Source organism: Marmota flaviventris, chromosome 3 (genome assembly GCF_047511675.1).
Source record: "Marmota flaviventris isolate mMarFla1 chromosome 3, mMarFla1.hap1, whole genome shotgun sequence".
Classification (NCBI taxonomy): domain Eukaryota; kingdom Metazoa; phylum Chordata; class Mammalia; order Rodentia; family Sciuridae; genus Marmota; species Marmota flaviventris.
The window spans coordinates 1759908-2042676 of NC_092500.1; the positions used below are offsets into that span (position 1 = coordinate 1759908).

At 59.0% G+C, this 282769-nt stretch overlaps 1 protein-coding gene and 1 long non-coding RNA gene across 17 annotated transcripts; one reads left to right on the forward strand and one right to left on the reverse strand.

The window, feature by feature from the left end:
• Positions 1 to 26295: 26295 nt before the first annotated feature.
• Tafa5 (TAFA chemokine like family member 5) lies at positions 26296 to 232088 on the reverse strand. 3 transcript variants are annotated; one of them, XM_027954649.3, is made up of 4 exons: positions 231977 to 232088; positions 101304 to 101453; positions 58923 to 59050; positions 26296 to 28351 (listed from the first exon to the last, which is right to left on the reverse strand). In XM_027954649.3, exons 1-4 carry the CDS (start codon positions 232086 to 232088, stop codon positions 28343 to 28345), a joined length of 399 nt encoding a protein of 132 aa, XP_027810450.2. In that variant the 3' UTR covers positions 26296 to 28342. The 3 variants fall into 3 exon arrangements, 1 of the variants encoding a protein (XP_027810450.2); XR_011706971.1 differs by lacking the exons at positions 58923 to 59050; positions 101304 to 101453; positions 231977 to 232088 and adding an exon at positions 31189 to 32474; XR_011706970.1 differs by lacking the exons at positions 58923 to 59050; positions 101304 to 101453; positions 231977 to 232088 and adding an exon at positions 29031 to 32474.
• On the forward strand, positions 32502 to 46158 carry LOC139705135 (uncharacterized). 14 transcript variants are annotated; one of them, XR_011706984.1, is made up of 9 exons: positions 32605 to 34924; positions 35972 to 36116; positions 36585 to 39494; positions 39585 to 39781; positions 39870 to 40073; positions 40594 to 40753; positions 41320 to 41536; positions 42424 to 42558; positions 42648 to 46158. It is a non-coding gene; the product is annotated as an uncharacterized lncRNA (long non-coding RNA). The 14 variants fall into 14 exon arrangements; XR_011706973.1 differs by having other exon boundaries at positions 32606 to 34924; positions 36585 to 39781; positions 42648 to 42893; positions 43016 to 46158; XR_011706977.1 differs by having other exon boundaries at positions 32606 to 34924; positions 36585 to 39781; positions 42648 to 42893; positions 43303 to 46158.
• Positions 232089 to 282769: the final 50681 nt, after the last annotated feature.

Consider the following 282769-nt stretch of genomic DNA (forward strand, 5'->3'; position numbering starts at 1 on the left):
GGCAGTCACTGCACAGTCAGGGGAGCTGGTCACCGCCTGGCGGAGCTGCTCTGGGCAGGTCCCTCTTCCACCAGTGCCTCCGTCTCCTCTCTGAAAGACAGGGAGTCCACTGAGGTCAGACTCTTGAGCTGCAGACTCTCCTCACCAGCTCCTGTGGCTCAAAGGCAATGAGAGGCGAAGCCCTTAGCTTCTGCCCCGGGCTCCCTGCTGCTCCCCACTCAGGACACAGTGCGGCTCCTCCCAGCTCACTCTTGACCTCTGCCCTCCCTCCCAGCATGAAGTCCATCAGCTCTCCCAAGGCCACTTGCAGTTGGCCCTTCCCCTTCTCTCCTTGGAGTAGAAATAGGAGTAGCCCCACTCCTCGCCAGCCTCCCTCTGCTAGGTGCACAATGACAGAGGGCTGGCTCCTGCCTGCTCACGCTTTTCAGGATCCAGGTACAGCCTGCTTGAGCCCCGCGGCCAGACCCCTGCCCCACTGACCCACTGACCCATCCTAGCTCTTCCTGCTCAGCTTCCCCCCACCACTCCCTGATCCCTTGGCACCCCACCCAAGCCCCTGCGTCAGTTTGGAGGGGCTGCCTGTGCCCGCCCACCTGAGGAAAGATCGCTCACTGCTGCACCCTTAGGACCTCGCTGGGTCAGTTGTGCCTGGGGCCTCTTGCCGCAGTATTCGGGTGTCCAGGGTCTGAGCAGACATCCTCCTGCACCACGAGACCCAACCGGGGGGCGGGGGGCCTCAATGCCCTTCTCCCTGGAGGGGCTGGACAGGACTAGGAGCATCCCGGGCAGAGCTGGTGACCACTGCCCCACCACAGCCTCTTCCCTGGGCCAGGGCCGGGCCTCGCCTCACGCTGGTTCAGGCGCTGCTGGAGGACGTTGCTCCTGGCAGGGGACGTCCCGGCCCTGACACAGCCTCAGTGGGGAGGTGCCCGTCCCAGCCCAGAGGCCACCTCCAGGAAGGAGACTGCAGCCACTGCTCCTGCCCCAGGCTCCCCATCTGCCGAGCTGCACCGCCCCGGAGGATGCCCCTGTCACCGCAGCAGAGTTGTCCCCTCACGGCTCCCACCCGACCTGGTGGGCAATGGGAATGAGCACCCCACCTCACGGCACTCTCCTTACCTTCTGTCGACCCCCTGTCATATTTGCCTGTGCAGGAGGCCCGCTGGCCACCCTGGCCCTGCTCCTGTCACCACCTTCAAGCAGGGACCCTCGAGGGGCACCACCTCCCCAGATGGACGGAGTCCATGAGTGCCTCACCCTGTGGGTCTTGCTCTGCAGTGGAGTGTCTGGCTCGGCCTCCTGTCCCCTCCTCTGGCCCACACTTAGGGTCATGCTGCTCCCCCAGGCCTGTGGACACCCCCACCTCCCTCTGCCCACCCCACGGCAGGCTGCTGGTCAGGCCTCCCATCAGGGCTCTGAAGCTGTTAATCACAGCTAATTTACAGCCACCATTTAGGTTGTTAAATGAACACAGAGGCGGGTGGCAGAGAAGAGGAATCCTCCTCCTAGCGCCCAGCAGGGCGGGCCCTGCACTTGCCCGTCCACCAGGCGAGCGTCCTACAAACGGCTCACCTTTGGCACTGCGCAGGAGGTAAGGCCTGCCAACTTGCAATTACAGAAAAGCCGTACCTTGCACTTTTATGCTGGAAGACTGCCCCTCCTATGCTGGTCAATAATTAGCCAGACCAGCTCATGGCCATAATCAGCCATGCTGACCTCGCCCCACGCTGGCCTGGCCCTGTCCTTGGTCCTGAAGCAGACTCTAGCACCGGTGACTGAGCACCCTTCTCTAAGCCCTTCCCCAGGAGCACAGGGAACCTGACACTGGGAGAGGGCAGGAAGCGTCCTGCTTCTCTCACCCCTCATCCCTTCGTCCAGGGCCAGTGAGAGCCGTTTGGGGGCCAGGAACCCACGTCCGGAGCACTCCAGTGTCCCTCGATCCCCAGGTCAGCTTAAGAGGTCGTTCACAGAGGCCCGGCCGAGACTGAGGACCCAAATGTGGAAGCCAAGGTGTGCACCAGCCATCATGGGGTGGCAGCCTACCCCTCCAGGAGAGGCCACTAGGATGGCGGAGCCCAGCGCCTCCCTCCCCTGCCACCACCTGCAGCTCCCGGGTTCTCCTGATGACGGCGTGAGCAGACTGGCTCTGGGCTGGAGGGAGGCCAAGTGTCCTCCTCCTGCATAAACAGATGATGTGGACATGCTGTGTGTCTTGTCACCCAGTGGAGAGTGATGTGCCCAGCACGCTTCCCCAAGGAGAAGACCTCCTAGAGCTCAGGACGTGCCTGAGGTCACAGGGCTAACGAGGGGCCACATCCATTGTCCGCGGTGCGCCACCTGGCTCACATCCGTCATCGAAGACAGGAGCTGGGGTTCCTGAGGAAGGCCCAGCACTGGGGCTGCGGTGTTGTGGCCACCCAGTGGCCTGGACAAGGTGGACTCCAGCAGTCCAGACCCGGATGGCCTCCTGAAGATGCGTCACCTGCAAGACACCGCTGCGCTGTGGAGGGGCTGAGAGGAACTTCAGGGGGAAGGGGAGATGGTGCCCTCAGGGGCAGCCCACCCCAGGCGGACCCTGAACAAACTGCCAAGAGGCAGGGCCAGGGCTGGTGGAGCCCAGGAGGCTGAGAACGACCAGGAGATGGTGGGGCTGCCCCCATGGGTTCTGCCCGGAGCAGCCACGCAGCATGGAGCTTCAGTGTCCTCAACCCCAAGAGTGGCTTCACCCCTCAGCAGGGGACGCGGGAGAAGGGCTTTGCCTGAGGTTGTGGTCAGTCTGCAGGAGACCCAACCCGGGGCGAGAAGCTTGGGGTGAGGACCCTCAGCTGCCTTTTAAGGGTGACAACTGTCCTCCTCCAGGCTGCCGGCCCTCCACCTGCCCAGGCCACCCTTCCGCATGGTCACCCCCTGTTCTCCAGCTGGGCTGGATTCTGAGCCCTCGCCTCGGGGCTTCCTGCCCTCCCTGAAGACCACCCTTGCCTGACTGTGTCCCCCAGAAGTGACTCCATGAGATGGCTGCATGGCGCCCCGGACACAGGGAGTGCCCCGTGGAGAGGGACGGGAGTCAGGGCTGGGGCGGGCCGTCGCAGGGGGATGGGCAAGGCAGACCCGCCAGGCTCCCGCGGGGCACAGGCTCAGGGCAGCCCTGACCTGCGGGGGCGTGGGCAGCGGCTGGCAGAGCAGGTCTGAGGAAGGTGGCCAGCTCTCTGAGGCTCACTGGCACAGAGCTGAGTTTCCTGAGGGCCACCCAGGGGAGTGGCTTCATGAGCTGTGGGGTCAGGAGAATGGCAGCGGCGGGGGGAAGAGTGGCAGCCCTGCCAGGGTAAGGAGGTCTGGGGCGAGCCGGCCTCGGCCCACCCCACCCCACCCCATGCCACCCTGATTCTTTAGGATCCTCGAGGGGATCCTCGGCCCCTGCCTTAGTCTGTTAGTCCATTCCATGCCATCTCAACAAGTCACCAAGACCCGCAGGTCATAGCAAAGAAATTCCTCAGCTGGGACTTCTAAGATCTACCACCTGCATCTGGCCAGGGCCACCTTGCTGCCTCATTCCATGGCGGAAGGTTGAGAGTAAAGAGGGGGAGAGAAGGACAGGGAGCCAGAGGCAGAGAGAGAGGGAGGGAGATTGAGAGGGAGGGAGGGAGAAGGAGAGGAAGAGAGAGGGAGGGATGGAAAGAGAGGATGAGAGGGAGAGGAAGGGAGAGAGAGGGAGGGAAGGAGAGAGGGAGGGAAAGAGGGAGAGAGAAAGAGGGAGAGAGGGAGAGAGGGAGAGTGAAAGAGGGAGGGAGAGGGAGGGAGAAGGAGAGGAAGAGAGAGAGGGGAGGGAGAGAGAGGGAGGGAGGGTGAGGGAGGGAGGGAGGGAGAGGGAGGGATGGAGAGAGAAGGAGAGGAAGAGAGAGAGGGGAGGGAGAGAGAGAGGGAGGGAGGGAGAAGGAAAGGAAGGGGGGAGAGAGAGGAGAGGGAGGGAGGGTGAGAGGGAAGGAGAAAGAGGGAGGGAGAGGGAGGGAGAAGGAGAGGAAGGGGGAGAGAGTGAGAGGAGAGGGAGGGAGGATGAGAGGGAGGGAGAGGGAGGAGGAAGAGAGAGGGAGGGAGGGAGGGAAAGAGAGGGAGGGAGGGAGAGGGAGGGAGGGGCAGAGAGGGAGGGAGAGAGGGAGGGAGAGGGAGGAAGAGAGAGGGAGGGAGGGGCAGAGAGGGAGAGCACCTCTGCAGGGCCACACTGTACACTGCGGAGTGTTCCTAACACTTGTTTGGGGGACACGTTAAGCCACAGTGGCCCAGGGTAGGGGCTCTGGCGCAGGGTGAGAAGGGGAAAGGCTGAGGACACCCCCAGGCTCAGGGCTCCATCCTGGTCCATCCTCCCACAGGAGGGCGGCTCCGGCCCAGGGCCTCTGGGCCTCTTGAAGGCAGTCACTCCACCGTAGAGAGAGAGAGAGAGCCCTCTGGGGTCTCCTCTGCTAGGCCACCGTCCTATCAGATCAGGCCACCCTGGGCCCGTGTCGTACCTGAAAATCCTACAGGGCCCATCTCCACAGTCACCCCAAGGGCCAGAGCTGCTACCTGTAAATCTGGGGAACACAGCTGAGTTCCAGAGGGTCAGGCAGAGAGCTGCAGGTGTCAACCCAGGGCCTCAGCTCGCCCACCCAGGAGGGAAGTCTTCAGTTGCAGGGTGAGGGTTCAGAGGTCAGGAGACTCTCAGCCTTGCACCCCATGCTCTGCAAATCTCCAGAGGCAGCTGGCCCCAGGGGCCACAGAGTCCAGTCATGGGGAGAGTGAGCACCCCACACAAGCCACGCCACTCACACATGCACAGCCAGGTCCATGGTGGACTCTGTCGTAAATCAGTTCAGTGTGCAGAAGAGCTACGGACACTCCACGACCCAGCGCGGCCCTCGCCCAGGCCAGGGGGCCTAGCACGGCTGCAGTGCTGCCTCCTCCTCTTCTGTCCTCCTCTCCCTCCTCCTGCTGCTCCTCCTCCTCCCCGTTCTCCTGCTCCACCTCTTCCCCTCCTCCTGCTCCTCCTCCTGCTCCTTCCTCCTGCTCCTTCTCTCCCCCTCCTCTCCCCCCTCCTCTTCATCTTCCTGCTCCTCCTCCTGCTCCTCCTCCTGCTCCTCCTCCCCTCCCTCCTCCTGCTCCTCCTCCTCTCCCTCCTCCTGCTCCTCCTCTCCCCCTCCTCTTCATCCTCCTGCTCCTCCTCCTGCTCCTCCTCCTGCTCCTCCTCCCCTCCCTCCTCCTGCTCCTCCTCCTCTCCCTCCTCCTGCTCCTCCTCCCCTCCCTCCTCCTGCTCCTCCTCCTCTCCCTCCTCCTGCTCCTCCTCCTGCTCTTCCTCCTCTCCCTCCTCCTGCTCCTCCTCCTGCTCTTCCTCCTCTCCATCCTCCTGCTCCTCCTCCTGCTCCTCCTCCTGCTCCTCCTCTCCCTCCTCCTGATCCTCCTCTCCCCTCCTCCTGCTCCTCCTCCTGCTCCTCCTCCTCCTCCTCCTCCTGCTCCTCTCTCCCTCCTCCTCTCCCTCCTCCTGATCCTCCTCTCCCCTCCTCCTCCTCCTCCTCCTGCTCCTCCTCTCTCCCTCCTCCTCTCCCTCCTCCTCCTCTCCCTCCTCCTGATCCTCCTCTCCCCTCCTCCTGCTCCTCCCCCTGCTCCTCCTCCCCTCTCTCCTCCTGCTCCTCCTCTCTCCCTCCTCCTGCTCCTCCTCCTGCTCTTCCTCCTCTCCCTCCTCCTGCTCCTCCTCTCCCCCTCTTCCTCTCCATCCTCCTGCTCCTCCTCCTCTCCCTCCTCCTGCTCCTCCTCCTCTCCCTCCTCCTGCTCCTCCTCCTGCTCCTCCTCTTCCCCTCCTCCTCTCCCTCCTCCTGCTCCTCCTCTCCTCCTCCTCTCCCTGCTCCTTCTCCCCCTCTCCCCCTCCTCCTCTCCCTCCTCCTGCTCCTCCTCCCCCTCCTCCTCTCCCCCTCCTCTCCCTTGTCCTGCTCCTCCTCTCCCCCTCCCCCTGCTCCTCCTCCTGCTCCTCCTCCTGCTCCTCTTCTCCCCCTCCTCCTCTCCCTCCTCCTGCTCCTCCTCTCCCCACCTTCCTTTTCCCCCCTCTCTCTCTCCCTCTGTCTTTCTTGAACCACCTGAGCGTCAGCTGTCATTAAGTTCTTTCTGTCATATTCATCTGTGTGCATTTCTGAAGATCAGGACATCTGCCTCATAATGAGGGCACACTTGGTGATGTGGGGATACCCCACATGGACAGGAGGCTCTTTCTGGCCTACACTGGGCAGTGGAGACGCCATCCCCTAGAGGAGGCCTGTAGATGAGCTGTCACCTCCTCTTCTCCAGGTGCTTGGTCAGTTTTGTCTCCTGGGAGTTTTCCCACCAGGGGACTTTGCAGTGAGCTCAGCGGTGCCATCTTTCCCAGCAGTCACTGGTGGTAGACCCCGTGGACCCTGGCGGCCCCAGCAGGGGGAGTGGGAGCCTCTGGCCGGCCAGGGATCTGGGCTTTGTGTGAGGCCCCCTTGCTTCTCCTGAACACATGACTTTGGCCTCGCTTTGGTCTAAGCTGGGAGGGTCTTACCAGGTGCTGCTTGTGTTCTGTGACCCTAGGAAATACTTCCTGGGGCCAGGAGGGACTGACTTGTAGGGAATCTGCAAGTTTCCTGCTGTGCAGGGATCTCCAAAAAGTTCCTCCTCTGGGGGCCCGAGGGCTTAGCAGGTGGTTAGTTCCTGAGAACGGGCGGGTGCTCTGAGCCCCTCTGTCGAAAACTCTCTGTCCCCTGACACTTGATGAGTCTTATGAACAGACGATGCATTTCATCACCAGAATTATTAATTTTTTAATTTTGAAATTAATAATCCAAGATTTTTCTACATGTTTTATGAAAAAGTCTATCTTCCATTTAATGGGCTCGGTGTGACTAATCAAAAAATAATTGTGTAAAACTGGAGTGATTTAACTTGTCGGAGGAGGAAAGGTGAAGAGCAGGAACCAAGTGTGGACGGCTGCCTTTGGCCCAGTTGTCCTTGGAGGTGACTTAGGATGGGGTCAGTCTGGGGGAAGCTTTGGGGAAGGCAAGAAAATAGGGCTGGCAGTCCTTTTGTGTCTGGAGGCAGACAGGCATGGTCCTGTGGTCAGGACCATTCCTGGACGGGGCAGTAAGTGATGGCCTTGGGCAGGGTGCCCAGAAGTCATTCCCTTACTGTCCGTCCACTCACCAACACCACAGCTTGCAGGAGTCCTGGGTGGACCACCAGCCCACTTTCCACCCCCGGAGGTGCCCTCGAGTGGAGATGAGGTGGAAGTGTATTTGGAAGTGTTGGCCAAGTTGCCGCCATATTTGCTGATTGTGGGTTCCGTTTTAAATGTGTTTTTGTTTTAAAGTTCCTGAGCTGGACTCCCACTTGCAACTTGAATTCTCTGGTCTGGAGCAGAGTTGCCTGTTGAAGTGTTCATTTCCTGGAGCTGGCCTTGCCACACTGTCCTCCCTCATCCCGAGGACCATGGCCACCACGGGGAGTGGTTCAGAGAGCACAGAGGGGGCAGCAGACGTACGACAGGAGCCTCATGGAGGGCCCCTGGGACCCAGAAACTCGCCCTTTTGCCAGGCAGTCCAGGGCTGAACCTGGTTTTCCTGCCCTGTCCCTGTGCCCAGGCCTCTGGCTGCAGGAGGCGGCCTGCCTTCTAAATGGCTTCATAAATGTTCTGGACACGTTTACATAAGTGGCCAATAAACATATGAAAAGACGTCCAAGCGCAATAGCAATCAGAGACATGCAGATTAGGACCTCAAGGAGATTTATACCTGGTTCTCTTTAGCAAATTGGCAAAGATTAAGAGGAACCTAATCCCTGGCTCTGCTGGGCACCAGCCCAAGTGGGAAAAGAGGCCCTCGGGTCTGGCTGGGGGCTGGCCAAAGCACAATTTCTTCCAGAGTGAGATTTGGCAAAGTGCAGAGAATGTCAAAAGGCACAGACCTGAGAGCACCTTTTCACCCAGCAACACCGCAGCCAGGACCTTGTTCCCCAGAGGAGACGGAGCAGGACGCAGGGCCACACCTCAGCGCTTCCCCAAGGCTTTCTTCATGATGACAAAGAGGGGACCTGGGCCAATAGAAAGGGGCCTGGGTCTCCATGGGATGGACCCCTCCCCTGAATTTTAACGAGATGAGCTGCTGTTGCTGCTGCTGCTGATGTGTGTGTGTGTGTGCGTGCACGCGTGTGTGTCTGTGTGCGAGTGTGTGGCACTGGGGATTGAACCCAGGGCTGCTCGACCCACTGAGCCACACCCCCAGTCCTTATTATTATTTATTTTGAGGCAGGTTCTCATGAGTTTCACAGGCTGTTCTCAAACTTGTGATCCTCCTGGGCAGGACCTCCTCGGCATGGCTCCTGCCCATCCATCTAATGGACATTGAAGGGGCACTGACCACACGCTAGGAAATTCCAGGGGCGGAGGTTACAGTAGGAAAAAGAGGGGTTTGCCATGAGAAGCAAGTGCAGAAAGACGAGGGATCGGAAGCAGGGCTGCAGTAAAGCTTTGCCATAAACGGGTGGTTGAAGGCCCCAGAAACGTGCGCCCCCAGGAGCCTGAAGCCCAGGTGTCAGCAGAGTCACACGCCCTCTGGCGGCTTCGGGAAGACCTTCCTGCTGCTGCCAGCCTCTGCTGGCTCCAGGTGTCCCTGGCCTGTGGTCTCCCCCTCCAGCTCTGCCTGCATCTTCATGGCCTCCTTCTCTGTTTCCTGTCTCCCCCTCTTCAGAAGGGCACCAGGTCTTGAGTTTAGGACCCGCCCTAATCCGTGTGGCCCCTTCTGGACTTGACAACGTCTGCAAAGGACCTAATCACAAGCCAGGACCCAGCCTGGGTGCCAGTTAGAACGGGAACAGGGCCTTCAGGGTGTCACAGCCCAACCCACACTAGACGATGTTTCCAGGTGACCACCTCCACTGTGGCTCCAGAGCCATTGCGCAGGAGAAGCAGGTGAGCAGCCCACGTGTCAGCGCAAGCACTCAGGAGGCTCTGTGCTGTGCCCAACATGGCAGAGCCCACGCCACTCAGGAGGCTCCGTGCTGTGCCCAACATGGCAGAGCCCACGCCACTCAGGAGGCTCTGTGCTGTGCCCAACATGGCAGAGTCCACACCATGGTTCTAGCCTCCCATCCCCGCTGGCCATGAGCAGAGCTCCGAGGACCCGAGGACAGTCGGGGCTGCATGTGGGGCTCCAGAATACTGGGGCTCGGGGCTGAGGACACTGTCCGCCTCCTTCCCCCAGCCCCTGGGCATGAGGACATCACCCACAGGCCACTCCTCCACAGGACCCTCACCCACAGGAGCCTCACCCACAGGACCCTCACCCCTAGGAGTGTCCATCTGCAAGACCCCTATACAATCTCTGCTTTGAGGTCTCAGTTACTGTGGGCCACTATATGAAATGGAAAATTATAGAAATAGTTCATACTTTTAAATAACTTTTATCACAGTATATTACTATAATTATCCTATTTTCTTATTGGTTATTATTATTATTTATTGTGCCAAATTTATAAATTCAACTTCTAAATTCAACTTCATCACAGATAAATTTAGGAAAAACAGTGGAGACAGGTTCAGTACTCTCCAACATTAGGCATGCACGTGGGTGGGGCCCTGTGCCCTGGCCGAGGGCTCTGTAATCACACCACGTTGCACCAAGGTAGGAGAGCAGAAGCCTTGGACCTGCAGCCAGACACACGGCCCATCCAGGCCCTGGGGACTCGACTCTGGAGAACGGCCTCCTCTGAGACTCAGGACCCTGCAGGGCTGCTCTGGGCAGCAGGGGGCTTAGTGGGTCCCTGCCTCCAGGACTCAGAGGGGCACCTTGTGTGACTTGGCCCTGGTTGGAGCTCTCTGTGACGGCTATTATCATGACCCCAAATCACTTCTATTTTGGAAAAACAATGAAGCCAGGACAAAGAGCAGATGGACAGATGGCCTTTTGCAGAGTGGCCTGGTCAGTCTCTGCCCCAGACTTGGGCTGTAGAACTGCTTGTGTGCTCTGCCTTCGGGGAGTCCAGCACCCTGAGAGACCATGACCCCTGGGTTCCGTGACCCCAGGCCTGCCCCCGCGCAGGACCATCACTCGTGCTCTAAGCTGCAGAACCGCGTGGCCAGCGCCAGTGAGGAGCCTGTGCTCCTGGGCGCCCCAGACCCCTCCAAGGGGTGACGTTGACAGCAGTGTCTCCAAGCTGGCTTGCTGTTGGGGGCTGAGCTGTGTCTCCTGAATTCAGGGGCAGAAGTCCTAACCCCAGAACCCCACGAAGAGACCAGGGACAGGGCTGGACAGAGCTGAATCAGGGAAGGAGTCATGAGAGGACACTAGGCCACCAGGACTGGGTCTGCGTGAGGAGAGACTGGGACGAAGACGGCGGCCACACCAGGACGCAGGGCCCAGGAGTGGCCGTGGGAGGAGCCGGCCTGCGCCCGACCTTGGCCTCTGGCCTCAACAGTGAGGAGGTGCTGCTGTCTGACCCACAGGGCCAGCGCGTCTTGTCACAGCTCCCTCCCAGCTCAGCCTGGAACCTGCTCCTGATTCAGTCAAGAAGCGCTTGCCGCTCACCATTTCCTTTTCTTCCTTCATTTCCACTTGGTCCCCTCCCCCACACAAAGTCTGGCTGTGCGCTGGCCCCGCTGACCCTGAGTCCCCAGGCTGAGGGGCCCTCCCACCCCAGCTCCCAGGGAGCTGGCCCAGGGGCCTCCACGCTCTTTTGTTGCCTCCTCCCCTGTGTCCCTCTTGCTGCTGATCGGTCACTGGGGCCATGTGGAGTTTTGTCACCAGCCCTTTCCTTTGGGTAAAGAAACGGTCGCACCTGCTAGAGACCTCACCTGGCACAGAGAGGTGTCCTGCGGTCCGCGGCCTGAGCTCAAGTGCTCTGGGCTCTGCGGCCGGCGAGAGCTCGGCTGTCCCCAGCTGGCTGCTCTGTGGAAAGGACATGAGCGGTGCCTGCTTGGAAAGTGGGACATGAGAAACCTGTCTCAGGGCACACCCGCACCACCAGGCGAGGCGGCAGCTCCCCCCCACCCCGGGCCGCTTAGGAGCCAGAGAGGGAGCTGCAGGTTCAGCCCCACCAGCCCTCCCGGCCTCCTGCCTCACAGGACCTGGAGGACGCAGCTCCCGGGCAGGGAAGGGCCCAGACCAGACGCGCAGGTCAGTGAAACCCACTGGGCCAGACACTCTGCTGAGTGCAGTTAAATCTCACCAAGTTGCACCGAGTTTTGCAACGTCCAAGGTTACAGGGAAATAAAGCCAAATGGTCCATTTTATGGTTTGACATAGCCACCACTGCCTGGGTAAGTGGGCACCTCTCTGTGGAAATGGACGGATTAATCTCCCATGTGCCCTCTTCCTGGCTCAGGGAGTGGTGCCCTGTCCACCACCCAGCTGGGGCTTTGTTCCCTGGGGACACTGGAGTTCCCAGTACTAATCATGGAAGAGAGGTCCCAGTCTGGACATTTGACACATGACACCCTGACCCTGTCCTGGTGCCAGCCAGGGTGACCTCTGCTCAGCCTCAGTCTCCCTGAAAGCTGAGGACCCTACGGCAGCTCGAGGGGCCTGTGATCCTCACCCAGAGCAGGTCCACCCTCTGCTTGTACCCGCCACGGCTCCCGGCTGCCATCCACGGCTCCCGGCTGCCATCCACGGCACCTCACCTTCTGCCTCTCCCACGAGCTGGAGCACGAGGCCTCTGCAAGGGTTCTGCGTCTGCTCACCCTCTCAGGGTCTGCGGAGCTCGAGCCCTGGGCCCCTCAAGGCTGCCCCTGTGTTAGTCAGCTCCTGTTACGGCACTGAAATGCCTACGAGGTTCACAGGCAGGGTGCTGGCATGGACCCTGTTCTGGGGAGGCAGCCCAGGGCACTGGCAGAGAGCACGCGTGTGAGCCAATGGTTACAACCTGACCAGGAGGCAGAGAGAGGAGGGATGGCTGGGGTCTACCCCCATGACCCAAGGACCCACAGATCCCATAGGTGACCAGCAAGTCTCCAAAAGCCGGGGTCAGGCTCGGCCCTCCCAGCTCTGGGCTGCCCCTGGGACCTTCATGTAGGTAGAAGCAAGCTCACTCCCCCCATGTGGCTGGGTTTTCCCTGATACTCACATTTGAAACTCAGTGATATGATGTTTACACAGAAAACTCTATACATGCTTATCCATAAAACCATAAAGAAACCCAAGATACATGCTTATCCATAAAACCATCAAGAAACCCAAGAAAATATTTTGTATAAATTCAGTATGGTGACAATGTGGGGAGGAGGGATCAGAAGGCAAGATTGGTTTCCAGTGTTCCGTCGGGATCTGATTGTAGCGCCAGGGTTGGGTGGGTGGGTGTTTCATTTTTTTGGTCTTCTTTAAACTGCTCACATGCAATTTTCAATGCATGATAAATTTCATGGGGAAGACATTAAAGAAAAGAGAACTCTACAAACAAATTTGGACCAATAAATGTGAGAACTTCATTAAACTGGAAATATTCCTGAAAAATTATAACTTCAGAAAAATGACCCAAAAAGAAATAGCAAGCCTAAATAGACCTATAACCATTAAAGAGATGGTTAATTTAAAAATGGTGTTCTAAAGTCCAATCATGCTGCATTTTCAATTTTTTAAAAAGGCATGGGCGGTTTTATGGGTGACTTCTACCAAGCAGTCAATGAACAGATCATTCCAATTTCATAGAGAATTTTCCAGACAATAAAAAGTGAAAGTTCTCATTTTATGACAAGAGTCTAATCTTGATCCCCAGCCAGGAAAGGACAGCATAGGAAAGGGAAACTGGAGGTTAATGTGATTTATGGGCACAGCCTCTCAAAAACCATCCAGGTTATTAACAATTCAAACGCAGCAACCTTCTACAAAATCTCTCACAACCAAACTTGGTTTTATTGGGAGTGAAAGGATAAATTAACACGGCACGCCATGATTCCCCACATAAAACCCTACCACTGTTCGAATGGACACATGCAAGTGCATTGTAAAAAGTTAACCCCATTTCTGACGAAAGTTCAGAGAAAACTATGGAAAGGACAGAGCTTCCCTAACTCTTTTCAAGTCATCTGTAAAAATGCATAAAGGGCCTCGTTCTTCAGGATAATGCTCCGGACGCTTTCTCTCTAAAATCTGGAACAAGCCATGACACTTCAGTCCTGTGGAGTAAGACAAGAAAAATCATAAAACTTAGAAGAAAAATAACCGACCCTATTGCCAGAAATTTTTATTGCACCACTGTAGTGTTTGAATTAATGGAACATTCCCAGAGATTCTGTGAAAACAAGGGAACCAGTCGCTGAGACGTTCAAGCCTGCCGATGGAGAGAACCGTAGAATGTTGACAGAGGACAGAGAGAAAGCTCCCGTGGATGGAGAAATCTCAGAGCCATCCATGACAGCCTCGGGAGCTTGGAGGAGTTGCAACTCCAATCCCAAATCCTCAATTCTGTAAAATTCTCATCAAAATTCTTATAAGATCTTTTCCATGAAACTGGAAAAACTAAATTAAAATGTGTATGTTCAGGATGCACCACCCACTAGGGCCAAGCCTCAATTTACATGTCCACAAGGACTGAAGGTAAAGGGGTGAAAAATGACATATCAGAGACATGCCATCCCCAAAGAACCCAGAAAAGCCATACTGATAACTTAAAATAAAACTGAAGAAAAAATAACATTTCCAGTGGAGAGGGTGGTGGCATAAAAAAACCTCTGTATTGAACAATTTACCAATATTCACCATGAATAAATAAAATAGCCTCCAAATAAATAAATAAATAAATAAACTAATAGATCTGCTAGGAAAAATGCCAATCTAACACTCTTCCATTCTGTCCGAGACGAGCAGAAGAAGATCAGAGGACAATGAGAATGGCTTCATCAGAGCAGAGCACCTGGCAAATAAAGAGTATTTCTTTCTAAGTACACATAGGAAAAAAAAAAAAAAAACAATAACCAATCAAGCCCCAGGCCATAAAGAGGCCTCAATAAATACCTAAATACAAAGACAAACACATAAGATGTAAGATGCACACACATTTACACCAGAGAAGATATGTGGCCACTGTGCAATCAGAATTCAAAGAGAAAAAGCTAGAGTAAATATAACCCCTATTTAGAAATGCAAACACCATGCCCAAATAATCATTAGATTAAAAGTCATAATAACTGAAAGGCAACAGGATCCAGAACTGTTTACAGTGCAAACCCCACATATCACAGCTCCGTGGGCCCATGCTTCCCGGCGTGGCAGTGTGAGCCTGCACAGATCAGTCTCACACACGGAGACAGAATGCAGATAGGACTGCGACCTCAGCATGCTTAAGAATAAGCCAAGGACGGGCATCAGAATGTGTAGAGGCCAGTGGCAAGGACCGAGTTTCTCCCTTCCTAGGGGTTTTGCCCCAGTGAGGGGCAAAGGAAAGGCACTCAGCGATCTTCCTGCACTGAGATCTGGGGAACATCCAAGGACGTGGCCACTGATGGGAGTTAGAGGATGAGACTGGGGGAGGAAAGCCAGGCAGGGAAGTCCCCAATTCCATGCCTCAGACGGGCTCTTAGATCAATAGGGAGGCAAGGACAGGACCCAGGATGCAGAAAACTGAACTGAGGTTGAACTCAGAGCTCAGAGTCTGCATCCAACTGGGCTAATTGCCAGGTTAGCTAAAAAAAAAAAAGTAAAAGTAAAAGCCTACTCTCCAGAGGAATGTATCAGAATCCAGAGAGGACACAGTACTCCATTTTCAGTTTCAGGATGGAAACCAAAGTCCAACTGACATGTAGCACAGCAACAGAAACCATGAAAACACAGGGAGATGGGACAAATTTCCAAGGGAAATAAACTGTTCAATGCTCTGTGTGAACAGGGATCTGAACTGGCAGAAGATAACCTGCGTCTCCTGTTGCATTGAGACTTAAAGGGGAACATACTTTAATTAAATCAAAAGGCTGACAATTTTAGCAGAGAAACAGAAAATATTGTTAAAATTGTAAAACCTAAGACAGAAAAGTGTGAAATATGAGATAACTCAATAGAAGTAAGGAGATGTCAGAGGAAGTATCAGGACAGATCAGTAGAAGTCAGGAAGAGAGAGAGAAAACACTTGGAAAATCATCCGAACTCAGGTGGTTGAAAACAGTATCGAAAGGTCTAATACGTATATTCTTGGAATTCCAGAAGGATAATAGACAGACACTGAGATAAATAGCCTTGTAAGACTCAGTGACAGAAAAGTTCCCAAATTTGGTGAAAGACGTGAATTTATTGATTCGAGAATCTCAGCAAACTCCAAATAGAATAGAATCAAATAGACTTATGTGTACATACACCAGATCAAGGATAAAGAGAACATGTTACAAGTAACTAGAAAAAAAAAGATGATACATTGAAGCAAAAGAAGAAGAGCTCTGAACAAGAGCGCCCTTCTCATCAGGAACAGCCGAGACGGGAAAGCCAGGTCTTAGTGTCTTTAAAACAGGGAGAGAATTGAAGGGGGTTTAGAGGGGGAGGGGAGAGGAAGGGAGAGGAGGGGAAGGGAGAGAGCAGGGGTGTCTAGAGAGAGAGAAGAGGGAAAGAGAAGGGAGAAAGGGGAGAAGAAGGAGGAGGGCTGTTCTGCTCTCCAAGCAGAGCCTCGGCAGCGAGGGGTAGAGCAGGGCTTCCGGCAAGGGCAGTGGGAGGTGCCAGGAGAAGTCCTCCAGAATAGAGGCCGCGGGGTGTCCCCTGGGCTGCAGGGACGTGATGCCGAGGGGAACTGACATTTTCCAGGACACAGGAGGACACTTGGAATGGTGAATACCTAGGTGAATGTAATGAAGGTCATTTTCCTTTTCAATTGATACCCGTTGCTATGCACAGCCGAAACGAGGGCGTCTTGGGGGGTCTGGTGTTTGGAGGCGTTAACACCAAGGCAACTACAAAGTACAGCACCGTGGTGAGAGAAAGTGGAGTTCATGGGGCTGCACACTGTCTGGTTTTCTTTGTCTTTTCTTCTCTCGCTCGGCTCAGATCTAACAACGTTGGCTTACAAGGCCGGGTGATCACAGAGGTGCGCGCCCTTGACCCCGCCGGGTCTCCCTGTTGGACGGACGCCTTGATCCTTACACAGCACCTTCCTGGCCTGTGTCCACGGTGTCTGCCCTGCGGTTTACTGTCTGATGTAAACACAGCACTGCAGCTTGCTCTGGGTTCCCATCTGCATGGAAGGCTTCACCCTCACGCCCAGGTCTAACTAGTACTTTTACCACCACTCAAATCAGCTTATTCAATTAAGTGCATTAAATGTAAATTTCTTTTTTTTTTTTTAACCAATGGGTTGTTAGAAGGACTTCATACATTTAGGGATTTTCCAGATACCATCCTGTGATTGCTTTCTCATTTGATTTTCTCGTGGCCAGAGAACACTTCCTCTAAGATTGTGTTCTGTGAGATTTTCTGAGGGTTGCTCTATGCCCATCTGGTCTACGCGGGGCCATCTTCCTTCCACTTGACTTGGAAGGGCTGTGTGTGCGTGACACCCTAAAGCTCGAGGTTCACTGGACCAGGGCAGGTGGCCCAGCACGGCCCCCCACGGGCCAAGGAGATGTGCCCACTGCCGGGAGGGCCTCTCTGTCCACGGTGCAGGCTGCTGTTGGCCTGGAGCACCCTGTGAGCAGGACTTCCAGCTGTCTCCGCACTCGCCCCCTCTGCCTCCCATCCCAGGGCACCGCAGGAGATCACGGTGTCCACCAGCAGGACAGAGCCGTGTGTCCCCCCTCCTGGTGGCAGCTTTGCCTTGTACATTTGAGAACTTCATCATCGACACGTGTACATCTGTTACTCCTTTGTTTTCCGTGATGCCTCTGGTCTGTGATAACGTCCCCGTCGTCGGGGAGTCAGATCTAGCACTAAGGGTCCCGCTGCGTCTCCAGCCTGCGGTCTCCTGTGTCTGTTCCTCCTTCCGCTGTCCGCCTGCGTCTCCGTACTCAGGTGGGTCAGCACGGCAGGTGTGCCACCCCTGCTCCTCTGCCCCCTGCGGGTTCCTGTCCTCACTGGGCGCTGACCCGTCCAGCCAGGGCCTAACCAGGCAGGTGGGCATGCCCAGGCTACCTCTCTGCTCTTATCCCCTCTGGGTTTTCTTACTCTCTTCTTCCTTCCTGCCCATAGACTTGTGGCTGACTGATGCTGTCCCTGACCCAGCACTTGGGCCAGCTGGGTCGCTGACCTCCGCGGTTTCTGGCCAGAAGTCAGTATTCTGTCATTGTCCCTTCTACAAAAGGTGTCATTTTTTTTTCTTTTGTTTTGAAGAACTTGTCTCCTGATTCTGGGTTCCACTTTCCACCTGGCTGTGACTTACGTCACCCGACTTTGGGCTGTGATCTGAATGTGTGTGGACGTTAATGTTTCCACCAAATGTGGAGGTTTCCGCCCTCTGTTCCATTTCTCCATTTCTTTTCTCCACCCCCTTTTCTCTCCACTCTCTCTGGGTCCCTAATTACACCCAGGCTGGACTCCTTGATACGGTCCCAAAGGTCTCTGAACCGTTTACATTTTCCTCCAATCATTTTTCTATCTGTTTCTCACACTGAGCAGGTTTTATTGATCTATCTTTAGGTTCACTGATTCTCTCTCTGCTCTCTCCAATCCGCGGCTGGACCGCCTGGTAATTTTTTTCGATTTATTTTCTGGTACTGTGTTTGGCACCTCTAAAACTTTTCCTGTTTTCTAAAGTTTTCATTTCTCTGTTGAGACCCTTCACCTACTCCCTCATCAACACCCCACTTCTTCAATAATTCGGCTGATTTATAGTAGATGTAAATAACAGAGGCCACGGTGGCCCTGAGGCCTTTGCTGACCCCCCAGAGGCTGTCTGGGCTCCTGCGAGCTCTCCCAGTGCACACCACACTCCCCTGGTCTTGGCGCTCTGGCACCTGGCGGTAGCTGGCCACTGTGCCGACCTGGACTCTGCAGTGTCCTCCAGGGTTGCTGTTTGGTTCGGTGGTGGCTGGTCCACTCTCGAGTCCTTCCTCAGGCCGCGGTGTCTCTGCTTGCTGTGCTGCTGCTGTGGCTCGGGGAGGCTCCTTTCCCTCCTGGCCACGAGCGCTGGTCCTGCACCGTGTCCCGTGTTGGCTGCATCCCGGACAGTGTTGGTCTCTGCGTCCCTTGCTGCTGAGATGCCCGTCACCTCCAGTGCTTCTTCCTCCCCAAGCCTGGCAGTGCCCCGTCCAGCAGCCTGCACCAGGTGGGTTGGAGAAGGACCTTGAAGGCAGGGTTCCTTTAATATCACCACGGCTCTCTGTCTGATTTCTGCCCTGTCCCCTGGCTCTTGTGCTGCTCAGGTGAGGGGGATTCGGAGAAGTCACTCAGTCCAGCTCTCCCCACACCCGTGCTCCCTGCCTTTCGAGGTCCCCCCCACGCCCACCTGTCCTGCTGCCCCGAAGGCTGCCATCTGCCTGCTCAAGCTGGCAAGGTGGTGGCTTCTCTGCCACCGCAGGTGGGACTTTAAGAGCAGCCTCAGGCAAGACCGCAGAGCTGCCGCTCTTGGCAGAGGAGGTGGCTTCCAGCGCAGGCGCCTCCGTTTTTCCCAGGACCTCGGGCAGCTGCCCAGTCCTGGGTTTCGGACTGTAAAACCGCCGCCCCCGGGCGGGAGTGCCCGGCCCATCCCCGTCCATCTCCCCTGGCCTCGTCCTGCCCAGCCTCATTCCTGCTGGGTTCCTCCTGCTTGTCTGTCTCATCCTTTGGTATTACCTGGGAAAGAGTTCAGGGGAGGACATTCTGTGCATTTTTATGTATTTGCGAGTACCTTTATTTCCCCTCATTTTAAAAGCACATCTTTGCTAGACACAGAATTTCAGGGTGGAAGGAGTTGATGGCTCCAGACTTCCATGGTCCGTGTTGCAGGCTGGTGCCCACGGCACCTGGGCGCTGTCCACACTGCCGTGCCCTCGGCCTCTGTTCCACGAGACAGCAGCTCGGCTGAGTGAGGCAGGTGTTTCCTCTTCCAGCTGCTCCCTGGGGTGCCGGCTAGTGGGACTACGGGCAGCTGGCTGGTGTTGGGGGCCTGGGAGGGCTGGCTTGCTGGGCTCCCGCCTGTGCTCCTGTGGCCTCCCGCAGCCTCTCCCAGGCGGGCTCCAGGGGTGTCAGCACGGAGCCACGGAAGGGCAGATGCTCACAGCCAGCTCACTTACCTGTCTGCAACACCACACCTGCTGTTTACTTGACCAGAAGAAGTCTGGCACGGTCACAGGTGATGTACTCAGGGAAGGACCAGCTAAGGGCCCACTGGAGCGGCCACAGTCCCTGAGGAAGACACTTGGTGCTGGCAATTCACGTCCTGAAGTCTCCCTCAATAGGGCAGCAGCCCAGGTCACAGGCTGCCCCCTCCTGTGCTTGGAGTGGCCTGTCTGGGCCCACCTAGCAGGTGCAGCCATGCTGAGCTGCCCCCTGGTACGGCACCTTGGAACCTTCCAGAGCCAGACAGTCTGAATACAGAAGAGTTAATCCACATTGTACACAGGGATGGCCTCTTGACCCTAGAGCTCTACAGAGGACAGCTGAGCCGTACCAGCTCTCAGATTTGAGAACCCCATTGCCCATGGCCCTTCAAGAACCCTTAGGAAAATCCCAACCCACTACCCGAATGCACAGACCTACAGCTCCAAGCCCTGACTACAGAACTCATGTCCTCTGGGACACCTTGAACACACATTCATCCAGTCTGCACCAGGTCTGCACATTCTAAGGACAGTGCCATAGACCCTTCCAGAAAGAGCCTTCTTCCTGCAGGACATGAGGGCGGGCAGGTCTCTGAAATTGGGTGAGGGGAGACAAGAGGGAGGAAATAGTCCCGGCATCCTGGTTCAACAGGGTGGGGTGGGGGTGAGGAGAGGAAAGGCAGAGTCCTGGGCATCAGGGCCAACGGGCCAGGACCTGAGTCATTCCCCAAAGAGCCAAGAATGGAATCCAAACCAGGAACAAGTGTTTAAGTTAGACCACAAGACAGGGGCTCTGTGACCACTGAGGAGAGGTCAAAGATGGAGGCCAGGCGGGAGGAACTGACCGGAGGATGAGGCAGATGGACATAAAGGAAACTGGCCGTCCTTGGGTCCGTGTACGTGGCCCCTGTGTCCTCTGCACAGCTGTGGCTACCCACCTGGATCTCCTGCTGTAGGGCAGGTCCCTTCCCTTGCTCCTGCTCATGGCTCCTCTGTGACCTTTTAAAATCCATTTTTACTGTACATTTGTAAGTTGTACATTAACATTCTGATGTAGATGAATGTCACGGAACGATTCCCACACACAAGCCAGTCTGCCACCCCTGTGTGTGTGTGTGTGTGTGTGTGTGTGTGCGCAGAGCACCTCCCCCTGGACCTGGCTGCCCACCTCAGCCGATCCTCAGCACACACACCGGGTCCTTAACCAGAGGCCTGGCTGCTGCTCTCTGGACTTGGACTTACGAGGCTCATTCTGAACACCTGGCTTCACTCCACGCACCTTCCCCCAGGTGGGTCCTGGAGTCCGGGCACAGCCACCCAGGCCTGCACCTCTCTTTGCCGCCTGCCTGGGCCCAGGGTGGCCTTTCTCTGGGGAGAGGGAGGGGTTCTCCTCTGTGGGTCCCTCTCATTTTATGTGGGTGGGTGTTTGCTTTGCAGCCAGGAATCTACTGGACAGAGCTGGGGGGGATGTGTCAGGTGGCCCTCATGTTTCTGTGGGAATCACCCTGGCCTGCCTCTAGCCACCTTCCCCAAGGCATCTGCACACAAGCCCATCAATCCCTGGTGGCCTTTGACACTGAGGGGAGGGAGGCCGGGTCCAGAGGCCTAGGTCATAAGAAGGTGGAGTCGACCCATGGTGAGATCTACCCCAGGAACGGGACATCCCACCTCTGGGACCCTGGCCCGGGGCCGCTGTGGTGGGGCACGAGGGTGCAGATGCTGGTGACATTGTCGCAAGCCAGGGGAGGCGACGGCCCAGAGGCTGAGTCTTCACAGAGCCTGGTGAGAAGAGCAGGGCTTCTACTTGCAGCAGGCCCTGAAGCCCGGGTTCCAGTCAGAGCCACCCTCTGGTCGGGTGAGTGACATCAGGGAGGAGGGGGCCTGGATCCTAGAGACCCCAGCAGAACCCTGCAGGCCTGCCCCCACTCACGCCCGCTGCAGGCAGTCAGCGGCTCTGCTGTCCCTGTGCCCTTTCACCCTGGGACCTGGCTGCCCTGTCTGGGACAATCCTGTTTGGAGGCCGTGGGAAAAAACAAATGATAGGACCCAGCAGCGTGACCTGGGGACCACCAGGACTGCTGCTCATGCCCAGGTCGAAGGTCAGGAAGCCCTAAGCCACGCCCCCCCTCCAGGGTGGGGATGGGGACCCCCTGCGGGGAGAGCAGTGTTCTGCTCACAGTGACAGTGTCTTCCCGACTGGCCACTGTGACTGGGCCTGGCCCTGGGCGGTTGTTGCACCTGCCAGTCAACCCCTGGAATGTTCCTGGACACCCAGACCACACAGGTGACCCATGGGCACCCACACAGGCACACAGGTACAGAGACACAGAGACAGAGACACCCAGAGACACATACAAAGTCACACACAGACACACACATACCTCCCAAGGTTAAATAGTAATTTTAAGGCTAATTTGGAAATAAAAGTGCCCCTAGCAGAATCCCGAACAGAATTCTGCTGACAGATGCACCCACTTCAGTGGCCAAGAAGCACTTTCAGCCACCCTGTGGGACCCCTGCTTGTGCATGACCTCCAGGCCAGGAGTGCCCTGGGCACTGCGTGCCAACCTGAGGTCCCTCCGTGGCCCCAGGAGGACGCACTGTGCCCACGAGGCCTGCCATCGAACCTCACAGCAAGCTCACCCCAAACAAATCACACACACGGGCAGGAGCCAGCCCTCTCTTGCTGGGCCTCTGAGAGGGGTCCCCTGGCTCCCATGCAGCCTCCAGGGTGGAGGGGCACACCCGGGATGCCTCCTCGAGGCCCCAGCCCTGGCCCTGTCCTGGTGGGGCAGCAACAGGGAATGTGGACTTGTGTCTGGACAGGAAGGGTCAGTTTGGAAGTCCCTCGGCCTCGGAGCAAGGAGGTCTAGAAGGCCACCATGTGCAGGGCCACCTCTGGGCCACCCAGACCTCTCTCTTCCTTCCCTTCTTCTTGTTGGTCACTCTTCTCATGAGAGGAGGGTCTGTGTGGCAGGTGGGGTGCAGACGGATTCCCACAGCGGAGGCCATCACCTCTTCCTGACTGCCTTGGGTGTCAGAGCCCTGCCTGCCCCTTGCTGGGCACCCTGGGGGTCCAGGCCCACTAACTATTTCCCAAGTCAGTGGGCCTCCCCCGGTGCAGCCTGCTGACTGACGGGCTCTTCAGCCTTGGCTTCTGGGAGTGCCTGCGTGATTCTGGGGCAGTCGGAGGCTCACCGTGACCTGTGACTTAAGGCCCAGCTCTCAGGCTCAGGAAGCCGCAGGAGACTCGAGTGGTCACACTCCAGGAAGTAACCTGATGGCTAGCCCCAGTGGGTCCACTGCAGACCTGCGCTAGGTGCAGTTAAGGGTGGCGGGTACCAGAAGAGAGACCCTCTGAAAAAGTGGGCAGACGGAGATGGTGTGGGGCGGGTGGGGCACCTCCACACTTCTGCAGAGGGCCGCACCGGCTCCAGCCAGGGCCCAGGGGGACGGAGGGCCGGGCCTGCTCCACCTGGGCAAGCTGTTTCTGCGCCGTCCCAGCTTTGGGGAACTTTTCCAAGTTCCTGGGTTGGAGGAGGGAGGCTCTGGCCAGGGGTCAGGGCAGGCGGTGACCTGGGGGCTGCCCCAAGCATCTCCGGAGGGACCCACAGTAGGTCGGAAGCTGCTTCCAGAAGATGCATTGGCTCCGGTGGCCTCTGAAGTGTGAGTAAGTGTGAGTGAGCCCAAGCCCCCTCTGTCCCTCTGCCCAGCATGGACAGAAGGGACACTGCAGATGCGGGCCAGAGCCTCCTTGGTGTTCTTCTCAGTGAGAGCACAGGGTCCTGGTGTGGCTCCTCCCTTCTCAGCCCAGTGGGGTGCCAAGTGCCCAGAGCTAAGCTGCTGGACCCACAGGACCAGCCCTGCCAGGACCTGGGCCTGGGCCCAGCCTCGACTACGGGACTGTCCAGCCCTCATGGCAGGGAACCTGCCTGGGAGGTGTCCTGGAATCCCTGGGCCATGTGGCCTCTGGGCTGGAGGTAGCCTCTGGGGCTCATCTTGGGATTGATGAGCAGCTGGCTGGGCTGACAGCTGTGGCCTGGTCCCTCAGCCACCAAGCCTCCTGTTTCCTGAGAGGACGGGAAAGCCTTAGCACTGGGCTCCAGGCTTCCAGGCTGTTTTAGTCAATTTTGGCATTGCTGTGACTGAGAGACCCGGTGAGAACAGCAAAGAGGAGGAAGAGTTAATTTTGGCTCATGATCTTGGAGGTCTCAGTCCATAGGAGTCCGACTCCAGAGCTCTGGGCCCAGGACAAGGCAGCGCATCATGGTGGACGGGTATGTCGCAGGAAAGCAGCTCAGGCCATGACCCAGGAAGCAGAGAGCTCTGCTCTCCAGGGACAAAATACAAAGCCAAAGTCACACTCCAGTGACCCACCTCCTCCAACCACACCCCACCTGCCTCAGCCACCACCCAGTTAATCCTCTCAGTGGATTAATCCCTCGGTGGATTAATCCACTGATCAGGTCGCACCTCTATAATCGAATCATTTCACCTTTGGACACTTCTGCGTTGTCTCACACAGGGGATCTGGGGGTCACCTCACAGCTGACCATAGCACGGGCCAACTTCTTGTTGAGCCCTGACATTGCCGAGGTCCAGGGCAGTGATGGACCCTGAAGGCGGCTCCGGAGGGTGGTCCCCCCTCACTTCCTCTGGAGGACCGTGTACCCAGCTGTGACAGTGGCGTGGCCACTCCCCAGCCTTCCTGGTTCTCTCGTGCAGGCCATGCTCCTTGCTAGAAGCCAGGCACACACAGCAGGGGCCACCATGTGGGTTGGTGGCACTGTGGTCCCTTCCCAAGTTCAGGAGAGAACGCACAGCCAGACTCTCCTGTTGGCCACCCTTTGGTCAGGGCCCTGGGCTGTCCCCTTGCCTGGCCTTGACCTTGCTGGTCCAGCCCCACCCCTGTTGAGCCAGCTCAGGAAGAGCCACCCCATCTGCTGGGGCTCTTCTCTCTCACCTCCTGGGGCTGTGACCCTGTCCAGCCTCAGCAGGGCCCTGCCCCGTCCCCTCTGTCCTGTTGTATCCACGCAGCCCTGCACAGTGGCTTACCACCGGCCACGGTCCTGAGCACAGGCTTCCTCGTAGACCTCGCAGGGTCAGAACGTCTCTCTTCAGCATTGTCCTCTGTGGGAGGACACGCACCCTCAGCAGGGCCGTCTTTTCCCTTCCAGAGGGACTGGGAGGCGCCCTTGGCCTACGGGAGGCTCTGGTTTCCTGCCGGCTTCTCCCATGGAGGAGGTAGGGCAGGACCCACCGCAGATCCGCCAGGGCCACCTACCCGCCCACAAGGGGACTAGTCCCTCCCTGCAGCCTTGGCAGAAGGGGGACATTCGTAAAAGCAGAAAAGAAATGTGGTTATTATTTCCGAGCACAGAAGGGAGAGACAAACTGCATTTAGGGTGCAGGACGTCCCTAAAGAAGCAGCTTCTGAACACAGCCGTGAGCAAGGTCCAGGAAGAGACCAGCCAGGGCCAGCAAAGGGAGCAAACCTCGGGGTCTGGAATAAGGCAGCTCTGCACAGCAGGGGCTCAGGGGCCCTGTCCACTGCCAGTTCAGAAAGGCATGGGACTGACCCAGGACCCACGCTGCGAGTGAGCATGCAGGTCCCCCTTTTTGTGGAGCATAGCACTGAGAATCTGGGGCCACCAGTGCCACTGGGCAGTTTCAAGGGAAGTGGCTTTTTCTGGGACAACAGCTTCTTGGGCTGATGGTCAGCTCAGGATAAGGCTGAAACACTGTCACCTCCCAAGGCCAAGATATTGATGGTCACTGTGGTGTCTAGAACACAGGGCGGGGAGGACACCTGCAATGCAGGGCAGAGCAGGCGCCTGGTGGGCTTATGATATCCCTGGTGACAGCATCTGTCACCAAGCTCATTCCATCTCTGTATCAACTGACGCTCTGGGCGTGACCTTGGGGACCCTGGACACCAGGGGCTGCTCGCCATCCCTGGGAGCTCTCTGAGGTCAGGGAGGCTCCACAGGCCCCTTTGTGGGCTCCTGGCTCAGTGCTCAGCATCTGGGAATGGCAGAGCTATCTGCGGGGGCATCTGCAGCGAGCAGAAGGCTCTTCCAGCCCCCAGAACCCCGGGGAGGGAGGGCAGCCATGGTGACTGACCACTGGTGCTTAGGGAAACAGGGCAGTGAGCCACGAGCCAGAGCTGTCAGTCACAGAACCCGCTCTCTCCCCAGATGAGGGACAGGATGGTGCGTCCCCCTCTTATACAGGACAGGCACGGGGCCTGCCTCAACCAGCTCCCCAGGAGCAGGGGTAGCCTGACAGCCTGAGCCGGACTCCCGAGAGCCGCCCTGGCAAGGTCAGGCCGAGTCTGTCTGCCAGCGTCCTGGTGACATGGCCCCTCCAGTCCCCACTGGGCTCCTCAGACCTCTGGCCAGGCTCAGAGAAGTGTTTGTCACCCAGCATGCTGCAGCCCAGCTGACCCTGGAAGCCTGGTGTGGCCCGAGGACGGAGTGGGCGCTGGCCCTGCTGCCCCTTCCTTCTTCCCACTGCAGGGCCCAGCTCAGGGAGCTCTGCCTCTGTGGGAGGGGCCCAGGGTCCCCCGCAGGCCCCACCTGAGGGCACGGGGGGGCTGACCTGGGGCTCCTGTGGCAGCTGTGGGCCACCTCATGCTGCCCCTCCGTCCCTGGACAAGCCAGATACCTGGAGGGGAGACCGGGGCCTGGGCTGCCTGCATCCATGGTTCCAAAGACCCATGAAGGACACAGCTGCCCAGGATCAACATTTATAAAGAGCAGGTGGAAATGACAAGTGGGACCCCCAAACAGGTGGCCTTGGGGGCACTCCAGGCAGCACAAACGTCCCAGTGGACGGCTCCGGGCCTCGGCCTGCGTGGGGAGCAGGTGTTCACACCTGGGAGCTGGGCACCCCCGAGCAGGGCCCTTGTCTACCTGTGGGGGCTGGCCTCCAGAGGTCGTTCCTGTGGGCCCAGGACGAGCCGGGGTGCTGGGCGGGGTCAGGGGCGCTGGGCCCGGGAAGGAGGTCCCTGTCTCCAGAGCTGTTCTGACCCAGGGTGTCCAGCCCACCTGCTGCCCCCACCAGCCATGCCAGCTCCAGCCCTCTCCCAGGACACCACGGCCAGGGAACAGAAGCCATGCTTATCAAAGGATTTTTTCTTTATTTTCATAATTTAGCTGAATCAACACAAAATTCAATACTGTAAAACAAAGAAAAATAATATGCTGTAACATCTGAAATCTCCCGGTCTCTGCCCTCGAAGGTGTCTACACTCGCTTTCGGAAGGACAGGCAGAGGAGGCGGTGGGCACAGGCGAGCCTAGGCCGCGGGAGCTGGGCAGGCCCTCGCTGGCGCCCCCTCTGTGGTGAAACCCCCCTCAGCCTTTCTTTCTCTCCAGGATACAAATTCCTCTACATGTTCAGTGACTGAAGGTGAACTAAGTGCTCATGGAGTGGGAACGGGTCTTACGTCATGGATTTCCTCTCCTATCTTTAGTCTATGGTGGTTGGAACGACGTCTATATACTGTAGTTATATTTTTAAACTTTTTAGTATTGAAGAACTAGCATAATAGTCATGTTAATTGGACTCGTAGGTAGTATACTGCAGCAGGAACTCAGGAAAACGAAGGGCACTGGCGTACAGTCGCCAGGGGAGGACACACACACTCATCCCTTCCTCGGGGCTGCGGGCCCCACCATGCAGGGGCACCTGCGCCTGGCCCCCTGTCCCCCTGTCCCTCTGTCCACCCTGCTTGCTTGGCCTCCCGGAGAGGAGATGGGTCTGTTGAGAATGAGGGGAACGTCCCCTCAGGAAGGAGAACTCACTGCCCAAGGCCTTGAGGCCAAGGAGTGGCAGGAGGGACAGGAAAGGGCCAACGAAATCCGTGGGAAGAGCCAGACCAAAATCCTGTACCCGCAGCGCTTACCAGTCACAGATCCAAAGGGGGACAGTTGCCACCAACCTCGAACCAAAGTGGAAAGAAACCCAGCTTCCCCAGTGCTGGCCGGGAGTCTCGGCGGGACACCAGGGCCGTGGTGCTCGGCCACTCTCCCAGAGCCCTGGCCCCCTGCGCCTGGCTCCCGAGGTCCCACGCAGCCACCCCACAGTCTCCAGGGACACACGGGGCCTGGCCCCACGCTCGGGGAGGCCAGGGCCGCCACGTTAAGTGTTAAATAGGATTTTCTACAAATATACAACATATAAAAACTGTTAAATATATAACTTTAGGCTTTGCAAAATACATTTAATGATCTCTTTCAAACAGTGTTACTTCCGTTCTCTTTAATTTGCTTTCTGGAGCTAAATGGCGTATCGCAGGAGGCAGCAGTCACGGGAGACCCAACATGCTCTTGGCAAGAACTGGATTATCCAACTATCAAAAATGGGGCTGTCGAAGAGGAGGCGTGTTGAACTGGTTAAAACAGAAAGTGATTTTAGTACGATAAAGTCGGTCTAAGCACAGAGACGGGAATGGCCCGTGTCCCCGGGGACCGTGCTGTCCGAGTGGGGGCCGTCGCCGGCCATGCCCGGGCCGGTGCCTGCAGGTGAGCTGTGGCGTCCTTCCAGCTGGCGCCATCTTCCTAGGGTGCACCGCGGCGATCGTGGGGCGGGGGCCTCCACCGCTGCCCGCTCTCTGCTGGGGCCACCAGCATGTCTCTGCCACCGCACCCCTCCCCCCGCCCCGCCATCCAGCCCGGGACTCTGACAGTGAGGGCGCGTCCACGTTAAAATAGATTTGCTCTTTGGTCTATTGAGTATACTGAAAGTATAAGAAAATAAAACAATTCAGACAGTCTGGGGCCCACGGAGAGGCGGCGTCTGCACCTGAGAGTCCTGGGACCGACTGCGCGTCCGGGCTCATCTGGTGGGGCTGCAGCTCCTCCTCAGCCCCATCCTCGTCCTCCAGCTCCAAGGAGAGTGGCCGGCAAGGGAGGGCGTGGCCGGGCTCCACAGCCCTGTATTGCTTGTGCCCAGCGCCTCCACCTGTGCGTCCACGTCCGGCCCTCCTGGGTTCGGTCGGTCAGGCTCAGAATGCTGAGGACAGAGGCTGTCCTTGATGGGCCACGGGAAACAGTGGCTGGATGCAGGGAACAGGCGTAGTCCACCGAGGGCTGAGGGCCGGGGTCGAGGTGTGGACTCTCCAGGGAGCCAAGACCACTCCTGGAGCCCCTCAGGGCTGCGTTCGTCAGGAGACCTGAGGAGCAAAAAGAAGAGACCGTCAACCCTGCGGCAGCCCAGGGCGAGCAAGGCACATCCTGCCCCGCAGTCCACTGTCCCCGGCGCAGGCAGAACTCTGAGCTCAGGTGTCGGGGCACCAGCTCCTTCTGGCTGGAGGCAGGGTCGGCTCCAGCACTCAGGCTCCTGGGAAGTCCCCGGCCCTCCGTGGCGTGAAGCCACAAGGCCACACCTGTGCCTCCATCCTCAGCCTTCTCCCTGGGCCTCCCCCTGTCTCCTATAAGGACAGTTGTCATTGGATTTGTCACCTCAACTGGAGAGACCCAACTTCATCCCATCTGCAAAGACCCTGTTTCCACAGGAGGTTTGTCCACAGGTTCTGGGTGGAGGGCCACTTTGGAGGACACCGTTCAAACCACTGAGGTCCCCTGTGCCCTTTTCTTCCCTCACACCCTGAGTGGTGTGTGCCATCCCCCCAGTGCCTGAGTCGGCTGCCTGGCCTCAGCTCTCTGTCCCTACCCTCTGCTTCCCGCCGTCCAGGCCGTGCACTCGTGTCCCCACAGGGCGGGCAGCCTGTGCTGCCCTGTCGCAGGCCCCTGGGTCAGGCTGTCTAGGGCCCACCCTCCATGGCTGTCCCAGTCATCATCAGTCACCTCCCCCAGAGGGTCAGGCCTTCCTAACTACATTTATCTATGTACCAAGCCACATAGTCGCTTGTCCACAGAAGCCTTGGGTGAGTAAGAAGCAGGAGCCACCAGCGTCCACACCCAGAGACGGCCTGCATTTGTTCCTCCCACGCATTCGCCAGGTGAGTGGCCTGGCAGGTGGGGTGGACACAGCACGCGCCTCAATGCTTTGGCAGCACTTCCTGCGGGGGCTCGAGGCGGGTGACAAACATGTCCATGGGGAGGGACTTGGGTGGCCCGTCACAGTTCCTCTCCTGCACGCTGGTGGGCGGCCCCAATGCCAGGGCTTCCGGTGCTTCCTGCTCTCCCGGTGCCACCGCAGGCTGCCCACGGGGACTTACAGCCTTCTCAGATTTGAGAGGCCAAGTGGCTTTCGCACGGCTCCTCTTCACCTTCTGAGTTTGAGAAGTGGCAAAGTAGGACTTCCTGGTGCTGCTCAAGAGTCACGTCCAGGTGACGTCTCACAGCGATGGCTTCCTGGAGGCTTGGCTGTAGGTCCCTCCACAGTCTTGTGTCCAGAGCAGGTGTCCTCAATCTCAATCCCACCGCTGGACCTGGTGCTGTGTGGGTGTCTCAACAGCCTCGCTGGGGAAGCCGGGTCCCCCAGGTGGGCCACAGGATCTCCTTGTCTGGGACATGATAAAGAAGCCACCTGACTGTCCCCCCTGCTCAGCCATGAGAGACGCTCTCTCCTCATCCAAATCCTGCAGACACCACGGCAGGACGAGTCTGCCACACCAAGGAGCATGCTGCTCTGAATCCAGATGAAGGTCCAGATGATCAGTAAGAGAGATGTCAGGAGGGACAGCTGGAGACCCCAGGCCCCATGGCCCCAGCATGGGACAGGACGGCCATTCACAGGAGGGAACTTGAGGACCAATCTGCAGCCGCCTGCCCCACTCAGGGACCTGGCTTCCTCCCTGGGGCCACTCCCCAAAGGGAAGAGCTCACAAGGTGCCCTGGCCCTGCCTCCTCCCCTGGCTGGTCCAGGGAGGGGACAGCACCTATGCCTCAGGTCACTTGTGAAAGCCTCACCTCACGGTCTTGCCGTCCCAGGAAACGTCAAGTGCCCTGTCCTGGGTCCCTCTGCTCTTATGTCTGGGCAGCTGAGGGCACGGGGACAGGGCTGCCCAGTCCATGACACAGTGACAGGCCCCACCCCATGAACTCACATGCCCACTCTGGGTCTGTGTGTCCAGGGGCTCACAGCTTCTCAGGCTCCGTGACCTGAGCCCCAGGAGAGCCCAGACACAAGTGGTGGGCACCTTCCTTCCTGTGCCCCACGCGAGTCTCCTGCTGGTGTGGTTCAGCCCCGTCTCTGCCCAGGGGCCCACTCTGTCTGTGAGGGAAGGGGTCCCCCAGGATCGCACGGCAGGCGAGGTGGGGAGAGGCGGAGTCTCCAGTCCACACCTGAGCCATCTGGCAGGTCGCTGGGCTGGGAGCGGGGACCACGTCAGTTTCAGGGCTGAGCTTGGGAATTGGAGCCTGGCTCGGACACCTGCAGGGCCCTTCCTGGTGGTCAGGACTTGGGGATGCCCCAACCTCCCCAGAGGGTGCTGGGTCCAGGCCCCAGGGCTCCTAGGAGGGGTCACTGCAGACCCGCCCCAAGAAGGGCCTGGTGGGCTTGGTACTCATGGCCAGAAGCTGTCCTCAGCCCCTCTGAGGCTCAGTCTCCTCACCCTAACGGGGAACAGGAAGGTCCACCCTCTTCAACCAACAGGCCCTTTTTAAAGACAGAACACACAAGGAACAGCCCTGTTTGACCTCAGGAGCTCAGCGTAAGAAAGAGAATGTTGTCTAAATGCAAACACCTGTGGTGCTCAGCGCAAGAAGGAAAGGGAGGGATGGAGGGACGAGGGACGAGGGACGAGGGACGAGGGAGGGCTCCTGTTGGCTCTCCCACCCAGCCTGCAGGGCGGCCCTAACAGCACCCCAGCCCAGGCCTACACGGGGGCGTGGGCCCTTCAGGTCTGGGGTCAGACTGCCCAGCGCCAAGGTGTGTCTGGCTGGCTCTTCCTGGGGCCTCTCCCGGGCTGTGGATGCCGTCTTGTCCTCACATGGCCACCGTCTGCTGGTCTGTGTCCTGGTCTCTCCTATAGGGACCCCAGTCCTGCTGGGTCAAGACCGCCCTAGTGACCTCACTGAATTTTAACCACCTCCTTCAACTCACATTTCCCAAGCAGTCCCTTTGGGGGCTGGGGTTTCATCTGCAGAGTTTGGGGACACACTTGTGTCCCTGAGAGCTGGTTTCTGGGGGAGGACCTGCAGGCTAAGTGACGGGGTTCTCCATCGCGCTCACTCGCTGCAGGAGCTGTGGAAGCCACTCATCTTCCCTGGGTGCCCAGGGTGCTGGGGACCCCTGCGGAGACTGCAAAGTGCCACCCAGACGGCAGGGCCTGCCGGAGGGCCACTCCAGGTTCTCAGGGTGGGGACCGAGACGGGGAGGATGGGGCTTGGATGCCCACCAGCTGGGGAGTGTCACAGAGTCACACCTCCTGGAGCCTGGGCGTCCCCCCACGCTGCAAGATGGGGAGGGCGGTGGGGAGGCCGGGAGGGCCCGAGAGGCCAGAGGGCCTCACAGACACTGCGTCTTGGGTTCCTTTCCCCGGCGTCCTGTTGGATGTGGTGACCCGTGGACACAAGCTCTGGCTCAGGTGGGGACGAGTGTCCGCTTCCCAGGCCATCCTGCTGCGCTGCCCACCAGCATCCTCGGAGACAGTGGTCCACTCTGCAGCTCCCAAGCACACCTCAGCCCCGTGGAGCGGGCTTCTGGGCGAGCTGCTGGCCCCGCGAGCCCAGGACGCAGCCGCGCCCATGTGCTGCTCTGTGGGTCTGTCCCCAGGATGGCCAAAGCCGTGCTGTGCCAGCCTCCTGTGGCTGCTCTGAAGGTCTTCAGCCCCGTGGCCTTGAACCAGGCACACCCGCAGCTGGGCTATGGGCAGAGGCTGAAATGGTCTCACGGAGCACACGCCAGGGGCAGGCAGGGCTGGCTCCTCCACGGTGGGCAGCACCCGGTCCAGGGCTCTGTCCTTGGCTGGCAGATGGCCGTCTCCTATGCCTTTATACCCCTGGCCTTATCTGTCCTTCTGTGTCTGCATTTCTCCTGTGGGACAAAGGGCCTGCCCTAGGCCAGCAGGACTGTGTATTAACTGGACACCTTCAAGGACCCTATGTCCACATACGGCCCCATTCTGAGGTCCTGGGCCCTGGCAGGGGAAACAAGCTCCCCACAGGTGGCCTGAGCCACGTTGTCCAGTCACTGTGTCTGACTGAGGCTCCTGAGAGGTGGCTGAGGACGGCTGCTTATCTGCTTCTGGGCAGACTGCCCCCCCTCGCCCTGCAGGGTCACTTCAGGGCAGCTCCTCACTGTGCTGACCACAGATCTCTGGGGACCAAAGCTGGCCCCTGCCCAGCCAGGGCAGAAGGTCTTCCAACCTCTGGGGACGTGAGAGAGCTCCAGTGCTGGGCTGTCCAGGGTGCCTGAGCCCCTCGGGTGGAAGCCGGGTCTTTCCTGCAGAGACCAGCAGAGGACCGACGTGGCCAGGGCCTGGCCGCACCGCAGCATCACAGCCTCCTGGTGGGTAAGGTCTGCAGGTCCTGGAGGGGGAGGGGGTCCAGAGGCATCTCCACCTGGGGCACGTAGGTGCCCATGTGAGCAAAGTCCCTCACAGGGGTCCACTGACCACCACTGGCCGCCCACCTGGCTCTCCACACTCCAAGGCCCTGGAGGACTGCAGTCCCACAGGCTCTTCCCGGTCCAGCCCCGTCTACCCTCCAAGGTGCTGCTGGCCAGCTCTAGCTAGGCTGGGCTCAGACGAGGTCTGAACCACCCACTGCCCTCGATCCTCCTCACAAAGGCCTTCGTTCGAATCTCCCCGTCGGCTCGCACCACGGTGCTCCTGTGATCAGGGACGAGTCAGCTGACTGAGCCTGGCAGGACCCAGATGCTAAACCACGTGGAGGCCCAACACCCAGATCTCAGGCTGCCTGGACAGCTCGCAACCTCAAGAGACCCACGACCCCGTGGGGACACATGCAGTGTCCGGGCAGAAGCGAAGCTGGCCACAGATCCTATGTGGCCTTGTGATGGGTGGGCCGGGTACTGCGTGCAATAGACTGAGCAAGGGTAGAGGGGAGTTTGGGACAGCAGTGCCAAGGGCCACCACAGCAGTGGTCATCACAACTCTGCAGTGTAGGGAGCAGGGTGGGCATGCACCATCGGTGCGCTTCCCAGGCCACCCTGCGAGGCCAGGCTGGGCCACCCTCCTGTGCATCCAGTCTCAGTGGGTCACGCTGGGCCAGCCGACCTGAGTCTGCCCAGGCTGAGCTGCTGGCCCTTCACTGAGCCAGCTCTGAAGCCACATGGCCGCCTCGTCCCGCCACGTGAAGGGGGAGGCAGGGGCTGCAGGGAGCAGACCCACGGGAGCAGGATGGGGCGCTGGGCCACCCCAGCCAGGGGCAGCTCCGTCCCCACCCTGCAGCCTGGGAGCCTCTGCTCAGTACGCAGCAGGAGTGGCCAATACTGCCTGCATCTGGGAGGGGCAGGCGATGGCCCTGGGCACCTGAGGGACCTGGGTCTGGAGGCTCTGTGCGTCCCCAAAGCCACAGGGCCAAAGGGTGAGGCCAGGTCAGGACCCAGCTCTGTCTGCCCCAGGCCAGGCTCTGTGGCCACCCCGGCACCTGCCACTGTCGCAGCCACACCTCCTGCTCGGGCTGTGCTGGGGGCTGGAGGTGGGCCTCCTCTCTGGGGTTCTCAGCCCCACCCTCCCAAGCTCAGGGAGGGGCCAGCTGACCGGCTTCTCGCTGTGCTGAGAACAGGCCGCACAGCCAGAGGCGCTCACCTACGCGGGTGGACCTGGACAGCAGGTGAGTTTTCAGGAGCCGTAAGTCAGGGCTAACGGGACGCCCTGCAGAGCAGACCCTGCGTGGCCCCAGGATGGAGGACAGGTGCAGAGGCGGCTGCAGCGCCAGGGCTCCAGCTGACCAGCGCTGGCCAAGGGTGAGGCTGCAGCCACAGATCAGAGTCACGGAGCCCTGTGCCAGAGAACAAGGAAGCGTGTGTCCAACCCGTCAGGACAGGGGGTGGGAGGAGGCAGGTGGTGACAGGAGGAGGAGACCCCAGTGAGCCCGAGGATGGACAGAGGGAGCACACCGTGCCCCACCCCCAGATCTGTCCTGTGGGGTGCTGGTAAGTGGTGAACCTGAGCAGCCAGCCGAGGAGCAGACACCATGTCTGGATCCAGCCCAGCAGACTTCTAACCTGTCTCAGCCCTTACACGGCCTCCTATTCAGCCCATCCTGTAGGACGGAGGGCTCGGACACCCGTGTTCCCAGGCAGGGGGCAGTACTGTCCCCTAACCTGTCTGGATGTCAATGAATGTGGACAGGCAGTGATTGTGCAGCCCTCCTGTGCCAGGAGGCAACGAGCTGAGAAATAAGGTGGGGTCAGCCAGGGTCCTGGGGCGGGAGTCGCACACTCTCCCACTTAGCTTCATAGAAAGAACCAGACTGGAGACTCATTATTTTAAGTCAATAGGCTGCAAGAATGTGTGTGTGTGTGTTGGCTAAATAGTCTAGATTTCATTTCTAAAAACAGCCCAGACTCTTCTTGGACTTGAACTTGGGAAATGAGGCTCCTGTCTTCATGCCTTATTTCCCCTGGCTTACAGCTGTCTTCTTAGGATTTGCCTGGAGCAGGACTTCCTGGAACCCTGTAGAGGCAGGGCCCAGCATGGGAGCAGTTCTCCAGAGTGGACACCGCGGCTGCTCTTTGCTATTTACATTGGACTGAGATGACCAATAACTGTGCTTCTTCCTTTTTGGGGAATCAAACAAAAAAACCAGGTCCATGTTTTGGGTCACCGCGCTAGAACCCAGCCTGATCCTGACGAGGGGCGGCTTGCCTTGTAAGTGCTGGCCAAGGAGGAGAGGTGGTGGAGAAAGTAGGCCATCAGGGACAGCCACGCTGGGCATCGGACTCCGAGCAGTGAGGCCAGGAGGCCATGGGGGGCTCTCTGATGGTGCGAGAGAAGACCCACAGTGGCCATTGATGGCTGACCGGGATGGCTGTTGATCCTCCTGACCGGGGCATTTTAGCTGCCCCAGGTCTGAGCCCTCAGCCAGCCCTGACCGTTGGCAGAAGCTCCAGCACGGCTGGCCACGGTGGGCAGCAGGAGGGAGGCAGTGTGTGCTCCAGGGTCCTGGTGTGAGCTCGAGTGGACACGTGGCGTAGGAGCGTTGGTGTGGCACACGGGGGTGGATGGGCACACAGATCTTCCGGCGGCCGCCCTGGTGGGCTTAGACAGCTGGGCCTGGTGTGGTCCATGGCTGCTCATGTGTGGCCTCCTGCATGCTTCCTCTCTCACTGCCCCTCCACATGGCCTTGGGCCCTGTCTCAGCCACCCCGCACCACCCCTGGGCCCTGGCTGTGGCTGGGGGGACCCCCCAGCCGCACTCTGTGTCACCACAGCTCTCCTGGCAGATATGTCCTTTCCCCAAGCCGTCCAGGGTCCTGCACTGTCCTCTGCAGGTCTGTGCCACGAGGCTCTGCCCTCCTCCGTGGCCTACGTTCTCTCCTCCTTGGCCAGCACTTGCCTGAGGGCCCCTGGGGAGGCCTGGTCTCTTAGATCCCAAGCAATGCTGCTCCCACGGGTCACCTCGAGGGGAGGGTTTGCAAGGAGGCTCCCCCTACTGACTCCCCAAGATGGTGACCAGCTCTGGGGAGCTCTCTGTGGGCACCCACCACCCACTCGGGCACAGCCCCACCCCAGAGCCCCCCACAGCTCCCAGAGAGGCCTACATCCTTCCTGCACAGAGTGCACAGCAGCCACACATGGGCTAGCAACAGGGGACAGCAGCCGGCCCCTGGGCCACCCATGAGGTGAGAGACGGAGATGGCTCTGAACCTAGAGGGATCTGATTCTCCACGTTCTTACTTTGCCTTTTAAAACCAGGAAGGAGAACCCAGAGGTGCCCGCCCCCGAGTCGATGTGGACCCTGCTCAGTGGACTCTGCTGAAGGAGGGCCGGCCATCTTGGCGGCAGGACGTTGGGCTGGCTCCTTGACCTTTGCCCCAGGGTCACTCCCCTGATTCTCTGGGTGGGTCTGGTCACGTCACACCCCCTGTAGAGCAAAGAACTTCCTCCTGCAGTGCAGGACACGGAGTCCGACGCGGGAGGGAGACCCGGCCAGGGCTCAGGGTTCCACACTGTATCTGACTTGATGATGGAGGAGCCTCATGGCCAGGGAGGTGGGCAGTGTCCAGACACAGTGAGGGCTGCCAGCCAGGGGCCAGCCAGTCAGTGGCCCCCGCCCCCCCCCCCCCCGCGGGGCCAGATTCTGCGCCTGGAAGAGGGCTCCTCCCGCCTGAGGGCAAGTCCTGGCCACCCCCCGGATTTCATCCTGCTGAGACACTGGGCAGAGCAGCTGACCACAGAACCGTGCCATCCCTAGGCCTGTGGACTTGCCATACAGCAAGAGAAAACGGATGCACCTGACACCTACCTGGGAAAGTGGCTTTTGTATGTTCAAACTGAAATCAGAATTTTACGATGATTCAGGGGTGAGAGCAGGTCCACCTCCCGCGTTGGCTGCCTTTCTCAGTCCAGAAACCGACCACCTGTGCAGATGGGCTCGGAGGAACCCACGGTGCAGCGCACCTCCCCACGGGGCCTTCTGGCCCCGGAGGAGGACCAGAACCCACAGCAGAAGGTCCTGGGGCCGAGGCGGGCAGAGGTGAGGGCAGCCAGGCAGGCTGTGGAGCACAGGTGTGGGAGTGACCTCCTCTGTCCTGTGTCCTGCGCTGCAGGGAGGGGAAGAGGAGAGCACCCTGTGTGGGTGCCTGGGTGCCGAGGGTCTGGCCTTGACCTTGGCACGCTGCAGTCTATAGGACTGGGCACCCGAGGTCTGTGCCCCTGCTCTGAGTCCAGCCTAGACTTTCGGGACTTTCTCGGGTCCCTTCACTCTCATCAGGCCTCCTCCCCAGGCCGCCACCGTGCGGTCCTCAGTGCATCCACCGGGGAGCACCGGATCCTCCCCTCCTCCTCAGCTGCTGGACAGGAGGCCACACAGGCACATCCTGCAGACAGGGTGGGCAGCCCTGAGCCTGGCGGCCACCAGATCCCTCCAGCACTCACCTGCCACTCAGAAGATGGCCTGCTGATGCCCCCTCACTGGCTCCTGGCTCAGAGTAGAGGCTGCGAGTGCCCTTGATCCCAGGGAGGCTGGACCCGCAGCTTCCCCGAGGCAGGCTGGGGCTAGCTGGCCTGCCCACTTCACCCTGCACACTGTGCTCCCCACCTCTGACCTTGGGGCTGCAGCCCCTGTGCTGGCCACAGAGAGTGGGCGGGCGGGTGGAGCTGCCCTCTGGCCTGGGGAGGCGGCACCAGCTCAGCCCAGCAGCCTGCCTGCAGCTCTCCAGAGCGGCCGACCCCCAACCTCCGAGCAGCTCCACCAGCGTGCGGAGGGGCTGGGGGTGGGCGGCTGTTCAAAGGAGCCTTGGCAGGGAAGGACACAGCTCTGTGGCCCGGATCATTCCCTTTCTGTCCCCAGTCCTGCTGCGGCTTTGAAGTCCCCGTCACTTTTGCCAGCACTAATCCAGCCCAGCGTGTGGCCCTCCCTGCTGGCCCCAACGACGAGACCCGGCGGGCATCACAGAGGACAACCGCAGTGGCTGGGCCAGCAGCAGCCCACAGAGGGTGCATCCAAGTTCTCAGGCGGCTGTGATCAGGGGACTTGAAATGACAGAGCGGACATCAGAGGCCCTCCCACTGAGGCACCTCGGTGCCTGCTGTTGCCAGGGCTGCCCAACAGTGGGGGGCGTCCTGCTTCTGAAGCTCAATGTCCTCCCACCTGAGGGCAAGTCCATGGCCACTCCATGTCCACCTTCTACTAGCTTCCTGGGCCCTTCTCACGTCCTACGTCCTGTGTCCACTCTCAGGACACATGGTCACTGGCAGGTGGTCACCTCTGTGTTGGTCCCGCCAGGCTAGCCCCTTGCCGCTGCTGTCCATCAGAGGCAGTCCCCGAGTCCGGGCGGAGGTTGGGGCAAGGCCTTTGGAAGAGGGGGTGTCTGCACACCTGCTCACAGAGTCACTGGGCGACAGATCACCCCCACTCCACTCCACCACTTGCAGTGTCCACCAGGGCTCTTGGTGCACTTGGAGTCAGGCAACTTCACCGCGGTCAGCGTAGCACATCGGCATCTCCCCAGCTGTGGACCCGCCCCCCTCCCTGCCCCGATCACCCCCGTCTGCTGTCCCTGCAGGCCGCTCATCCCTGGCTTTCCACATAGATGGCATCTCAGGAGGTGGGCAGTGCACCCACGGCCTTCTCTGGGCACAGCCTCCTGGAAGTCCGTCTGTGTCGGGGTGTGGGTCAGCGCCGTGCTCCTTTCATGACTGAAAGATGGACTGGGACAATGTTGGAACTGTTGGTCTCTGCTTGAGGACTCCCGGGTGTGTCCACTCTGGCTGCTGGGGACAATGCCACCGCAATGGACAAGTGCAGGTTCTGGTGCAGGCTGCTTCTGCCCCTCAGGTGATGCCAGGTTCCATGGCCACTCCATGTCCACCTTCTGAGCAATGGCCACACTGTTCTCTTGATGGACACTGCCTGATGGCCTTCCAGAAGGACCGATAGCTTAAGGGTCACTGACCTCTTCTAGAAGCCGTCAAAGGGAAGTAGGTGAAATGACAAGGGCCCAAAGGAACCCTGTGGGCCCCGTCTGTGGCCCTGGCTGCCCTCGGGTGGCCGCCTCACCCTCCTTGGGCACCCCGTTTGCAGTTTTAGGTCCTGTCTGCTCATGCACCTCCTGCCCAACCAGCAGGTGAGAGAAGTGCTCGCAGATGTGGCCCCGACTACTGTCCAGTGTGGGACAGTTCCACTTGCCCTTCTCTGACAGCAGGACGGTGGATAGCAGGAGGTACTCAGCAGAGAGCGGGCTTCAGATTTTGGCTTTTCCCTGTGCAGGGAACCTGGTGCCTTGTGCATGCTAGGCAAGCGCTCTGCCACCGCGCTGCACCCAGCCCAGGGCAGGCGGGACACTCTTTCCAGATGGGGACAGGGGATAGCAACAGCTCCCAGAGCCTGGGGACCACAGGGGAACAGCAGCACCCACGGCAGGCTGCGCTGCTGAGCGGGACGCGTGGCAGGACAGTGCTTTCAGGACACGCCCAGCTACGCTGTTCCCATGGGGACGGTGCCCGGTTCACAGTGTCAACTTCTCAGGCTGGACCTGGGCTTGCAGCCTCCACCCCTGAACTTGACTGAAGAGTGCCCAACGCCTTCTCCTCACGTCGGTCTCTATGAGTTAATCCCTGGGGAATTTAGTTCAGAAACGGTGCAAGACAAGAAAGCAACCTGGATTCCCCCCAAATACAAAGCCACTGTCCCTGGCCCTTGCTGCAGCTCAGAGGGCACCCCGAGTCAGCACCTTCGAACACCCCTCTCAGCTGGGCCACTTGGTGTGTGGCACAGGTCAGAAAACAATAAGAACTGACACGTTTCAGCTTTTAATTGTGTCCAGGGGACTCTGCTAACACTGTCCTTGCCTTATCTCATGAGAAGGACAAGGGACGCAACCAGAGGTCAGGCCCATCAGGCCCCAAACCCGAGCCCAGCAGCAACCAGGTGCCTCCCTGGCCTCCTGCTTCCCCTGTCTAGCACATGGCATGGGCACTGCTGATGGAACATTGCTGAGTGTGGACACTGGAGAGACCTCTGTTCCAGAGCCCTCTCAGGCCCGGACTGAAGCAGGCCCCGAGGTAAACAGTGAAATCACTTGACAAGTTCCAAAATTTTGCTGGGAATTGGGTGGAAATTTTAGTTAATCTAAAAATTAATGTTTGAAAGAATGGACAACAGCGGCCTGTACCAGCGACCTCATCAGCGTCCCCTGACACCTGCAGCCACTGGTTCCTCCAGGGAAGGGCTTGTGCTCGCCGAGGTGGACAGCTAGTCTACGTTTTCTGCTGTGAGGAGCAGAGTTCTCCCTTCTCTCTCTCATTCAACGTGTTTAATTAAGCCAGTGCCATTCCTGGCCCTATTTGCTCGGAGGTAAGGGACTTCTCCAAGTGTATGCGGGTGAGTCCCCTCCTAAGGCCCTCTGCAGAGCTCCAGGTGCCCCCACCCGCCCCACCCCTGCCACCCAGGGCACCGGTTGTCTGGCTGATGCCTTCAGCTGCAGGCACAAGGGCTGACATCGTGTGGCAGCCACGGCGGGCCTCAGAGGGGCCTCCAGCCCCAAGTCCCACTCTCTGGGCCGTCCCTCCTGCCTGGCCACTGCTCAGCTGTGCCACTGCAGGGTGAGGGCATGAGCCCTGAGGTCACCTCCCCAGGCTCCGTTTATAACAACAGGGGGTTCTGCATTTGTCCCACGGGCTGCTGCTGGCCAAGTCCCGGGACCGCAGAGGGTGTTCGTGCCCACACACGCCTTAAAGTCGAATGCAGAGACGGCCTTCTGGTGCCCTCTTGGTCCAGCTGAACAAACTCTAGGTTTTTAAGGTCTCTCAGCTGACCCTGTGGGCTCCACAGCACCTGTGCACCTCACCTGTGAGGAATGCACCTGTTTTCTCAGGCAGGTAATTGCATTCCTGGAATGTCCTGAAAGCGTCCAGCAGCAATGGGGACTGTGGCTCCCCGGCCGGGGCTGGCTGGGCCTGCATCACAAGGAGGGCTTTGGTCTCACTGGACACTGGGCGCCAGGGAGGGCCCGCCGCCCCTCCCTACCACGTCAGGTGAGTCATTTCTTGCTGGGCGGGCACTGGGAGCCTGCTGCCCTCCTCGGCAGCTCTTTCCTTGAGCTCCTGAAAGGGTTGGCATTCTGTCTGTGCTGAGGGCTAGACACGGGGTGTCTCCAAGCCCGAGTGTGAGACGAGCAGGAGTTTAGACGGAGCGTGGTCGTGAGGCCGCTACCCAATCAGTGCTTCCATCCCCTGACGTGGATTAACTGGGTGGTAACTGCAGGCAGGTGGCTGTCACTGGAGGAGGGGGGTCACTTGGGCGTGGCTTGGGGGGTGCAGACTTTGTCCCTGGAGAGCAGAGCTCTCCCTAGGCTTCCTGGTGTGGTGTCCTGGGCGGTTTCCCTCCACCGCACTCTGCCATGATGCTCTGCCTCACCCAGAGCGATGAAGGTGGCCCTCAACAGACGGAGACCTCTGAAACGGGGAGCCCCCAGTAAACTCTTCCCCCTGAAAATCATGGTTGTCAGGTCTTTGGGTCACAGCAGCAAAAAAGCTGGCTGAAGCCACCTGATTTGAAATATTAAGATGGATTTTCATTTCTTATCTAAATTCTCCTGTAGAACTCAGGGTGCTGACTCCGTGCAGGTGTGGGGGTGCACGCCCCATTCAACACCTGCCACCAGGAGTCCCCAGCGGTGTCCTGGGGCACCCAGCAGTCAGACCCCGGCGTCTTCGAGGAAAGCAGTGACCTTGCAGGTGGCTTTCCACCTGTGGGGACGCCGGGCATCAGGGCTTCCCCAGCTGCTGGAGGGAACTGGACCTTCTCCACATTTCTGGGTATATGCTAAATATTTTAAAGGATGTGCTTATCAAACCATTTCACTCTGGAAATTTTACTGGAGAATATTAACATTTTTCTACTCCTTCAGTTATTTTTAGCAACTTTCTCTTTAGAAAAATCATGTTATTTAATGGAAATGTCCAGATTTAGTGATGAACACACTGGGAAGGCTCGCACTTTTGAATAGCTGAAGACCCTATCTGTGCTGCGAATTTCCCTTCGTCCTTTAGGGTTTATTTTCTGTCCTTAAAAAGTTACATCAAACAGAGTTCAAAAGAAGCACATTTTAAAGGCTTGGCAACGATGCCATGATCAGTTGTAAGAATGTCTCTTCCAGGGTTATTACTGTTTCTTTCCATCCTCGGTAGCTACCCTCTCCTCTTATGGGGGTTGAGGTCGCCTAAGTTAGGTTCTTTAGTTCCATTACCTCTGATCTGAAAATAAAGGCTGTAAGTGCTCTGTGGGCCTCACACACCGGAGACCATGTGTGTGGCCGAGCCTTTCGAGGCACACACAGCAACACCACAAGCCACCTCTGTGCATGTGGCCCAGGCCCTGCCCTCGGAGCAGTGAGACAGCCCTGCAGGTGCCAGCCTGCCCCGGCACGCCCCTGTGGCTCAGCCATCCCGGAAGCAGCATGTAGAAACTGAGGCACGGGTGTGGGGTTTCCAGGGACAGGGGCCTGGACGCAGCTGCCTGCCCGGCCACACGGGCTACCCAGTGGCTGCATGTCCTGCTGCGCCCTGTGGGCAGCAGACAATGGTATCACCCCGGTCCCCCGCCCAACTTAGGTGCAGGTGCAGATGTAGTACTGTGACTAAGGAGGCCGGGACCCTGCCGAGGGAGGCTGAATTCATGACACGGCGTGTGGGCGTTTTTGTAGAGATTTCAGAAATGACCGTAAACTGCAAACAGTCCCGCGTGCACGCCCCGGTTTCCATATGCAACCGCAAATTCAACCTAGGAAGCGTTTGTTCTTAAGACCTGCACCTGACTGCTTTTATTGCTGTTATTCATGGTAGGTACTTGATCTTCCCTCTGATTTGAGAGTTCTTTAACTTCCAAACGAAAACCGAGTTTCCGATTGCTTCACTTGTGATTGGTTAGGGTAACACCTGCTGTGCTGCGCAGGGCAGGGGGTGCGGAGTGGGACTCGGCGGCTGCTCTCATTTCCGTTTGGACTGCAACGTATCATCAGTGTGTCAGCAGGCAGCTATCGGTATGTGACATCACTGTGTTCTGTATCCATGTATCAGTGAGCTACTGCTATCAACGTGTGACAGTGTCTGCTCTGTGTCAATGTCAGCAACTAAAGAAATGTGATTATCATCATGCTCCACATAAATAATTTCGGTAAGTCGCTGTCTCAATATGTGACATTCTGTGTCAATTCAAAGCACTTTACTTCTTGATTCCCTTCTGACTGCCTATTTTGGTATGTTTACTAGGATTTCTTTTAACCTTACTGTTTGTAGGCGTGCCCATCGAAGGCAGCATATTCTTGGCAACTTTGAACCCCTGAGTCGATGACCCTTGCCTTTTGATACAGGCGGCCAACCCCCTCACACTTAGTGTCATCTCACTGCTGCTGGGAGTCTGTCCTGGGCACCACGGGCCGGGCTGCTGCAGACTGGGCTCTTGAGTTCCGCAGTCTTTGCAAACACAGTTCCGTTCCTTTTCCCTCTGTCGTGCCTGAGCAGGAATTCAGGATGGCTTCCCTCAGTGGTGGCTTTTATCCTGATAATAAGCCTGTTTCTCTAAGGACGCAATCTGTCATGGTTCCCCGTGACCCACAACGAGACACGAGGGGCCTTCTCATCCTGCTGCCATCCCTCTCCACCGCCTCCATTAATTCATCCGAGGTCGCCGCCAGGACAACCACCCTCCTCTGCAGTCCACCGAGTGCCCTGCTTCGGGGGTGGTGGAGTCCATATTCGCCCTGTGGCCAGAGTCGCAGGATCCTCGTAGCCCTCCACTTAGCTGGTGTCAGTGGTGACCACTGATCTTCTTACGGGTGACCTTTCCAATCCGCAGCGCCTGACTTTGATGTCTCTCTTCACGGACTTGAGCGTGTCTCTTAGGTACTTTTTCAGGAAAAGTATGCAGATGGCGCACTCTCTAAATCCTTGCTAATCCTTCCAATTTATTCCTTTTGTCCAAACAACTAGAAATAGGCCTGGGTTCGCAACTCAAACTGCTTTCCATCACATCCCTGAAGGAGATCCTCCCTCTCTCCTCCTGGCCCGGTCTCTGAGCTCAGTTGGCTTGTCCTTTGCCGGCTCTCCACAGCCTGCTCCTGGGTCCACACTACTTTACTCCAGGAACCCTGGAGAGTTATTACCCAGATTCCCTTCAAATTCCAAGATGTTCAAATATGCTACGTCTATGTACAAATATACCCCAAGGATTCACATATGCATAATTACAATGCACTAATTAAAATAACAATAATAATGATAGAAGAGAGATTGGGAGAGCAGAGCAAGTGGACTGGGGGAGGGAGGAGGGAGGACAAGGAGAGATGCCGGGGAAGGAGACTGATCAAATGATATTGTGTGCACGTAAGAATACGGCATAATGAATCCCACTGTTAGTGTAATTATAAGGCACCAAGAAAGATAAATGAAGAAATTTTAAAAATCTGAAACAAAAGAACTTGATAAGATTCACAGATGCCGAGTGAGATGTGAGACGCGGGCGCCTTCGCTTTGTCCCTGAGCTCTCCTTCTGTTGGGGGAACTCGGGGAGGTCTTCGGCGGCACCTCTTTCAGCCGTCATCTCTCTGTCCCTGCCATCGCGGCTCCCTGGATGCACAGGACCCTCAGGGTGGACACCTGCCCCGTCCCTGGGCCTACAGCCTGGGTTCCGATCCTTCCCAGTTTCCCAGGCTTGGCCCCACATCACTGTTTGGTCTCCTGCGGTGACACTTCTGTTACCTGAGGCTCCCAGTCCTCGTCCGGGTTCTCTTGTTTCCGGTGCCCTCGTCCTCGCCTGGCGTCTCCCCAGCGCCCCGAGGTGCCTCCCGTCAGCCGCTCCCCAGGTTCTTGGTCCTGGCTCCTGCGTCGTCACCGCCATCTTGGCCTCACAGCGCGTCTCCCAAGGCCGTCCTCCCGTTCCGCGAGGGGCTGCTTCCAGGGCTGCCTCTGTCCCCTGTCCTCCGCACAGTGCCTCCGCCCGTGGCCGCGCTCCCATTCGTCAGGCTCCCGCCAGCTTCAGCCGCGATGCCTTCTAAGCAGGCAGAGGCCGAAGTCGGCCTGGGATCCACCAAGCCTGGCTGCGCGGCCTCCAGTGGGTGCAGGGGTCCCGCCCTCCCCAGGCTGGCCAGGGGCTGCCAGGGGCGGGGGACACGCCGAGGCCCTGTCTTCCCATGATGCCCAACAGGCTTCTACCAGAGGAGGCGGCCCCGGCGAGGGGCTCTTCCCCACTGGGAGGTCACGTTCCTAAGCTCGGGAGTTTTATGCTCTTTGGGGATCAGAGAACCGAATGGAAGAGCACAGGCCCTGGTGCCTGCCTGCGTCCTGCCCTCCTCCTGGTCCTTGGGCCCAGGCACGGGCAGTGAGTCCTCACGGCCGGGTTCAGAGGCCATGCCTGGGTGCTGCTCCTGTGGGCAGTACACGCTGCGCCTCCCTCCTGAGGTCCTGACGCTGTTGGCGGTTCTTGTGTCCAGGACGCCTTCGACGTGGGGAGCTTGGCAGAGGCGGAGGAGAGCAACTGAGCATGCCGCCCTCCTAACGCAGAAGCCCACAGCTGGCCACTCCTCCAGAGGCTCAGCCCAGGAGTCCCCCCGCTCTCCAGACCCGAGAGAAGCCTGTCCAGTCTGCACAGTGGCCATGAAGAGATCGCCACGACGCCACTCATGTGGCCCTCATCTCCGAAACCTCACCCATCAGCTGTCCGTGTGTCCTGCGGGAACCCAGAGCTACCTGGGGCCAGGCCTAGATGCGCAGGGCAGACCCAACCAGAACGGAACACGTCGGACGGCAGTAACATAACCAGGGCTCCCTGCTGCACGGCGGCCATGGCGGGAAGGGCAGGAGCTGCCCGGCAGAGGCAGGTGGCCGTGCTCCATGCTGATGTGCCCTCAGGGAAGCCACCCCTCCAGAGCATTCTGGGAGGCGCCCAGGAGGAAGGCAGACCCTCCCCACAGAGACCTCCTCGAATCCCAGGCCTTGCTTCTCCATCCCTTTCCCTCCCCCCGTCCTGAGAGCCAGCTAGGCCAGCCTGGGGCACCGTCCCCTCCTCCAGACAGAGAAACTGAAGGAGGTGAGCACTTCCCCAGGGTCACCTACCCAGGAATGCAGAAGGACGGCCACTCCTCCAGGCTGGGGCACGATCAGATCTGACCAGGAAGTGCTATCGGGACCATGGTACAGCCCTAGAACGTGCCCCACCCCGGAAGGTCCAGCAGGGGCCACCTCCGAGGACGCACTGAGCTTGAGACCCAGGCTCCCTGCAGGGGTGGGTTCCCCAGGAGGAGAAGGAAAGGGGAGCACGGGCAGGCCACCCTCCCGGCCTGCATCACCTGCGTCTGGGGCTTAATGGGGAGCTGACATTTAAAGTAACTTGGATGGAGACAGAATTTCTTCTATTTCATTTTTAAAGACTGATCTTTACCAAATGTCTCTGCCAAATGCTGTATTTCATTCCACTGCGGAACACGGAGGCTGCCGGGAAGGGTGGTCAGGGGCCCTCCTCCTGCGGGCTGTGTCTTGGCCTGCAGATCTGCTGGGGGCACATCTGGACACACCCGCTGCAGACGCCATGACAGAGGGGAACCTGGGCATTAGGGACAGGCTGGTGGGCAGAGGCGGCCTTGGCTAACTTCCCCTCTTACATACCCGAGCTTAGTCTTCCCAGTACAGCTGGGAAGGGTTTAGTTTACTTTATGAAAGAATAAATCCCTAAGCAGTTTCATCTGTGAGGTTAGAAGGACGCATCAAATACAGGAGGTAAACACGCTCAAGAGCCCTGCCCACATCCCCATCAGGGGGCCCTGCCCACCGTCCCGGGTAAGGACAGCCGCACGGGTAGACTGGCCCCTGGTTCTGGGCCTGGCTTCCAGGGGCAGTGGCCCAGAGGCCCTTGCCGGAGGGTCTCCACCTGGGCGTCTGACTCCACTGTGTGCAGGGAGGCCTGAGTGTACCAGAGGGCAACCCCAGGGGCTGGGGGAGGACTCAGAGCAGATTTCTGGAACATTCTGAGACTGCCTTCCACAGCCTTCCTCTGGGGTTTTCAGAAACAGTCCTGGAGCAGAGGGACCTGTGGTGGCCTCACATCACACCCCTGGGGCTGCCGGCCAGGCCGATCCCCACCCCGTCACTACGTCAGCACCGTAAGTCCTCAGAACCCCCAGGGAAGGAGGGCACCAGAAACCTGCCCTGCTGCTCTGGTGGCCCCGTCACCAGGTTCCCCAACACCAGGCTCCCCGCTAGCAGGCCCTCGGTCTCCTGGCAGCTCCTGTGGGACGCCAGAGGGTGGGGAGGGGAGGGCGCAGGCTGAAGTGGGGTGGCTGTGGACAGGCTGACCTTCGACCCAGCTGCCCGTGGTGCAGGGGCCAGAGCTCCAACTTCCCAGGAGCCATTCTGACAGCAAGCCTCCTTCAAACTTTCTCAACGCAACCTGCGGGTGGGCGTCCAGTTGCTGGGCAGGCTGCTGGTCCCCTGTGTTGGCCCCCTCATGGTAGGCTTGCCCCAAGCCATGGACTGTGACAGCCTCTGTTCCCACCCCCCACTGGGCCAGCTTCCTTGAATTTCAACCATTTGCCACTTACACATTTAAGACAATTCACAGAACAACTGCTTTAAGGAAAATTGAGACTAATGCGGCACAATTACTGTAAATAGCGACCAGCATATAATGTCTCCTATTACCAAAAGTGTCCACAGAAGTGATGTGAGCGTGGTCAACCCCATCTTTTGTTTCTGGGCTCATTTCTGCTGAGAAAATGAAGAATGTCACTGCTTACAATACCAGATGACGGCGCCCGCCATAGACGTTTTTGTTTACACACGAAATCTATTAAAATGTCCAGCTATTATTGTGATGATTTAAAACCACACAGAATGGATTGCAGACAGGGATCAGAGTAATGGCTTGGTGTTTTTCATTGTGCTGAGCAAAGATGAGTTAGGGTGCAGGTACTGGGTCCCTCAGGCTGAGCACCCACCGCCCGCCTTGCCTCTCCCGCCACTTCTTAATCCTCAGTCTGCTTTGTCCTCCCAAGGACGTCACATTCAGAGAGAATCCAGATCGATCGAGGTGCTGGGCTATCCGGGCGCGCTGCCATCCCGGCTCCCGGCGAGTGGTGCGAGGGGCGCGCTCCGGGCCTCCTGCTCTGGATGTCCTGCGCGGTTCTCCTCCCTCCTGGCCCGCGGCCAGCACTCCTGCTGCTCAGCCTCCCTCCTCCGGTCACCTGCTCCTCCTGCTGTCTGCGGTCTCCGCTCTGCCAGGACCCCTGCAGCACCATCGGATCTCACGTGAGACTGGACGGCAGCCTCTTCGCTGTGGTCCAGGTGGCCAGAGGCAAAGTTGCCCTCTGCTCCCCGTGGGAGGGCTCCGAGTGGACAGGAAGCATCCATCTCATCTCAAGCAGCAGCTTCCTGCAGCCCCCACAGGTCTGGCATCAGGTCCAGGGGACCAGGGGAGCGGAACAGGCCCAGGAACGAAGGTGCCGAGGGTGCACTCAGAGAGGCTGGTGGCCGCGGAAGGGGAAAATCCGCAGCTGGAATCCCACCTAACCACTGAGGCAGTTCCTCACCCCCTCCTCACGCAGAGATGCAGAACTAGGTCACACGGTGCCCTCCTCGGGGCCCACTGCCTGCGGCGGTGTTCGTCACGTGGCACACACTGCCCTGGAGCTGATGGCGTGGTGCTGCTCTTTCCAGCCTGCTCCTTCGGGTTCTGAGGGAGGACTGCTGGAGACCCAGCTATGGCATCTGCACGCCCCCACCTTCCTGTGGACCTGCCCACGTGGACAGAGAAGGCCCCGTGCTGCCCGAGCACAGACGCCTGAGGCCCACTTTCCAAGGCAGCTGCTGGCTTCGCTGGCCTGCTTCACTGAGGTCCCCAGGCAGAGGTCACGGTGAGGTCCCCAGGCAGGGGTCACGGTGCCTGGGTAGCTGACCAGTGTCCTCTGTCACTGTCTCTCTGTTGCAGCTGCCCTCCCATGAGGCTATGTGCTGTTGGGACCCAGAGGCCAGCCCAGAGGAGCTCGGGTCATGAGCCGAGGCTGGCCCTACAGCGGGGCCAGGTGCCCCAGGGCTGAGGCCCAGGCTCCATGGACTTCTGTGCAGGTAGCAAACCCACCCGCTGCTGGCTGCACTCAGGGTCATGGCTAATAAGCAGCCCAGAGCTGAGGGGCTCTGCCTGGGTCAGGACACCTCAAGGAGCTGAAGGCGAGAGAAGGACCCATAGGGTCATGGCTAGCTCTGGACTTTGGTCAGCGAACCCCACTCCACCTCCGTCAAGCCAGAAGCGGCTTTCCCTTACTGGTTTTCAGAGCAAGAAGCACGCCAGTGTCCGAGCGTCGAGGTCTGTGATGAAGGTTTCTAATGTCTGGACGCTCACTGGACAGCGAGGCACATGCCCGTGACACCTCCAGAGCAGCCCCCGGCCTGTCTGCAGGGGCCACAGCTGGCTCTGGGCTCCTCAAATGGATAGGGAAGCCACATTTCCTCCATGAGGGAACACAGCCACTGCTCCTAGTCCTCAGGGGTAGGATGGCCCAGGCCCGGCCAAGAGAGTGGAGGAGGGAGGCGGAGATCACCCAGATGGCCGAGTGGGCAATGCCACTCAGGACATGGAGGAAGTGGCACTTGGCACCATGTCTGGGGATGCCAGGGCAAGGGAGCCCAGGCCTCCAGAGCAGGAGGCGGCCACAGAGTTCCCAGTAACAGACAGGGAGGGCCATGTGGAGGCCGAGAGTAGGGAGACTCAGAAGTCCAGCCGCCATCCCCAAGGCTAGGGGACTCCTGGGGTCCCCACGGGCCTGGGAATGCCAGGCAGTGAGGAGAGGAGGGGAAGCAGACCCCGGCTGTGCCTGGGGACCAGATGAGCCCCAGGCTCCTGGAGAGCGTGGGATGGGCCGACAGCTGGCTGTGCCACAGCGGCTTGCCCCTCGCACTCACTCAAGGTCAGCTACCCAGTGGCCATGGATTTCCCCACCAAGACACCTCTCCCCTCCCCTCCAGGATTACCACCTCCTAACTCGGGGCTCCACACAGGTGCTGGCTGCTCAGCCACTGGGCCCACGGCCTCTTCTCTGAGCTCAGCCCCTCTGACCGAGGCCACTGGTGCACAGCTCTCTGTCTGCTGCATGGGGACTAGGAAGTGATCATGGGCACACCAGGGAGCAGTCGGGCAAGGATGTCACAGTTCCACCCTGACAGCCACCTCTCCTCACACCTGCCTGTGCCAACCAATGTCACCAATGCCCTGTAGCACCCTGTGGACCTTCCAGGTCTCCCCACTCCTGCTCTGACCAAGACCCCGCATGTACAGCAGCAGACCCTCCACAGCTGGAGCTGGACACCCCAAGACTTGGCTCTCAGTGGACTCAGAGCCAGCATCCTCCACATGGCCCCTAGGCCTACCTCCTGGACCTGCCTGGCTGGGCCTCACTCATCCAGGCTACACCCTGGCCCCTGACCTCCTAGAGCTAGCCGTCTTGGCCCTGGGTTTGAGGACATGATTTCCTGCCTCCCCTTCAATTCAGGGCAGCCCTCACCTCCCGCCCCCAGGAGATGTGCTGATGACCCCTGGAGGCTGCCCAAGGGCAGGGGCTGGGTCGACCCTGCAAGGTACTGGACTTTTCCACAAGCAACCGTGGTGCTCGGCAGACTGGGTGTGCGGCGGGAGAGGGTCAGGCTGAAGAGGGACCGGGTCACTGATGCGTTCACAGTCCCCACAGACGGCTTTGGGAAACCAAGTGGCCAGCCACTCCTTCACTTCCCGGCATTTGGAATTCAAAGAGAAGGAGAAGCCTGCATCAGGGGCCTCTCCATGGCGCCACCCCCAGGGGATGGCTTCCAGGTTCCAGTCCTCAGCCCCTTTGTCCTCATCCCGGCCCCCATCTTCCTGAGCACTTCATCTCTAGCTCCCAGAGACAGGGACACTCCCAGCCTCTCACAGGGCTTCCCAGAGTCAAGCACACTCCCCTTCACCCCGAAGGGCTCTACCGGCGGCTACGGACTTCCAAGTCAGAGTCGCACCTGGGCACTGGAACACCTGGGTATGCAAAATCTGGGCCAGGAGCACCTGGGCGCTGAGACACCAGGTCACTAAAGCACCTGGGCCTGGAGCACCTGGCTTGGAGCACCTGGGCCTGGAGCACTGGGTCTGGAGCACCAGGCTCTGGAGCACCTGGTCCTGGAGCACTGGGCTATGGAGCACTGGACCTGGAGCACTGGGCTATGGAGCACCTGGTCTTGGAGCACTGGACCTGGAGCACTAGGCTCTGGAGCACCTGGTCCTGAGCACTGGGCTCTGGAGCACCAGGCTCTGGAGCACTGGGTCTGGAGCACTAGGCTCTGGAGCACTGGGCCTGGAGGACTGGACCTGGAGCACTGGGCTCTGGAGCACTGGACCTGGAGCACTGGGCTGTGGAGCACTGGACCTGGAGCACTGGGCCTGGAGCACTGGACCTGGAGCACTGGGCTGTGGAGCACCTGGTCCTGGAGCACTGGGTCTGGAGCACTAGGCTCTGGAGCACCTGGTCCTGAGCACTGGGCTGTGGAGCACCTGGTCCTGAGCACTGGGCTCTGGAGCACCTGGTCCTGGAGGACTGGGTCTGGAGCACCAGGCTCTGGAGCACCTGGTCCTGGAGCACTGAGCCTGGAGCACTGGGTCTGGAGCACTAGGCTGTGGAGCACCAGGCTCTGGAGCACCAGGGTCTGGAGCACTGGGCTGTGGAGCACTGGGTCTGGAGCACTGGGTCTGGAGCACTAGGCTCTGGAGCACTGGGTCCTGAGCACTGGGCTCTGGAGCACCTGGCTGCTGATTCCTGGCTGGAGAGACCCTGCTGAGCAGCAGTGGAGTCCGAGGCCTGGATCCTGGTGCATGACCTAGTTTTTCCCTCTGGGTTTTTTGGATTATTATTCTTTTTTATCCCCAGTGGCCTGAGATGTCATGCTGAAAGCCTTCGGAGGGGCTTTCTTCCTCCACCTGGGCTTGTGAGTACCCTCCCACAGGAAGGCCACGTCCTTCAGTTCCGGAAATGTTTTTAGAAAATAGTTCTTTGATGATTTCTCCTTCATTTTTCTCTATTTTTGGATCTTCTATTCTCTAGACCTCCTGAATCGATCTTGTAATCACCTATTTTTCCTCTTTCTTATTCCCATTTCTTTTTTTGAAAAAAGTTCTCCCTGGCTTTCTGACAGACCTCTCCAACTTGACCTTCCTCACACCCCGCTGGGCTTTAGAAAGCCCTGCGTCTCCCCAGCACATTCACACAGGTGTGACACGGACTCGCACACACACCTGCACGTGTGTGTGCACAAGGCTCCAGAGTGCCTCTCGCTGCTCCTCCCAGGGGCCCCCTGTGGGGGTCCACTGCCCTGCAGCAGAGGGTCCAGAGGCAGTGGCCTCATGCAGGGCCTTTGTTTCTGTCTGTTCGTCCAGGACGTGGGCTGGGGGTAAGGATGGCCACCTGTTTCCTGGGCACCTGGGCTGGGCTGGGCTTAGCAGGTCCTCCAGGGCTGGACTATGGGGCCAGTCTCCCTGAGCCTCCAACATGGTGCCTTGGGCAGACAGACCTTCTAAGTGGGGCTCAGGCAGCCTGGCCAGGAGTAGCCTGAAGCCCCACTGGTGACAACCACACCTGTTAGCTGATCCATCAAGTCACAAGGGTGGCAGAGAGTCCAGGGGAAGGGGAGCAGGCACCATCTCCACCCGAAGAGCAAAGGCCCTGTGGCCACCCTTGCCCTGTTCCTCTTCTTGCATCCTAGCCTCGCTCCTCGCACCTGGAGGACGGTGGTGCTGGCCTTGTTCTGCACGTTGTGATGCCTTTTCTTCTGTCCCTCATTGCTTCTGTTTCCCCGGTTCCTGTTCCTTGGGTTCTGTTTTTGTCTCTCTCCTCCATTAGGCACCCTTGGCTGTCCACTGGGGTCTGGGGCTGTGCACCAGGGAGCTGAGTGGCAGTGGGCAGGCTTCACAGTGGGCTCTGGCCCCACCCCAGCACCGCGGGTTTGGTGTGGGTCCTAGGCTCGGCAGGCGGCATGGTGTCTCCCAAGACCCACATGCAAACACGCAGAACCCGAGCCTGACCCCCCTGGAGCCAGGGTCTTTCCAGAGGAGGCCAGGCGTCCGCAGATGGAACCATGCGGACGGACTGGGCCCTAAGCGTCTTCACAGAGAAAGGAGAGGGAAGTTTGAACCAGGAGGTCGCACGAAGATGGAGGCAGAGCCTGGAGTCCTGTGGCCACGTGTCAAGGACCCCAGAGGGAACCTGGCTGTGGCCATCTGACATTGGGCTTCCAGGCTTCAGGACCCTGAGAGAAGACACTCTGCTGTCTTAAGCCACCCCTCTGGTGGCCTCTGATGACAGCAGCCACAGGACTCTGGTGTGGGAGCCCAGCCGGCCCGCCTGTCTCCTGATTGAGCCCTCTGGCTGCTGAGTGGTCTCACACCCAGGCTGTCTATTTCCGCCCTGTCTCCTGCTTTCCACCAGCTCCCTGTGCCCAACTGTGTTGGTGCCGCAGGGTCCAATCCTAAGACTGTGGCAAGTCCCATGTCCAGTCCTCTGGGGTGCCCAGGGCGCTGTGGCCGGGTGCGTCCAGTCCCACGGGGTGCCCAGGGCGCTGTGGCCAGGTGTGTGGTACAGAAGCTCTGGGATTTCTCACGCAGCCTTTCACCCAGCCCACACTCGGAGGAGCCCGCCACCCGGGTAGAGAGAGTCTGGGGCAGGTCCAGCACAGTGCTCTCCTGTGGTCAGCTCTCCTCCACTGCAGCCCCCAGTGGTCCCTTGCAGACCACCTGCTTTCTTTGGTCTCCTCTCTGCTGACTTCTGCTGGCAGGAGTCACGTCCCTCCAGCACATCCTGTGCCTCACAGCAGTCTCCCTGGGGCAGAAGAGGGCAGCGGGACACCTGGCCCTTTTGAGCTGGGGGCCTGCTGCAAGCCTTTGCCGGAGTTCCCACGATGGCCTTTCTGGGAATCCACGCTCCAGTGAGGAGGTCGGTGTTGTTCCACCCTTCTGCATGTGCAAGTGCTGGGCTTGGGGACCCCGGCGGCCAGAGGGCCACATGTTAACGCCTCGCTCCTGCTGCGGCGCTCTGGGGCAGGGACCTCTGCCCACTTCCTGAGGCTCTGTTAGCGGAGCCACCTGACAACGTGCTTCCTCGGGATCTTAGAATGAAGAGACATCACGGTACCCTTCACTACAAGTGTCTGTCCTGGGATCGATCGACACCTTCCCCAAGCTCAAGGGGCATCGTTTCTGGGTGGGGTGGGTGCTGTCCCACACAGTGGGTGGATGTGGCAAGTGTCTTGTGGAACAGCCAGCCATGTGACCAGGAACAGGGGTCCTTACTGCTGAGGCTGGCTTAACTTCCCGAGAGGGCTGCGGGGACGGATGTAGGAGACGCTGTCCCCGAGACCTTGACAACTGAGAACTGATAGGGAAACCCTTGACAGACGGTGGTTCAGGTACACGAGGCGTCTGGTCCCCGGGGCACCCAGGAAGCTGACGCACAGGCTGCCTGGCCCTCCCAGCCTCCCACCCAAGGCAGGATGAGGGGAAAGAGTGAGTTACCTGTGCTGTGGCCACTGCTGGCTGGCCGTGGGGCATCCAGCAGACCTGTACCGGATGCCCGGGGTCTAACAGAGACCCTGGGATGACCCTCCACACCGCACCTCAGTGCCCACCCTGGACCTGCCGCATCTGGTGTCCCGGCCCACACATGCTCAGAGGCAGCTGGGGTCTGCCTATCCCTGGGGACTCTGGCCTGGGGTGGCGTGCTCGGTGCTTCTTAGCTAATTTGAAGGATGGATTCCAACCTAGCTGGTTTATGCTGAGATAGGCAATGGTATGGCCGACCGTCCGGCATCTTGCCATCCATGAACTTACAGAAATGTGCGGGATAAACAGTGATTGGAATATTTCTGACACTAACACGTGCAGCTGCAGCCCCAGCCACAGGTCTCTGCACCTGGGTCCCTCCTCTCCCTTCCGGTCCCCTCTGTGATCCCTGCTGGTGGGGCTGCAGAAGCCACAGCAGAACCGAGGATGGGGTGGTCTAAGGCCTGTTCCAGGGGCAGGAACCATAGTTGGGTGCAAGGGGAGGAGGCTGCTCCCACCCTGGGGAGAACCTGCAGTGCCCACCACTCACCTTGCCCCGGGTGGACAGGTGTCCACAGGGCTACGCCAGGCCAAGAGGCAGGGGCCACAGAACCACCCCAGAGCCCAGCTTGTCTCCTGAGTCCACAAAGGACAGCGGATTCCCCACTTTCCCAGAACCTACAAGGACAGCACACCTCCGGGGGATGTGTTGCACGTGTTTCATTCAGTGGCATCTGCCCTGGTGACCTGGGAGCTCTCTGATATTTTGATTCCATTTCTTCCTCTTAAATGCTGAGCATGAGCCACTAAATTATGCCCACGACCCACTAATGGGGTTACGGCCCGCACTTTAAGAGAGAGTGATCTTGGAAGTACAAACTTCAGCATGTGCGGGCTGGCGCAGCCCAGCCGTTAATCCATCCATCCTGTGGCCTGACGTAGCCTCAGGAGGGGCTGCAGGGCCCCAGGGCCAGGGCCAGTCTTTGAGTAGCCCACTCTGGGGACAAAGGAGTGACGGCAGTGGGACACACTGTGGGGCTGGGTGCTTCACAGTGAGGTGATACGAGGAGGTGCCGTCCGTGGGGTGGGCACTGGCAGGAGGAGGGTCTACCCCAGGAACAGCCATGGGATGGAGTTAGCGGCCACCACGTAGTCACGAGGCCTCTTGAAGCCAATTTATGAGAAAACCCTCATATCAGAAAACCCATTTCTGGTGACATGCGAAACCCCTGGTGTTAATTCACCCCTGTAGGGGTCAGGAAGCCACCATGGAGCTAGAATGACAAGCTCCGGCTCTCAGAGTCTGGCTCAAGAGCTCAACCATTACAAAGCTTAAAACCCGATGGCCACAGGCCAGGGACCCCAGAAGGAGCTGGGTTTCTGCACTCCTGGGGACGCAGGAGACAGCTGGCAGATGGCCAGGCCCACCTGCACCCTGGCCACCGCTCACGCCACCCAACGAGATCCCCACCCTGGGATCCTGGGCCCAGGCCAAGTGGAGCTCACCACTGGGGACGGGATGCTTGGTCCCAGCCAGAGGAAGGTGGCCTTGAGCCCCTGCACAAGCTCCCCACTTAAGGGCCTGTCACCGGGTGGGGGGCCTTGGCCTCCAGGAGTGAAGAGCCTGGAGGGCGGGGGTCGCAGCACCCTCCCCCACCCACACGCCCTCACCTGCCATGTCCCTGCTGGCATCTAGGGGCCCTCGGGGGTGGGAGGAGGCCCCCAGAGGCATCTACAAAGGGGCAGTCGGGAGGTTCTCAGGCTCCCGAGCTGACAGACACCCAGGTCTCATGCCAAGCCCGGGCCAGCTTGGCGTTGGGCAGCCTGGCAGGTGCGAGCCCCACCTCCCTGGCTTCCTGGCCACCCACAGCCACTCAAGGTGTCCAAACACAACTTCTCTGACGGAAGCTCAGGCCTGTGTGGCCAAAGGAATGAGAGCCAGCACTGTCCAGTCTTTCCATGAGTAAATTCAGCACTGGACACGTGCAGCTATTGCTGCTGGTGGTAAGGATGTTTGTACCTGCTCAGTGTCCCTGGTGTGTGGCCCACCTCCATGTGCCACCCTCTAGGAATGGGTGCTCACCCCCTCCCAGGGAAGCCCACCACTCAGGGAGGCCCATCTCTGGCCGTGTGGTGGCCACACTGGCTCCGCGGCAGGGAGACAAGTGGGGACTTGCTGTTGACGAGTTGGTTGAAAAACTTGGTTCAGAAGGACTGGGAGGGGCACGCGGGAGGCAGGCAGGCCGGTCCCATCCCCGTGTGACAACAGCGAAGACATGAAGACGCAGTCGCCCCTGGGCACCCACGGGACACGGGCTCCAGGACCCCTGCGGTGCCGACTCCTGGGGTGTGGAGCCCTCACGTAACGTGGCATAGCCCTGGCAGGATGCTGTGCCCCTTGCAAGGAGCATCTGAAGTCACCCCGGGTCACTTGGCACCCAGCACCGCCCAGGGCTGCTCCTCAATGGCTGCAGCACCCTCTTCAGGGAAGCAGGGCCAGGGGCCAGGTCCTGCCCTGGCCAGCAGAGACGCAGGTCCCCAGCATTTTCCCTCTGCAACCGGTTGACCCTGCAGATGTCGTACCCGAGGCCAGGGAGGGAAACCACCACAAAGCCCACCCACTGGGGCTTTGCCTAGGGTCCTGACATGCTGGGCTGCTGTCCCCCCACCCCTCAGGGTGGGTCCCTTGCACTGGGGGCTTTATGGATGACCATATTTGGAGTTGCCAAGTGGGGGCTGCAGGTCCCGGGCAGTGGGCCATGCTCAGAGGCTGGCCAGCTCATGGGGAAGGGCCGACTTCAGGGGAAGACGGTGTTTTGAAACTAGACAAGTGGGTGATCACCCTGTGAGCGTGCCCAGTGCCACTCAGGATTTTATGTCTCGTGAGTCTCACCACAATAATTAGCGCCCCTAGCAGCTTCCACATTGGGGACAGGAGGGGAGAGGGGACGCAGGGGAGGGGAGGGGAGCTAGCACTCACCCGTGGCTACCCGGGGGCTGTCCCCAACACCACACTTGCCTTGCGTATAAGGCTTGGCCTCCAGTCACACCCCAGAATGCTTGGCCACCTTGACAAGGCTCGTGATTGTGAAAACTGAGGCCAGGAGGGAGGGTAGCATGTCCATGCCCTCCATGCCTCAGGACAGGTCTGGACACCACGGGGTCCTTCACCTCCAGGCCTCTGTCTGCCAAGGGCCCAGAGGTCACCCTGGGCTCCAGGTGTGGTCACATCTGCAGGGCTCCTGCTCCCCGCAGGCAAACCCATGCGTCTGCCCGAGGACAGTCCCCTGCTGTCCTGTTGGTGCCCTGGGGAGGCCCGAGCCCCTGGCGGTCAGTGCTCTTCCTGACAGCTGTGCCCAGGCTGGTGCCCAGGCTGCCTTCAAGGCCAAGTGCACTTTCTACCAACGCGGGAGGCCTCAGAGCCACTGCTGGACCTGAGCGCTGCCCTCCCAGCTTGCTGAGGGGTGGTCATCGGGCTGCAGCTGGGACACTGTGGCTTTGCAGTCCAGCTTCAAACTGTGCTCAGACCCGATGCACCTGCCCAGCCGATGGAACCAGGTGGTCATGGCTGTCCCCAGAATGTCCACACCAAATTGCCCCTAGAACACATAGAACAGCCCATCCGGCTTCTGTCCCATGCAGGAATGGGGACACTCTCCTGTGGTCTAGTCTGAGTGGCTGCAGCCCCCTGCCAGATGCAGAAGAGTCCTGGACACCTGTGGGGCTTTCCAGATCCTTCCTCAGAGCCAAAGACCTCCCTGACCTCAGGGAATGGGGCCTGGGTCAGGGCAGGTCACAACAGCTGCTGGGGTCCTCAGGCCTTGACATGAGCAAGGAGGAGCCAGACAGGGGTGGAGAGATGGAGGCCACACCCTGTGAACCCGCCTTCCAGCACCCAGGGCCACCCCAACCTGGACTTGGGCTCTGTGGCCTCAGCCCAGTGGGGAAGCTGCCCACAGGGCCCAGGTGTGTGCTGGGCAGTTTACCTCAGAAGAGAATGTCAAAGAACCACCCACGAATGACCCAGAGCCGTTTGCTCCCAGCCACCTCTGGGAAGAGCAGCTCTGGGGACCTAGTGAGCAGTGGCCTCCAGAGAGAGGAGTCCACAGGCCACCTGTTCAGAGGGACGGGTGGGACGGAGCTGCTGCCCTCAGCGTGCTCAGGGTCTGTAAGTGGCCACATCTGGGAGAACTCGGACAACGTCCCTTCCCAGTCCTGACTCTCTGGAATGTCCCCTTGGCACCAGGTGGGCTGCAGAGCTCATCCTGGTCAGGAGGTTCTGGACACGTGCCACCCCAGACCCAGAAGGCAGGAAGCCCTCACCAACAGTGGTGGCCTGGGTGACCTGTCACCTCCACTGACCAGCCTTCTGGTCCAGCTGCTTGGCCTCCACGTGTACCCTGTGGCCATGATCAGGGACGGGTTGCCAGGGCCTTTGCCCCAGAGTGAGGTGGGGAGGAGATGGTGCCGGTGGCCTCTGCCCAGGAAAAGAGCCACCAGCTGCCACCTGTCCTGTCATAGCCACACTTCCACAGCCACTTCCCCTGGGCTCTGGCATCTCAGGTGCTCCCCACCCCCGACGCCCCCACACGAGGACGAGGCACATACCGTGGTGGTCTTTATCCGCCCGCCGGGCTGTGTGCACGTCCAGCCTGACCGGTTGATCAGCAGGTCGCAGCCTTCCCCCTCCAGGCAGGGCAGCATCTCACACCACTGCTTCGTCTTGATGATACGTGCTGCGGAGAGAGGAGGCGGTCAGTGCTGCCCACCCACATGGGTGTCCCCGGGGCCAGACCCTGGCAATGGCCTTGGCACCTGGGTGTCACAGAGAAGCCATGGGGGCAGCTCCAGGAGTGCTGCCCAGGGACAGTCAGCAGGGAGGACAGCCAGACCTCCCTCCTGGTTTGGGGCTGGATCCCAAGCCAGGCTCTGCGGCCATTAGGCACTGACCAGCAGGTCGTAACCCAGGGTCCTGGGGGCAGCTCCACTGAATAGCATCACGGCCCTGCCGAGGGGCAGCAGCCTCACTCTCTCCTTTGTTAGGAAAGGGTGGAGGAGAGCTCCCTGGGCAGGCACTCCGCAGATGCACCCACGGTGGCCGTCCACAGGAGGTACTGAGCTGGGCTCAGTGCTAGGAGTGAGGCCTCACAGGAGGTGGTGGCTTTGACAGCAGCCAAGCCCTGGCCCCGGCCCCCGGCCTCTCAGCTGCACACCCTGGGCTGAGCCCAGGGCCACTCCTGCCCCAGTGGCTAAGGCTCCAGGACCAGAGGGCCTCAGTCCCAGGTGTGGCCACTGGACAAGGCAGGGTGGGTGCTGGTGGAGGCCAGGCGGCAGGCGGGGGCAGCTGGCTCCCGTGAGACAGGCTGTCAGGCCCAGTCAACTTCTCCCACCCCCAGGGGACCTGCACCCTCTCTTCCCTGCAGACCCAGCCTGGATTGTGTCTGTGGGGAGACTGCTCTGTGACAGACGCCCCAGAGCAGGGCACAGGGGAGGAGACCCCAAGCTCGCACTCTTCCGTCCAGAAACTTCCAGCCAACTACAGTGACGTCTCAGGTTGGAGAAAACGCTCCCTCCTCCCAGGGCGCTGCCGGCGGCCTGAGCTGCACTCTCAAACGTGGCTCAGAGCAAGGACAGCCGGCATCAGGTGGGGCGCCAGCCACCTGCCAGGGGTTACTTTGATGCAGGTAAGCAGTGCACACGGGCCTGGTGTACATGGGATTCCACCCAACTTCAACCCCAAGGCCAGGAAATGGAGAAAACTCACAATTTTACATGAAAAAAACAAAGCACCGGTGCAAGGCCCCGAGCCCAGGAGGGCCACCCCTCTGTCCCAGGGGTTCCTGCTAAAACAGGCGCCCTGCGCCCAAAGCAGATGCAAACACAGCTCCTGACGTGCTTCTCCCCACCCGCGAGGCCCTGCATGGACGTCCACGTCCTGTCGCTCACCCCTTCAGTCCACCACCTCAGAATGGGCTTGAAATCCATGTCACCAGGTGCCAGGGCTCAGGTGGTCACCTCCACATCCCCCTCTGTGCTCCTCCTCCCTGGAACCATGCTTTGATGGGCCTTGTGGCCCCGGAGGTGCAGAGAGCCAGGTTTCAGCTGCAGCTCTGCAACCTGCAGGTGGGAGGGTCCCTCTGCCACCCTCACAAGGCGCAGGCTGCAAGACCTTCCCTGCCCAGCAGAGGGGACCTCAGCACCCACCCAGCCCTGCTCCAGCCATCTCACCACACCCAGCTCCTGGGCTCCCTCCTGGACTTTCTTTTCCAACTCAACTTTTTCTTTTAGAAAAGACAAACTGCAGGTTCTTGATTTGCACCCACTGGAGCTGCAGTTGTGCAGGATTCACGTTCAGTGAACTTTCTCCCAAGCAGCGGAAGGGTGGCCACCAGGGCAGCAGCGGTGCACATGCATGGGCCGAGGGCACGCTCTCAGAAGTGGCGTCCTCCAGAGGGCCAGCCAGCTGGCTTCCCAGCCCTGCCCTTGAGCAGTGCACAGGGCTCTCGTGGCAGGGATGGCCAGGGTCTGCTGTTTCTGTGTTGACATCCTTAATACTGTGGCAAGCAGCCCTCAGTGTCACATTGCCACTGTGTCTGGGGCCCCACAACTGGCCCTGGAGGTTCTCAGGAGAGGTCTCACCCAGCAAGGACTGAGTCTGGGGGTCATTCCAGAGGAGGATGATCTGGGAGGCTGGGGACAGTCAGCTAAACAGATAAGGGAGGCCCCCCCCCAGCTGGAGTGACCACCCCTCCTTGCCAGTTCTGATGGACCAGGAGGAGCACAGTGGACGGGAGTCCTGGGATCAATCCGTTATGACTGCCATGGACACAGCATGGGACCCTGGGGAGGACGTGCTGCCCACCCAGCCCACCCCAAGGCATGTGGATACCCCCAGTCAGTGAGGCAAGTTGTCCCAAAGCCAGGTCATAGGCTGGCTCCTCCCCAGGCCACTGCTAAGCCCTGGACACAAGTTCACGTACTGAGCCCTGAGCCTCGCACTTGGAGATGGGGCCTTGGAAAAGTAGTTGAGGTCAGGTGAAGTCCTGAGGTGGGCCCTGACCCGACAAGGTTGGTGTCCTTATAAGAGACACCAGGGAGCGTTTCCCAGAACCGCCACCTTGGGAGGACACGGGGAGAGGACAGCCCTGCAAGCCAAGGAGAGCCTCCCAGACCCGGCCCTGCTGTCACCTTGACCTTGGTCCTCCAGCTCCAGAGCTGAGGAGTTTGAACTGCCAGCCAAGATGTTTTGCTACGGTGTCCCGGCTGGTGGTGGCAGCCAGGGTGACCACAGATAGGCAGTGTCCCTTACTGAATGGCAGACAGGTGTCAGAGCAGGGTCCCCAAAGGGGCAAGGCTGGGGCTGTGTGCACTGCTGCCCCTGCAGAGCTCTGGGAGAGGGACCGTCTGGCTTCCTGGGACCCAAGGGAACAGTGGCCGCCCAGGCTGTGCCCTCAAGCCCTGGGCAGCCAGCCTGCAATGCCCCCAGGCTCCCACCCACCCCAGCACGGTGGCTGGGGGCAAGGAGTGCTGGGCCACACACATTTTCCTGGCGGCTCATTACCCATGGGTAAGTCGCAGCAGCCACCTGGCCATCGCTCATGTGCCACTCTGGATGACAGTCAGAGATGGCACAAAAACCTTCTCAGACACCAACCAATCACAAGGCTGAAGCCAAGAATAACTATGGATCAACACACATTCCCACCCCATGCGACCTACAAGTTGTGTCTGAGACATGCGACACACGAGGAACAGGGCAGCATGCCTGGCCTCAACCGCTGAGCGGCGGCAGGGAAGGGGCTGGCTGTGGCCTGTAAGAGCCCCACTGTGTGCTCCCAGGTGTCCCCAGGAGCCACCCAGAGAGGCTCTCAGACGGGTGCCACCGGTCTGAGTCTGATGAGGCCTCAGAAGGCTTCACAGTGTGCCCTGGGCCCAAGTCAGTCCATGTGGCCCCGAGAGCGGAGGCAGGTCCTGGCTCTCTCAAGAGGCGGGCAGGAGGACCCAGGCTCTGCACCACCTGCCACCACAGAGCAGGGTGCTGGGGCATCCGGCCCAGGCCAGGGCCCGCCCGGCAGCACGGCAGCACTGCTCCAGCAAGCTGGTCCTGGCCTGTTCGAGGGCACGCGGTGACCTCCTGTGTGTGGGCGTGTGCCTGGCGTGCTCAGGACAGCAAGCCCCCGGCACCGGGCTTGGGTTCAGACCTCACGCCACCTCATGGCAGCTGGGGACCTCGAGCCAGGGCTCTCCCTCTGAGAGGGTCCTCCCCGGGAGCTGGCAGACAGCACGAGGCTCAGCAGGCCAGCGCCCCAATGCCCCTCTGGGCCCTCTGGGTCAGGCAAGGTGCAGGTGGGAGGCACTTGGGCTGCTCAGACCAAGGGCTGAAGATGCAGGCAGAGGCTGGGGAGACCTGCAGCCTCGGGGCATCCTGAGAGCCCCACAGGGCCTTCCTTGCTGGGCCCGCATCCTCACTGCCGCGTGCAGCCAGGCCCCCAGGCCACCAGAGGCAGGTCACCTGCTGACACACAGGGGCTGCTGAGCCTGTCCCTCCTGGCTGCTCCCTCACAGGCTGTGTCCTGCTGGCCCCAGGGACAGCCCACATGTTGGTGACAAGGGAGGCAGAGGAGGCCGGGTCCCCAGGGCCTTGGGTCAGGGGCGAGGAGGCCAACCATGCTGTGGCCTGCATGGTGGCCACACACTACACACACGCATCGTCCACAGCCAACATGTTCACACATGTGCACGAACACACGTGTCTACACAAGCACGCATGTGCACACATAAACACAGACACACGTGTACCCACTCACACAGGTGCAAGCCCTGCATGCTCACGCCTGTGCACCTCCACACGGTGCACGCCAGGCACACGCACACACACAGGAAGGCCCCTCTGGGGGCCTGTGGCTGGCAGTAGGCACATGGAAGCATTTGCTGAATGAATGGACAAGAAGAGTCACTGGCCCTGCCCGTCCCAGGCCTGGGTGTGCCCAGAGCCAGCGCTCCGAGGACACTGTGCCCGGCGCCGAGCACACAAGTCCTTCTGTTTGCCCCCGAGGGCTCTACCCGCCCAGCCCAGCCCACTTCCTGCTGGAGGCGGTGGGAGGCTCAGTGCCGGGCCACCACGTCCCAGGGACAAAGGGGCTTTTCATGCCCCATCTCACAACTTCACTTCACCCGGGCACGGCTCCGAAGGCCCCGCCTCTGGCCTCATGTCTCTGCAGCTCTCAGGGCAGGAGAGGGACGTCCCCAGGAGCTGACGAAGCTTCCCGGGAGCCTGAGTGGTGGTGGCTGGTGGCCAGCCTCTGGGCAGACATGGCCACAACTGGGCTGTGTGACAACCAGGAGGCTCCTCAGCATGCAGAGGTCAGGGGCCGGGGTCTCACATGTCCCATATCCCCACTGAGAGTCCCAGCCGCGCAGAGAGCAGGAAGCCCAGGAAGGGCGGGCCCAGCAGTGGGCCTCGAGGTGAAGTGCACGGTTCTGCCAGTCCTGGCCCGGACGGGAGCCACGGCCCAGGGCTCAGTGAGCTCACGCTGTTACCCTTTCCACTGGCCACGCTTCCCCAGAGGCCTCACCAGGCACCCTGCACACAGCCCTGCTCTCCGGGGGGTCTGCATGCACACACACGCACACACAGGCACACACTCATGCCCACCACAACCACACCACAGTCACACACAGGCACAGGCACACACAAACCCATGAACCCCCACGGGCACACGTGTCCACACACCCACAGCTCACACCCTCGGGCCTGCTGACAGCCCTGCATGGCCTCTCTGCACCATGGGGCTCCTGGCAGGGCATCCCTGGCTCTGTGGGCAGCTCGCTCCCGTCACTGCCCCAGAGCCCTCTGTGTGGACACCAGTGCCCCCGGTTGAGAGCCCAGCAGCTACATCCTCGAGGGCCGCAGGTGAAGACCTGGCACCCGACGGCAGACCCCAGTGAGTACTGCCAGCAAGAGACGAGAAGGAGCTGGAGGGAGGGGACCTGGACTTGCTCAGCCCCTGGTCAAGTTGCCACCACGGTTGGCACCTCGAGTGGAGTCGGGGACAGAATCTGTGGCCACGGGAGTGACAGGCAGATGGTGGACAGAGGCTCTCCAAGGACAAAGGACACCTAGAAGAGCAGGGTGCAAAATGCATCTGGAGGTGGACAGCTCCCACAGGCAGGCCCACCCACACGTACCTGGGCAGGGTGGGCGGACCCCCCAGCAGCACCGGTGAGTCCTCAAGGACAGTGCCCCCACTGGAGTCCTGGCGGGAGGGGCACACTCACACCCGCCAGAGAAGACCCACCACAGAGCTGCCGCCCCGCCACTGCTGGCCACCGCTCAGCCCGCCAGAGGCCCGTGTCCCTGCACATGGGGTACAGGGACGGGGCTGCCACCAGGCCTCCTGTGAAGGTCGTCCTCAGGCACTTCCCAGCACCCTCCAGTGACAGGAGCTGAGGCCCCCACACTCCTCGGGAGCCCCCAATTGGATGCAGCAGGTCCCTGAGCCCAAGGGTTTCCTCTCACACAGAGATGCCCCTGAACAGCCAGGAGGCGCTGCCCACCTCCCGCCTGGAGCAGGGGCTGTCAGAAGGGAGGGGAACCTTGCCTTTGAGGTCTTCAGGAGGGGTGCCCTGAGGTGCTGGAATGGGACTTCCCTTTCTACCGGTGGAGTCCTGACAACCTTTGATTATCTTGGTGCCAACAGAGAAGTCTCCGTCCCATGTGCAGGAGGCACTGGCCCGCCTCTTCAGGACCACACCTGCGCAGCCAGGCCTCCGCACACCAGCCACCAGCAAGCGGGGCCCGCCCTGCCCCTTCCTGTTCCTCTCTGCCCACCCCAGGCCCTGTCTCCTTGGGCTGCCCAGACTCCAGGAGAAAGGGCAGGCCCCTCCACCAATTCAGCAAAGTGAACTGGGTCCCTGGGTGGTGGGCCGCACCTACACCAGGACACACCCTCACCCTGAGCACCCAGGGTGACTGCGCATGCACAGGGCTGGAGCACAGAGCCAGTGCCACTGGGCCCATGGGCTAGCAGGAGCAGGGAGTTCTGGGACAGTGGGGGCGGCCAGGCCCGCCCTGTCCACAGACCTCTGACCACCCAGACACTGCTCTGTGCTGAGCCTCGTGGCCTCTCCCACGCCAGGCCTGTGGTCCCTGACAGCTGGGTGTGTCCTTCAAGCTTTTGCAACCATTTGGGGTGTGCCATAGCCTGGGGCCAGTCCGGGGGCTGACGGTCCTCTCTGCTGACGCTCCCAGAGAGTGCTGACCTACACCTGGAGTAAATGAGGAGCACCCACCCGTGTGGTCTGCAGGGGGCTTCACCTTCAAGATTAGCAGCCAGAGTGTGGGAGGGAAGGGTTTGTGTGTGTGTGTGCGCGCACGCGGGTGTGTGGGGTGTGCAAGCCCCTGTGTGCACGCATGGATGCTTTCACAGTGCTCCTGGAAACCCACGTGGATCCCGACAGGAAGAGGCGGGGGCCCAGCATGGCACTCGTGGGGCAGGCTGGCCGCAGGCCCCGGTGGGCTCCTGCCGCCCCCGCCCCGTGCCTCGAGCAGCTCATTAGCCCTGAGTGCAGCAGCAAACACGCAATGGAGATCTCCTCTCTGTCCCCAGTCTCTGCAGTAATTGGATTACTGCTGTTTAAAGCGGCATCCTGTCACGCTGAAGGCCAGCTGTCCTCACGCACAGAGAGAGCAGAGCTTCAGCACATTACCAGGAACCCGCTATAAAAATGCCCCCCAGGATGGCCCCGGGTCAAGTGTAAGGTGTGATCACAAGAAACGAGGCTGTGCTATCAACAGGACTGGAGGCCACTCGCCCCTGTGCTAGAGCTGCAGGCTGATGAGCACAGAGACTCCTGGGCAGCAGCAGGTAGGTCCTCCCTCCCACCCCTGCCCGTGCCCAGCACTGTCTCTGGGAAACATCTGCCCTGTAAACTTAATACAGCAAATTTAAATTTTATTGATTTTGCAGCTTTATTTGTGTTTAATTTGTAAATGGGTTTGGTTTATTCTGATTTTATGGGGCGAGGAGGCTGTGGCTTTGCATTTGTCCATATTCCCGCAACATCATAATAAAAACAATGTAGGGCAGCTGCAGACAGCTCGAGGGTCTTCCCTCCAAGGGACTGGCACTCAGCGAGCTGTTCAGTGGGGCCAGACCACAGCTGTATCGCGCCTGTTGGGAGACTGGGCCCGGGCCTCCCCATGAGTGGGCACAGTCCTGCCATGTACAGTGGCAGAAGGGAACTCGGGAGGCATTGGCTCTGGGGCCAGGGAGGCTCTGGGGAGGCCCTGCCTCCCCGTCCTCTCCCCAGGTGGGCATCAGGGTCCTCAGACAGCTACTGGGGGATCCACTGCTGGATCCCAGCTGAGGCATAGGAATCAGGGTACAGGCCCTGTAACCAGCGCAGGTGGCACTAGGGTCACAGGTGACTTGGTTCCCCAGGGTCAGTGAGGCGACATCTCCCCGGCTGGCCTCAGGGAGTCCAGCAGGTCTTATGGCTATTTCAGTCACTGTGATGAAATGGAACATCCTGTCACCTGCAGTCCCATGTGGTAGTTAGGTGCTGGTCCCAGGCAATCAGGGCACAAAACTTGATTGAGCACTGATTTCCCTGCTCACAGCTGGGCCTGGTCAGCTGCCTCTTCCTCCTGCACCCCGTGGGAGTGGCTCCTGAGGGCGCTGCGCTGAGCCGGGAGGTCGCTGGCCTGCAGCTCCAACTCCAGGGCACGTCCCTGAGGCCCAGGAGCCTGGAAATCAGGCTGCAAAGTCCCCTCTACCCAGAATCCTTGCCCGGTAGGCCCACGGGGGCCGTCCAGACCCACAGCCGCTCTGACACACATTCCTGCTCTCAGGACAGATCCAGTGTCCTCAGCTGCAGTGGCCTGCATAGGTGCCAGGACCTCCCTCCCCTACAGCCCTCTCTCCTCCGACTCCGGATGTGGGGTCAGGGCCCGGCATGGTGTAACTGTCCTCGGTGCCTGCTGGGGAGCACCTCCAGGAAGGCCTGCCTCTCCCCCGCTGGGGGGGTGTTTAAGATCAACGCAGCGGCATCTGGAAGACGCCCCAGCTCCCGGCCACTCATCCCCTGTCAGCCTGGATGCCTTTGATGACACCTTCCTCTCTTTCCTGGGAAGCCCAGGAGCAGGTAGGGCCTCTGCTCAAGACGACTTCTGCAGGGTGCACCCCGCCCTGCGTCTGGCCTCCTTGTTCTGCACAGGAGCCTCCCCTTCTCCAAGGGAAGAGAGCTATGCCTCAGCTTCCCCTCTCCAACTCAGCGCAGTCACCACACCTATTGCTGAAGCCCCTTTTCTCTCAGTATCACCAGCACCATTAACATAGATAGAACCATCACCATCATCACTGTAAATATAACCACCACCACCATTACCATCATCACCGTAGATAACAACCATCATCGCCACCACGAATGCCATCATCACCATCACCATCTACACTATTGTCACCACCATTACCATCATCACCGTAGATAATAACCATCATCACCACCATGAATGCCATCATCACCATCTACACTATTGTCACCACCATGACTACCATCATCACCATAGAATAGCCCTCATCACCATCGTCACCAACACCATCACAATCATAACCATAGTCACAACTGACACCAACATCATCACTATAGATATACCCTTCACCACCGTCACCGTTCTCACCATCACCATAGATAAAACCATCACCACCATCATTACCACAGAGATAACCATCATCACCATAACCATAGATATAACTCCCATCATCACCATCATCACCATAAATATAGCCATCATCACCATCTTTACCAGATATAACCATCATCACCATCACCATTGATAAAACATCATCATCACCATAATCACCATCATCACCTTATATCTAACCATGATCGTCCTATCATCACCATTACAACCATACCCTTGGATATAACCATTACCAATATCATTACCATAGATGTAACCATCACCACCATCATCCCCATAGCCATAACCATCATCACCATCACCATTGATAAAACATCATCATCACCATAATTACATCATCACCTTATATCTAACCATGATCGTCCTATCATCACCATTACAACCATACCCTTGGATATAACCATTACCAATATCATTACCGTAGATGTAACCATCACCACCATCATCCCCATAGCCATAACCATCATCACCATCACCATTGATAAAACATCATCATCACCATAATTACATCATCACCTTATATCTAACCATGATCGTCCTATCATCACCATTACAACCATACCCTTGGTTATAACCATTACCAATCATTAACGTAGATGTAACCATCACCACCATCATCCCCGTAGCCATAACCATCATCACCATCACCATCATCACCACCATTGCCATGACCACATGATCACTACCGCCTCACCTCCCTCTCTCCATTGCTGCCATGGCCATCGGCAGTACCCACCTGGACGACCCATTGCCTAGGCCAACACAGGCGCCCTTCACCCTCACGGTAGCCCTAGATGGAGGTTCTCGCTGCTCTCCTCATTTCACACCTGAACGTGAGGCTCAGAGAGGGCAGGGAGGCAGGCTGTACCTCCACCCTGGCGCCTGCTCCTGCAGCCCAGGCAGCTCTCTCCCCGTCTCCTGCCCCGTGCTCCAGCCTGGGGTGAGACGGCGACGTTCCTCATCCATGCTGAGCTGCTAGGGAGCCGGGGAGCTGGGGCCATGAGCTAAAGTGCTCGTGAAGCAGGGGGCCCTTGCTGTGGGTGTGGGGACCCAGGGCAAACTGCAAGGCCATCTGAACACGGGGTGCACAGACCTCAGCCCTACTCCACCACAGCACACTTGGTGGGCTGTGCCCTGGACAGAGGCAGCTGGGGCCAGGCAAACATTCCCGCAGTGCCCGGAGCACAGTAGCTGCTCAGCACTAAGGAAGTACCCCGCAGAGCACAACCTCCCGTGACAGTGTCCCTGCTCACAGAGTGTCCCAGTCACTTTCCTGACAGCAAGGAGTCCTCAAAGGAACTGCGCCCAGTATGGGTGGGAACTTCTGGCATGAGAACTCACAGTGTGGAGAGGGCATCGTCCCACAAACCCACACTGTGCACATGACCTGAATCCCTGGAAGCACCGCGAGCGGGTCCCCACCTAACTCAAGCTGGAGGTTGGAGGGAGCCAGGACCCCAGGCTCTGAGAAGGCAGCAGCCCCCACTCTGACCCATCCTGGAACGAGGCCGGTGCTGGGCCCACCAGGATCTCCAGCCTGTGTACAAATCCTGAGTCATGCTCAGGGTCCCACTGCACTGCCAGCGTCACGGGATGGGTGGGGCTCCAGGGTACAGGGTGTCCTACGGGGCAACGCACAGGGTGGGTGGGGCCCTGGTGGCTGACGTGGGTGCCCCTGCCCTGGCCAGTTGTCCCCATGCTCTGTTGGAGTGTCCTGGCTAGCTCTGTCACCCCCGATCCCACTAAGGGTGGAACAGTGACAGCTGGGTTAGAGGCACTGACCCTAGTCCTGGCAGCTCTGCAGTTGAGGCCCAGGCAGTGAAATTGACCCAGACATGGCCAGTGGTCACACAGCAAGTCTCCAGGGCATTGTCACTGAGACCCTTGCTGGTCAGGCTTAGAGGCCATAGCTCTTCCCTTCATTCTTGCCCGGGCTCCGAGGGTCTGAGTGCACACATGTCCCTCCAACAAATCTTGAGTTCCTTCCAGAGCTTGATACTCGATGAGGTTCCAGGATGGAGTGCCACTGAGTAGGACATCCCCTGTTGAGGTGGGGGCCAGATGAGGGGGCACAGAGTGCTCACATCTGCCTGTCCCGCCCGGGACCCAGAGAAGGTGCCCAGAGCGGGGAGGGGCTCCTGCACATTCCTGAGCCTGCGTCTGCCGTGCGGTGTGCCTCTGGACATGTGCGGCAGGGCTTATGTGAGTGCAGGGCCTGCAGAGGGGGGGAGGAGCTGGAGACACCCCACCACGTCACAGCAGCCACTTCACGTCTGCCAAACAGCTAGACAGGGGCCAGCACGGGAACAAAGGTTTCCTTTCTTTCTTTAAAAGCAGGACACAGCATCCCCCAGAGGCTGGGGAGTCCAGACTCTCCTTCCAACCCCCCAAGGAGCTCAGCAGGGCCCGGGGCAGGGAGGCCAGGCAGACTGCAGGACTGAGTGAGCCACCACGGAAGGCAGTGTTCTCTGGTCTCTGGCCCTCGGCATTGAATCTTAATCTGTTAAGAACAATCTGCAACCCCCAGATAACATCTTAAAATTAGACAACATCTTTCTGCAAACTCTAGACAGCATAATTTAGTGCGAACAGTCTTGATAATTATTTTTTCTTTAAATAGTTAGAGTAGAATGTTTGAATTTCAGGACAGCTCTCTGATTAGGGTGATCCATTAGCTGCCTACAACTGTCCCCCCACTCTGGAGAATGGGCAGCCCCGCTTTGTGATCAGCACTCGCCCTGCCCCCATGCCAAACACTCCAAATCCGGGTAATCAAAATAGATTGAGAGGAAAAAAGCCAGCAATTGTCATGAGCTACCTGCTTCATTATTTCATTAGGATCAAGATATGTAAATGGAAGGGAAAAAACACTCCAATCATTTTTCTTGGGCAAGTTCCTAAGAATCAACAGAAGCTGTTAGGAGGGAAGACGGGGTGCAGAAAGGGTGGCCTCTCTGCCTGGTCACAGGAGGCCTCAGGGTCCTGGCTGCTGGAAAGGGCCGGGAGCACCAGGCAGCAGGGGGACGTCACTCTTCACAGAGTGCGGCAGCCTCACATCCCTGCACTCAAGAGTCGCACATTGCTTGGCTTTGGTGATCTGGGGCCAGCCAGGAAAGGAGAGGCTGGGGCTCAGTGTTGCTGGGAGGCCACAGCAAGTGGACACCAAGGTTGAGAACTCTGCCTGCATCTGGGGAGCTGGTGCCCTCACTGACGCTTAGACCCAGCAAGAATCACCATAGGAAGCTCCATTGGCAGGTCTCTCAATATCTAGACCCTCTGTCCATCCATCCACCCACTCATCCATCTCTCATCTGTCCACCCACCCGTGCATTCACCACCCATGCATCCATTCATTCATCCATCTATCCACGTTTCATCCATCAACCCATCCATCCATCCACTCATCCATTCATCTCTCATATATCCTCCACCCATCCATCATCCATCCATCCATTCACCATCCATCAGTCATTCATCCATTCACCATCCATCATTCATCCATCCATTCACCATCCATCCATCCACTCATCCACTCATCCATCCATCCATTCACCATCCATCCATCCATCCATCCATCCATCCACTCATCCATCCTTCTTTCATCTATCCACTCATCCATCCATCACCCATCAGTCCATTCAGCATACTTTCACCCCCCTCCCCTCCCCTTCCTTTATTCATTGACCACCCATGCCTGTGTCCATCCAGGTACCCAACCACCCTTCCTTCCACCTGCCCACCCAGTATTCAAGCACCCAAGCACTGTGTTATGGTCTGAGTGTGTCTCCCTGATATTCTCATGTTGAAATCCTAGTCTGCAAGACGATGGCCTGGGGTGGAGGCTTTGGGAGGTGACAAGGACATGAGTGTGGTGCTCTCATAAGCAGGATCAGCATCCCCTCCACCCTGTGGGGATACAGAGAGGACGGGCCGTCTGCCGCTGGGAAGAAAGCTCTCATCAGAATCTGCCTGGTCTGCGGATGCCATTTAAACCTCAGCCTTTCAGTCCCCAGGACGGCAAGGGACAGATTTCTTCTGCTTATAGGCCACCTGTTGAATGGTACTGTGGCACCAGCCTAAACTGACCAAGATGGCGTGAAGCCCTGGACCTGCCTGCCTTCGCCTAGTGATCAGAGTCCCAGGGTGGCCTTAGACACTGTGCGCCTGCGGAAGGGACCGCGCGCCCTCTGATCTCCTCTCCCTGGTGGAGAGAGTCCACGCCGGCCACCCGTGTGACCCACTCAGCCTCTTCACGCTTGGCCTGTACCTGTCAAGACCCACTGGACCTTGGGGCTCCACACAACTTCTCTGGAACCCACAAGGAGGGTCAGCCAGCCACGGCCGATGGGGCCAGGACGCACTGTGGGTTCCGAGGGCTCTGCAGGGCGGTTCTCACCACAGGAGTGCCACTGTAGAGAAGCAGAGGGGACACACCCAAGAGGCAGACGGCCAGCCAAGGACAGGAGGTGGGCCGGGGGCACCACTGTACACAGGGCTGTCACATTTCCACGGGGCCAGGTCAGCTGTCCCTGGGGTTTCAGCAGACCTCACTGACTAACGGCCTCCAAGACCCAGAGGAAGGAGGGAGGCTGTGGGGCTTCACAGTGCTGATGGGCCTTGCGCTGCAGGGGCAAATGGCTCCTGGGGGACAGTCCCTACGTCACTGGGAATCACAGCTGTCTTCCTTGTACCCCAGTAAAGCCACCTAAGGAAATAGTGAGCTCCTAGGGAGCAGCTGCCAGCGAGCCCCAGCGCCAGCCCTGCCCACCCTTTCCTGCCAGGCCTATCCCGGGGTGTCCGGGCTACCATCTCTCCTGGGCTCCAACCTGGTTCAGTGTCCCTGGCCCTGCACCCTCCCTGCAGCAGGCACTCAGGTCACTGCCCCCTAAGGACCCCTTCCCTGCCTTGCCAGGGGGTGCCTGAGGTCCTGCCCTGGGCATTGTTCCCAGAGCTGCAGGGCCAGGCCCAGGCGTGGGTCTCAGGCCTGACCACCTGGCTCTGACCCCAGCTCTGTCTCTGTGCACAGCGTTTGGCAGACTGAGCCCATGCCGTCACCTGGAAACGGGCTGCCAAGAGACCTTCTGGGGCACTATGCATGAGGGACGGCAGGGGCAGTGCTGGGGACTCTGAAGGGCATGGCCTGGAGGGCACTGCCACTTGGTCAGCTCCTCGGGGTGCTCTCAGCCAGCACTCGCCCATCTGTGTGCACCAGTGGAGACTCTGCAGGCAGCAGCCACACCCGTGGCCCACCCAAGGTCACTAATGACCGCTGCCCAGAGGTATCCACCCAGGGAGTCTAGCGGTTCCCGTGCCTGGCAGTGCCCAACACAGCTGCTGCTGGGATGGCTGTGGAGACAGTTCAAGTCACCTAACTCTGCAGGGTGCGCGTTTCCCGGGAGCGGGGCAGACACGCCGCGGGACCTCCAGGGCCAGGCCTCAAGGTGGGAAACCAGGAGCTGAGAGGACTCAGTGCTCAGTGTTCTTCCGCAGACTCCAGGAGGCAGAGCCTCCCCCAGCCAGGGCTGGCAGCCACTGGTTCCTGCAGGGCAGATGCCCAGACGTGTGCCCACCACTTTGGTATTTTCCTTTGCCCCCTGCGGGTCCAGCGCAAGTCCCAGAGTTCCCGAGTGGCCACGGGTTCCACCTGTCCAGTGTACACCCTGAGGGGACTCTGAAGACACACAGAAGGTGGCACATGATGACATAAACCCACGCGGCTACCAGGGATGAGGGAGGCGCCTCACAGTGGCCCGAGCCCTCCTAGCCTGCCCTCTGACGCAGAGGACACTGAGCATGAGCACTGGCCCCACCCTGAGCACCAGCTAGGTGTCCTGGACCAGAGAGTCATTGAGCCAGTCCTCACGGAGTGGCTCAGGGGCAGGCGGGGATGCAGATGTGGGCCTGGGGCTTCTCCAGCTAGAAGGCCCAGTGCGGGTGGAGCTGGGTGGACCGCAGGCGTGGGGACAGCTCCCCTAGGGGCTGCACCTGCACGCTGTCGGGCACCCACCAGGCTCTTAGGCTCTGCACTGGTGACCCAGGTGGCCGTGACCATCACCACTGACTCTGCCCCAACACAGGCATGAACTCCCCTGATGTTCTGGAGACAACAAGTCCAAACCCAGTGTGGCCAGGGCCACTCCCTCCAAGGGTCCAGGGAGGGCCCCTCCTCCCTGTTGGCTCCTGGAGGCTGCAGCCTTCCCTGGTGCTCTGGTCTGTAGATGCCTCACCCCAGGGGCCCGCCACTACTGGGCTTCCTCTCCTGTCTGTCCAGAGTTCCCGGTTCTTCCCAGGACATAAACACACTGGACAGGAGCCACCTCCTCCAGTGGCCTCATCTTGTCACATCCATAAAGACCCTGTTCCCAGGTAAGGTCCTGCTCTCTGGAACTGGGGGTCTGGACTCCAACAGGCTTTTCATTGAATTCAACCAACCCCAGACCTTCCTGGGTAGGAGTGCACTGCAGGTCCCTGCGGCCAGCGACAGGCCCATGGAGAAAGGACCATACGGGCCGAGAGCCTGCGGGGTCCTCCCTTCACACCTGGCCCTGAGACGGTCACCTGCGGGGAGGGCAGACGTGTGACACGGGAGAATCTGTTTACAAAAAGGATAGACGGCTTCAGGCTAAGTCGACAGCCACGCCTACTCTCAGCTGTGGACGCAGGGACAGGCGTCTCCACTGGACGCTCCCTACGCTGGCTTCTGCCGCTAAGTGGCGTGTCTCTGCTGATGACCTGTGACGTTCCTCCTTGCTTCGATGCCATCATTTGCTGAGTGTCTCAAAATTGGGGGAAATTTGTCCCTGGCATTTGCTGCAGTTTGCTGGGTGACAGGTACGACGGGCAGCTGTGTCCTCTTGAGGTTCTGGGCGTTTTGTGCTCAGGGACAGCAGGGCACAGGGGTGGCCCACCATGCTGGGCCCCACACAGTGGTGTCTCAGAGGATCTGCCGGGGTTCTGAGACCAACCGAGACTGAAGCAAAGGGCCCAGAGAAGGAGAGCACCACACCGGATTCCAGTGGCCTGTCCATTCTCCATGGAGCCTGGCGCAGGTCAGTCTCACGAAGCTGGGGCCCAATGCGGTCCTGCAGGCCCAGCCCAGCATGGGCCAGAATGCAGCTGACTGGGCCATGAGGACCCCACGGGGCCCACGGCACCACACTCCTGCAGCTGCTGCAGCAGAGGAGTCGGGGATCTCTGCTCTCCCCTCTGGACAGGCCTTCCCCAGGTGAGGGCCATCTCACCTGCCACCGAGCCCTAGCCTGCATGTGGTGCCAGCACACTGGTGCTCGGTGCTGGGTCTTGGCAGGGTGGTTCTGGAAAGCCGCCCTACCAGGAGGCAACCCCACTCCTGGGCTCGGGCTCTCTGCCCTGCGCTCCGTGTCAGGGCAGCTGCTTGCTCTGCTGATAGGTCCCCGTCATTGCCCTCCCATCACCTCTCGGCCTTCTGGACCTGGACTCCCCTGCAGGGCCGCCTGCAACCTGAGCAGACTCTAGCTTTGCCAGGAGAGAGGTGGGGCGGTGCGCACTGTGGTGGGGCCGAGGCTGGCCCTGCAGGGAGGCTTTTCCTCCTCCTGAGGATCCAGTTAGGCTGGCAGCGGCCAGTACCAGGGCAAGTGCCCGCCTGCTGCCATCCAGGGAGCTGCACGTCATCCTGAGGACAGGGTCCATCTGGGGTCTGGGTCCAGCATGAGGCAGGTGCAGTTTCAGCATCAGACACTCTGTTCTGTCCCCTATGTGTTTGGGGGAGCTGGACCATAGTCACCCACCCACTCCCATCCAGGCTGTAGCTGCCGCAGAGGGGACTGGGGGCTGGTGCCCGCCCTGGAACCCCTGCGCACAGTGGGGAAGCTGAGGCTCCGGAGGCTGCCCGAGGCTGTCGGAGGGGAGGGAAGAACCGGGTGGACCCAGGAGTTCCTGGCCTGAGCCCACCTGGTCAGCAGCAGGTGACACTGTGAAGACACTGGAGAGCGGGGCAGGGCTGGTCCCCAGGTGTGCTGGTGCTTGGGAAGGCTCCTTCCCCTTGGAGCGGCGTATCCCGAGTACCCAGGGAGAGGGCCCAGGAGCCCATCAGTCCTGCAGGCTTCCACCGCATCACGGGGCCTGCCGGGCAGGGTGGTCTTCACTGGGATTCCTGTCTCAGTCAGCTGGGTGTCCCATTTCCCTGGCCAGAAGTCTGTTTTCCGATTTGTTCCTGATGAGCACCGTGTTTCTGTCGCTGCGGGCAGAACTCGCACCTGTGCCCAGCCCCTCTGCCCACCCTCCAGCCACCTCTCAAAGCTCTTCAGTTCCAGCGTGCTGCAGAGGTCCGTTCTGAGCCACCCCTGGCCACAGGCCCAGCATCCTCCGGGGTTCCCTGCTCCATCCCCGCTGCCCTGACACAGGACAAGCAGCTCAGGCGGGGCTGCTCCCTCCCCCACAGAAGTCCTCCAGAGGACCCAGCAGTTGCCGTGGCACCCACGGGGGCCTCACCCCCTCCCCGGGTCCTGGCCACCCTCAGTGGAGTGCCATACACTGCGAGGTCCTCACCTAGAGACATACCCAGAGCCGCCTCCCAGGACCGTGTGATGACAATGTCTGACACCAGCAGTGTGTGTGTGTGTGGGGGGCAGCTCCCTGCATCCTGGCCTCTGGGGAGCCACAGCCTCGCGGCCAACAGCAGGAGAAGGCCACTGTTCCTGTCCATCAGCCTCCCTGCTAGGAGCTGACAGCTGACCACGCTGGGGACGGCTCTGTCCAGCACACCCAGCCCAAAGCAGATTTGTCTTAATACAGATTTACTGGCACTGACGTGGCAGCCGGGGATGCTGGAAGTGGCTTCCAGCTGACAGCCAGGCAGGGACGCCCCTGCACAGAGACAGCCAAGTGTCCTGTGGAAGACAGCGGGGCCCAGGGCTACTCCTGCGTGCCCAGTAGTGACAGAGCTGCCGAGGCCCTTCTGAGGGCATTGCAGACCTCTCTGGTCTCTTCATGCGCGTGCTGTCCAGAGGCCGGGCCTGGAACCATCCTCACGGTCAGATGAGGAGACAGGTTAGAGACATCCATTGACCTCCTCGAGGTCAACGGCCTAGGAGTGGGCACACAAGGGCCGGCACACCCCGATCCGTCTCTGCATAGGTCAGTAGAGGCTGGGGCAGGCTGGCTCCGGTGACCGGAGACAGCAGAACTGGACGGAGTTCCAGTGTTCTCCCGCCTCGGGGATGGGGGTCAGCCTGCGACTGTCGTCAGCCCGTGCTGTTTGTGTCCACCTGTGAGCCTCAGGTGGCCTGCCAGAGCCAGGGCTCCCTGTCGGTGGGCAAGACGTGCTGGTGATTACTGGGTGCTGCTCTGCTCACAGAGCAAGAACATGGGGACAGACACCAGGAGGAGCCTGCAGCTAGGCCTCAAGTCCCTGATGCTGGGCACGATGGACAGCAGGCTCTGGGAGCATCGTGTCCCTGTAGGAAGAGGTCTCAGACAGGCCTCCCTGTAGACAGGGACAGGCCCTTCCCATCACCAGGGCAGCATGGCGGGAGGTCTGTGGACAGGGGCGTGGACCTTTCGGGGATCAGGAAGCCCCTCCTGCACGGGGCAGCCCTGAGAGGAGTGGCCCTGGGGCTCTGCTGACGAGGCAGGCATGGGCAGTGTGTGTCTCAAGAGGAAGAGGCCCGTGGCCCTGGGCCTCGCCAGCAGGCTCCTCCCAGGGCTGCAAAGGAAGACGCAGGCAGGAGCTCAGGGCCCACAGGGCAGCTCCTGCAGTGGCACAGCCCAGCAAGCTCAGAGCTTTCCTCCCCCGGGGCCCAGCGGAGATGGCCAGTGTGGGGTCGCACCCAGGCGCCTGCCCAGGGAGGCCCCTTTATTGGAACCAAGACCCCCACACCAAGTCCTCTTTTTCTGTACTTTGCCCGCACTGTGCCTCCCAGGGTCCCTGTGTGGGGTGCCCCTGGCACATCCCCTGTTCCACCTCCTGGGTCCACCCCGAGAGCCAGTGTCCAGCAGGTCCCTGCAGCATGGTCAGGGTCTGGCACTTGCCCATTGGGAACCTATTTTGATCTTTGTTTAAATAAAATAACCCTTCACTGCAGGGTCAATGGCAACGTCTCTTATAAGGTTAGAGAGTGAGTGTCCTGCTGGGTGGCATGAAGTGCCTCGGTGACACTGTCCCCAGGGCTGGCCTGGCCTTGTGCAGCAGGTGCTGTGTCAGATGTAGGCTGCCACCAAGAGCCAGACTCAGTGGGTAGGAAGGAGACCTTCCCCACAGCCCTGCCCCAGCGGGGCACAGGACAGACCAAGGAGACCCTCCCCACAGCCCTGCCCCCAGTGGGACATGGGATAGACCAAGGAGACCCTCCCCACAGCACATCCCCCAGTGGGGCACAGGATAGACCAAGGAGACCCTCCCCACAGCCCTGCCCCCAGTGGGGCACAGGACAGACCAAGGAGACCCTCCCCACAGCCCTGCCCCAGTGGGGCACAGGACAGACCAAGGAGACCTTCCCCACAGCCCTGCCCCAGCGGGGCACAGGACAGACCAAGGAGACCCTCCCCACAGCCCTGCCCCCAGTGGGACATGGGATAGACCAAGGAGACCCTCCCCACAGCCCTGTCCCAGTGGGGCACAGGACAGACCAAGGAGACCCTCCCCACAGCACATCCCCCAGTGGGGCACAGGACAGACCAAGGAGACCCTCCCCACAGCCCTGCCCCAGTGGGGCACGGGACAGACCAAGGAGACCCTCCCCACAGCACATCTCCCAGTCGGGCATGGGACAGACCAAGGAGACCCTCCCCACAGCCCTGCCCCCAGTGGGGCACAGGCAGATCATACCCCAACAGCATGGCTACACTGGCTGGGAGCTGGGACAGGGTCAAGAGAAGGAAGGCAGGAGGGGAGGGCTGCAGGTGCTCGACCCAGCTGTCCCCCAAGAAGTAACAGGACCCTGGCTCTGCTTCCCATGTCACCATGCTCCCCAGCACACCCGAGGGGATGGGGTGAATTTGGATATAAGGGACTGACACCCTTGCCTGGGGCTTTGCTGATGGGCTCTGGCAAGAGTGGGGTTGGGCTGGGAATGGGCTGCACAAAGGTCCCCCGCTCCCTGAGGCCAAGTTTCCCTGTGTTCCTGGGTTGCCCCTTGCTGGCCTCGGGGCCATGTGCCCTGACTTTCCTGCAGGACAGGGATTAGGTCCCAGGATGCAGGGTCTCTTTGCACTAATGTCCAGTGTCGATGCCCAAACAGAAGCACATTTGCACACTATGCAGTTCTGTCAGTGAGGCTGGGCAGTCCACCTCCAGCACCTCAAGCCTTCTCTGCCCAGCAATGACAGGGCACTGACCGCGCCACCGCCACAGGCCTGTCCGTGGTCAGCAGAGCCAGGCAGCCCCTCCTCTAGCTCTCGGAGAGGCCTGGTGCAGAGGCAGAGCACCTGCAGCCACCTACCTAGGTCTCTTCACCTCGTCCTCTGACTTCCAGAGAGAGGCAGGACAGCCAGGGGTCACATGCAGAGGACAGCAAGAGCAGGCAGAGAGGGACAAAGGCAAACTGCCCACCGAGCCTTTCAGAGAGGGTGCTGGAGAGAGGCACAAGATGCTACTCTGTCAGCAGGAACGGGTGCTGCCAGAGGCCTGGTGGTGGGCACGAAGAAGGAGCTCTAAGCTAGCTCATGGTGGGACTTCCAGAGAGGAAGAGGCCTACAGCACTGACACACTCAGGCCACCATCTGGCAATGAGTGACGGGGCCTGACCTCTTCCAGAGAGGACTCAGGACCCAGTGCCCTGGTCCCGAGCACCATCTGCCATGAACAGCCTGTTCTCCAGAGCAGTTGAGCCCACGGGGCCTGCACGCTGATGACAGCACCCTGCAGCAGTCCAGGGAGAACGGTGACAGTGGAGGGAGGGACGTGATCAAAGATGAAAGGCAAGAGATCCCTGAGCCAAAGTGCCACTCCAAGTGCCACCTAGGTGCCAACACACCAAGGAGACCGCATGATGCACCTGAATGCAAAGCCCAGAATGTGCATGGTGCCCGGCTCTGGAGAGCTTATGGTATGTCACACAGCCACCAGGACAACAGCCACCAAGAGGGTCTGGGAGGCAGGGAGCACGTCCTCGAGGTGGCATTCTGTACCCAGCCAGGGTGCCCCGCTCCACCAACCAAGCTTTGAGGAAATATTTATCTGACTTTTGGCAACTTCTTCAACCACGTGTATTTTTTCAAGAAAATACAAGGAAAATTAATCTTTCAAAAAAACTAGTAGCAGTTTTTTAGGATAATAAAACATTGCTTCCGTTTTCTTCTTTGTATTCTACTCTTCTCTACTATCCACAATCCCTTCCAAAAATATTTAGGATACTGGTTGTAAAAACAATCAGAGTGGGTCGTCGTCTCTCAGGCCGCGCAGGGAGCAGGTGAGGTAGTGGGAGGATTTCTCATCATGTTCCCGGAGTCCATGGTCAAGGCCAAAAAACAAGGAGCCAAAAATCAGCAAATAATGAGTCTTCACATTCAAGGTCTGCAGAAAGCCTCTCTTAGCTGATCTTGGTAAATACGGCCGAGTAACATCAACCACGTTCTGATGCTACCTCTGGCCCTTGAAGAAGCTGCTATCCCCATTTGACAGCTGAGAAAACAGAGACCTGGGAAAGCAAAGGGGCAGAACTTCCAAGACACAGTTCCCACCTGCAAGACTCAGGACTGAAGCCCCACACCACAGCTCCGTCCCTGGGTTCATTCCCCCTGTCGGACACCCTGGGTCATGGGAGGACACAGTTCGTCTCCTTCCCTGTGAGCCTGGGCCTGGGTCAAGCAGCAGGAGCCAAGCTCTGGGGGTTGTAGGTGGGGCCTTCGCAGGCCACACCTCCTCGCCAGCGTCAGTCAGAGCAGGGACACCTGCAGGCTTGCTGGCCAGGAAGCAGGATCCTCTCTGGAAACATGGGACCCCACAGCCTCTGACCAGAACAGAAGTTCCTGAAGGCCTCCCTGCTCTGGACAGCCCACTGGGCCCAGCACTGAGGTAGAAATAGGGGGACTGGGACTCCTCAGCGAGGGTGGACGCTGCCCAGGCTACAAGCCCCAGCCAGCATAGACCATCAGCCGAGCAGGTCCGTGTCTGTCAGTTGACACCCAGAGGCCACATAGGCCCCAGGTAGGGCTGGAAAGGGGCTTCCCTAGCTTCCAGTCAGGAGAAAGTTTTGCCACGCCACGGCCACGGGGTGGTCCCGCTGAACGGCCACGGGGTGGTCAGGTGGCTCAGGCCCTGCTCGTCATTGGTCTTTGCTCCTGCTGCTCCTGCTGCTGGGGGGGCCTGGAAGGGTGAGGAACATGCCCTTCCAGGGCACCATCCCCACGTTCTGCACGTGGGACTTAAGGAGTGTGTCAGATGGCGTGCCCTGCTCCTCGGGGCTGGCGGTGTCCCTGGAACAGAAAAGATCCTCTGGCGTTTCCTAATAAATACCTGTGTGTAATGTTTCCCCAGCCTTCTAATTTATGTGTAATGACAATGACAGTTTGACTTAGCAAGGTTTAGGATTTTATTCACACAGATAAGTTAGCACCACCTGTCCCAGCCTTGGGAAATGGTGTTTCCCGTCCTTATTTATTATACAGAGTGAAGTCACCAGGGGCCCATAAAGCCCGCTGCGGAGAAGCTGCGGTTCATAATGGTCTCCATCATGTACAATCGCCCTCATACAACTTAGGAGGTGCGTTCTGGCCGTCAGGGCCGTGACAAAACACCTCGACCCAGCATTTTCCTACATCCTGATGAGATGGCAGAATTGCCGGGTCATTAACCAGTGACTCCTAAATCCTCCCCGCGCTGCCAAGAGCTACAACCTTGGGTTCGACTCTGCCCAGGCCACATAGGCTGTGCTCCCTGGTCCCGCCAGCAGATTCCTCCATCCTGGGGCTCAGAGCCTCGTGGCAGAGGTGGCTGGGGGCTGGGGCTGACCCTGCCATGTGTCTTCGGAGTCTGAACTGACAGCGGGCCAGCCGCGGGCCCAGGCATGCAAAGGCAGATGTGGGTGGCCTGTTCACATGCCCCCGAGACCTGGCTCCCAGCGCCTCGTAAGTGGTCTGAACTCAGAGTGTTTTTCCAGCAAAACCTTCAATTAAAAGAACACTCCAAATTTTCTCTGTAAACCCAAACATGACCTCTTCAGAGGAAAAATGCCCCAGATAAAGGAATTGTAACAAATACTGCATTTATTTACCATAAAAACCACCATTAAGGACGGCCAGCCCGCAAAGTGCACACAGCGATTAGCGGCCAATTACAGGATTACTGGCAGCGCCAGCCGAGAGCCAGCTCTGAGCACACTCAGCCCGGAGAGCAGTCACGTGGGCGCGACCATGGTGCCCTCTGAGGGGCTCTGCACACATCACCCAGGCAAGCGTCCGTCCACACCTCCTGCTCCTCACCGTCTACCCTCATCGTGCTAAGGGCGGGACTCCTGGAGGATCTGCAGGCCACACGGGCCAGCTGCTTGAGAGCTGAGAGTCAGCATGGTCTGCACATGGCGGAGGGGGACAAGTCATTATATTTTTGTTCTTCCTCTTGAATCTACCTGAATGGAGAAGTCATCCCAGACAGGAGGCTGCCCAGCCTTGGGGTGTGTGACAGCTGGGCACAGCATCTGGGCACAGCCCAGCCATGCCAGCGCCACCCAGCCACTCGAGGTCTCCAAGCCTGGCCCCTTCCTGGGAAAGGCTGGAGAGGTGGGAATGGGGACGTGCCGGTTCTGGGGGCAGCACCAAGATACCATGTGGGGCGTGACTCATATGAGACCCCCTCGTCCAGGGAGAAAGGACACCACCCTAAGGCAGACCTGGGGAAGGAGACAGGTGCTTTTTCATAAGTATGCCGAAGAGCCCTGGAGTCCCAGAGAGGGTGATCCCCGGTCACAGGCCGTCCAGTGGGCTCCCCCTGCCATGGCATGTGGCTGGCGGACCTGGTCATGTTGCTGCCGACCAAGGAGGCAGAGGCACCTGTGAGGTCCTCTGCTGAGGAATGCAGCTGCCTGGGCCTGCGTGAAGGGGCTGCGGGGACCAGGCCCTGGAACCTGTGCTGGCCCCACACCTCTCTGCAGATGACCCCATGCACCAAGCTGACCCACATTGCATCTCCTTTCTAAGGGTCTGGAGGTGGCCCAATGCCTCTAGGTCCATTCAGGCTGCTACAACAGAGTGCTAGAGACAGGTGGCTTATACCAACAAATTCCATCCTCCCAGTCCTGAAGGCTGAAGTCCAAGGTCAAGGTGCAGAGTCTGACGAGGACCTGCCTCCTGGTCTCCAAAACCCTTCTAGCTGCCTGCCATGGAGGAAAGGGAAGGGGATTCCCTGGGGCTTCTCCAGAAGGGTGCTGTTCCCAGGGCCTCTGCACTCCCAGAGGCCCCAAAGGCCACCATCAGCTGGGCCAGAAATACACACGGATTTCAGGAGGACACAAACCTTCGGGCCACAGCTGTGCCCATCTGCATGACTCGGTCTCCCTCAGCCTGACTAGCCTGCCCTAGAAAGGAGCCAGTTCTAGCAGGCGAGGCGCGTGCCCCAGTGCTGGGGCTCCTTCCTCCAAAGGCTGGCGGTGTCCAAGGGGAGACTGTGGCCCTGGTGCAGCCCTGGTGGCAGAAGCTGCCGGCCTGTCACGGGAGTCAGAATGGGAGAGAAATTGAATTAAACGGGCGGCGGGTTATAATGCAGTGCCAGAGTCCTGAGGAGCATCCATATTCAAGCGAAGACCGTGAGGTAAATAAATACCAACAGGAGACAGCAAGCTCAGAGCTGGGACGCTAATGTGCAAGACTCTTAATATCTAATATGCAATACCCACGTCAGAACCAATAAGGCTGCCAATGCATCACCATCAGAGCGAGGCTATTTCAGGAAATGGAATCTTATTAGGACTTTTCCAAAGCTTCCTCTCTCCTTCCTGGCCTGTCTCCTGACACTGGACACTGGCCCCTCTTACTGCAGTACACACCCATCTCCTGGGTGAAGAGACAGGACAGGCAGATAATCAGGCCATTAGGCAGCAGTGACCAGGCTGGGCAGGTGCCGGCTTCCTCTGGGCTCGCTCCTCCCAGACACGGGTGTGGGGCCTGCCTGTCGAGCAGCTCCGAGGCACACAGCTGCCTGGAAGGACCAGACAGATGGTGGCCTGGTGCAGGGAGAGGGGATCCACGTCCTCTTCTCCCTGCCCTGCTGTCCCTGCTTGGGCTGTGCCACCCGGCACCAAGTGCGGCCTCCCAGGAGACCACCCACGTTGCTGGGGGTGGCTCCCTTCTGCTACCTGCTCCCACGCAGACCCTGACCACTGAGCCCTGGGGGACAGACCAGGTGGACCTCAAGAGGGTCCTGAGAGAACACTCCCCGGGGAACATCACACAGGGTCACAGGGCAGCCTCCGTCAGCTTCCCGCCCAGGGGGGTGGGTCCTGTGAATGTCACCGTCCCCAGGGAACAGCAGCTCCAGCCCAGGAGCTGCAGACCTCAGTGTGTGATCCACACTAGTGATTCATGGTGTGACACATCTGGCGGGGGTCACAGCCCACAGCACACCAAGAGGACCCTCGTGCCAAATGTGGCCTTTAGTTAAGCACAGTGCGTGGGTCCTGGACCATCAGCCGTAGCCCAGCAGCCCCACCACTGCAAGCGGACCCAGGGCTGGGAAAGAGGATGCCTTCGGTTCTACTTCTCTAGGAAACAAACTTCTCTAATATTCTAAGATCTGTCAAAACAGAGAAACAAACACCCTGGCTCCAGATGCTGTAGAACAAGCCTTGTGGCCCACACCTGCTTCTCAGCCGAGATCAAAGCTCAGAGTCCTCCCACGGAGGGAGGACCAGGGACCTGGGGTTCCCCGCCCACCTGTCCTCTCTGACTGCATGGGTCCAGCTCTCAGGAGAAGCACAAGTCCCCCCCTGGATGGCAGACACTGGGGAAGGCACATCGTGGCCACTGCCAGACGCGGGGCACACTGATCCCACTTCTGCCCACACGGCCATCAAAGACCACCAGGCCAGGGGCCCATGGCAGGCCATGCCCCATGGAGCCCGTCCTTGTTCTCCTGGGAAGGGGCAGGAGGCCAGGGCTGCGGAGTGGGGACAGGGGAGTGGGAGTATCCCCCACCTCCCCGCTGGCTGCAAGCCCCACCCTGGGAGGTTTGCAGAGGTGGAAGAGGAAAGAGGGAAACAGAAACCCCACAGGTCCCTTAGCCTTCGGGGACGGGAGGGACACATACAGCAATCTGTGATCGCGGTCCCGCTGCCGCCAGTGTGAGACGCACAGCTGATAAACGTGATGTGATGAGGGACGGGCCTGCCCCCAGGTCTGCCACAGGAAGTGCTTCAGGATTTGAGGCCTGATCATCCGTGTACAAGGCCGGAACCTTCCAGGAGCCAAATGGGGTCGGCCGGATATCCCTGCACAGAGAAAAAGCCCAACTCCAGGCCCAGCCCACACCTTGAAAGGCACCGATGGGACATGGACCAGGGCTGAGACGGCCCTTCTCCTGTGGACTCTATGGCCACAAAGGGCAAGAGATGAGGCCGTGACACAGAGCTGCAGGCCTCACTCCAACCAAGGTCCCTGACCACAGGAGAGGACCAGCTATGGACCAGACAGCTCAGGCAATGGGCCCAGTCACTTGGATGGACAGGCCCCTGCACAGATGTAACAGAAGACTGTGACCAACAAGGCTGGGGACACAAGGGTCACTTCACAAGGAGGCCATTCAGCTCACTGATAAAACAACGCACGGCTGTCATTATTACTCCACAGAGAAAGCCAAGTGCACACCCCCAGGAAGAGCCACGTCGCCCAGGAGGACGGCTGAAGGGACGACTGAGCCGGGTGGGCTGTCGCGAGCGCCGCCCAGCCGCACGGAGGCACATCCAGTATCGGGCCTGCTCAGAGGAACTCCTGGCCCCACCATCCAACGGACTCACAGCTCCATCACCTGCAGGAACGTGCCAGAGATTCAGGGGCTTGTATGTAAGCCACAGGGTGTTTGTGACGCTCCATCTGTCATGGCCTGGAGCTCAAGTGCCCACTGCCTATGTTCTGGAGAACAGCAGACCCCAGTGCAGCCACACAGAGATGCCTGTGAAGAAAATAGGGAATACCTCCGGATGGCTCAGAGTCCCCCAGGAGGGGCCAGGCACAGCATGCAGTGCCAGCCTCGTCGTGGGAGCTGCAGGACAGAAGATCTGACAGACAGAGGCCAGGGCCCAGGAAACTGCAGAGTACAGTGGATCCGGACCAGAACATCAGGGCTCTGACTCACCCGACGCACGCGAGTCAAATGCCTGTCTCCTGGGGTTGAAAAGAACGGTCACTCGCTTTGGATTCTAATCCCAAGTGTAAGATCATGAATCTCTTTGGCAAGTGTCTACACAAGTGTATCTGTGAAACTACAGGGGAGTGTAGACACTATTTTAAGGCAACTCAATAAGGCCCCATGGCAGGGGGAGGCTGGGCCTAGACACAGGCCCCATGGCAGGGGACAGGCTGGGCCTAGACACAGGCCCCATGGCAGGGGACAGGCTGGGCCTAGACACAGGCCCCATGGCAGGGGGGAGACCAGGCCCCATGGCAGGGTGATGGGGGCCGTGAGACATTGTGTTTACTCAGCCCAGGTTTGGGGACACTTCCTTGTAGCAGAGGGCATCAGAGTCAACATTCAAAGGAGGAGCCGCTGTCCCTGGCATCCCGGGGTGGCTGCAGAAGCCTTTGCAGGTGCCCCAGCTCTCGCATGCTCAGTCCTTTCTGCAGAATGGGGCAGTGGGCACAGAACTCGATCCCTCAGACACTTAACACCCCCAAACACCGGAGATTGGCAGGGGAGCCAGCCTCTGCCTGTGGTGGATAGGGAGAGGGCCCTTGGCCAGCAGAGCCTGTGCCCAGGACTCTGTTCACCTTTCTTCCCTCCCACTGACCAGTCCCACCAACACCCACCTCTTCACACCATCCACCACTGCCTGACCCCTCCCACCTCCACCACTTGGATAGCGGCAGAGATCTCCGCTGAGGCCTTTGGATGGCTGGTCACATTTCCAGCACCACCCTGTAGTTCTCAGCCCAGACCCCTATCCAGGCTAAGGGTCATGGAGAACGCCCTCTTTGTGAGCCTACAGCAGGACATGGTGCTGGTGGCTGAGGAGCAGCAGTGGGTCAAGCTGACCTCACTGACCACAGCCTGGCCCTGGTGCTGGGCACACAGGATGCGCTGGGCAAACCTTCTTCCCACAAAGGTCAACTGGAGCAGGAGAGCCCGTGCCTCCCTGGGCCACACTAGTGGAGGGGAACAGGGCCTCCTTAAACACACTTGAGTCTCCAACCAAGAACTGGCCAGCCACCCGCCCCAGGTGTTCAGGACCCAAACACTGGCTGCACACAGATCATGCCATTCCCACCAGGAGCCCCGCAGCGTCTGCCCTCGAAGTCTCCATCAGGAGAGCGACACTCACCTCCACGTCACAGACCAGGACACCAAGGTCTGGTGCCGGGCTGACTCCCTCACCACAGCGCTGCCCAGGGGCGGGGCGGGCTCTGGTCCTCAGGCTCTGGCCCTGCCTCAGCGCGTCTCTGCTGGGCTGCCAATGAATGAGGTCTGCGTGCCGAAACTGCCCCTGGAGCTGAGCCTAGCCCAGGTTCGTGACAGAGCTGCTGAACGCTGCCATCAGAAAGGAAGTGTCTCCACAGTAAAAAGTTAAGCGACGATCCCTCGGGGTCGGACCCCACTGCAACCGTCCATGGTTTCCAGGGCGGCTGGGACCCCTCATTGCCCTCTCCTCCCATCCCACAGGAATCGTAAAACACACTCATCTCATCACAGACTCAAAATTGCTCAAGGATAACTTGAGGTCGAAGTTTTCTACACTCGACCACCCACCAAGAAGCCGTGGATCCTTCTCAGCTATGGGTACAGTGGGGTCCTCGAGGACTAAGGCATCGGAGAACATATCACAGGGCTGGGCTGTGCACAGCACACCTGACCCAGAGGCCTAGACCCGGAAATGTTCTGGTTTGGACATAAGGTGTCCTCCAAAAGTGAGTGCGTCGACGCAGGAAGTGAATGGGTATGAGAGGTGCATGCACTGAAGGTCTGATGATCTAATGGATCACAGGGTATTGACCTTAGGCAGGTGGGCGCGTGGGGGAAGAGGAAGCGGGTCACTGGGGCTGTGCTTTGGGAATCATATATCTTGTCCTCATGTTCTCCCTCCCTCTCTCTCTCTCCCCCTCTACTTCCTGGCTGTCATGATCTGAGCAGTGCTCCTTCTTCATGCCCTTCACCAAGATCTTCTGCCTTACCTTAGGAGCAGAGCCATGCACTCAGCCAACCTCAGAACAAACCTGCCAGGTATATTGCTCACAGAGACAAAAAGCTAACAGAAACCGGTACCGAGAAGTGGGGCCGTTGTTACGACTAACCAGACCACAGAATTCAGAAACCTTTGGAACTGGTTTGCGGGACGAGTTTGGAGGAGTTTGAGGTGCAGGCTGAAGAAGCCTCACAATGCTCTAGGCAGAGCTTCCTGGGCAATTCTCGTGGGAGCACAGGAGGTGAGGAAGCTGACAGGGACGCAGACAGTGAAGACTGTGCTCACGGGGGCTGTTTCAAGGGGAACAGGACTCAACGGGGAACTGAACTAGAGGCCTTTCATGTTCCCTTCTGGTAAAGAACTTGCGCACACTTTTCCATGTCCTGAGATTGGGTTTAAAAGTGACGGGTTAATCATCTGGCGGAGGACATTTCAAGGCAGCACAGCATTCATGGCAGTGACACAGGTACTTCTGGCAGCTTTCAGCCAGGCTTGCTGTGAGAATCAGAAGCGGAGAGAAGAGATAAAGATTTGAAAAAATTGCTGTTTGGCGAGAGAAACGTACAAAACTGGGGCCAAGAAGATGGGGTACCAAAGGGATCATAGCCGCTAGAGATACCAAGTAATCAGCCTAAAGACAAGAGGCTAATTAGGTGGCTTGAGGGCATTTCAGACATCCACAAGAAGAAACCCATCCCAGGCTAAAAGGTGGAAAAATGACAACTCTGGGGAGAGCTTGGGGTCACCCTGCATACACAAGAAAGCGGTTTCGCCAGGCTTGCTGCGCGGTGCTCGGTTGTCCAGGCACTCAGAAGCCACTGCGTCCACAGTCCGAGGTGTCCTGGTCCTACCGCAGCTGGGAGCAGACCTTGGCATGGTGCCAGTTCTGCAGGGCTGTGGGATGCTGGAATTAGAGGGTCATGAGGTTGCTACCAAGACTTCAGAGAAAGGCCTAGGAGGCCAGGCAAAGTGTGGCAGAGTGAGACTCCCTGAGGACAGTCCCCGAGGGCGATGTGTGAAGATGAGCGCATGGGGCTGAAGCTGCAGTGGAGACCCCCAGCACTAGAGATGCAATAAAGTGTGTTGTCTGCAGAGGAAGCTGCGGGCTATGGACAGAGTCAGCCTCGAAAGAGACCCTGAGTGCGGCAGTGGGCAGGGCCACGGAGTGAGGCTGTCCAGGCCCTGCAGAGAACATGTGCTCCAGATGCTGGACGTGCAGCTGCGGAACGGTTTGCCATCAGGGTTGAGTCTTGTTTTGGTCCCATCCCTCCGTTCTGTACCCCATTCCTCCCTTTTGGAGTAGGAGTGCTTCCTGGTGTCACTCTGAATTAGATGTACCTGATTTGATTTTGATTTTGATAGGAGCTCCCCGCAAGAATTTCCCCTGAGTCTCAGAGAAGATTCTGGACTTACACTTTTGGGCACTGATAGAACTCTTCGGACTCTTGGGACTCTGGGAGATGAACTGATCACATTTTGAGACGAGTAGGAGCTTTGAGGGCCAGTGGCAGAATATTATGGTCTGGATATGAGAGCCATGACCTCACACTGGATTAATCCACTTGATGGTCTAATGATCTGAATCTATTACTAGGTACTACTGCAGGCAGGTGAGGCATGGCTGGAGGAACTAAGTCACAGGGACAGGCCTTGGGGTTCCATATCTGGACCTTGGCTCCCCATGCTGTCTCTGTCTGTCTCTGCTTCCTAGTCCCCTGAGCTCAGCAGCTTCCCACTGCTAGGCTCTTCGGCCATGATGCCCTGCCTCGCCTCAACCCGCAGCCCGGGGACAAACCAGCCGTGGACTGAACCTCTAAAACTGGACCCCAGAATGAGCTTCCCTCCTTCCAGGTGTCCTTCTCAGGTATTTTGGTCAGAGTGATGCAAAGCTGAACTACACAGGGGACAATGCTGGGAGAATCCCCCCGACCAGAAGGTGCACTGGAGTCCAGGAGCAAGAGGAAGAAGACAGGTGGCCAGGTGCCCCCAGTGACCGGAGAATGGAAGAATGGGGGGGTCAGGGCCATTCCCCACTGAACCCGTGTTACATTACCAAAGCAGCCTACAGTTTTCCTGGCTGTGACTGGCTTTTCATCATGCACTTAATGTCCTCTGAGACCTCACATAACGTCAAAGACAGCACGGGGATTTCTTATCCAGGGCCCTCCCGAGGAAGGTGGAGGAACACGGGCTCTGGTGGGCAGTGCCAGCCCTCAGCAATCATACAGTAAAGCCCGCAGTCACACAGGCCAGGCAGGGAGGCCTGCCCAGGCCCAGCACCAGCGCCAGCCCATGGCCACTGCACAGTCAGAAAGGACCACACAGCCAAGACAGGGTCGCTGCCTCCCTCAGGAAGGATCCTGGGCCTGGGGCCCCTCCACCCACACCACTGTCTCATTCAGATGCCCCCCAAAAGAAGGAATCTGCATCTGCCTGGGCATGGCCTGTGGACCCCAGCTTTGCTGCCTCTCCACCAGGACCCAACCTCACAGAGACCCCTGAGGACATGCAGCCGTCCTTTCTCACTCTGCACACCCACGTAGCGGGTCGGGGACAGCTCAGAGATGCACGGTCATTTCCAGGAAGGAACAGCAGTTTTCTCTGTGGCACTTACACCCTGGGACCCCCACCTTCTAGCTGTATGCGTGGGAAGTCCCACCCTGCCGTGGCTCAGTTTCCAGGCCTGTGGCCTGGGTCACCTCCAGGGAGCAGCGGTGTCTCCCGCGGGGCAAGTTGTGAGAACATAATGGGGTGATCCATTTCAAGTCTCCAGTGAGGAGCTGGTGGGGAGGGGCCCATAGGTGCTGGCCGTCATAACTGTCCTCCGAGCTCTGCCACTCCACATCAGGTGGCTGTGCTCGGGGATGTGAAGTCACCCACATTTCAACTCTACTCAGAGAGGCAGGAGCTGGGGAGCTGGCACCCTCCTCCCCAGGGTGACAGAGACACAGCCATCCATCCAAGCTCAGCAAGAAAGCGAAACCCCCGTCTCTAGGCTAGGCCTGTCGCCGTCCTTGCCGGGTCACCAGAGCCTTCTGGGGGAGGCCATGGACGTCTGCTGGTAAGGGCTTTGTACACCCACCCGCAGGGGGCCCTGTGGGCCTGAGGGACGGTAGGTGGACAGGACAGACTCGGCCTGCAGCTCTGCGGCACCCGGCAGGCCCTGCGCACCCTTCCCTGGGGAACTGGGGCAAGTGTCCCTGAAGAGGGCAGACCCATCAGCTCTCAGTTTCCTTAACGATTTAAAGAGAATTTCCTTCAAGATCTTTTTTAAAGCTATTTCTTCTTGCTAATGGTGATGATTCCCAGAGGCTGGTTAAGGTGGAACAAAGAAGGGGGTGGCATTAGCACAGAGGGCACTGGACACGTCAAGTGTCATCAAGGACCTGACGGACACTGCTCAGACGCAAGACCTATGGCAGCCCCGTCCTTCCCACTGTGACCAGCTGGACCCACAGGTCCAACAGCTCTGCTCACCGTCACATCTCCCTGAAAGCCTGCTCCATCCAGACATCCGAGAGGTGCATGCATCACGCGGACGTCCTCGGAGCGCCTGTCGCTCCCAGACAATAGGCTCCACGCTGGAGGTGCTGGGTGAAGAGGACCACCCTGGTCAGACTCTAGGGCTCGGGGGGAGGGGGGAGAGGGGATGCCCCAGGGATGAAGTGTACCATGAGACTGGACAGAAACACACACAAAACAGGGGAGGGCTGAAGAACTGTCCGGGGCTGGGACGGGCTCCAGGCCGAGGCTCAGCCTCAGCTCCGCTCCACGGATGTCGGGGTACAGCTCTTGAATTCACTGCAGAGTATCTATTGCTTTTGGTGCTATAGTAAATGGAATTGCTAAGTGATGTCTTCCAGACACCACTGTCCATGACCACCCTAGATCCTGGAACCTGCTGAATGTGCTCAGCCCTGAAGGCTCGGGGTGGGTGTCTGTGAACACAGACAGCTGTGCTTGTTGCATTCCAGTTGAGAGGACTCTCATCTCTGCGTCTCGCCCTGAACCTCCGGGACTCTACATCAGACGACAGTGGTGAGGGGGTGTCGGTGTGGCTCTCCCCCAGGGGCTCCTGGGGGAGGTGATGCACGCACGTCCGAGGAGAGATGATGGGTTATGAGAGCCGGGACTTCACCAGCAGATCAACCCTATGCAGCGGGCTTAGGATGGCTTAATGATTTGAAAGGACTAGCAGGTGGGCACCAGGCCGGTGGGGCAGCTGGAGGAAGTAGGTCACTGGGGTCATTCCCTGGGGGTTGTCTTGCCCTGGCTCCTTTCCCTCAGGCTCTCTCTGCTTCCTGGCTGCCAGGAGCTGACGGCTTCCTCCACCACGCCCTTCCACCAGGATGTCCTGCCTCACCTCAGGCCCGAGCAGAGGACCGGGCCTCTGAAGATCTGAGACAAAATCACCTCCTCCCATGTGTTCCCTCAGGTATTTGGGGCCCGGTGACGGAAAGCGGGCTGATGGAGGACGTCCTGCCTTGCTCCTGATCCCCGGGCCCCACAGCCAGTCTTCCACCCCGCACCTGGTGCCGCTGCGGTGTTTGCAGATGCCCTCAGTCACCCGGTGGACACTTCCTTGACCCTCGCTGATGGACAGCTTTCACAGGAGAGGCTGCTGAGTGTGCCAAAGGTACGTGTGCATCTGCTGGTGGGATGATCGTGCACGCAGATTACCAAGGTTTTTGTTTGGTTTTGTGTTGCTTTGCGGCGCTGGGGGACGGAACCCCGGGCCTCACACTGACTGGGCTCTACCCAGAGTCCGTCTGCGTCTTGCCAGCAGTATGTAGTACACTGACTCATCTTCCTGCTGAACCAAGCTGCATCCTTGAGATGAACTCCCAGAGGCACCGGTTGGGGTCCCCGGTGTGATCCAGCTCGCTATTTGGGGAGCGCTGGGCCTCCACACCTGGGACCTGCCGTTCCCTCACCATGTGCTTGCTGAGGCTCCGGGCTTGGGGAAGTGCTGGTCTTGTAGTGAGAGCACTGCTCTCCAGGTTTTGAAGAGCCTGAGAAGGATCCGTGTGGATTCTTTAAATGTTTAGTGTGACTCGCTGGCGAAGCCATCTGGTCCCTGGGGAGCTCTGGTTACTAATTCAGTGATTTTCCTGCTCTAGTTCCACCAGCTTCTATTTCTTCTTGAGTCAGTTTTGGAGGTTCTGTCTCTCCAGGAACGGGCCCACCTCCTCGACGTCATCCGACGTGTCGGCAGGCAGTTGCTGCAGTTTTCCTTCTAGTCCTCTTGACGGCAGTGGGCGGTCTTGCTCCCTCCTCTTCCTGATTTCATAACCCGGCTCCGTCTTCCCTCTCTCCGGGCCCCGGCTTTCATTCCAGCTAACGGGCTGCCACCACACTCACCTCTGAATCAACCGACCTGGTGGAGGTGACGCTCGCTCTTCTCCTGTTCTCGACTCCACGGACCTCCGTCCTGAACTCCGTGGTTTTCCTTCTTTGGCTTCCCCCTCCTGGTGCGTTCAGAGGGCACCTTTCTCTTACTCACTTATTTACAGGAAGGTCTGTGTAATTAATTTTTAATATTGGCTGTGTTTACCAGTCAGCTCACAGATCCCGGCCAGCACGTGGCTCTCAGCAGCTGGTGTGAGGGCTACGGGGGGTCACGAGCGAGTCCCGCAGCCTTCAGAGAGTGTGGGGGACACCACGACGCGGCGGGTGCTTGGCTGCAGGGAGCCCTGCCTGACGCACACCACGCCACTGCTTCACCACGGCCCCGGAGAGCCCAGGGACTCGGCCGAGGCCACACAGCCACCCAAACTGCTCGGCAACCACCCCGGGAGCGCAGGCATCAAGCGAATCCCAGAGCAAGGCCAGCAGCGCCTTGGGGCGCGCCAGCAGGGCAGACACTTGCCGCTCTTGAAGGGCACTCGGCCATGGGAGGACTCAGTGTTCCCTCCCCTGGAGGGTGTGGCCCTCAGCAGACACTCAGCCTGGCTTCCCGGCCTCAGAACCGTGAAGAAGTGAGTTCCCATTCTGTCTAGATTGCCCAGGCTCAGATATTTTTTTTTTCTTTTTAAATCCGGGGAGATGCATAAACGAACCCAGGCAGAAATATACAGAATAGCACTCTGTTCTCTAAGTACAAACACGTAACAGAGAGGGGCCTCCGGCCACTGTGTCCTGCTGCCCTGCAGGGGCCACCTGCTCTCAGGAAGCAGCAGAGGGTCAGGTTGGTGCAGGCCGGGCGTCACCACTCACTCACACCGGGAATCTGGGGTGACAACAGGTAGAACCAGCCCTCCCTGTGCACCGTGCCCAGGCCTCCAGGGCGCTGTCCTAGGCTCTGGTGCCCTCTGTACAGCCAAGGCAGGTGCTCACACTGCGGGCTGGGCCTGGCCCTCCGCCCCAGGGGCTGCGCCTCGCAGCTCTCCTGCTGCACCAGGCTGTGGGGAGGAGCGGGTGTTCCCGTGGCTGCGCCAGGCTGTGTTTGGCCCTGCCGAGAGCTCAGAACAGGTCACCCTGACACCGAAACTCCTCCAACCCTGCCCACTCCTTTCCCTCCCACCAGGCAGTCACTGGCGTTCACTAAGGTCCCAGCCAGCCCCCAAGCGGCAGAATTTCCACACTAATACACCCATCCAAATTCGCTGGAGCCATCAGGGTGTCAGGGAGGGAGGCGGGCCCAGGGAACCTCATGTGGAAGAAGGACAAGGGGGGCAGCCTGGGGCCACCTGCCCAGGACCGCTGAAGGACAGCAGGCGTGGCTGGAGCCGCAGACCTGGCCCAGAGCAGCACACACTGACCAGGTTAGGTGCCGAAGGCTTGAGAGACAGAAAGGACACTGGAGGCCATCTTCCCTGGGGCTCCCAGAGAGCCAACGGCCTGCTCAAGGCCAGCCACCTCAGGAGGTGACCCTCTTTCTTTGGGAGGCCACTGAGTAAGAACAGAGGTGGACAGCACAGGGACCCTGTGTTCCAAGGCCCCTGGGAAGGCACCTTACTCCTGGGAGGAAGGGACCTGTGCCAGGCGATCGCCGGCCGCCTTCCAGGGTCCCCAGGCCCCAGGTGACGGCCATGTGGAGAACCAAGCCCTTGTCTGCTCCGCTGTCCCAGGCTGCTCCCCGCAGCACCCAGAGAGTGAGCGAGTCACCCACAGCCCCAGCGGCCTCTCACCTCACCAAACATCAAGGAGCCACCGGTGGTTTCCAGCCAGACCTGGAAGGAGCCGAGGAAGGCGTTGACAGAGTGACCGTCCCCTCCAGTAGGTGAACTCTGAGGAAGCAAAGGGACTGGCACCCCTGAGGCCGCAGCCAGCTCTGGGCAGGCCGCAGGGCTCCTCCAGAGTCCGCCAGAGACACAGTGCTGGGCTGCCGGAGGCACCGTGGGCTGGTGCCAGCAGTTGCCACCTGCCGTGGCGGGCTGCTCGGTGGGGTGATGCGAAGGTGCATCCTGTGGAACCGGGTGCTCCGCACACGCCAGCACCTCCCTACCGGCCGCTCACTGCGAAGGGGTGCGATGCAGGAGCATTTCCAGCTCCATCTGGATCGGGCGATTGCAGAAATGACGGATGTGCTTGGAAGGCAGAGGCGCCAACAGCCTCCAGGCACCTCCAGTTTCCGAGAGTTTACGACACACGCCTCTCCCAGGCGCAGATTCAGGAGCAGAAAGGCTTCAGCGGCACAGAATGTGCAAACTGACTGTCGACGTTGGCTGCCGGCCGCCCCTGCCAAGCCCAGGCGCCCTCGTCGGCTCGCACTGGCACGGGGGGCCCACGTGCTGCAGACCAGGAACCCACGCAGGGTGGGCTCGAGGGCCTCCAGACCCATGACCTGGCTGGGGACCCGACCACAACAGACAGAAGGCCACATGGGTGTCACCTGAAAGACCGTCAGCAGCCTGGCCCACCTTCTCCAAAATGCCACCGTTGTGGGGTAGCATGCAGGGCCTCTGCACCTCTCCTGAACCTGCCCTGCAGTGGCCTGGGGTGACCACTGTCGAGGCTGATTGCTGACGGCTCAGCTTTAGGGCCTCTTCATGGCTGTGAACAAGCCCTGAAGCCCCTGCCTCTCACTCCCCACCCTGTCCCCCCAGCACACAGCCTCGACCCACCTGTCTCTGGAATGGCCTGTCCTGGCATCTCACGTCCAGAGAATCACATGTGGCCCTGGGCTCTGGCTCCTTTTTCTTAGCACCCTGTTGCCAAGGTCCACCACATTGCAGCATGGCTGGGTGCTGCCCATTAGTGGACAGGCCACCTTCTGTTACCCACGGGTGCACTGGTGCTGCTTGGGTTGGTTCCACTCTTGGTGACCGTGGTTAATGAGCATGTGTGTTCACACCTCTGTGTGGATTTTCCTGACCTCCCTAGTGGAATGACTGGAGGCACGGAGGATGCCAGTCACCATGAGTCCCAGCTGACCTGCCTGCATCACTGCTCTTGTTTTTGGTGTCACATTGAGAATCCTTGGCCAGGCCCAAGCTTGTAAAGATTTACCCTTTGTTTATGTTTTTCCTAAAAGTTTAGTAGAGTTGACCCTCGACATCCCGGGCTCCAATCCGTTCTGACGTGACCTTTGCACGCCGTGTGAGCAGGGTCCGCTCGGTTCCCCTGCGTGTGGACAGCGGGCTGCCCGCTGCCAGCTGTGGAAAAGACTGCTCCTTCCTTCCGAGTGTCTGGCGGGCGGGTGGAGAGTCGGCTTCCTGTGTAAGGGAGGGTCTATTTCTGTACTCCCGATTCCTCACATCTACTTCTGGACCAACTTTGTCCCTGAAAACGGGACCCCATGCTCACCCAGACCTGCAGCAGCTACGCACACACCCACATCCCTACAAGGACCCCTCCCCTCATTCCCCAGCATCCCCCAGCTGTCCCAGAGGTTGCCAGAGACACAGGTCCTTGTGGGAGCCGTGGGTGGTTGACCAGGTGGGGTATGGCCCGGGCCAGCTGACACAGGGTCTCATCTCGCCCACTGACAGCCTGAGGATGCAAAGCTGTTATCCCACCTGCTAGACAGACCAGGGCACTGCCCATGGCACCGGCAGGTGAGCGGCCGGAGCCGTGGCTCTGGACTTGAACTCTGGACCACCGTGCCTCCCAGCTCACCAGGAGGGCAATGTCTGCTTTGGGTTTCAAGCCCCATGATCATCTAGGCAGGTGACACCGGTCAGTCATGTCAGCAGCCAGGTCCTGCCGGGTCTTCCACCAGCCTCCTGGGTGGAGACCCTCTGGCTGCACAGCAGAGAGCTCTAACTTCCCCGCACCGCCTATAGTCCTGGGCGTCCTCCAGCCCCGGGGCCAGCTGCAGCCCTCCTGACAGGTCCGTGCGATGCCCCAAACCCAGCCTGCCCTCCTCCCACAAGGCTCCCAGGGAAAGCTGCCTGTGCCCTGTGCCTGGAGCCCCCCAGTTGCCTCCTTTGTGACCCTCCGTGGCCCTGGGAAGTACTGCTTCAAAACCCACCAGCTCTGCTCCCTGTACCCCACCTGGCGCCAGGCTGCCAACCTGATTTCTCCCAGAGGATTTTCACAAAAGCCCTGCTTACAGGAGGGAGCCCCTCTGTGAACAGGCACTGCTTCTGCAAGAGAGTCAGCGGGCACCGTGTGCCCTGCCGGCACCAGCAAGGACCTCTGCACTGGACACAGGAGCGCTCAGGACCACGCATGCTCCTGCTGATGGGACAGGGGACTCAGCAGGGGCAGCCTCCACCCGCCTGCCATGGTGCCCTGCCCAGAAGGCAGCCCCCAGGGGAGTTCTGTTTGCTGATGTTAGTGAGGGTGGGCAGCCCTGCAGCAAGGGACCAGTTTGCTCTCACGTCCCTTTCCCTGACAGCTCCGTAAGTTGGAGCGATTCTCAGGCAGGTACACAGGGTCACAGTGCTGGGGACTGGCTCACCGGAAATGCTTCCACTCACAGACTAGGCCAGGGAGGCCGAAGGCCTAAGGTCCCCTCCATTGCAGTCCCCTCCCTCCGCAGAGGGAAGCTCTTCTGGCCAGCTCCTCGTCACCCCCTCAACACCACTGAAAAACTCCCCTGGGCTGCAGCTGCGCGAGGGCAGGCAGCGAGTGCCTCGGCTCCCTTGGCCGCAGCCCCCAGGGCTCTGCAGACTGGGCATTCGGAGAGCCCAGCTCCCAGACAGCCCCCGCACCCAGGAGCACAGTCCTTATCCAAACGAGCAGATTTATAAACAACTGGAAACCCAACTAGGAGGAAGCGCACAGGTGCAGAGACGCAGCGCTGCCCAGCAGCCCCTGCTCCTGGGTCCGCAGGAGCCACCCCGGGAGAAGCCCTGATTGCATCCAGCTCCACCAGACCAACGAGGCCCGAGTTTCCTTCGGCAGACTCAGTCGCACGCAAAGAAACTGATTATGCACGCGGAGCGAGGAAAGAGAAAAGCAAAAATTAAATTAGATGGCAGCCTGGAAATGCCCACTGTGCAGAAAACGCCGGCTAACTAATTTGTTTGGCCTCCCTGGAAAGTGGCGAGGGTTTAATTTGGGTCTCTGGGACCCAGCTCCTGAGGCACTGGGAGGCTCCTGGGGAGAGGGACGGACGTGGACACGGTTTCAGATGAGCAGACCCAGATTCAATTAGTAATCAATCCTGACGCCCGTCTCCCCACAGGCCCACGGAGGTAATGAGGGCGGGGGAAGAACCGAGCTGTGAGCGCCTCGTCTCCTCTCACTCCATCCTGGGAAGAATCAATCAATGTCAGCCAAGAAGGCCTCCTCGCCACCACGTGTCACGGGTTCCAATCACGGAAGCCAGAGAGCGCAGGGCGCAGCGAGAGCCCACTCAGCTCACTGCCAGCAAGATGGCGGCCCCTTGGGGAAGTAGGCTGGGCAGGCCAAGTGCCAGGATCCAGGTTTTTTACTAGGTCATCTGGTGTGGACATGAACTGACACGGCTCAGTGAGGCCAGGGACGCTGGCCTCAGGTCCTGCCGATGTGCCGCCGCATCACTTCACACTGGCCAACAGGCTCAGCCTCAGAGTGCCCTCCACACACCCCAGGGCCTCTCTGGGCTGGAAGCAGAAATGTGGGTGGCCATGGGGTCCAGGGACAGCAGAAGGAGGTCGGTGAGCCCAGGGAACCCCATAGGATACTTCGTCCTGGGCCCCTGGAGTCTCCAGGTGAGGACACCACTAGCCAGACCTGTGCAGCCCCTCAGCCCAGAAGCCGCACTGGGTAGTATCTAAGGCCTGAATGGGCCGAGGCCTGGCTGGGCCTGCTCCCTCGAGCTCCCTCCCTTCTGACAGGTGTCCAGTGGGGCTGGAACTCCCTGCCTCAGTCCAGGCCAGACTCACCCTATGAGAGACACTGGAAGGGTGTCTGGGGATCCAGTCAGCCCCAGCCTCCTGCTCATGGGCTCTGCTGGCCCCTTCCTGGAGGGCCCTCCCTAGCTGGGGAGACGGGTGGTCACAGTGGACACTGCTTGGCTGGTTGGGATACCCTCCCGTGTTGTGATGGCATCTGATCCCAAGGCAGCCCGTCCACCCCTCGGAGCCCCGGTCTGCTGCCTTTCTGCATTTCTAAGCACAGTGCACAGACCCGACCTGCTCCCACACACAGACCTGGGGCACAGGAGAGCTGTGCCCCGCGGCTCCCAGGCAGAAGTGGCAGAATCTGAGCCGGGGGCCCAAATCCTGTGCACAGACTGAGGGGGAAGAGAGAACTGACCCAGACCAGAAAGACCAGGCCACGTCAGCCGAGTGACCGGCAGGAACTCTCACCTCCCTGGGCCTCTTTCCAGCATGGCATGACAGCAGCGGCTGCCCCGGAGGCTACCTTAGGCCTCGACAGGCCCCACCCCACGGTAGTGGGGGTGCCAGGCCCACCCCCTCTGCCCAGCCCTGGCCACACAGGGCCTCCTGCTGGCCCAGCCACACACCCCACCTGGACCCCAGCCCCAGGCCTGGGCTCTCGGGAATCCAGCAGCCCAAGTCCACAGTCACCATCTGGGCCTCCTGGCTCCTCTGCACTCTAGGAGGTGGCCTCACAGCCCTACCCACAGGGGACTCTGTCCTCCTGTCCCCAGGCCCACCCTATCTGACCCCTTTCCTGGGCTGTGGTCATGATTCTGTGCCTGGAACCAAGGCCCCTCCACAGCTCCAAAGTGGGGCCACTCCCTCAAGGTCACCTGGACTGACTCAGCTATTGCTGGCCAGGCCCACACCCATGCCACAGGAGGTGACCCTGGTGGGTTCCAACCTGGCTCAGGTGCCTGGCTTCTACCCCCCCTGGTCTTACCCAGCAGGTGTTGACAATAGTCCCCCACTTCTGACCTCTGTGGCCAGGTGGAGGTCCTGACTGTGGGGCTCCCAGGTCTCATGATGAACCACGGGCTGCCTGCCCCAAACCAAGTCTCCCACAGTGACCCACAGTGACCTCCCCCACCACTGGCCAGATAGCATATCCAAGCCACCAGAGCAGCCACAGGGTCCCTCCTCCCCCTAAAGCCCACCTGTGGTTCTGTTCACAGAGATCTCTCAGGGTGCCCCTCCCTGCCCAGCACCCCACGGAGCATCAGTTCAGGGAGGATTAGAACGGGGTGCATCTCACAGGTGGCTGAACTGCAGGGGTGTCTCAGGAGGCCACGGCCACTCAACTGCAGAGCCCATGGGGAGGTGCTCTGCTCCTCCACCAAGTCCAGCTCACGGAGCTGGATCCCAGCCAGAACCAGAGGCCAGGGCTCCGCGTGCTCTCTCAGCCGCGGCCAGAGCCACATGTGTGCAGATGCAGTGGGCGTCCAGCAGACTGTGCCATCTGGCCCACAACCACGTGCCACTTAGACCACCCCCACCGTCCTTCCCTCTCCTGTGGCAACACCGAGGGCCCGGAGACTTGGGTCCCTGCCACCCGCAGCCCTCAGGAAGCACACAGCGAGCGGCCCACAGTGCAGTCATGCTAGAGGTCAGCCAGAGTCAGCCCGGTGCACATCCCACAGCAGGCTCAGCAGGGCCACACCTGGCTCCCACCATGGCCCTGGGAGACGCTGTGCACAGCACCCGGAGGTGCTGCCTGGCTGCTTACCATCCACACAGGCGGGCCGCGCTCTCGTGGTGCCTGCGATTTGCCCCTTTCTGCATGCGCAGCGAGCCGTCTGCCGGGCGATCGTCCTCCGTGGCTGGCTGCTGTCCCGGTCCAGGGTCACAATCTCACAGGTGCCAGCGGCCAGCTGACCTGCAAGAGAGAAGGAGTTGTGAGGTGAATGGCCACAGCCTGGAGGCCCACACAGTGCCCACCCATAGAGAAGACCACCATGGCCTGCCAGGGCTCTGGGCAGGAGACCTGGCTCCAAGGGGACATCTAAAACACTGTGAAGGACACCCGGAGAGCGCGACGGCATCCAGGCCTGGGCCACCCCAGCCTGTGCTCTGCATGCGCCCTGGTTTTCAGGCAGCTCTGCCACAGCAGACAGGAAATTAAACCTGGCCCTGTCTCAGCCACGCCGGAAATGAAAGGGCCAAGTCGGGAGGAAGCAGCTGCCTCCCCACCCCAACACACACGCAGCGTTGGACAGAAGGGACTCCAACTGCAGAGCGGAGGGCCTTGAAACCAAGCCAGTGCCTCCATCTCTGTCCCCAGGTGCCAGCACGCCACCCTCAAGACGTGACACCTTAGGGTCAGAAAGCAGGTCAGACACCCTCAGGTGTGCTAAAGCCTGTGTGAGTGGTCACACTGCCAGGCAGGAGCCACCACCCTACCTGGGTGCACACCGGAGGGCAGGGAGCCCAGCTGTGCCATCTGTGCCAGGAGGTCGGGGTTCCGCTGCCTTCCCAAAGGCCTGTGCAAGTCCACACATATGCGCACACGTCACGTGTCACAGACCCACAGCCACACACAGATGAGGACACAACACACCACGCCCTGGTAGGTGGACGCAGAGCAGGCCACAGAGTGCACACCAGCATGACACACACAGGCTCACGAGCCACACTGACGCCTGCAGGGACACCCAGGCACCTCCAGGCAGGCGTGGCCCTGAGCCCAGTCCAACCTAGGGACACGTACCCTGCAATGGCACCTACTCCAGTTGCTTTCTGCATCCTGCACTTATCTCCTGAGCCCCAGGGACACACGTCTCTCTGAGGGCTGAGGCAGATGTCTCAAGAGAGGGAAGGCAGCCGCCAGGGACTTCCAAGGGGAAGTTAGGTCCTCTCTGCCTGTAAAGTTGTAGCCCGGCCACCAGCAGCAAGCCCTGAAGTGACACACTAGCCACCAAAGGCAGCGCAGCGCTCGACGCAGGCTGTCAGATGGGAACTGGCCACCTCCTGGGAGCACGGGGTGACCCTCGCCCAGCTGGCGCCCTCCCCACACAGCTCTGTGGCCCTCACCAGATGCCCACGCCCTGTGCCCACGTATGGCCCACAGCAGGTGGCCTGGCTCTCACCCACCAGCACACAGTGATCCCGCTGCTCTGAGCCCTCTTGCAGCCAAGCCCACGGCCTCTGCCTGGGGAGACAGCACCTTGCAGATGCCTGCGCGGAATCCCAGCCACCCAGGTGAGCGCTTCACAGGGGACACAGGCAGAGGCTCAGAGTATCACAACCACGTGGAGCTGACCCCAGGAGGGACGGCGCAGATGCAGGCAGGACGAGGGGGCAGAACAGCAGTGGTCCCCACTGTTCCGGTGGTTGGTCTGCAGACCAGGGAGCCATCCTCACCACACAGCTCCTCCGGTGCCGTCATGCAGACGCTCGCTCCTGCCACACTGTACCCACCTTGCCGTCACCCTCAGGGTCCCCAGTCCAGCCCAGGCCAGGGCCAGAGCAGGCATCAGTCATGCCAATGGGCTGCAGTGGGCAGGGCCCCAACAGCCCAACCTGCTCAGGGAACCCTGGACCCCAGGAAGTGTCTGAGTCTAGGTATCACCCAGGAGGCACAGGGGCATCTACAGGGTATGCCAGACAGGCCACCCAGCCTGGTCTGCCCACAGTGCAGGGCAGGACTTGGGGGAGCTGTCCAAGGTGGCCGGACGCAGCTGTCTGGAGCCGGGCAGGGTGCTGACGAGTCACGCACAGCTGGCGCACGAGGCTCAGGAGGCTGGGAGGCATGCACACATCCAGGTGTCCCCAGGACTGTGAGCCACCGACGCTGCACTGCTGGGCCCGCTGGTGACAGCAGAAGCCCAGGCCCTGGCCACAGCGCCTCCCTGCAGGCTGCGGATTCTAACTCACACTATCAGTCATGAAATCGCACCCTGCCTTAAAAAGCAGACGGAATAAACAACAAACATATAAATCAGCGAGAAGACGATGCAGCTCACAGGAGGGGGACGATGGGACGCTCCCCGGAGCAGCAGGTAGCGCCTGCCAGGTGCCTGCGGTGAGCAGGGTCTGGGCAGAGCAGCCCAACCGCAGCACACACCATCCACGGGACGTACCCCTGCGCCCACCGCTGCGTTCCCCAGACGGCAGCCACGTGGGCTCTGTCCCCAACTGCCCGTTTAAGCTCTGCAGGTCTGTTCAGGACTGCCCTGCTCCTCCTGCCCACCTTGACCCCAGACACTGCGTGATGGCCAGCTGCCTCCTCAGGCAGAGCCTGGCCTGGGCAGTTCTCTGGAGCTGTCTACCTGTGGGACTGGTCAGACTAAGGCTCGGGAACAGGACTGGGGAACCACTAAGCTGAGCAGACCCTGCCCCTTGCCCCTGCCGCGGACCTGGCCACTAACTACACACCCCCTGCCCCTGGGCCTGCACATCAGTGGCCAGCAAGTCACCCTTGTCAGTCACCTGTGCAAGCCAATGGCCCTCCAAAGCCTGCCCCCTCCTCTGGGGGACCTCAGGGCAGCCGTCAGGCAGCAGCCACCAACCTGGGCCCTTGTCCCTCAGGAGCTGTGGTGGTAAGAGTGGCCTGTGGACAGGTGGTCCCCTGCCCTGGGTCCCCACTGCCAGTGTCCTAGGGGAGGTACCAGGACAGGATGCCAATTTACTTGCCACACAGTGCCACAGACCTGGTGGCTCCAAGGACAGACAGCATTTCCTGTGGTCACTCTGAAAGCAGAGGCCGTGTCCTCTGACAGGCCCCAGCGCTGCCCACTGTCTCGGGGCCCTTCGTCCACTATGCTTCTGCCAGGCTGTCCTTCACCACAGGGCCTTCTCCAGGGGTCCCTCTTCCTACACGACAGCAGTCCTATTGGATCAAGGCCCACCGAGGGGCTTCACTATAACTGGCCACATCAGCCCAGACCCTGCTCCCCAGTTAGGCCACTTTGGGCCCTGAGTCAACATGTGCCCCTATCAACCCATGGCAGATCAAAATCGGTTGAAAATGGGAGGCTTCCATCTTGCACGGGCCTGGAATCCACCTGTGGAGCGTGTACTCTGCCTGAGGGACCCGGAGCGTCCTAGGTGTTTGACAGGCAGCTCATGAGGGGCCTGGGACTCATCCCGAGCTCCTGGAAGAGCCCTGCAGCTGCCCTGGCCACCCTCTCCCAGGTCTCCTGCCCTGGCAGCCCCTCCTCCAGGGAGCTGCATGTCCACCCTCTGACCCCATGGTCTCCGCCTACTGCACGGTGACATCCTCCAGGGCTAGGCTGGGCTGCCCTTGGGATGACTGCGACTGACCCAAGAGGACTGGAGGGACAAACACTGAGCCCGCCACCATCCCTGGGGCCTCACTGAGCCATCCCTGGATTCAGCCCTCGATGGCCATGACCCAGTGCTGACAGAGTGGGCCTCCGGCAGGGCTGCTGGGGAAGGGATCATGCTCTGGGGACAAAGGCCAGGCCGGGCATGGGCAGGTGGCCTAGAGCAAAGGCACGACAAACCCCCAGGCATCTGGGCTCAGGGGCAGCAGCTGTCCTGACGCTGAGGGGCCTCACAGGAGGCCAAACCCAATGGTGCTGTGACCACAGGAGCACGGCGCAGGGTCAAGACACAGCAAATCCAGAGCATCTGCCATCCACAGGCACCCAGAGGGCCACACTCCAGGTGGCTGCTGGCACGTGGGAGTGTCAGGGTGAGGCCGTGGCCCCAGCCTGGGACAGACACACCCAGCCCGGCAGTTACCCTTGGTGACACCATGGCCCCAGCGTCAGATAGATGGACACAGCCTGCGCAGGGCAGAGTGACACCCGGCCCCAGCCTGAGATGGCCAGATGCCTCCCCGTAGGACAGACTGACCCACAGTGACACCCTGGCCCCAGAGGCAGACGGATGGATGTCCCCTCTCAGAGGGCAGAGTGACCCACAGTGACACCCTGGCCCCAGCATCAGATGGATGGATGTCTGCCCCCCCAAAAGGCCCTGGGGCACAGGCATCTCCACCTCTGCTATGTCCCACCCTGGCCGCCCCTGGGCTGCTGCGGAGCCGAGAGGAGGGTCCCTGTCCTCTGGAAGTCCCACCCAGGAGGCACCCTCCTTGGCAGCTCAAAGGAGCAGCCTCGCGAGTCAGAGAGTCGGGCTGGTCAGTGCCAGGCACTCAGGTGTGGACGGCGCCATTCATGCCCTTCATCAGCATGCAGGGACCGTGGCCACCTGCAGGCCCCAAGGCCACTCAGACGCCAGCACTGCCCTGCAGCACACGCTTAGCCTGGGCCGAGGCACAGCGGTATGATAAACAGACACGCTCCACGCCCCACCAGGCCACCGTCCCCAGGGAACGGCTGGTGTGCAGTCCACCACGGGCTGGAACCCCAGTGTGGGGGCCCCTCCTCACAAAGGGTAGTAGGGCCGGGGTCCTGGCTGGAGGGGTGATGGCTGTACCTCTATCCCCGTAGAAACACCTCACTGAGTTCACAACACACCCAGCAGGACACAACGGCTACCCCAGGCGAGGGATAGGCCACCATAGAGAGGTCTGCACATGAAACTCCCAGTTATACACAGCCTTGGGCACTACCTGGTGTCCAGGGTCTCAGGGGGCCATGTTGGGAAGAACAATCTGTGTCTGTGGGCACCAAGCCACTCTAGGCTCCCTCCTTGGCTGAGAGGCAGCACTGTCCAGGGAGATGACCAGGCCCTGCAACATCAGGCCAGATGGAGTGGATAGGCCTTTCAGAAGGCCCAGCAGTCCCAAGGTGAGGGCCACACCACCCAGGCCAGTCCAGTTTGTTGGAAGGACCAGAGAGTGTCCAGATGGCACATTGTGCCAACCCCCTTCCCAGGTCTGGGTGTGGGTGACAGGGCAGTCTCATCTGGGCAGAGTTCCAGTGGGCCTGGCCCAGGCCAAGGGCTCCAGATGGTCCAACAAAGGGTGTCCCTCCACAGCCAGCGCCCCATGCCTAGGGAGGAGGCCCTGAGGTCAGCCAGGAGCTGGGCCTAGCCCCCGGGGAGCATCCCTCCACCTGGGGACACGGAGGAGCCATTAATCCAGCGGGGCTGTGACATAAATCTGGGAGTGTGTCTGATATGATAGATGACAGAATAAAGATTCAAAATGACTTTGACAGGCACCGACGAGGAGATGGCATTTAACAATCATAAATGTCAGAGTGGTGTTCTGGTGAGGACGAAAACACGGCAGCAGAGCCCAGGGGCCAGGGAGGCCCGAAGGCCCAGTGGTCAGTGGCACAGGAGTGTCCAGGCGCCCGAGGCCAGTGAGGTCAGGGACTTACTGCCCGTGTTCGGGGCCCATGACAGACCCCGTGAGGTGGCACTGCTTTTTGGCCATGGGAAGCCGATTTCAGTTAAGATGCCCTGGTAACATCCAGTCAAACACCAACAGCCGGCTGCCTCCCTGGAGGTGGGGACGAATGCCAAGGTGGGGACCCAGCCCCGGGGAGGCACAGAGGAACAGTCCTGGGGGAGGGTGGTGGACACCCACGGTTTTCAAATCAGCGTTTCAAGTAGGAGGTTTTCAAGAAGGAGGTCGGGTGCCTGTTGTCCTCAGTGCCCAGTACGCTGTCCCCATTCCACGCCCAGCTGGAGGACCATCAGGGACACCCAGGATAGTAGCAAGAGACTCGACTTCTCCACAGCCCCAAAGCACCCACCCCTGGCTGCAGGCTGCCTCCAGACAGATTCCAGGACAGGGACCCAGAGGGACAGAGCAGGAAACGTCTGCAGCTCTGATGAGGCAAGGGGTCTCGCGGTCATGCTGGTCACCCAGATATGAGGGGGGACATCTGTGCAACTGCGCTGTCATGTGATGCGTCAAACACAAATCCCTAGGCTGGGTGATGAGGCTGGCTGGCCTCCACGCCTCCCCTTCCTTCAGCCAGGCTTCGGCCCTGAGCTCGTACCTGACCAGCCCAAAGACGGGGCAGAGCGGCTTGGGCTGCAAGGCTCAGCTCCCAGGCTACAGAGGAGCTCGGTCCTGGGTTGGCTGCCTGGCCGCTCCCTGGCCCTGGTGCCTTGGCCTTCCCGGGTCCTGTGGGTTTTTATCAGGACCCGAGGCCCCAGCGATGTCCCCACTGTGCACTCTTCTGAGCAGGGCACCACAACAGTGTGTGTGCGGCTGTCTTCAGAGCTACCAGGAGAGCAGGTTCCCCCAGGATCAGAAAAGACCTGAGGGGCAACTCCTCCCGCGTGGGATCCGCTGGCTGGGGCGGGCGGAGGGGGCGGCTCAGACAGCAGCAGGTGTCCAGGGCCTGCGGGGCGGACGGAGGGGGCTGCGAGCGCTTCTCCCCGTCACCACGAGGTCACCACACTCGGTGTGCACACATGTGCGGGCACAGGGGGTCATCATAAATCTTTAAACCGCCCAACACAGGCAGAACTCAGGAGCACACTGAGGCCACCGTCCGCGACAGCCGAGGCAAAGGCGCGGGGTCCCCGCGGCTCAGACCAGAGCGCTGCCAGGATGGGGCACAGCTGTTCTTATTAGGAGGAGGATAACTGGCTCATTTGGCCTGAGGCCAAGGGGCAGGAGGGGAGGCGCAGACAGGCCTGGAGGGGTGGCAGGAACCGCTCCCTCCCCGCAGGGGCAGCTGAGACCCACGCCTGGCTCTGCCCGGCCTCCTGGCCCACACACTGAGCCAAAGCACGCCCAGGCCACACTCAGCCTGGCACTCACCCCACATGTGCACAGACACCCCACTTGCCTCCCAGAGGCCCCTCGGGCACAGCAGCCTGGGCCACCAGAGGGGCATCTGAAGGCAGGCAAAGCAAGATGGGGGGGGTGCACGGGAGAGTCTGCAAGTCAGCTCTAAGGGACACAAACCTTCACCCTTCCTGCCACCCTCCCGGGGTCACTCAGCCAGCTGGCTACCTGGCCTTGCCCATCTGCTTATGCTGCCTGCATCAAAGGGGCAGGGCGCCCTGAAGGGTCCAGGAGCCCTGCCCTAGGGCCTGCTAGTCCCTGTACTGCACTGGGAGGGTCCGCCTCAGGCACAGCCCCCCTCTCCTGACACTGGGAAGAAGATGCTCGGCCAGGCACCTGCCCATTCCCACTGGCCTCATGCCCAGCCGACTCGGGGCACCTGCCATGGGTGTGATGGGGCTGCCCAGGGCTCAGAGGTGGCCTCGAGGCCAGACACCAACGCACACCAGCCTCTGTGACCACAGTGCAAGACCCCACTTCTAAACCAGAGATACCTAAAGGCTCAGCTCTGCCCCACGCGCACAATGGAGTGCTAATGTTCAGCCTTATCCCTGATCCTATAGACACAGCGTGCGAGGATTAAATTACAGGAAAGATGTCCTTTAAGATCTGATGGAGTATTAAAGTCTCAATATTTGAGTGATAATGAAATCGAGTTTCTATGAAGTCCTGGTATCTGATTCTCCTTCGCAGAGCTCATTAGGGAAGTGTACTGGATCATGAAGCCAAACTCTGCCGTGGAGTGGTCACAGGGATGAGGATGACCTCTGCATGACGGTGCTTGAGGAGATGATGAAGTTGTGCGAGACCAGGATCTGCAGAGGGCCCCTCCAGAGGCCCTGGACACCTGGCCCTGGGCATATGGTGCAGCCCAGGCCTTCCAGGCAAGGAGGCAGAACCCCAGACCCAGGTGCTCCTGGAAGAGAGGACCTGGGGACCCCAGGGGAGGGCAGAACCTTCTGAGCTCTGCCCTTGGTCAGTGGTCAGATCCCAGCCCCGGGAGGCACTGGAGCTTCCCGGAGGTGCCTGCTCAGGTCAGGAGAGCAAGATGTGCAGGAAGCAAGCAGCCGAAGACAGTGGCCCACAGCCCTGGGGGACCCAGAACCCAGCATGGGGCCAGCACCAGTGCCACTGCACTCTCGGACAGTGTGACCCGCAGCCCCAAGGAAGGTGCCCCTGAGCAGAGGACCTGGGGCAGGTGCAGGGTGAAAGCCGTGACTTGCAGACGCCCTCAGCGTCTGGTCCTGCACGAGGAGCCTGCAGTCCTGGAGCCCCACCCTGCACAATGACACCTGCGACTGAAAGAGCATGCCCCAGGTGCTCAGGGCCAAGGAGCCCAGGAGCCAGCTCACCGGCCCCAGGCCCTTGAGGGTCACCCAGGGACACAGGGCTGGCAAGTGAGTTCCTGTGCAGCCCAGCAGGCCTGTGCCAAGGCATGCCCAGCAAGGTGCCAGGCCAGGATGCACATGCACACACCCACACACACCACGCTACCTGCACACACATACACCACACTACCTGCATACACACACCATACTACCTGCATACACACACCCCACACTACCTGTGCACACACACCCCACACTACCTGCGCACACACACCACACTACCTGTGCACACACACCCCACACTACCTGCGCACACACACACACTGCACTACCTGTGCACACACACACCACACTACCTGTGCACACACACCCCACACTACCTGCATACACACACCCCACACTACCTGTGCACACACACCCCACACTACCTGTGCACACACACACACCACACTACGTGCATACACACACCCCACACTACCTGTGCACACACACCCCACACTACGTGCATACACACACCCCACACTACCTGTGTACACACACACACTGCACTACCGGCACACACATACCCCACACTACCGGCACACACCCCCCCACATACTACCTGTGCACATACACCACATACTACCTGTGCACACACACCCTACATACTACCTGTGCACACACTACCTGTGCACACACACACCATACTACCTGCATACACACACCCCACACTACCAACACACACACATACCACACTACCGGCACACACACCCCACACACTACCTGTGCACACACACTCCACTACCTGCACACACACACAATTCCTGCACACACACACACACCACGCTACCTGCACACACACCCCACATACTTCCTGTGCACACACACCCCACACACTACCTGCGCACACACCCCACACACTACTGGCACACACACACCACACTACCTGTGCACACACACCACACACTGTGCACACACACCCCACATACTACGTGTATACACATACCCCACACTACCTGCATACACACACCGTAGTATCGGCACACACCCCCCACACATTACCTGTGCACACACACCCCACTTCCTGCACACACACACCCCACATTTCCTGCACACACACACACCACGCTACCTGCACACACACCCCACACACTACCGCCACACACACACACCACACTACCTGTGCACACACACCCCACATACTACCTGTATACACACACCACACTACCTGCACGCACACACACACCGTAGTATCGGCACACCCCCCCCACACATTACCTGTATACATACACCACACTACCTGCACACACACACACCACACTACCTGTACACACACATACCGTAGTACTGGTACACACACCCCACACACTACCTATGCACACACACCCCACACATTGCCTGTGCACACACACACCACCCACTACCTATGCACACACCCCACACTACCTGCACACACACCCCGCACACCACCTGTGCACACACACCACATACTACCTATGCACACACACCCCACACACTACCTGTGCACACACATCACACACTATTTGTGCATATACACCCCACACACTACCTGTACACACACCCCACACTACCTGCACACACACACTGAATTACCTGCACACACACTACACACCACACACTACCTGCACACACACACTACGTGCACACACACACACCCCCCACACACTATCTGAACACACACACATACCTGCACACACACCACATTACCTGCACACACACACACCCCACACACTACCTGCACACACACACACACCACTGCCTGTACACACACACACCTCACATACTACCTGCATACACACACACCCCACACACTATCTGAACATACACACTACCTGCACACACACACCCCACACACTATCTGAACACACACACATACCTGCACACACACCACACTACCTGCACACACTACCTGCACACACACACACACCACTGCCTGTACACACATATGAATCACACATGTACACACACCACGTTAACGCACACATGCCACACTGCATGGTCACACCAGGCCTTCACACACATGTGCATTCATGCAGAGCCGACGTGCACACACACCCCACCACACACCTGTGTGCTCACAGGGAAGCACCCAAGCAGCCTCAGGGCTGGTCCCCCGGGGCTCAGCTTCAAGGAGGGTCCCTGTGTGCCCTCTCAAGAGCCAGTAGTTGCCCAAGGCTGACCGGTGGCCTCCCCAGGGCCTGCTGCTTTCGAAGCCCTGCCCCCAAGGATGACCACTGCCCCCTAGCAGCGCTGCAGGGAGAAGGGAGCATGGGGGAACCCACAACCCTGCCCGTGCCCTGCTCAGGCCCAGCTCCCCAAGAGTGGAGGGACAGCAGCGGGAGGGGCCTGGGGAAACCGGGGGCGGCCGAGGGTCTCCCAGAACAGGGGAAGTGTCTGCAGTGAAGCTCCCAGCCCCTCACGGCCACCCCTCGCGGCACCCCTCCCAGCCCTTCCAGCCCACGGGCAGCACGAGAGGAGAGAGGGAGAGGGTCAGGTGCACCTGCAGTGGCCAGGCCAGCACCATCTGAGCTGCCATGTGGGGCTCCAGACACAGGGTCCCCGTCTGGCCTGGCCTTTGCCCTCTCTGACACCTGCCCCCAGTGGGAGCCTTCCAACCCTGGCTGTGCCCTCTGTGACAATGAAGGACCTCTAACCTCACTCCTCATGCCCTGGCCCTGTCAGAGGCCCCCCGAGGTCAGGGCCCTGCTGCCTACACCTGATGCCCGCTGGCCTGCAACATGAGGCACCTCCCTGGGCGCCAGGGATGCGGGTTTATGTGAGTGCATCAGGCCACAGCAGGAACAGGTCACATCCTGCCCATGCGTTCAGGGCCCAGAACAGGACTGGCTGGAACCATCCAGGGGGCTGCAGCCCCTGCACCTCACCCCACCGTGGGACGATGGCTCCTAGGGCCCTGCCCTCGAGTCAGAAATACTCTTCCCCTTTGCTAGAGTAACGCAGACTAAGAAGTGCGCCCACTCCACCAGACACCCTTTGGGTCAGCGCCTCCTGGCGACAAGGCCCAGCGCCAAGTGCAAGGGCAGGGGCTGGTAGATGGGATGGCAAGAGGGAGGGCGGGGCTGCAGCCCTGACGGCCACGCACGTCCCTGCCTGCTCCGCTACGCACCATGTCCCTCCCCAAGGCAACCTGCCCCAGGAGAGCAGGGCCCAAGCACCCACCGTGGCCCAGAGCTCCTTCGTCCGTCACCCAACTCTGAGGAAAGGAATGGGTGGAGCTCGGGCAGGGGGCTGCCAGCACATCCCTGTGCGGAGGTGGGAATGGGCCCCTCCACCCAGCTCTCCCTCCACGGCAGAGTGTGCTTCCTATTGGACAGGGCAAAGGCGGGGAGGGGCTCACTTTTCGAGTGAGAGGTACTACTGTGGCCCCGTGGAATCCCAAGGGTCCTCAGGGGGCGCAGGGAGGTCTGCCTGCAGAGGACAAGAAGGTGGGGTTGGGGGCAGAGCATGGGTGATGCCTCCAGAGCAGGAGGAAAAGCCAGAGGCCCAGGGACTGTGGCCTCAGGAAGCTGGGAAGGGACAGAGGGGTCCTCCCTGAGCCTCTGGAAGGCGCCCACCCTGCACCGCCATGACCTGGGCAGAGTCAGGTCCAGCTGGGCTTCTGACCTGCAGGACGGTTGGGGAGCACCTATGTAGGTGGCAGTCTGTTCCTGCAGCCACGGGAACTGCACCTGGCTAGTGGCTCTGCTGCCCTCGCACGCTCAGAACTGGCCTGTAGGGACTGCCTGCCCCACCCGTGGCCTGGCTGGGCAGAGCAGGCCAGGACCCTGGAAGTTGCTGTGGGCTCCCCTACCCTCCCAGCAGGTGCCAGCTCACCCCAGACCTTGTCTGTGACAGCTGGACTCTCCTGACCCTAGGGAGGAGCTGCACCCAAGGGAGCCGCAGGTGTGACCTCTCACCTGGCTGGGCAGCTCCTCCCTGGGGAAGGGCAGAGCAGACCCTCCCAGAGTGGACTCCACTAACCATCCCAAGGACAGGCCCACAGGCTGCTCTCTGACCCCGCGCCTCATTCTCTAGGAACACAGAGCACCCTGCACCCCAGGGACTGTCTGAGCACAGCAGGCCAGTGCAGGGCTCCCTGTAAGTTGACCCCAGGCCTGGCTGGCTTCAGGGGCCACTGCCCACCAGACAGCCTGAGCTCTCTGCACCCGCAGGGGCATGGGATTTTCAGTCCAGGGACTGGAGGTCCAGGTTCTCACCATGGCCCCGCAGCCCTGCTCCACTGCTAATACGCTGGCCCTTTATGGCGAGATGGTGAGGAGGAGGCAGACACTTTTACTGCTCTCCTCCAAGCAGCCAGGGCTGCACTGAGACGTCCTTGGCTAAGCGCCTCGGCCCTGTCCAGCTGGCCTCCAGTCAATTATACTGTTAATGTGCATATTAATGAGGCACTGCCCGCCTGGTCGGTTACAGGGGCCTCAGCGCCCACCCAGCTGGCCTGGAACGCTGTTGGCACAGCATCGTAAAGTCGTAATCACACCCGGGTTTAGGACTTCACAAAGGTCAATGAAGGGCATGTGGCTGCCAACCTCCCAGCCGAGGGTCCTCAGAGGCCCAGGAACCAGCAACCAGCTGGCCCAGGCCAGAGGCAGTGAGGAACAGGGCACGGGTCCCTAGGTGCCATGGTAACAGGCAGGCTGCCTTTCTTAGAATGTCCCCACCCCTCCCATGCAGCCTGCCCTGCGGGTCAGCACAAGTGCCCAGCGATGCCATGGGGCAAGGCAGGGGCAGCATCCTCCAGTAAACCCTCCTGGGCCCAGAGCAGCCTAGCACGTTCTGCACACAGAGTCCCTCTAGGAAGCCTGGAATTGGCTGTGGGTCTCATGGTCCTGGTCACAGTCGCCCTGCCTGCCTCCTCCCCAGCTCAGGTCAAGTTAGCCTCCCACCCTGTGGCCCACCAGGACCATTCCCCGCACAGTGCTCAGGGTGACCCAGGGTCCCTGCCTCTCACACTCCCAGGCACTGCTGGGGACTGAAGGAGGAGGGGACAGGCTTTAGAGTAGAGGTGGCAGCTCAGCCAGCATCTGCCCAGGTGCTCTGCACACCTCTGCCAAGGTGCAGTGGCCCTGAGGGTGTGGAGAGGGGTGAGAGTCCGGAGCATTCCATTCCACACTCAGGGTGTTCCACCAGGCAGCCCAGGAGTGGCCACAGGATGTGGGGGTGGGTGCCAAGGCCAGTTGGCACCGAGCAGGGAAACCTCAGGTGCTGAGAGACACAGGCAGTACCTGGTAACTGGTGGCTCCCTGGCTTTATGTAACACATCCCCACCTGAATCTAAGAGGATTCATGTGTCTCAAACCGCATCTGAGCACAAGGGATAAAGCACCAAGTGACAATGTGACCAGCAGCTGCAAGGGCCAAGGCCTGGGGCAGCAGAGGACTCCTTAGGGTGCCAGAAGGGCTGCTCGGAGGCACAGCCCGACAGGCAGGGCCTTGTGCTGAGTGTCCCTCCTCGCAAGGCTCTGGTGCAAGCATCAAGACGGGCTGTCCACACCCACTTCTCCTTTCGGAGCTGGGCAAGGGACAGTCCTGCAGGGCCCTGATAGGCGAAGGACTCCTGCTTGGCCAAGCAGCTGAGTTTTATGCAGACTCTGGACGGGGTCCCTCTGTAGGTTACTTTCTGAAGAACTGGGGGGACACCGGGTGCTCAGCAGTTGGGCCTTTTCGCCTCCCGGCCCCGGCACCACAGAGCAGGCTGCGCCGTCTACTAACTAATTGGACCCCTTGCCCTTGGGGACACACAGCATGTGCAACAGCTGGACACTACGAGCAGTGGCTGTCTTGGAAAGAAGCCCTCTAAGGTGCCCGACATGCTAACAGGAACTGTCTCCCCAACTCCAGCTCCGAGAAGGGCAGGGCCCTGAGGCCTCACTCCTCTAAGCTTGGCCAGCTCAGGGCTCCCCGGGAAGGTTACGCTCCAGGCGTCCCTCCTGGGAGGCAGGTGCTGAGCGTCCTGGGGCTGCACAGGGTGGAATTCCCAGCCTGCCCTTCCTCGCTGACCTCGCTCCCAGCCAGGGGAAGCTGCACACGGGCTGGGGGTGGTGAGCTGCTTCTGCGCAGATGGCTGGCTGGGCCGAGGTGGATGGAGCATGTGCAGGAGTCCTGGGGGAGGGAGGTGAAGGGACACTCTGGAGGCAGAGGGTTGGGGACTCAGAGAGCAGCAGGACTTGGGAGCTGGTGTTGCTGGCACGCTGGGCTCCCTCAGGGCCGAGGAGCCTCGCCTGGGCTAGTGCTGAGACAGAACACGGTGATGTGTGCTGACAAATGACCCCTCGCCCTCTGGTCACTGGGAGCCACCTCCCAAACCAACAGCTACCCAAGGACGGCACCTGGACCTTCAGGCCAGGTCTACCCAGGACTTCTTTGCTACTTCTGTTCTTTGCTGTCATAGCCAGCCTCCAGGGACAGCAGGCGCCACACCTCCATGCTGAGCCTCCGTTTTCTGCCCAGGCAGTGGGAGTAACAAGGGGAGTCTCTACACCTGCCTGGCAGGTCCCCTGGGGCATCCACAAGGGCACCAGCACCCAGACTTTCCTGACGGCCTCCCCTCGCCTGCCCGCGGTGGTCACACCAACACTGGTGAGGAGCAGGGGCTCAGAGTTGTGCCCCAATGCTACATGGGGTGCTCATGGCCTCGTTTTGGCTTAGCCTGGGACGGAGACTAGGGACAGACACCACGAGCACTCAGGCAGCCAGGCTGCATTTGTACTGTGCTACAGACTCCCCCGCCTTCCTGTTCTCATGTCATGGGAAGGAGTGTCCAGTGCTCGTGCTGAGGTGAGGACTTGCAGAAAGCAGCTGCAGCAACCTGGGCCTGCCCACCTGTGCCGGCTTCCTAGGGACAGTTTCACAGTTTGGCTTGGCTGGCAAAGCCACCTCTGCACCTGGGACCTGGAGTGGCTCTGCAGGTGCTGACTACAGGGGACAGTAACGAAGAACCCTCCCACACTGCACCGAGAGGCACTCTGTGGACTCCCATCTCTGGGGACCCAAGCCCAGGAGGTCCAGGAAGGTTCAGAAGAGACGGATCTTTCAGAAAGGTCCATCCATCGTCGGGTTCTCTTGCTGAACCTACCCAGACCCACGTCGGCACCGATGCCGAGGGAGGACACAGTCCTGTTCTCTAGCCGTGGCGTGTGTCCTCCTGGGTCCAGGAAGCCAGGATCTGCAGGAGCCCCACAGCCATCCTGAACCCACTGGCTGTCCCCACCCAGGCGCCATCGAGGAGTCTGGGCCTGACAAACAGGTGCTAGAGCCACCAGGAGGAGAGAAAAAAGAAAGAGAAGAATCTAGAAATAGTCCTCACACCCTTCTCAGAAACTAACTAGAAACTGATCAAAACCTGAATATAAAACACAATAACACAAAACTTCTCTTAGGAGAAAAATCTATGTGATTTTAGATTTGGCGATGAGTTTCTAGATAAAAACACCAAATGCATAATCCATGAAAGAAAAAGTGTGATAAATTAGACTCTCCTAACATTAGGAACATCTGCTCTGCAAAGATACTGCTAAGGGAACGGGAAGACCAGCCAGGCCTGGGAGACGGTTTTTGCAAGCCACATATCTGATGAAGACTTGTATACAAAATACACAGAGAGAGACGGGGGCGGGGGGCTCTTAGAACTCAACCGCAGGGACAGGGACAACCCAATTAAGAAGCAGGGCAACAGAAACGTCAGCAAAAACTGGCAAGCCCAGGAGAAGCTCCACATCGGTCTTTCATCAGGAAATTTCAAATTAAAAGATGCACTGAGCTGCACGCTCTTATTACGATGACTAAACTCCTAAACCTCCAAAATATCAAATGCTGGAAGAATGAGCAGCGGCAGGAGCCGCGGCTCACCACTGGGATGCCGCAGGGTACAGAGCTAAGCACGCTCCTAGGTGTTTAGCCAGCTGGTCTGGAAAATTTGGTGCACAAAATGTTTACAGCAGATCTGTTCATGACTCCGACCTAGAAGCAACCAGGGCCTTTCAGCAGGCCAACGGAGAAACAAAGAATATTTGCACAGGGGGGCATCGGGGCACTCAATGATAATAAGAAAGGGCTCTCCCCAAAGCTGAGGAGGAGGAGCCTTGGCTTGGGGAAGGAAGAAGACCCATCTGGTAAGGCATGGACCTTATGGATCCAACCACGTGACAGAAAAGAGAAAACTACTGGGAGTTAAGAGATCAGAAAGCACAAGTGAGATCCGTGAGCACCTGGGGTCAGGGACAGGAGGGAGGGAGGAGTGGGAGTATAGCCCAGGGCACTTTAGGGCAGTACGCCTGCCCCGTATGATGCTGTCACAGTGGACACACAGCCTCTTAGTGGGCCAGAGCTCAGGGAAGTCACAACAAGAATGCACTTTAACCTGTGCAGATGCTAAAATCATCAAGGAGGCTGGGAGCCAGGCAGGAGTGGAGCTCAGGCATCCGACGGTGCTGAGTGTGTGGGCCACTCCTGCCTGGGCTGGGGGGAGACTGTCCCAGGGAACCCTGGGGACAAGTGGAGTCCAAGGGCAAGAGCAGCCATCCTCCAGCACAGCCAGAGGTGGCAGTTCCCATGGGACCTGCCAAGGAGTCCGAGAGCTGTACATGTGCCCTAGACCTGAGGGACCCCAACAGGAGCAGGCTCCCCTGGTGAGCAGGGGTTGATAGACAAGCAAGAGGCAGGGTTCGCGCCAGTGCACACCAGTGCACACCTGTGATTATCCGGCCATCCCTGAGTGACGGCTGCAGTCGGGTGCCCGTGAGCTCAGGTTGGCTGCAGTGGGAATGCAGAGCATGTGTGAGTCAGGGGACACACACACATCCTCTGATCTGGCTCCTGGGCTCAGAAACTAGGTCCCCCAGCAGCCACAGCTTCCAAAACCATGTTACCAAAAAAGAACCAGGCTTCTCCAAAGACAGCTGGCAGGAAATGGGAGCCTACAGAACCTGCCTGCCCAGAAAGTAAGGAGGTGCTCAAACACCAAGCAAAACAGTGACAGGCACATCAAAGGGACAGAGTCACTGGACGGACAGACTCCAGGGTCCAGAGCTAGCGAAGCACCAATAACAGGTACAGCCAAGGCACAGGACGACCTACACGCACACTGATGCAGACCAGGCCTGGCTTGAGGAACATCAGAAGAGAACAGCCCCACGAGGAAGGACTCCCAACATCTGCCTGGATGCCACATCTGGAGGGGGCGAGGCCAGCCCCAACCGCAGGCCTTAACACAGGGGACAGAGGAGCAGTGGCTGCAGGGTGGAGACCGGGCAGGGGCCACCTTGGGCAGGTGGACTCTGGACGGAGGTGAGGAAAGACAGTTCACACCTGTGATTATCCGGCAGACCCAGACCCAGAGCCCACCCAGTCACGGGGAAGCGAATCCCAACAGGGCGATGTTCCACCCAACACCTGCCAGCACTCGGAGCCACCGGCACCATCAAACAGCCCAAGTCAGGGAAACAGTCCAAGGAGCCAAGAAGGAGCCAGGGGACACAGCAACTGGACGTGACAGGATCCTGCACAAAGGACACCGGATAGAGGGAGGAATTCCCAACAGCCCCTGGACTGGCTATTGAAGACCACCTGACGGGGGTTCTCCTGGCCAAACGCCCCACGCCCGGCCTAGGAGTCACACTACTGACTACTGAGAGGTGAGTGGGTGCAGGGTGTATGGGAGCCCACCCCAGCCCCCACAAATCCAGAACTTTTCCAGAAAATGAAGTCTGCTGAAACTCTACGGAGACAAAGGAAGGTCTGCCTCCCTGTTGGCCGTGCCGAGGAGCCCGGCAGACGCCGCACGGAGGCCTTGCCAGCATCTGATGCAGTTAAATGGGGCGTGCTCGGCCCGCTGGCCCGTTCCCTCCGCACACCTGTCTCTGGGCTTTCCAGGAACCACGCCGAGCCCTGGGACAGGGCTGCACTCAGTGACAAATGACCTCCTTCCCTTCACCACCTACCCAGGGACCTGCTGAGACACCCTCTGCTCAGAAGACACCTTACAGAGCCAATGCACGGCAGAGGGTGGGGGCCCGCAAGGCTTCCAGGGAGCTGGTGGCGCCCTGCAAGCCCTTCCCGTCACACCAGGGCCTCTTCCAAGGTCAGAGGCGACAGCTGCAGTTGGAGCTCACTTGGCCACCCCACACGGCATCCAGAACGTGTTTCCACGGGGTGGGCCGGCCTTATGCTGGTAATTAGAGACACACGGAGCATTCTGGAGCAGAGACCTTCCCCTCATGGCAACTGTGTGGCAATGGAGCTGAGGGAGGGTACAAGCTGAGGACATGTGTGTCCTCCACCCCGCCTGGCAGGACGCTGCTGCTCTGCAGGCCTACCTGGGCAGCGGGCTCTGTCCACACAAGGACTCACAAGGTCTGTTCACACCCGAGGGGAGGCAGCCGGCTCTCCAGGTCAGCACCTCCCTACCCCGCTCTCAAGGGCCATTGGCCCCACCCTGCCCACCTGGCCAGGCGGTGGTATGGCAGAGGCTGATGGGAGGCCCTGCACTGCTGCGTGTCCAGCATTCACCAGGAAGCAGCCTCTGGCCGCACCTTCCTGCAGGTATTCACAGCCTCTAACAGCAGGTACCAGGGACGACTGCTGGGCCAAACTCTGGTCACTCCTCTGAGCTCCTCGACAGGCCTCACCTTGTCCTTCCCAGCCCAGGTCAGCAAAGACTCCTGCTAAACCAGAGCACAGACAGGGCGAGTGTGTGCCCCAAGGACTCGGTGTGGAACACTGGGCCCCATGAGAGGTGGCAGCCCCTTAAGAGGTGGGAGGGGTTAGGATACCAGGGCGCATCCTCAGCAGGACAAGGGAGTTGTCCTGAAAGCCCAGTCAGTTGCCTCCAGGTGGGCTGATGTAAAAGAGCAAGCAGACCCCACATTGCTCCCTGGCTCCTGTCTCTCCAGGGGCTCACTCCCACCATGGCGCAGCAGCCCGAGTTCCTCGCCAGAGGGGACCAACCAGGCCCACACGACCCTTCTGCCCCCAGCCTCCAAGACAGAGAGCGCTTTTCATACAAGGCCCAGCTGCAGGTGTTTCCTTATAGCAAAGGAAGTGGACCAAGGCCGCCAGTTTATAAAGAATCCACAGGTCCTGGATGGATGCCCTGTGGGGCCTCTCCCCAGTACCATACCCCACGACCCTCCACCGGCCACATCCCCTGTGCGTGGCACGGGTGGGCTCAGCCCTCTCCCTGGTTTCCAGAGTCCTGTGCACAGCCTGACTTGCTGTTTGTAGCAGAAGTCCACTGTGCATCTGTAACACATGTAAGTGCAGGGGCAGAGCCACTCTGGGTGCCCAGGGCCTGCTCGGGGTGTAAGCAGCCACTCGGTGCTGCCCTGAATCCTTCACCTCCAGGACAGCTGCAGACGGCAGGAGAGGTCTGTGAGATAGAGCATTAGTGGGGCTTAGGGCTTCTGACCTTGAGAACCACCATCCCTTGGTTTCAAGGTCACCCCGCCAGGTGCAGCAGCGTGCTTTGCCCGGGTTCTGATGCGCTCTGCGTCTCTGGGCACTGTCTGGAGGATTTTATTGGCTTCTCCTGCTCATGACAAGGAGGGAGAGAGAGAAATGTGTTGGGGAGATGTGCTGTGGAAGGTGGTTCCAGAAACACCTGAGCAGCAGGCCCTGCTCAGCCTCACTCTCTCCCGGCCACCTCCAGGGGGGAACCATGCCCGCCTCGGAGCCCTGCAGATGTGCCTCCCTCCAGGACAAGGCCCCTCACTCTTGTTCCTTCTCAACCCAGGGGCTTCGGGGGTCACATGTGTTCAGCTGGCACCCACACTTGCAGAATCTGGGTGGACCCAGGTCGTAGGTATGCTTGCAAGGTCTGAGGTAGAGGCCACTATCAAATTCCCCGAGTCTGTTCCACCAGGACGGAAGACCCGAGGACGTGGGCCTCAGCCCCTGTCATGGTGCAGCCTAGGGCACTCGATGTGCCCAAGGCCACCTAACAAGTCTTCCTTCCTGCTTGCACACTGCGATGCCATCACCTCCAGTTCCCTCAAAGAAGTCCTCGGAAAGTGCAGCCCTACAGTCACCATCCCAGGCACAGTGGAGGGCTTGCCCAGGGGCTGCTGGAGGGAGCATTCACGGTGCCGTGCCAGCCTGCTCCGGACCACGGCTCTCGGTGGCTGCCAGAGAGCATCCAAAATGTGGATGGATGGATGGACAGACAGATCAACAGGTGGGTGGGAGATGAGTGGGTGGAAGGACGGATGGATGGATGGACGGGTAGACGGATGGAGAATGGAAAATAGATGGATGGCTGAATGGCTGGATACACAGATGGAAGGACAGATGGGTGGAATGGGGCACAGCTGACCACCACGTGCTCCAGGGCAGAGGCCGCTACACGTTGAGTCCCACGTGAGCCGAGGTTGAACGTGACACAGTAGGTGTCCCTAAACAGATGCCGGATAGATCAGCACACGTGGGACCAGGACTCAAGCTCTGCAGGACAGAGCAGCCGTGGTGGGAGGGAGGCCTGGCTCGCAGGACCGGCCCGCATTCCCGTGAGCACCCCCAAAAGCAGAGCACAGCACCTGCGACCCACACTTGGAGACCAGATTAACCGAGAGCACCCCCAAAAGCAGAGCACAGCACCTGCGACCCACACTTGGAGATCAGATTAACTTGTTCTCGGCAAAAATAAAAAAAAAAAAAATTAAAAAACAGGAGAACAAGGGAGACTGTTCCCTTCTCTGAGGAGGCGGCCACAGCAGAGCTGACTGATTAAAAACCTCCCAGATTTTGTGAGCATCAGAAAAGTCCAACTCCAAATAGGGCCATTTTGAGATAATGAAGTCAAAATATGGGCATGAATTCTCACAGATACGTGCAGGGGAAGCCCAGCTCCTGGGGAGATGAGGGTCAGAGCCGCATGGATGAGGGAGGAGAAAGACGAGGAGGCCCCGGGGCTGCAGCGGAGATGCTGGGGATGGTGTGGGGGGAGGGGGGAGGGTCCCCAGCTGGGACAACAGGGTGGGGGCCTCCAGGAGTGGGGGTGGAAGGGTCAGGTACCCCTGTTGTCAGCAGAGGCACAGGGATGCGCTTCACCCAGCCCATGACTGGCGCCCTGGACAGCTTGTCAGTCAAATGGGAAGGAGAGACTCCCACCTACTGGCCTCCGCCCGGGGCAGGTCTGTCCTGCTGAGGAGCACAGCTGCAGGCCTTTCTGGAAGCCCGTGCTCCCCAGAGGCCACCCTCGTCCCAGCCACAGAGCGACTGAGTGCCCAGACCCCTGACTCCTAGTGCTGCCCCCCAGCAGCGGATCCCAGAAGCTCAGGAGCCCAGGTCCACGGGCTGGAACGCTAGAGGCCCCGACACCCAACCCAAGCCTGTCGCCCTGGCCCAGCAGGTGGCCACTGCCTGGGAGAAGCAGGGCCCAGGGCTCTCTACAGCCCTGGCTAGGGGGACAGAGGCTAGGGGAGGAGGCAGGAGGCAGTGCTGGGCAGGGCCCAGGAGAATGTTCTAGATCTAGGGCTGGGGAGAACCCGGGCCATGGGCCTGCTCCAGGACAGCAGGATGCCTTGGCCGGAACACCCCTCCTCCTGTGACCGGCCAGCCTGATGCGGGGCCCGGAGCCAGTACTGGGGCTCCTTCCTGCCTGAGCCAGCCCTCCTTTGCAGCAGCCCCACGTCAAAGACGCCGGACTGGCCAGGCACTGTCCCCAGGGATGTGGGCAGAGGGAGCTTCCCCAGCCGCTCCCTGCAGGCACAGGACCCACAGCTGTGGCGAGTGGGCACCTGCCCCCCTCGCCACCCGTCAGCTGCCCACAGGCTGCGCCATCCCTGCCAGGGGCGACTCCGAACATCCCCCTCCCCGGCCTCCCAGGGGCCAGGACCTCGTGGCCTCCCGGGGCTCAGGGAAGGAATTTGTGCAGGCTAAGAGGGGCCCCCAGGCCCCGGGTCAGGAGGCGAAGGGAGAGAGCAGATAGTCATCCGAGGTCCTGGATGGGACACAGGCTGTCGGGTTGCTCTCTGGTGGCCCAGGACCCGTGAGAGGCCACGTGACCCTGAGAGCTGCAAGGATATGCTGTGCCCTGCCACGGGGCGGCTTGGAACTGCCTGAGGGGGGGCTCGGGCTTCCTGAGGAGGAAGGCTGCTCCAGTGAGGGGTTCACAGGCCTCTTGTTTGAAAAGTGCACGAACAGCCTTCTTCTCATTCAACAGAAAGTCAATGGGAAAGCAGAGAGTGTCCATGCGTTGCCCTGTCCACAAAGGCTGCATTTCAGTCCTGGGACCGGTCACCGGGACGGCAGCTCTGTGCCCACAGCCTGCAGAAGCCAGGGTGGGACCAGTCTAGAAGTCTCGAGGGCCCACCATTGTTAGCTGACCACATTCTGGTCTACAGGACGCGTCATCCCTAGTGACCACAGGAACCTGTGCTCCCAGAACAGCACAGCTTTGGCTCCTCAGACAACCAGGCACCTTACTATGGACAGAGACCCAGGCTTGGGGGCCCCATGGAGGGTCCCTCTCCAGCAAGGTGCTCCCCTGTGGGCAGTGCCCACCAGGCCTCCTTGGGGTCCCCACTGACCTGCATGGGCCCAGAACCATGTCCTTCAGAGGTGAGAGGCTCCCTCTCCCTGGGTGCAGCTGCCCCCTGTCTTGGCTGGATTTTTTTTGCAGTCCCTGGACCGGGGTCTGAAGGGCAGAAAATGTTCTGGACTTTCTGACCCTTGGGCCCAAGTGACACTACCACCCCACCTATGTGCTCTGTGTGTAAGAAGGATGGACTTCCCAGGAGGGTGGGCAATGGGTTAGAAGTGTCCCAGGGCCTCTGGCTGTGCCATCACCCAGCATGGGGACAAGTCACATTCTTGACAGCCTGGGCTTTCTGCTTCATTAGGACTTAGCCAGAAATACCGGAGCTTCAGAAAAGCAAGATGGCAGCTCTGGCAGGAATATAAAGACCATATCTGCCACCCTGCCCAGAGCTGGCAGCCCCCCCACTCCGTCTGGCCGTCTCCCCACAGGAGCCTCCCACAGTGTCCGCCCGACTCCCGAGCGGCTCTGTGGCTGAGGGCTCCATCCGGGGTGAGCCCCTCCCCAGGTCACCTGAGGTCCTGAGGGGTGACGCACTGTGCCAGTTTTCCAGAGGGGCAGCTGGCTGTGGGACCCGTGGAAAACCCGCTGTAGCCCCGACGGCCTGGCACTGCCACTCCAGGCCTCCCGCAGGCGGGCATGGAGCTGAGCACCCACCCACAGCAAGAACACAGGAGGTCAGAGCTGGGACCTGAGGGACCCTCGGGACAGCCCACAATGGCCCTTGGAAGGGCAGTGGTCCCTGAAGTGTGCTGCAGAGGGGGCCCAGGGCTGCCTGGGTGGGACAGAAGCACCTGCCCAGGCACTGGGGAGGGCCTGGCCTCTGGCCACGGCCCAGGTGAGGGCGACTCTGCGTCTCCTGTCTGGAGAGCCTCCTGGGAAGTGGGGCTGGGGAGCCGTGAGCCGGGGGACAGACCTCAAAACCAAAGGCCAGTCACCTTGGAAATGTTAATGGGGTTGTCGTAGGGCTGCGCTGGGTGAGAGCCATGAAGTGCGATCACTGCCCCTGAGCCAGGGGAGGAGGGCTCTGCAGATGGCCAGCCTGCCCATGGAGCGCCGGCCAGGGCCACCTGACGGAAGCTGCCCCTGGGCAGGCTGGCATCTGACCCGCCTGCCGCGGGAGTGCAGGAAGAGACTGTCATCAGCACTGCGGGCGCTGAGGTGTCTGAGGGCTCCTGCTAATGAGGCACGCTAATCGCTGTTTCCGTCTTCCCCTGGCAGCTGTCACCTGGGGGGACGCACACCTGTCCACCCCTCCACTGCATAGCCCTGGCCTCGGAGGGGCGGGCCTGTGACTCTTTGGACGGCGACCTGGCTGACATACGTGGCTTTTAATCTAGTTCTAAACTTCATGAGCTAGAAGATGAAGATTTAAAAGTCACAGTTCCCCTAGTCGAGGCTGGGAGGCCGGGATCCATGTGTGGCACCTGACTTCTCCCAGGAGGCCACTGCTCCCACAGGGGCTCCAAGGCCCGCTGCCCTGTGCTGGTCCCCCACACTCATCCCCAGCCCACCCAGGTGACCAGCTGCAGGCCACCTCACGTTGGCCCACGGCCCCAGCCCTCAAGGTTTCCAGCAGAAGCTCGGAGAATCTCTCAGCCCACTCTGCACCCTGGTGCCCAGGCAGGACAGCCCAGCCCCAGCTGCAGGACAGAGGCCGCACATCCCAGGGTGTGCATGGCACCCAGAAAGACTGCGCACCTAAACGTGTTTGCCAACCGTGTGGTCTTGGTGGACCTGGCCACTGGCTCCTGTTCCTTCCGCTGAGGCAGGACGAGGGCCAGGTGTTCTTTGTGACACAATCCTGCACCGCAAGGGCCACTGAGAGCTCAGAGGGACTCGGCTTCATCCCTGAGTCACAGGGCAAGGGCGGGGCCTTGGTCATCCGGACCTCAGCCAGGCCTCCATCAACAGGCAGGAGCTGCAGACCAGGAGTGGGCCACAGGGCCACCATGAGGCCCCGAGCACTCACCCCAGATTGGGATGTGACCAGGCCCTGGGCCCTGCACAGAGGTGGCCACAGAAGACCTCCTGGTCTGATGTGTGGATAACAGAGCAGGAGGGATGGGGCTGATCAGGAGTCTGTGTGGAGTCCGGACCATGGGCCCCGGCCCCAGATGAGAGAGAGGGCGCAAGGAGGACCGAGAGACTGAGGCAGGGGACCTAGAGAGGGAGGTGGAGCTGGGCGTCCACAGTGCGCTGGCTATCTCTAGACACGTTAACAGGGCGTCGGCGCCAAGGAAGGGACCGCACACCAGTGTCTGCGACACCGACAGCCCCACTGTGGGCTCAGCTGATGGGGAGACACTGAAGGGCCAAGATTAAGATCCTCAGACCACACCTGAAAGGGCTGGTGCTGGAGCGATGATCTTGAGAGAGGAGGCCACTTGGAAGAGCCCTGTGCCCTCAACGGGCGGACAGGGCAATGGGAGAACCAACTGTCCAGCAGGGATGGGCTACATCACAGCCAGGAGCTGGCCAGCAGGGAGGAGGGAGCACCCACCGGGGGACCCTGGAGAAGGGTCACCACTTGGGAGTGTCCTGTGTCTGTGTCACACTCACATACAAAGCTCTGACCGGCTAGATGGAGGAGGAGCAAGCCATGCCCCGCTGGGAACTCACTCCTGGCCATATTCTACCTACCGCCCTGGCCATGGAGAACTGGTGGACATGGCTCACATGCTCCCTGGCAGGGCCTGGGCTGCCCAGGACCTGAGGACGCTGGAAGAAGCCCACACATGGGAGAGTTCCCAGGGAAGGTGGCGGGGCCAGGCAGGGCTTCTCAGGTGGAGCAGGGGTTCAGGGGAAGGGATGGGGCTTGGTAGACACACAAGGCAGGCTCCTGCCTGTCAGGTCAGGCCAGCGGAGGTCGGGAGAAGGAGGCTACAAAGCAGCAGGCGGGCATCGTGCAGGGAAAGTGGACACGGTGAGGACCAGCAGTGGCCTGGAGGGCAGCGTGCGATCTCCTGCCTCAGTTTCCCAGATTGACCTGGACTGTAAAACACCACTGGCCTCTGTGGAGTCCACACTCTCGCTTTTGATCACACATGAAGATGCAAATAAGTGCCCACGTGCTTGTGGCAGTTGCACCGTGAGTCAGTTGTGACCTCGGCCTGGGGACTTGTCCCCGTAAAGATTTCAGCTCCTCGGAGCAAGGGGTCCATGATCGGCCTTGCTGAGCTGGTCGGGTACCACCTGCCCCACAACGTGTGCCGCCCACAGGGGCTCGCCTGGCGCTGCCTGTCAGCACGGGGAGATCCCGCAGAATCTGGGGGCCCTGGAACTGGACTTGCAGGGGGCTGGCCAGGCTCTGAGGCCACTCAGATTCCCCTTCCTTCCCAGGCAGGTGCCCAAGGGTCCTCACAGTCTTCACCACTCAGGAACGGGCTCAGCGTAGCTGGCAACAGGCACCCGTGAAAGCAAGGGCTCTCCAGCCAGCAGGACCAGGATGAGAGGGGGCAGCACTGGGTTGCAGGGATGGCTTTGCCTTTTGTAAGCGGGAAAACTGGGGCAGAGAGGGGCACGTAGCTGTCAATCCGGCCCAGGATTCAAACACAGCTCCTGACGCCCAGCCCTCCCTCCCAGTGCCTGGAAGCTGGAGGTGGGCTCCTAGTTCCTGCAGCGTAGTGGCCCCCAGGGCTGTGCACCTGAGAGTTGAGCTCAAGCCCTGTGCAGGCTCCAGCCTGTCCCCAGGAAATTCTTCTGGGGGTAGGTCGTGACACCAGTGCCCTTCGCCTCCTGCCTGTGGCCTCGCTCTGCCACACTGCGGGGCACCCCAGTGGGCAGCCACCTCGGAAGCCCCGCACTTCCCTCTGGCCTGCACACAAGCCTGGCTGTGTTCAGATCTCCCCAGTCTCTGCTCCGAGGCCCTCTCCACAGACTGCTGGTCTCTGCCCAGAGGTCACCTACACTTCTGCCAGGCTGAGGCTGCCGGTGTGAGGGTGTCACAAGAGGGAGGCGATCCCAGAGCCTGCCGTTGCCAGGTGTCAAGAGAGCCAGGAAAGTCGCTGCCCTGGGGCACAGCAGGCCACAGTCACAAAGGCCAGAGACCCAGCAGGAGGGGTCAGGAGTGAGGTGCGGACCACACCCAGCCGGCAGCATCTGACCTTCCTCTTCACGGACCCCACAGCCAAGTCTGCATGCTGTCCGTTAGTGCACACCCCGGTCTCCACCGCCCCAGCAGGATCTCCGGAACTACCCAGGGCAGCGCCTCGGGGGGCCAATCTATGAATCCCTGGACACCATGTCTGCCGGGTTCCCAGCCCTGTGTCCCTCACCCTGAAGGAGGAGGACGACGGTGTTAAACAAAGAGAGCCGTTGTCTCACACGCCATGTCTTTGTGGGTTCTGGAAAGATCCTTGAACGGAATCCCAGAGAGAATATGAGCTACAGAGACTAATTAGTGGAAATCCTTTCTTGATCTGGGCCTACCCTGCAGCCCTGCTGCCAGCCGCGATAACTCCAGCTCCCTCCCGCCACTGGGGCTCCTGGTCGTTGCTGGAATCTGAGAAGCCTGCAGGCAGGCAAGTCTAAGAAGAGCCCAGGGCTGGGTTCTGGTCCTGGCCAGCTGAGCTGGAGGCCCACCCACGGGCCCTGCCTGCAGCACACCTCCCTGCGCCTGCCCCGCCTCCTGCTCTCTGCCAACTGTCCCGGCAGCTGCAGGGAACACGGAGGACTTCCACTTCATCTCACATCAAGGGCGACCTCCATCAGAGCCTCGGTGACACATCCCGTGTCCCGGGGTGTGCATGGCAGACACCAGCCTCCCTGGGCGGGGGGTGGCCCTGACTCATGTGGCTTTAATTGCTGCTCTTTGCTGAGCAGTGAGACCTGTGCGATTAACTCCACCAAGAGTGGCCACCAGGGCTGGGGACCCCACAGCAGGCTGACTCAGGGTCCCTGGCCTGGGCAGGCGAGGCCCCATTGCCCATGGTCCCCAAAGCCTCAGTCGAGTACGCCAGGAGCCAGCCTGCTCAGGCATTCCGGGTGTGGACCAGCTGCCACCGGGGTCTGGGCTTCTCCAGGCCCCTCAACCTGCCCCATCCCCACCGCAGGCCCCTTCCCTGACCTGCTCAAGGTCAATGTTTCCCACCTGGAGGGACGGCCCACCTCAGCCACTCATTCTCCAGTAACCCCAGTGCCTGGAACAGTAACTGACACGGAAGAGCCAGACAATTTGCTGTCTGTAGGTCTTCCAGAATGTTCTGCCAGGATACACAAGAGGCTCAGCCCACACTGACACAATCAGCACACCACAGGGATGGCCTCTCCAGGTCACAGAGAGGCAGAACATAGCACAGGCACCGCCCGTGAGCCCCTGACACCCGGCACCTCCCATGCCCCGCGAGTCACGGACTCCCAAGAACAAACTCTGGGCATGAAAGAGTAGAGAATGCCCGAGGCCTCTGAGCCTGTCCCTGAGCCCCATCTACACAGCAGCCAGGAGCTCGATGAATGGACGCTAATAAATGAAAATAACGAACGGAACCAGAGCGGGAGACATGCCGCAGGACCGGCCAGCCACCCAGAGCCACTGTCCGGGAAGGGAGCGGCAGGGCCTGGCCACACAGCCCGAGCGCAGCTGCGGAGGGCAGACCAGAACGTCCTGCTGACCAGGACACTGTGCCAGGAGTCCTACCCTCCCACCTCAGGCTTCCAAGAGGGCGGGACATGGGCCCGGTCTGCAGGGGACAGCTTGGCCCCACCCCCTGACCACCCTGTTTTCACAAAGCGCTGGCCACACTGCTAGATGCCCGCAAGCAGGACTAGGCTGAGAGGAGACCCCTGCCTGGCACCTCCCCCAACTCGGCCCCCCGCATGCTGGCCCTCGCCTCCGTGGGCCTCCACCTGCCCTCGGCCAAGGTGGGCACTGACCCGGTGGCGCTGTTTGTCGTGTGAGAACCTCTCGTGGCTCCTCTGGGCCCTCGTTCATCCCACACCGCTGGGCTGAGCCGGGCTCGTGACATTACAGCCACAGACTCAAGAAGGTGGAGCAAAAAGCCCGAGGACCGGGAATCACGAGGAGTGACCCAAACAACGTGCAGGGCGGCTGCGGAGACGTGGCTCTGGCTCTGAACTCAGGCTCCTCCCCACAGAGCAGCGAGGCCTTTCCCGCTGGCCCCACGTGGCCACCAGCCAGAGCCTTCTGACACCATCCTCTCTGGCCAGTCCCAAAGCCAAATGACCCTCCATTGCCTCTGCTTATGGGTAGACCTGTACCCCCCAAACCACGGCTGAAACCCTGCGCCCCAGCACCTCTCAACTTCCGGGGTCTTGGCAGATGTGACGAGCTGAGATGAGGTCCCTGGGGTGGGTTCTCCTGGAGGGAGCCTCAGGACAGTCCCAGTCCTTCTCACACAGGACTAACAGGGAAGGCCCCGTCCTGGTCAGGAGCTGACGGCGGCCAGGCATTGAGGGGCACTTTGGGGCAGAAGAGGGCGTGTGCATGGCCGAGCCCTGCCTCGCACCTCCGACGTGGTCCCTGTCCATCCACAGACAAGGCTTGGCCTGGTGATGCAGCTGGTCTCAGCCAGGCCTGCCCAGCAATGTCCACCACGGCCATTTCAAACAGTGGCCTCATTTCTTCCCTTGCACTTGGACACTGACACCGATCGGTGACAGTGACCCCTGAAGTAGTGCCTCTTTCTGGTGGCCTCCCCAAGAAAGATGAGCATCTGGGTAGCATTGCTCCAGGAGGGACCCTCACTAGCGACCACCACTGGTCACCTCTTGGTGGTGGCACAAAGCCATCGATGCCACACCCTTCAGCCAGCCCCCAATAGCCTGGGTGGTCTGAAGGGCTCTAGGGAGGGACACCAGGCCTGAGGGTTGCAGGGGCCCAGCCGAGGCTTCCGCACGGCACAGACTGGAGGGACACTGCAGCACCATGGCCAGCTCCCTCGGTGCCTTCCCGGGCCGGACACTCTTGCCCAGACGGCTGTCTGTTCCCCAACAGGAGCAGTTTGCTGTGAGTGGGGTCAGCCCCCCACTCACCTTCTTCCTCTAAGACGAGGCAGGTGAAGCACAAAAGGCGAAGTCGCAGACAGATCCCCGCGTGGCTGGCCTGACGCTGAGCCACGTGGGAGCAGAGTCCTGCTCGGCAGGACACAGGGTCCTGTGGGCTTGAGCTGGGGAGAAGGGAAGGGGACCCTGAGGCCACCCCTGGCTCCCCATAGCCTTCCCAGGGCCAGGAAGCTCTGAGGACTCTTCCCCTACACACCTGCACCCTCCCAGATGCCAGAGTGTGGCCATTACGGAGAGTGGCCTTCTGCCACCTGGGTCCTGGATGAAGGCCACTCTGAAGGGACAGTGTGCTGCCCTGGTGCTCTTGGGGCTGCTGTGGGCTCACAGGGCTTTGCTGGACACTTCTGTCCTCTGAGAGGCACTTCTGAGTCTTTGCTGAGAACCCCTGGGTCCTCTCTGTGAGGCTCCCCACCCCAAAGACTCCTCCCCGGGTTCACCCTTCACACACCCAAAACAGAAATGCTGTGTCCCCATCTAGAATGTCCACGTGCAGCCAGCACGGCACTCATGCTGAATGGCTCGCCTGTGCTGACCTCCTCCAGATCGCCACTCTTCCTCTGAGTCCAGCCCCGAAGTGACCCCAAGAAGGAGCCCAAACCTGGCCCCTGCCCGGATTGGCTGTGTGGGCCTAGGCTCCTGTCTTTGGGGGCAGGCAACCCGTGAGACCAGATGTGCAAACTTGGAGAGAGGTCTCCGTGAGGCCCCTGCTGGCCTGGCCTCTCAGCCGCCCTTCAGAATCCAGAGTCTCAGAAAAACACCTTGGCGGGGAAGGTCAGAGTGGCTGTGCTTCTGTTGGGGGTTTCGGTTGGCTTCTCGTGGCCGCGGACCAAAGACCTAGCAAGAACCGCTTTCAGGAGGAAAAGTTTCAGAGGGTCAGTCCCTGGACAGCCTTCTCCCTAGCTCGGGGCCCAAGGTGAGGCAGCACCTCGTGGACATGGAGAAAGAAGGCAGCTCAGGACATGCACCGGGAGGCAGAGAGAGCTCTGCTCACCAGAGACAAAATGCAAGTCCAAAGGCACACCCGGTGACCCAGCTCCTGGTCACACCCCGCCCGCCCAGTCACCACCAGCTGACCCTGCAGGGGATCATGGGAAGGTTGTAACCCCCCTGCACATTCTAAATGTGTACTCTTCTCATGTCTCACAGGTGAGCTCTGACAGGGGTCAGCCGTCCATTCAGCCAGAGAGAAGTGGCCACTGCGGAGAAGAGGCAGAGGCCAGCCGGGCCCAGCTGCACAACGGGGCTTAGCCGCCTGCCAGGAGCCTCCAAGTGGCCTGCGCCTGCCCACCTGCACCCTGACAGACGTGGTTCAGACAGAAGGGGCAAGGCCCCTCTGGTCTAACACTCTACAAGCTCCTCACGCACACCCACCCTGCCTGCCGGAAAGAGCCCAGCCATGCCGGGTGCTGCTGTCCGACAAGATCCGCTCCTTAGCAGGCTGTGGGCTGGCAGCCCTGGCTCGGGGCAGCCGAGTGGCTGGCCGTTGCTCCCAACGTCTAGTGACCCAAGTGCCTGCCCATGCTCCTGAGGACTGTCCAGGGTAAGTGGCCCAGCTGGACAGCGGGGAGGACCAGCATGTGGCGCTGAGCTCCCGTGGCCTGGGTACCTGCCCCCTGCCCAAATGGAGACCGAAGTCACCAAGGCCCGAGTGCTCCAGAGATCCCGCTCTGCCCCTTCCCACAGGATCCAATGGCCCACTGTCCCCGACCCACGGGCCACACAGGGACATACACGTGTGGAAAGTGCTTCTCCCCAGGGGACAGACCCAGGGTTCCTGCTGCAGATGCCTCCTGACCAGGTCAGTGCACGTGCCCAGCTCAGAACCAGGTCAGGAAAGGGCGCTGAGCTGCCCGTCCGTGGAAGATCTTGCCTGACCATCCAGCGTGGAATCAGGGGTGGGCCCGGGGCTTCTGGGCCCTCCAGATGGCAGGATTCTCCCAGAGGAATGACCTCCTCCTCCCTTGGTCAGCCTGAGCCCCTCGCTCCTGAGCCCCCCAGGTGCTCAGGAAAGGGCAGACTCTGAGCAAAAGGTGCGGGACTTGTTCTTCTCTCCTTTTATCAACTAAAGCACTCTTCTCTTTTGAGGCCTCTGGACACAACCCATGGGACAGCCAGGAGGGGGCAGGGCAGCCCTGGTCAGGATCCGGGACAGGGCCCCCTCCAGGCTGGTCCTCAGGCTGCACCAGGACACAGGACCACAGTGAAGGGACACAGGACCACAGTGAGGGGACACAGCTCCCTCCTCAGAGCCCAGAGCCTGGCCTGGCCCCTCCCCTGCAAGCCAAGGACACTGGGTGCATTACACAGCCACAGAGACTCTTCCTGAGAGGCCTGGCCCCTCTGTGCCCAGGACAGCAGGAGAGCACAGCTCCTGGCTCAGTCGAGGCCATTCCCACAGCCTGGGGGCAGCAGCAACGGGCACTTTTCACTAACGTGTTTTTACATAGAACAGTCAACGCGATTTCTGTATAAAAAGAAGGAAATCAAAGAAGAAAGAAAATAAATTGCACTGTGACCTCGCCGCCCAGGCTCGCAGCGGTCAGTTCAGCCCTCCTCCCAGGTCTCGGTATCAACGTGCTCCTCGTGAAAACACAAACACGGCTCACCGCACGCTGCTGCGGGGATCTACGTTCAGCCCTCCAAGGACCATACTCCCCAGCCCTGGCTGTTCCCAGGGGCCCCGGGGGCCTCCTGGATACCAGGACAGGGACCCAAGCTGTACCCAAAGGCTTGTCGTGTCCAAGGGTTCCCTCCTGACACTGCGGAGGACACCTGTCCTTCAGCTCTAGGTCTCCTCCCAGGCCCCGCTGCGGGTTCCTTGACGTGGGCTTTCTGAGGGTCTTCCAGTATTTTCCTATGAGGGGCTCAAGTGCCCCCCAGAAGGAGGAGCATTAACAGTCCTTGCTGCTGACATGCTCCTGGGGAGAGTGCACCCCCATCACCCACGGGACAGGGGTCCACGGCTGACCTTGTGCTAACTCACCACGCTGAGTCATCTCCCGGCAGCTGCTCCTGCCGCCCCCTACAAAGCCCAGTGCTCAGCCCCGGGAGCGAGGCCCTCCCTTCACAGGGCAGAGCGCCCTCCATCCAGAGTGCACTCTGGACACTGGGCTTCCCAGGTCTGGCTTCATGGGCACTGAAGTCTGAGTTAGCACCACCCACTCCATATACAGGAGAAGACCTGGGATGGGGGGGACCAAGCACCGACCCAGCCCTCTGAACCATTTTAATCAAGGCTGATGTGTACTCGGAGGTAAGAAAGTCAGGGTCCCAGTTTTAGGATTTGAGCCAGGCTCAAGGTCAAATTTGAGGGCCTGCCACTTACTAGCTTTGGGCCTTGGACAAGTTACTTAACCTCTCAGAATCCCAAGTACTTACATGCAAAATGTCTTCCTGCAACTTAATACGGTTATTAGTATTAAAGGGCATAATGCACAGACATAAAAAGTAGTCCCAATCATTATTATCACTCCCACCACCATCACCACCATCACCATACCACCACCATCACCACCATCATCACCATCACCACCATCACCATCACTGCCATCACCACCACCACCATCACCATCACTGCCATCACCACCATCACCACAATCACCACCATCACCATCACCATCACTGCCATCACCACCACCATCACCATCACCACCATCATCACCATCACCATCACCATCACCGCCATCACCACCATCATCACCACCACCACCGCCATCACCACCATCACCATCACCATCACCACCACCATCACCATCACCATCACCATCACCGCCACCATCACCATCACCATCACCATCACCATCACCACCACCATCACCATCACCATCACCATCACCGCCATCACCACCATCACCACCACCATCACCACCATCACTACCACCATCACCATAACCACCACCACCATCACCATCACTACTACCATCATCACCACCATCACCATCACCACCATCATCGCCATCACTGCCATCACCACCATCACCATCTCTGCCATCACCACCATCACCACCATCACTACCACCATCATCACCACCATCACCATCACCACCATCATCACCATCACTGCCATCACCACCATCACCAACATCACCACCATCACCATCACCACCATCACCACAATTACCACCATCACCACCACCATCACCATCACCAACATCATCACCTGATCATAATCACAGGATGGTCAACTCCTCCACCCCCATCTATACTGTAACATCCATCTCCTCATTTCCAGAACCCACCATGAAAATCCTCTCTGACCCAAGCCTAGAGAGCTCGTCCATCCCTAAAGAAACTGCAAGCTACTCATGCCCCAGGGGCCTCAGCCTGCCCTGTCCCCTCAAACCTCCCAGGTCCTGCTCCTTGACAGACATTAGAGAGGTGGAAGGGAGGATTATCCCTAGGCTGCTGCAAAAGCAGACACCAAATCTGCTAGGAGAGTCACAGGCCATCCGAGACTCACTCACCCTCCTGGAAGCAACCTGGGACAACACCAGAGTAGGACGTGCCCAAGTCAACAGCAGGTGAGTGGAGGGTCAGGACCAGAACCACAGGCAGACCCAGCTGGGGCACTCCCGTAGCACACCGGGGGCCTGGGTAACACAAACAATGCCGAGTCCATGCCACAAAGGCCCTGCTGGGCAGGACCACTGTCCCCACCAAGGCAGCTCCAGGAGCACAGGAAGTCTGGACATTGGAGAGCAGAGGGTCTAAATTCTAACACGTCCTGTGTCCCAAATGAATCCAGAGACAGCACAGTCCTCAGACACACGAAAGGTCAGGGTGTTGTTCTCGGCCAGGGAAGGTGGCCCTGCCGCCCAGCTGAGCAGTGCTGCAGCTGCTGTGCTCAGCCACCTCCATCAGGTGGCCCTTGAGCAGCAGTGACTCACGGTGAGTGGGCGAGCCCTGGCCATGCCCTGTGGGCACAGTAGCCTTCAGGTGTCCAGGCCTCCCTCCTGGGACTGAGGACAGGCAGTGAGCGTGGGTGACAGAGGTGCAGGAGACGGAGCAGATGGGCAGGCAGCAGGCATCGCCTGCCAGGAGCCTTGGGCAGGTGTGCTGTGCAGTGTGGCAGGTGGGCCCTGGTGCCCAGGGCTGAGCCGGGCAGCGGGGCCCAGACCAGAGCTGCACTCAGACAGCAGATGTGGACAGGTGGACAGCCCCACAGACCTCATTGTAGGCTGTGGACTTACCACACCCCAGAGGCCAGTCGCCGGGGAGACACCTTCCCAGGCCACCTGGCCTCAGGAGCATCAGCCTCCACCCTGGAGGCTTCTCTGACTCCGTGTCACCACATCCCCAGGTGACACTGAGAAGAGACAGCCTCTCGGGACCCCAGCTCCCATGCGTGAAACTCCAGCATTAGCCAAAAGGTCCTCCAGGCTGTGGTGGCCCCAGGTGGCTTGTGTCCACCAACCCACTACTTCACCAGGTCCTCACGGGCACCAGCCCGTGCCAGGGCTACCCGGCTGACTAAGGCCACAGCCACCGGAGGAGGGCCCAAGTGGTCTCCAGAGAAATGGGCATGACCAGAGTCCAAGGGACAGAAGAACAGCAGAGCGAGTCTCCAGCTGCCACAGCGTCATCTGCCACACTGTGACAGAGCAAGTCGGGCCAAGGTCCAGGAACAGCGTCCCACAGCCTGGACAGGGGGACATAGGCAAGAAGGCCCAAGGAGGTGGCCAAGGGGAAGAAACCGAGTCTCCGAGGGTGGGGGGAGCCAGCCCAGGGGGAGAAGACGAGCGGCAGGAACCGGGCAGCCCGTCCACACCTGCTGCCGTGGGGAGAGCACAGACAGGGGGAGACAGGCCAGGTTGCCACGCCCTCCCTGCGGGCTCGTGTGCCTCCAGCCCTGCAAGGTGCGGCTCCCTAGAGACCCTGAGGACATGCCAGCCACTCACAGGGGACATTCCATGAAAGCAGTACTCCAAGCGCCCAGCAAGGAAGAATCCTGGCGGGAAAAGGCCCTGCACACAGTGGAATAGCACACAGCCCTACAAAAGGACAGGGACGCTTCCTGCACACTGTCCTAGAGAAAGCCTCAAGAAACAGGCCAAAAGGGCAGGTCCTGGGGCCGGGAGGTGCCTCGAGGTACAGGTGTGTGCGTCTGTGCATGCACATGCAGGACAGGCACTGAGCAAGGACGGCCCTGGCACCAAAGCCAGGGCACGTGGCTCGTGGAGAACCTCCAGTCCACCACCTTGCACTGTTGGTGTTGCTGCCTCAGCTCTGGCCCTTCCTGCTGGCCTGGGGGACTGGGCTGGGGTCCCTCTTGGCTCCCTGGGCCCTTCAGCCCCACACTGCTGTTTGGGGTGGTGCACAGCGGCTAGCGCTGGGGAGAAAGCAGCCGTGATGTGCAACACGAGAGGGCACCTCGGCGCTCAGGCCGCACCAGCCCCCTCCCGTCCACTGCTGTCCTGTCTCAGCAGAGTCCCAGGCTCAGCAGCGCGGGAAGTCAGCGTCCAGACGAGATCCAGGGGGAGTCGCGGCTGGGTGATGGTCTCCGCCTGGGCCCTGGGCTGGGGGGACCTTCCAGAGCAGAGGGACTAAGCAGGCCACGGTGTTCTAGGAACGTTGGCAGCGTCTCAACTGGTGGGAGGCCACTACCAGTGTGAGCAGGTACAGGCCAGGGACACTGCTCACCCGCGACACAGCCCAGGACCACCCCAACTCAAAGAAAGATCCAGCCCCAAATATCAGCAGCTCCGAGGTTCGGCAAAGCTGCTCTCAGGGAGGGGAGAAGGCCAAAGCACCTCTGCTCTGGGGACACAGGACCGCCGTGCCCTGCTGAGTGGCCCTGGGCTGGGCCCTGAGGGCCCATGGCCTGAGAGGGCAGCCGTTGCCCCCAGCACAACACTCCCTGGCCACTCCTGGGGTGCAGAGCCCAACTCCACCCCAGGGTTTTGAGGGACGATGGCGCAGCCCCTGCAGTGAAGTCCTGGCGCCCGGTGTCCTGTCTGATCAGGGTCTGCCAAGGACGCCCGGCAGTCCTGTCCACACACCAGGGTGTCCCCACAGTTCATTAACAGGACACAGAAACTCCAACTTTGACCCGGGCTCCTGGCACGCACCTCCTAAACCCGCGGACTCCCCAGAGTGATGAGTCCTCTCTGTGCTAAAGAGGTGGCAGCTGGCTAGGCCGAGGCACCTTCAGGAGGGGGCTGTCACAGAGGGAACACGGCAGCAGGACAGGCGATGTCCCCAACCCCAGGAGGGGACAGAGCTGGAGAGTTCTCATCACTGGCCACATCCCCAGCCCTCCAGACACTCCTAGGCAGCGTGGCTGGGAGAGCCTTGGGAGTGGTAGCACAGGGTGCTAGGAGGGGCGCCGGGGGCGCTAGAGGCTCAGCGCCCCACATCTGGGCTGGGCACCTCTGCTTTGGGCAGTTCCTGAGTTCATAATGAGTGGTGCATAGTGAGGCAGCTCCCTGAATCCTAGAACTGAATTGATGGAGCTGACGGGGGACCCCCAATGTGGCCTGTCAGCAGCAGGGACTCGGCCCCAGCTCCGGGGCCAGTGCCAGGCGGAACTCAGCTGTGGGGCTCAGCTGCTGCCGGGGGAGCTGGCAGCCAGGAGAGACCCACAGGGAGCCGTTGGAAGGCTACAATGGTGGACGGCCCAGCTGTGATACCTGTGACCTGTGGTTCTCCCGGGCCTGCCCTGCGGGCATCCCAACACCTGCCTGAGGGGAGGCCACCGTCAGGCTGCCGACACCGGACCCGGAACAGCCGCCCTCAGCCCCAGGCCATCACCACCGGCTGCCCTCACACCACCAGCTCTTCACTGCTGCCCCCTGCAATAACCTCCAGGTGTCAACGAGGGGGGCCACGGCACCCAGGTCTGTGAGGGTGACTGGAGAAGGAGACTGGCGTTTGAATGGCCGTGCCCGGAGCACTGCAGAGCCCCTCGGGCAAGCGGGGCCTCACGCAGGCAGCTGAGAGCTCACAGGCTGCCCCCCCCAGGCTTCTGCACACAAGGCCCCCAGCCGGCCTGTAGCCTGCCTCCCAGAGCCCCGCCACGCCTGCGCTGAAAGGCTCAGACTCGCAGCCTCCACCCTCAGGTGGCCAGCTGCCAGGTCACGGTCCCACCAGGAGCCACCCTCTGGGCCGACCTGGACCTGCCTTGTCCCTCTCATGGTCGGCAGCCCTGGGGCAGCAGCTGACCCACCTCTGCCCCAGCAACCAGTCGGCTGGGAAGAGCCCGTAAAGGCTGTGCAGAGGGCAGGGTGAGGACCAGGACAGGGTGACACAGATGCAGGAGCAGGGAGTGGCAGCCAAGGTGCGGAACCACAGGTGCTGGGTCCCCTCCCACAGGAAGGAGCTGGCCAACCCAGGAGAGTCCAGACGCCCATGGGCGGCAGGGACGCAGGCCCAGGTAACAGGAGCAATGACAGGGAGCCACTGGGGCAGGTGGCTCCTGGGACCCTGGGTGGAGAAGCAATGGATGGCACCGGCCATGTCCTCCCCTCAGCCACAGGAACCACGGCTGGTGGGTTTCAAGGATCATAAACTTACCTAAATGCTACTTTTTTTGTGTGTTGAGATGAAAAATTTGTAAAGAGCCTAGAATCTCAGCTTTATTGGGTCACTTATTATAAAAAGTGTGTTGCAAAGGGAGCACTGGAAACAGCCCTGGCCACCAAGGCCCCTCCTGCCACTGCCCCGCTCCACAGGACCCCAGCATGCACACACCTCTCCAGGAGGGCAGGTGGCACCTGGACTCAGTGTCCGGGACATGCTCAGCAGTGCTCCTATTCTTGGAGGTCGCCTGCCCATGGTCACATCAGAGCCAAGACAGAACCAGCACTGCTGGCTCCAACTCCCGACGTGGACAGTGTGCAGCCGACCTTCAGCAAAGTCCTGAGCCTGTTGGTGCTGCAGCCCACACACTGCAGAGCAGCACTGCGAGGCAAACGGACCCCCCGAAGCAGAGGGCTCCAGGACAGGGCGCTGCTCTGTGCACACACGACACCATCCCTGTGCCCACACCCTCAGAACCCGCCACGGGTGAGCCTGACGCACTGTGGTCACTGGCTGGACTCCAGTTGATGGTGCCCAGGTGATTCACAGAATGCCACCTGCACCACACAGAGGACCTTGTGCACAATGGGGACAGTGGAGGAGTGGTCTCTCCACACTCTCTGCTCCACGTTTCTGTGACCCTAAAACTGTTCCCCCCCAAATAAGGTGTGCAGTTAAAACGATATAACCACATCACCCTGCCCTGGAACTCTACTCTGAGGACATAGGAGCCAAGGTCAGTGACAGCCAAGGAGGGAAGCCTGCAGCCTGCTTGTCCCCAAGCAGCCCAGAGCCACCAGACATGGAGCTGTTGTGGTCATTAGAAACGGATGCGCTTCCCCAGGCCCCAGGAGGAAGCACCTCTCCCCTCTTCCTCAGCCTTCTCCAAGTGACTTGATTGGGTAACTTTCAGCAAAACAACACATTTTTAATTAGATGGAAAAAACCTACTGGTGCGACCACTGTGACATCTCCAGATTAGCCTCCCAGTGAGACCTCACGCTTGCCCGCTGCTTGTTAGACCTGGGAAACCGAGACTCTGCTTTCAGATACGTTTCAAACCTCTGGAACATGCTTTCATAACACAGAAGTTAAGATTTGAACAGTAATGCCACTAATTCCCCCGGAACGGAGCTTAAATAGAGCAGAATGAGAGATAATGAATGTCCTGTTACAAATCACGCCGCTCGTTGCATTATCATACTTAACGATTTTTTTTTGCATAATCTTGCCACTTAATAAGGCTACAAGATATCGTGTACAAGGAGTTTTAATTTATTCAGCTTGTAACTCAGGCGTAGTTGAGACGATCTCAGTTCTTAAAGGATTAGTGCACAATGATGTCAGCGTGGCCCTGCGCAGACACTAATTAAACAGCACAGGGGACCCTCACGGCTGGAGCCACCCCCAGAGGGGCCACGTCTCCTGGGATGGGTGCTGGGCTCCTGTACGGCCATCTCAGGCACAGACGAGGAAGAGACGTGTGGCCCCTCCCTCAAGGTGGCTGCTCTAGGCACAACTCCGTGACCTGGACTCTCGGTGTGGTCAGGACCTCGGCCGCCCACTGCAGTACCCACTTCCCCTTCTCTCCGTTGGCGGGAGAGCCCTCCTTGCTGGCAGCTGTGATTACACCTCTCAGGGCTGAGGGACCAGAGGACTAGGAGACCTCTGACCTCAAAGCCCGGCAGTGGTGGTAGCGCCCCCTGCCCAAGCCCATAGCTGGACGCCCCTGAGAGGCGGGAATCGGCTCTGTGCCACCTGGAGGCTCCAGCTGGGGCCCGAGGCACTGGGAAGCAGCTGATGAGCTCACCCGCTTCCAAAGGGTCACTCTGGGCTACAGACACACTGATTCCCAGAATCCCGTGGCAGGCTCTTCTTGCCAGTGTGGACAAGGAGTGGCAGCTCTGCAGGACCTGCAGGGCCACAGCATGTCCTCCTGGGTGCCCAAGGGCTGCTCTGAGTGGACAGGAGTGCGCTGGAGGCCAGTGGGGCTCCACCTGCCTCCTCTCTCTCCTTTCAGAGATGCCAGCTGGGGCTTCAGGGCACGGCAGCCATGCTCCAGAAAGGTCCACCAACCCCAACCAGCCGCCCTTGTCCACGGTCAGCATTGCTCTCCGCCACCACTGAAACACGCTGACAGCGCCTGGGTGAGGGGACCAAGGGGATGGAGAGCAGCAGCTGTCCTGCTCTGCAGGCTCTGGATGCCTCCGTAGGGCCACACGCTGGTTCAAGAACGAGCAGGCGGCTGGCGGGGTGGAGACCCCGAGTCCCAGCTCAGGCCTTGCTTTTGAATAAACATGAGGGAGGGAGGCCCAGCCTCTACAGTAGGTAGAAGGAAGGTCCAGCCTCCACGCCAGGGCCTGAGGTCCCGCCCACGAGGCAGCCGCTAACTGGAAGGCATAGCCTTGTCTCTCTCCTGGTGGCTACACCAGGAGATACTGTCGGGTATCATGTGCACACTCATGAGTGTGCTCAGAGCTGCGAACACACTAAGGGCTTCCCCTCGTGTGCATCCGAGGGCCCTCATGCCACCCATCTCAGCAGGTCCAACACAGAGGCCAGCTGCGATGTGCTGGACAACACTCCCTGCGCCAGGCCTCCGTCGCACTCCTGGGCACGAGTGGCTGTGCAGGCCCAGAAGAGCCTTGAGCCCCATGCTTAGTCTCCAGCTTGAGGAGACCCCTAGGGCCGGGAGCGGAGAAAGACTTCAGCCAAGGAATCCGATGGAGAGTCTGCCTGGGTGGAACAGGGAGAAGCCACACTGGCCACCTGGGAATGCAGGAGGTGGCAGGGACCCAGGCCAAGGGGACGGCTTAGGAGGAGGCATGGGATGAGGCATGGACCATAGCAGAGACCCTTCCTCACTCACTAAGGCCCACGCCTCCAGGCAGGGTGGCCGAGGCCGGACCGTGATCCCTGGGAAGACCCACTCAGCTCGAAGACTCCAGGGACGCTTGCTCAAGACCAGGGGCTGTTCCACCATGGGACACCATGGTGGCTCTCCCAGAAGGAGGTGCTGGTGGCCAAGGTCCTGGGATCGAGGCTGGGGCTCTGCCTCCAGTGCTCTTGATCCAGCCTCACTCCCCAACCCCAGGGCCCTGGTGCAGTCCTTCCCTGTTCTCTGTCATTCTGATCCCTCCGTGGCTGCCTCGTGCGTCTACTGACCCCACCTCGATCCAACAAGAGGCCCTCTCCAAAGCACAGCCCTGACCCAGAGCCTCCTCCTGCAATGCATGGCCCTGGCTGCGGGTAACTGGGGCCCTGGGAGCCCTCAGGGCAGGCGCAGTGGGGTGGGATGAGTGGGGACCAGGACTGGGAAGGGGAGATGGGCCATCCCATCTTGCAGCTCCTGAGGCCCCTACCCTAATGGGGTGTCCACATGGAGGGCCAGGCTTACTCCAGAAGGTGCACATGGGCAGCAGGAGCCACCCCTGGCTGTGCACAGCCCTCCCAGAGAAGGAAGGAACTCAATATGCAGAACTCAGCACTAAGCTCTCACTTTTAAGCCACCAGCTTAATGGAAAAGAGAAATATCTCCGTTTCAATTAACGCGAATTAATGCATTAAGAATAAATCACAAATAAGACGAAAAAAACATTAAGGAGCACACCTTTAATAAAGAGCAGGTAACTGCCAAATTGGCTGGTCCATTCCAACCTGAATAAAGACCGCCTCTGGGGGGGCTGGGTGCGAGTGTCCAACACGGCTCACAATTTTCTTTTGAAAAACACAAAGAAAAAAGAAAAGTTAACTTATAAATGGACACATGCTGGGGGCTCCCAGAGGCACTCTACTGTGTGTAGGGTGGTCCCAAGATGGTCAGCTCAGCCCCAGATGGCACATCTGGGGTGAGCGGGAGTGACCTCCCGAGGTAAGAAGCCCCGGGTGGGGTCAGACAAGGAGGGTGCCAGGGCCATTGGCAGGCATGCAGTGGCTGCAGCCTGGGGGAAGGCCCTGTGTCCCCCATGCGTGTCATGGTAGGAGGCCATCTCAGAGATCCAGCTAGTCACAGCCACTGACTGATGGGCCACCAGGAGCCCGGAGCAGACAAATGCTCAGGTCTGAGCCAGAGCTACGTTGCCTCCACCCTCACACGTGGTGGCCAAGTGACGAGTCCACCCAGACCTCAGAAGCAGCCCCAGCTGGAGCAAGTGTCCAGGTACACACAGCACAGGACCTGGAGAGGGCAGCCTGGGCGAAGGGGGGCTCCGAATGCAATGCCTGTGGCCGCTTTATGAGACAGGAGGGGGACAGCCATGTGGGGTGGGCAGAGAATGGAGTGATGCGGTCACAAGCCAAGACCAAGGACTGCTGGCAGCCTCCAGGGGACAGGGACAGGGCTGGGGACAGGGTCTAGGATGTATTCTCCTCTGAAGTCTCCAGAAGGGACAGCCCTGCTGACATTGAGCTGGTACTTGTGACCTCCAAACACACGGGAGGATGAAGTCCTGTGGCGCAGGGACACACAGGCACCTCTCCCTGCCCATGTTCACATGGACTGCAGGCCCCGCAACTTCCCTGGGCACTGAGGTCTCTTCACCCTGTGCCCATCCTGGACACTTACTGCAGACTGAGAGCAGAACTCAGGGGAGCTCCCACCGCCCAGCAGCCACGGGAGGCCACGGGAGGCCACGTCGGCATCTCTGCTGCCTTTGTGTGCAGCAGGTGCTCAGTAGCTCCTCAATAAACACGGTCACCCACCGCAGTGTCTCCTGAGCCTCAGGCACGCGGTGACCCCGCGATTGCACCATCCCCATGCATCATTACTGTAAAAAAGACACTTTCCATCACCCTGTAAACAGAGCCAGCACCACTGCCATAAATAGAAGGTAACCATAAAAGTAAATACACAGCTATTAAAATGAAAAATGCCCATCCGCGTCCGCATAAAGCCATCTTCCAGGCCAACGGCAGAGCGTGCCCTCGGTGTGGGAAGTGCTGGATTTATGGGTGGAAGAGCATTAAGAATCCCCAGGCTGTCCACCCCACCACACCCCGATCTTCTGGGGAAACCAGGTCTGCCTTCACCCCAACTCCAGGACAGTCCCATCTGCAGAGTCCCCTCTCCCCAACCAGAAATCCTGCCTTCACCTTCACTCTGATAGAGCACCTGCCCCCATGGGTCCTCTGAGGCCAAGGCGGGAGCTGAGTGCAGCCCAGTCCCCAGCGGGGGCCTGGACGCCCCACACACTTGCAGAGCCCGAGGGGCTCACTGGCCCCGTCATCTGCCGGCTCTGCCGCTTTCCTGGGGCTGCCTGGCAATTCATGGAGACCTGCTGCTGCTGCCTAGGACACAGGTGCAGCACGGGAGCCCTGAGGTCTGAGATCAGGCTGTGTGCAGGGCTCTTCCAGCCCCTGGTGGCCTCAGGGTCCCTTCACGGCTCACTCAGTCTCAGCTCCTCTTCAGGTGCCCCGTGTGTGTGTGTGTGTGTGTGTGTGTGTGTGTGTGTGTGTTGTGTGCACGCGCCACGCGCACTCTTCTCTTCCAAGGCCTCGTCACTGAATTTTGGCTCCTAACCAGGACAACCTCATCTGGAGACCCTTAACCACATCTGTAGAGACCTTTCTTCCTAAGGACGACATGCTCCGAGTTCTCCAGTGCACCTGTCTTTGGGGACCACCAAGTGACCCCAGAGGCGTCCACTCAGACATACAGACCCTGGATCCCGGTTCACCTTTCCAGACATAAGGTCTCAGGGAACCCACCCCCAGCAGCCCACCCCTGCCACCTGCCCCCGGCACACAGCCACTGCCTGGCATACAGCAGGCATTCAGTACATGCGTGCCACACGGAGGCCAGCATCATGTCTATCAAGGTTGTCCCCACAGCAACGGGCAGGAGGAGCAGGAAGCTGTCACTGTGCAGGCGTTCCCGGGGGACAGGAGGTCTGAAGACAGATTCTGTGTCTCTGCAAAGCGAGGAGTTATTTATAAGCGAGGTCTTGGGCTCTTCTATCAGTGAAGCGAATCAGAGGGCTTGCTCGGCTGCCTCTGTCATCGGGGAGAAGGGAGGTAATTGGCTAATAAAATCTGCCTGTGAGAGGAGGCAGAAGTTGGCTTTGAAAAGAGTATTTTAGAGGCTGTGCGACCTCTTCTAAATATACCTGGGAGGATCACGTGTGCCAGGCGCCACACGGTCCGTCCCGGGGACGGGTCTTCCTGCAGGCACCTGATGCTTCCACCAGCACCTCCCAGAGGCCACTGGCCTGCCCCAACCCAGGGCTCATTGGAGCACCCTGCCCTGCCTTGCTCGGCCCTAAGCAGGCAGGTGACAGGGTGGGGGCAGGTCATATCACCACAGCAGGAGAACAGCCCAGCACCTGGGGGTCTGCACGCCCCCTGCATGAAGATAGGCTTTGAGTCCCACACGGGACCAGGTGAGGGAGGTGGACCCCACCTTGGGGGATGGTATTCCCGACCCTGCCTGGGACCCTCCCGTGGACCTCCCCTTCCTGAGACACCCCAACACCTCAGCACAGCTTCACAGCATGTGGGGCCAAACCCCCTCAGAACAAGGTCAGGAGAGGTGCTGGGCTCGGCTCATGGGACCTCACCTGGGCCCTGAGTTCCTGGCTCTGTCCTTGAGTCTCTTCGAGGATAAAGTCAAGAGACAGTCATTATCCCTGCAGGTAGGAAGGACCAGCTGAGGTCACAGCCAAGAGCGTCCCCATAGTCACCTGCAAGGCCACGCTCAGCCCCACAGGCTCTCCACCTTGGAGTCACCTGATCCCACCCCCACCTCAAGGCAAACTGTGGTCTCAGTGAGCAGCCAGTCACCTCTTGCTGAGACCCTGGTCCCCACTGGAGCCCCAAGGTGCAGGTGTCTCAGCCCGCCTGCTTCTTTGCAGGATACTATAAGCAAGGAGGCAGGTGGCTGGGGCCAGGGGCTGGGCCCCAGCTACCACTGGTCACGAGGCACCACCGGACAGCACTGGCCTCAGTATTCTCTGAATTACAAGCAGAGAATAAAGTGATCAGCACATACCGCTGGGCAGAGCAGGAAGCCAGCAAGGGAGGGGACATTGCCAGCAACCCCAAAGCTGGCTGGGGGCAGTGCCCAGATGGGGTGGGCTGGGATCCCACTGTCCAAGCTCCACATGCACAGGCGTGCACCTGTCCTCAGGAGAAGCAGCTGATCAGCTGAGGGCTGCTGGGAGCTCAGCCACACTGGGGTCCACCCTGCCCCCCAGGTCACCCTGAGCATCCGTGAATGACATAGTGAGGCAGTCATCGACCTGCTTTCTCTAAAGACAAGGGGCCTCAGAGCTGGGAAGGGGTTTTGAAGCAGTCCGGTCAGCATCCTCAGACCTCTCAGGATCCCCAGAGGGGCTCGGGACACTCGGCTGTGTGCCCCTCCCACTTCTCTGCGCTGGGCCTGGACAAGGGACCGGAGGCTGCAGGAAAGGCTTGGTGCCATCTTGGCCAACCAGGGGCACAGCAGAGCCGCACTGGGCTCCACGAGCACCCCGTGCAGGGCCAAGCCAGGCACCCAGGACTTGAGTGGGCAGCAGGAGTGACCTGGAGAAGCCAGGGTTTCCTGGAGAGACTCCCCCTCCCCCAGGGGCAAACGTTTGCCAGTCCCTCTCCGGGGAGGGAGGGGCCATCTCCAGCGCTGCTCCCTGGGCTCCAGAAAGACAGGTCAGTGCCTGGAAAAGGCCAGCTCTCGAGGCTCACACCAGGGCCTGCTGGAAGCCACCCTGCTGCCCAGCACCAGCTGACCGCAGGAACCTCAGGACCCTCCTGCCAGCTGCCTGGGATGACCATTGTCAACAACAGCCGTGGCTGGACGCAGGGCTCACCGCTGTCTGAGCACTCCGTCACCAAGTAGCCATCTGGTCTGGAAGAGGCTGCCGCTTCCTTCACCTGCCTGATTCGGAGAGCAGGACGCAGCCAGGGCGGGCAGCAGGCCGTCCCAGCCACCCCGCCCGCCAGGCTCTCGTCCCATCCCTGCTTCCGATGTTTCCAGGTCTCCCTCCAGGAACAGGCCCCGCGCCCCAGGTGTCACTCAGGCCCTGAAGTGGACCCTCCTGTTTGGCCCACCTTCTCCTCCTCCTCTGGAGGCCTGTCCACCTCAGGGACTCCCCGGTCCATGGAGGACATGTCCCCTGAGCAGACCTGAGTGCTGAGCAGCAGGGAGCGAGCACCAGGCCTTCCGGGACCCCCACCGGGGGCCAGGAGGGGCGGCTGCCAGATGAAGCCTGCACCACCAGGGCACCTGGGAAGGGGCTCTGACGGGACAGGGGGCCCAGCGCTCCCTGCTCTCACGAGGCTCCTCCGCTCCCGGGGTCCTGCTCCTCTGGGTGTGGCGGGAGCCCGCATCCAGCACCCTGAGTGCCACCATCTCCCCGACCCAAGCAGCACTGGGTCACTGGCCATGTGGAGTCCTCCGGCAGTCCCTGAGGAGACCGTCACAGCCTTGGGGACAGGGGACAGCACGCAGGGAAGCCCATTCACCTCCTCCCTCACAGCAACCTGAGCTTCGCCTTCTGTCCACCTCTGGATCTGGGCCTCGGAGACTTGGGCCAGTCCTCTGACCTCACAGGCCATACCAGTTCCACCCATGAAGATGGAGCACCCGCTTTCCCCCTGAGCACAGCACAGCCACTCTGGTGGGCAGAACCTTCTAGAACCCAGCCTACACAGTAGCAGGCACAGGCTGAACCCTGGGAGCAGAGAGTGGGACCAGTGTGGGTCCACCTCCGCCATCCTGCTCCACCACGAGAGGTGCGGGCCCTGGCGGGGTGGGCAGGCGGTGTGACGGGGTGAGGGGTGTGCATGCAGAACGTTGTGTACGTGCGTGTGTAGATATGGGGGTGGGGGGCAAGTGTGTTAGGGATGTGTGTATGGTGACCATGTGTGTCTCTGGATGTGCACCTGGTGCTGTGTTGAGGTGGTGTCTGTGGCGGGCGTGTTTGTGACATGCCTGTGTGGTGAGGTATGTGTGTGCTCCTGCAGAGGCGGCCCTGTGGCAGGCAGAGCCCAGGTGGACGAAGGGAAAGAGGCCTGAGGTCAGGGAGCACAGGCAGGACCCCCAGCCCCTTCCCTAGACAGCGCCTGGGCAAACTCCACCTCTCGAGGGCCATCACGTGACTGCACATGTGATGCTGCGACCAAGCGCCCCACACGCCAGGCCTTTGTGCTCGCCAGCGATTTACTCCCTCACGATCTGGGAGACTAAGGATCAGCCTCCTGGCCCCAGCCTCGCACACCACAGTGTGTTCTCTGCTCTCTGATTAAGTGGCAGTTTTTTAAATCAAATTTGTAATCTATGTTCATCATTTCATATGCTGAGGTGGGTGACGCACAACCGTATAAACACCTATGAGTGCTTAATTACGTACAATCACACGTGCACACACACACACACACACACACACACATAGAGATGTCACGGCCAGACACTCCCAGGCCACACTTCCTGCCACCCCTCCCGGGCACGTGCTCCTGGCTGAGCTGCATGGCCACTGCGGGAGGACCTGGGACGTGGCCGTCCCTGCTGTGCCTCTGCCCGTCTGGCCCTGCACAGTGCTGAGGACCCAGTGTTGGGCAGAATCCTCCACGCCCAGGCCGAAATCCTCCTCTGCGGGTTCAGACCCCCAGGTTCAAGATGGAGTCAATACAGGAGATGAACGAGCTTCAGAGACCTGGCGGGAGACAGCCCAGTCCCGGCCCTCCTGAGGGACAGCACCTCCCAACCCCTGGCAGGACCCAGCCCTCCACCATCCTCGCACTGCCCTGGGAGTGGGAAGGCCAGACTCCTGCATCCTGCCAGCCTGGCGTGGCCAGTGTGTCTGCCGTCACCTCCACTACCAGCCCCTCCGTGTTGACGGTCTCAGCGGACGAGAGCCCCGTCACGGTAGGTGTGGGTTTATCTAGTTTCTGCATCACACAAGGAGCAGCAGCAAATGATGATAAAGGACTTGGGTGTTTCTAACCCTTTCCAAGTCCACCCCTCCCGGGCAGCTGTTCACGCTCATGTGGCCTGTCCAGGTCTGCAGGCGGTTAGGGGAGAGGAGGCCGATGGGCCAATCAGCAGTCTGCACATGACGCTGCACTGGGACCGTGGCTGTCCTTCCTCCCGCTCCTCACAGAGCCTGTGTGCCCTGAGAACCACGCGCAGGCAGCGGCTGCGGGTCCCCCGGTCCCCACACAGACCCAGATCCCTCCTCATGCAGTCCAGAGGCTGGGAAAGCAGCAGCTGGGCGTCAGGCCCAGAGCCTTGCAGCCCCTGGCCAGGGCAGTGACTGAGGAGGACACAGTGTGGAAGCCTCTCTCCTCTCAGACACCCAGGCCTCTGGCTCTTCCTCCGGCTCCTCCTCAGGCAGCCAGGAAGGCTGGGCACAGCCTTGGGCCTCACCAAGAGTAGCTCCAGTGCTCTAACAGCCTCAAAAGGCCTATCATCGAGCCCTCACCAGCCCAGAATGGGCCTCCACGGCTCCTGCCCACTGCCCCTGCCTGGCTCTGGGACTCATGCACACATTATAATGGGAAGAATTTTTTTTTTAATTTAACAGATACTGCTTATGAATTTCAAGGGCCAAGAACTGTGTTGTGACTCCTAAGTCCTTTGTCCATTTTTAGAAATAAACTGATGGGCGTAGCAGACATGCCAGCGCCCTGCGTTGGCTGCCACCCTCACAATGTCACGGATCCATGACCCCCACATTGAGCCACAACAATGACCATGATCGCATTAAGCACCTCCATGGGTTAAGCCCACCCCTTCGCACCGGCCACCTGGGTTCATAGAATGACGCTTCACTTCCAAAATGAAGAGCTAACTAGATAAACGAAAGCAGAATCCCATTTACTCAATCAACACTCTGCCCTCAGAGCAGCTGCCGAAGACAGGCATGCCAAGGCCAAGCAGAAAGTCCCGGGGAATTAGGGCACAGGGACATTGTGCTCGGGTGGCCGGCCGCAGACGCTCATCTCCCCCACACGCTCTCAACCAACTGCAGAAGAAGCTCTTGGATCGCGTGCTTGGCCCAGGGGACGGGCTCCCCTGCCATCGGGATTTACAGTCAAAGCTCGATCCACAGTCACAGGGGAAGCGCTGGCTGTCCCCTCCATGCAGGAAGGACTGGTGGGGGCACTCCTGGCTCTGTCCCCCCAGCCTTCGCCTCCCCTGTCCTCTGAGTTCTGTTCTACCAGAGACAGTGTGTGCTGCAGCACCACGGTCCCAGTGACTCCAAGACTTCAGAAAAATATTTCAGCGCCTTTGCAGGAAGAAAGTGGAAATTTTTCCAGTTCCGGCTGTTGTCTTAACTTGGTGTTCCAAAAGCCATGTGGCCAAAGGGACAAAGGAATGGCCTTCCTCTCCCCTCCACATGCCTCTGCACCTAAGGAGCTGCAGGATCTAAAATCAGGTCCCCTGACACCCACCCTCTCCCCACCCTCACTAGCCCAGAAACAGCAGCACCTGCCACCTCCCCTAGAAGCAAAGGACAGCTGTCCTCAGAGGAGGGAAAATGGCCGGTAAGCGCGGCCCAGGTCCTCTGCCCTCCAGCCCCACACTGCGGCCACGCTTCCTTCTGGCCCTCTGGCCACCCCAAAGGTGAGCAGGACCTGCTCCTGCAGAGCTCCATCCAATTAGGACCACAGTCTGCCTCTCCAGGCTGACAACCCTATTCATCTTCACACACCCTGCAAGACGGACCAGCCGGGGGGACAGATTAGCCACGGGTGGTCTGTGTCTCCACACAAAGGGGAAGTGTGGAAGAGACTCCCAGGCTTCCCATTCTTACCCCAAAACACCAGAGTTATGGAAAGGGCGGCTTAACAGCTCTTTCCCACTCCATCCCGGGCAACAGGTCACAGTGGTCACTGCTGCCTCTCTCTCTTCCTCCGGCTGGACTCCAGTCTGCAGCCTGCTACTAGGAAGGCCCTGCATCTCCCCAGGAACCACTCACTCTCCCAGGCGCTCACTCCCAGATCCAAGGCCTGCCCCTGGGGCTGCTGACCCCAAGGGGCACAAAGAGCAAGTCAGCAAGATCAGGGATGCCCCTTCCTGACCTTTCACAGGCCAGGCAAAGGGCTCTGGAACTCAGAGCATTAGAGGCGACGGGCTCAGGGTGGGTAACCTGGCAGGCGAGGCCCTAGGGGGCGAGGCAAATGTGGCACTTTCCCGGATGGCTGTCTCAAAGACACCTGCACCTTCAAGACGTCCTCCTGTCCCCAGCCGCGTCCTGACTCCCTTACTACCCTACCTGTTTTCTACACACTGACACACCATAGTCTGCTCCTAAGCAAACGTAGCCTTCTGTGAAAGGCTGTCCCCTGCCACCCTCAAGACACACTGCTCGAGGAACAGGACTGCTGGCTGACACTGCTGTCCTGCCTCATTCCGCCTCACACCCACCACCCAGGAGACAGAAACTTTCCTCCTGCTTGAAAGACGGTGGTCTGGAGCAGTAACCTCGGAAGACCCAGGACCAGTCCCTTCCCACGGGGAGATGCAGAAAAAAATCCCTGGGCCACTTGCCCCCCACACAGCCCTCACTTCCCTGTGTCCCTAAATCAAGGCCTGCCCCAGAACATCCTGACACGGGCAGGCACGCTCCACCTCAGAGGAGCCCTGACATCTTAACATGCATGCCCTTCCCCAAAACTGACACCCCAGAAGGGAACAGCGCGGTAGAGAATATGTGGCCCAAATGAGGGGGCTGGGACAAACCATTTGCTGGACCTCACAGTCACCTGACAGAGGACACCAGCAAAGGACAGCCCTCTGAGACATCTTGGAAGAAATGACCCCTTAGCAGAACTGACATCTACCTCAGAAGCAAGGGCCACCACCCTGGGACAGAACCGCCTCTCCTGAAATAGGTCACTAAGCTGGCAGGAGGCCTAGCCTCTAGCTCCAGGTCGGGGCCCACGGAGTCAGGATGAGCAGGCCCTGCCTGCAGCAGGCTCCAGGCAACCTCCTCTCCCGACTCCATCTTCTGTCCACTGGCTACCAGGATCCAAAATCAAAAGGGAAATGTACAGCAGGATGGAGGTCACAGGACCTGAGTGGCTCACACCTACCTGTTTCCTGAGCAGCAGCAGCAGCTCACTCATAAGGCAGGCCAGCAGCTATGCATGTGGCTGGCCCTTCCACAGGAAGCCAGAGCTAATGAGGAAGCACATCTTGGGGCCCCTGGAGCTCTCCCTAAGCTCAGTTCTCCCTTCAGGGCAACGGGTACTCGAGGCAGGGCCTGCAGGGTCTGTGGACAGGGCCCCCAGCTGCCACAGGCAGTGGGTGCCACCCAGGGAGGCAAGTGCCCCAGTCCCTCACCTCCATGACGGCAGGCCAGGATGAGCTCAGGTGCACCAGAACTGGGCACAAGGAGCCTGACCTGGGCCAGGAAGTTTCCAGGAGTGTGGGCCTGGGCCAGTGTCCCCCAGTTCAAGGAGCCCCGCTGTTCCCTCGGAAGATCCAGGACCAGTCCCTTCCCTGTCTACATCTGCATGCCTCCATGGAGTCCCAAGAAGCGAGACCGGAGAGCCCTCCAATCTAGAGAGGCAGAAAAGCTAGGGGACTGAAACTTGGGGCTGGGATGTGAGCACTCAGGCTGCCGAGGATCCTCGGTCAAGGATCCAGTCTGGAAAATGGCTTGTTGCACGGGGTATCAGCAGGGGTGGGGGCACTCAAGTCTGGCCTCTGACACCAGTGCGTCTCCAGCCCCGCGTCCACCCAGCCCAGGCCAGTTCCGCGCCAGCCCCAGACCGAACTGCCAGCATAGAACGCTGGTGCCATCTACCGAGGGCCAGCGGCGCGCTGGCGGGTGCCACTGCCACCCAGCCTTGCGGGGCCAGAGACGGGAACAGCAGCTTCGGCTTAAGCCGAGGTTACCAGGCAGCGCGAGAGGTATCGAGGACTCAGGAGGTGTCGAGGACTCAGCACGCCCGCACCCCGCGCTTCATCTGAACCCGGCGCACCGCGCGAGAATCCCGATGCGCGCGGATACACGGGTTCCGCGCAGGGGCCGGGACTGGGAAAGCTCGCGCCTCCGGCCGCTCTGGCCCCGCAGTGGCGCTCGCCGAGCTTCAGCAGAGCGCGGCAGCGGGGCGGCGGCGGAACGTGCTGGAAGCCGAGTCGGGCGCAGGGGTCGCCACCAGCCGCGAGCGGCTCGGAGCGCGGAGGACGATGCCCGAGGAACTGTGTGCACGCCGAGGACAATTACCTTCTTTCAGGAACTGCGCGTGGATCACCAGGACGAGGAAGCAGCAGAGCGCGGCCCCTGCGAGTGCCCAGAGCGCCTTCAGGAGCTGCATCGCGGAGTGCCAACTCGGCCGACGCCCCCGAAGTCGCGCAGCGAAGGTCCAGGCGCAGCATCAGCGCCCCGCCGGGTGCAGCCGCCGCGGCCGCTCGCTCGCGCCCTCCATCCGCCTCCAACGCCGCGCTCCGCCGCGACTGGAGGCGCCACTCCGGGAGGCGATTTGTGTCTTTTTGGGCAGGGGGGAGGGGAGCGGGCGCGGGGGGAGGGCGCCAGGGAGGGGGCGGGCGGGGGCGGGGAGGTTAGCGGAAAGTCTCGGGCCGCGGCGGCCGCAGCTCCGGCCACTCGGCCACCATCGCGGGCTGCGGGGCGCCGGGGGCCCGAGCGCGGGGGAGCGGCCGCCGCGGCCCCATGAATCAGCCCCGCCGCCGCCCCCGGAGCCGCGCCGCCAGCAGGGCCCGGACGGCGGCCCGCGGATTGCGCAACGGCCGGGCGGCGCGGGGGGGTCCGGCGCGGCCCCGGCCCGGCCCTCCTCGCCTGTCGCCCCCCGCTCGCTGCTCGGCGTCGCCTTCTCCTCTTCCTCCTCCTTTTCCTTTTCCTCCTCCTCCTCCTCCTCCTCCTCCTCCTCCTCCTCCGCCGCCGCCGCCGCCTCCGCCGCTGGCCGCTCTCTCTCCGGCCCGGGGCTCAAGGGGCCGCCGCGCCGCCGCCACCACCGCCGCCGCGGCGGGCCAGGCTCGGGGCCGGGGCTGTGCGCCGAGCGCGGGGCTGCCGCACCATCGCCGATTCCGGGGCCCGCTCGGCCGGCCCGAGCCCGCCGCGATCGAACTTGCGCGGCCCGGGGCTGCTGCGCGAGTCCCCCCCGGACGGTGCCGGCCTCCGCACTCCCCGGAGCCCGCGCCTCCGCCGCTGCGGCCGGGACGAGGTCCGGGCCCGGCGCGTCCGCGGCTGCCTGCGCTGGCTGGAGCTGCCGGTGGCGGTGCCGGTGGTGGCTGCGCCGACAGGTGGGGCCGGCGACGCTGCGCGCCTCACCGCCCGCGGGACGCCGCTGCTCCGGCCCGGTGGCGCGCGCCCGCCGCTCGGCTCGGCGCCGGCCCCTTTTGGGGAGGCGGCGGGAGGGGGAGCGCAGCGCAGGTCTCCGCTAGCACAGGCGGCTGGGCCGCGCTGCCTCGGACTCCGGCCGGCGCCGCGCCGCCGTCTGCGTTCCGCCCGGCCCGCGGAGCCGCCGATGCGCACTGGGCCGCGGAGGGGACCCCGGGGACCCGGGTCGCCTTGCAGCGCCCCCGCCTGGCGCGCCAGCGGGTCAGGTGGGGCTAGTCCAGCGGAAAACTGCGGGTCGGGCTCCACCTAGGTGTACAGGAGCCTCACTGCAGAGCTAGCCGCGGCCGGCGCCGGGAGTGAAGGACCAAAGGCCTGAAGTCGAGCCCAGCCCCCCTCGCACCCCACTGCTCAGCGAGAGACGGTGGAACCCAGGCCCAGGCTCGGCAACTGCCCTGAACTGTTCCGCGGCTGGACCCTCTCAGAGAAGGCTGCTCTTGGGGGAGGTGGTTCCACGGGTTTTGAAAATGGCACATCTGCCTGAACACACACACACACACACACACACACACACACTCGCTCCAGGATCATGCTGTGTGCCAGCCTCCACACAGCTGCCCTGTTTCTCGGGGCATGTAGCACAAGGTCCACTCCAGAGGAACTCAGCAGGTACCTTCCATGCTGCCTCCATCCTCCCCTTCCTGTTCTGTCCAGAACCCAGCACCCACAGAGGTAAGGTAAGCCTCAAGGCTGTCTTGCCTGAATTGAACTTCCGGAGCCCAGCAAGAGCTTTGGGTGGGAATCATCGCTCCAGCTCCTGGCTGGATGGGCCTGGCCTGCATGGATGGGTCAAGAAGGACCTCCAGCCCACCTGCTTCATGAAGGCTGTTTCTGCTGTGCATTAAGTGTCTATGTACCTGGAAGAGACAGAGGCCAGGCATGAAGGGCTCTTAGAGGTCAGCTAGATCAAGTCCCTCAATGCACATTTGGGGAAACTGAGGCCTGTAGCTGCTTGGCAGCTGGCACTAGTCAACCAGTAAGTGAAGGGCAGAGCCATGCTTGATGTGTCTGCCTGACCCAAGTCCTGGTCAGAAGAGAGACAAGCAACTCCTCACCTCTGCCTGCATCACCCCTCCCCTGTCCCCGAAGATGGCTAAGAGAGAGGAGTGCCAGAGTCCTTCGACCCGGAGAGGTGGTCCCAGATGACACCAGCCAGGCAACCCTGGACCTGCCTCAGAAGGACTAAACCTTCTCTCCCTCAAGCAGCCCCTGGAAAAGTCCCACCTCCGTAAACACCCACTCTGCCCCTCTCCTCACCCCTAGACACTTTCCAGTGAAACTCCCTCTCTTGTGGAGTCTCAGACCCTGCCCCGCCCAGCCTGCAGAGCCTGACCTCCGCCAAGGTCACTGGCCTGCACGCCGCACCTGGAGCAGAGCTCTCCGCCTCAGTGGGCTCAGGGTCTTCTAGGTGTTCATCACACACACCCCAGCATGACCCCAAAGGGACCTCAATCAAGAAACAAGGCCACCTCTGACTTTGGTTGTGTCCCCAATCAGGTGCATATTATTTGAAATCTTGAAGATTGAACAGTATCTTAAAATTCACTAAAGGAACTTAAAAAAAAAAGAACTGTTTGGAGGATCCTACTATAAAGAGGATTAAGAGAAGAAAGGACAATAAAGTTGTAAAGAGAGGATAGCCTGCTCACTTTCCTCAGGTGGGGGACTTGGGTGCCCAGGGTGGCTGAGGTCTCCTGTTAGGAAAAGCACACGGCTCAGCTGGTCCCCTCGCAGGAGACCACAGGTGGGAAGGGCAGAGCTCCACCAGGAAGAGCTGGTCGGCTGCGCAGACTATGCAGGCCCCTACCCCTGGACACTCAGCTCTGGATGGCAGCAGGTGTAACTCACACAGGCCTTAGGAGGAGATCCATTGGAAATGACAGCACCACCATGAACTGGCAGGTCAGAGAGGGCAGGGGGACCCGAGCTCCAGGCTGCACAGAAGCAGGCCCACATGCTCCAGGACAGACCTGGGAGGACGGGCCAGCAGGCAGCAGGAGGAACCTTGCTAGTGCTGTGTCCCCAAAGCTGCTGGCAGCTGTGCCCCCACCCACTTAAGGGCAAGTCCAGCTGAGGCCAGAGGCAGAAGCTATTAAGGAGAGGGCCCTCAGCCAGACAGGGTCCCCACAGTGCCTGAGGCCTGGGAGCCTGCGGGGCAGGGTACATTTCATTCAGTGTCCCTGGGGGAACCTCACATGGCCTCATTAGGCACACAGGCAGGGACAGTCAGCACAACAGGTTAGCTGCTGCCTCCTTGACTGTCACCAACAGAAAGCACAGGGGTCTCATGTCACGTGGCCACTCTCAGAAACACCGGACTGCAGGTGGGCTGTGCTCACCACTGGGCTTTTATCCAGGATCCCAGCCCCAGTGAGAAGCCAGAGCCTGAGAGGAGGCGAGGAACTCCACGGCAACGGAATGAGCAGGATGGGCCAATCCCACGGTGGCAGGTTCCACCACCATGAAATGCACAAGCGCTTGCCCCTGTGGAGATACCCATCTGGCTCTGTTACCACTTCCAGGATGTCACCTGTCCACATGCCCCATCAGCTGTCCTGGTCAAGCGAGAAGCACCCTGGGATACCCAGGGCATGGGTCACCACAGTGACCTGCTACACCAGACCTCCACTTTCCCTCCCGCCCAGGCAGGACTGGCAGGCAGGATCCTGGGAATCCGCAGAAAGCCTGGGTGTAAAAGAGAAGGCTCAGGATGCATCCACGCGGCACCTGACTCCTGGAGGACAGAAGTAACTCGGGGGAAAGTAGCCTCCACAAGTCTAAATAGCATCATTCTCCAAAGAGAGAGAGAGAATGTGGTGCCCATCCGAGAAAAGCGGGCACTGATGACCAAATGGAAAGCCAGGGAAGCAGGACCCTTGGAGATGGACATGATATTAAGTGATGAGAATGCACCAAAGAGTAATGAGTGGGCAGAGAAGAAGATGAGGAAAAGGCAGAAACGTCTCCCACAGTGGAGACTTGTGGAAAGGAAAGGCAGAGGAAAACGAGATGTGGAGGGCACCCCGGGCTCAACTTCCCCTGGGTGCAAAGTCTCAGGGGGAAAAGGTGCAGAGAGGAGCTCACCAGAGGCATGGCACACACCTCCGGCTGCATGGGCTCGCTGCATTCCAAACAGACCTCACGGGCAGACCCAGACCAAGAAAGACAAGGCACTCAAGGACACCAGCAGCAAACCCACTGTCCCACAGCCAGAAATCAAGGACACGGGGCTTTCCTTGGGGACTGTCTCCAGCTCTGATGGGGAAGACAGGCCCCAGGGCACCAGCCAGTCTCAGTGGGACACACCACTCAAGGCGTGCCACACCCCTTGCCATCACGCCTGCAGGGAAAGCTGACCTGGTGGCCACTCCTGCAGAGAAAGGGGTCCAGAGACTGGGCATGGCAACATGGAGTGAGGGGAGGCCAGCTGATTTGAGTTGGGGAAGCGAAGGGGCATAAAGAATCTGCACGAAGCCGTGCAAGGCCCCGCGACGCAGAAGACTCTCCTCCAACCAGCAAAAGCTTTACAATAAAACATTACATCTCTTTCTCCATAATTCCAGCCACAAATCTTCTTTCTGTGGTAAACAACATTTATGAGATAGTATTGTAAATGCCATTCGTTTCTATTCAAGTTTTAAAATCAACATGTCCACAAAGCTCAGAAAATTCGTGTGCATATATACACACATACGCGCGCACCTCGCACAAGAGCACTCCCTCTCTCCCTCTCTGTATGTGAATGTGTTTGAATCCATACACATGTGCACACACACGTGTGCATGACTGAACGTAGGAAGTGAATGCTCAGGCCAAGGGAATGTCCAGGCCCGAGTCAGCCCGCTTGTTCAGAATGGGAAGCCCCTCTGCAGGGCCTGACCAGAGCCGATGGATCACACAGGAGAAATCTAAGTGTGCACTGACTGCCATCATGATTATTAAAAATAAAGAAATCAAAACCACAGTGACAAAAATCAGAAGAGGGTGTAAGTATTAAGCATTTTTCCCTCGGGAAAGGCCATGGTACCGGGGAGAGCGGCTCAGAGGCTTTTCTTTTTGTTTGAGGCTTCATTGTTATTTGCCTCTGCTCTGCTGGGGACAGAGGTGACAAACCTAGAATCCTCACGATGGTGTCCACAAAGTGTCACACCCACACAATGTCAAACTGCATTCGGAACAAGGATGCTGTATGTGTCAGCAAAACTGAAGCCAGCCACTGCGCTGTGTGAGAGGTGTGAACACACACTGTCAACCCAAGGCCACCAGCTGGGGCGGCAGAGGCACCCTGGCCAACGGGTGAGTCAGGCCAATTGCAGGGACATCGCTGTGGAGCCTGGGGTGGGCACACGGGGGGCCAGGGATCACCAGAGGGTCTGTGGAGCACAAGCAGAGCTCTGAGGTCCAGAGGGGTTGGTCTGCTAGTGCCCCCGGCGTGGGCCGTGGCTGCTGCTACCAACTCCTCCTTCTTGGAGGCCTCCATGTTCATGACCTGACACCTTATCCCTGAGGTCACTGAGCAGAAAGGCTCCCCGAGCAGACCAAGTTTGTTGAGCCAACATCTAGCATGGAGCAAGGAAGCAGAGCTGGGCAGCTCAGTAAGGCGGGCGGCTGGGCAGTCATTCTCAGGGTGCCCACTCTTGCCAGGCCCCATACACCTGCCCCCACACAGGTGCCCCAGGCTCCAGGTGGGAGCTGCCAGCAAAACACCCTGTGCTCTCAGGGACCACCACTCGGGGCAGCCACTCCTGGCCCCGCTGCTAGCAGTGAAATGCACGTCCAGGTTCGGATGGGGGAGCGGGCCTCCTTGAGGATCTGAAGCTCATTCCCGCAAGCTCTGCAGAAGACCTGGCCTTGCCGAGGAGAGAAGCTGGGGCTGGAAGGAGGGAGCCCATTCCTGGGGTGTGGGGAGAGGGAGAAGCAGGCTCCCGGGCAGGCTGTGGTGGGGTCTGGTTCCAGGAAGGTGAGGTGAAGCCTTTGAGGGTCACCTGTGGCAGAGGGAAGGAGGCGGTGGCGTGTCGGCAGAGGACAGCTGAGACCGGGGCATGTGGGAGCTCCTCGTGGGCAGGGTCTGAAGGCAAAGGCCAGGCAGAGAACAGGGGACACAAGTGGCAGAGAGAAGGGGTGTGGGCTGGCCCTGGCGGGTGCCAGTGCATACAGCCAAGGAGGAAGACAAAAGTGAGGGAGGGGGAGGGAGGGGGAGGGCCGCCTCACAGGCAGCAGGTGGAATTCAAGGAGAAACAGACCCCGCTCAGAGCAGGGCAGGCGCCAGCAGCCATGGGGACAACACGCCCCACCTGTGGGTGGACTGGCTGGGCCAGCTCAGCACCCCTCCTGGAGCTCAGGTCCAGCATGGACAAAGGGCCATGGAGCTCCTAGAACCCCAGAGGGGCAGGCAACCTGTGTGACTGGAGGAGCTGGACGGCACCCACCTGGCCCAGCCGGACTGTGCAGGAGACACCAGCTGCCCCAGGGCAGCGCTGCTCAAAGGCCACACTGGGCACTGGGACCCAAGTGGTCTCAGGTGGTGCCTCCCCACGAGGCACAGGAGGCTGAGCTTAAAATTCAGGGTGCAGAAGTTTGGGAGTGGACAGAGACGCACGGTCCCACCTGGGCTGGCCAGGGGAGGGTCCCACAGACCTGTGGATCCACAGCTCTTTCTGCAAAGCTGGAGCCGGCTCCTGCAGCAGTGCCCTGCAGAGGGACGTTCGCTCAAGGCCTCTGAGCCAGCTGGAGGGCCGGGCCTACCGACCACCTGGCCGCCGCTGCCCTGCACACACCGTGCCTGCACTTGGGCACATGCACATCACACAGGCAAACACACATGGACGCCAGGACACACAGACCCCTTATCCCCTGCCCCAGTTCCCACAGGCTCCAGCATGCCCTGGCCCAAAGGTCTGAGGTCCCTTCACTGTCCCCTACCCCGATAGCTTCCCTGCAACCCAGGTACTCAGTGGCATAGGAATAATTCCATCTAACTTGTGTGACATGGAGCCCTCCAGGCACAGTCCATGCGATCCCCAGAGCAGCCCACCCCCTGGATCTGCGCATCCAAAGTTATCTGAGGGCACTGGGGAGAGGAGGTGCTAAGGCTGGACCACCAGAAAAGAAAGACATGCCCGGGGCAGAGCAGGGCATTCTCAAGCAATTCAAAGAAGCAGCTGCTTGACCCTGAAGCCCGGTCAAGGGGACCACTGAGGATACAGGACACGCAGCTTCTGTCAGCTCCACAGACCCATGCTGCTTAGCACAAGGAAGCCACAGAAGTGTCCTCACTACAGGTATCAGGACATGTGTGAGGGCACGAGTACGTGTGTATGTGCGGGTACGTGTATGCAGGTACACAGAAGTGTGTGCACATACACATACATGTGTGTGCATGCATGCAGGTGGAGTGTGTATGGCTGTATCTTGCATGCACACAAGTGTATATATGGATGTGTATGCCTCTGTACATAGGTGTGTGGCCATGCATGTCTCTATGTGCACACATGTGTATTTATAAGGTTGTGTATGTGTGCACACATGTGAATATGTGTGTATAAGTTCATGTGCTTCTGTGTATGTTCTCATGTGTATAAGCATATGCACGTCAATTTGCACATGTGTTCATGTGTATAGGTGTGTGGTCGTGTGTGTGCATGCATGTGAGTATGTGTATAGGTACTTGCATGGACATGTCTGTGTGTGCATGTGCAGGCGTGTGTGTGGGCTTTGTGTCTGGTGTGCATGTTCATGTGTGTACACGTGCACTATCACATGCTTGGGTGCATGTATGCCCATGTCTAGTCCCATGCACACAGTATCTCTGTGTCGTGAGTTTGAGTAGGAAAGTATGTGTGTGTGTGTGTGTGTGTGTGTGTGTGAGTGTCTGTATGAGCATCTCTGTGTGCAAGTGTCTCTGTGTGTGTCAACGTGTGTGTACCGCCTCTGGAAAGTCACGTAGGAGATGTTTTCAAAGACATTTCCCAGGAGACCAAGGCCTTTCCTGCAGCCTGGAGTTTCAAAGATGGACTTGTCAATATCACTGGAATACAGTGTTCCTTGGAAACCCTGGGCTGGTACGTGGACACACACACGTGCCACCTGATGGGTTTTCATGGACCACCCTGATGCTCACTCTACCTTTCCCCTGGGGACAGCCCGGGGCACAGGGCATGGTGGACTTGACACGCATGGTCCGCTGCATAGTGTCTGCGCTGTACCCAGAGCCGGGATGAGTCTGTGGACCCTTTCGCCCAGGACCTCCTCTGGGTACTGCAGCAATCCTGGTGGCCACTGTGGGCCTGGAACAGGGAAGCCTGGTGGTCACCAGGGCAGTTGGAGCTTGTGGGCCAGGACACTGGGCCTCCACCTTTGTGAGCCAGGCTGAGTCCCTCAGTCCCGAGGTTGTGGCCCCATCTATAAAGGGTGACAGCAGTACTATAGCCAAGGCTGGAGAAGAGCCACAGAGGACAAAGGGGGGCTCCACCCTCCACGCTGGGCCTGGGTCACCTCAGGCTGCAGCACACCCTAACCTGGCTTTCTGGGGGGATGAGGAGATGGAACTCATCCTTGTAGTTTACATTTTATTTCAAGAACATGAGTTAGTGCAGCCGCTAGGAGAAGCTGTGAAAGCCCACCAAACCAACAGGGCTGCACATGGCCCGGCTCTCCCACCCCAGCTCTGTGTCCAGGGGAAGCAAAATCAGCCTTGCAAAGAGAGAGCAGCACGCAGGTTCACTGGTAGGACAGCCACGACGGACACGGCCGAGGTGCCGTCGAGGAGAGGACCCATGAAGAAGATGCAGTGGGCATCTACCACGGGCACGATTCGTCCTTTAAAGAGGGTGAAGCCCTGGTTCCTGGGATGAGCCCAGAGGGTGCTGTGTTAGGTGAAGCCAGCCAGGCACAGAGGGACTCCGCTGTTCACATCTGAGTGTGCAGCGCAACAGGTGGAGCCGCAGAAGTAGCTGGAATCTCCCCAGAGGGTGGGGAGGGAGGGGCGGGGAGGGCAGAGGGGGAGTGGGAGACAGGAAGGAGGAGCTCCAGTGTGCGTGGAGCATGAGGACGGGAGCAGGAATGCGCCGCCTCTTTCCAAAATCGCAGGAAGGGAGGGTCCAGAATGCCCTTGCCACCAAGAACTGATAAACACTGAGGTGACAGATATGCCAATTACCCCACGCGAGGGCTGCAGAGCACACGGCACGGAAACATCACACTGCACCACAGTGTGCACAGGTATTGTGTGTCAATCACAACTCAAATAACAGTTCTTTAAAAAGATTGGAGGGAGTCTCCCAGCTAGGCAAAGCTTTAGGAAGTCAGTATTTTGTTTTTATTTATTTTTGCTATCAAAAGGCAGCATGACTTCACTCTAAATGAACTATTTCTGAAGAGCTGGTGTGGGGCTCATTTTTGCACCCCTAGTCAGAAAGGCCAGAGCCAGGCTTAGAAATTAAGTGGCAGCAGTACAGCAGAGGTCAAGATGTGCAGGCCTGCTGGGCATAGGGGCACACACCTGTAATCCCCGCAGCTCCAGAGGCTGAGGCAGGAGGATCGCAACTTCAAAGCCAGCCTCAGCAACAGCGAGGCACTAAGCCACTCAGTGAGACCCTGTCTCTAAATAAAATGCAAAATCGGGCTGAGAACGTGGCTCAGGGGTTGAGGGACCCTTAGTTCAATCCCTAGTACCAAAAAGAAAAGATGTGTAGGTCCCTGAGCCCATCCACAGGTGACGACAGCACAGCCGCCGGCCAGTGTCTGGGTCCCACACACTTTGCTTCTGTGGCCCCCGGTGGACACTCAGAAAACAGAGGTATGACCTGGGAACGCCTAGCTTTGCCTGGTCCACCTCTGGGATAGCACCACCTCGGCTGCTCCTCTGGGCCAGGCTTCTACCACTCTGGGTTGCACTGGAACCCACCCAAGCCTCTGCTCATTCCCAAGCCCGTCCATCACCTGCACAGGCAACACCTCAGCCAGGGTCACCCCACAAACCCCAGGGCCACAGCTACCCGTGTCCCCACCCCAAGAGAACACACTGCTGTGCCCACAGGGCCTTGCCCCGAGGACGAGGTCGACAGCAGGCAGAATCGAGTGAATGGGGCCAGAACAAGACAGCTGGGGGGGGACGTCGCAGAGAGCCCCAAGGCCCTTCTCCCTCAGGGCTGCCCACTCTTCTCTGCCAGGCTCTGCCAGCCTCCGCCCAAGCCCTGGCCAACCCACAGCATCTGCAGCGGCTCTTATCTCTGACCCGTGACCACGACTGCCTCTCTCTCCTTCTTGAAATCCTTATCTGTTCTCTGCACACATTAGCTCACACTTCGGCTGGACCTAATAGACGCCATTTGCTCAGAGTGGGAACTGTCTTTTTAAAGCTCTCTAATGAGGCTGCAGGGAGGCCGCTTGGCCAGTGGAGGGCACTTGGTGGCCCCTGGTCCTCAGAGTGAAGGCACACATGGGGCCTCCTTTCAATGCCAGAGGACCTGAGGACCAGAGCACAGGACTGGGGCCGCTCGCCCCAAGTCAGGGCTCAGACGTTCTTCAAACAAAGATTTTGATTTTACTTTGGTTTAAAAACAATTATCTCCCGTTCCAGTATCCTTGAGGAAATGTGATCAAACTGAAGGTGTTCAGACCCTGGATCTGGAAACTTCAAGCCCCAGAGTAGTCCCCAAGCACCGCTTGCTCATGTGGCGAAACAGCCTGTCCACAATGACTGCCAATCTTGGGGACAACTCCACTGCGTCTCCCCAGGATACGGGACAGAGTGGCAGATCCACAGGACGGCACACCACATGGAGGAGGAACAGAAAAAACTCGGCCCACTCGGATCAGCATGAGCCGGTTGCCAGGTGCAGAGCCCTGGGCTGCGTGACCTAGCGCTGAATGTGGGCAGGGACGGAGGGGAGCAGGAGGCCATCGGGGCCCAGCCCGCCACATGCCCACGTGCCTCCTGCAGTCTTCTGCTCACAGCAGTCTTCTGGGACAAAGAGCCCCTCACCCCTGAGCAAACTGAGGCCCGAGGAGCTTGGTGACCTGCTGACAGCCACACAAGGAGAGACTGGGCCAGACCTGGGTCTCCCAGAGCCGAAGGTGCCACCTCTCTGAAGAGTTCAGAACTGACACAGGCCCTTTCATGTCTCCACCCATCCATCGTCCACCCATCCATCCACCTCCCGTCCATCCACCCCATCCATCACCAGTCTGCCCATTCATCCACTCATCTACCAATCCATCCATCCATCCGCCCATCATCCACTTGTCCATCCACCCCCCATTCATTCACCCACCAATCCATCTGGTCATCCATCCGTCCATCCACCATCATCCCATCCATCCCCCTCTCCATTCTTTCAATCCACTTGTTCCTGCATCATCCATTGTCAACCCCCCCCCCCCCATTGCCCTGACTTTATCTAGGCAAAGAGCATTCAGGAGAGAACAGAACACAGACCTGGCAGACTGAGCTCACCATCTGGGAAGGTGGACTACGCCCAGGGAAATTTCTGCCCACTGGCAGGCTCTGTGATTTGGGGCAATATGTGGGCACCCGAGGCCTGAGCGCAGGGTGAGGTTAGGTGAGGCCCCTCAAATCATCTGGAGCAGGGCAGAACTTCCCCAGGGCTTCCCCAGGGGGTGACGCTGACTCTGCCCCACACAGCACGAGCCAGCCTGGTGCAGCTGGGCAGAGCTGGGAAGGGCTCAAGATGGGGGCGCTTGTTTCCCCATGTGTTTCAATGTTGCAGGGAACTCCTGAGAGTGGAGAGCAGCAGCATGCACCACTGCGCTGTCCTCTTGGGCAGCTGACACTGCGAACAGACACCCGGGCCTGGAGGGCCACTGCTGTCCTCCCGCAGGTGGCAGGGAGGGAGGAATGCTGTGTGCGTGGAGTGGTCCCAGCTCCACTCCTAGCAAGAAGACCCAGCCAGGCGCCAGGCAGAGCCCCAGGTGATGGGGACCAGCCTTCCACACGGCTCTTCTTCCCTAGGCCGACACGCCCCTCTCCACCAGCATCCCTCCTGGGGACCAACGCGCATGTCCTCTCAGGCTAAGGCCTGCCTGCAGCTCTGTGCCCATCCCCCACCCCTCTACCTCTGGGCAGCCCAAGCCTGAGCCCGTGTCCTGCGTGCCCCAGAACTCCCTCCTGCTCCTGAAGGGACCCCCGGAAGCCCCTCCCCCTGCACTGCTGTAGCTCCCACCCAAGGACCAGCAGGCGGTGGCAGAGGGAGCCCAGCCGTTTGGTGCTGTGCATCCCGCGCCCTTGGACAGCCTCTGAGCTTGTTCCTCAGTGTGTCTTGGGCAGGTGTGGCTGAGGGCACCTGCAAGGCTGTGGCGCAGGAGGGGACACCCCGACTGCTGTCCACCTGCCATGGCGATTGCCAGTTGCACTTTTCCTGAAAGGTGGGCCAAGACCCAGGACATCCCCTGCCCCCCCGCCCAGGACATCAATCTGCACTCCAACAAGAGAGCCAGCACTCACATGGCCAGGCCTGGAGACTTCCCAGCTCTGTCCGCTGGCTCTGACGTCCTGGACTTCCACGCCCCACACCTGGGCAGCTCTCAACCAAAGTGGGGCTGACCACACTCCACTCCCTCAACTCAGATAGGGTGACCCTAGGCCCATATTGGCCCCTCTCCCCAGTGAGCCGACACTGACCACATGGATGGACAGTGACCAGACCACACGTGACAACAGAGCTCCCACTCACCGCCTCTGCCACTCTCAGGCAAGAACAGTCAGCATCTGGGCAGTGGCTGCCTGTTCCATCCCTCGTCTTTGTTCCCAGGTACAATTTAGGACCCAGCAAATAAAGCCAAACGTGATCCCCGACCAGTTACACGGGACGCCCAGGGAGGCAGCCATCGCCTTCCTCTTCCCAGGGCCAAGAGGGCTCCCCTGCCCACCCCCCTCCAGCTCTGAGCAGAGAAAGCATTGGCTGAGTGGTGTGCCCTTCCGCCACAGGGTGCAGCCCAGATGCCCACAGTGACACGCTGCCCCTCACAACGGCCTCCCTCCCGGGCGCACCTCCTGGCTCCCCAAGTTCACCACAGTATACTGCTCCTGGTCACTGGATCTGCTGCTCGACGACGCACACTTTGTAGGGAGAAGAGCTGCCCCCTTTCCAGCATGGACAGCTTCAGGTGTGAGCCAGGACAGAGGCATCGGGGTCCCGGGTGCCCAAGGCCCCACTAAGGAGTCTTCCTTGGTCCTGAGGAGGGCTGGGCCCCGTGGGCTCTGAGGGACAGCCCTTACCTACAGCAGGGCACGGCCACCTGACCTTTCTCCCCTGGGCTCTTGCCCGACCACCTGGACCTCAATGTAAGAAGCTGGGGTCCTCCCAGGATCCAGGGCTCCTGCTACCTGACCTGCTCAGGCCGTTGGAGGCATGACAAAATGCCCCTCCGAGGAAGATGGCCACTCCTGCAGTCCCGTTAGTGTGGGAAAAGTCCACAGTGCTGCTCAGCAACCACCCTGTGCCCCCTCCCCACTTTCTAGAAAGGGCCTGGGACAAGGATGTAGGAATGGGTACAGCAGCAAGGGGGTAGTGGGCACAGCAATGGCTGACACCCTGAGCCCACCATGTGCCAGGAACAGGCTCAGGGCGTGGCCTACACGCTCTTCCACCCCGCAGCCCTGGGATGTAGTTACTCTCTTCACCCTCAACCAAAGAAACCGAGGCACAGAGCACTATGGACACCCAGAGTTGAGCCACCGCTCTCGGTTCCCTCCCAGGCCACAGCAATGGGTGGAGATGGTTTAGACCTTGGGTCACCTCTTTGAGATTGTGCGTGGCCCGGCTCGGCCGGCCCCGGGCAGCGATGCTGAGCTCCATGAGCACTCACTTCCAAACAAGGTCAAGGCTCAAGTCCGCTCCACACCTCCAACCAGAGCATCAGAAATGGCTTATTGATTTTAACGTCCGTGGGGGAGCTTTGTTTGCGAGACTAGTTCATTACCGCCCGCTGGCGTCTGGAAATTTCTAACGGGGATCCGGGTTTGCAGTGTTGCAATCACACCTCAGTCACAGCGGATGTCAATCACCTCAGCCCTGGGAACCTGGAGCCACCATGGGGAGGAGACAGCGCGTGGGGAAAGTCCTGGAACCGTGAAGCGCCCAGCTCTGCCAGGCAAGGCAACCGGAGGAGCCCGGGCCATGTGGGGGACACCGACCGGGAGCCAGCCAGCAGCCCCACGCAAGTGTGGGACAGCCTCCTCACTTCAGAGTCCCCCAGGGATGTCACAACCCGCAAAGGGACCAGGGAGAATGTGGTGAGCAGGCTCCTCAGCCCAGGGAGGGCACGGGCGTGGCTCTGGGAAGTCGGACCCCTGGCAAGTCACGCTCCTGTCTTTGAAGCAGGAAGGGTCCTCCCAGGGCCTGGGAAGGACGCGCTGGACAGACACCCTGCAAACACCCCATGGAGCCAGAGCACCGAGTGGATCCTCCAGTGGGACTCTGTTAGCCAGCTGTCCCTCTGCACCAGGTGGCTTAGTTGGCCTCCCTGATGAGACAGCCAGGTGAGGCGTTCTGTCCCAAGACACAGGGCAGCAGGGCGGCGTGGGGGCACTCTCCCTCCTACAGGCCCTCCCTGATGCTCTAGCTGGAGAAGAGGGCCTGCTCTGACCATGCCTCCACATTGCACACGTTACCACGACACCAGGACCCGCTGCCCAAGCTGCAGAGGATGCCCGCAGACCACCTGGGACCAGCTCACTGCCAGAAACCAGAAGCAAAGCAAAGACCACTTTAAAAATAACAAGGATGTCCAGCTCAGCTGGGGTCTCAGGGTGCACTTTCTCCAAAGGAAAGCACCTGTGTTCAGTGACCCACCTGGGCCACTCCTGCCTGAGCCGGCGCCCCTCATTTGTTGGGGTACCCACCGGCTCTGGACTTCTGTGTGGTCTCCAGCCACCAGAGGCTCTCAGTGAGGACACTGTATAGCTCGTAGGGGCCATGCCGATGCCAGAGATCCCATGTGTCCCTCAAGGAAGTGGGGGGGGCCACAGGACAGTGCTTGGGCCATCACGTCCCTGGCCCAGACGTGTGTACCAAAGCAGGCCTCCTGCCGAGCCCCGAGGACAGCTGCCCACAGCGAGGAGGGGCCTTCTCACCAGCACACGGGGGGCCTCACCCCAGCACAGTGGAGGACCCTGCTTAGTGGGGGGCGGGGGGGGCTATGGGCTGCAGCAGCTCCACTCCTAGCAAGAAGACCCAGCCAGGCGCCAGGCAGAGCCCCAGGTGATGGGGACCAGCCTTCCACATGGCTCTTCTTCCCTAGGCCGACACGCCCCTCTCCACCAGCATCCCTCCTGGGGACCAAAGCACATGTCCTCTCAGGCTAAGGCCTGCCTGCAGCCCTGTGCCCATCCCCCACCCCTCTAGGGCTCCCCTCTGCCTCAGCCCCGAGGCTCCACCCCCTGCTCCTCTCACCCCAGGTGTCCTCCCCTTATCTCCATGGAGAATCTCAAAGGTCCCTTGTCTCCCTGTTCTCCCCGACAGGTCACCACTCCATTGCCAAGACTCCTCACCCCAGAAGTGGCAAACTCTGGAGTGACTCTGAAGGGGTGCAGACGGGAAGCTCACCTCTATCGTCTGCCAGGCCTGTGGTTTAGAGCACGGATTCTGGAAGGCCTCGGTCAGAAGGTGACTGCAGGGGCCACAGAGGACAGGGCTGCTTTCTGGCAGGGTCCTGGGTCAGAACCACCCTCCCCGTCTACCAGGCCCCTTCCCAAGACCCCTCCATTATCAAGCTTCCAAGGAGATGAGCTGAGTGTCGCCCACCCAGTCAGCTCGGATGCCACAGCACGGGGTCCTGCAGGCTGGATGCCCACCACGTAGGCCCTGGGCAGTTGGGCTGTGGTGAGGCCCCTCTCCTCGAGTGGCAGAGAGCCATCGTCTCACTGAGTCCTCACGTGAGGAGGAGAGAGCTAGGAAACCAGCTCTCTTGGCTCCCCGTGGGGAGGGCACGAATCCTACCCTCAGGGCCCCACCCCAGGTCCTAAATCACTTCCCAGACGCTCCACCTCCAAATATTTCCACTTCCAATATATGAATTTGGTGGGTTCACAATGGTGTCCATGGCACCTGCTCCCTGTGGGCCCTAGGAGCTGCCACGGTGGGTTTCTGGTGAGTCTTTCTCCACCGGGGAACCAACCGTCCGGCCTCCCTGCATGCCCCCACCCTGATCTGCTTGGCTGGCTGGCGTGTGTCTCCTGACACCCACTTGCTCGTCTCCCAGCGGCCCGCAGGGAAGATGCTGGGGACACGTTTCCTGGTTGGCGGCACAAGTAAGCAGATGCAGGAACAAAGTCATCTCCCAGAGAGCCGCCACCCCCGATGCCCCCCCAAGCTGGCAGCGGCGGGAGAGAGAGGGCCAGGCTCTGCGCAGACCCCAACTCTCCACCAGCTTCATTACCAGCTCCGAGGACATGTCCCTGTAAGTAATCTGCCGCTTGAAAATGCAGATGATGGCAAGCTCCAGGACCCCAAGAGGGGCGACAGCTATTAAAACACATTATGTCCGTTCCAGAGAGGGACACATTCAAAAACAAGATTTAATTTGTCTATGTATAAAACCCAGACTTTGAGAAACACCTAGGGCAGCAGCAAATGAGAGTGTGCTGAGGAGAAGCACGGGCCGATTTGCCGGCGCCCAGCAAATGGAACATAAGCTCACATTATAATGCAGCCACAGAGAGCGCGGACACAATAATGACTGTATTGGGATGTTGCGACTGTGGCCGGAATAAGAATGAATCGGCAAGGCCCAGCTCAGTCCGTCCAGGAGTCCAGTCACCTCCCCGTCACCTCCCCGCCCCCAGGAGTTTGTGCGGATCCTTCTGATGTGCAGAAGCTGGCAGCCGCTGGGAGGGGCCCTGGTCAGCCTGCCCAGTGAGCACCAAGCCTGCGTGCAGAGGAAGGCTGGGGAAGGGGTGACCGTGGTGACTGCACTTGGGCCGGTCTGGAAGCAGCCCTGGTGCTCAGGTGACAGGTGGCCGTGTCCTGGTGACCCTGTGTGGCTGTGTCCTAGGGAGCCTGTGCTGGGCAGGCTGGGTGGGGCACAGGAAGTGCCTCCACAGGGCGCCGCTCCCTCTCAGCCTTCAGGGAGGACACTGCCGTTCCCCTCACACCTCCACTGGGCACCTCCACTGGGCCACCTCCACAAAGCTCCGCAGCCTGGCTCAGACCCCAGCCATGCTGTCCCGCAGCGCTGGAGGATGGGCATCCAAGGTCAAGGTGCGGAGACTGCCTCCTCCTGAGGCCCCTCCTCGGCTTGCAGGCACCGCTTCCCCGGGCCCTCCCAGGGCCACTCTGCACATCCATGTCCTGATCTCCTCCTCTTACAAGGACACCCGTCATGTTGGGTCCGGGATCAGGGCTCACCTTGGTGGCCTCCTGAAACTGAGCCATCCTGTGAAGAGCCTCCCTCCAGAGGCAGCCACACGTTGAAGTGCTGAGACTCTGGCATGGATTTGGGGAAACAATTCTGCCCCAATATGCCTGTCTGCCCCAACTGACCTCTGAAGTCCTTAGGCCCTGGATCTCTGGACCTGGGTACTTCCCTGGTCCCTACACGTGGTGACCACACCAGGTAGGCAGATTCACCATGAACAGCCCCCAGGGCTTAGCAGGGAGGAGTGTGAAGGGATTCCAGCCCACAGGCCTCAGGGCTCCCAGATCAGCCTCCCCAGGGCCCAGGCAGTGCCCAGGGAGATGAGTGGCCTCCCAGTAGGGTTTGCCCTGTGAAGCTGAAGGCTCCCAAGTCCTGCTGACCTCCTGCTCCTGCCAGAGCCCCTCTTACCTCCACCAGGAGCCCCCTCGTTTCCCCAGGATCCCACCCAAGATGGCCTGACCATACCAGGAGCTCATTCCTCAAGTCCACTGGAAGGAAGTGTCGCTCTGAAAAATGGGCCCCCAGGACCCATCCCCCCAGGTCCTGATGAGGGCTCAGGGAGGGCGTGTCCATGAAGGGCAGGCCCGCTGTCAATGAGACAAGCCCGAGTACGGGGTGGCCAGCAGCCTGCTAAAGCAGAAAGGCCCACACCGGGGAGAGACTGGGAAGAGGCCCGGCCCGAACTCCCGCCCTGGCCGGCTCCCGACGCTCCAGGGTCAGCTTGCACAGTGGAGGTGGCGCTGGGCTCTGGGCTAGGACAGCTGAGTCAACAGCGTGGTGCAGACGCTGAGTTCCTGGCCCCCATGGGCCCACCTCTCCAGGCGACCTGGGCAGGCAGGAGGGGAGAGTGCCCAGTTCAGACTTCCACCAGAATCAGACCCTGTGGCCCCAGGTTCCCGGCCGGGCAGAAAGGGCCTCCACATGGGTGTCCTGCTGCAGAGACAGAGCCGGGGGTACTGGGCGTGGGAAGCACAGTCACCCTCACTCAGAGCCATGAGCGCTGCTGGCCAGGGCACCTGGACCTCACAGAAACCCCTGGGCCTGGGCACTGCAGCATCTCCGCCAGTGTCCTCCAGTACCCTCTGGCAAGTACAGCCCCAACCACCGGGTCCCCGGCCCTTCACCCCGTCATTCACTTGTCGTCATACTTTCCAGGGTGTGCTGGCTGCAGGGGTCATGGGAACACTGCAGGCACTCAGCAAGGGGACAAGGGTGTGCCTGGGGACAAGGCCCCTAAGCTGGCCCCTCACACTACGCCCTTCAGGCCACCCTTCAGGTCACAGCAGGGCCAGAGCCTGTGGAATGACTGGTCCCAGGGTCCAGCAGCTCCCGGGCCCACACCTCCCCACCATACCTTCACCCCCTCAGCAAAGACGTCACAGCAAGACCCCCCCACACACGCACACCCTGGACATCTGCCAGATCTGTCACCTGCAGCTCCTGCCCTCCCGGATGCAAGGGTGAGGTCAGGACCCTCTGGCCACATACCCTGACACCACAGACCAGCCATGTCCCCCAGCCTGGCCACTGACCCAGCAAAAAAGGTGACCACATGCAGGGTCCCCTTCAAGGAATCCAGCTGGCATCTGGCCAGCAGCACCTGGGGCTTCCTAATCTGATGCACCTTGCCAGGGCCCAGGCCCAGGGCAGGAAAAGCACTTTCTGGACACAGAACAAGATGAGGGGGGCTGGTGGGCAGCAGCAGCCTTAGGGCCTGGGCCAGACCCCTGCAAGACCCCTGCAGGCTGCGCAGGGTGGCAGGGTCCCTGTAAGGGAGGGGCCGTGGCCCTGCCTCCCTGAGGCACCTGCAGTCCCTGCTCCTGTCTGATCCCTTCCCAGCGAGGGTCTCGCTCTCTGCAGGAGCTGCAAGGAGGCGCACTGTGCTCTCAGCCCTGGCGGCACACCTGCTGGTGCTGGGCTGGCGGCCCGCGGCCCCTCCTGCCCGGCTGCTCTGGGGACCACCAGCTTCCCTCTCAACGAGGAAAGGTGTTCCAACAGGGGCCAGCCTGAGAAGCCTCTCCCGGGTGAATACAGATGGCAGAGGCTGATTTAAATAAATCTATTAATTATCTGCAGCTTAGCATGCGTGTGTATGTGTGTATGCAGAAGCTCCTAAATAATGTAATTTCAGAAGCCTCAGCATCTATTACATTTAATTACTTCTCCCTGTGCTGTGTGGGATCGAGATGCAGTGATAACCACGCAGTCCCCGGAGCCCAGCGCACCCCAGAGAGGCTGCTCTGCGGGAGGCGCTGGGGAGGGGGCCGGGCGGGGAGCTCCTGGGCAGGGCTGGAGGGCTTCCACCCTGGACCGGCCTCTTCTCCAGGCCCGGGAGCCTCCCCATCCCCCAAGACAGACTACTCTCCTCCACAGGAGAGGCCACCTGTGCCGCAGGCCCACGGGGACCTCAGAGTCCACGGTGGTCCATGAGCTTGGCAGAACTACCAGGCCCTCTCCACCAGGAGGAGTGGGCTTCCGAGTCAGGGGTCTTGGCCAGGACCTCAGATCCCAAGCTCACCTGTTGACCCTGCCCAAGCAGCAGGACACTCAGCAGGGAGGCAGGAAGGAGGGGGCAGCTCCCCGCTGCCTCCCAGGTCTCCTGCAGGCCTTCCTCAGTTGCGGCGGGAGGAGCTTGGACACAGTGGCCCTGGTCTTGCTGGGGACAGGGTTCCTGGCTGCAGGAGGCCTCAGATCACCTGGGGAGGTGCGCTCTGGCGGCTCACCTCCAGGAGCAGCTGGTGTTTGCTACTCCTCCCAGCCTTGGCCCCTCTCATGCACCCTGAGACAGATGCACCTGGACACCACCCTGCACGTGTGCAGGACGCGGGAGAAGAGCCAGGAGGGGCAGGAAGGCAGCCTCCTTCCACCCTGAGCTCCTCACAGAGGCTCCGGACCCTGTGGGCACCAGGGGCACAAAGAGGACCCAGCCCCTGTGCTGGGAAGCGTGGGCTGCCCCGAGACAGCAAGCCACAAAGACAAGAAGAGCCAACGCCTGGGCAGCCAGCCACACGGTGTGGCTCAGGACAAGTCGCAAGTCACCAGGGACACAGTGGCATCCACCCTGCATCCCTCCATCTTCTCTCTCCTCCTGTCCCCTCAGCGGGCACCGTGGCCAGCAGTGCCCAGTCCTGGGCTGGGTGTGAGTGCACAGGTGAGTGAGAGGGCCAGTGGGCCCCTGGCCAGTGGCCTGGGGTGGAGACCATTTTCCTCCTGCTCCTGTGATGCTGACGGTGACAGGAACATCTCCTGCCTCCATCCCAGCTCAGGTCCAGCCACACCCACTACTCTGCCCCCTGGGGCACCGTGCAGAGACTCCTAAGGATACCAAGTAGCTGCCCCGTGAATGGCCTGCTACCTACGTGGGCAAATGAAGCGCCTCAGACTCTGCAGATGTCCTGCAATCTGACGCCAGGCACAGAGAGGCCTGCACTCCCAAACCCCACACCCCAGGAGAGGGGCAGAGGCCGAAGAGCATCTCAGCCAGCCTTAAATTACATTCCAGACACCTGGGAAATTTTGAAATAATAATAATTTGGAGGTCTAATCTGTTAAAACAATAGCTTTTAATATTCATTTGTTACTGGCAATAAATGGCCGTAATAATTTGATGATTAAGCTGCCATGACCTTCACTGAACCTTAGCAATTCTCATTTGCATTCTCATTAAAATGACAGTTTCAGCCTCATTCTTTGAAATCCATGGTCCTCTCCTTTCCAGAATTTCCAAAGCCTCCCCAAAGAGTAATTAACTCATGTGATTAAAAATGTAATATGTTGGCAACATTTTTTACTTTACGAAAGTACCAGGTTAAAAGTTTTAATATGGGTTGTATTAATCATAAATCGTTTTGATTAAAAAAAAACCCTCGTAGAACGAGAAGTAAATGGAAGACTTCGCTGTCAGTGTTGGATGATGATAATTTCCTTCCTATCCTAGTTTTTATTAATGGAGAAAAATGATGAACCAAGCTAACCAAACTTCTGCACCTTCAAAGCTGCAGCCAGGCCTCCAGGAGGGTCCCCAGGAGGTGGCCTTGCCTGGATGCATGGAGCTCTTCCTGTGCCCCAGGCTCAGGGTGAACGGTGGCCCTGGGGAGCCAGCGAGTCTGGGTTCTCAGAGCTGGTGCCACAGGCCTCCAAAGCTGCCACCTGCACTCACCTGGAGCTTTGGAGGAGTTTCCTCATTGGCTTTGATGGTGACCCTTGGAGGATAGTGGCCCGGACAAGTATGAGCGGCCACCCTAGGCCAGAACGGAAACTGAGAGGCAACATGATGAGCGTAGGTGCCCGATGACCACCACCCACCCACTGGGTGCCCTCCAGAGAGCAGAGGCCCTCCGGCTGAGCAGAGCAGGAAGCATGCCAGGGTCGCTGCCCACCTGGACAGAGAGCCCGTGGGGGTGGCCTGGCATGGTCTGCAAGCAGCACGGCTGCAGGAGCCTCCCAGAATGCTGGCCCTCTGCCACGTCCAGGCAGAGGGGAATGAGGTGCAGACAGTGGGTGAGGGCTTGGGCCAGATGGCCAGGTCCCCTCCAGGGCCATACACAGGAATCCTGAAACAGGTGGGTCTGGCCACTGCCCAGCCTCACCCTTCCCGGACACCCTCTTCCACCTTGTAGAGCAGGGAGTTGCCTTGTGATCTGCCCTCTGACCTCTCCAGCCTCACACCCCACACCCCGCATTCCACAGTTGGCCTTCAGCCAGGAACTCCAGGCCACCCCACCACACCTGCATGTGGCTCATCCCAAGGCATTCCTCCTGGCCCCGTGCCAACATACACCCGGAACACTCCATCCAGCCGACTGGCAATCCGTCCCCGCCCACTAACGCCTGAGCACCTCCTGAGAGTCTCCATCCTGGGTCAGGGTCCCGGGATGCAGCAGGGGCCCTGGCCCAGCCTGGTCCAGGTGTGCCAGGCAGTGAGACCACACGTGCCCACCGCAGGATACACTGCCGTCAGGCCTGGAGACCTGTGCAGGCCCGGGAGTGGGCGGGAAGGTGCTGACTGTGGCCGCGTCTGCGAGGACCCTGAGGGAGGAGCCCTCCTGATGAAGGGAAGGGTGGGCCAGGACAAGGCCGGGGCTCAGCGAGCCCAGGTGACAGGAGCCTGTGCGTAGTTCTGAGCAGGAGGACGCCTGTGAGACCCACGCAAGGAATCCACAGCTCCCGCAGAGGGTGGCCCCAGGAGGCCAGCCCAGGCCAGCAAGGGGGACACAGTGGCCTCTGGGCAGAGGCAGGCAACTCAGGAGTCCGAGGACAGGCTACTGCCTCCATCGGATGAGGCCGAGCTGTGTTCAGGGTCGGCCGTCTCCCTCCAGGGTCACGCCAGATTCCTCTCACACCCCTGGTGCAGGGCAGGGCCTCCTGGTCTCTCTGCTGTGAGCAGGGGACTGTGGAACGGCGATGGGAACAGGCCAATGAGGAAATGAAGGAGCCCCAGAGGCCAGGCAGGCCTTGAGCACCAGGGGAGGGGCTGTCCCCGGGCCCCACCTCCCGGATATTCCACAGGGGATGCAGGCTCCAGGGCCACCAGCCAGGGCGTCCCAGGGTCCAGGCCTAGGGTCCTCCCTGGGAAAGTCTGCATGGCTGTGACTGGAGCTGTCCCTATTCCTCCCTAGGAGCCGTCCAGGCCCCTCCCAGGATGATAAATATTTATTTAAGGTTTTGCAGCTGTCAGTGTGATAAACGAACACTTGACAAAATCAATGGATCAAGTAAGCTGAGTTAATCTACAGGGGACCCTCTGGAAGGAGGTCCCAGGCTCTCCAAGAAGCAGAGCCCTCCAGGGGGTTTAGGGGGATTGATCCAATGAGGCCAGGGCCAGCCAGGAGGGCTGCAGGCCGCTGCCCGGGGGCATAGTGTCCTCTGCATAGGAGGAGGCCTCTGCAGGGAGTGGCCAGGGGTACCCCACACGCCTGCAGCCTACGTGCTTCTGGGTCTCCACAGCCCCTCCACCCCTTTGGAGGCTCAGGCTCCCGTGTCTGGCCATGCCTCTGCCAACAGCTGGCACTGCCACACGTGCCCACAGGGGCTGGTACTGCCACACGTGCCCACAGGGGCTGGCACCAGAGCTGCGACATGCAGGGCCAGTAAAGTAGGCCTGGGTCTCCGGGTGAGGGAAAGGGGAGAGCTGGCTGGGGGTCTCACGGGGTCCTGCGTGTCCCTCCTGGCCCTGCGACCTAGCGTGCTAGGAGCACAAGACACCTGCTCCCGAGCCTCAGGCCACGGATCGGGGTCTGGAAGGAGTCTTGATGGCCTTGTCCCTACTTGCACCTGGAGGACCAGGGTGCCCACTGCTACTGCCCCCCTTGGGACACTCTGCCCTTGGCCAGCATCTCTTCCCCGAGCTCAGCCTCATGGTCATGGTCTCCTCCTGCCAGTGGTGCCCAGGACCACCTCAGTCCAGGTCAGCCTCAGAGCCCTGGGGGCGGCTGCCACGTGCCCAGCAGTTCAGGTCCAGTGTGTGGCACTGTGGGCAGGACCCGGCCAGAGAGGAGCCTCCACAGAGCCCACCTCACCACCGTCAAGGGTCAAGGCAGGAGCGGGACGACTTGGGGACTGTCTTCAACTCCCCTGTGACCTGTGTCTCCCTGGGAGCAGGGACAGGAACATGACAGTTGATTCTGGGTACATGTCACGCTGGTGTCCCGGAGGCACCTGCTCCAGGGGTGAAAAGGCCAGAGAAGGCGTGCTGAAGTCCTTCAGAGGACGGAGCCCTGGCCAAGGACCCACTATGTCCAAGCTCCACACCCGGCCTCCTGTGTGGCCCAGGGAAAGCCACTTCACCTCTCTGAGCACAGGCTCCAACTTGATGCAGAGACGCTGGGAAGACTCACTGAAATCGAGTCTGGGAGGCGGGGACTGTGAGGAGGTAGGTCTGGGGACAGTGAGCCTCCCCTGGAGGCCTCAGAGCTCGGGCTTTAGGCACGAAGCTGTTCCTCTTCAGCATCACCCACCTCCAGCTCCGGGGACCGGGGCCTCACACCTGCGCTGACCCAGCCTGCCCTTCTGTCTTCCCGCTGGGACTTCCCAGGCTCTGCGTCCCTCCTCTTTCCCTGGGACAGCCAAGCCCCCGAGGCCGCGCCTGCAGCCTGTGCCACATCCACAGGCCCCCACCTCCCCAGCCAAGACCAGACCCCTGGCGCCTTCTCAGAGTCACCACTGCTGCCCGATGGGGGACAGGCCTCATTTGCCATCCCTGAAGCCCTCAACCCCTGCTCTCACTGTGGCCTGCGGGGCACCTGTCTGCCTGGCGCCCACACTGTGTCCTGGCCAGGTATGTGGTCAGTTCGGCTGGGCCCTACCTGACAAGGGATCTACCTGTCCCTGGCCCCACCCGCCATCTTACCATCCCTGCAGGATGAGGCTTTCCTGGAAACATCAAAGGAAAGAGATGTTCATGCTCTGAGACGCGCGTTGGACGTGGAAGAAACTGCGGCACTACCTATTTTTAAATCCCCCAGAGAAAAGGCAGCTGGGGGTGTGGCTGGCACCGCACGGGGTCCCTGGAGCAGCCCTCTGGCCGGGAGAGGTCAGCCCTTCTCCCTCCTCCGTCTGTCGCTGTCTCTCCCTCCTACCGTGGGAGTGATGATGTCACAAAAGGCTCAAGGCCGGGGAGCCCTCCCCTGGGCCGTCTGGCACCCTCCTGGGTCTGCATGGAAGGGCTGGCCACTGGCCAGGTAGAAATGGCAATTGGCTGCTTGGGTCCCAGGGGGCTGCCTGTGACAGGAGTGTCCTGCAGAAGCCCAGAAAGACAAGGGCTTGCCCGTGGCCCCTCCGTCCTAGAGAACGTGGCCCGCAAGTGTCCATTCACATTGGGCTCCCAGGTACCATCTGTCACCAAGCATCTGCCTGGACACGTCCAGAGTCCTGTGTGCTCTGCCTCCAGCCGGTCAGCACCTCCAACGTGTCCCCCCGGGCTGGTGAACTGCAGCTTGGGGTCTTCTTGGACTGACATCGCTTTCCAAGAGCTTCGTTTTAAGAGCTTCTTCCTGACAATCCTTCGGGCCCACTCCTGAGGCCATGGGATGCCGAGCCCCTGGGGAGAGATGGCTACTCCAAGGCACAACACCCTGGCTTCATCTGCTGTCCCAGCTCGAGCAGCCAACACCCCTGGGGGTCTGCAGGGCCAGCAGCACAGGGTAGCCCACCCTCACATGGCCCAAGGGCTCAGACCGGACACACGCAATGCCAGCCCCTGCTGCCTTGCATAGAGGAGGCCCTGGAATCTGGGCCCCTCACTCCAGCTACATGTGTGGGAGCAGGGCAGGCTCCACTGTGGAGAGCCACTGGGTGGCCAAGGACACTGGGTGGCCAAGGGTACAGGGAGGCCACCCCCACCAATGGACGTGTACCCAGCAGCGTCCAATCCAAGTATGGGCTCCTGCCACACGCTGGTGGCCTCACATGCTGGATTGTTTGAAGGCTGTGTGACTCAGCTCTCCTTAGGAAGGAGGCCACAGCAGCACCTCCAAGGCTGGGCGGGGAGGGTGAGTCATGTGTGTGAATCACCTGGACCAGCGCCCGGGCATAGTAAGCTGTCCATGAATGACAACGTGGAAGCCAGGCTCTGAGCCTGGTGCTCCCAGGAGGGGTGTGGCCCTGTGAATCCACCGTCCTGTGCACCCTCACACCTGGGCAGAGGGCTGACACGGATCCTCAGCCTCTCCAGGGACTGCAGCTGTCCCTGCTAAAAGCCACACCTGGGTCAGGATGGAAGATGGATCCTAACCCATGCAGCTTGGCCCAGAAGTCCAAAGCCCAGCCCTGCCTGGCCAGCACGCCACTCCCCAAGAAGTGTTCCCTGTTTCGCAGCTCATCCTGTTGGGAAGGGGGAGCGGGAGCAGTGGGATGGGACAAGGCTCCCCGGGCACGTGTGCCAGCTTCTCTGAGCACTGCATCAGCTTGGTATGCACTGGGTGCCTTCTCCAGGTGCCTCCACAGGAGTAGGAGGTCATCACCGTGGCAGGTGAGCAGCCCCCACCACGACACTGAAGTTCAGACGAGCACATGGACCTGCAGTGAGAAACCGGCTCCTGGTGGGTGTGGGCGCCCAGCTGCCCGTGTGCCCGCGTGGGACCCTGCGCTCCTGGAGCTCACGTTGTTCATGTCCACGGACACTCCAGGACGTCCAGATACGTTGACATGTGGCTCAGCGTCAGGCCAGGGCTGCTGCGAGTGTCCACAATGTGCAGAAGACACTGGGCGCTCAAGCTGTGGTGGCTGTCTACAGAGCACAGAGCGAGGGGACCAGGACCCTGCGCAGGCCAAGAGTCAGGCCTGCTCCCATCAGGAGGGAGCAGGACGTTGGCTCTCGGACCCCACTTAGGAGACAATTTGCAGTAAGACTGCTAGTGTCGTCTCAGGCTGGCCAGTTGACATGTCACCTTGAGAAACTCTGCTTTAGGTCAATCTGAGTTTTACGAAGCCCTCCTCTGGGCCAGACGGCTCTTCCCAGCCTGGGTGTGACCACAGCACAGACTCTTATTCCCAGAAAGGCAGGGAATTCACTGAAAATAACTGACGTCCATCCAGCAAGGAGCCAAAGCAGGCTCGGCACCTGCTGCATGCCAGACACTATGGGAAACTGAACAAAAGGACACAGAGACAAGGATCCCCCACCTGTCTTCGTCAGGACCCCTGCTTCAACCAGGGGGATGTTGGTGGTGTGTAGGGACAGGATGCAATGTGCTTCTGAGACCAGGACACCCCAGCCCACCCTGCCAAGATGAGCAGAACCCACCAATCCACATGGAGCCCTGCAGCCCCGAGCCCAGGGCCAGCCCAGCCCTGCTGCAGCCAACCCAGAGACCCACCCCACGCTCACCCAGCTGACCAGCCACAGGCTGCGTAGTGACCTGGGTTTGTTATGCAGCACACCTGTGGCCATGGCCGACCTTGAGCCTGTACAGGCTGGTGGAGAAGCCTGACTTGCCCAACATGAGGGACAGGGCAGGGCACAATCAGTGTCACGGTCCCTCTGGGGGACGGGGAGAAGAGAGGTCCACCGGGGGCAGGACTTTCAGGGACATGGTGGCACGTGCATTTCAAGCCATCTTCCCTGCCACAGTTGACTTGGGCACAAGTCAGGGCCCAGCACCCAGGAGAGTAGGATTGGCCACGGTGAGGTGGTGGAACACTCTGTGGCCACGTCCCAAGGGTGGACAGCTCTGGGTCACTGTCCCCACCTCCAGGACAGCAGACCCAGCAGTGGAGGGTTTGCAGCAACCTGGGAGGACAGCAGCAGGCCCGTGGGTCTGCAGGGACAGCCTGGTTCTGACATGGCCAGGCCTTCGCCACCTGGAAATGGGACAGGGACATGTTTGTCTTGGAGCATCCAATAACCCAGCGAGCCCTAGAACCCCCAGGGGGAGGAGGAAGCCAGGGGGCAGGGCTGGGCAGGGAAGGGCATTCCAACACGCTCCTGTCCCTGAGGGCCTCTGCTCGGAGGCCAGGTGGAGCCCCAATCAGGTGACACCAGGAAGCAGAAACCAAGGCTGGCGGGTGAGGCCAGGGTGTCAGCTGCCACTGCACCACCACTGTCACCTCCCCGTGCACTTCGGCCACCCGCCACACGCACATGTCCCCTCCCTACCTCTCGTCCAGGGTGGAGCTCCCAGCTTGATGCCAAGGTGACATGGCAGGCCAGGGCCCTCCTGCCAGGAGGCAGGAGAGATGGGAGCCCCAAGACCTCCTCTGAAAGCTCCAAGCCACAGGGCTGAAGGCCCCCCATGAACAGCTCAGGGATCCCCTGGGTGCACCTGCAGCTCCCCTTAGGGCCGCGCGGGCGCTGGGGTCCTCTTCCAGCCCAGCGCTCCCGAGCGGCTCTGCTGCCGGCTACCTCTGCCTTTTCATTTGAAAACACAGACACCATCAGACATTTTGATCATTTCTATTTTTGTTTCTACACTTCAATTTTGGCAGCACTCTCTCGGGAGCGGGGGGGGGAAACACATTTTTCTCTACCATTTTTAATCTTCTTTTATTTATCAAACTTAGCTCCTCTTTTGGTGGATTAAAACAGACTTGGACAGAGTCTGGAGAAACAAACCCTTCTCAAGCAAGACAAAGCCTGAGTCTGGCCAACTGGCGCTTCCCAGCCCCGATGCTCTCAGTCAAGGCCACGTCCCCACCCGCTGCACTCATGGTGGGTCCACCCTCCCGTGGGGGCCGCGGCCTCCAGGTCCACATCCTGAAACAGGGACCTCAGGTGGGTCTCCCCACAACGGCCGGGCCCTGCCCTTGGAGAATGCCAGCTGCACCCACACGCCCCTGGCTGGCTCACAGGTGGCCCCGGGAGTTAGGGCAAGGGACTGCCCGGCTCGTGCCTTTTAGCATGCCGGTCCCTCTGTGCTGGCGGCTGGGCAGGAGCCCCATCTCTGCCTCTCTCCTGCCCTGGGCTGAGGGTGGGCCAGCAAGGCCAGGAAGACAGGAGCTGCCCGCTCCCCCCCACCCGTGCTCTAAGAGGACAACAGTACACCGCTCCCTGAGGGACTTCCAAGAGCCGTCCCTTGCCCACAACATGTGGTTTGCTGAATGAATCAGGGCTGGGCAACAGCAAGTCCAGCTCAAGCCCTGTGACCCCGCACACGTACACACAGGTGGGTGTGGAAAGGGAGCTGGAACACATGGGCTGCCCGTGCACACCACCCAGGGAAGCCGTGACAGGTGCCGACGGAGGTTAGGACATCCACTGGGTACTGGCAGGTGCAGGACCCTGGGGAGGGGCCTTGGCAGGGTGGCCGGGAAGCCTCCCCTCAGAGTCCCCTTTCACTCTGCTGGGCACCCACCTGGGTTGTTCCAGTGACAGTGCAAGGTCCAACCCCGGACCTTGGGTACAGACAGAATGACCCAGGCTCCCTCCTTTGCCTGGGCTGGGCTGGTCCACTAGGAGCGTCAGAACAGCCTCCCTAGCAGGACCTGCCTGACTCACAGAACCTGGAGCCACCCTGCCCCCAGGCGGAGAACCCAGCGGGTGGGCTGAACAGAACCGGGGCTCCCTTCTCCCTCACCACCCGCCCAGGCCTTCATTCACTTGGCAGACGGGGGCTGGGTGTGTCTGCACTGCCAGACTCGGGGGTGTCTGTTGACAAAGTGCCTCCTGCAAGGACAGGTCCCGGGGACAGCTCTTCCTCCCTCTCCTCCAGGGCTCTGTGCTGCTCCCAGTCCACGTCTCCTTCCCCAGCCTGCAGCTCTCCTGAGCCAGGAGCCAGACCAGCTGCCTCCATCCCTGGGGGCCCAGCTGGTCTTGGTCCTGGACTATCCACGTTTTGGCCATCTCCCCAGGGAGACCCAGAGCTGGAAGCAGAGTCCTCCCTGGAACCCTCACGGCTCCCCTCACCAGCACAGGGACGCCTGCAGGGCCAACTGTGTTCCGACAAGATCCGGAGGCAGCGGCCGGGTACCAAATCAGACGGGCACTTTCCACAGTGCCCCCCAGCGCCTCCTGTGTGCTGGCTGTGGGGCGTCGGGAGGGAGGGGGTAACTGACACTCCACTGCTGCCCTTGGGGAACTCCTTCACATCAAAGAGCTGCCAGGTGACAGCAATCACAGTGACCACAGACAGTGCTGTCCTGGGACATGGTGGCACCCCACAGAGACAGGAGCCAGGCACATGGGCAAGCAGGAGAGGTGGCCATCGGGAAAATAGCATTTGAAGACCAAGGGCAGTGGGCACAGTGGCGGCCAGGGTTGAGTGATGGGCTTCCGTAAGCAGATGGGAAGACTGGGCAGCAGGTGGGAGGACAGGGAGGGGCAGTCTACAGCACAAACGATTTCCTTAGGACTTGAAAACTTGCTCAACACCCATCACCTAGAAATATTTTTGGAGACGGTGGAGACCCCCATTCCTCCTGCTGATTGAAGCACAGGAGACCTGGTGGCCTGTTGGCACCAAGAGGCAGAACTCCAGGGAAGTCCTGATGGAAAGAAGGCCCGCCGGGCTTCACTGGGTGCAGGAAGAGGGGCACTCAGAACCTGGGCCTCTGCTAGGCAGGCCTCCCTCTGGACACTGCCCCAGAGCACTGTCAACTCAGATGGTGACATCGAAGCCCAACCCCAACTTGCTGCCGGCCCCACCTGGCCCAAGGTGCCTGAAACTGTCCCTGACTTTAGCAAAAGCCAGAGCTCAAAAGTTTTGCAAGTAGGTCTCCCCGATGTCCAGCTGTGGGGCCCAGACCACACCCATTCTACCAGCAGGCAGCTCGACAGGACGCAGCGGATCTTCAAAGTCAGTGCGCAGTGCACACGGGGACTTTAGAGAAGGAGGGTTAGAAACGCCAGCCACCTCGACTTCGCAGCTGGTGCCGCTCTTCCCAGCCCGCCAGGAAGCTGGCGTGGCGCTAATGTAATTAACACTGTTTCCACCCCCCTGGCGCTGCTGCTCATTTGAATAAAGCCCAGATTAGCATTCGGTGCAGAGGTCTGCAGGTTTCAATAAGATCTCGCTTTGTCTGATGTGCCCTCCTCAGCAGCCTGAAAGAGTCCAGGCAAGCCCAGGGCGCCCGCATGAGCTGGGCCTGCAGATGTGCAGGGACACCCAGGCCACTCTGGTGAGCAGGCCCAGCACCCCATCTTGCCAGTGTCTGGAGGCAGCAGACTCAGTTTGGCCACAGGAAGTTGCCCCGTGGTTCTTTAGGGTGAATGGATCAGAACCAGCTGTCAGTCCAAGGCCAGGAATTCTGGGAAAGTGGGAGACCCTGAGATGATCCACGAAGCTGTGGGATCCACTGGGAGGACCCCTGGGTTCCCAGCCAGGGACACTCATCATGTCCTGGCCCATGGATCTGCAGCTTAGTCCACTTGGAGGTGGGCAGCCTCTGGGGCCCACCCCACTGACCCCTTGGAGCACTCAGGAGCCTGCAGGTGCTGGCCTCAGCCACTGACAAATGCCCACCAGCCTAAGGCCCCTCTGGATCACCGCGGGGCCTGGGAGGAGGTATGCCTTTCCTGCAGGGGGCGCCACTGCGGACCCTCAGCCCATCCCCCACCCGCCTGGGTCTGCTCCATGGGTGGAAATGGGGCCTCCTCTGGCAGGGCAAGCTCGGGGCAGGATGCCCACTGCAGGGAAGCCACCTGCCTGGCCCAGTCACACAGGGAGGAGAGTAAAGCCCGTGATGGGGGCAGAGGAGCTGGTCTTTCCCACCTGCGCAAAGATACCTTCTCCTCTCCCACCTGCAGTCGCTGCCAGTCCTGCTCCAGCCGCATGGTGACGTCCTCCCTCGGCCTCTGAGGAGGCCTCCTGTAGGAGGGTGGCCGCCTGCCTGGTCAGGGCCAGCCCAGGGAGCTGCTCAGAGATGGAGTCCTCCCAGTTTGCTCTTCCTGGGTGACTTTTTCTCCAAAGAGTGGCCAGAAAGGTCACCTCCCCTGCACTCAGGCCAGTTTCATGGTCACAATTCCATTTTACAACCCGTTTATGAAGGTTTCCTCTTTATGTTCCACAGCTGTCACTGCAAAAATTGCCTGGGGAAGGGCCAGCCTGGCTGACAGGGGCTGGTCAGTGCCGGTCGGTCACAGAGCCTCATGCACAGTGGAACTGAGGCAGGGGACTGCCCAGGAAATGCCTAATAGATGCAGGAGCCAGAGGGACTGGGGAGGACCGGTGTGGGCGGGACCCCAGCTGCCCTTGCTACACACTCCCAGGCTCGTCACTGCACTGTCCCTCGCTCAGGGTCCCCCTCAGTGAATGGGCATGGACAGGCCACCCTCCTGACCCTGAGGCAGGGTGCACTATCAAGGAGAGGGTGACTGAGGGACTGTCCTCACAGTTGGCTCAGGTGAAGGTGGGTCTTTCTTTCCCAAGCCCAACCCCTGAGAACAGGCTCTGGAGGGGCCCCAGCACCCAGGTATATGGCTCAGGGGAGGGACTGGGGGCCATGGCCCCTGGACTCAGGCTGGTCAGCACCCAGGGAACCTTGGGCAGGCTGCCATGGGCAGGCTCGGACACCACAGTCGACTCATGGGAAGAAGGTACCCACTGTCCTCTGAGGGAGGGGGGCCAGTCACCCCCGAGCTGCAGCTTCCCCATGCCCACTGGGAGGCCAACATAGGTGGGCAGTACTGCTTGAGAACCACAGTGGTCACCTTCTATCCAAGGAGCAGCAGCCCTGTGCTAAACACCTGCACAGGACACCACCGCAGAGGGGGGCCGGAGCAGGAGCCAGGGTGCTGTGGGGGCTCAGGACTGGCCTGTCTGGAAACAGGGTCACTGCAGAGGTCATCGGCTAAGATGATGGGTACCAGGTGAGCAGTGTGTCCACGGACTGGTGCCTCCAAGGAGGCAAAAGAACAGACAGAGGCAGAGCCTGGCCCGAGGCAGCGGGAGCTGGGGAAGGCCGAGGGAGAGGACAAGAGTGCATCTGTCCTTTCATGGCCTCCGAGGACAGGGGACGATGGGCTTCCAGGGACAGCACAACAGCCACAGGCAGAAGAGGGTCCAAGGTCTCCAGGTCCTAACACACATGCCCCAAGGTTCCCTGGGTCCCTGCACGCATGCTGCAGGTGGAACAGGGTGGTGGGGTCCCAGGTCCTTGTGCCCCCAGGCAGCAGGCAGGGCTGAGGAGAGACGCAGTCTGGGGTCAGACTTCCCAGGTTCCTTCCAGACCAATATCCTTGGCACATGCTGTGACCTGGAGCCCCATCTCCCTTTGCAAGTCCCTCTGCAGGTGCCTTGGTCCCCTGGTCCCCTTGCTCCCTGGTCCCCTGGTCCAGCACTACACAGCCCATGCCAGGGTCCCACCAGGCCTGTGCCCCCGGCCAGCTTCTAGAGAACAGCTGCTCTCATCTCTGGCAATGGAAATGGTCCTGCCAGGTGGGCACAAAGACCCCTCTCACTGCCCGCCTGCCCTCTGCATCTCCTGCTGACACCAAGGCCACCACGGGCCTCACAGCACATGAGGGGCCAGATCCTGGGCCACAGCACTGAGTAACGAAGGAGTAATTGGGAGTCACAAGACTATTTTAGTGCTGCAGTCTGAGAAGGATTGCACAGGATGGGCATCAAGGCTGGGACTCACAGGAAGAGCTGAGGACGCAGAGGAGAGGACCAAAGGCGCAGTCCTGAGCACAGCTGCACTGTGGAGCTCCTCACTGCAGGGGGACTCGGGAGCCTTGCCAGCAGGCTGAAGTGCTGGACCAGGGGACCAGGGAGCAGAGGGGCTGGGCCACCGGCGTGTCTCTCCCATGGGTGTGGAGAGCTGGGAAGGGCGCGGTACAGCCTGGCATCGGCAGGCAGGTGAACTGGGGTGGCGGGGAGCCAGCCCAGGAGCAGGGCCCAGCTGCCCACCTGGCTCTGCATGCCCCTCCCCATGCTGGGGCCAAAGGGGCCCCTTTGTCATTACGCTGAATTGGGTTGAGCTGTCACCTCACTGGAAACCTCTCAGATGCCGCGACTTCCTGGGGCACAGAGAACCAAAGTGGCTCGTGGCGGGCTGGAATGGAGGACCCAGACGGGCAGCAGGATCCGTGGCCACCCACAGCTGGTCTGAGGCTTTCCTCTCCTGAGGGGCTTCCCTCTCACCTAGAATCAAACCAAACCCCTCCCCCCTACCAGGGCCCCAGCGCCACTCTGACTCTGGCGGGGTCCTGGGTGGGTGGCTGTTTAGAAACTTGGGCGTTTCTCCATGGCCCTCTTCCTGTTGTGCAGCACTCAGTTACAATGTCACCTCTCAGGAATGGCCCTTCTTGGCCAGTTCATCCCCAGAGCCCATCGTAATTCCAGCTCAGGCTGCGGGGTTGCAGGTCCCCGAGTCGCATCTGTGGATTTGCTCACAGCCCCCTCTCCCAGGGAGCAGGTGCTCCTGAGGGCAGGCACTCAGCAGCCTGCAAGAACTGTGAGTCGCGGCTCCACAGAGCACCACAGCCATCACTCCCTGCCACTGCCTGACAGGTGCAAAGCTTCCATCAACCGCCTGAGCTTGAAAAAAATCCAGGAGGTGGAAAAGAGAGTTGCACAGATGAACTGCACTAAATGTGACTGTCTTTAGGAAAAGTCAACACAGTAATTCTCTTTGTCTCATTCCAGGTGCCAAGAGGGAAATCAAAGAGCTTTTCCTTCCCGGGAAATCGTAAGAGCTGTTCTGTGGCAGTCCCCCGGCCCACGGTCCCCTGCAGAGCCGCGGCCATGCACGGTCCACAAAGGATCCCATGTCCTATCACAGCTCCTTCTTTGCCTCCGATTACCTGGCAAATAAACCAATTTGGAAGCCCACCAGGGTCTTTCTAGCCGCCTCCCCGGGCCCCCGGCCAAGCCGGCCTTATCTTCACATCCATACAGCCCGCCGCCCCTGTGAGACGGAGAGACGTCATTATTTACCAAGAAGCAAGGTCTGAAAATGGCAATTACCCAGCAGGTCAGTACCAGGCCCCAGGTGCTCTGCTTCATGGAATCCAGCTGGTCCACCAGGAGCTGGAGAACAGGGCAGCAGCTTCAGCCAGGTGTCCAACTCCCATTCCCTGGCCCCCTCTACAATCACAAAGGCCCTGTGTCCCCCCAAAACGTGTTTGCACTCAGGCCTACAACATCAATCCGTTGCACACTTTATCAGACATACACTAAAAATAGACACCAGACAGGAAGAGATAAAAGGGACACAGTTCCACTTTCTTTGTGGACCCGGCCAGTCTCCACACCTGGGGGTGTAGACTGGATTATTGTCCTTCTGTCTCCTGTGTGACCTGGCTGTACACGGGGGAACCATTTCCCTGGCCCTCTGACACTGAGTTCAGCCCCAAGACTGACCGTGGCAGAGGCAATATTTCGGGTTGATCCGGGCAGGGCTAGTCGAGGCTGGGCACTGGGCTGTGTCCTGTGGGCCTGGGGTTTACTGAGACAAAACCACACCAAGAAGTTGCCAGTCCAGAGCACATGGAGACAGGTGGACCCAGCCTGCAGCCTGGAGCAGGAGTCAGCTGACCCTCAGAGGCAGGAGCAAGGAAATCAGGCCAACTGTGGCAGGTGGCGGGGGGACGACTGTCAGGCAGCTTCTCAGCAGCAGGGCCTGACTGTCACACCTGGTACGCGTCACTCCACCCCGACTCACCCTCCACAACATCCCACAAGCAACGCCATGAAGTTCAAAAAGTTCACAGGCAGGAAATCTCAGCAGCCAGCCTCTAATTTTCCCAGACCACTCAGACCTGGGAACTTAAAAATGGTCAGCCAGCGGAAGCACTGGGCCTGGGGGAGCCCTTCAGGGTCACTCTTGTCCAGGGTCACTTTCTTCCAAACCCTGCTCAGCCCTGGTCCTCAGCTAACTCCATGACGGGCCAGGGAGAAAGTGGCTCAGCCTTGGCCGGCCACAGCCATGTCTTCTGCTGCGTGGACCCTGCTGTTTTCTCACTAGGTTGCCCAGGCTGGCCTCAGACCTGCAATCCTGCTCAGCCTCCCAAGTGGCTATGACAATAGCCCTCGGGAGTGGAAAAGCTGGCAATACAGACCACAACCCCTGTGCCCAGCTTGCAGCTTCTCTCCTGAAGTCAGGAAGCTGGGCTGGCCATGCAGCTGGCGACAGTGACGTCTGAGCAATGCCCAGAATCCCCTGCACTCTGGACCTGCAGGGGCATCATCCCCGATCCGCACAGTTTTGAGAGCACCCTGGGCCTGCTCCAGGCTCCTCCTGCCACCTCTCCCCTGCAGGGACTTTGCTCAGCTCTGGGACACTGTGGTGAGCCAGGTGGATGGGGCTGTCTCCTCGGCAGGCTGCAGCTGGGGATGTCCGTGCTGGTAGTGCCCAGGTGGGCAAGTACAGAGCACAGGAAAGGGGCCTCAGAAAGGGTGCCAGCCCTGGCCCTGGTGCATGGTGGGTGGCACCTCTCCTGAACTAGAAAAGGGATCTTCAGGCCTGGGAGAAGCTCTTTGCTACAAACAGCTTGTGCTCACCAGGCCCCTGCCACCTGAGCTGCCTGCTATGTGGACAGAGGGTCAGCCGGGCCAGGACTTGCACCCTGACCCCTCCCCTCACCCCATGGCTGCCTCCTGGCCCCAGAGTCACATGGAGGGTGGGGGAGGGGATCTGCTCCCAAGCCTCCCCACAGCCACACACCTCCCCTGTGACATTCTGGCCTAGAAATGCTCTGAGGTTGAGGGGACCCCATGTCCTCAGGTCCCTGGGGGCCTGGGCCATTGGCTGGAACACAGGCCTCCCCCACACACCCCCAGGCCTAGCATCTCAGAGTCACAGGAAACAGCCAGGGAACAATCCGCACCGTCACCACCCTCCTGCCAGCACCAAGCCATCTGGCTCAAGTCAGCAGGCCCTCCGGACTCCTGCCAGACTAGAAGGCCGGCTGGTTTTAATTTGCAGTGGCATCTCCCCTGAACACGGCCATCACTCAGAGCTCCTCCAGGAGTGGCACCTGCCCCAGCCGCCTCGCAGGGAACCTGTCCCAGGTCCCGGCCTGCCCTGAGCACAGTCAGGCCCCCTCTGCCTGCACCTCCTCCTTACACAGAGGGAAAGGCTCTCTCCTCGCCAGGTGAATCCCGGAAGAAGCTGCGGAGTGCGCCAGGTGCATGCGCATGGTGCGCAGTGAACTCCGGCTGCCGCCCAGGGAGGCACTGTCCTCCCCGTGGCGCTGGGACAGGAAGCTGGAAGCCACCGATGCCGACAGGCAGCTGTTGACATGGAAACCCAACAGTTAAACATTCTTCAGGCACTTTGGAAATGTCAGACTCTGATAACCAGGTTGGAGTCCTTGTTCCTCCGGAGCGCATGTTTGGCAAAACAAGCCCTGCCACGATTCTGACAAGGCGTCAACGGCGCGCGGAGCCATCTGTCCGCCTCGCCTGGCGCTGCGGCTGGGTACCCGGCGCCCCGCGGCCGCGCTGTCAGCCCAAAGCAGGCCGCTCCCGCGGGCGCGTCTTTTATGGACACAGAACTTGTTGGCGAACAAAGGAAATCACTCGTTTCCCGGCTTGAGGAAAGGAAAGCCCTCTGATAGACAATTCTTCCTCTGTCTTTCTCCCCAAAGCCCGGGGCTGCTGGCACTCGCCTCGAGCCGGGGACTGCGCGTTTCCAAGTCCTCACTAATTAATTGAAACTTGTAGCGCACGTGCACGTGCACAGGGGCTGCGGGTCTGCACCAAGAAATAGTCCCACACCTACCTATGGACGGTCGCCTCTGCCAAGCTAGTTTCAGGAGAAGAAAACCAACTTGGGGCTGAGAAATGCTGCTCAGCCTCCCCCGGTGTCAGAGAGCAGCTTGTCCCCACAGTGGGGGCCAGACAAGTAAGTACCATGCATGTGTGTGTGACACGGCCTATGCATGTGCATGATTGTGAGTGTGATGAAGTATGTGCACACGAGTGTGTGTGTGATTGAAGGTGTAAGCACATACCCACACACATGCTCATGCCCAACGGCCTTTATGTGTGCATTGATCATGGATCTCTGAGGTATACACACTGATGTCACTCCTGGGAACAAAGCCACCCATTCCCTTTTGCCGCACTATTATGCCTAGGTGAATCACAGCTGTGCATCTTACACAAGCATGTGCAGGACTGCTGCACAGGAGTGTGCCCTGTGTGCATGGGGTACACCAGGTGTGTGGGCATGCGCCAACCAGTGGCACCACCTTCACCCAGCCCTGTGAAAGCACTGTCCCACGTCAGGTGTGTGCACACGAACTCAGAACGTCCCCATGCAACAGTGGGAGGCTCCACAGTGCTGGGCCTGGCCAGGGTCCTCAACACAGGGCCAAGGACCCCAGCTCTGGGACAGGGTGAGAACACCTGCTCCAGGCTGCCAGGCTGGCTGGGGTGACCACTGAGCCAAGGGTCCAAGTGATGAGGGAAATTGGCTATGGTCATCTGACCCCCAAAGAAGCCAAAGTGTCCCTCCCTCACATCCTCATGCAGTAGCCACCACGTCTCCACCTCCTCTCCCTGAGGGTCCTAACTTCAGACAGGCAGGCCATCTGGGGCCCCAGCGCTATGTCCACCTGCCCTGACCTGCTGCAGAGCAGCCTTCCTCCTGCAGAACCCCCCCCAGGAGGTCACCCAGGCCCTTTCCTGGCCCTGCTACGCCCCAGCTTCTCTTCTCCCTCCCCCCCAGTGGGGCAGGGGGCATTTTGGGAAATTAAGTCAGTGGAGGAACAGGGAGTGGCCCTGGGCACCAGCAGATACCAGATGCCTGCAGGGTCCATTCCCAGCCACCTGCTGCTGGCCTCCAGCCCCCATCTCCTACCCAGCTGCCCCATGTCCTCCTGGATCCGTTGCCCCATGCACTCTCAATCCAAGGTCGACCTTATGGGTCACCTCCATGGGAGCCCTCGCCAGACCCCGGGCCTGGCTGTCCCTCCTCACCTGTCTGTCCCAGCCTCACCTGCCCAGCCTTGCCACATCCGTATTCTTGCTGCTGCTGGAAGGTGGCAGCTGGGAGGAGGGATAGAGGTGCCGCCTGCTCTGAGAGGACGGCAGCTGTCCTCCAGGACACCTGCATGGCCGACACATGCGTGCTGAGGGCTGCTGAGCCTCCCACCCGCGAGCCGCTGCCCGGACGCTGCTCCAGCCTCACCTCACACCATCAGCATGTGGCGAGGGAACCTCACGGCAGCGGCTGATAGAGCTCGCACCCGGCGCAGGCCTGACTTTCTCACCGTATCTCAGGACACTGGCCTCTGGGCCAAGCGAGGAAGGACTGAGGGCGTAGAAAGAGAAAGTGAGGGGATGAAAGGTGCCTTCCCACAGCCACCGTGTGGTCATGTTTCCTCCGCCGAGGGCCAGAACGTCCACAGGGTAGCTGCACATTAGCAAAGGCTCCTGGACTTGGTTCTCCTTCCAGAGCCTCTGGGACTCTCCCAAGTGACCACTGAGTGCCAGGCTCCTTCCTGGCCCTTCAGCATGTGGTGGGACCCAGTTCCCATTTGACATCCTGCGGGCAACCCCTGTGGACAAGCCCCGGCGGGGACCTCGGGCCTGCAGGGTGGAGGGCATGACGGTGAGGCTCTTGCCTGCCCCGGAGCCACAGCCCAGGCCAGCCTTGTGGCCCTGGCACCAGCTGAGGCTGTCTTCTCTGGGGAGCAGGAGAAAACAGAGGGCACAGGGCCCAGGAAGGGCTAAAGGTTCCCCTGTTGTGCTCCTCTCCAAGGTCCCCTCTCGGCTCCTCCCACCCAATCCCCTCCTCCACCCCAGCCAGACGGGGCACAGGCCTTCCTCAGTGTGTCCCCAGCACACATCTGCCCAGGACAGGTGTCTGCAGCCATCAGTTGGCCACCTCTGCGTCCCTGGACAGAGGGAGAACACCTCAGGCTCGGCACCCCAGCTGACATTCCAGCTCTGTCACCCAGGGACAATGGGGCCCAGGCATGTGCGGCCTGTCCTGAAGGAGGAAGGGTACCTCCCTGCTAGGGGTCAGCATCCCTGTGCTGCACCCCAGGGCACATCCTGCACCAAGACGACGTGCCCCACAGGCCTTCCCGTGGGAGCTGGCACGGGGGGACCACAGGCTCTGGGAAAACCAGCCTAAGCTCAGGAGCCTTCTCCAGGCCTGGCCACCCCCTCCCTCCTCCCTGCTTCTCTCCTTTAGGACACCTGGAAGCCACCAGCCGGATGGTGGCCTTGCAGGAGCGAAAGGCCCAAGCCTCAGTGACTGCGGTGGCCACAGCCCTGCGCCTGCCATGGAGTGGGGTTTTACCCCCACAGCCCTCTTCACGGCCCAGCAGGGCCACTCAAGGCCTCGCAGACCCCACGGTACCCTGCCCACACTCAGGCAGAAATGCTCAAGACCCTGGAAAATAAAGACCCACTGAACACGTCAACGGCAATGGGACCGACGGGGGACCAGGGTCTCCCAAGAAAACGCGTATTTTCAAGATGTGAGCCTCCCAGAAACCTTGGTGGCAGGAGCCCACAGCAGCCGTCGGGGCGGCCTGAAGCCGGGAAAGGCGCGGAGTGAATACAAGGAGGCAAACATCAGAAGGTTAGCCGTCAGGCCCTGTGATGGGTGCTGGAGCTCCGAACACCAGGTCCCGGGCTAGTGATCTCTAGACCAACCCTCCAAGCCCAGCTGATCATCCTTCTGACAGGAAGGAAAAGGCGGGGAGACCACCCTGTCCTGCCAACAGGGGGAGGGCATGGGGCTCTGGAGGGCCAGCCCACCACCGTCCTCTGCGGGGGCCAGAAGCAGGGTCAGCCTGTGGTATCAGAGGCAGACACAAGCTGGCCGCCAGCGGGTGTGGGCTGTGCGGTCTGGTCCTGTGCCTGGCTGTCTACATGGATGCATGCCTCTCTGCCCATCCCGCCAGCCAGTACTCTCCTAGAGTTCAGGTGCCCACTGACTCCTCATCTTTAAGGCCAGTCCCACAGCACTGCATCCTGGAGTGCAGAGTCCCTGGGGCCACCTTGGACAGCTGATTGATGACTGCCTGTTCCCCAGTGTCCCTGAAGATGCACGATCTGGTCCCTCGCAGGCCTCCTGTCATCTCAGCTGCTCTGGGCTAGGGCGTCCTGCCTAGGGCCGCACTGTGGGCTGCAGGCCTGCTGCCTCCACTGTCTGCCAGTCAATGCCCAGCTCAGCCGGCAGCCAGCCCATCTGTCACCTGAACCTTCTGGGAAAGTGTTGGCCTCGGGGACCTCAAAGTCCCCCCCAGGTCCAGAGCACACTGCAGGTGGCAGGAGGCAGGAGCTGTCTGCAGCGGCTGCAGGACTCTGCGCAGGAAGGAGCACTGCTCCCCATCCGCACCAGGGCTGTGCAGGACGCCGGTGCCCACAGGCCGTCCACAACCCCAGTCTCATCACACCCCTCCATGCAGCCCCTGAGGCTTGGCCTCACCTTCCCGAAGCTGCTCATTTGAGCTCCAAGAAAGTCCGGGGGGGACCACACTCCTGGGCTGGGAACATGGCAGGCCACGCCCCTGCACTGCCCGGCGGCCCCTGGACACCCAGACCTGCTCGGGAGACTGCCTGCAAACACCAGCTCGGCCACTCGGCCACTTCCCCCAGCCAGGCTGAGGGGCCCCGAGGGCAGAGGCTGCTGTGGGACCCGGAAGGATGGGGGCCCCTCAGTCATGGCACCACACGCCTCCACCCTTTTCATTTGGACCCTAGGGGACAAGTCCCCCCGGTTTGTGGACCCTGATATCCAGATGTCCTGGAGGCTCCCCTCCGGCCACAAACTTCATTTCTGGGGGCACCCAGGATCCGTCGGGCCAGCTGCTCCCTCCTCCAGGGCTGGACTCCACTGGGGGACTGGGCCTGGTGAGGAGCAGTTTGGATCTGTTCCTCGCCAAAGGCCTCGGGTCCCAGGGATGAGGACAGTTGACCGACTGAGCTCCACGGAAGTGGGGTTCTGGAAGAAGGGGCAGGATGGAAGTAGCCAAGGGCAGAGCCTCGGGGCCTGGCTCCCAGTCTGGGCCTCCACCGTGGGTTGGACTGGACCCTGCCCAGGCCCCTGGCCCAGGTCTCCTCCCATCAGTTGAGACTCAGAGGCGCCCTCCAGAGAGACCTCCAGAGCTGGCCAGGGAGGAGCGGCTGGGCTCCTCAGGGTTCTGGGCTCTGCCACCAGCCTAGGGACGGCGGGGGCTGGCTCAGCTTGTTTCCTCAGGGAGACTCTGAGCCAGGCAGCACCAAGCGCTAGATGGCCCCATTTGTCAGATGATGTGTGTGGATGTCGCAGGCACGTTGCAGGAGACTTCCGCTGAATTTCTTCTGCAGGCCAAAATGCAGATGGAGCCCCACCCCCTTTCAGGTCACCATGGAGACCAACGGAGCTGGCTATGCAGGTCAAGAGCCCTGAAGGAGGGCTGCAGAAGCCACAGCCTCCCCACCTGACAGCCACTAGGTCCATGAGGAGGTGACAAACAGGAGTCACAGCTGCAGTGGGTGCCATTTGTCCTCAGGGGCCTGGGTCAGAGTGGAGTCCAGCTCTGGAAGAGGGGAGCGGGGTGCCAGAATATCACCTGGACAGTCTGTCTTGGGAGCTTCCTCCTCGTTGATCCCACAAGGCTCCTCATGACAGAGCTGCAATCACACTGTCACTCATCAGGGGAAGGTCGGAAGTGGACGTTCGTGAGCCTCCTCCCTGCTCGCGCCCAACACATCACCATGTCCTCACCGAGAATCCAACACTGCTACTGTCCACCTGGTGAAGCATCTCTCTGTTCCTGCTGGGGGTCCCTTCTCCCGCCCACACCTCATCTCCTCTCCTGCTGGACATCTCAACCTCTGCCTGGACACCTCATCTCCTACTGGACACCTCCTCTCCTGCTGGACACCTCATCCCCTGCCTAGACACCTCAACCCCTGCCTGGACACCTCATCTCCTGCCTGGACGCCTGGACATTCTCAGCAGCCTGTCTTGTCCTTCTGGTTGCTCCTGACCACAGACAGGTAGTAGCCCACCACTGACCCACACCACAGGCTCCTCTGTCTTCTGACCACAGGGCCGGCCCATGATCATCTGCAGAGGGCACCCCCGTTGACCTAAGGCATCCAAAGCCAACTACACACCTATCTCATTGCCTCAAGCACCACCTTGCCCACGGTCACGGCCACATCCCAAGGGTCACAGGCACCCCTGGACTTCTGGTCTCCAGTCCTGGGCTCCCAGGTGGCCCCAGCTCTGGGAGGGGAAGACGGTGCTTGACAGGCGAGGACCCCACTGGGGAGGGTGCACACAAGGGAAGAGCTGGGCAGGGCTCAGGGAGCAGCAGGGCAGGACCAGCTGGTGCTGGGCCACTGGGGGCTGCCACTGTCCCCTGTCCACTCCCACCTCACCAGGTGCGCTGGCCTTGGGGAGCAAGCCGGTGCAGCAGCTTCCTACCTGCAGGTGCTCTGAGCCCATGCCCCAGGGTCCCAAAAAGTCTGACAGTGGGCAGGGAACAGGGCAGGGTCCCATGGGGAAGGCAGAGGGGACGTTCCAGCCCTGCCTGCTGCCGCTCGAGTCCAGTCGTGGCCCATCAAGTGTGAGCGTGGCTCCGGGCTCCCCAGGCCCTGGCTCTGTGCACACAGGGTGCTGGAACGGATGCTCTGTCCTCAGACACGTGTCCCAGTCCCTGTTGAGGTGGCAAGGGCACCGCAGTCAGGTGGATGGCACAGCATCATGTGGGCACCTGAATCGTGTAGTTCCTCAGGACTTTCCTGAGCGGGCGGGGCACAGCTCCCAGCAGCCACGCAGGCTGCGCCCGCCCCCACTCCCCAGCCCTGGGTCTGTTGGTTCACTCACAGAAATGGACGCCTTCCCCGCCTGGTTCCTCGCCCCGTGCTCATGGAGCTACCCTGTTTCCTAAGCTTCTACAGACTGCAGAAGTCTGCTGGGCTCCCAGATGCACCCTGCTCTCAGGGGAGACTCCAGAGACAAAGGCAGGCTGGGCACGGCGTCAGCACAGCCCACGCCAGGGCCGGGGCCCAGCGGCCATCACACCTCCCACCCCTTCCCTCCTGCAGCCCACGGCTGACGCAGCCCCAGAAGGGAGGCAGCTGGCACCCACCCTGCTGCGGGGTCCTGGGCCCGGGCTGCGCTTGGTAAGGTTGTTCATGGGCGCTCTCCAGAGGCACGCGAGCCACTTTCGCAGAACAGAGACAACAGGAGTCATGGTGGGCCTCGTGATGAGAGAGAAGACTTCAAGGAAAAGGAGTCATTTTTAAAGATTATAGGGACATCTCCGCATCTCCTCCCTTTCAGAGGAGTGCGGTCCCATCTCCGTTGGTGTCATTGTTAATTTTTTCTAATGACGCATTCAAGAAACAAAGCAAAACAAAAGAATCATCAGCTCAGCACTTAGAGCAACATATTTTGACAGCATATTTTTAAACTAATTCCCTTCTTCCAATGAAAGTGCTATCTTGCAATCTTTTCAAGTCTATTCAGTATACACCAACATGATTATCTCATTCTTCTCACGACAGAAACTCCCAGATACATGAGGGCAGTGTGATCCACATGCAAATGCATTCACGGGACATTGTCTCTCCTTGTAAGGACCAGGAAGGAGGCGATGATGAGGGACGTGGCAGGAGCTCAGGGCAGTGCGGCCATGGGGGCAGTGCAGCCATGGGCCAGGTGGGTGAAGTCAGCACGCACCAAGCCTGTGGGAGCAGGCAATGTTTGGTGGTCCTCTCTGCCCACACTGACCCAAGCGAGCCCCAGGGACACCCAGGACTCCCAGGGTGACCTATCAGTGTGCGGACTGGCTGGGTGGAGCTCAGGACAGCCTGCCGTGCCACCTGCCCCTACTCCACCCACTCCCAGAGGGCTCCTGAGTCACCCAAGGTCATAGGACGAGGGGCCCTGCAGACAGGTGGGCAGCCCCTGGCCCTGGTGGAGAGCCTCCCAGAGACCCAGATCACACTCCAAAAGGGCATCACTCTCCACTGGGGGAGGACAGGCAGGGCATAGAAAGAGGACAGTCTCCAGTTCCAGTCCCAGCAAGGCCTCTCACTCTGGGAGCACCTGGGCATGACCCACAGGGGCCAACTGGTGTCCTCGGCCTCCTAACTGACCAGAGGCAGCACCACCAGGAATGTAGATCCTCCCAAGTGCCCTGTGGACCAGAGGAGGGCAGCAAAGCAAGAAGCCATTCAGCGGCTAGGCACCTGCAGGGGACAGGAGGCAGGGGACAACTGTGTTCTCCAAGTGGCCAGGCACCTGCAGGGGACAGGAGGCAGGGGAAAACTCTGTTCTCCAAGTGGCCAGGCACCTGCAGGGGACAGGAGGCAGGGGACAACTCTGTTCTCCAAGTGGCCAGGCACCTGCAGGGGACAGGAGGCAGGGGACAACTCTGTTCTCCAAGTGGCCAGGCACCTGCAGGGGACAGGAGGCAGGGGAAAACTCTGTTCTCCAAGTGGCCAGGCACCCACAGGAGCCAGGAGGCAGGGGACAATTCTGTTCTCCAAGTGGCCAGGCACCCACAGGGGCCAGGAGGCAGGGGACAACTCTGTTCTCCAAGTGCCTGGCAGCCGCAGCAGGGTGCCCTAGGAGTGTTAGAAAACAGGTCTGGGGCCTCAGCACCCCCACACTGAACCAGAAACCCCAGGGAGGCCCCGTGACCTCGCCATCACAAGCCCAGGGGATCTGACACTGGTCAGACCTGAGGAGGCTGAGCTGAGGAGCACCAGAGCAAAGGAGCTGACAGGACGGTGGCCTGGAGGGTCCAGGGGAGGCAAGAGCCGGTGGGCACTGAGCCAACCAGTGGGTGGTGGGCCTGAGGGGCACAGACAAACCCCATGATCCCCCCAGAGCTGCTGAGGACCCCTGCTGCTCCCCATCCTGGGGATCAGACTCGGTGCACACAGGATGAATCATGCCCAGGAGCCTGATCCCAGGCCTCAGGACCCTGACCTCACAAGCAAAGGGGGACTTGCAGAGATGCAGGAAGGGGCCACAAGCCAAGGAATGCAGACACCTCTAGACTCTGCATAAGGCCAGGAAACGGCTTCTCCTGGGGCCTCCAGAGCAGCAGCCCTGCCACACCTCAACCTCAGCCCAGGGAGTCCACGTTGACCTCCAGCCTCCAAGACATAGGATGGGAAAGGCATGTCCCTAAGGGGCAGGGCAGGGCTCCCTCCCCTCGGCATCCCAGAGGATCCCATTCACCCTGGTGCCCACAGTATTGTGGTGGTGACAAACACCAGTGGGCTTGGGCAGCGCCCACTCCAGCAGACGTGCCCCAGGGCAGGGTCTGCTTCCCCAGGCCAGGTGAGGCCTGTGGCACAGGGTCCTGAGCTCACTTGCCATGACTGCCTCGCTCTCCTTAGCCAGCTCCACCCCAGTGCTTGAAATGTGGAACAGGAGCAGTTCTGGCCCTCTGGGTCACCTGGATGCCCTTCTCACCAGCCCGGTACTGTCCTCAGTACAGGGGCAGCCTGTGCCCTACCCCGAAGGACCCCAGGGACCCCATCTCCTCATCCTAGAGAGCAGCATGGAAGGGCCGCCCTTGACCTCAGGACCCCTCTGTCTCTGACCCAAGGACACAGGGACAAGAGGCAGGGACACAGAGAGGTGAACTGCATGTCCACTCAGGCCCAAGCAGAGGTACCTGGGGAGGAAGACGCTGGTCCTCCCAGGCCCTGTCACTCACCAGGGGTGGGCCCAGGAGACAGGATGGCTGCAAGGCCACCTTCCCAGGACGACGTGGGCTGGGGTGCAGGTCACATGCCCAGGGCCCCCGGTGGAAGCCAGTCGCTGGAGCTCTGCCGGGTGGCAGGGAGCAGACGCAGGAGGCGTGCCTGGTGCCCGGGGGCGTGCATGCCGTTCCTGTGGCTCCTGTGTGTGTGCAGGTCCCTCCCACACTGTCCCCGCTGCCCTCTGGTCCCCGCAACAGCTGCCGTGAAGACTTCTGGCCCGTCACAAGGCTCTTGCGACTCCTGCCATCGCCCCCCAGTCCTGAGCCCAGCCTGCCCCTGGCGATGCCCCTGGCGATGCCCCTGGGCTCTGGTACACTCTTCCCAAGTGACCACGGCCAGAGCCTGTGACGTCAGGAGCACCTGGCACCCCTCCAGGGCCCTCTCTACCCACGGCCTCGGCACCTCACAGAGCAGGTGGCCACTGGGAGCCTATGGCCACAAGGACCCCAGGACCCAGCTCCCACTCACCCAGCCACGGTTCCTGCAAGACGTGGGAGGGTCAAGGTCACAGCAGAAGAGAGCTGGGGATGGGGACAAGTCACTTCCTAGGAAACCACCATGGAGGGCAGCCTGTGGGGCTGCCCTGGGTGCCGATTGGACCAAGGGACAGATGAAGAGCATGCCCAGCCTCTGTCCAGCTTCCAGCCCGTGCTGGCTGGCAGTCCTCGGTGGCCCTGGTCGACTTCTACCTCCATGTGTGCATGGCGTCCACCCCAGTTTTACAAGGACACTAGCTGTCCTGGATCGGGGGCCTGCCCTGTCCAGGATGACCTCATCTTAACAGTCACCTCTGGCAGTACCTGACCCTGCTCTGCGAGTCACTGTGGAGTGACATTCTGAGGAGCCCAGCACACACGGCGACCTCACAGGCGGAGGCCTCCGAGCACTGGTGCTGAGCAGCACAGGGCAGTGTCCTGCTTCCCCTGGCCACGGCTGAGAGCTGGTCCAGCTGCGGAGCCGGCTGGGGGACGCCAGGCCGCAGGCTCCAGACTGAGCGCTTCCACGGCCTGTTGTGCCACCCCAGGAAGTGCTCACGAATGGTGGGTGCAGTGCCTGAGAGCACGTCATGGGGACCCTGGGCCACGTGCGATTGGCCCTGAAGGCAGCTCTGAGCCGTGCCCAGTGTGAAGGCTGTTGCATTTGGAACAATGACTGACCTCACTCGCTGCCCTCAGTGACCAACAGAAAGCTCTCTGCGAGGCTCAGGTCGCAGACAGAGCCTGGTTTGAAGGGTACATCGCTTGACATCGCGGGTCTCATGGGCCAGCTCTTTCCCACTGGGGTCCCCGACGTCAGCCTCCCGTCATTCCTCAGATGGCTGTCCACTGTCCTGTCCTGAAGTCAGAGCCAGCTGGGCCCCCCTGCCCTGCCACTGAGGGCCGCATGGCTTTTATGTCGTCACTCACCCCTCTGGGCTGTGTCAAAGAGGCACTTAGAGCTCTCTTCACAGGGAATGTTCTGGAGCGCGGTACTGGCCACATCACATTGTTATATTGTGAGCACGTACAAATACGTAACAACAAAACCCTCATTTGTGCAACGATAATGCACCGATTAAAAATATTTTTCCCCTACCCTTGTGTGAAGCCTTGCCCCCTGCCCACCTGTGTGTGAAGCCTTGTCCCCTACCTGTGTGTGCAGGAGAGGCACACAGGACAATCTCACTGTGGTGGGTGGACAGTCACTCAGGGCCCTCTGGCCACTGGGCTGGCCATGGCTGACACACTAGCTAGGCCTCATCTGCAGACCAGCTCAGCTCCTCATGCTGATGAAGGAGTTCTTAGAGGAGAAAGACCCCAGTTTCCTGAGGAGGCTCACGCCAGGCTGCCCTGCCAGGCTGCCCTACCAGCTCACCTTTGCAAATGAGAATTTTTTTCCAAAGGCTTCACACACAGGTAGGTGGGGGTAAGGTTTCACACACAAGTGGGTAGGATTCAAGGCTTTGCACACAGGTAAGTAGGGGGCAAGGCTTCACACTCAGGTAGGTAGGGGCAAGGCTTCACACACAGGTGGGTGGGGACAAGGCTTTGCACACAGGTAAGTAGGGGACAAGGCTTCACACTCAGGTAGGTGAGACTCAAGGCTTCACACACAGGTGGGTAGGGGGCAAGGCTTCTCACACAGGTGGGTAGAGGGCAAGGCTTCTCACACAGGTGGGTAGAGGGCAAGGCTTCTCACACAGGTGGGTAGGGGGAAAGGCTTCTCACACAGGTGGGTAGGGGCAAGGCTTCTCACACAGGTAGGCAGGGGGCAAGGCTTCTCACACAGGTGGGTAGGGGCAAGGCTTCTCACACAGGTGGGTAGGGGGCAAGGCTTCTCACACAGGTGGGTAGGGGGCAAGGCTTTGCACACAGGTAGGCAGGGGGCAAGGCTTCTCACACAGGTAGGCAGGGGGCAAGGCTTCTCACACAGGTGGGTAGGGGGCAAGGCTTCTCACACAGGTAGGCAGGGGGCAAGGCTTTGCACACAGGTAGGTAGAGGGCAAGGCTTCTCACACAGGTGGGTAGGGGGCAAGGCTTCTCACACAGGTGGGTAGGGGGCAAGGCTTTGGCAACGCCACCCCTTCCCACGCCCACAGCACACTCTGCAACTTTCTGCCCTGGGTTCTTTATTTCACACGCATCACAAAATACGACTCCCAGAGAAGTGGAAGAGCTTCTGTTCCCACAAAAACCCGCGTGAGAAAGTCTGGAGCAGCTCTTCTCATCAGCAGCCCAAACAAGAAGAACCGGTGTCCTCAGGTGGTGGGTAAATTGAGAGCTCGCAGTGCGTCCTTCCTCCACAGAACACAGCCACAGATCGGAAGAGACCAGGTCCAGGAAACCACCCAGTGGACCTCAGATGCTTCAGGCCCAGGGAAGGGAGTGGTCTCCCAGGCCCCCGGCGGTAGATCCCACCACTTGGTTCTCTGCCATACAAACCGTACAGCCCAGCACAGATGGGGAGCAGGCTGGGTGGCCTGCCTGCAGAGGCCAGCAGGGGGTTCTTCAGGTCACTGGGACAGCCTGTGTCCAGCTTACAGAACCCAGCTGGGTCAGAACTCTGTGCCACAGAAGGGATTTTATTGCCGGTACCTTTTTGATATTGAAAAAGGACCCTGACCCACCACATTGGGTTTATATCAGCAGAGGGTCATGGCTCACCTCTGGGAAAATTCTGGGTCAGCTGGGCCTAGAGCAGGGCTACAGGGAAGGGCTTGCAGAGGGAAGGAGGGAAGGGATCTGGAGGACCTGCCTGAGTCCTGCATCTCCTGGTTCCTGGCCTTCTGGATGGTGATCATGATGGTGGTGGTCATGATGGTCATGGTGGTGGTGGTGATGGTGACGATGGTGACGATGGTGATGATGGTGATGATAATGACATTGACTGTGAGGATGGGGTGATAATGGTCATGATGGTGGTGGTAGTGATGATGGTGATGGTGATGCTAACAATGATGATGGTGGTCATAGTGGCCATAATGGTGATGGTGGTGGTGGAGATGATGGTGACAATGATGGTGGTGATGATGATGATGGTGATGATGATGGCAGTGGTGATAGTGATGATGATGGTGGTAGTGGTGATAGTGACAATGATGGTGATGATGGTAACGATGATGGTGATAAGGGTGACGATGGTGACGATGGTGACGATAATGACATTGACTGTGAGGATGGGGTGATAATGGTCATGATGGTGACGATGGTGACAATGGTGATTATCGTGATGATGGTGATGATAATGGTGGTGTTGGTGACATGATAATGATTATAATGTGATAATGACGATCATGATGGCAGTGGTGATGGTGATGATAATGGTGATGAAGATGACGATGGTGGTAGTGATAGTGATGATGGTGATATGGTGATGAATGTGATGGTGATGATGATGGTGATGGTGGTGGTGGTGGTGGTAGGGATGATGGGGATGATGGTGGTGGTGGTGGTGGTGCTGATGGTTACAAAGGTGATAGTGGTGGTGGTGATGATGGTGATAATGAGAGGGGAGAGGACAGAGAGAAAGCACTTCTCCCTGGGAAGATTATGAGTGGAAAAATCGTGGTTCCTATGGATGGTCTGGAGGGGTGATTTGAGGCCCCTGACATGGTTGTATGGGGGCCACATGTGGTCACTGTGGTATCCAGAGAGGCTGAGTACCCCTATCCAGTCCCCAGGTGCTCCAGGTGCAAAGGGGGCCAGAAAGCCTCCCACAGCTCTGGTCTCAGGGATACAGGTCCCTGCTGACTGAGCAGGCCGTGCCCTTCCCCGTCCCAACTCTGCGCTTTAGCCCATCCTACCAAACACCCCCAGGCTCTACCTCAGGGCTCAAGACTCTTGTTGGAGCCTCACACCTGGTCAAGTGCACAGCACAGCACCATCCAGGGAGTCCTGCAACTGTCACAGTGCCACATGGGACTTTAAACCCAGTGGTGTGGCTGTCTGTCTGGGGGAGGGCATTGAACCAAAGTGACCTGTGGCCAGGGCCACATCTCTCCAATACCCTGAGCAGCTCAGACTCCTCCCCAAGCCTGCCGGCAGTAAATCCCACCCAGAGGAAGTGTCCACCCAGGCTCAAAGCCCTGCATGGCCCTGGGTCTCTGAGGCCCGCTGCACTCCAGCTCCTTCCTCACCACGGTTGAGGAAGGGTGGAGAGGGGAGGAGCCAGAAGGGCTGGTCAGGGCCGGGAGTTGAGTGCCCAGGACGGATCTCCCTGCAGGCACACATGACAGGAGGCAGATGGAGCCCTGCAGGAGAGGAGGTTCCTGGCTCCCACGGCTGGGCCTCCCCAGGCTTTGGCTCCTTTCACACCTGGGTATGGCGCCAGGTGGGGACAGAGGACAGGGAGGCCTGCAGAAGGGCTGGACTCCAGCCTTCACCTAATGCCTCTCCTACCTCACCCCCTCGCTCCACCTCTTCCTTCTGAATCTAACAGCAGCAGTGTCCACGGAGAGGACGGACAGGACTCCACGGGGGCCCTGGTGTTGGCCTTGGGCAGTGGCCTCCTTCGGCAGGGCGCTGCTCACCACACCTGGTCTGAGGCCCATGATGAGCCCCGAGCCTGGGAGGGGGCCTCTGGTCAGAGGTTGGGGAGGGGAGGGCTTGGCCCCTGGTGCCCATCTAGCTGCCCGAGAAGGGCCTCCTTGTTCCCAGGCTTGGCCGGGTGCAGGGTGGTGGCAGACGCTGAGGCCAGGGACAGAACTCCCAGAGATGTCCGACAGCAGGGCCACCCACGCCCAGCGCCAGCAGAATGCCCTGGTCTTCCCAGGTACAGCTTCCTCAGGGACAGGGGGACATGGCACTCAGCTGCCTGCAGGGGACACCACTGGCCCAGGAGCCGTGCCCAGGACACAGGAGGTCTGCCAGGGAGAGCTAGCTGTCCCCACACCTGCCAGCAGGGCGAGGAGTGCTGGCCTCCCTGCTCCCCACAGGGATGACCGACATTGCGTGGGGCGTCCCACTGCAGGCTGCCGGAGGAGGCTGGGCACAGGGTCCAGGCTCATCCCTGGAACAGGCCGGGGCCTCGCCAGGTGCTGTTTCCCTGAAGTTGTGGCCGGCAGTGGGATGGGGACGAGGCCCAGGCCTGGGGGTCCCGTGTGCTGGGGGAGCTGGCCCCTCGTCCCACCCCAGGCATGAGTCAGGGGAGCTGCAGGGAAGTGCTGTTTCAACCCCGAGCATCCAAGGTGGCCCGGCCAGGTCTCCAGTGGAGGCGGCTGCCTGGCTCCTCATGGCTGCCCAGGAAGCCTGGCAGGATCTCTCCATCCCACCCAGGTGGCCCAGAGCTGAGCTGAGGCGGAGCCCGAAACCCAGCTTCCTCCGCACCGTGAACACCAGGGGCCCCCACGCTGACCCACAGGAGCTCCAGAGAACACCCCGCCAAGATCAGGGCCTCCCAGACGGTCAGCACCAGGGCAGCCAGGCTACCGCTGGGAAAGGAAGAGGGCGAGAAAGAGGGGAAGAGAGACTCCTGGAAAGCGGAAAGCAGACTAGACTCACAGCAGGACAATGAGCAGGGCCGCCCGCAACACTCTGCCCACTCCCAGTCACACCTGACCCGCACCAGAGGCTGCCGGTGGCCGCGGAGCAGGCTGGGAAGAGGTGGGAGCTGTCCACACCAGGATCACGCGGGCAGCCAAGCCGCCTGCAGAGGCAGCACCAGCCCCTTGGCCTCCCCTCTGCGGAGACCTGTCCACTCCAGACTGGACCTTGCCCCACCTCCCTGACCTGTTTCCATCTGCAGGGGTAGGGGACTCATGCACTTGGACAGCAGGTTGAGGTGGCCCAGAATGAAGGGAGGTGCAGGACTGGGCTCCCTCCTGGGCCCTGGTGCCTCCTTGTGAAGGCTTTCACCCCTGCCAGGACTGGACACGGAAGGCCCAAGCCAGAGTCCAGGGAGAGCAGCAGGACTCAGGCCCCTTGGCAAAGGCGGAGCAGCTGGGAGCCCCTGGGCTTCAGGAGTGAGGGCTCCCACAGTTTTCCAGGCGCGCCTCAGGCCTGCTCCAGTGGCTCTGAGCCAGGAGTGACCACTTCCTGCCCTGTAGAGTGGCCGATGCGGTGGCTGTCTAGTCCTGTCCCAGGGGGCCCCAGATGAGGCTCTAGGGAAGCAGTCCTGTAAGGACAATGCCCCACCCCAAGCCAGGAATCTAACACGAACCAGGGACGGGGCTGCCCCACAGCAAGGACAGAGGGACAAAGCCCAGCTCTGCTGACTATGCACACACCAAAGCTTCCAAGAGACGGGACGAGGCCCTGCCAGGCGGGGGCTCTGTCTGGGACACGTCAGGAACCCAAGGCTCTGTCCCTGGAGCTTCAAAAGAGGTCCCCGAGACCCGCACGCTAGAGGCCCCCGTGCCACTTAGAACTGCTCTGCCACCCTCTGCTGCCACCTGCCCGCAACAGGGTCTCCTGTGGCACTGCTGCACATCATGGCCCAGCCCCTCTCTGGGGCTCCCAAGAGTACAGCCACCTCAGGCTGGTCCTGGGCCCCTGCAGGTGTCCTGAATCTGCATTTGGCAGCCCTGTCCCCAGCTGCCCATGTCAGCTGATCATGGTGCCTTGGAGCTGAGGGTCTGAAGAGAGGCTTCCTGGCCTGTAGCTGAGGGGCAGGCCAGCTGGCTCTTGCTGCCTGGGGCCATCCAATGTCACAAAGCCCTTCCTTGGGCTGACTTGTGGCTGACCCCTGAACCCCGGGTCCCCGGTGGCCCTGGGCAATCAGACACAAACTCCAGGCCAGTCAGCCCTGCACAGCGAACTGGACTTCCAGAGAGCCCACCTTGCCTGTGCCTCTCTGCAGGGCAGGTGTGTGCTCCGGGCTCCATGCTTGGGGGAGCCCAGGTCACCAGCACGGGTCTGGACCTGACCTCGCAGGTCCTGCGGTCACCGCGCCAGCGTGAACATTAGGAATGGAGATGGACATGTGGCCATGAACTCTGCAGGGAGCCCCTGGCTGGAGGAGCCTCGCCCAGTGAGGGCGGCAGAGTGAGAGGGAGCCAGGCTGGAGCCAGCTCTGGGCTGCGGGCAGTTGTGCCCTGGGGTCCTGCCCATGGCCTCCTCCAAACCTCAGGCGACATCTCTGCCTGCCTCTCCACCTAGAGCAGGGCCACTGGCCGCTATGGCCACAGAGGAGACTGTGGCCCTCCTCACTCTTCCTGTGCCATGCAGATACGGTGCCCAGGACCACGGTGGGCTCCCTGTAACCGTGAGATCACACGCTGGCTCTGATCAGGTCAGAGGGAGGGACGGCAGGGCTCACATTGAACAGCAAAAGTCTGCGTTGGCTGCTGCTCCTGGACTCCTTCACTAGGAAAAGAAACCTGCTCAGGCCTTTGCCTTCAGGGTCCAGTTACTTGCAGACAAATGCACTCCTCAACACAGGCAGCAACCGGGAGGAGCATGAGACGTGCCGAGGACAGTCCGCTCTGCCTCTGCCCTCCCCACCCTGAAGTGCCCGGCGCTGGCAGGAGCTCGGGCTTCATTCCTGGCACAAAGTTTCTCGCCAAGCCTGCACCACATCCTCCCAGCTGCAGCCCCACTCCACCCCCTGTGCAGCCCAGCTCGTGCCTGAGCCGGGGAGAGACTCTGCCTCCCTGCACAAAGAGTCCCTCAGCCACCCCAGGGCGGGGGCATCGGCCAGCTCTGCGTGCACAGATGCAAGACGAGGCAGGGGAACCCTCCAACGCGTTCACGGCAGACCCGGGCAGACCCTGGCCACTCCAAGCGGCAATTCAACCCTGCGCCTCCGCGTACGCCTCCCAGGCCTAAAGCTCCGGGTCCTCGCACAGCTGCGCCTCCCCTGCCTAGCTGCCGTTGGCCGTGACAGGTCCCTCCAACCCACATTTGTAATAAACACCGTTCATCGCCGACAGAACGCCCCTCCTGGAAATGGAGCTGTGGAACTGCTTTGTTTTTATCACCAGCTTAATAGTGACTAATGCCTGGGTGATTATCCTGGGCTCTTTCTGTGTGCACAGGAACAAACAATATCATTAGCATTGTAAGAAAGGGGGAGAAAGCCAGCGAGAGGCAGGCGGAGCCAGCCCTGAGCTGGCAAGTGTCTGCAAGCCTGACCTCAAGGGCCTCTGGGCCATGATCCGGAAGCTTCCATGCCTCACTGTTTGATGTTGCAAGATAAAACAAACCCAAATCGGAGAGAGTTCCCCAACTACCTGACGTTATTCTTTAAAAGTGCCCAGATGTGCACTGAAGAGCAGCGTCCTGCCGGGTAAATGAAGCCGAGGAGCGGGGAAGGCGTCACGGCCCAGGCGGGCGGAGGAAGCCCAATGGCTGCACTCTTCAGGAGCCCTGCATCCTGCACGGTTTTCCACCCTGGCGGGGAGAATTCACCACGCAACAAATTTCCAAAGAAAATTCCATCCACCCACGCGCACCTTCCCCTACAAACAGCCGGCTCAGGACGTGGGCATGCCCCCGGGCGTCAAGGTCTCCTCCAGCAGGGGACAAGGAAGCGGCTGCTTCTGGTGTGCACAGGTCCCTGCTCGAGGACCTCCCTGGCCCCAGCCAGCAGGATGCCCTGGCGTCCAGGGTCTGAAAGCAGGCCAGGCATGTCCGGATGGACCCTCCCAGCCCCACAGCCCCCAAGTAAGAGGGCAGTCAGCTGCCCTTTTTAGCAATGTCAGGGACTCTGCCTGCACCCACGGGCCCTCTGGCCCCTCTGGCCCCACGCTCTGACCTGAGATGTCCTCCTGGCCCCTCTACCCACCTGCTAGATGTCAATTCAGGCCCAGGGCCTGCCCCAAGAGTCGGGCACCACCCTTAGTGTCCTGAGGCTGCCCCAACATGATGCAACCCAGTGGTGCAGGATCGACACCTCTTCTCCTCCGTGCTGGAGGCCCCAAGTTCAGACTGGAGGGTTGGGCAGGGTGGGCCCTGGGGTGGATCTTGCCCTTCCAGCTTCAGGTCCTGCCAGCCCTCCTTACTTCTTGGCCTGTCAGTGGGTCCTTGCAGTCTCTGCCCTCCCTCCACGTGGTCCCTGGGTTCCTCCCCTCCTCAGAGCACACCTGCCGCCGAATGTAGGGCCCACCTTCTCTAGTGTGGCTTCATGGTAACCAAGCACATCTACCACAACCGAATTTCCAAACAAGGTCGCATTCTGCTGCGGGTGGAAGTTCTCCAACCCGCAGAGTGGTCTAGCTCACCGTGGCACAGAGAGGTTGAGTCACGTCAGCAAGGTTGGGCAGCTGTCTGGTACAACCAAGACGAGAATCAGACAGCAGGCTTGGGGCCCGGCTGTCCTCACCCTGGTCCTGCAGAGGTACCTGAGGGCAGCAGCCCAAGGCCACCAGGGATGTGTTTTGTGGGAACCACAAACCTCTCCATCCCACCGTTGTCCCTGGCTCTGGGTGGCTGGACAGGCGTACCCAGGCCTGCTTTAGTGGAGGACCTTCCTGTTCACCTGCAATGACATGGGTACCGCCAGGGGCTGCACAGGAGACCCAACAGGGCCAGAGCCGGTGAGCCCCGCACACAGGGAGGCGGGGCCGGCCTCACAGACACGGGGAGTCTGCTCCTGCTACACGGTTGCGTAATAAATAGATTAGGGCATTAGGCACCGGAGTTATTAAAAGTGAAAGATTCTCAAAGAGAAGGCGAGGGATTCTCAGAGCCTCCGTCTCCTACAAATATGTAATGAAATTTAAATTGAATCTGGTTTAAAATCATTTACCTTTTGACATCATGTATCAGTACACTAAGCATCGGTTGAGAAAGCAAATAACCTTTCAAGCAGAATGAAAAATTACTCTGTCTCTTTTGATTCCATGTTAATTTTCAGATTTAAACTACCCCCAAGCTCTCTGCTTGGGGTCATCCACAGGAGGCCATGCCCGCGTGGGGTCCGGCTGAGCAGGCGGAGGCCCGTGCCTCCCACGCACCCCACAGCCCATGCCGCGGACACAGGTCCTCCCTCTCTAGGGACAAGCGAGCTGGTGAGAAAACCAAGGCCTCCTCACTGGGGTCATCTGGTCTACCCGGCTCCAGGGTGCAGATGGGGAATCACCGCCAGGGAGGGACATGCCTGTCACCCAGTGTGCACTGAAGAAACCCCGGAGGAGCCAGGACACCCCCAGCATCCCGGGGTCCCAGGGGCATCGCAGTCTTCTGAAAGGCCCAGCTTCTTCACGGGGATCACTTGAGGTCCCCTGAGCCAGAGCGGCCGCAGAAGAGTCAGCGTGCCCCAGGACGCAGCGGCAGGTGCTGCTTCTGCCCAGGTCGCTGCCTGGAACCCGCCATCCTGGCCCAGAGCAGGTGAGCCTGCATCCCGAGAGGGACGGGGGGCCAGGCAGGGGACAGGATGAGCCCCGGGGTGGGGGGATGACTCTGCCCAGCTGGGGCCGCAGTGCTCACTGGACCTGCCCCCAGGTCCACCACTGCGACTGTGCCCACAGCACAGAGAGGACAGCCAAGTTCCCGGCCTGGGCAGCCCAGCACAGGATGGAGACTCTCCGCCCCAGAGCACGTCCTGAGTGCCAAACGCCCCACCGGTCCCTGGTTCCACGTAGCCCCCGACCCGAGGCAGGAAGCCTCTCAGACCTCCTGGCAGTGGGCCACGGGTGGTGCAGCACCCAGGCGGCCGGGGTCTTCCCTGAAGTCAAAACTGGCTGCCCGTCCAGCCCCTTATGACGATGGCTGGTGTCCAGAGAGGACTGGGCCTGGGCCCCTTGAGGCCTACTGCTATTTCTTAATTAGTGAGGGAGACAAAGGGGCTTTTCATGGGGGCTGCCCCTGTGCTGTCACATGCCAGCGTCACTGGGCTCTGCCAGGATTCCACCCCCCACCCTACTGCGCCTGCCCCGGAGACAGTGGGAAGGGATGAAGAGAGGGAAGGAGAGGGAGGAGGCCACCGGGCCCATTGGGTGCCCTGCAGAGGGCCCAACCCTGCGCATCACACTGTCCACCTCACCACAGCCACTGGACACAGGGGTCAGGGTCTAAGCAGCAGACTGCGCAGCTCAAGTCAGGGCCAGGGTCTGCAGATCCCCAAGTGAGGGGCTGATTCCCACCAAGACACAATTCAAGGCCTGCAGGGGCCCAGGGTGGCTCTGGTCAGAAGCCCAGGGTGGCAGTGTGCTGGACAGAGTGGCCACCTGCATCCAGGCAGAGGTACTGGCTGGAACAGGTGCAGGCTGGTCAGAGTGTGCTCTGGGGCCCAGGCTCAAGCCTGTGAGGTTCAGAAGGGAGGGCGGGGGCCGGGCAGGGGGAGCTTGTCCTGGGCGGCCGAGCGGCCAATCCCAGAGCTGCTTCCACCACCCTGATGGCGGCTGCGCCCCAGGCCTGCCCATGGGCTGTGTCACCAGGAGGGACCCGAGACAAGGACCCACGTCCTGGGGGAGGGTGTTAGCACCCCCGAGAGGTGGGGCACAGGCTATGGAGACCCTGGAAGGCTCCTGGCAATCCCCCTGCTGACTTCTGAGGAACAGGGCTGGGGGCGCCCAGGGCTGGGGGATGCCCAGGGCCGCCCATGCAGAATCACATCTGGCCGCCCCAGCACCCAGGCCAGAGCCTGGGTGGGCTCCAGCAGCCGTCCTGCTCTCTGCTGGGGAAGTGGGGCGGAGGGCTGCCAGGTGGACGTCCCAGGGCTAGAGGTGTCCCTCGGGGGTTTGCTTCACAAACATCTGTGGGATGAGCGCGCACCGTAAAATGGCCCCTCTGCCCGGTGACGCTCTCCTCAGTAAAACGCCAACTAAATAAAGCCCCAGCTGAGGGCAGCCTGCAGCTCTCTGTGGGAGCAGGAAGGAGAGCGAGGCTGGACACAGTCACGGCGGGCCCTGCTGCCCGGGATGGGGAGGCCACCCGCCTCCCAGCTCCTTCCCTACCTGACCCGGGGGCAGGGCGGGGGGAGGCCTGTCCCCAACCAGAGACCTGAGGCCAGGGCAGAACAGAGACAAAGTCACAAAGTCACCTGCACATCACCATGGATACAGCCTCCAGATGGTGTCCCTGGGCCACGGGGAGGGGATGGGGGTAGGGGTATCCTCTTGGGAGTGGGGGGCAGCACCCCTGTGCCTTCAGCTGCTGATGTCACAGGGTGGGGTGAGGGTGGCTGCAGGGATGAAGGGAGTCCTGGGGTGCAGGGCTGGGCCGGGGCCTCTGGAAGGGCAGGGAGGACAGTCCTCATGGCCCAGTGACAGGCCCCTGCACCTCCACCCCCACAGGCCGTTCCGCCTCATGTTGATCAACTTAAACGTAAGCGTCTCTGCGTCCCCACTCAGGTTCTGCCACCACCTGGTTACTCAGTGCTCAGGTGGCGCACCATAAAATTAATGGCGGGCGCGCCACTAACTGGCCACTCAGGAGGTCGCCACCGAGACCCATTTCACCAAGTCTGCTTCTCCTCGACCTCTGGCCGGAGGTCAAGGCAGGAGGCTGCAGAGCGGAGGTGGCGGGTGTGAATCTGGGTGGCAGGGTGGGCCGCTGTGCCCTCTGGCCTGGCAGGGTGGGCCCTCTGTGCTCAGCCCACAAAGGACACCTGCCTACAAGGAAGGACGGAGCTGCCCCCATGGCCCAGGCTGGCATCCTGACGGCACAGCAGACGCAGACCCTCGCCACAGGCAAGGGACTCCTGTGTCCAGAGCACAGCCCCAGCAGCCCCTCCACCAGCCCCTGCAGACCCTGTGTCACCTGCAGCCCAGGGCCTCCTGCTCAGTGCCTGCGTCACCCTGCGTCACTGCAAGGTCCTCTGGAGGAGAAGCCCCTGCTTAACAGGGAGGGGAGGCTGGAGAGCAGCTGGACCAGCAGTGGGCAGGAGGCAGGGGTGGTGGGAGGGACTCGGGCCAGCAACAGGGCGGGCACAGAGGGCCTCAGGAGTGCCCTTGAATTGGGCTGTGGCCCGGAGTAAAGAAGTCCCTGGGGAAAGGAAGATGGAGGGAACAGAGGGGCCCTGGGGCAGGCAGAAGGTCTGAGGGTCTCTGGGATGAGGTCAAGGTGCTGAAGGGAGGGACAGGGGAGGTGCAAGAGGAGGGTTGGGCAGGGCGGTAGGGCAGGACTGCACTCGGGCTGCCCACCCTGGGCATGGCTACTCTGCTGAAGGGCCTGCCCCAAGGCCGGGGTGTCAGCTGCCCACCAGGTTGTCCAGCCTCTGCTTCTTTCTATGGAGAGACTCCTGGCTGGGAAACCTGTGGCATGTCCATATTTGAGCCTCTGAGGTTTCCACAGTAATGGAAATGACCGTGCAGTCACTACATGGTTTTGAAGAGTAGAGATGATGTGTCAAAGTGAAACCAGCCCAAAGAGACAGTCCCATTAGTGTAGCTTCAGCATTCTGAGATGCTAGAGCCATGTGACCAGTGTATTTTCCCTTTTTGCCTTGTCTGCCAGGAAACTCAGAACTCAATGGTGTCCTCAAATTCGTAGCCCTGTACAGCCTAGGCTGGCAGTTCTCAACTGAGATGGTCACTTGCTGACAAGGGCAGGGGCTGGCTCTCGGGGCTCTCCTCTCTGCCCCACACAGAAGGCCCCTAAAGCAACACTCCACCCTGCCTCAAGATGCTGAAGACCATGTCCACAGAAGCACACCTCCCAGAAATGTCCCCCGGACTCCGGAGGGTCCCTGAGGAAGCTCGTGGCTACCTCCCTGAGAACATGAACCCCACGTCGAAGCCAGACAGAACGAGCAGCGACTCAGAGGTCATAGCAAAGTTATCCACCAACTACCGAAATTAAATTTATTAAGAGGTAACGGGTTTTCAATGAATTTATTAATCAATTTGACAACGCCTGGGGATTGTAATATAAAAATAATCAGCTGGCCTTCTCACCAACGTGGGATGCCAAGAGGTGTCATTTAATTTCCCAGTGTCGACTGCCGCCTCGTGAAACTCACTGCTACGTTAATCGAGATGAGAGTTTGCAATTTCAGGGCCGCCCGTGTTCGTTTCACCCAGAGGCTGCACACAGGGGACATGGCCTGGGGCTGAGGGTGCAGGAAGGGGCCCTCTCCCTGGCCCCTCAGCCTGCAAGGTCCCAAGATGGGGGCCACGCCCCCAAGGGACAGGTGGGACCTCTTCCCAGTCCTGAGACCTCACAGGAAGGTGAGTGAAGGAGGGCACTACGGACGGGAAAGGTCCTCTGGGCCGAGTCTTTCCTCCTCCCTCCTGGACTCTGGGTGGCCGAGACCCCTCGTCTAAGCTGAGGCCCTGAACCAGCACCCTCCTGACTGTCCCCAGCATCACCAGGCCTCAGAGGAGCGCACTCCTGAGGACAGGGGTGGCCGACAGACGAGGTGGAAGTCATCAACAAGACTAAGAGGTCACACCAGGATGCATGATGGCTGGGGGGCCGGAGGGGACCCTTCGGGCTTGCCCATGCTGGGGGCGCTGGGGAGCCAAGGGTGGGGGCCACGTCGGTGGCTCCAGTCAGATGGGCCAGGTCAGGTCTCAGCCTGTCTCAGCCATGCTCTCTGCTCAGAGTCCCCAAGCTGACCGTCAGCCTCTGGAAGCCTGGAGTGGCCCCCAGGCGGTGGGGGTGGCAGCTGTTTGGTGGTTCCAATATTGCCACGGAGCAGGGTTGCCATGAGAGAAGGCATCAGGGACTTGGAGACCCTGGCCGCCCAGCACAGCGCTGGCCCCACAAATGCACGGCCGGGGTGGGGGTGGGGGTGGGGGCCAACCGCAGGTTCCCCAGCCCAGCTCCAGGAGACCCGCGGGAGGCGAGGTGAAGAACATGCTGGACCCGCGGCTGGTCGGCACAGGCAGGGCTCCCGGGGCCAGCAGAAGCCTGTGTGGCTATGCCCTTGTTTCAGGCTGGGCTATTTCCCGCCAGCTTTTACCCCCCCCACCCCCACGTTCCTGTGTGTGCAGCGAGGGGACTGGTTCCTGGCCAGGATGTCGACGGCTGACATGAGAGGGAGCGGGGCAGCCTCGGCCACACCACAGGCCACTCCCTCCCCTCCGCCTCATGAGCTGGACCCACCAACCTGCCCTGGGCCTCAAGATGCATGCACCTGGAGTGTGGGGCCACTGTGCCCAAGTGCCACCCTGAGCTACACCACCTTCTCTGGCATCAGCTCCCAGTCGCCCTCCCAGTTATGGTGCCCAGCCCCATCCTTGCCCTCGGCCCCAGCCTGGGGGCAGCCAGGAGGGCCCCTCCCTCACACTGAGTTTGCTCAGCACTGTCAACCAGACACCCTCCCTCCGTCTGAGGGAAGGGCCACCAGAGGCAGGCTCGGCCTCCCGCATGGTCCCATGGTCCACTCGGGGTGGACAAGCCAAACCCAGTGGTTACTAAATATCCAGAGTGAGGCTTCCCTGATGCCTGGAGAGGCCGTCCCCATGGGCAGGGGCCAGGGATGGCTGAGAGTGGGCAGGACCCTGCAGAGCTCATGGCCACCTGGCAGAGCAGAGGGGCTGCAGAGGTGAGAGGGCTCTGCAGGACGTGGGTTGTTGTGACATGAAAGTGAGGACCAGGGTGGCAGGGCACTGACTGGAGGGCATTCCCACAGGAACCCTCCATCTTTATAACCTGCCCAACCCCCACCCTCTGGAGCCACATCCCGTCTGTCAGATGTGGAGAGGGTCCAGCCCTGGAAAGTGCCTTGGTCCAGGCACCAGAAGAGGAGGAGGAAGAGAAGGAGGAAGAGGAGGGGGAAGAGGTGGGGGAAGAGGTGGGGGAAGAGGAGGGGGGAGAAGATGGGGGAGAGGAGGGGGGAGAGGAGGGGGGAGAGGAGGGGGGAGAGGAGGGGGAGAGGAGGGGGGAGAGGAGGGGAAGGGGTGGGGGAAGGGGTGGGGAAGGGGTGGGGGAAGAGGAGGGGGAAGAGGTGGGGGAAGGGGTGGGGGAAGGGGTGGGGGAAGAGTTGGGGGAAGGGGTGGGGGAAGGGGTGGGGGAAGAGGAGGGGGAAGAGGTGGGGGAAGAGGAGGGGGAAGGGGGGAAGAGGGGGGAAAGAGGTGGGGGAAGAGGAGGGGGAAGGGGTGGGGGAAGAGTTGGGGGAAGGGGTGGGGGAAGGGGTGGGGGAAGAGTTGGGGGAAGAGGAGGGGGAAGAGGTGGGGGAAGAGGTGGGGGAAGAGGAGGGGGAAGGGGTGGGGGAAGGGGTGGGGGAAGAGGAGGGGGAAGAGGTGGGGGAAGAGGAGGGGGAAGGGGGGAAGAGGGGGGAAAGAGGTGGGGGAAGAGGAGGGGGAAGGGGTGGGGGAAGAGTTGGGGGAAGAGTTGGGGGAAGAGGAGGGGGAAGAGGTGGGGGAAGAGGAGGGGGAAGGGGTGGGGGAAGAGTTGGGGGAAGAGGAGGGGGAAGAGGTGGGGGAAGAGGAGGGGGAAGGGGTGGGGGAAGAGTTGGGGGAAGAGGAGGGGGAAGAGGTGGGGGAAGAGGTGGGGGAAGGGGTGGGGGAAGGGGTGGGGGAAGGGGTGGGGGAAGAGTTGGGGGAAGAGTTGGGGAAGAGGAGGGGGAAGAGGAGGGGGAAGGGGTGGGGGAAGAGGTGGGGGAAGAGGAGGGGGAAGGGGGGAAGAGGGGGGAAAGAGGTGGGGGAAGAGGTGGGGGAAGGGGTGGGGGAAGAGTTGGGGGAAGGGGTGGGGGAAGGGGTGGGGGAAGAGTTGGGGGAAGAGGAGGGGGAAGAGAAGGGGGAAGAGGTGGGGGAAGGGGTGGGGGAAGGGGTGGGGGAAGAGTTGGGGGAAGAGTTGGGGGAAGGGGTGGGGGAAGGGGTGGGGGAAGAGTTGGGGGAAGAGTTGGGGAAGAGAAGGGGGAAGAGGTGGGGGAAGGGGTGGGGGAAGGGGTGGGGGAAGAGTTGGGGGAAGAGTTGGGGGAAGAGGAGGGGGAAGAGGAGGGGGAAGAGGAGGGGGAAGAGGAGGGGAAGAGGAGGGGAGGGTAAGAACTGGAGGCAGCCTTGGCTCTCGCTCCCTCCCTCCTGGGAGCAGTTTGCAGAGGTCAGGAACCAAGATGGCCCGGCCAGCCATGGTGTCTTTCCTGCCAGAGGCCAAACCAGGCCAGCCTCTCTGCCCACAGGTGGTGCCCAGAGGTTGGCTCACTCACGTCCACGCACAGAGCAGGAGCCCAGGGGACAGGGGGTGGGAGGGGTGGTGAGGCCAAGCAGAACACAAGCCCCCTGCCCTGCCCACTGAGTCCACCCAGCGCCTCGGCCTGAGGCTCTGCAGCGCCTCCTTCCTGCAGAACACAGGTATGGCCTTGCGTCCAGTCAGCTCCCGCCAGTCCTCCAGCTGTGTGCTGTCATCACACGGGCATGTCCCCAGACAGACGAGGGCAATGCCCAGGTGGGCCCAGAGGCGAGTGGACAGCAGCCACAGCTGGTCTGCCTTTGGTGCCCAGAACACACCTCCCCCTCGGCTGCCCCTCCAGCCAGGAGCCCAGGGCACAAGAGGACGGTGGGGCAGCCGGGGCCTCCTGGAGAGGGGGACTTCACACCACACTTCACAGGGGCTGCTCGAGGCCCAGAGTGACAGCCGGTTCCATGCCCCTGGCACAGTGACACTTGAAGCAGCTGGCAGTACAGGCACATGCTCACCTGCAGAGCTGACCCTCGGCACTGCGGAGTGAAGGTCTGCTTCCACATGGAGCCTCACAGCCCACCCCTGCGGGCAGTGTGCTTTCAGCAGAGACCGCTGACCTCAACAATGGTGGATCAGCATGGGAGGCTGTCCTGGGAGTGGTCCTGGGGTCCTGGGACCCACCAGCCCCTTGAAGGGCACCCAGAGGTGCACCCAGCAGCTGGCCGGAGCCCCACCCACCAATGCTGGAGGCCGGGGTAGGCAGTTTTCTCCAGCACCCCGTCATCTCCTCTACTCCCGCTCACGCCCTGAAGCCCCTCACCTGGGCACTCTCCCTGCCAGAAAACCCTCCCCACCCAGGGCCAGTGCCAGCGGCTCCTCGGGGCTGCGCTGTGAACCCAGGCTCCAGGGGTCAAAACCCACCCCATCTTTGCAGAGCTGGGCACACAAACGGTAACAGCACACATCCTGAACTGAGGGCACTTGGGAAGGGATCCTTCCTGAGGCCGGAGATGCCCCAGAGCACCCTCCTGGGGAGACAAGGTGGGCAAACTGGTAGCACATTCCAGAAGGTTCCTCCTGGGCACCCTTCAAACAGACCAGGCCCCTGGTTGACACCTCCATGTTCAAAGGTTGCCCAGGGACTTCCCAGGCCTCCACTGGCCCAGGGCCAGGCCAACAGGACCCTCAGGGAGGGAAGAGCACTGCCCCTCCCTCGTCCCTCCAAATGGCCTGGCCCTAGTGGCCCTCCAGGACCTGTCCTGGCCCCACAGCAAGGGGATGTGCAGCTGCAGGGGCGCAGGAGGTGACTCCTGAGGCCCCCTCCCTGAGGACAGCTCAGGACACCAGGGGCTAGGCCCAGGGGCTCCCACCATGGATCCTGGCTCCAAGGCCATACATCTGGAGCAGGAGCCCTGGCTCCCCAGGAGGACGTGGAGCGGGCAGGGCTGCACCCCAAAGGTGGGTGCTGGCTCCAAGTAGAGCCCCCAGGTGGGGGGAGAGGAAGGTGGGTGTCTGCAGACACAGAGGGGGGCTGGGGCAGGAGACAGCCTGGGACCCCAGGGGCACCGTCACCCGTTCACTGAGACCAGGCAGCAAGCTGGGCGAGGACACTGGAGAGCAGACCCCCGTCTGTGTGCCGTGCCGCTGTGGGGCGGCAGTCCTGGGGGCTCCCAGGTCACATGCTGACGTCCTCGCCTGGACTTTCCTTCTGTTTCTGTTGTTTAATTCTTTCTACTTTTCGTTTGTTGTTGAACTGTAATCTGAATAGAAACAGCCACGATGCCTCGGAGGGCCAGGCCCCGCCAGGAGCAGAGACCCTGGAGCCCGCCAGCCGTCTCAGTGGGGGGACCCACTGAGCCTGTCCCCCCAGCCGGCCGCCCAGGCCACCAAAAGCACTCTGCTCCGTGCTCCATGGCACCAGATCCTGCCCCTTTGTGTCTGGAAAGCTCCCCCGCGCTCTGCTGGGGCCAGGACTGGAGGACGGGCAGGTGAGGTGGCCGATGTGGGGGTCGGGCCCTGCACCCTGAGTGTGAGGCCCAGGGTGACCACCTCAGGCTCACTGACTGTCCCTCGTGTCTGAGGGAGTAGACAGAGACTCCTCACCTCCAGGGGAGGGTCCTGGCTGCTTCCCGATGGGACAGAAACCTGGCGGCCTCCTGAGGAGGTGAGGGTGCCCTGGCCTTGCTCAAAGTCACCAAGAAGACAGCTGGGTGGGAGGTCCTGGGCCCTGCTCGCAGGTCAGGCTGTCCTCCAGGTCGGCTGCCCTTCCACCCAGGAACCCGGAAGGAGGAGGGAGACAGAACCAAGACCCAGGAGTGACGCCTGCGGCACACACACGGCCTTTCTCAGTGATGCCCATTTTAACCAATGAGTCGTCATGTATAAGACACTCCCCACTTACGGCAATGGCCCCCAAGCAGAAGATGAAAAAGATGAGGCCACTGACCTCCCACTTCCAATGACCAGTGCTTACAGCGAGGTTTGGCTGTTTTCTTGGTCTGGGGAGCTCACATCTGCACGCCACAGAGCTCCCACACCTTCCCAAGTTCATTAATGCACGTCCGCCCCTGGCTCCGGGCCTCCTGTCCAGAACGCTGGTGAGATCATCGGCTCTCTGGGGCCATGAGCACAAGGTCCCACACGCAGGCATCATGTGGAGTTTCCAACCAAAGGAAGAGGCCACCTTTCTTGATGTCCACCGCCAGCTCCCAGATGCAGCAGAGCTCAGATGACGTGAGGAAAGGGAGACACCACTGCTTCCCCACAGAGCTCCAAAAGCCCCCAGACACGGACAGCCCAGGGGCAGACCCTGAAGGACGCAGGAGCACGGTCCTGGGCTGCACCTGGCCTGCACCCTGCAGGCGCCGAGGAACATAAATCAGCACCAGTTAATTAACACGAGTCCTGCACAATCCACTGATGGCATTTGGCAGCACTCGGGGAAGCCGTGCCGTCCACGTGAGGCCTGGTAGCAGTTAAGATGGCTTTGGAGTCATTAGCAGGTTAACTGCTAAAATATCCTCCCAGGAAAGTCCCCCCGAGAAGGCTCAAATCTCCCCCCCCCAAAAGGCCAAGGCCACGGGCAGCAGGAGAGCCTTAACACCTCACCTCAGCATCCGGTAAAACCCGCACACGTATGGAAAGCTTCAGGGGGCCTCCTCCACCTCAGGCCCACCTCTGCCCAAGGGAGACCGGGGCCGCCACACACTCCATGAGGATGGCCTCAGGTCACCGGGCTAGGGACTCTCCTGTCCTCTCACCATCCAGTGGGTTTTTAAACAAGTAAGTAAATCCATTGCCTTAATGCCAGTAGGGTTTCCCCAGGGCTCAGGTGACACTCTCAGGGCACCTAGGGGCCAGGGGCCAGGGCACACGGAGAGGGGAGACGGAGGACCCCGCTGACACACCCTGGGGCTCCCAGGGAGGGAGGCCGCTGTGCTCCTGTTCTGCCTCACTCCCACCCCGGCTGTCAAATTTCTTGGGCCCGTGAGGCCTCCCTGGTGGGAGTGGACAGGAGGCACACCTGGCGCTCACCTGCACCTGTGTGTGGGCGGCACCCACAGGAGCCCTCCACAGCTCAAGCCCAGGCCCCTCCCTGGTCTCTGAGAGGGGCGTTGGTTGGATGCCACAGCAGGGACACTGCCGGCCTTCAGCAGAGGACAGCACTCTAAGCCACCCCACCTCTGTCCGCACCTCTCCTCAGCCCTCCCCAGGACTGTAGTATATCCCCTGCCCTGGACAGAGCCTGGCCAGGAGAGCACCCGGGGGGCTCAGTGCAGCATGTACGCCCCCAGCCTCTGCTGAGCACCACAGGCGGGTCCAGGAAGGTGCAGGGCAGCACCGGGGAGCAGGCGCTGGACAGGTCCTTGTTGTGCTCCTGGCAATGGGGGCAGGCCTGGGCACCCGGGTGGCTCAGGACAGACCCCAGGCTCACTGTGCCCGGGAGAGAGGGCCTCCCAGGTCCACCCAAGCCTGTAGTCCACAGCACCCGAGGGATCCAGAGTGCAAGCCACGTCCAGGGGCAACAGGGAGAGGGAGGCAGATGTCAGGCTGGCTGGCCTGGGGCCTAGGGTCCCCAAGTGCAGGTGACAGGGACTGAATCACAAATGAAAGAGCCTTGGGCCCCAGGTGACAATGGGAGTGTCTTTCTGGGCAGAGCCCAGCACCGCACAAGCACCCACCTGACACCTCCCAAGCACCCACTCCCACTGTCCTCCTCCCTCCCCACTCCCAGGCAAACTGCAAACACCCCAGGCACCAGCCACACGTCAGCCAAAGCTGCCAGCCAGACCCACTCCTGCGTCCCCAGCCGTGTCTGTGCATCAGAAAGCCCCAAGGGGGCCACCGTAGGGTGGGCTCTGGGACTCAGTGCGCTATTGCCAGGGCAAGGTGCCGAGGTGAGGTGGAACCCCACTGGCAGGTGTTATGGAGGACTGAGAACTGGAGGCCTCGCTGCTTAGCCAGTGTGGACACACAGGCCGGCTGGCCCTGTGTTCACGGGGCTCAGTGTCCACAGAGCCAGGAAGGGATGACCACCAGCCTCCCAAGCCTGCCTCATTCTGCACCCACACCTCAGCCACGACCCAGAGAGGCAAGCACACCATGGCTCAGTGACACCTGTCAGGTCCCTGTGAGCTCACTGTGCCCCACGATGACCAAGTGACGGTCACCTAGCTGGAAACACGACAGAGGCCTGCTGAGAAGCGTCTCGACCTCACGGTGGGACCACCAGCAGAGGCACAGGTCCTGCTGCAGCACATGGCACAGGAGAGCCCACGGGCAGCCCGGGCTGCCAGAGCGCCAGGCGGGTCTCAGCCCAGGGAAGCCTGGGGCTGCGCCTGCGGTCACTCAGCTTGATTCTGGATGCAGCAGAGCCCCGCGAACCCATGTACGCCCTCTCCACCCTTACCACGCTGTCGCCATCGTCAGGTCTCAGGCTGGAGACGAGTCCCGCCAGCAGTGTCAGGTGGAAACGCAGCCCCGCGGAAGGAAGGTGAGGGTGTCCCTGCGCGGCACCTCAGAGGTAGTGGAAGCCACGGGCAGGCGTCCTGCGCCCCGGGGGATCTCTAGGACCCGCCCTCTTTGAAAGGGAAGCAGGTGGGCCACCGGCGAGACTCCCGCTCACCAAGGTCAGAACCCACCTGAGCCAACCTTCAGAAAGGATCCAGCCTCAACCTCCCTCCTCCCACCAACAGTGTCTCCAGTGACTGACGGGTCTGAGGTGGCAGCACAGCGTGGTGTGGGCCTAGCAGCTGGCTCTGGGGAGCACACGTGTGTGAGGCGAGCCCCTGACACCCCAGAAGAGGCATCTTCTTTGCTCTGATGGGCACACCTGGGTGGCACCCAGGGAAACAGCAGCACCAGCTGTGAGTGTGGACACCCCAACAGGGCCCAGAACCGATGCAGGTCCTTCCTTGCACTCAAGAAGCACAAACACGAAGTCCCAACTCAGCCACAGGGCAGCGGATGTCCAGGGAAGAACGGGCTGTCTGCCTGGGAGGCCGCAGGTGCGTGGGGGCCTGAGCGCACTGCCCCTTCAGGCCCGGGAGGGGACAGGCCCGGGAGGAAAGCGGCAGGTTGGTACTGGCCAGGAGCAGGCTGGGGCTTCCAGCCGCTCCTGTAAAGACAGCCCAGGGGCCACCAGCATGGGCAGAGCCTTCCAAAGAGGAAGGCACTTAGGACAATTCTTCCCATGGGCTCTAGGCACCCCGCAAATCTCTGGAAGGGTGCCCAGGTACTCAGCCTCCTCTGGGAGAGGCGGGCCTGATTAAACCAGAGGGTGGATGCAGAAGGGCTGATGGGCCTCCTGGTCACTGCTGAGACCGGGAATGTCCGCCTGCCTCTCCTCGGCCAGGTCACCGTGGCAGTGAAGCCGCTCCTGCAACACGGGGAGATGAAGACCCCAGACAGCTCGCCGACCCGCGCTGGTTCCAAGCTCTGGAAAGAGCGGCTGAGGACACCTGCAGGACACCTTCCCTCCAGTAAAAAGGCAGACAGCCCAGAGACGGCTGCCCGGAGCCTGCGAGTGCTGCCCGGGCAGGGAGAAGCCACACACCAGGGCAAGACACCCGCAAGGAAGGTGTCTGTGGCAGAGCCTCCTCAGACACCCACACCCTCTGGCCACGCCGCCACAGAAATGAGAAACCAGAAATGATCTGGGCATTGCTACCCTGACGGAACCAAACCCGGACCTTCCTCCGCCAGCCTGAAGACCCAGCCCGGCATGCTCAGCGGGACCCACAGACAGGAAGCTGCAGGGGGGCCTAGGCCAACCCTGCCTCTAGGGACAAGAGGCAAGGTCTGGGGACAGTTCTGGTCATCACAGCTGGAAGACGGGCTACAGCATGAATTGGGAGGCCTTCTGCTCATCCCCCACAGTGCACAGAGAACAACCCAATGCCCAAGGTCTGGGTGGGAAACTGGACTAAAGGGAGACCAGAGCCAAGACAGGGGAGTGCAGGACGGCAGAGCTCAGGGGAGCCAAGCAGCGGGGGAGGGGCTCCCCTGCAGCACTAACACACTAGTGAGCAATTCACAGGGATGCGCACGTTGGATGTTCTTCCTCTTTAATGAGATGGCAGAACCAGAGATCCTCAGGCGGAAGTTAACGCCACTCTTCAGAGCTCCACGGCCCTCCTGCCATACCCTCTCACCAGTCTTACAGCCCCACCCTGAAGGCCCACCCCTTTCAGCCCCCTCCCCAGACCCCTTCCCACAGATGGCTGCTAGTCCTGGCTCAGAGCTGGCCAGGTCAGCCTCTCTGAGCATCGGTACCCTGACGGTACCAAGCCCGGACCTTCCTCCACAAGCCCGAAGACACAGCCCAGGCATGCTCTGTGGTCCCCACAGACAGAAAGCCACAGATGGGGGCCTAGGCCAACCCTGCCTCTAGGGACAAGGGAGTCAAGGGGCCACCACATAGACAGAATCTTCTGGACAGGAAGGTACTTAGGACATTTCTTCCCGTGGGCTCTAGGCACCTCTTGGGACAATGTCAGAGTTTCTTCTCTCCAGCCACCTTTTCTAGAATTCTCCACAGGTGTAGAAACAAGGGGAGGGGCTGGTCCAGAGGATCAGCCGCGCGGCAGCTGCAGGCAGTGAGGAGGGCGTAATGCGGGAACCCCGGGACATCTCCAGATGGATCTTGGCCAGCTCCTGCATCCCAGCCCCAGTCCCCAGCCACACCCCAGTCCTCTGGACATGTCCCTAAGCCAAGCCCCTCCTCTGCCCTCCAGCAAGACCCCCTCAGGCGAGGCTGACCAGGGAGCAAGGTGCTGTCTGAAGCACCCAAGAGGGAGACGGGCCTCAGTGACTCCCCAGGCAGACGTCTCATGAGGGGCCTACCTGCCAGGGATACCTAGGTCTCTGTGGGTGGGTATGTCCCTGGGACAGGGAGCCCAGACCCAGTGAGGTGGGGCTGCATGCTAGTGAGGCCCTCCCCAGCCCCTGGCCGGGGAGCTAGCCCACGCTCCTCATCAGGCCGGGGAGGGAGGCCAGGGAGGGAGGCCAGGCTGTGGCTGGTGGAGTGGCATGCAGCCAGCTTCCTGAAGGGTGAAAGCAAACGCCGCGGCTAGTTGGGGGCAGCAGAGAGGCGCTCTCCACACTGTCTCACTTACTCATTCAGAGGACATCGCCAGGCACGGAGACGCTCCAGGCCCGTGCTCCCATGGCTCTTTGTCTGGGACAGCCTATGCATGGTGACAGTCCTCAGGAACCCGAGGGCAGGGTTGTCCCCATCTGCCCTGTGTGCTGCTCCTGCAGCTCACCCTACAAACCAGGACCACACTGCTCCCCAAACAAGCATGTGGGCAGCCACTGCCCAGCCCCAAGATGGATGGAGCAGCCCCCCTCTGTGCCCAACCCAGGGTGGGGTGAGTGACCTCAGAGGACAGGCAGGCCTGTCCTGCCCACCAGTCCTGGCCGGGCATCCCTGACCCCATGTGTCCCTGAGCCCCTTGGGTAGGTGTCTAACAGGGAGGTTCCATTTGGCCATGCCACCTCACTGCCCACAGGATCAACAGGTGTCTGCCAGGGAGTTGTGCCATCAAGCCCCTGCAGACAGGAAGCCAGGCCCAGAGCTCAGACCCTAAGGCAGTGGAGGGGACAAGGTGGCCTGGAGGAGGCTTCAGGTGGAGGCTCTTACCACCAGGGGAGCAGGGCATTCTGTTGGCAGCCCCAGGAGAACCGCCTGGCTCCCTCCTGCCTGATTTCAGCACCCTGGAGAGTTATCTGGAGGCCTCCACACAGAGGACCAGCAGACACAGAGGACCAGCAGACACAGAGGACCAGCAGACACAGAGAGAGGGGAGGGCATGAGCACACGCCCAGCTCCTGTGAAGCTTCCAGAAGGTGCATCGCGGAGGCCACGCTCTGGAGCAGCCATCTAGTGGAGATGGGACCCCAGGGACAGAGTCCTCCGGGGCCAGGACTGAGGGACAGAGGATCACACCCAGGCAGGAAAGAGCTCAGCCTTGAGAGGCACTACGTGTGGGGAACATGGGGAGGCTGGGATGGTGGCAGAGATGCCCCTGCACCCAGTGGCAGGTGCTGGGGCTCAGGTGACCACGGCATGGCAGGAACAGGCACATGTGTTTTGAACACCGTCAGGCAGGCTGGGCATAGGACGGGGCTGGGGCCACCCTGTAACCAAGGAGCCAGGGAAGGCTGAGCAGGAGAGGAGGCTCCAGGTATGGAGGCAAGATGCAGGACCAGATCTTGGGCTGCCTCCTGCCACCTCAGAGATGTCCCTGGCATCCCCCCTGGGAGCTGGGCAGCAACCTGCAGAGGGCAGAGGGCACCAGGACCAGGAGGCCCCAGTGTCAGGCCCAAGCTGCCCTCTCCACCACTGCCTCCCTGCATGGTGCCCAGGGGACTGTGTGCCTCCCGGGGGCCTTCAGGAGTGTGTTGTCTATCTCGTCCAGGCCCCTGCCAACACCCATTGGATGAATATGCTGGAGGCTGCATCTGGGGCCTCACAGGTGGGCCTGCAGCCCTGAGGATGGGGACCCCAGGAGCCCTGGCCTCACCTCGCTGAAGGCAGAGGTGACACCACTCCTGAATCCTGCCATGTTTTAATAAATAGGCAAATGTCATGAAGCCCCTAGGACCCTCCACCCATTTTCTGGGATGAAGCAGGAATGTGAAACCACCCAGACCTGCTGCTAGCCACTTGGCTGGCTCTGCAAAGCCCAGCGCCCAGTGGGCTTGTGCTGCTGCCGGGCTCCGTCACTGCACACTTGGGGCAAAGAAGTCTGGAAAGAAGGAGGAGCCTATGCCCTTCAGGGGCTCCTTCGGGCCTGTCTGGCCTCCAGGCCTCTAGCAGGCCTGTCTGTGGGACTTCACAGAAGCCACAGGAGTCCTGGGGCAGCAGGGGTCCTCACGGATGGGGAAGCCCCGTGAACAGAGAGGCTGCATTCTGGAAATGAGGCTCCCAGCCTCCCTGGGCCCCTGCACCTGTGTCCACACAGCCCCTAAGCCAGAGCCCATGACCTTGGCCCAAACAGATACATTGCAGAGGACCCTGAGTACCCACCCCCACCCCCATCCCCCTGTGCAGCAGATCAGACTGTGGTCAGGGAGCTCTCTGTCCACTCCTCCCTGATCACAGGGGCTGGGCCCTCACCAGCAGCACTCCGGGTGACAGGTGGCAATCTGTAGAGGTCATTAACTCCAGAGCACTACATTCTAATGCAAAAATGAGCCCTTCTAAACTAGCAGCTGCCGCACTATATCAAGAAATGGGGATTTTAATGTTTTGCTTTTCTTCCCTTTTCTAGTGCCACATTATCATAACATTCTCCCATAATTATGCCCATAAAAGTCACCTGAAAATACTTCACACCACGAAAGTTGATCTACATATTTCGTCCCGTGGGTGTCAAGCGGCGGTCTGGAGCCTGGCATTCCAGGGCACAGCTCAGCCAGACGCCTCCCGAGAGCAGACCCGTGGGGCAGAACCCCTCTGCCGTGTCCTCGGGCTTTGGAGGGTCCCAGTCAGCATCCAGTTCATGCAGGTGGGAGCCACTTGCCCTCCTGGGCTGATCTGGGCAGTGTGGCCCTGCCGGGGTTTCTCAGGGAGGGAGTGGGGGGTCGGCCCTCCAGCAGGGTGCCGGCCCTCCAGCAGGGTGCCCTTCTAGAACACGCCTCTGAAGTGGGGACCCCTCCTCCGCACGGGGAAAGCTTTTGCGGAGGCAGAACCTGTGCCTCCGCGATCCCTGGAACCAAGCTCAGCCAGTAAAAGCCCCAGAAAAGAGGCAGCTTACCTTTATGACCTGAAGGGACAAATGGTACCTCTCATGCCAGGAAGTCACCGAATAAAAACAGGAAATTAAGGGGGAAAAGAAAGAAGGGATTAAATCTCCAGTTTGCCTCTTCAAGAACTTCCAGAAATGAGATCTGAGAGGCAAGGACACAGCACAGTCTGATCTCTCCTGAATATGCCATAGATTGTATTTATCAGGAAACGCGACAGCGCGTGCCTGCGCTCGGTTAGTATTCTAATGGATTAAAAACAATTCAAAAGTTGTTGGTGATTTCTTCTCAGAGTTGCAGCTGAGGACAGGAGATTTAACTGAAAAGCACAATTCCATTTTGACGGGATTTATTTGAAAACTATCTGCGTCAGGCAGGCAGACTGCGTGCGTTCCCTGCCTGGGGCTCCCTGAGGCCCTGAGACACAGACCACCCTCCCTCCACCCCCGGCAGGCTGGGGGCCACTGGCCACCAGGCCTCGCCGCACAGGGACGGGCCATCTACGTGAGGCACAGAACACTCTTCACCTTCGAACTGAATACTGCACACGAGTGTCAAAGTCAAGCCTGGGGGTCACGAGGCACTGTGCTGGCTCATGGTTTTCTCTGTGCCGCACACCAGCGTGGAAAGACCAGATCTTCCACAGCAAGGGCACCAGGCTGGTCCCACTCCACTCCAGGTCCATGTCCAGGCAGGCCCATGTCCCTGCTCCATCGAGGCTACACAAAACCAGTCCAGGTCAGTTCCTCTTGTGCCACAACCCCAGGAGTGTCCCAGCCCCAAACGGGGCAGTTTCAACTTTCTGACCCAAGGTCATCATTGCCAAGTCCACTGAAGCCCAGGAGTGCGACCCCCGGGGCAGCATTGGCTGCCAGAGAAACAGGCCCCGCTGTCCATGTGATGTGCACGCATGAGAGGGCGCATCTTAAAGTAAGCCAACAGGCCCCCTCCCCTGTTTGCTTTTCCTGGCAGTTCTTCCCCAATAGGAGAAAATGACAAGGCTGTATCACCATAGCAACCAGCCTAATTGGTGGACTGCAGGTCCTTCTCCAGCCAGAGGGTGGAGCCCATCTCCTTAGATATGGACCTCAGCAGCACGCAGGAGGGGAGGACCTTCCCTGGGCTGAGGGGCAGAACCCCTCACAGGAACCAGGCCAAGGAAGGATCCAGTTGCCTCAAGGCAGCGCCCGGCAGGGAGCACAAGTCCACCCGGGTGTAGGGTGTAGAGCTGCTGCTGTGACACAGTGACTTAACAGGCAGGAGGAGTGAGTCCCGCGTGATACTTATCAGCTTCGTAATTAATACCATTCAAATGTATCTGCTCCGCAACACAAAAAAAACATTTTGGGTAATAAAAATTATAACTGATATCAAAAACAGTTTACAAACAAGGACGTTCCTGACTGCACTGGAAAAGGACAGAAGTCATGGGAACTGCTGAACTATCATTTTACTTGCTTTATCAATTCTTAAAAAAAGGGGGGGGGCATTTTTTTCTGTAGGACTGCAGTTCCAAACTATCGATTATTATTATTATGTCTATTTTTAATTTTAGTGAAATGTTTTAATGTCTCCAAGTGCATTTCCCGTGTAATGGGGTGTGTCCAGAACCGTTCTCTCATCATCAATTATTCTATCACACGAAGACGGAGACAGCCACCAAACTGCTGTGGATGCCCCAGCTTCCCCTGTGAGTGGTTTCTGCCGTCCTGGGTGAGACACTTCTACCAAATGTCCTTGTGGAGGAAGAGTCGTTTGCGGACAGCAGGGAGGCCTCCCAAAGAGCAGAGCCAGGGACGGGAGCCCTGCTTCCTCGGGGCGTCTGAGCGTCACCCAGCCTCCGCGCCTGCTCTCTGACACCAACTCAGTACAGGAGAGAGTGGACTTGGGAAGGTGCGAGCCGTGGGGATGCAGCGGGTAACAGCACCTTGGGATCCGGACTGTGGCCAGGGTGGGGAGACAGACGCTGCACATGCTGAGAGTGGGTACAGGCATGTCCTTGCTGGTGCTGCAGGCCGGGGCCGTGACACGTACTTAGCAACAATTCACAGTTGTTCTTTTCCCCACCTGCTGAGCTGCCTCCACTGGGCCAGCCCATGGTTCTGCGTTCCCAAACAGGGCCCAAGGACACTGTTCTAGAACCAAGGCAGGGCAGGCAGCAGGGGGCTCTGGGCACTACACGCCCCTCCCCCGACATTCCCGAATGAGCCCCTTCCTCCTGGCGATGCTACCAGGAAATGTATTCAAAAATGGCATCCTTCAGCTCTGCCGGTTCACCTGCCATTAACCCTCTCTCCTTCATCAAAGCTGCACTCAAAGGTTCTTTCCGGAAGCCCCTGAACACTGCCCTCAGGCTGCAGAGGGCAGGGCAGTGGGCACAAATGTCAGGGACGTCCAGATGGCACCCTGCAGCCAGGCCAGGGACCTGAGGGCACACACCAGAGGCAGGGAGTCCTCCTGAGCAGCCCATTACAACCCGCTGCCTGTAAACCTCCCTGCTCCTCTGGCCTCTACAGAGGTCCACAGCAATTGTCTGGAAATGAATAGCCTGAAACAAGTAAGGCAGTCTGCCCTGGGCACTGGGTTCCCCTTGAGATGCCAGCAGGCTGGGCTGTCCCAGGACTCTAGTGCCTGACCCGTGGCCCGAGTCTCCAGGGCCGTTGCCATCTCATTCAGGAGGCAGCGGAGGCTGAGACTGGGAGATGGGAGGCCCAACTCTGGAGGTGGCCCAGTCCCAGGAGGGAGGGAGAGGGAAGCTTGGTACTGGCCTCTTTTTTCTTTATTTTTTTTTTAATTTTTATTTTTTTTAAGAATCCATATTTTTTCCATCACCTCCCACGCCCATAGCAATTCTCCATGGCAGGTGTTCCCTAGCACCGGTCCTCCTCCCAATGGGAAGGGAAGGCGCACAGGGAGGGGTGGGGGTCTATGCCCAGAGGCCACAGAACCAAGAAGCCTGGTCTGCCAGAGTCTGCGCCCAGGACGCTAACCAGCACCCCCCACCCCCCCCCCACACACACACACCAACAAGCTGCCAGCAGGCACCGGGACGCTGACCACACACCCCACCCCAGTCCCAACTCTGCACCCGGGACACGGACCCCCTCCACTCACCCCCAACAACTGGGAGGTTGCTAGGGTCACCCACGATCCCACACCCACCACAACCACAGCTGATGCCCCGGCACGGACCAGTCCGTGTCACCAGAGCCCTGTGCCGGAGGCCCCGCGCCAGACCCGCTAGGTCGCCAGTTCAGGTCCCCAATTTGACCCTCGAAATGCCCGCGGCGGTAACGGGCCCTGTCCTGGCCCAACCGTCACTTCTCCCCCCAGCTTCCCGGGAAGGCAGAGAGGCTCAGCCGCGCGCTGAGCAGGAACCTTGCTCCTGCAGGAGGAGCCCGGATCCAGGCTGGGTCGCCGCGTCCCCCTGGGGTCCTCCGCGGAGTGCGGCCGGCGGGAAGCGATGGGCAAGGTGCTCTGCCCACAGCCCGAGAGATGCCGGCCGCCCGCCCCGATCTGTCGCCCCTCCAGCGCGCGGCTCGGCCGGGAAGCCTCCTGTGGCTGGGCTCACATCGCCCGCCTGGGCCGGGAGCAGGGACAGCACGCTGGACAGCGGCGGTGCCCGCCGCGCAGGGACGCGGCGCGCCATCCCGGGCCTGGCGCCCGGGCCCTGCCCGGAGTCTGGAGAAGGAAGCTCAGGCAGAGGCGCCGGACCCCGAAGTGCCCGTCCGCCGGGAGCCGCGCCGACCCCGGACCTCCTGGCACAGCGGACAGCCGGCCGGGACCCGGGGGACGGCGCGCCACGCGCTCGCAACTCCGCACCGACTCCGGGCGGGCCGGGCGGGGACCGGGGCCCGGAGGGCCGTGCGGGGGCCCGGGCGCGCGGTACTCACTGCAGTAGGCGATGAGCAGGCTGGCCAGGATCATGAACGCCCAAAAAGTTGAGGACATGCTGGGCAGGGCGGTCGCATCTTGCCGGCTGCTGGTCCTGGGCGATGGCGCCATTGAAGCCGCGGCGCCCGCGCGGGGGGCAGCAGCGCGTCTCAGCAGCCGGCCCTGCCCGCGCCCCCGCGCCGGCCTCCACGTGCGGGCCCCGCGCGCGCCATCCTCCTCCTCCTTCTCCTCCTCCTCCTCCTCCTCCTCCTCCTCCTCCGCTGCCGCCGCCGCTGCCGCCGCGCCCCGGCCCCGGCCCACTGCGCCCCGCGCCCGCCCGCCCCGCGCCGCTCCCGAGCCGCCCGCGCCCGCGCCCGCGCCCGCGCCGGCCCGCCTGGGGACGCCGGCCCCGCGGCTCTGGGCGTCGCTGCGCGCGCTCCGGTCTGGCGCGCTCCGTCACCAGTGCAAGGGGCGCGCCTGGTGCGCGCAGCCGGCGGAGCCTGCCCAGCTCTGGCCCGGGACTGGCAGGGGAAGCTGGCAGAAGGGACGCCGCGCCAGAGCCGCGCCTCTGGATGGCGACAGAGACGGCCCAGCGCACCCGCAGCTTGGGCGCTTGGCGGGCAGGACTGGCCCAAAGCGGGAAGTTTGCGGGCTTGGGCTATGGGCCACCCCAGGTCCTGTCCCGCTGGGGTCTCGGATCTCACCTGGAATGGGATCTTGGACTTGGGCCTAGAGCTTATTCCAAGCAGAGGGTGTCTTGGGCCTGTTCCCCAGATGACCTGTGACACCCTTGCCCCAGGGTGTGTGTTGGTGACCCTGGGCACATAGGGAGAGCAGCCTTCTGAGGCCAGGCACCACACATTCCTTCACCATGATCAGCAGACACTGCCATGCATGGAGACCTTGTCCTGGTGCCACACGTGCATCTCTGCAGTGGCCCTGATCCTTGGTGAGCCCTCTCCTCAGCCATCCCTGGGAGTCCACTCAGGGCAAGGTCTCAGAGGTGTCTCTGGGCTCCCAGTACCAGCTCTATTCCCACTGAGGTGGGTTTTCTGAGCAGGATAACAAGGATTACAATGCACTTTATTTGCAAAATTATCATCTGCAGAACAGGCCCTCCCGAGACTAGGCCAGGATGGACCGAGTATTGTGACCTCACGTTTCCTCCCTCTCTGTCAGGTCCCCAGCGCCTCCCTCTTCAGCCCAGGAGATTAACTCTAAAACTGTGCTCCCCCAGAGAGTCCTGTTGCCCTGGAAGGTTTTGGCCCCTTAACTATATGGCCCAGCACCCCTCACTTCCTGAAGGTCAGTGGACATGCTGATAGACACCCCCCTTACAATTGCAGCCCATGAGGTCCTGTTGGAGCAGGGCCCTTCCCAACACATCACTTGGTGGTCACCAACACCATCCCTTCACATTGAGTGCTGGTCTGAGGGATCTCTAAGGGGACCACAGAACTGGAGGAGGTGGCAGCTGAGGGTCCCAAGTAGGGGCAGTTTCCAGAGGCCCTAGACACATGCCCATGCATGCTTACACACGCACCTGCCACGTGACCACAGGCAACCACCACCCATGCACCAGTACACACATTCTGTGTCCCTAAACACACACACACACACACAGAATCGTGCTGGGGAAACTGAGGCAGAGGAGAGAGGCCTTCTCCAGATGGTCGAGCCCCTGCCAATGCCCTGTGATCATGCCCATTGGAGTGTTTCCCACAGATTCTCAGCTCCTGCTTAACTAAATACTGACTTTTCTGGTCACAATCTTCTCAGGGGCAGCTGTTCCTTGCTTGCTTAGCTGCAAGGAGGCCACTCTGCAGAGGCTGGGCTTCTCATGATGTAAGTGGGCACAGTGGGCAGCACTCCCTGTCTTGGGTGTGCAGGGCAAGTGTTTGCCCTGGCGAGTAGGGTGTGAGGCCCCCTCAGTCGGGTTCTACTGGGCTAGCCATGGACGCCTGGACTTCTATTGCAGCCTTGTATCCTAACCAAGAGATTCAGCTTTCTAAACTTCACCCATCACACTCAGTCTGTCCCCTCTGGATCCCTCTTCCATTCCAGAAACTCTACATGTATTTATTGAGCACCTACTAGATGCCAGGCACTGGAGGCTGGGAAATCAGCAAGACTTACATTTTCTGTGCCCCAGAAATGTGCAGAGAGTTTGGGAAACAGAAAAGGAGAAAAGCAATTACAGCCGTGTGGCAGTTCCATGATGGCAGTGCCCTGGTGGAGGTCTTAAAGGGCATTGTGGGGCATTTGGCCAAGGTCAAGCCTGAGGGCACAGTAAGGCGTGTGCTAGGGAGGAGATTTGTTGTCAGACATGTTTTCATGCCATCTTTAGGACCAGCCCCTACTCACACGTGCACACACGTGGCATGAACACACAACATACATGTGAACCCCACATGCTCGCACACACCTGTGAGGAGAGCCTCACCGAGTAATGAATCCCTCTCTGACACTTTCCATTCTATCCTAATTCATTTCTTAAAATGCCATTTGCCCACCCAATAATCGGGTTCACAGTCATTTTCCTTGTTTGAAAAGCCCTGTTCCAGGACAGAGGTGTCCACGTGGAATCAGGAGGGGTGGATTGGAGATGTCCCGCCAAAGGTAGAGGGTGGTGGTAGCAGTGGGTGGCTGGGGAGAGGGCTCCAAGCAGGGGGAGCATCAGTTAAGTGGCCTGCTCTGTGTTGGCGCTGGGGCCAGACATTCGTGGCTGCCGCGTCAGGGTGTGGCGGGAAGTCTGGGTGTTGAGCCCAGTTCATGCTGTGTGCTGAACTCGCCTACAGAAAGCAGTGGGGTCCAGGGAGTCAGGAGAGGGGCTGTGGTCTGCCCAGGCTACAGGCGGGGGCCTGCGGGGCAGGTGGGCTAAGAGAGGAGGGGGCAGACTGGGGCTTCCTGAGTGCAGTCACAACCTGGTCTGGCCATGAAGGGGCAGACCAGGTGCAGTCTGGAGGCGAGAGCGGGTGCAGGCAGGAGGGACCCAACCTGGGCCTGGTTTCCAGGGGCCTGGTGAGGGAGACCAAGAGGGAAATTGGGGATGGGGGACGAGCAGAGCGCTGAATCCGGTTGCTAGGAGACAGAAAGCTCCGTTCTGGATCCCAACATGTAGCACCAATTGACGGTTTGTTGTTGTTGTTGATGGTTCTGATCAGTCGCCAGAATTAACAGCACGTCAAATCGCGAGACCTCAGCCAGTGGATCGGAGAATCACATCGGCACCCGAGCTCCCAGCCTAAAACCCAAGGGCTCACTGCGAACCTGTGGGGAAAGCCCCACTTCACTGGGGCCCTGGGGCTGGGCTGCCGGTGATGGCCAGGGAAGGGCCCTGCTGCCCTCCAGTCACAGTCTGACCCTGGAGTCTCCCGAGAGGAGGCGGGCTGAGAGAGGTGGCCTGGCGTGTGGAGAGTCCAGACAGAGAGTCTCAGCCTGTCCTCAGGGTACCCGTCACGGCTCTCATCTGGGGTGCTCTTGCCGCTAACCGGATCTCGGCACTTTCCGTGTCGTATTGGGCCGGTGGGGTCTTGGGCTGCTGGGCTAGTCCACAGCTCCCAGCTGTCCTGCATCTGGAGCTGTGCATTTTGATGTGAGATGTAGGGTTGTCCCCGCGGAGATGGGGCTGGGGGTGGATTTGATGACGAAGCAGGCCCTATTTTGGAGGGAATCTGTGTGGGTCCTGTGTGGCAGGCCACTCAAAGGGTGAACTGCCGAGGGCACTATCCTGTGCCCCTGTTGAGGTCTGGTCCTCCTGCCTGCAACTAGCAGAGGCACAGACCTTAAGAGGTTTGGGGACGAGGCCCCTCCTGCTGGCAGGGTCCACTGGCCAAGGGATGCGCAGGCTTGGACGATCACTGTTGAGTCTGACGGTCCTCAGGGCAATGACAGTAAGTGGCATCTGCGCCCTCCACACGTGCCACACTCCTCCAAGAGCTTCACCTGTAATCTTCATAACCACCCCGTGAAGTAGCCCTGCCGGGGTCACAGGTGTGAAAACCAGCCAGGGAGGGGTGGAGGGAAGTGTTCAGGGACTGCTTTTAGCTGGGAAGTGGCGGCTGAGGTTGGGACCCAGGCATCTCCCCAAACTGCGCTGAGAAGCACTGTGCTCCTGTATCCAGCAATGGTGCAGCGCTCTCAACAACACCACAGATGACAGGCACGGTGGCCACACCTGCAATCCCAGCGACTCCGGAGGCTGGGGCAGGAGGACCCCGAGTTGGAGGCCAGCCTGGGCAACTTAGTGAGGTCCTGTCTCAAATTAAAAATTTAAAAAGGCTGCCGTCCTGGCACAGTGGTAGAGCACGTTCCTGATGTGTGTGAGGCCCCCGTTTCAATTCCTAGGACCGCAAACCAATACTATTGTCATTATGAAAAATTTGTAAAATTTCTAAAATTTAAAAACGTGTCAATGGAGGAGACCCAAGCAAAAAGGAACTCCAATGGTCCCTCTTTCTACCACTCAGAGAGGACCACATCTTTGCATCTCTTTCCTGAATACGTCCTCTCCGCAGATACTTTGCGGTTTATTTAGCACGTGGTGAACTTTACTTCCCAGCATCGTCTGTCTCTAGACACGGCCACAAGAGCATCTGAATCCTGTGACACACACGGACCACCGTCTATTCAATCAGTCTTTATTTTTGGACAGTTGGGCTATTCCGGGTGTTTTGCTCTTGTAGACACTTCAGAAACGAGCTGGTACTTAAACCTTGTTGTGAAGTTGTGGTTATTTACAGAAAAGAATTAGAGGACTAGAATCACTGGGTCACAGTAAGGACTCAGTTTCTATGTGTCACCAAGCACATTTCCCAAAACATGAGTGTCCAAGGGACACTCCACCCACAGAGGGTCCCAGCCCCCCAGGCCAGACCCAGACCCTCCTGGACACCAGCAGCTTGGGCAGATCCATGGTGGCTTCGTCTCATGTCCTTGATCTAATAAGGGCTATGAATTTTGTGCATGTCATTTTGACTCTTCTGTGAATCAACTTCTTGTATCCCTTGCCGAGTTGGCTCCTGGTATGTTAGTTTTTTTATTACTGATTAGTAAGAACTCTCTCCGTCCCTGGAATCAATTTACTCAAGGTGCATGGAATTTGAAGAACAAAAGGAAATAAGTAAGATAATGACAGGAATTAACAATCTTTCACACAGAAATCATGGCGTTCAGTCATCTTTGCTGAATGGATCCTGCGCAAGTTTTTGCCTTTGGAGTTTTAAATACATTGTCAGAGGGAATATCTGGGTGCTGATCCCCATGTTTTGTGCTTTCTGGTATTTTTTAACAATGTCATAGAGGTGTTCCGAGTTCTCCAGAGAAACAGAACCCATAGAGTCATGTGATTGTCTGCGTGCGCTTGTGTGTGGAGAGAGAGAAGAGAGACAGATTTTAAGGAACTTGATCACACGGGGTGGGGTGGGCTGGAGAGTCCAGAATTTTCAGGGAAGCCTGACGGAGTGGAGACAGGGAAAGACTGTTGCAACTCTGGTTGGAAGGATATCTGTAGGTAGAATCCCCTCCTCCTGGGGGGCCTCAGTCCTTTAAGGCCGTCACCTCATTGGACAAGGCCCACCCACATTGTGGACAGTCAGAGTTGACTTCATCTTTAACAGGCCTCCACAGCAGCCTCCAGTAGAGCACCATGGCTCGGCCAGTCCACACCTGAAGCTGACCATCACGGAGGTGTACCTGGCATACCCTGCCCCACGGGTGGTTAGGATGGACGTCATGAGACACCAATCGAGATGGAGGGCACACCACCTTTGCCATCCCTCCCTGCCCACTGGATTCCACACTCCCATGAGCTGAAGTTCCTAGAAGTTGACCAACACGGAGCCACACCGTGCACATGTGGTCCTGGCCGATGCCACTGGGCCTGAGTGTCCTGAGAGCTGCCAGGCTTCTGTGTGCCCGGGTTCCTTCCTCCTGTGGCTGATGGCAGCCGTGCCAGGGGCCGCCTGGGTGTTGGGCTGTTGGCAGTGTGGGCTTCAGAGCTGCTGTGGGCACCTGGGTATGAGTTCTCGCATGATCACGTGTTCTTATTTACCGTGGGTGACCACCGAGGGCAGAAGGGCCGGGTGACCACGGTGGCCCAGGGTTAGCTCTCCATGTGCTGTCCACGCCCCCCAACACGCCCACCCCTCTCCTCCTTCACTCCCCAGGGTGGCTGCTCCCCCACCTTCCTGCCTGCCCTGCGGTGCTCAGGGGGCCTGGCACTGCCTGCTGAGAGCAGGGTCCCGTGGTCTCAGCCTGCCTGTCCCTGACGACTATGACGCCAAGAGCTGTCTTCTGCTTGTTTGCATATGTGTGTCTTCTGTGCTGAGAGACCATCCATCTTTTATTGGGTTGTTGTTTTCCTTGATGGGGGGGTCCTTTGCATGTGCTAGATCCAAGTCACTTATCAGATATGTAATCTGTAAATATTTCCTCCTGATCTGTGGCTTCTCTTTTCTCTTTCTTCTCTACGTCTCTTGAGAGCCGGCAGTTCTTTACTTGGATGAAGCCCTCTTTATCCATCGGTTCTAAAGGGATTGCAGTTTGGGACCCTACAAGGAAAGCTTTTCCTAGGCCGAGGGCATGAAATCTGGGGTGCTTTCTTCAGGAGATACGATAGCGTTAGGTCTCACTTGGCCTCTGGCTGACTTCGAGTTGACTTTTCTAGTATGAGTTATACACACAAGTTTAGTTTTTAAGTCAGGATTTTCAGTTATTCCAGCACCATTTGTTTGAAAGGCTGCCTTTTCCCACTGAATGGCCCTGGTACCTCTGTCAAAGACCAGTTGCCAATATTTGGGTGGCTGTATTTCTGGACTCTCTGCTCAGTACTATTCATATTTATCTAATATATGCTCTCCGCCATGATTTAGGAGGATTTAAGATATTAGGATAATAGTTTTATCACAAGTCTTGAAATCAAATAGTATTAAATCTTCTGCTTTTCTCTTTTAAAAAGGAGTTTTGTCTCTTCCTGATCATTTGCATTCCCATGTGAATTTTAGAATCAGTTTGTAAATTTCTGTAAGAAATTGCTGCTAGGCATTCCATTGGAATTTCACTTAACATATGAATATTAAATATATAAATAAGCTTGAGGGACAATTTGCAATATTGAATCTTCTGGCTTAGGATATTCTCTACATTTATTCAGGTTTCTTTACATACAGTTTTTTTCTATTTCTCAGTGTGCAAATCTTCATCAGCATTTGTCATCTTTGCATATTTTCTGTATGAATTTAATTGATATTTTTGGTATTATTTTCAGTACTCTTATCTCCGTTTTTGATTGTTTGCACCTACTCTATAGAACCATATTTGACTTTTTATATTTATTTTACAATCTGAAACCTTGATAAACTCAGATATCAGGTCTGATAAGTTTGGAGGTTATTCCATCAAATTTTCTACATAAACAATAAATATCTCTGAATCGAGAGAGTTTCACTTCTTTCTTTTTAATCCAGATGAGTGTTATTTATTTTTCTTCCTTGATTGCATTGGCCAGAACCTCTAACACAATTTTTAAAGTAAGTGGTAAAAACAGATACTGTTGTCTCATTTCTGATCTTAGAAGGAGATCAATAGTAAGTCTGTCATTAGTAAGCCGATGTTAGCTGAAAAGTTTTAAACAGCGACCCTTCAGGTTGAAGAAGTCCCTTTCCAGGCCTTGTTTTTGGAGAGTTTTCCTTTTTATTATTATTATAAATGGATGTTAAATTCTCCGTTGTTTTCCACATATACTGAGATAAACCCATTGTCCTCCAATACTACTTCAGTTGTGCTTTCATTTTCATTAACAAAAACACTTTCTCATTTCCTCTTCAATATAATCTTTGAACCATGAATTATTTTGCAGTGTGTTATCTAGTCTCTAATGATTTAAAGAATTTTCCAGAGATGTTCCATTATTGATTTTTAATTCAATGTTGGTGAAGAAAGGACTAAAATGCTTGAAAATAATCTGAGACTTGTTTCACGCCCAGAATATGGTTGATATGGCCAGGGTTTCACCTGCACATGGGAATGATATAAACCCTGTGGTTATTCAGTGGGGTATCCTCTAAATTCCCTTTATGTTTAACTAGTTGGCAGTATTGTTCAAATCATCCATACTCTCAATGATCTTCCACCTACTTGTTCTATCAATTGTTAAGAAAGGGCATTCCCATTTTTGTCATTTGTGGACTTGTATATTTCTTCTTACAGTTATATCGGTTTTGCTTCAAATGCTTTGTTCTGTTATTAAGTACCTATTTGCAAATGTTGTGTCCCCCTGATGGATAGATCTGTCATTAAAAAGGACCACATTTATCCCTTGTAATATTTTGCTATGAAATCTACTCCACCTGAAAGCAATATACCCACTCTATTAATGTTGCATCCCTTTTTCTATTTTATTTTTAATACATTCACATCCATATTTTTGAGGTGTTTTGAATTTACAAGTTGTCTTGTTTTTTATGCAATCCCTGTCATTTAGTAAATAATGTAGACAATTTACATTTAATGTGACTATTTACATTGTTAGATTTAATACCAAATACCAAATATTTTATATTTGTGTTACCTGTTCTTTTTCCATTTTCCAATTTTTCTATCTTCCTCTGGGTTCATTGAATATTTTAATAATTCAACTTTATGTTTTTGTTGACTTATAAGCTCTCTTTGTTTTATTATATTAGTATTTGCTTCTTATATCTAGCTTCATTACACAATTTTGAAGCTACATTATTACACCACTTTTCTTGTAGTATAAGTAACCTATATAGCCTCTATAGCTGGTGTTCTTATAATTCTGAGATCATCCAGAAGTTCAAAGGACTACTTCTTAACATTTCTCACAGAGCAGTTCTGCTGGTAATGAATTATTTCGTCTTTTGAATATCACAAAATATCATTTCCATTTTTGAAGGATATCTTTCCTAGATATAGAATTCCAGGTCAATGTGCTTTGTTTGTTTCAGTACTTTCTAAATGTAATTCTTATACCTTCTCTCTAGTATTGTTTTCTTTTTAATATTTATTTATTTATTTACTTTACAGTAGCATGCATTTTGACACATTGTACACAAATGGAGCACCGCTTCTCATTCCTCTGGCTGTCCATAGTGCAGAGTCACTCCAGTACTGTAATCATGCATGTATATAGGGTGATAATGTCTGTCTCCTTCTACAGTCCTTCCCATCCCCACAGCCCACCCCTCCCCTCACTCCCCTCTACACAAACCAGAGTTCCTTCATTCCTGCCCTACTATGGATCAGCATCTGCTCATCAGAGAAAACATTCAGCTTTTGGTTATGTGACTGGCTTATTTCACTTACCATGATATTCTCTAGTTCCATCCATTTATCTGCAAATGCCATAATTCTGTTCTTCTTTAAGGCTGAGTAATATTCCATTGTGTATATGTACCACATTTTCTTTATCCATTGATCTGTTGAAGGGCATCTCGGTTGGCTCCATGTTTAGCTATTGTGAATTGAGCTACTATTGTGAATTGAGCCACATTGATGTGGCTGTATCACCGTAGTATGCTGATCAATAATTTAGACTAAACAGACATATATAGAATATTCCATCCATCAATGAGTGAATATAATTTTTTTTCTCAGCAGCACATGGATCCTTCTCTGAAACAGACCATATGTTGTGCCACAAAGGAAGTCTTGTCAAATATAAAAAAAATAGAGATTTTACCCTGCATTCTATCAGACCACAAAAGAATGAACTCAGAAATCAATGATAAAATAAAAAAAAAATAGATATACTCCAACACCTGAAGAATAAACAATGTGCTATTGAATGACGGATGGATAACAGAAGACATCAGGAGGGAGACAGAAAAATTCTTAGAGGTAAATGAGAACTCTGATACAATGTATCAAAATCTCAGGGACACTATGAAGGCAGTTCCAAGAGGAAAGTTCATTGCATTGAGCTCATTCATTAAAAGAATGAAAGTCAACAAATAAACGACCTAACATTACATCTCAAAGCCCTAGAAAAAGAAGAACAAATCAACACCAAAAGCAGAAGACAGGAAATAATAAAAATTAGGGCTGAAATAAATAAAATTGAAACAAGAAAAAATCGAAAAAAACTGACACAACACAAAGCTGGTTCTTTGAAAAATAAATAAAATTGATAAACCTTAGTGAAAAGAAGGAAAAAGAAAACTCAAAGTATTAAAATTCATGATGAACAAGGAAATATCACTACTGAAATACAGAAGATTATTAGAAACTATTTTGAAAATTTATATCCAGTAAAATTGAAAACCCCTAAGACTCTGACAAATTTCTAGAGGCATATGGTCTGCCCAAACGGAATCAGAGGACATACACCATTTAAATAGATCCATTTTCAGCAAGGAAATAGAAGACCCCATCAGAAGCCGACCAACCAAGAAAAGCCCAGGAGCAGATGGATTCTCAGCCGAGTTCTACAAGACCTTCAAGAAGAACTAACACCAATACTCCTCAAATTGTCCCATGAAATAGGAGAGGAGAGAACCTTCTATACACATTCTATGAAGCTAGTATCACCCTGATACCAAACCAGACAAAGACACATCAAGAAAAGAAAACTTCAGAACAACATCCCTCATGAACAAGGTTGCAAAAATTCTCAATAAAATTCTGGAAATCGCATACAAAGACATATTAAAAAGATAGTGTACCACAATCAAGTGGGGTTCATCCCTGGGATGCAAGTTTGGTTCAGTATATAAAAATCAGTAAATATATACTGATATATACATATACACTCAATAGACACATCATATCAATGGACTTAGAGAATCATATCATTATTTCAACAGATGCTGAGAAAGCATTTGACAAGATGAACCTCTTCATGTTCAAAACACGTGTGTTGTTTTCAACAAGAAATCTGAGGTCTTTCTCATATTTTTTCCTCTGTATGTAGTATTCTTCTTCTAGCAACTCTTTAAGATTTTCTCTTTATTCTCTTTTTTGATTTTTTTAATTGACAGAATCATACATATTTCTCATGTATAGCATAACGTTTTAAATTACATATGTGTTGTTAAATGGCTAAATCAAGGTAACTAGCATACATATCACCTCACACAGCAAGCATTTTGTGATGAGAACACTTAAATCGCCTTTTAGCATTTTTCAATAATTTGTTAACTAGGGTCACCTCATTCAACAATAGATTGACTGAACTTATTCTTCCTGACTGAGGTTTTCTATTCCTTGACCAACACTTCCCCAACCACCCTTACTATCCCAGCTCTGGTAACCATCATTCTATTGTCTACTTCTAAGAGTTTAGCTATTTTTGATTCCACATATAAGTGAAATCGTAAAGAACTAATCAACAGATTGAAGAAGCAGTCTATAGACGGGGAGAAAATATTTCCCAATCATACTTTTGTTAAGGGGTTGATATCCAAAATATATAAGGAACTCAAGCAACTCCGTGGCAAGTAAGTAAATAAACTGATTTTAAAATGAGGTAAAGACTGAATGGATTTCTGAAAAGAAGACACACAAATGGTTCACAGGTACATGAGAAAGTATTCAACTCCACTAGTCGTCAGGGAAATGCAAATCCAAGCCACAGTGAGATCACATCTCCGACCAGTTAGAACGGCTATCATCAAAGACAAAAAAACATCAAACGGTGGTGAGGATTCAGAAAAAGATTGACTCTAATAAACTCTTAATGGGACTATGAATCAGAAGAGCTATTAAGGGACATGGCAACAAGGTCCTCAAAAATTAAGAATGGGATTACCATGGGACCCAGCAATCCCACTTCTGGGCACCTCCAAAGGAAATGATGTAAAGAGCCCTCTGCACTCCCTTGTGATCGCAGACTACCCAGGATACACAGGGTAGGGGGGCCACCCGAGTCCCTCCGTGGATGACGGGTCAGAGACAATCGGCACCCAGACATGACAGAGTAATGGTGAGCCACACAGAAGGAAACCCTGTCACTTCTGGGAGTGTGGATGACCTGGAGGAATTCATGTAAGTGAGATGAGCAAGGCAGAGCAAGATCTTCTTATTCCTGGTGGTTTCCACAAACTGTGGCTCTTTGGGGTATAGTGTTCTTCATTTCCTATGCTCAGGGTTCTTTGAGCTTCTTGGATTTGTGGGCTCATAATTTTCATTCGGATCTGGAAACATTTCACCCATTAATTCTTCAAATATTTTTCTTGTACCCACCCCAGGGACTTCCATTATGAGCCATGTGGAGTCATTCCACCACTTTATAATGCACTATTTCTTATTAAAATTATTTCTTTATCTCTTTCCTTTAGAATAGATTATATTATGAAATCTTCAAATCCATTGATCTTTTCTCCGATTTCTAATCTGCTACTGTCTTCCATGTCTCCAGTCAGGTTTGTGACAGATGGATGACTGTGTCAATGCCTGCTAAGATGTCTTTGCCTTCTGAATCAAACATCTGTGTCATTTCTGGGATGATTTCAATTGATTTATTTACTCATGTGTTGAAATTCCTACTTTATAGTATTTATGAGTTTTCTTTTAATTGGACATCAGTGGATATAGATTTCCCTAGTGATGCTGGATATATTTATATTTCTGTAAACATTCTTGAGCTTAGTGCAGGTTGCAGCTAAGTTATATAAACGCAGTTTGATCCTGTTGGGTCTTCCTCTTGGAGGTGTTTTTAGGTGGGGTCAGAGCAGTATTAGTGCTAATCGTCTAATGGGTCCTCACTAGTGAGGCCAGGCTCCGTGAACGGCCACTGGCTTGTGGACCTTGAAACTTCATCTTTGGATTAATGGTAACGGGCACCACGAGTGGTCGTGTGTGAACAGTCAAGACCCCTCCCTCCAGTCCTCCTGGGTGGCTCTTTGCCCCCAGTGCTGGGCTCCCCTGGAGAATAGCTCCCAGTGTCCACTCCAAGAGTGTCCTAGAGGCTTGCAACTCGGGGCCTCTGCCCTGGGCACCTGCCTCTTGCTGCCCAGCCTGTGCTGACGTGGAGTCTGGTAGCCCCCTAGGACTCTCCCTGGAATCGACAGCTCCCCTGCCCTCCTCTGTGTTTGGGGTGGGTCTGTCCCTCCAGAGCTCATAGTACTTCTGGCCAGCAAGTCCCTCCAGTGGGCAGAAACTACTAGAAAAGAAGCCCTGTTGTTCTTGACTGCACTACACCTAAGCTGAGGCTGTTGAGAGGAGCCTCATGTGGAGACCTGCCCAAGATCAGAGGTGACATTGGTAGCCCCTGGGCGTCATGTCTGGCTTGATGTCTGTCTGTCTGTTCTTGCAAGTCAGCACGTGTATTTCCCTCCAGGAAGAGGTGGGTTTGCAATGCTACCTGTCACTTGCAATGAAAGGTCCCAGTCAGGGCAAGGTCCTTGGTCTCAGGACCTGCTCAAAGACAGCATGAGCTGAGCCAGGCAGGTGGGGTCCTCAAGACACCTCGGGTAGGGGATCTGAGCTGGCTGCTAACCAGCTGCTTGGCATTCCTGCCCTTCTCAGTGAGGGACCACTCCAGAGCTGGATAGTGCCCCAGAGACGCAGATGTCCTGGGTGCACAGGGAGAGCAGTGCTGCCCTCAGGAGCCTGGACACAACTTTGCAGAGTCTGTTTCCCTTCTTAGACCTGGAGGCAAGGACGTGTGGGCACAATTTCCCAGTGGAGCTGTCTTTTGAATTGTGGTTTCCATTGTTCTAGAACCTTCTCGTCTCCATCCCACCACTTCCTGAACAACGACACCCTCTGTTTCGGTAGAGTTGGTATAGACAGAAAATCCTTCATCAAGTCACCCTCTGAATCTTCTCCCACTTGTGCAAAAGAGGACTTCACAAATGCTCGCTAATTTTTGTTGGGTGAGTAAATTGTGGGGACTTCCTCTACTCGAAACCCACGTCCCTGGTGAATAAGGACAAATCCCCTAATTCACACAGAGGCGTCGGAGGAGCCCTAACAGAACAGCTTGTCAATCAAAGCATTAAAAAGCTTTGCAAGTCTCATTCAGAAAAACCTTCCAGGGGCAATCGGAGTTGTGGTCAGTTGGCCTGTGGCCGGGCGCACAGGTGTCCTGAGCACACCTGAGCAGCCTGGCCCTCTGTGGGAGACTGTGACGGTGCCCGGGAGCCAGGCCTTTCTCTGTGTGGGTGGGGCAGAGCCCAAGCGAGGCCAGTGTGGCCCTGCAGGCTGGGGTGTGGCGGCCAGGCCCCTCTCTGTGACCTACTGCCATGTCAGTTGTCTTCAGGGCCAGGATGCTCCTTCCCAGTGCCCTTCCTCTGGCCATCGGCAGGCCCAACCCCACACTGTGGGCGAGGCCGTGGTTACATGCCAGTAGGGCCTGAGGACAGTTCTGCTTGTTGGGCTGAAGCTGTGGAGGGTCTGGGAGCTGGATGGACTCACCCTGCTGCCAAGGCTCCGCCCACCAGCAGCCAGCACTGGAGAGGGTGGCATGTGTACCCACAGTGCCCAGGAGGACAACCAGAGGGAGGGTCTGAGCAGCACCTGGAGGTGTTGGAGAGGGAGTCCCCATGGTCATATGTCCACGCTGTGGACGGGGGCCTCTGGGAGGTGAGGAGGCTAGATCTGGTCAGGAGGTGGGGGTCCAGGATGGCCAATGGAGAGAGGCTGTTGAGAGTTCAGGACCTGCTCAGTGTGTCCCTAGCCCGCAGGTGCTCTGATGAGGGGCCATGGGGGTCCTGCACCTCCCCTCCTGCCCAGCTCCCCGTCCAGCGCCCCTGCCCAGCTCCCCGGCCCAGCGTGGAGGAGTGTGCTGCTCTGCAGGCTCCAGGGGAGGGCGGGCAGCCTGGGGGCTCCAATCTCAGCCAGTTTGGTGGCCTCTCCTCTCCTCTGTGCCTTCTGTCTTTTACGTGGATGCTCCCCATTGGATTTCGGGTCCTGAACAACCCAGGATGACCTCGTCGCAGGATCCTTGACAAAGATCCTTTTCTGATGGAGGTCCCGGCCCCAGGGGCTGAGGTTCGGCCAGGGTCTGGGAGCCCCTCAGCCTGCTCAGCCTCTGTCATCAGGCACGGAAGGTTCCTCCTCCTGTCTTGTCAGGGCACTTCCCAGGATGAGGTGGAGGCTCATTGTCCAGGTAGGACACCAGCAGCCCATCAAGAAGGGTCCCCTATGCTATGACGGTGACAGGCCCCATCTCAGCCCTCTGCCTTCCTAGACAGTGACACCTCTTTCTGTGTCCCCCTCTCTAATGACTTGGGGTTTGCCATCCAACAAAATGGTTTCCACCATGAGCTATGGAAACTCAAGAAAATCGCCCGTTCTACCATCTCATCACCTGGACACTGGCTCGTGGGGCTTTGAAACATGGAGGCGGTGCAGCTGTGCCACCCGGGCTTGGGGTGTCTGTAAACATTGGTGAAGGGAGTCACCCACGAAGGCGGCTGGGGGAGGTCAGAGGGCGTCCAGCGGAGCCCTCTGGCATCTCAGGGCTGTGCTGGAGTGTGCATCTGCAGGTCAAAGCAGACAACTCTCTTGGTGTCCTGGCAGCCCGGCCCCTAGATGTGGCCGCCTCATCCTGAAATCCAGTGTTCCAGTCGCTGAGCTTTTATCAGCCACAAGCACCTCGTTGTCGGGTTAGAGGAGCTCTTAAAGGAAATCCTTACCGTACCTCAGTTCAGGATCTGGGGCCCACGATACCCAAGGCAAACTCCTACCTGAGGAGAGTCAGGTGCGCTGCTTTGGACCTACACGGCACTGGAGGGAGAGGTGGAGGAAGGAGCTTGCAGAAGCAGGCAGAGTACTGGGCTAACTGACCCCCTGCAGGCTTGCCCAGAGGGAGGGGCCCAGCAGCCCACCCGCGGCTGAAGGAGGGGCTCCCACGGGCACAGGCACAGCACAGTGAGTGCGGCCGGCCGTGCTGAGAGGGGGCCTCTCCCCCAGGAGCAGCTCGTCCCCAGGCCGCAGCACAGTGGAAGGTGGGAACCCCTGGGCTCAGCCAGCAGGCCACAAGCCCAGGTCCTCGGGCCACAGGAGGGCAATGGCATGCCTCCAATGTCCCGCGGGAGGGTGAGCGCTGCCTCCCAGGGCTGTGGCCTAAAACGTGGGACATGGAATCCTAGTATATGCCGTCACAGGAAAAGAGAGATTTATTGTTGGTTTTGCAAGGTAGAGTTTCTTGTCCCTCCTTGGCTGGACTCCCCGAAGGCCTTCCACTTCTGCCTGTCCCTTTGTGACCCAGTGTGGATCCTGCCTTCTCCACCAGGGCCTCCCGGCCCCGGCCCCCTCCTGTGGCCGGCCCCCTCCTGTGGCCCCCTCCTGTGCTCTCTGCACCCCTGGGCGGGCCCAGCCAGCTCCTCCAGGACTCACAGACTGCCCCGTCATGATTTTTCCCTTCCCTTAATGTCTTTATTTACCTTTTTGCTTTTATTAGAACTGCTAAGATCCTTCTGTCATCCCTGCTGCCTGTTGACTTGACCTATTTCCTGTAGGAAAAAAAAAAAAAAAGAAAATACCTGATCATTAAATACAATGATTACTTCATTCTTCTTTCTGTTCAATCTACCAACTAATTATACACTCTTGATTGTAACTTCAGTCAAAATAAAAATCAAAGAAAAATTATCTAGATTCCCGCAACACCTACGAATTAAACATCCTAATTTTTCTAAGTTCTCTTTCAATACTTGTTTGTGTACGTGTATGATTTCTTTCACATTTCACATTAATTTTATTCTTTTCTACTTAATTCAACAAAGAATAAGCATTCTTCCTTTTGCTGTGTGATGTTCATGATCTGTTTTTGTTTGAAAACTTCTGAACAAAAGTGAAAAAGTAGCTGCGTGCAGGGGCGCACGCCTGTAATCCCAGCAGCTCGGGAGGCTGAGGCAGGAGGATCACGAGTTCAAAACCAACCTCAGCAATAGCCAGGTGCTAGGCAACTCAGTGAGACCCTGTTTCTAAATAAAATACAAAATAGGGCTGGGTTGTGGCTCAGTGGTTGAGAGCCCGGAATTCAATCCCTGGTAACTGCCTCCCCCCAAAAGTAAAAAAGTATTTATCATTTAAAATGTTCTCAGTTAAAAGAAGTTTGTGCCAAAGGATTTGCACCGTGTCACTTTGCAATGGCTTCTTTGTCCCACACCCATAGAGGTGGATGACCTGCCAGCCCAGGGAACCCAGAGCGCAGCATTGAGCCTGGAAAAAGGGATGCACCCTCTCTGTGCCCCGTCCAACTGCTGTGCAGAGTGGAGGCCAGGCGCCCGCAGGTCTGCTAGTTCAGAGTCAGGCCTGGGTGGACAGGGTGGACTCCTGCCCAACATGGTGAGCAGGACCCACAAGCTGGGGTTCAGAGCTGCCTCACTGCCTGTGGCCAGTGGGTGAGGGAACCCCAGGAAGAAAGGTTGGGAATGGCTTGCTGGGAGCCCAGGGGCCATGGTCTGGGGAGCTGTAGAAAAAATGTACAGACTCCAGACTCCGTACCTGCAGGCCTCGTGGGTGACCTGAGAAATCTCCAGCATCCCTGCTGGGAGTCATGTGAATCCACAACATGACCCCAGTGCAGACTGTGGGGCGGGCGGGGGAGAGGCACTGTCCTGAGACAGGGCAGGAGAGGAGGAGGAGAGGGAAAGATGCATCCCCACATGCGCCACTCCTGGAGAGCCAGCTGAGAAAGGAAGGCATAGACAACTCTAAGAACTAAAACAACAACAAACTCTGGGACTTCAAATCGGTTATAGGTGAAAATCACTCACGTCTTTATATAAAGATGGAAGTTTCACAATGAGCATGTTGAAGGTGTTTAAAGAGATAATTGAAGACAAAATTATATTTACAAATGAATATAAAGTAGTGAAAATTGGGAAATTGCCCTAACTTTTCTGTATGTGTGAAAAGGAACTAATTGGAGGTCTTCAACAGGAATCCAAAAGGAGTCATTGTATCACATTGTTTAAGAGCAGCACGTGTGAACCTGTGTCCTTCCTGCAGTCAGAGAGAGACACCACTCATTGGAAGTCAGTGAAAGGAAATCATCCAAAGTACAGCCGAACCGCAGCTGCAGCTGGAATGAGGGTAGTGAATTCTCCATTCCAAGGGGAAATCTTGCAGAAGTTTAACCTGGCAGAGGTCGAGAGCTGGCAGCACCATTCTGAGAGGCATCAAGGTTACAGGAGGCCAGGGCAGTGGAGAAGGAAGGAGGAAAGAAGAGGGTTTTGGAAAAGACCTACTGCTGTGTTAAAATCACCATATAACTGACCTCACCCTATCCCTCCATCCCACCCACTCACCCCCACTTCCAACAAGCGCTATTCTCTCCACTCCTATGAGACCAACTCTTTTAGATTCCACACACAGAGTGGGGCAACTAAGGACAATAATAATGTACCCTGTACTTCAAAAGGATCAGAAGAAAGGATTTGAATATTTTTACAATAAAAATGATAAATGTGTCAGTTAAAAATATATGAAAATTTCCCATATAACTTCTGTCCCCACCTTATTAAGAAATTAAAGGTTTTTAAAAAAAATCATCATAAGAGAGTCAATAAAAGGTAAAAGTTAAGATCCATTAAAGATAAACTACTGACCACCTAGGAGTTGGAAGTAACTTCTTAGCCCAAGGAAGGACATCTACCACTTAAGTTAGAGCTAAGGTTAGAGATAAAACCATAAAACCTTTGTCTGAACTGAGAAAGAAGAGCAGGAGACAGTGTCAACTGCTTCTCTTTAAATTTCTGTGGATCAGAGCCAATGTAATAAGGCAAGAAAAGATTGGATTCAGAAATTATGAGAATGAGATAAAATTGCACTCACCTGCAGAACGTATGATTGGATGCATGACAATCTAAAGAAACCAAACGCCCAGCTGAGTTTCTGGAAATACCACTTTAAAAAAAATGTCAAGCACTTTCTAAAACAGCAACTGAAGTAGAAAGTTCATGAGGAAATATTTTCTAATCACCTTCTCACCAAAATAGTCTACGCTGACAGATATTTACCAGATCTCTACAAACAAGATTATAAACTTCAAAGGACCCATATGTAGGTCTGAGGAGATGGCAGCCTGTACTTATGGATTGGACGTCCCAGTAGTAGTCTCAGCCAGTCAATTCTTCTTAAGTTAGCCGATCAATGCAATGCAATTTAGTCAGAATTCCAATAACATCATTCGCGGAGCTCACCAGTTTGTCAGCACAACAGAGAAACGAAGGAATAGTTGAGGTAATTGTGAAGAGAAAGATGGGCCTGTTGTCTTACCATGTGTCACCATGAGTCAGGAAGCACCGACACGTCATTGAGAACACTGAGAAGGGCAAATGAAACAGGAGAAGAAACAGCCGCGGACGCACCAAGGTAAACAGAGACGATACACCGCAGAGACCGTCTAGCCGCAAGTGCGGAAAGAAGAGATTGTTTTCCATAAATTGACACGTGGACAATTGCCTATCAAGATGAAAAACGTTATCGTCATTTTATCTCATCCTCAAAAGTTAGATCCAGGTGGATTGAAAATTAAATATTATAAAAAGCAAATTTTAAAATGCTTTGGAAGAAAAGACCTCTTTTGAAAGCAATATAATCCTTCTCTAATACACTTCAGATATGGATAAAGTCTAAAATATGTGCTTTTAAGTGTCAGTCTTTACTCAAAAATAGAAAGAAAAATCTTCAGAAATAAAAAATAGTGGGAAAGTGTAAGAGCAGGTTCTGAAGACCCGGTGCCCATAAAGACATCTGCTGCTATCGCAGCGTGGAGTTGGGTCAGCAATGGCACAAGGTAAGAAGATGAATGACAGCCCTTGATGGGCTTCAAAGAGCTCCACCGGTGACACGGGGACAGAGAGAAATCTCTGCCTGCAGGGAAGATGAAGGGCCTCTGCCTCATCCGGCTCCGCCCTGGGTGAGGGCGGGCCTGTGTTGGTCAACAGGCTGCCACAGTCCCTGGATGACGAGCTTGTCAAGAGGAAGGGCTTATTTGGGCTCAGGGTTTGGGAGGTTTCAGCCTGTGGCAGGTTGGACCCACGACGTTCAGGCCTCTGGTGGGGGGGGGGCAGCACCTCACCGCAGGGTGCCCGTGAGGCTACCTGGTCACCTCCTGGTGGCACAGCTAGGGCAGGTGCCACACCCCCTGTAAGACCACACCCCCATGACCTAAGACCTCCCACGAGGGCCACCTCCCGAAGAAGGTTGTGCCACCTCCCCATAGTGCCTAGCTGGGGACCAAAGCCTTCCAAGGTGAGGCGTTTCAGATCCAAACTGTAGCGCAGCCCACAACTCAGTGCCCCACGGAAGGTCGTAGGGCTAGAGTCTGAATTTCCCATAGAGACCAAAAACATTCCGACACCTTATAAAAACAGTGCCTACCGAGGTAGCTCCACAGCGTGGATGCCCACCAGGGAACGGGCACAGAAAGAGAGTAGGTCACACTCTATGTATGTACATGCTCTACTGTCAGATACAACTAAACACTTAAAACTGATTCCTGGCTCACGGCTCCTGTGGGCCCTGGCAGAGGAGATGAAGTCTTCACTCTAGTTACTCTCACAAACCAGACCTCAGGGTCCACCTGAGAATGACCCACTGAATAGACCAGGGTCTCACAGACATCCAGAATGCTGCCAGGTAAGGGATCAGCAGCAGCAGCCCAGAGAGGCTCAGAGGCAGGCTTCCCAGACCCAGGCTCCCAAGGAGCAGGCCTGGCGTGCTTACATTAAAGAGGAAATCGGAGGTAGAGGTGGAGAGCCAGACACTGTTAACAACGAGAACCCAATAAAACCTGATTTCTAGAAATGAAAAATACAGCTACTAAAAATGAAAGCCAAGTAGACGGGTGAGATATCAGAATTTGGAAAGGTGACAATCAAGCTAAGCAGACGAGCATGCAGATCAGATACACAGTGACATTTCAGGATGCGTCAGAGAGCCAGGACTTCTCTGGAGGTGATGAAGAGGGGGCTCCACAAAGCTCCTGGCTGCGGAGGGCTTGGAAGGGTCAGCTGGGCAGACCAGGTGGTTGTGGGGACGTGGGAGGGATGCAAGGAGGCAGGAGAGGCCCCTGGAGAGCTCCCTGAGCCCTGAATGCCCATAAATGTCACATTATGCTGCAGTCGTGAAGGGGGGAGGGCGTCTCAGGGTGCAGCGCAGCGGGCATTCAGGAGCACCAGGGCAGCACCTGACCTGCTGTTCTCCCCTCTGAGGCTGGGAACATGATTGCATCGTAAATCTCATCTGGCAAAATATATGATGACAGCAAATCATGTTCACAGTTTTACATATCTCTTCTTTCCTTCTTTCCACTGGGGATCGAACTCAGGGTATTTTTCAATTTGTTTTGCTTTTGTTTTGCTCTGTCCTTTAGAGGAGGGAAAGTTTATTGGTGCTCAGTTTTGGAGCTCTGAGTCCATAGGTGGCCACCTCTGTCGCTCTGGGCCTGCAATGAGGCCGTGCATCGTGGCTGCTGAGGGTGCAGAAGAACAAGAAAGCAGTTCCAGAAATGGCAATCAGGAGGCAGAGGGTGAGTTCTGCTCACCAGGGACAAAATATTCATCCCCAAATGCACCCACAGTGACCTACTTCCTCCAGTAACTCCCTACCTGTCCAGAGCTCCTGCCCTGATGGCCGTATCAGTGGGTAACGCACAGAGAAGGTCAAGGCTCTCATCACCCACTCATTTGAACTTTCTTGCTTCATCTCACACATGAGCTTTTGGGGGACACTTCACATCTAACCCTTAACGTCCTGCCTCTAGCCCTCGACAGCTCGTGTGCATGTCACAACGCAACATCCACTGGGTCAACTTTCAGAAGCTGCCGTAGGCTTGTCAGCTCCAGTGTCACCAAGAGTCCACATCCAAAGTCTCCTCTGAAGCTCCAGACAAACCTTCACCCTGAGCCCTGTAAAAATCAAAAGCAAGTTCCACATGTCCGATATACAAAGGAAAAGAGGGAGAAACTGGGGCACAGAAAAGAAATGGAACCAAAGAGGATCAAAACCCAGCTTGGCAAAAACAGTCCTGTGGCTACATCCAGCATCTGGGCACGTGGCATCGTGATGTCCTCTCCAAAGGGCTTGTGTGGCTCCTCCCCTGAGGCCTTGCTGGTTGAAGCCCGCCAGGCCTCTCTCTTGCCTGGTTCCTGCTCGATTCCTGCAGTTTCCCTCAGCAAACAGCCCACGTTACTGGCCTCTCTTAATCTCGGGTCTCCTCTCACATGTGCACGCACCACCCCTCAGGGGCGACCCACAGAGAATCTGACCCTGCTGCACTCTGCCTGGCCTCCCAGGCCTTGCCTTGAGGTCTTGGTGGAAACCTCCATGACCCCTGACGCTAGCACCCTGTATTCCTGCAGAACATCACCAGGTGGCTGACTCCAAGGTCTGCCACCATCTTGAGCAGTAGCCAAGCCTCTTGAGTCCACGCATGTCTGAGTTCCCTAGTCTGCTGAGCATGGTGGACAACTTCCTAGGCTTCCCATGTGCAAGCAGGGCGCCCCACGGATTGCTTTTCAAAAGCATATTCACCTTCACACCTTTGGGCCTGACATGCTTGTGATCCTGACAGTTCCTGAGACACCCTTCAGCCACCTTTCCTAGTGCTTCTGGGTAAAGTTCTCAGCATTTCTTTAGTGTCTGTAATCTCCTGAACAACCACAACTTCCTCAGCCCCAGTTTTACTTTGCACTTTGCTGGACAACCTGCAAGTTTTTCAAATCTTTTGCTCTGCCTTTTGCTCCTGGGGATCACAGTAAACTTGAGTAAAAGCCTCCAGCAATATTCATGCCACCACCTGAATGCTGTGCGGCCTTGAAATTCCCTCTGCCAGATAAATTAGTTCATCATCTCTAAATGCAGCCTCACAGAAAGTCTCAGGACAGAGGAGAAATGTAGACGACTTCTCAGCCAGAACCTAACAGGAACGGCCTCCAGTGCAGTTCCAACAGAGTCTTCGTCTGTTGGCCTCGGGGTCCTCTGAGCTCCCACCAGAACCATGCACCGGGTTCCCTTACACATTCGGAAGCTCTTCCATCTTGCGTCTCTAAAGTTTTCAAAATTTCTCTCCCACAAACCAGCTCCAAAGGCTCTGAAAGACGTCATCAGTTTAGTCATCCCGATGACCACAGTTCTCCATGTCTGTTTCTAAAATCTTTCTTTTTCTTTTTCTTTTCTTTTTTTTTTTTGCAAATGTGACCAAAATACCCAAGAAGAACAATTTTAGAGAAGGAGAAGCTTGTTTGTGGCTCACGATTTCAGATGTCTGGTCCACGATGGCCAGCTTCATGGCTGTGCCCTGAAGGTGAGGCAGTGCCCGTGGCAGAAGGCTGTGGAGGAGGGGGGCAGCTGGGACAGGGAACCAGGAAGCCGAGAGCCCAGGGCACTTTGGTGACGTGGTCCTGCTAAGTTGCAGGCTGGCCTTGAACTCAGGATCCTGTCTTAACCTCCTGAGTAGCTGGGATCACAGGCATGTGCCTCCATGGCTGGCAGTTCTCACGTATCCTTAATGATAAAACCCAAATCAAACTTTAAAAATGATCTGCCGTGAGACTCGGTTTTTATTTAGATTTTCTTAGTCGTGCTCACTCGTGACTAGTTTTTGTTGACTCAGGGCTGTCAGTACTGCCCCTTATCCTCCCAGAAGGGGCAGGGATTTGTTTCTAGGGCTGGTAGCGGAGGACTTGTTGCTCCGTATCCTCACACACTGGTAAGCCACTGGCACTGTGACCTGCTGGGAGGTTGTAGGCTTTATTTTGGCTGCTTTTATTTGAACTCCATTGATCATGGAAATGACTGAGCATCCTCTCATGTGCTTAACGGCTGTTTGATTTTCTCTTTTCTGGAAACCACCCACTTGACTTCTTTGCCTAGTACTCTTTGGGGTTGTTAATTTTCCACTCTCCACTGCAGTAGCTTGGGGAAATAAGGTGCCGTCTCTGTCCGTGTGTGTGTGTGTTGCAGACCCTTGGTCTTTGGTGGATTTGTGTTTTGCTCTTGTTCTCGCCATTTGCACTTTTGAAAAGCAACGCTCCTTCTTCCTCAGAGTTAGACAATCCTGTCACCAGTGCCTCTCCTTGTGGTCGTCACAACATGAGGAACCATACAGTGTGCATCTGACTCTGCAATTTTGTCTCACGACTCTGAAGAAGCTTTGTCATGTAGTTACATCTGTCTTTGATTCTTACGGTCAAGTGTGTGATTCCTCCAGTTTTATTCTAGTTCATCTTTTTTTTAGCTATTCTGTTTTCTTTGGTCTCATATAAATTTTAGAATCAGGTTCAAAAATCCCTGCTGGCATTTTGGTGAAAATTATATATTAATCTACTGACCATTTTGTAAAATTAGAATCTTTGCTACGTTGAGATTTCTTTCCACTTTGAATAAAGTACGTCTCTTCCCTGGTCCAGGTTTTTTCGATTTTTTGATCACAATTTTATAGTTTTCTGTGTACTGTATTTCACATGTATCGTGATCCTGAGTGTTTTATATTTTTGATACTATTTAAAATTTTCAATTTCCGATTGTCCACTGCTGGTGCATGGAAATTCAATTGATTTCTGCACCGATATCTTGTATTCTGCAACTGCACCTCATTTATTAGGAAGTAGTGGAATTTTTATTAAAGAAAATCCATTCCATGTTGGCAATGAAGTCTTCCAGTTTTCTGTGTCTGAAAAGTCCTCTCTTTCTTAATTTTTGGAGGGTACTCTCTCTGGATTTAGACATCAAGGTTGACACTTTATTACTTTGAAGCTGGGCTTTGGCTTGGACGGATTCTGATGATGAATCTGCTGTCATCTTTGTCTCTGCTCTTCTCTATGGGATACGACTGTTTGACAGCTTGAAGATTTTTTAGTTATCAGTGGTTTTGAACAATGTTATGAGGCTTCACCTTGTAGTGCTCTTCTTTCTTGATCTTAGGGGTTCACTGAACTTTCTAAATTTGTGGGTTTATGGTTTTCATAAAATCCACAAAGAAGTCAACCATTGCTTCTTCAAATGTGTTCCTCCCTCTTCTCTGGAGGAGAGTGCAGGGACAAATACATCAGGTTGCTAAGGAAGCTTCTCTAGCTCTGTTAATCATTTTTAGTCTTTTTCTCTCTGCACTTGATTTGGGTAGTTCTAATTGCTGTATCTTCAGGTTCACTGATGTTTTCTTCTGCAATGTATGATCCACCATTCGTCCCATTCAGTATATTTTCCATCTCATACATTGGAGTTTTCATCTCTATTTTTTCATGTTCAGTTTTGGACTTTTAAATAACTTCCATGTCTCTCCTTTACATGCCCAGTCTGTGGTATTTAGGACATATATGGTAGGTAGCTACCAGAATTATTTTTATGGTCTTTCTGCTAATTTTAACTTCTGTGTCAGTAATCGGTTGGTTTCAGTTGACTGATTTTTTTTTCCCTCCTCACATTGGGCTGAAATTCCCTGTTCTTTGTATGCTTATTAAGTTTTGATTGGATGCCAGACCTGATGAATTTTACCTCTGTGAGTCTTGGGTATTTTTTACATTCCTACATTATTCCTGAGATTCTTCTCTGCTGTGCAATGATGTTACATGGAAACAGTGTTATTCATTCAGAAGTTGTTTCCACATTTATTAGATAAGAACATAACAACATTTAGTCAGTTCATTTTACCCTATTACCGAGGCACAATCTTTTTGAGTAACCTACCCAGTGACCTATGATTCATGGTGTTTTCCAGTTGACTCAGGAGCATGGGCAATGTCTGGCCTGGTGAACTTTGCAGATGCAGCTCCCTGATCTTTCAGAGGGTCGGATTCTCTTACTGTGGTAGGTTCCGAAGGCGTCTGTGCTGGTCCTACTCCACTCTGAACTAGTGGGGTCTCTGGACAGCTCCATGCCTCCCCTGCGTCCCTCTCAGGTACTCTGTCCCGCACCACCTCCTTAAACTCAGCTCTGTCCACTCAACCCGTGAGTCCATTGGCTTCACGTGGGTTCCCTTGATGGATGGTGGCCTGGAAGGTCTCTCCAGGTAGGGGTGGGAGTGACAGCTCTTCCCCTCACATGTTTGCAGTCTCTCAGGAATCTCCTCCTGCACAGCCCAGGGCCATCTTGAAAACTAGTTTGTCATACATCTCACCTGATTTGGTGGTTGTTTCAGGTGAGAGGCTGAAGTTCATCTCAGAAGTGAGGGGAAAAAAAAAACTCTTTTTAGTGTTGAATTATTTTAAAAAATGACAATGTAGAAAAGAACTATGTACAAGTCCATACAAAACATAAATAAATGACTGAACAAATAAATGAATGGGAAAGACGAGACAACTCTCTGTTACAGAAGAATTCCAAACATGATATGCAGATCCTCTGACCTCCCAGGATGCAGGAGGTCCCGGCCATCTCCAGGGCAGACTGGACCCAGAAACTGGTTTTCAAAAAATGGGCTGAAAAAGAGAAAAGAGTAACTTCATGGCTGCGCAAGCTGGCAAGGTGGCCTAAACCAAAATGGCGGCCAACATCATCAGTGATGCCCTGGGGAGACTTGGGCCCTCTGTATGCTGGGACGAAAGGGCATTTCCATCTGTGGTGACATTTCCACAGAAGCCCAGAAACCTCAGACTATTCATGAAAGAGACAATAGACAAGCCCAGACTTGGGCACAGTCTGCAGGGTACATGCCCTGTGCTCCCCAGGACTGCCAAGGTCGTGACCAACAGGAAGGATTGCGTGACCAAGGCAGTCCAGAGGAGGCTGGGCCAAGTGACAGGGGAACATGAGGCAGGACCTGGATTCTGTCCCCACACAGAAAGGGGACGCCAATGGGAAAACAAGCCAGAGTGTCATTTAAAAAGGGTAAATTTGAAACAAAGCCAGCGCTTCAGTACAGAAGGAAAGAATTGACTCCAATAAGTGGGTGTAATCAGCTGGGCATGTGTATGGGAAAGATCACCGTGACCCTTCTCTCTCCACGAGGGTCTCACAGATAGACCACAGGTCTGAATGTGAGAACAAGAGCGCTTTGAAAACCAAGCACGACGTCCGTCTTCGCCATCTTGATGTAGATTTCTCAAAACCTATGCTGGGAAAAGGATGCGTTGGTTAAATGAAAATGAAGACCCTCCAGTTATCAGAAGGCAGCCCAGGTGGGAAGGGGACGTTGGCAACACGAGCCTCCAACAAAGGACTCGTGGCCAGCTGCACAAAGAGACCAGGTTAATACGGAAGGAGACAGCGCTGCGAGAAGAGGGTGACACGTGGACGAGACATGTCACCAAAAGGCGTGTCCCACGGCCTCTGCAGAATGCAGCCTGTGTGTTGTCACGGGATTGGGGACCTAAACAGATATGGGGGTCATGGTGACATGAGTGACCTGCCTTTTGGCTATGCTGGTGCAGGGCTTTGTCATAGTTCCTTTGGGAACCGTGGGCAGGGTCTGCTAAAGCCAAAGCCAAGCACTTCAGTGACGGAGCCCCACTCCTGGGGACAGACCCAACTAGAAGACGCCCATCAGGAGCCAGAAGGTTCTAGAGGCCCTCTGATGTGCTCACCAGTGGAAAGAAGTGCAAATGTCCATGGACCCACATAGGGATCCTGCGCAGCCACGGGAATGTGGGGGTCACTACAGGAGTGTGTGGTCATGTCGGGAGTGCAGGGTCACAACAGGAGTGTGGGGCCAAGACAGGAGTGTGGGGTCACTACAGGAGTGTGGGGTCACTACAGGAGTGTGGGGGTCAAGACATGAGTTCCGAGAGTCAACACAGGAGATCAGGGGTCGCAACAGGAGTGTGGGGGTCATGCCAGGAGTGTGGGGTCATGACAGGAGTGCAGGGGTCACAGGCATCATCACGGAGCCTTGTGGATGTGACCTTGAGCCAGAGAAGCCGGGCACAAGGGTCGAGGACTCTGGATCCCACTAACAGAGTGCAGAGGCCCCGAGTGGTCTAGGCAGGGCTGGGCCCTCAGGTCCACCAGCTCTGCCTCTTCTCTCGAGGTGTGGACCTGAGTGGGGCTGCAAGGGAAAAGAAGGACACGTGCACTGCCCTTCAGTACAGAGCTGTGATAGCAGATTCACAGAGAAATACAGTGTTTCTATTTCCTAAAGCGAAGTGGAGGGCGCGGGGCTGACTTCCTGTCACCTCATTGTCTTACATGTGAGATCATTGTAATCAGTGAGTCTAGGAGACAAGCAGAAGCTGGTCTCTCCTCCTACCACCCGACCCTCTCCAGGTTCTGACACTCATCTTGCCCCATATCCTGGCTCTGTGTCTGGGAGATTCTGTCATTTTAACACGGAGTATTGGGTCTCGGGGGCACTTTGAGAGCTGCCTAATAAAAGTGACTCTGGGGTTGGCTTGCCTGCTCCTCCTTCATCTTGCATTCCCCTGACACGCCGACTCCTTCAGATCCCACACGCAGAGAGCAGGACAGGACGAGGGGACGGCCACTGCTTGCTAACTGCGTTTCTGAACCCAGATTGGAAGGTCTATAATAAAACTAAGGCGCCAGCCCAAGAGCGCGTTTGGGAGGCTGAGCCGGGAGTGTCCCAGGATGGGGGGGCATCGTGACAGGGGCAGAAGCAGGTTGGGGTCCTGGTTGCTGACTGAGCGCGCAGAGCAGCTCAGACCCTGTGGGGCTCGAGCAGACCGACCGCCGCTGTCCCTGAAGCTCAAGGCTGCAGAGCTGGGCCCAGGGCTCAGGCTGTGGCGGGCAGCTGGCCAGCTCAGGGCGTAACTTCTCTGATGTGCCTGGGTCCTCCTTGGCATCCCCTCGCGGGGACCCATCTGCAGTCTCTGGAGTGGGTGACGGTCCCTTGCCTGCCTAATGGCCTTTCCCTGCCCAGCGCAGCATCACCCTCCTGGCCAGGGTCTTTCCTGCCGCGGAGACCTCGGACAGGCCTTCAGGACGGACACAGGACCAGGCCTCCCCGTGCCGAGCCCTGCCGTGGCGGGTGGAGCTGCCCTTTGCTCCCTCTGCTTGTGCCGGGCAGGACAAGGAGGCTGCCTGAGCCCTGCTTTCCACCAGGGCACCTGGGGCGTGCCTGGGACCGCCTCGCCTTCCTATGGGAAGTGGGCAGTTTCCAGGCTCCCTGTGCCTCGGTTTCCTCACTGGTCAGAGTTGGCTAAAGACAGCAGCGTCCTGTGCGGCTCTGGGCGGATGCAGATGCACAGGGCCTGGGACAGGGCCCTGCCCGCCACAGGCTGCCCCTCAGGGGCCGCTCTACTGCCTGCCGCTGGCTCTTGAGGCTCATTCTGAGCGGACAGACTTCTCCAGGCTTGGAGGGGCTGGGCTCCTCGTCCGACTTGAGGAGACAGAGCCTGGGCAAGTGGTCGGTCTCCTTTCAGCAAACGTCGGTGTGCAGCCCCGACTCCCTCACCTGCGCCCTCTGCACCCCAGCACCCAGCCTCCTCTCCTGGCTCTCGCTGCCACCAGCTGCCTGGTCCTCCTGCCTGGGCCAGCCTGCTCTGGCTCCCAGTTGACGTAAGTAACAGGGCTCGGTGGTACCAAGACCCCAGAGACCCCCGGCTCCCAGACTTCCTCTTCTCTGCCCCACCACGGCTGGCAATCTGGTTTCTCCGGGTCACCAGGCTCAGGTGCCTGGCTAGCACAGTGACTGTTATCTTCGTCTGTTGCTCAGGGTCAAGGAGCCCCAAGGGACCAGTGCAGTCACCGTGGTGTCCCCTGGGGTGTCAGGTCCTGGGCACAGGAAGAAAGATTTTGCTACTGGGTCACTTTGACCCCTCAATTCCAGGGCCCATGAATCATGGCTGTGGGAAAAACTCCACGCACGTCTCCCGGAGACCCTTCCCCAGCCTAAGGGTAGGCCACCTGGCTGAGCTGTGTCGCCTTAGGGAGGCCAGCTGCCCATGGCCCCTGCCTCGCTGCCTTGATGCCCAGCACATTCTGCGATCAGAAGCTCTACTGCAGGAAGGCCCCGCTGGAGGATGGGGCAGGCCACTCATCCCGGCCGGCCGTGGGCAGGCGCAGCACTGGCAGGGAGGGCAGAAGGACCACAGTGTCTGCTCCAGCGAGGACAACGCTGCCTTCGTGGTGGAAGAGTCCAGTGTGGTCAACCTGCCCCCATGTTGCTGGCTGGTCACTCCCAGGAATGGTGTTGGGCTCTGTGTTGGCTGTGCTGGCAGAATGGGCACTCAGTGGTGGCCATAGCCACGTCAGCCTTGAGGAGTGGACGTCCATGTTGCTGACCTGTAACTGCATCTCTGCTGCCATGGCCTCTGTGTTCACAGCCCCTTGGGGATGAGGGTGGCTGGGAGGAGGCAGACTGCTGCCCGGGGACTAAGTTGTCTTCTGGGCTAAGCGTCACCTCGGCCAAGCTCAGCTGTTGGAGAGCGCTCGCCTGGGACTTGAATGTCCGCCCGGCTTTTGTCCATCCAGAGCAGTCTGTGTGCATGCGGTGGACCCGGGCTTCCTGGTCACTGGATTTCAGTCATGTCTCTTCCAAGTCACTGGTCACAGCTCATGAACTGGTGCCCAGTTGCACATCTGCCACTTCCCCTCCCGGCACACTGCGCATCTGGCCACTTCTCCTCCTAGCGCACTGCACATCTGGCCACTTCCCCTCCCGGCACACAGCACAGCTGGCCACTTCTCCTCCTAGTGCACTGCATAGCCGGGGACACTGCACAGCTTCTGCCGACTGGAAGGACTCCATGGTCCTTCGGGGATGCCCAAAACCAGCCCGAATACTGCAGGTGTCCGTGTCCAGTGGAGCTGGGATAGCATGCAGAACCACCTGTAGTACAAGTGTCTTCATCTTTCGGCTGACCACTGGAATCTTCCCATGAGGCCATGTGCAGATGGCAGCGTGGCCCTGGGCACTTTGGCCACTTTATCTAACTTGTGACTGCAGGGCCTGCTCAGGCCGGGACGTATATGCTCGTATTTGGCAATGCGTTGTGGCTGTGCACGCCCAGCTTCACGGCGGGTGGGTCAGTGGCTCGCAGATCTACTCAGGCCCATGGCAGGCTGAGAGCTGCTTCCCAGGAGGGAGTGGTCATCGGGATGGATGTCCGGGCTTAGGGCCTGCCACGGTGCCAGCAGTGCCTGCTTAGCCTCCACTGGATCTAGTGGCCCAGCAGCCTACGCCTGTCACCGAGCCTTCGGACACTCTGGGTCCCAGTTGAGTGGCAGCCTTTAATTCCCTGAGTAATAAGCCAAAGTTGTACCCAGAGGGGGCACAAGTCACCTGGAAATGCCAGGAGGCCGAGAGCTTGCAGGAGGGCCACAGCCAGGTCCTCCTTCACCTCGGCAGGGACATCTCGGCAGGTCCGCTCCTTGGGACCCCGGACACCTCCCTGAGGGACCCCAGAGTGTTGCTGGCTCTTGCTCTCCGTGCCACCAACACTAAGGAAGCCTGCACTGCCTGATGGGGACAAAGGCAATGGGACCTGGGCACTCTGTGTCACACAGGGCCACACGGGTGACGTATCTCCGGGGCAGGAGGGCGAGGGTGGACGCCTGCCTTTGAGGACAGGGCTGGACAAGGGCACGGGCCAGATGAGTGGCTGTGTGCCTGGGGCGGGGCTGTGCCAAGCCGATGGAGACAGAGACCACAGTTGGTAGAATGGCTGCCACTGGGGTCGCCTCCAGCCAGGCCTCCAGCCACCCGTCCCCTGCGCAGGCCACCCAGGAGAGCCGAGTGGTGTGGGGACCCCACCCTCCTCCCTCAAGGCCCCAGGTGCATCGTCTGGGAGCCTCCTCCCAGGTGGGCTTTGACTTGGGTTCACCATTTTCCCAGGTAGAGGCAGCCCCCAGCCTCCGTCCTGCCTTCCCCAGGCCATGGCCTCACTCCCCAGGGTGGGCAACCCCCACTTTTCAACAGTGTCTGTTCCAACTGTGCCTGTGACGCTCAGAGGTAACCACGTCACGGATCTGGGGACACCCTGGGCTATGTGAGATGGGCCTGGGCCATAATCCCACTGACCCCCTGTCCTCCACAGGCCTCTGCTCTGTCTGGAGGCCCAGTGACATTTTCCATCCCCAGAACCACTGTCAGTTCCAGGCCAGTGTCCAGCAGGCCACCACAGTCCTCTCCATTCCTTTCCCTGGTGCAGGGTGACCTGTTAAAGGCCTCAGGTGCTCCAGGTGGGGCTGGAAGGAAGATCAACAGTGTCCACTCAGGCAACATGGTGGGTCCTTCCCAGAGTGGAGTGGCCTCCCCTTCCTTCAGCAGACTTGAGTCTGTGGCTGGCTCTAGTTTGGAGATTGATTGAAGGGCTGTCCCTCTGTGTGAGTGATTTGAATTAGCCTTGTTCACTTGACCTGGAACTCTTCCACTTACGGAGATCAAGTGCAGATTTAGTGGGCTGCCAATCTCTTCCTGTTTCATGGACAACATGATCCACCAGCCAGCTCCCCAGGTTGCCTGTCAGACCATTCTGAGGGCTGCTTGACTTTGCTGCCTGCTAAGTAACTGTGCCCACCCTGAGCTGTGCCTACTGAACGTCCCTGACACCCTGGGATTCCGTGGTCCAAGGAGCCCGGCGGGGGGATCCTGCAGGAGTCCCCACAGTGAGGTCTGCCCCACAGAGCAGGCACCCAGAGCTCCTCAACACTGCGGTCCTCTCCTCCCTGTTGGGGGGACACATGGAGCCCCACCCTGAGGGGCAGTCTTGGTGATAGATCCACGCAGCATTCCAGTCTTTCCCACCTGCGGGTCCCTATTCTGCATTCAGCCATGTAGGTCTGGAATTCCCAGCTCACTCACAGGCCGTGGCCCTGAACCAACCAACCTGTGAGAAGGTCTCACTGACCTTTCCCTAAGCACAGGGCAGCCTTCCCTCGGCCTCTGAGGGAGTTGGTTCCAGGGCCCTCAGAGGCCAAAATCCGCGCCTGCTCGAGTCCTTGTGTAGATGGAATAGTGTTCGCACAGCACTGGGCACATCCTCCCTGCACCGTAGACCACCCTGGGTTTCTCGTCACCCACGACACAGCGTAAAGACTGCGAAGATAGTTGTCACGCTGCACCATTCAGGGACTAATGAAAGGAAAGATGGGTCCCACATGTTCAGTACAGACGCAAACAGCTTCCCTGTTGGTCCACGGCTGGTTGAATCCGCAGGTGTGGGCCCGCAGACAGGCCAAGTGTAGGGATTCCAGAATCTTCACTTAGTGAACTCACATCAGTGCATCGTCCTGACCCAGCTCTATCTCCCTTCACCCTTATCCCACATCCCTAATTTCCACACATAGTCCCAAGAGTCCTGATACCTAAATTGGAAAAATAAAAATGCAGTCTCCCTGGAAGGGAGTGTGCCTTCTCCTGGGCCACACTTTGTCCCTCGCCTCCGCGGGCTGCGGGTCTGGTCATGGGTCTAGAAGCCTAGAGGGGCAGCCGCAGGAGAACTAGTGCCACCTCCCAGGCTCCCACCTCCCAGCAGGGAGGCCGCAGGGTGGGAGTTCAGTCTGTTGCAAGGCCAGACACCTGCGAGGAGGGACTCTGGCTTTGGTTTCCCACAGTCTCAGCTTCTTCTGAGACAGAACACCAGGCCACGCTGGGCCTGAGCTGGGGAGCCGGCCTGGCCTCCTTGTCCTTCCCGCTCTGCACAACGTGGCAGCCAGCACCCCCGCTGCATGCTGGACTGCGTGAGTTCCGAGAAACCAGACCCACCTGGCCACTGTGAGATGGACCTGGGCCATAATCCCAGCACAGCACATGGTGGCCCTGTGGGGACCAGGGCCCCTAGGTGCATCATCCTTCCCAGTGCACCCCCAACGTGGGCCCTGTGATTGTCCCTGTCCAGGTGCCTGAAATCCCACCTCCAAACACCTGTGTCCCCTACGTGAAGGTCCTACATACACGTCCTGTACACCAAGGACACGCTGTGGGAGCCCAGGTCTCCCAGAACCTGGTGTCCTCTGAGTACTCCGTCAGGAGAACCCAGGGTGAGCTCTGTGTCTCTCTGCACATCACAGCAACAACTCCTGCCTTCAAAGCCCATCAGGCACAACCTGGACAGCTCGAGGGGGCAGGGAGAGTGGGCAGCTGGCCGTGGTGGAGGGCCGGGACAGCTGAGCTCTGTGGGACAGGCGGGGACCCAGGCAGGAGGGGTGCTGCTGCCCCAGGCAGAGGTCCTCGGCTGTTCCCTTGTCAGGCCACATTGCGGAGGGAGATCTCCCTACTTAAAGTTACGGAGGTGGCCGTCGAGCACACGTGCAGAAGGCCTCCTCAGCCGCAGCTGGACACGTGTTTGATTAAATAGGTCAGCGCTCAGACTGGCCAAGTGACAGGCCGTCGCAGAGACCAGCTCTGGACAGTGCCCTGTGTCCACTGGCCCTTGTGTTTGCGTGTGAAAACACCTTACTGCTTTGATGGGATGCTTGATTAAGCAAGCAGCCATTCTCAGTTTCTATTTTATGGACAATTAAATCACTTTGTCCAGTTCACCAACACATGCCATTAAAGTCTGGTTGGAATGATATTAAATGTTTAACTAATATAGAAACCCTAACACTCACCCGGGAATGTGGCTGTATCCCCAGAAAGCCAAAAGGCTGCATTGAAAATTCCATGTGAGGTTGAACTGCCGGGGCACAGTTAGGACCCCGGCACTTGGGAGGCTGAGGCAGGAGAGCCGCACATTCAATCAAGGCCAGCCTGGGCAACTTAGTGAGACCCTGTCTCAAAACTAAAAAGGATGGGGTGCAGCTCAGTGGTAGAGCACTTGGCCAGCAGGTGCAAGGCCCAGGGTTCATCCCCAGTGCTGGAAAAAAATTACACAGGGACATTGTGACATTGCTGGGAAAAAGGTCAATTGACAAAAATAATATATTTTTTCATTTCAAGTGGAAATGGGCAGATAACTATTCCTAATAGGACGATTAGTTTATAAAACACCAAGAACACTCCGTGTGGGTGTGATACAGAACCTGTATGTAGAACCCTTACTATAGGACACAGGTGTCTGCAGGTGGGATTTCAGGCACCTGGACGGGAAATCACGGAGCCACTTGGGGGTACCCCAGGAAGGAAGATATGCCTTGGGGCCCTGGTCCCCGAGGACTGCTCTGTGCTGTTCAGGGAACTCCGCGCTCCATGACCTCCAGCTCCTATTTCTTCTTGAAAATGGTGATCACAACACCTGTCTGTCTGCATACGTGGGCTTTGGGGTCACCAGGGGTGTCTGTGGAAAGTGTTGTGAGATCTGCAAATCAGGGCTCTGAGAACGCAGCTCCATGGTGCGGAGACCTTCTGGCCCGGTCTGTGGGTGTCTTTCTCCCTCCGTGGACTCGTCCCTTAATAACCCTCCTCTGTGACTCCTCAGGAGAAGCTCTACCTGTCCACTGGGACTTCCTGGCAGCGAGCATCTTGCACCTGTGGCTCAGAGCCTGCAGGTCCACTTCCTCCCCTCACCACACAGGCTGGAGAATCAAACTGACTAGTTGAAGTCACTCGGGGAGTTAGACATTTGAAGTGCAGAGCTGATCATGTTACCAAAGGGTCCTAGATTATTCAGGTGACCTCGGTGAGTCAATTAACCTCACTGGGCCTTGTCCTCTTCGTCTGCAGGATGAAGGGGCTTCTCGGGAGCATCTCTGAGCTTCTTCCTTGCTTGGGGCTCTGATGCAAGGCTTGGTTCACCAGATGAGCAGATACTAAAGTCCTTGGTGTTGATGGTGCAGAAAAGCACTATAAATTAACCATTTCAAATGCAAAGATGCTGTCATAAAACTAATATATGTTCTGTGGTAGAGAACAATTATTGTCTTGAGTGAAAAAAAAACTACCTAAAATTATAACAAATCCAAGATGATCCACGATTGCAAAATACAGAATATTCAGGTGAGCTCTACCTGACTGCAAAGCACTGTGTTACCAGGGTCTTGCAATAACAGTGGAGATGTCCCATCTCGGACCAGAGGCAGCAAGGAGGGGTGGTTTGGGCTGTGGGTGGGCACCGCCTCACAGCCTGCTGCAGGGACTGAACTGGAGGATGTCTAACAGTGAGCGATAATAGGATTCAATACTCATTATTCAGGAGCAGGCACGGGTTCTGGCCCATGGTAATTATTAAAATCATGTTTATGCCAAGTAATGCAATGAGCGTCACCTGGTTTTGACCCTCCTGCACACGGAGGTGGGGAGGCAATGTCTTACATCTTATCAATTGGATTTAGGGCGTGTTTGTGCCACGGCGGGAGCATGAGGTCTGGTCACCGTGATTAGCAACGTGGCTGGTGGATGAATGGCTGTCGAGCTGCTTTTACTGCCCGGAGCCGAGGGGACCTGAAGCATGGGAGCTCCGCGGCTGAGCAGGAGCTTACGCTGACTGCAGGATGAGCCCTGAATCCCAGCCGGGTCTCTATTCTGCCAGGCCCTGTCCTGCCTCAGGCCTGTAGTGGCAAATGCAGATGGAGAACCATTTTCATCTGGTACAGGGCACCAGTCCTGGGGGCAGTAGGCCAAGGGCACCACTGCGGACCTGGCAGGCACTCCTGCCGGCTACAGCAGCCCTCCCCAGACCTTGAGTCCCCTGGCACAGAGGAGCCTGGGCGTCCCTGGTATCACCCCCCTCCCAACCCTGTTCTCCTGATCCTTATGTTGCTCTTCCTGGATGTCCCTAAAAGGCTTGTCACCCTTGAGAGGGGAAGCCCAGCATCACTGCACGGCTGTTGGTGGCCATTCCAGGCACTGATGACCACACCAGGGTCACGTCTCTGCAGAGCAGCAGAACTGTTGAGGCTCAGGGCTCAGAGGGGAGCCTGGTCCCCTGCAGCCTCAGTGTCCTGATGTGGCCACCTGCCTGGCAAGTGCAGGGAGAGCCCCTTTGCTTCTGTCCTCAGTGCCCTCGTCCCTCTGTCCTGGACACTGCTTCCTGGCTCTCAGGAACTCAGTCTCAGATGGAGCCTTGGGCTGCTGCCCTTGTGCCCATCAGCACAAGTCTTTGAACCTGGGTGGCCTTTGAGAGGGTCTGCTCCCCACAGGCAGGGGCTCTGCCTGCTCAGGCCAGGACCAGGAGCCCGGGGGCCCAGGAGATGCCTGGCAAAGGGAGGAAGGAACGCGGAGCCCTGGGAATCTAAACCTGCGAGCTGTGGGGTGGTCAGTGCTGGGGTCTTCCCCACACGGAGCATGCTCCGGGCTCCCGGCAGCAGCGCTGGCTTCCAGAGCAGGTTGGCCTCGTCCCTGGAGAGAGCAGCGTATCTTGGTAAGTGCAAATAGGCATTTTTTTTCAGTGGACACTCTGAAAACCTCACTCACTGTTCTGTTTCTCTCCCTCAGCCAAATGCCCCTGCGGAAGGCACCCCCACTGCATGGGCATCGGGCAGCCGAGGCAGGAGGGAGAGCGGCTGCCGGAGGTGGGATTGTGCCGTTGGCTCCATGGAGGCAGAAGACAGAGGGGAGTCGGAGCCGTGACTGAGACAGGCTGGAACAGCAGCTGGCCTTACATGCTGACTGTGACGTTTGGAATGGACCGTGGCAGACAAATATCCACGTGAGCGCGTGTGCAAACCCACAGACACACAGACACACACACACACACACACACACACACACACACACACAGACACACACACAGGCACACGTTCTGGTTTTGGACAATTCATGTTGATGGCTTGTTTGTTACTTTATAAGACGGCCAGAGCTCTGTGGTGCGGGGCAGCTGGGGATGGCCTGGGAGGTGGGGCGACCCTGGGGCAGAGGACTGTGGCCATGGGCACACCCTAGCCTGCTGCCTGGGCTCCCCACACAGGAGCCGGGGCCAGGGGCCTGGCCTTAGCCTCTGACGCCTTCACCTCCTCTTCCCAGGCCCACGGCCGAGGCGTGATATGTCCGACGTGGCTGGTGACCTTCTCCTTTCTTCTGTCTCCATTACAATGTCACTTCTGTGATGGAGGAAAATAATGAAAACCAGTGGTCAAGCCCAGAGCGGCCACAGTGCACATCCCAGTCCTGTCCTTCAAGTCTGTGGCCCCCTGGGCACATTTGACTGGGCCCTGGCAGCCTGAAGACAGTCTTTCAGCAGCCGCTGTCATGGACACTCCCCCTGGACGCCGTCAGCACTGCCTCTGCTAGGCTTCCTGTCAGCTGCCAGAGGCTGGACACTGCCCCTCCTTGAAGTCCCAAGGCCCAGGCCTAGCATGCTGCCTCATTTGGAGATGGGGCTTTGCAGGGAAAGTCAAGGTAAGACCTGTGGGGCGGGCCCTAACCTAGGGACTGGTGTCCTTATAAGAAGAGGGCATCAGGACGCACCCACTGGGACGACCACGTGAGGACCCAGGGAGCAGACCCAGTCTGCGAGCCATAGAGAGGCCTAGGAAGGACCACCCTGCGGACACTTCAACCTCAGACCTCAGCTCCAGGTTGGGGATGGCCTCTCGGGCTGCGGGATGGCCACTCAAGCTGCGAGCGGGCACTCCATCACAGCAGCTGGAGAGGGCTCATGCGCCATCTCAGGCGTGCAGTGGCCAGAGCGTGGAAGGCAGCGGGAGGAGGCAGGACTCCTGTGCAAAACCAGGACGGTCAGCGGCAGCCCTGCCCCTGCTCGGCCTCTCCCAGGGCTGCGTCCTGACACTTCTGTCCTGGTCTCTGCCTGGTTACTGTCTCCCAATTAGAGCGCGTTGGCTGTGAAGTCTACTCCTCATAGCTCCTTCCTCTCCTAAGGGAACTTTTAATGGGGAAAAAATATAACAAAGCAAAAAACCATCGCTAACTATAGGAACCGGGTAAAAAAGGGAAGTAGCATGGCAGGGCTTGTTGCTAATCAGTAAAAAGTTCAAAAATAGATAAATATTATACATTCCTTCAAAAACTTAAAATTAATTACCATTTTAGTATCATTGAAGTTGTCAACGATTTTGATTACTATTCTCAATTATAGACTTTGCAAATTATCCCCCCTTCCCAAAAGTACAAGTGACATTTCTAATTGCTGATCTAAGAATCTGCTTCCTAAAATAGATGAAGAAGACAAAAATAAGTGTGGTGGAAATGATAATTCATCACACAATGTTGGGCAACCGTCACAGGCGGCAGCGGGCAGGAGCTGGTGGGACGAGCCCCTCCCCAGGGCCACTTGCAGGGAAGGGCCCCCAGCCTGGCCCCTTCCCTCCCTGGAGATGCATCAAACCCCAGCCCCACCCTTCCCAAGGCAGGGCCTCTCTTTGCTGGCCACAGACAGGCAATGAATGAGGGTCCCTGAGACCACCAAGGCTTTCCCACTTCCTGCCTGTGCACATGGGGCTTTTTGCTTGGGCTGCCACCGGGCTCAGGCACATGTGTCCACCCAGAGCCCTTCTCAGTCCTTGAAGGGCAGCCTTGGCTCCTCTGAGCAGAGCAGCCTTGCTAGTGCCCACCTGCCCTGACCCCAAGCACACGGGGACATTGCCCTGGCTGGGCTTCCTTCTGGGCCTCCCCACCTGAGGAGGCGGCTCTCAGGTCCTGCCTTTCCCCGTCTGCGGAAGGCCCTCTACATCTTGTGTACCTAGCTCCAGGCTCCAGGCACATCCCAGAGGGAGTGGGTGGTCCTCAGAAAGAGGCAGGAGGCCAGGGTGGGCAGGTGAAGTTACCAGATCCTGAGCCTTGTACCCTGCCCTTCCCACCTGGTAAGATCTTGGCCTCCCTGGGCTGGCAGGTGCCGTCTTGGGCCACTGGTCAGGGGTCAGGGGGCTCCCATGCAGCCTGCATCTTCCTTGCCCCACCCCTAAGCTGAGTTCCCCTGGGCCCAGTCACCCTCCTTAGCAATGAACACACCAAATTCCAGGCCATGAGACCACAGGCAGAGCACCCAGGGAAGGAATGGGCGCCCTGGGAGGAGGCGGTCAGGCTGTGGGACAGGGGCCCCTGGAGGAGGCTGGTCGGGCTGTGGGGCGGGGCACCCTGGAGGAGGCTGGTCAGGCTGTGGGACAGGGGCCCCTGGAGGAGGCTGGTCAGGCTGTGGGGTGGGGGACCCTGGAGGGGGCTGGATGTCTATACACAGTCTCTGCCTGGGTCTCCCATCAATGCTGCAGGGCATTCGCTCATTCCTACCTTCCAGGGGAGGAAGCAGGGGCTTGGCACCTTAGAGAGTTCTTGGAGCCTGAATAGAGGGGTCCTGACCCAAGGAAGCTCCACACCCGCCTCCTGACTGCTGCTCGCTCTGGCTCTGGTACTGGGTGAAGCCAGGGACCTGGGCAGAGACTGCTGGCCCCATGGACACTCCATCTCCCATCTATGCTGGTGGTCAGATGGTGGATAGGTCCCCACTGAGGGTGAGCAGTGTGGGTGAGGCCCCTGGGAGGGCAGGGAGGTGCAGATGGAGCCCCTGGGAGGGTGGGGAGGTGCAGGTGAGGCCCCTGGGAGGGTGGGGAGGTGTAGGTGAGGCCCCTGGGAGGGCAGGGAGGTGCAGGTGAGGCCCCTGGGAGGCAGGGAGGCACAGGTGAGGCCCGTGGGAGGGCAGCAGGCACACTGCTGGACTTCATGGCACAGTCACATTGCTTAGCTGACAGGCCCGAAGTCCGACCTACTCCAGGGACATGTCTAGGTAGCACTGAGGTTCCCAGAGATGGTCCCAGCCCTCCATGTGTGGGACAGGATGACCTAGGGCCACCAGCTCTGCACCTCGGGGGCTCAGCTGCCTGGCAGTTGAGCTCCACGGGGAAGCACCGGAGTCCTCATGGTGGCTGCTGGCCGGATGGCACAATGAGTCCCCTGGCCAGGATAGGCAGGGTGGGTGAGTCCTGAGCACAGAGGCTGGAGGAGCGTCTGTCACCCAGCCCAGGTAGGCCATTTCACTGAAGCAGAGCTCTTGCTTAATCGTTTTTGTGGCCCTGACTCCCACGTGAGGAGAGATTTTCATGATCGTCTGAGGATTCGAATGCTCACTGAAGGACGGGAATCAGTGGTGGGAATTTATGACAAATCTGTCACTTTGGGGGGGGCAGCCTTAAGCCACCAGTACCATGGGGAGGCGTGGGCCCTGGAAGGCTCAGAGGCGAAAGCTCCCCTTGGGACTCACCAAGTCCCCTGCCCCAGACTGACCTCTGGTCTGGGACGCCGTCATCAGGCTTCTGACCAGCCCGCCTGGGTGGACGAGCCACTGAGATGGTGGCCCCAGTGTGCAGTGGGAAGTGACCACCCTCTCAGGTTCCGGGAGTCGGATCAGCAAGAGTGGCGGGGTCTGTATTTTCTAAAAACGTGGTTGACAGATGTGCTGGGACGGTGGCTCTGAGCGCGGCTGCTGAGGTGGAGGGTCTTCCTTCTCCTCGGCTCAGGAGGGCGCCTGGGCTGCAGTCCCCAGTCCCCAGCCCTTGCCCTTCACCCAAGCTGCAGTGCCTGCCTGGGGTGCAGGGGGTGCCGGGCCAGGTGCCTTGGGCCCCCTCCCCTCAGCGGCCACCTCTGAAGACCAATGACACAGCCTGCTGGGCTCCTCCCGTCGGTCCACCAAGCCCACTAGCCTGGGTGCCGACATCACCCGTCTTCCCTGTGGGTTCCCATCTGGCCACCTGCTCAGCACGCCCCAGAACCTGGCTCCCGGCAGTATCACGGCTGTTTGTGTCGGGGTAATTAGTTGATTTATGTGTTGTTTTCATGTGACTTTCATCTGCCTGCATTCCTTGCCCATGACTGTGGGGTTCCTGAGTGGAGGTGACCGGTCGGCTGGCCCCAGTCGACCCAGGACTAGGTTTTAAAATGGAACGTCCCAAATCTTGGGAATGACTTCCATCCCAGCCTCAAGGGCGGGCCATGCTACTTGGAGTGCAGGTGTGAACAGGAACGTTCTGAGCAGACACCTCCCCATCCTGCCTGGAGGTGCCTGTCCTGTCCCTGTGCTGCCCTCTGCAGGCTGCTGTCTTCAAGGAGGGCCTGTGGTCTCCAGGCCCAGGTTTCCACCCCTACTTAGGGGGGTGAGCCCTGTCACGTAAATGGGCAGGGGCATTACCAAGTGCAGGGCAGAAGACACAGGGACACTGCTTGTGGGCACCCTGGGGGCTCCCTGGAAGAGGCAGCGGGTTTGGAAGAAGGCTTATGGGGATCAGGAAGGGCCTGGTAGCAACATGGCCATCTACTGTGGTGTCCTCCTCGCTAGTGACCCCTGTGGGCAGCCACCTTGTGCCTTGGGCTTGGGTCTCCTCTTCCCTCTCCTCCTGGCCCAGCTCCAGGGAGAGTAGGCACGTGGCAGCCGTGCCCAGTCTTTGTCCTCCCACTGTGCCCACCATGTGGCTGGAGATGGGTGGCTCTGAGCTCCAGTCTGTCCTGAGCAGCTGCAGCAGACTGGCACCCACGGGTACCTACAGGTCCCTCGCTGTGCGTGGGCCTTGCCCTCCTCCCAGCCACGGCACATGGAAAGCACTGATGGCTGTCCTCCAGGGCCCTGGCTCTCTCTGAGCTGCAGTCTGCAGCCCGCCTTCCCCTGCACACATGTGCCCAGGCAGAGGGTTGAAAGGGACGGAGCACTGCACACACGACCCGGCCGAGAGCAGGGCAGCCCAAGTGAGGCAGTGAGGCTGCGGAAGGTGCTGGCCAGCCCCTCTCTGCAAAGCTGCGAGCCCAGGGGACCCTGATAATCAGGACAATGCCAGTGTGGTCACCTGGCCCCCCGGCTGAGCTCTGGCCACAGAGCCAGCTTCGTTTACAAGACCTGGGGTCCACCAGCAGCGCATCCTGGCCTTCCGTGCAGAGGGATGCCATGCTTCACCCCCTTCCTCCTGGGCACAGCAGGGCTGTGGGTGACACACGGGTCCTGATGCACTGATGATAATGTCACTGATAGATGGCGGGTGTGCCTCAGAAGCGGAGCCAGGTCATTTCTCATTAAATAACATAATTTGTTGCATTGGTATGCAGGGACCAGGGCGCTGCCGCGCCGAAAGCCCAGCAAAGTGATCGAGTGTTGTTGTTATTCACGGCCGATGCCGGCTCTGAAAGGATTCCTCGTTCTGACTCAAATGTATCTCTGCCCACTCAAAGCAAATGCAATTTCCCTTCTTATGACTATCAGTTATTTACATGGAAAAAGTTTAAATAAGGCCTCAGCTACCAGCAGCCGCTGCTTCCACCATGCCCAGAGGACGGAGGCTGCTTCCCACCATGCCCAGGGGACGGAGGCTGCCTCCACCATGCCCAGGGGACGGAGGCTGCCTCCACCATGCCCAGGGGACGGAGGCTGCTTCCCACCATGCCCAGGGGACGGAGGCTGCCTCCACCATGCCCAGGGGACGGAGGCTGCTTCCCACCATGCCCAGGGGAAGGAGGCTGCCTCCACCATGCCAGGGGACGGAGGCCTGGCAGCACCTCCACACCAAGGCCAGAGGGGGGGAGCCACCGCCCATGCCAGCCCACCTCTCCTCCTTGCTCAGGCAGGGAGACATGGAGGGCAGCAACAATCCTCCCTCCCTCAGGCTCCTCCTCACCTCAAGGTGCACCAGAGACCAGGAAGGGGCCCTGGGTGTCACTGCACTCTGCCTGGCCCAGGAGATGGGACAGGAGATGGTCACTCTGCCTGGCCCAGGAGATGGGACAGGAGATGGTCACAGGACCCACCAGGCCCCTCCCTTTCTTACTCATAAGATGGGGTCATCCTTGCCCCTGACCAGGGTCTATGGTGAAAATTCGGGGGGCGGGGGGGGGGGGAGAGAGAGAGAGAGAGAGAGAGAGAGAGAGAGAGAGAGAGAGAGAGACAGCTAAGGGTTCACAAACATGAATTCCTGTTGATGCCCACAGTCCGTTATTGTCTGTCCACATTGACCAGGAACAGAGAAGAGGGACTCAGGATCAGTCTCACCACTCAGGGCTCAGGCATCCTTGCCCAGGGTTCAGTACCCAGGACTCAGGACTGAGAGCCCAGGGATCAGGCTCAGGGCTCAGGATTCAGGCTCAGGCTCTAGGACTCAGGCTCAGGCCTTAGGACTCAGGACTAGGTCTCAGGACTCAGGCTCAGGACTCAGACTTTAGGACACAGGCTCAGGCTCAGGACTCAGACTCAGACCTTAGGACTCAGGCTCAGACCTTAGGACTCAGGACTAGGGCTCAGGACTCAGACTCAGACCTAGGACTCAGGCTCAGGCCTTAGGACACAGGACTAGGACTCAGGACTCAGACCTTAGGACTCATGCTCAGGCCTTAGGACTCAGGACTAGGACTCAGGACTCAGACTCAGACCTAGGACTCAGGCTCAGGCCTTAGGACTCAGGACTAGGACTCAGGACTCAGACTCAGACCTAGGACTCAGGCTCAGGCCTTAGGACACAGGACTAGGGCTCAGGACTCAGACTTTAGGACACAGGCTCAGGCTCAGGACTCAGACTCAGACCTTAGGACTCAGGACTAGGACTCAGGACTCAGGCTCAGGCCTTAGGACACAGGACTAGGGCTCAGGACTCAGACTCAGACCTTAGGACTCAGGCTCAGGCCTTAGGACTCAGGACTAGGACTCAGGACTCAGACTCAGACCTAGGACTCAGGCTCAGGCCTTAGGACACAGGACTAGGGCTCAGGCCTTAGGACTCAGACCTTAGGACTCATGCTCAGGCCTTAGGACTCAGGACTAGGACTCAGGACTCAGGCTCAGGCCTTAGGACACAGGACTAGGGCTCAGGACTCAGACTCAGACCTTAGGACTCAGGCTCAGGCCTTAGGACTCAGGACTAGGACTCAGGACTCAGGCTCAGGCCTTAGGACTCAGGACTAGGACTCAGGACTCAGGCTCAGGCCTTAGGACACAGGACTAGGGCTCAGGACTCAGACTCAGACCTTAGGACTCAGGCTCAGGCCTTAGGACTCAGGACTAGGACTCAGGACTCAGACTCAGACCTAGGACTCAGGCTCAGGCCTTAGGACACAGGACTAGGGCTCAGGACTCAGACTCAGACTTTAGGACACAGGCTCAGGCTCAGGACTCAGACTCAGACCTAGGACTCAGGCTCAGGCCTTAGGACACAGGACTAGGGCTCAGGACTCAGACTCAGGACTCAGACTTTAGGACACAGTCTCAGGCTCAGGACTCAGACTCAGACCTAGGACTCAGGCTCAGGCCTTAGGACACAGGACTAGGGCTCAGGACTCAGACTCAGACCTAGGACTCAGGCTCAGGCCTTAGGACACAGGACTAGGGCTCAGGACTCAGACTCAGACCTAGGACTCATGCTCAGGCCTTAGGACTCAGGACTAGGATTCAGGACTCAGACCTTAGGACTCAGGCTCAGGCTCAGGACTCAGGGCTTAGGACTCAGGGATTAGGGTCATGGTATTCACGGCTGCTCCTGGCACGCTCTCTCCCTGTAGTCATGCCAGTTGCTGGTGTTGGAAGGGTGGAGGCAAGTGTTTGGAGACCCGTGTCCTGAGCATGGACTGGGTCAGTCCTCCCTCGCTGTCTGGCCAGGGAAGCACCTGCCCTCTCAGAGTGCAGCTTTCACATCCGAGTAACAGATCTTCCACGTTTGTTTGGTGCCATGTGCTTTTGTCCCTGTGGTCCTACGGCAATGATACCAGGGATCTCTGGTTCTGTATTTTTGCGGCAGACCTTCGCCCAGTCCAGATGTACTGAGGCAATGGTGGATGCTGGCGCTGGCTCGCTGGGGAACGCGGGTGTCGGAGGTCTGCCGCGGCCGTTCTGTTCACGGCTGAACCTCCAGCTTTGGAGCCTGCAGGGGAAGAGTCTCCACGAGGGAAGGCTGACCGGGAAGGCAGGACGTCCGTGCAGAGCCAGAAATCTCTGGGGCCAGAGCCGCTGTGGATGGAGCCACAGAGCCCAGCATTCCTGCGCAGGGGCATTGGCCAGCAAGCTGAATGGGCCAAGGTGCCTGGCTGAGGAGAGGGACAGGTGGAGGCGCGAGAGGCCTGGGGCTGGGCCTCTAGGTCCCTGCACCAGCCAAGCCTGCAGGGCAGACCCTCCTCACCCTTCAGGAGGAGCAGAGGGCAGTCGAAGAGCTGTGAGAGCCCTGTCCCCCCGTGGACACAGGTTTTCACATCCCCACACAGCCCTGGGGGCCACCTCCCCCTGCTGAGTGACATTTCTGGGACAGGACGGAGCTCAGGGTGGAAGAGGACAGATGTCTTGGCTACACTGAACGGGGCACCCACAGCCCAGGAGGAGGCAGGCCCAGCAGGCCCAGCAGGCCCAGAGCCAGTGCTGTGGGGAGGATCCAGGACAGAGATGCCCAGGGTGGCTTCCGGGGGATTCCAGAGGAAGGTCAGCTTTGGCCAGGTGTCAGCCAGGGCGCCACACGGTGAAGTTCCTGGTGAGTAGCCTCAGCAAGACAGGACACCTGGGCGAGCTTTCTGAGTGGGGCCAGGCCGGTGGGGATCAGCCCGTGGGGACCACAAGGCAGGGGCCAGGCACTCGCTCCCCAAGTCAGGTCTGGGCAGGAGGCAGCGTGGCCCTGGTTCTGCTCTGTCCTTGGAGGTGGCAGCCTGGTGCAGTCAGTCCCAGGGTGCAGCATGGAGAACCGGCAGGGGTCGGCTGTGGATGGGTGACCTGCCATCGCTGACGGTGGACGGGGCACAGCTGTCAGCTGGGACATGTGGCAACACTTTGGATCCTCAGGATTGGAGCGGATGCCACTGGACCTGTAGCCGGCATCTGGTGGAGAAGTCAGGGGCCGAGCAGAGCCGGTGAAATGAGGTGCCCGCTGCCCACACAGTCTATGGCTTGGGAGATGGTGCCGGCTCAGTGTGGGAAAGCAAGGGGCCTCTGTGGTCAGGAGAGGATGCGAGGAGGCCGAGCAAGGCCCAGGGGACGTGTGTCCTGCAAGCATCCTATGGAGCCTGGGAAAGGAGCCACAGAACCTGGGTCTGGGGACAATGTGAGGGACGGGATGCCCCTTGCTCCTCCCAGGACCAGTCAGGACCAGCCCTGGGCCTTAGGACCAGAGTGGCCATCTCTGAGTCCAGAGTGAAGTCACATTCACGAAGGAAAGGTGGATGGGAAGCCATTGACTATTGTCGCACTGGAGGGAACACACAGAACAAGGCGAGGTGCGCGAGTCCCTCTAGCTGGACACGAGTGGCTGGAGAAGGACAGCCAGCTGCGCAGCAGCCTTCTGGCCCGGCCTCCAGGCCCACCTCTGAAGGCTCTGCCGAGAGGCCTCCTGGCCACTTGCCCTGCCCTCTGCCAGGAAGACTCGCGGCTGCAGGGCCCCTCGCTGCCCGGCCTGCCTTCGTCAGGGGACTTTATTTTCTGGGCCACAAGCTCTTGAGAGGCCCAAAGACAGGAAGGCTGTGTTCTGCCCCACTGTCAGAGGACTGTGTCCTCACGTGAGGACCCCCAGGACCCCCGAGTGCGGCTGTATTTGGTAGGGCTTCCACGGATGACAGAGCTGCATGCACTTGCTGGGGTGGCCCGAGTCCAGCATGACTGGGGTCCCTGCAAGAAGAGACCAGACCCACACAGAGGGCGACCCAGTGAGAACACAGGAAGAAGAGGTCACTGACACGCCCAGGAGAGGGCTTCTTCCCCTCCTCGTCCTCCTGTCCTCCTCCTCCTCCCCATCCTCCTCCTCCCCTCCTCCTCCTCCCCGTCCTCCTCCTTCCCCTCCTCCTCCTGTCCTCCTCCTCCCCATCCTCCTCCTCCCCTCCTCCTCCTCCCCATCCTCCTCCTCCCCATCCTCCTCCTCCCCATCCTCCTCCCCTCCTCCTCCTCTCCATCCTCCTCCTCCTGTCCTCCTCCTCCCCATCCTCCTCCTCCCCATCCTCCTCCTCACCATCCTCCTCCTCCCCGTCCTCCTCCTCCCCTCCTCCTCCTCTCCATCCTCCTCCTTCCCCTCCTCCTCCTCACCATCCTCCTCCTCTCCATCCTCCTCCTCCCCTCCTCCTCCTCCCCATCCTCCTCCTCCTCCCCATCCTCCTCCTTCCCCTCCTCCTCCTCCCCATCCTCCTCCTCTCCATCCTCCTCCTCCCCTCCTCCTCCTCACCATCCTCCTCCTCCCCATCCTCCTCCTCCCCTCCTCCTCCTCCTGTCCTCCTCCTCCCCATCCTCCTCCTCCCCTCCTCCTCCTCCCCGTCCTCCTCCTCCCCATCCTCCTCCTCCCCATCCTCCTCCTTCCCCTCCTCCTCCTCCCCATCCTCCTCCTTCCCCTCCTCCTCCTCCCCATCCTCCTCCTCCCCATCCTCCTCCTTCTCCTCCTCCTCCTGTCCTCCTCCTCCCCATCCTCCTCCTCCCCTCCTCCTCCTCCTGTCCTCCTCCTCCCCATCCTCCTCCTCCCCTCCTCCTTCCCGTCCTCCTCCTTCCCCTCCTCCTCCTCCCCATCCTCCTCCTTCCCCTCCTCCTCCTCCCCATCCTCCTCCTTCCCCTCCTCCTCCTCCCCATCCTCCTCCTCCCCATCCTCCTCCTTCTCCTCCTCCTCCTGTCCTCCTCCTCCTCATCCTCCTCCTTCTCCTCCTCCTCCTCACCATCCTCCTCCTCCCCATCCTCCTCCTTCTCCTCCTCCTCCTGTCCTCCTCCTCCCCATCCTCCTCCTTCTCCTCCTCCTCCTCCCCATCCTCCTCCTCCCCATCCTCCTCCTCCCCTCCTCCTTCCCATCCTCCTCCTTCCCCTCCTCCTCCTCCCCTCCTCCTCCTCCCCGTCCTCCTCCTCTCCATCCTCCTCCTCCCCTCCTCCTTCCCCTCCTCCTTCTCCCCGTCCTCCTCCTCTGACTTTGCCCTTTCCTGGCTCTGTCCCCTGCCCATCCTCTGTACCGTCCTCATCTCCCTCTCCGCTCTCAGCCCAGCAGTGTCCCCTTGCATCCTTCTTAAAGCAGTGCAGTTGACCCCGCACAGAACTTCCACCCACTCTAGGTTCACATCATCGACCCTCACCATCTCAGAGACACCCAGGACTACTGAGGGGCCAGAGGGAAGCCCTGGGGACACTGAGCAGGAGCACTCTCCACTGTCCGCAGCCCAAGGCAGGAGCCCGGCTCCCAAGGCAGCACCCAAGGCAGCACCTCAGAGAGAGCTGCCTCTTCCACCTGGCGCTCTGGGGCCTGTTGGCAGAGCATGTTACTGTGGCCATTGCTGCAGCCCCAGAGCGTCCAGGGGAACCACTAGTGCATTGGAATAGGGGATGCTGGCCACTGGCTGGAGCCACCTCCCAGAGACAAGGCCCCAGCTCCCTGGTCACCCACCCTGTCCTGGTGGCTGCCTAGTGCTGTGGGAGGGCTCAGGGGTCCATGTCCCTCTGTCCCCCTAGCCCTCCCCTGACAGTGAGTGCAGTGAGGGCTTGGATTAAACTTCTCCCCTTTAGTGATAAGGCTCCTGGCATTTTTTGTTTTATTTTTAGGCAAAACTAGATGAGAAGGAAGCTCCCCTGCGTGCCAGTCACTCCTGAGAGAAAAGGTGAGTTAAACCACCCCTAGGAGGCTTGTCTCCTTTCACCAGAGAAGAATACACTTGCACAGAGGGCTTCCTCCCGGAGCGGCCGGGCGGGCTCAGGGGGAGCCCGTCCATCGGGCAGCCTCAGCCTCTGGGACGGGGTCCTGCGCCCCGTGCTTCTGTGCAACTCCACATGGGGAGCGTGAGTGACCTCGGTGTGCTGCCCGGGCACACGCTGTGCACACACGTGAGCTGCTCCTGAGTTCGGGTGGGCGTGTCAGGACATGTGGGCGCAGACGGGTGGAAAGGATGGGTCCGATGTCCTGGGAAACAGCCCAGAGGGGGATCATCTCCTCAGACCTTTTGCTTTCTTTTTAGCGAGAGAAAAAGACAAACTTTCCCTGTTTACGTGGTAAGGTTAGGAGACTGACAATCTCTTTAAAAAATGGAATAAGCAAGTCCAGTGGAACTGTCCACGTGCACACAATTGAGTAAAAGGCGGACTCCTGGGCCAGCGCACAGACCTGTGTCTGCCGAGGGCTGCCCGGGGCTGGAGCAGAGGCCCTGTGTGGCATCCGCAGGCCGCAGCCACGCTGCCTCCAGGAGGCCTGGCTCCTCCCGGGTCCTGAGCTCAGTGCAGGGCCCTCTCCCCACCAGGCGCTCACAGGAGCTGGAGGACAATAGAGCAGGCTGCCAGCTGCCCACGTGTCCAGGTGAGCGGTTCTGGGGAGCCTCTCGGCTGCGAGGCCAGAGAGGGCCTCGGGATGGCCCAGCAGCGGGTAAGGGGCTGGCACAGGCTGGGTGCCTGTGGCTCTCCTCTGCCTCCTCTCCTAAGGCTGCCCCGTCCACCTTCCTGCCACGGAGCCCAGCTGCCCCAAGGTCCTGAGGCACCTTAGCCTGGGAGAGGGCTGAGCCTGCTGTCCCTGGGTGTCCCCCGTGGCTGAGCCCTGACCCCACACACCGTGGGCTTGTGAATGGTGCAGTGTGCGGTCATGGAAGAGGCCGGCTGCCCGGAGCTCTGGTCCACGTTTGCCTTCTTGGGGTCTAGATCTCTGGGGGCCCTCATCTGCTGCGGGAGCTCCGGGCCTCCTGCCTGGGCTCTTCTCTGCCCACAGGACTCCAGGGTTCTAGCCATGCCCCCCCTTCTGGGCAGCGTGGGTTCCTTGCCCTCTGTCCCTCGGTGTCCGTGAGGCTGACGTGCCCACTGCATGCTCTGCCTCCGTCTCTGGGAGGGCATGAGAGCTTCCCAGGCCCCTGTGGGCTCGGTCCTCCTCGGATGCCTCTCATCACGAGGGATGCTATTTGTGTTAAGTACATCTGCAAAACACATCTGTTAATTTTCTGTATTTGTTTATCCACAGTAAAAATCTGAATTAGTAAGTGTTTCACACTGCAGCTCACAAATAAACACCAGGCATCGCGGCAGAAAGACTCGAAGGACATGAGCGTAGCTGTCTTAGGAGGCGATCCAGAGGAAGAGGAGACAGGAGGGCAGGAGGTCGGCGGCATGGGCCGTGGCCTGACAGCTGGACGATGCCCATCCCACAGAGCCCGGCTCCATCCCCTGTTGCTCAGGATGGCAGAGGAGAGCAGGGTCTGACCTCGCCTTGCTGGGGCTAGTCCTGAGGACACAGCTAGGTGTCCCGTCCAGCAGGTCTGCAGCCCGCCAAGGGACAGTTTGGTCCCTCTCAACAGCCAG

What these genes read in the sequence shown, in the direction of transcription:
- Tafa5 (XM_027954649.3), bottom strand. Translation starts at nt 232,088, where the DNA reads ATGGCGCCATCGCCCAGGACCAGCAGCCGGCAAGATGCGACCGCCCTG. An exon ending in CCTGCTCATCGCCTACTGCA is followed by an intron (nt 101,454 to 231,976) that starts GTGAGTACCGCG and finishes TCTCTCTTGCAG; the next exon opens with GTCAGCTGGCCGCTGGCACC. An exon ending in GCGGCCCGCCTGTGTGGATG is followed by an intron (nt 59,051 to 101,303) that starts GTAAGCAGCCAG and finishes CTCTCTCCGCAG; the next exon opens with CACGTATCATCAAGACGAAG.